The sequence below is a fragment of the Trachinotus anak genome, unplaced genomic scaffold (assembly GCF_046630095.1).
Source record: "Trachinotus anak isolate AG129_WGS33_773 ecotype Australia unplaced genomic scaffold, CSIRO_AGI_Tana_v1 ptg000012l, whole genome shotgun sequence".
In the NCBI taxonomy this organism is placed as follows: Eukaryota; Metazoa; Chordata; class Actinopteri; order Carangiformes; family Carangidae; genus Trachinotus; species Trachinotus anak.
The window spans coordinates 20,736,149-20,973,060 of record NW_027273863.1 but is presented as its reverse complement, the minus strand read 5'-3'; the positions used below and the strand labels follow the sequence as shown (position 1 = coordinate 20,973,060).

Sequence of the window (236,912 nt, the reverse complement as noted above, 5' to 3'; positions counted from 1 at the left end):
TTGCTGACATCAGCATTTAGCTCTAAATAAGGCTGTGTCTCAGTACAGCCTCACAGCTGTTATCACAGCTCTGATCTCTGTCTCGTTTTTTTGATCTTTTCGGGGGTGTGTACCAGGTGATCAGTAATGCATTGCTCCAGTGAAGCAGTTGGAAGTTGTGCTGAAACACAATGAGATGCAGGAAATAAATTGTAAGTCTTGGTAGGCTGGCATTCCTGTGGTTGCGAGGAGGCACATGTCAGTTCTGCAGGATATTTACATGTAAAATGTTGCCAGGTCTGTGGTGACTCTCACACAGTATGTGGCACACTATTGTCACTGCTTTCAAATGCAGAGATGTTTGTTTTTCATACCCTCCAGAGCTTGTGAGATCACTGCTTGTTATGCCATCTCTGTATGCAAGTATGCATACTGCAGGGTTGGTGGTTTGCCTATTATTTGTGTGTGTGGGCTGTGTCCTGTGTCTGCTGAAGGGGAGTTTGAGAAGGACAGCATTGTGGTAGAATAATCATGGACATTCCAAATCCAGATTTGCCTGCCCTTTTCATCTGCCAGTGTTTTTTTTTTTTTTTTCTGTATCATACTTTATTCTCTTCTTTCCCCTCGTAAAGATTTCAAAAAAATAAAAATTCTCCCATTAAAAGTTTAAATATATCTCTTTCACACTTCTTTGGTTACATCTGACACCCATCTTGAATATCATCATCACATCTTGTGTTTTTTTTTTTGTTTTTTTGTTTTTTTGAATAGAAACAAGGGACTTCCTGGTGTTACTCAATCTGAATTTCAAATAGCATTTGTCAGCTGCACTGTTGTTTTAGAAGTTGGCTTGAAACAGCAATTGTGAGGGATGGAAAAGGCCCTAATGGAAATCAAACAAGCAACAGAGCATGAAATATTGAAAATGCAAATATGTAATGAATTCCATATTTTGTGCGCTGTATGATCCAGGCTTTTGTTGTGAATTACTCTGAAGGTTGACTGCGGCAAATGTCTCTGCTTAATTTGTATATATGTGATTGTGTAAGTGGAGGGAAAGCATGAAAGTCTTTGTGTATATTTGTGCTGGCTGTAAATGCCTGCACGCTGAGACGTTTCTGTTTTGGTGTCTTCTTTTTTTACATGTGTAAACTGGGTTGTTTTTATCATCCCTGTGAAAATGTGCATGCCTGGTTAACTGTCTGTGAGTGTGTGTGTATATATGTGTCACTGATGTTTACCAAGGGGAGCAGCTGGCGCACATCACGCGCCTGCGGGGCATTGCAGCACAGCGGCCTCCATCTCCACCAAGGTCCTAGCCCGTGTTCAAACAGCTGTGCTGTTAGTTCACATTAAGTCACCCGTTCAGACCGGGTCCGCAGGGGGGAGTTGCAGTTGCAAACCTACCTGCTCACCACCTCTGAACCGCTCTGTGCTGCACGTTAAAAACCGGCCGAGGGCTCCGGAGCATGGGACATGATTTAAAAAAAGAAATGCCCCAGAACTGATGTCTGGTGTTGTGACAGATGAAAGGTAAGGCGAAGCTGGCTCCTTGGTGCTAAAACTGTCCCCACTGTGTTTCTCTTTAAAGTTTTAGGAGGTGTCCCCTAAAGCAGGGTTATGGATTACCTTCAACTGCAAAGAAAAAAGGGGGGCATCTATAAAAAAAATTGCCAGGTTTCACCTTTCTCTGTCCTTTTGTGTCCCTCTCTTTACCCCACCCCATTCTCCCACATAAGCTATCTGTCTTGTTCACAATACCCCTTTCTCCACCCCGCGAACAATGCGTTTGTTCTTCTCCACCTCCTCCTACCCATCCCTCCATCCCTTTCTATCCTTCCATCCATTTGTTTGGTGCTCTCTGTGACATCTCTGCCATGCCAGGCCATGAGGGAGAGAGGGAGGGACAAGCCCTGCCATTGTCCTCAGCCGAACCCACGGAATATCAATAGTGTTTTTCTTGAGCAGTAGCGCTGAGCGTTGGCCAGTAACCTTTCGGATTTGATGATGTCAGGCCCCCTCTTTTTCAGGCCCTTTATATGTTTTCCCCCGTCCTTCAGTCTCCACTCCAACAGGGTGTTAGGTCCTCAACACAAGAGACAGTACAGAATTGTATGCACTGTGTGACTCATCAGAGCACTTCATCAGCTCAATTAAACGAGTACAAGTTGCATTTGACTGTGCCAACAAATGCTCCAAATTAAATGACACGATACTTTCTAACTATCTTCCAGGCAGCACATGGAAGCATTTTCTTATCTGTTTCAGAAAACATCAAATCACAGTTGCAAAAATAAAACTGTCAGACACTGCTCTGTTTAGGGTTTGGTAAGATAGTCACAACTTGGTTTGGTTGATAAATAATGACTTGGTTAGGGAACGGTAATGGTCATGGTTGAAAGAAGCCAACGCTGACGGACAACGAACTGTGCGACCTCATGTAAAAGCCAGACGTTGTTTTGATGACCCCCTCCTTACTCTGGTAACTTTATGGCTCTATAACAACATCACACACCTTCAACCTTTCATAATATAATATCATAATATCTGTTGCTGTTGGAGATTTCAGTCAGTTGAATGTAAATGTGTCATTTTTGGGTTTTTGCTGAAATAACTGACTCATTTTTTGTAGGATGCCAAAAAACAGTGGTTACTGGTTGAATGCTGCCATGTTCACCAACAGACATGTTTTCCTCAACAAGCTGTTAAATGTCACAAAGAGAGTGCGATGACTGTCCTCTTAATCAGTGGATCTCAACCTTCACTGTCAGTTGTAACTGCTGTAACCCTGTAACCGTCCATTACCTTTAGATAACTGTTTCGACTTCTCTCCTCTTTTGCTTGTGTTACAGCTATTTTTTATTTCAATTTTTAATTTCTGTTTTTTTAATTGCTTAAGCTACTCCACAATCGTTCCATATAACTCTCTCAAATAGACCTTGTTGGGAATCACTGCTCTAAATGCTTGAGATAGAAAATGTATACAGATGCTCTGCAGTCATATTTTTTGTGGCAGTTTCTTACTCTAGATGTGTGTTTTTTAGTCCATATGAACCTGTGTTCTAGGAAACCTAGATGGCATAACACTGCTATATTTATATTTAATCCTGCCCTCCAGCATTCAACTTTGGACAGTTTTCTGGCCAATTTCTTGCTATGGCTCATTTGCCTTGTTTGGTTATGGAAATTTTTTTGCATGATTATCCAACCCCTGCAGCAAAACTACATGACTACTTTATGATTGGTTTGTGATGGCGGTGGTCGTTGTTCCCCATTTATAAGTGCTTCACTTGGGCCCACACTGAGCGGCTTGTGCTTAAGGGGGCACGATTGCAGTGCCCTCCATTGGGTCATTGTTGACGGTCATCAGTCTTATGAACTTCGCGTGAACCAGCCTCTGTGGTGTGTATCTCTTCTGTTTCTCTTCGTCTCTTCCCGTCTTGACCGACGAAGAACCCTCCAGCAGTCCCATCTCAAATGAGCTCTCCATTCACAGAAGCCCTCCAGATTTCAAGAAAGCCATTCCCCTTCTGCACATCTGCCAGCCTGCCTTGTGATCAGGGCTGCACTCAACTGTGACAAACATACTCAACATTGCAGAAAAATTAGACATGGATTGAGTTGACAAGAGCCTCTAACATCTACAGCTCGGGATGCTTTCCCAGACTGTGATTATCCCACGGTCTTTTGACTGTATGCTTCATATGTTTTTTTTTTTCATCCCATTGGAAATAATTCTGCGTCAAAGAAAATTACAATATCATAAGAAAATATGCTCTGTAAATTTCTACGGGTGTCTAATGACATGCCCTCACCAAATGCAACTGAGGCCACTGTCTCAACCCGTGAAAACAAGCTTGATGAGTTATACAGGCAGACATTTGAGATGGTTTCATTCACACAGTGGCTGAGGCCTGAGGTACTTTGCTAGTCAGTCATCTCTAATAACACCAATTGATATGAAGCCTTGTCCACCTCAATATCGCGAAAGTAGAGCTGAGGACTCATGTATAATTTCGCAAAAGTCTCTAAATGGCTCTACACATCGAGTTTCCTCTGTCTGTTTCTCCCCGGTACCTTCCTCCCCTCTCCTCTACCTCTCCTCTCTGTATAATTCAGCAGCAGATAAGCTCTCCCTCTCCTACATTAGTGTGCTACATCACTGCCAGCTGAAGGAATGGAGGCCTTCGCTTTATATGTGATACAGTTTCTGCCTGCCAAGCTCAGCCACTGCTGCCGCCACTGTCACTTGGTGCTGACGAGTTTGGGTGCTTGCCACATTCTGCACCTGCCAGGCTCATAAAGAATCCCCCTGTTTCTCTGGGGCCTGAAGGCAGGATCTGCCATAATTGTTGAGGATGTCGCGATTTAGACGTTCAAGCCAAAGCTTAGACAGTTGATGGCGCCAACAAGTTGGCAGATGGTCCATTTTGTTCAGCTGATCCGTCAGAGGGGTATTTGAGGTGTTGAGAAGAATGAGCAGTTGTGATTCGTCACAAGTGGCGAGAATTTATGACGTGATCTCACATGTAAGCAAAAGTCGATCTATCGCTAAATGCTTTGCCGGTGTCTTGGCCGAGAGCCCCATTGCAGAGATCCTTGATTTGTAGCACAGGAAACCTGGATGAGTAGGCTCAATAAAATAACAAAGTGAAGTGGATGAAGTGGGCATCCTTGTCGAGTACCTCCTCTTCTTCTCACTCTCATCATATATATATTGCCAGGGGGGTAGGAGGAGTCAACTCATGATTGATATGGCTTACACTTCATGATGAGTATAAGTGAACCCAGCCCGTGTGTTTGCTGAAGCTGGAAGAGTACCACAGACCATTAATTTGTGCATGTATTCACTATTACAATGCCGGCGGCTAAATGAATGCATATTTATGACGCGTGACAAAATGATGGAATGAGGCCTCCAGAAATGAGGCTTTTGCAGAAATTCCACTCCAGCGTGTCTGCTCATTCACACGGCTGCCTCTTTTTCTCATTTTCTCCCCCTGCGTCTGCCTCTGTATCGCCTGCTCTCTTGCTCTCACGTCTGTGTGTCTTGTCCTGTCCTCATATCAACCCATCTATATATAGCGGGTCTCTCCCCACACTCTGGCTGTCTCCGTTACTGGAAAAGTGAGGAGTGGGCGCTGCACTTTGAATACACAGCTTTGTCTGGGCAGGAGGAGAAAAAGAGGCAGGGAAAAAGAAAGAGGGGAGGCAGGAGTGGAAGAAAGCGCCATTGACAGACAGGCAAACACCAGTCAGCCCCTGTCCCCCCCTCTCTCCATTGTCTCTAAGTGCTAGACGTCAGCAAATGACAGGAATCTGAAGAGAGGGAGGACAGAGAGAGAGGGAGAGTGTGTGAAGAGTCAAGGCTTTGTTTAGGCCACTGGCCTGAAACTTGTTGAAAGTGCAGGCAGAGGAGAAAGAGGGGTCAGGGATGGGGATGGAGGAGAGAGCACTGGGCTGACCTCGCTGCAGGATCCCCCCTCGTCCCCTCCTCCCTCACTGTAAACAGACACAAACAGGCCCAGACAGCTTCCCACCATTCCCCACGTAAAAATTTACATATGAGCAGTGATCACATAGAGAGCGACTGCAGATGGTCATGAATGCCTGTCACACAGCCTCACTCCTGCCTACATGCTAAGTGCTGATTAGCATTCCCTCTCAACTCAATCACATCATGGTGAGGGTGTAATCTAACACATTACATTCATCATGGCGTAATGCTAGACAGAGTTTGCAAATTCGCCCCAAGTTGCCCATTGTTTACCCAATTAATTCACCAGCTACTGTACAGCACAGGTGCCTCTCGCCTGCGTTTTTCCTCCGCTTCAAAAAATAATGTCTGTAATTTGTTTCAATGAGGGATGAAATGGAGAGAAATGGCAGGAAGGATGGAGGTTGGGATGGAGAGGGGGTGTGTGTGTGTGTGTGTGTGTGTGGAGAGGAGGAATGGGCCGGGCCGGGCCTGGGCAAGGGGTGTGGTTGGGTATAAACCAGTGGACAGTGGGTTTTCTGTTGTTGTCCTGTTTTGAAGCCCTCTGCCCTGGCATCCTGCACCCTTCTACTCTCCTTTTCTCTCTTTCTTTCTTTCTCCTCCTTCCACTTGCACTCCCTCCAGAGTGGGACTCTTCCTCGACAGGCTCCTGTCAGGTCTGCAGCATCGGTCTTTTGGGAGCTCCCTAGAAGCCTGAAACCATGCTGACATTTTTGGCGCTGGCGTCGGTTGTCCTCCTGGGAATAGGTAAAAAAAAAAAAAATCTTCATTTAACTTTAATTTTATCTTCACGAGGTCTGAAAGAAACCCACACTTAATTTCATCTGTTGAAAGTGAAGACTTAGAAATAATTTTTCCAGTGATGGTGGAGGTTAAAGGTTAAATGAGGGTGACTAATAGGAAGTTTTTCTGTTTTCCTTTTCAATGCTTACCTGAAAGTTATTGAAGAAGGTGTTAATAAAAAGGATCAGTGGGTTAGGCAGTGAATTAACGAATCTTTCACTGATATGTAACATTTCCCTCTGCACTGGATTTATACAAAATTAAGCATTTAAATTTGGTCTTTGCTGTTTTCATTTCATTTAAAAATGCCATTAGGGCACCTGTAGAGAATATAGTTCCTTTTGAGAGATCGTTATGTGGCCCAGCTCTGTCCATCTGTGCTCCTTTTCTAAACTAATGTTATGACTTTTAAACTAAGGGTTGGCAGAGTTTTTACTCTCAAGCAGATGCAGTAGCTCCCCCCCTCACCCCCCACCCGTCAGATATTTGCAGCTTTTTCGTGAGAATTTTAATTAAAAGATGTCAAGTGTGATTTCATTGACAAGTTTTGCAGGGCCTGGCTGCACAAATGCCAATCGCTCAAGGACTCTTGCAGTGAAAGCTGTGAACTTTACTCTGCGGGTGTCAAGAGAGGCAAAAAAAAGCTCATGGACACTTAGGACATAAGTGTTAATGTAGCTGCGAATACTGTGACTCATAGTGACTGTTTGCATGCTTCAAGTCTGAACTGAAAAATACAAAAATGATGTTGTGGCTAATGTTAAAGGAGCAGGTGTTTGCAGCTCCCCGGGGATTTGGTGGTTTGTTCAAGATGCTGAGTGCGTTTTCTAGGGAAGTAAAATATTGATTTTGCAGCCAAAACCAAATTAACATCAATCATTAAATATTATTTAAGCATAAACAGTGAATGTGATTAAGCCAAGATAATCCATATTTATAGAGAAAACGATGTTCCCCTTTGACTTTTAGAGACTGGCACCAATGCTCCAGTAATAACCCAAATATTTACTGAGCACATGTCCGAATCAATAGTGGATCCGACACCACTAAATGTGCAGTTTAACGTGTGTTTCTGGGTGCATATCTTAGCATTGGGGATTTGTTGTTATAGATTTAAAGGAGAAAACTAATGAATAGTGATGTGAGTACTGCGTAGTATGTCTCGTGATTGAAAAATAATCAGGAGGGTTATGATTTAAGGGGAAATGCATTTGTTATATTCACATCAAAAGTCTAACACGACAGGGATCTGTGATTTAGTATTTTGCTGCAAGCTCATATATCAGACTGTGCATGGCCTCGCAAAGTTGTTTTGTAAAAGAGAGAAAAAAAAATGGGATGGGTGTCTGTGAATTAACTGCATCCACCTGATCTGTGTCTCCCAGTGCCTGAGCAGTCCCAGGCCATAGTGATTTACACCGGCTGGGAGCGCCACGCCCTGGTGGGCTCCGACATCCGACTGTCCTGTTCGTTCTTCTCCTGGCGCTGGACCTCGGAGGACGTCACCTTCTCCTGGACGTACAGGCCCGATGGCTCCCGGGACAGCATTTCTGTAACATACACACTCACACACACTCACACACAAACTGTACAAGATTAAAGGCTCGATATTACAACAGGTGTACTCACATCTGAGCATGCGCCATCACATTCATGCAACCTGTAAAAAAAAAAAAAAAACAGTAAATCTCTACAAAAAGTTCAGTTAGAGCCGCATTAAAGCTGCTTGATGAAAATGGCTTGGAACAAACTTAATGTGCTACAAAAAGTTTGAGTATATTTCAGTTCATTCTTTTGGTTTTACAGCTGCAACTTTGCTGCCATGATTCACTGTCATCAACCTCATCAGCGTCGTTTTCAGCTGCACCATCAGCTGTTTTTGTGAAAAGGCTCTGATAAACCCACTGCACACTACCTGCTCAGCACTGAACAGCAGCCACACAAAGTTAATGACCAGCTGTGGAAACACAGTGAAGCGTTTAGCAGCTGAAGAGCCAGATATTTAGCATAAATCTTTAAGTGGAGATGCAGCAGAGGAGCATCCCTCCCTGCCTCGTGTCCTTGGATGAAATTCTGATGTTGTGTTCTCCCAACTTGAAGCTGATCTTTTTACACATTCAAGAAGCCACACATAAATATTTTAGAGGACAACACAGCAGCATCCTTTACAGTGACAGGGATGTAGACTCGACCAACAACGGCTTTGTTTGCTGCCAAAAGCCTTTTTTGTTTTCGCCGTCTCCGCCCCTGCCAGGCACAAGGACGAGCAAAAACTCAGTCAGAAGTGGGAGTGGTGTACTGATGTCACATGGCCTGATTCTCTGAACTACATAAACCTGGGCTTGTGCAGCGTTAACATCAGGAGAATTTAAACAGGGTTGATCAGGATGGACAAATTCAGAAAATTTTGAGGAATTTGTAGAGCGCTCGAAGCAAACAGGAAAGAGGAAGGGTTTCATCTGACAAACGCAGGACAGTGTATTATCTAAAATGTCATCACACACTCAACACTACGCTCAATTTATTCTAACAAACAAGTACAATTTGCATGTATTAACTTTCGATGGGAAACAACAGCTGCACAGAAACTTTCTTTCCTAATCTTCTCATTTTCTTGCTGCCTCACCTGCCTCTCTTTAATGCTGCTCTTTAATTTCACTCTCTCTACTCTTATCGTTCTACCATCTCTCTAATCTCTCTATCTCTCCATCCTGACTGCACCTCCCTCTGTCCACCTCCCTTAATCTCCTCCTCTCCAGCCCAGCCTTCTTTGTCCCTCCCCTCTTCTCTCATTATCTCCTCCCCTCACCTCCTTCGCCTTCATCTGTCTCCCGCAGTGCCCTCACTTTGAAACTAGATTTCACTTCTTTTTATTTTTTTTTTTCCACTTATCTTCTGTCGCTCATTTCTTCACCCGCCTGGACAGATTTACAGTTTCATATTTCTATCGGTTTTCATGCTGCATTTGTCCTTTTTAAAATGTTGCATTTGATTTCTGGCATGTTCGCATGTGTGTAATTCATGGAACCTGCTCGTGTGCCTCACAGGTTGAGAGCCAACATTTCAACCAAATTTGACCTTGACCTTGTGGAGTCTAGGTCATTGCCCCAAATCACTGTCAATTAAGTTCAATGTCAATTAAAAAAAAAAATCAGTTCTCTGGACTTTGGATTTAATTTGTGATGACATCCTCCCATTGTAAAAGGCTTTTTGTGGTACCTGGGTTATGGTATTATACCTAAACAATGCTTTTTTATGTATCTTAACTTTTCAGAATCTAACAGTAAACATGCTTTTCTACAAAACTGTTCACTTTTTCTTAAAACAAAAGGCCAATGATCTAAGTAATTTTATTATTATGTCTAAAAACAAGCAGTTGTATGGGATCTTGAAATAAAATCATTTAAAACTGGCTAAATTTAGCTGCTCTAATCCATATTTCAGATTGAATGACGATGTGTCATGTCAGCTCAGCTCTATAGAGCGTTTTAGTGTCTTTCAGCTTGTTGTTTTGGTTTTCCTGCCTGCAACTTCTCTGTGTTTGCATGGCGTTGTTTCAGTGAAAAACTCCACTGTAAAAGGCAGACTGACACAGTTAGTGACTAGCTGGTGAGAACTGTGCATCATTACGCAGCTAGAAAGCCAGAAATGTTCCCTCAGGGGTTGGTGGAGACCAAAACAGAAATAATAGACTGAATATTGGACTTGCATTTGGCAGGAGGACAGCGGGCTAATGCTGCTCTGCTTCTATATTGAAATTGAAATTAAACTGTGCGCTGACAAATTCACTATTTTCACCCGACTTGATTGGTTGTTTACAGCTTCTACTCCCACCAAAAAAAATCTGTTATTTTAAGTTTAGATTGGGCACGATATGTCAAAAAAAAAAAATAAGCAAGACTATGGATTTTATTTCAACCTTCAGTACTTGACATGTTTTGCTGCTCAGTGCTACAGACAGATTTTGGTTGCTACCAAAAAAGTGCAGAGTTTCAATTCCCAGTCTTGCTTTTGTTCAGTTTATGGACAAGTTGTCTCTATTTTGTACAACATGAGTATTAAATCGGAACCATCACAGTAAGAGTTAATCTATATAACTGTATACCCTCTGTATAATAACCACACACAGAGTGTAAAATATAGCAGTAACTCTTCAGAGTTAATACATGTCACCATGGTAACACCACATACACAAAGAGCTCAATGTCCTCTCTGTCTGCTACAGATCTTCCACTACACCGGTGGTGCCGCCTATGTGGACAACAAAGGCCCGTTCAGGGACCGGCTGGAGTTTGTGGGGAACCCAGGCCGCCGCGACGGCTCCATCCTGCTCAAGAACCTGGAGTTCAGCGACAACGGCACCTTCACCTGCGATGCCAAGAACCCCCCTGACATAGTGGGCCGGCCCTCCAGCGTTCGCCTGCTGGTCTTTGAGAAAGGTGATATGGGAAGGGAGTTAGTGAGTCCTGCTGGGGGGGTTCCTCAATAAAATCAAATTCCCCAGTATATTGAGTCTAATGTCTGCATTGTCTTACATCTGTGTCTGCTCATTAGCTTTCCACTGAGCCCATATGGCATATTTTGGTGAATGTTTTTCGTCAGAAGCCAACTGTTCTCAATTTTTGTTATAATCATCCCAAAGTCTAAAATGAATCTCAGTTTGCGCTGTGCATCAGACGAAGGCGAGCGCTGTGTTCAGACCGGCCGCGGCGCTGCCTCGTTTAGAATTCCTCACACTTCCCGTTAAATGAAATCAATTACCATGTTATCTCTTTTTCTATTTGAGATTGCTATCACTGCCTCCCTTTCACTTTTTTTCTCCCTCCCTCTCACCTTCTCCTCTAATTTCTCTCTTTTCCCCTTCTCTATCATTTTCCACCGTCTCATCCCATCCCCCACCTTCTCCATCCGTTCCTCTAGCACTGCTCTCACCTTTATTCTACCTTATCTCTCCTTCCCTTCACCTCCTCTTCTCTGCCTCTACTGCACTTGAATCCTTCATCTTTCATTCAACCTTTATTTTACCTTTGCTTTCCTTTTCTATTCCACTTTCATCTCTCATACATTTCCTCTCTCCTGTGAAAACGTCTTTTCTTCTCTCACCCCTTTACTGTTTCCTTCCTTGTACCTTCTATTTTCTTCTGAACGCTGCTGTCATGTGGTTTCCATGTGTTCCTCCTTTTTATTCTCAAATTCTCCACGTTGTTCTCCTCCACTCTACCTTCTAACACCCCTCCTCTTCTCCTCTTCTCTATCCACAGTACCCATCCAGGCTGGCGTGATCACAGGGGCCATCATCGGGGTGGTGCTGGGCCTGTTGGTGCTCATCGTGGTCATCTACTACCTGATGAGGTTCCTGGTGGCGCGCCGCGTCTTCAGCCTCAGTGTCAGGTCAGTGCCCGGCCTGTGGCCGGCGGCGCTCTGCCAGTCGTGTCTGTGCCAGGGACTGGAGCTGAGGCCAGAGCCCATCCCTGGCACCGACACCTGTGTGGCCAAGCTGGCGTAGCTGCGGTGCCACGATTTGATTTGGTTAGGTGTGCAAGATTTAGATTTGAAATTAGTCAGCTGGAAACACATGGACAGGAGCAAAGCAAGATGAGTAAAAGCCTGAGTGGATGATCCACTAGATCATGAAGATGATGGATCCATCATCTTGCTTATACCTTTCCAATCTTATGAGATCTTAACACATTGAGCACCGGGGGCCTGTGTTTGACACAGGTCCAGTAGATTAAGATGATGTTCTCTTTATGATGGCTGCCAGGCAATGCTGCCCTGTGACCACTGGAGGGAGAGATAGATTCGACATTCTGACATTGTCTTTCTTTTGTCCCCTCCAGCAAACATGGCAAGAAAAAGAAAGAGGGATCACAGCAGAGACAGGCAAGTTCCCTCCATTCCTCCTTCCACATCCCCTCTTCCTCTTCCTCCTCCTCCTCCTCCTCTTCCTCCTCCTCCTGCTCCTTTTCCTTTGCCTCCTTTCCTCACACACTCCATCCACCCAACAACACCAAATGCAACAGCTTTGTCTGCTGTCACATTCAGGCGCTACGTGGTAAAATGACGTCCTTTTGGAGAGATTACAGTAGCGTTCAGTGTTTGAATATTTGTTCGGCACAGGAAATGTGGTGTCAGGAGGAATATTCATCTATTGAGTTGCAGCGCAGCCACACAACAGTATATATCCAACATGACAGTGCATAACGGCACAGTTTCATAATCGCATTCCCGCAATGCCAGTCCAGGCAGCTCCAATATGTCCGGACGCTTAGCCGTCTCCTCCTTGCAGCAACATATCAGCCACAAAATAACATGTCATTCAAACTCTGCCCGGCAAACACTAATAACAGTGTTCAAGCTGTTCAAATTCTAGTGCTGTCTGAGCGTTGGAGGTGGTTTAAAGCCCGTACTGTCCCTCCTCTCTTGCTCTCTCTCTCTTGTGGCCCTCACTCCTCCTTCAGCTCCCTCAGGGGGGCCAAACAGCACGGTACTAGTAAACAGCCATGGGGCAAAAATCAAACCAGCGACTGTGAAATGGCTGAGGCCAGGTCACGGCACTAATGCTATTGCTGTATTGAATGGGACTGTGATTTGCTCGCTGTGGGGAAATGGACAGGAGCTACTGATTTCACTCACTGGGAGTCAAATGAAAATCACTGGGCCTATTATGGTCCGGGCTGTTATCAGTGGTTTTACGCTGCTGCACGCCAAGGATTTGGGGTATTTTTTTCTCTCCCCTCTATTCCTCATGGGAGTGTGATAGCCTCAAGTGTTGGATTAATCAGACATTTTGGTGGCTTGTATTCTTTTGTGAATACAAGGCACCAGGGCAAGTTCTGTTTGATTACTCTGTGGTAATGTGGGGGCTGGATGGTTGCGGGGGTGTATTGTAATCGCCTGTACGCCTTGCATGCTGATAATGGGGGGGAAAAAAAAAAGGAAGGAAGTAAAGGGATTCCAGTTCAAGGCATTTTCCTAAATCAAAAATGAGCTTTGAAATGAGAAGCGTGCAAAGATAACCGAGGCGGGAGATCAAAGGTGTTTTTGTGACGCCGAGTCATTTAGCCGCAGGTACAAGCTAATGCAAAGATGAAGCATCAGCGGCAGCGTCCAGGGGCCGTTTGGAGTGCAGCGTCCTGCCCCCGTGGCTCAAACCTGTGGAGGGGGGTGGCGACACCATTGAGGGCCAACCCATCCTGCTACCTCAAACAAGTGTACTCGCTCTCATCTCCCCGGAGCCCTTCTTCCTCCCTCTGTCTTCTTCTTCCCTTTCTACTGTCGTTTGATTGTCAGGTTACTCTTGAGTTGCAGTCAGTTGCTCTCAAGTGCCTGCGGCGGGTGACAGTGCATATATGAATAAATAACTCGCCGCCAAAAGGACACTGAAATATTTGACAACGTTGTCATTTACAGTTACTCTCCTGAAAGTCTCGGCTCGGAGGAAAAATACACAGCAGAAGCAGCTATTCCATCTGAGCTCACGCTCGCTTCTTTTTTATTTTTATTTATTTTCCCTCCGAGCTGATCCCTCTCTTGTAGCTACGCCACACACACAGAGCACCCATGGGATTTTATAGTGCGCTCATAAGTGGTTGTTTGATCAAATGGCCCTTATTAGGAGGCTCTGCTGACACAACACAATTTTCTATCAGCCTCACCATCTTTGTTACTTTCTGTTTGCTTGGCTTGCACTACAAATCTCCAAAAGGCTGTGGGTGAGCGAGTGAGCGAGACAGAGAGACAAAGGAACCCCGTGGTGTGTGCTACTCCCCATTAGGTGGAGTTGTGGGAGAGGAGTTTACCCCGCAGCCACACACATAAGAAAGCTCACAGGAACGAACACACACACACACACACACACACACACACACTGTACTGGAATGATAATTGAGTGCACTCGATATCGATCTGAGCTCACACACACATGCAGACACACACACGCACATCCCACCCCACCCAGCCTTCTTTCCATGCCCCAGTTGGCCCCCCACTCCACTTCATTTCACTCCCTCCCTCAATCTCTCTAATTCACATTCCTTTTATCCGGTCCCCTGTCTCTCTCTCTCTCTCTCTCTCTCTCTCTCTCTCTCTCTCTCTCTCTCTCTCTCTTTCCAGTCGCATCTTCCTCCTCCTCCTCCTCCTCCTCTTCCCCCCACCCCAGCCTCTCCGTGCCTTTGACTTCCTCGCTGACCATGAGAAGCATCTGTCTGTCGAATTCCCCCTCTCCTCTTCCCTTCTTATTCCCTCTCTTGCTCCGTCGATCCATCCCTCCACCTCCTCCCCATCACCACCACCTCCTCCTCCACCATCGCCTCACTCCCTCCCGAGTTTCTCTTCCTCTCCCTCCTCAGGTCTTCTGGGTTTTGATCAGCTTCGGTTCTGGACAGAAAATCACTACCTCTCACCCTTCATCTGCCTCTCAATCTCCCTCCTCACCTGTCGCCGTCTCTTTTTAGTATGCAGCAGGGGACGCAGCCACTTACCCACCTATCTACCTCCCCACCAGCCCTCCTGTTTTGCCACTGTACCCACATTTCCTTTGAAGTGTGTGCAGCTCCTGTAACGAGGATGGCTCTGCATTCTGCCTAAGCAGGCTGGAGTGTGTTTACGAAGCAGCCCCGTCATTAGCGTGGGCGCGCCGCAATACAATGCAGCAGTAACAGAGCCTTCCACTGGATGCGTAATGGTAAACAATACAATGATATATGAGAGAATGTAAGTGTGATTGAGGGTAATGACACCGGATGGACTGCGTGGCAGCCCTGTGGAGCCGGATGTTAGCTGTAACCTACGCCTCGATCTCTGCCTGATCAGAGTGTGTGCTGCTTTTGCACAGTGCATAATTAAAGATGATAAATTTTCCAATGCAATCAGTGGGGTATTATTAGTCGAGGCTTCAGCGAGAAGAAGCAGCCCCTGGTGTGCTTTCCACCGTTGACTAACCTGATGTATTAGAGCAGAATTATTTCAGCCTCCAAACCTCAAATCCAGCATGCTTCCCATTCACTCTGTCTGTCCTTGGTAACACTTTACAGCAGTGTACCGGCCTGTAGTTCAACCTGTGGAAGTGTTTTTTCTTTTTCTTTTTTTTTTTTTTTTAAATAATACACAGTGTTATGGAGAAAATCATTACATATGGGTGAAGTTTCATTAAGTTCCATCAAAGCATTATCCTGCACCCGTGATACTTTTCAATAGGTCAACTCGCAGGTTAATGCACTGAAATACAGCTATTGTGAAGTAAAGTGTGTTGTTGTCTTGACCTTATCTCCACTCTGTCCTTTCTGATTCGTGCTCAACTAGAGTCTCACTTTACTTCACTTTCCCTCCTCCTCCTCCTCTCCCTTTCATAGATTCCTTCTTAAAGATGTTTTTAGACTTTGCACAGACAATATCCAGAATAAGTGGGAGTGAATGGATGGATTACGCAAGTGCTAGTTGGATGAATATTTGAAGCTTTTTTTTTTTTTTTTTTTTTTCACAAATATCATGACTCCAGTCAAGCAGCTCTGACCACAGCTACAGCAAAATGGTCTGGAAGGTTCACAATGAATTATTAATTCTCCTTCACATTGAAACTGAAAAAGGCTGGATTTGAGCACTTCAGATTAGGTTGTGGATTGTACATGTACTTTACATATAACCATTATTTCAACAGTATTTAAAAGACTATATTTCATTATCCTGCATGTCCTAATGAGGCAGGGAAATATAGTCACTGAAAATATGTCGTACATGTCTAAAACACTCACTTTTCAGTCTAATTTTAAGCCTTTATAATCTTCATATTTAGCCACGTCCTTTTATGTCTTCACAAGACAAACGTCACATTTAAGGATGTTGCTCATCATCTAAAAATATCTACAGCTCACACCAGTATCGGTCAATTCCCAATTAAAACCCAGTCTGGTATACAGTTTGTGTGTTTGTGTGTGTGTGTAGAGGAGTGTGTGTTATTGATCTATTGTCACGCAGTTGTCACAGGTGTTTGGAGCCGGCCTGCCACTGTGTCCTATCCTAACGCATGGTTACCTGTTTTGTCACCCCCTTACAGCTCTGGACACCGCCTCCTCTCACTTGCTACCCCCTCCCCTAAAAGGACTGTCTCTCTACCTCCTCACCCCTTTCTGTCTCTCCGTATGTCTGTCTCTCTTCTCCTCCTCCTAAATGTGTTTTTCTCTCCTCTTCACACAGCTCCACCCATCCTGCTAACCCCATCTCTCATCTTCTCACCTCTAACGCACCCCATCTCACCCCCACCCCCTCCTTCCTTACCTCCTTGCCCTCTCTCTCTCTCTTTCTATCTCCCTCACGCTCCTTTCCTCCTGAAGTGACTCTCCTCCCCTGTTCTCCCCCCGACCCCCTCTCCCTCCTCCCCCACAGGGCCCCGCGCCTCCTGCTGACCCCTCCAAGGTGAAGGCGGCCGCCTCGGAAAAGAAGAAGCAGGAGTCACGCAAGGATAAGAAATAGGATACGGGGAGGGGCTGGGGCGGGCTCGCCAGCTGGCTGCTCCAGCCCATGCGCCAGGCGGTGGCGAAGTCCCAGCCCAATCAGCAGCAGCGAACCATAGTCAGAAAGACAGAGAGGGTGGGGGGAGGTGGGGAGGAGGGCCCGGGCCGGGTGCTGATGACCATCGAGCTGGAGCTGACCCGCAGAAATGGGGAGGAGGGGCCCAGCGGCGAGGGAAGGATGGGGAGGTCCAAAGCGCTTGGCCTTCTCTCCCACCTCGCCAACCAGCTCACCTTCAGACAATAGACCAATAGGGAGGCAGGGGACGCCAATGGGGGGGAGGGGGGGAGGGGCGTTGAGGATAGGAGTGTGGGACGTCTACTGAGGAAACAGCAGAAGAGTTAAACCTCAAACCTACTGTACACCCACCACAACGCCAACCTGAGTCCCTGAATAAATGAGTCAAATCATATCTGCTCTTGTCACAGGCTGATGACTGTAGACGCAGCAGCTATATGGGCCGACATCTAAGATGTCGTGATAATCTCTTACACCAGCTGGCACCCCGAGTACTTTTGTCAGGTCATAAGATATGCCATTTGAAGCGAGACCCTAAGACGGCAGGGTTTGATAACAAAATCTAAAAAGCTGCTCCTCGGGTTTTGCCTTTCTGGTTCCTTTCATTGTGATCCTATCCGCCGAAAAAGCTTTTTCCAAGTGCGTCCGATACGCATCACCAATCCCCAGCTGCGGGGACAAGCCAATTTGCTTTTTCTCGAAGGCGACGTGTCAAACTCTAACTTTCTCCCCTCACCCTGATCTTCTTTCTCTTTCCTCTCCGATCCCATTTCTTCCTCTTTCACTGTGAATTTCCTGACTTTCTTGTTAATTCAAATTACAACAGTGATTTATATGCTAACTGCTCTATCCTGTTTCTCTTCCTCTCTCACTTCCCTTCCCTCTCTTCTTCCTTTTCTTTCTCCTATAGATAAAGGTCTGACTTCTCCATGACTGCCTCCACTCCTCTAGTCTGCTCCCTCCTTTTCTGCCCAGCCTGATGCAACCCCCATTATTTCCCATTATCTCTACTCTTTCAAGACAGCACTGGCTGTAAGAACAGTCCTGCTATATCAGTGGCAACAGTGTCGAATAATTTTTACAACGCCTCATTGGAGACCCTGTATGCACTCATTGGGCAAACTGTAAAACTGTTTAAGGCCTAACTATACACATAACTTCCTTAGGAGGAACCTGAAAGACATCCCTCTGTGTTTAGAGTCCCCTGAATCTTCCCCCTTAATGTTTACGACTCAATCACACACACTGAGTGGAGCTGCGAGTGCACTCTGGACTTCAGATAGAGAAAACGAGAGACAGAGAGGGAGAGGAGCGTGATGGTGGGAGAGAAATATGATTCCTGCTCTCAGCCCGCGTAGATAGAGGTTCAAGCCCTCAAGCTCGGGGTGATTCAATCCTCTCACATTTGAGCTAATGGAGGTTGTCGCCATGTCCCTGCCCTGGCTAAAGGGGGCTATTTCTGGTGCTGTGAGAGCGTCCGGGCTTACTGTAACAGCTGCACATTTTTCAGCCAACAGGGGAGGGGAGTGTGGGGGGGCGGACAGAAGCAAGCAGGGTGGGCAGTAGGGGGAGCCTGCTGCGCTGTTAGTGCATGAGGCTGTCCGCTGTTGACTCGACGGCCGGCGACTGACGAACCTGGGATGACGTCACGGCCCCCGAGGGCTGGCGGATGCCCTCAGGAGTCTGACAAAAGGGCTTACCAGGAAGAGGTGCAGCTTCTGTGCTCTCAGTTATTTTAGGTCCAGTTAATCCGCTCGCAAGCTTCTCCCCGCCAGCCCAGGGCTAATTATTTTAGCGCGTGCTGGTAACCAGATATCTCTCTCTACATCTCCCTCCCCGCCTCCTCTGCTGTCTTCGCTCCTCTGTTATTCACTTCTTCATCTCAGCTCCCATCTTGGGATTCATCTCCCACCAAACCCGTGTTTCATTCTCTCTGTCTTTACGTCTTTGGCCTCCTTTATCTCTTCCTCTTCCTGTCGTCTAGTGACTCTGCACTGCATTATTCCCCCACAGAAAAGGCCTATACACAATCCACTCCACTCTTTAAGCCTCCCCTTATCTGACTGCCAGGCCTACAGCTCAATGCTCTGCTCCTCTTTCCTCTCTACTGTCCTTCCTCCTCCTCTACACCCTCCTTCTTCTCTCTTTCAAACTCAGTGATGGACATCTCTCTCCCCTATGTCTTGTCCAGTGATCGACGACCGCCCTTCTCTCTTGCCCTTCAAAATGCCACCTCCCCCAAAGGCATGCCCCCTACTCTTAGCCCTCCTTTCAACGACCCCTCACTGTCTTATTTCTGCTGGTTCGAATGCCAAAATGCTCTCCCCTGCCCTCAACTGGCAAGGGAAGGAAACACATGGGCAGAAATCGGCCTTTAGTTCTCAATGAAGACAGAAACTTATAATCTAGCTAGCTCTTCTCCGGTCGCAAATACGACGCGTGTTTTTATGTATATGTGTGTCTAGTTAAAGAGTGTTTAAAAGAGATTTGATATATATATATAAAAAAAACCAACAGTATGTCACCCTAAGTAAAGCAAATAATGATTTCTGAGACATTTTTTACATGTGTACAAAGAAAGGACACATGGAGAACATGTTTATCGAGGCAGTGAAGAAATGTAATTGTATTTTATGGAATATGCCATTATATTTCTGACCTTGTGTGTTATGGATGGTACTGTGTGGCTGTGTCTTTGGTGCACGTCTTATTCCGAGGTGAAGGGAAATCGAGGTTGTCGTGCGGTGTCAGAGAAAACACGCGGGGTGGAGATGAGGGTTTCGGTTAGCCTCAGATTCAGCACAAACGTGGCTGGGGAGAAAAAAAAGAAAAAAGGGGGAGGACCGTGCTTGCTGTGGGAGAAAGCTTCGGCGGAAGAGACGTATCTGGTGTGTTAAGCCAAGCCTAAAAATCCGTATGTATCACTACAGATAGAGCCTGCTCTTCCCCCAGAGCTTTCTTTTAAAGGTGCTCCTTCCCCAACCCTGAGCCAAAGATGGATTGCGATCTGCGTGCTTGATATGCAGGGTGGATGGTGTAGACTTGAATGTTCCTTTAAAATTCATAACAAGGAATGGAGGTGCTAAAGCCCACGTCTTTATAACTGGAGATCTGTTTCACTAGTCGCTGTTTAACTATCCAGTCGCATGGATTGGTTAGAATGTTTTCTTCTTTTTCAGCAAAGCCACACAGACACCTGACATAAGACAGCGTTAAAATGCCTTTTTAAAAATGTTTTGTTTGTATGTATTATGAACTGTATTAGTCCTAGTCGCACTGTAACATCCCTTCGTTTGAAATGACTGGAGCTTCTTACATATTTTTTACATTTATTTTAATGCTTGTGATAATTCTAGAGCGCTAACAACAGTCGATGACTCTGTATAATATGTTGTAAAGAGAACGTAAATAAAAATTAAAGCCCCATGCGCAGCTGTTATCAACAGGAGACAAAGTAAACCCAGCCGAAAGTGTCTGCAGCCTCCTTTCTTTCTCTTCCAACCACTGAATAAATCTGTCACGTCTCCTCAATGACATACTTTCATGAACATTTCAAAAGAAGAAATTCCTTCCAAAATGAGATATTACAGAATAGCGCTGGCCTTATTAGCTCTCCAAAGACATTTGCATACACAATAATAAGAACATTTTAGAGGATGTAATCAGGAGACATGAAATGTTGAACAATGACCACCAGGTGTTTTTTATTCTAAATACAAAAGGAATTCATTTTTGGAATTAAACTTTGAAACTCCTTTGCTGCACGATGGCAGCCAGGAACTAAAATGGTTTCACCTCATCGTACCCCCTCGCCGCCCAACTACAGAAAAGTAATGTTGATGACCTGGAAATAAATGCTCAGTAGCCATTTAAAACCTTTTCACATTTTTAAAGGGTGACAAAGTGAGGTATAATTTTCACAGAGGCTTAATTTTTCTGACTTAAAATGCAGGTGTGGTTCAGTGAGCATACATAACCTTTTTTGAAATGCTCTGCTTCATATTCAGACAGTTACACACACAGCCACGGTACTACCACAGTCTTTAACTTGTGCCCACTGACCTGCTCATCTGCAGCACCTGAATGACTGGCTGAGGGGATAATGGCGTGCATTACTGCCAGTGTCTGATTTGATGCTATTACTAGGAGACAACAAAGTCTGAAATGTTCAACTCTTGCATATAGGGGCTTTATATTTTGGGAGGTACACATATTTGTAGGTTCATATTCAGGGTTTGGGTTATGCATGGAGCTGGTGCCAAGAGCTTGGTAGCTTAGCATAGCGTAAAGAGTGGACACAGGCAGAAACAGCTAGTGTGGCTCTCTCCAAAATATAAAACTACGCCCAGCAAGACCTCCAAGGCTCACTATGTTGTGCACAACCAGAAACAGAAAGGTTTTAATTGCATTGTGTTAACTATTTCTTGAAAAAAAAAAAAAAAAAACAGCTGGGTACAGCGACTCCCAAAAGTCTTGTGACTGCCATGTAATATTCAAATTTCTTCAGGTGTACAAATTTAAAATAAAATGAGATCAATGTTAATTAATGAGCTTTAGAGGTGCTGGAAGGTCTTTTCCCCCCTCAGCCAGAGCCAGAGGAGTTGTTTCCCTCTGCTTCCAGTCTTTTATGTTATGCTATATGCTATAATTTCCGTGGCTTAATGCTGCATTCATGTCATATCAGAATTACTGTAATGACCACTTTGCCACTTGTAAACAGACTTCACATCAACACCCAAGCTGCAATTATGACTGGGAAAGGTAAATTTATTTTGTAGGCTCCAGTGTATCTGTTTTGGTGCTTAAAAGTGCAGAAGTGCCAGAGTCTATTAGAGCCTGTTAGTAAAGTAAAACAACTGAACAAGCACAGTATTTTTTAACTCTGGTACATCCAACTCTGCAGGACAGTTGCCTTTAATAGTGTTTTAGCGAGGTGTTCGCTTGCTAAGTAGCTAAAGTGTGTGTCTTTCTCTTTTGCTTTCAGTGTTAGTGTTTATAAAGACAGCTGGAATCTCAAATAACACACGTAGACTGACAGCTGCCAGGTGTCCATGACTTGAACTTTACATTGTAAACACGGGAATGCTTCCCATCATTGAAATGACTCTGACATGATGTGAATATTTGAAATAATATTACATATCAATTGTCCTGTCATTTAACTCCAGGCAAGGCAGTGAAAAGGCATATTTCTCCAAATGTTGAACTATTCCTTCAAACTATCCTGTTGGTGATGTTTTTGAGCTTTTCCCTCCATTTTCCGACTTGTTAAGTAAGTTGGTTGTTTTACTTTTGTCTTAAAACCATCAAAATCCGTGACCTGTTAAATTACAGTGTAGTAATGGCAGCAAAGGTTAATCACGATGTCTGTAAACTGACTGAGAGTTTGTTGAAATTAGCCGGCATTAGCTGCTAGAGACAGACATACCAGGCTAACAACGGCTGTAGCAAAAAAAAACCTAAATGTATTGTGTTTTGTAAGGGTGTGTTTTATTTCTTACAGTTATGAATTTGATTTTTCTGGGCAGAGCATTTCAGCTTTCAAAAGTTCATCTCCATTGTGGGTAGAAACAAGACTATTAGCCAAATGATATTTGCTTTCTCCTGTTTCCTCCTGATCCATTTAGGTTTAAACTGAACTGATTTATTTCTTAGATTTATGCTGTAGCTAGAATTAAAATTTCTACATTTATGTCTGTGAAATAAGATACTTCTATCATCTATCTTTCTATCTATCTATCTATATATCTATCTGTCTATCTATATGCCAAACTCTATAAACTCCCTTTATTAGGAACAAACCTAAACCTTGAAAGGGAGTAGCCTACAGGGGCTCATACCTGCATACAAGTAAACAGCCCATACAATATTATAGAGGCACTGCAATATAGGAAGAGCCTAGATGTAAAATCCACTGTAAAAGTAACTGGCAACTGGTGAGAGGACATTTGGTACTTATCTGACACAGGATCGTTCGCTGCATCTGTTGTGTGGGCGCTGTGGTGATGACCTGCCTTATGTTCTAAATATGCTGGACTTAAAGCTAATTGCAGCGTTGCACTGGCTATAAATCACTTTGAATCCAAGCAGAGGAAAAACATTAAAATGTTAACAGTTCATCTTTGAGGATCGATTAATAAATGATTAAACAATTTATCACAGGATTTAGTTGCAGAACAGACCTGAGGATTCAATCTGTGCTCAGAAACCAAATAGCTGAACATTATGCTTGCTTTTCAATACAAATCTGGAGGGCCAGTACCGGCCCCTAATTAACACGTTTGTTATAAATACTGTATGCTATGTAGAGTGCAAGGTTTCATTTGTTGTGTTGCTGAGCTGACAGCAGTGATTGATGGGCTGTTGTTCTCCAAGGGACCATGTGTGTTGAGCAGGTGCAGGTACACACACTGAAACCCCCTCTATGTGTAGAATGTGTATGTGGTGGTGGCTGGGTGCAGAGAAGCCCTGTGGTAGGAGTGGGGTAGTGGGGAGGGATTGGGTTGCGGGGAGGGGGGGCTGCATGGCTCAGGTTACCCTGACAGGAGGGAGCAAGAAGAAGGGGCAGTGGGATGTTTGGTGTGGGGGTGCCAGGCCCAAAAAAAGCCACCAATGTCTTCCACACGTGGGGGCGGGAGGTTTCAGCTGTGGAGGGGCCCCTGAGCGCTGTCCTTTACATTATAACCTGCCAACGTCTGGACGTCCAGCATGGGCAGAGGGGTAAGTTGGCTTCATATTTTTTTTTAAAAAACAACTTTCAGAAACTCCTCTTCTTATCTCCATTTTGCTTTTATTACACTAAAGTCTTTTCTTCCTGTCTTAATTGAGAGGACAAACATGATTCCGTGTTCCATCTGTAGCTCATGTACAGTTACAGCACATGGCGGGGACATGCATCATGGAAAACTACTGAGATATCTAAATGTATCTGCGGGCCCTGATGTCACTGAGCGTCAGAGTGCTGCTTTGTTTTTTTAAAGACTGTAACATCTCAAGATGATGGCTTTTCTCCTCGATAAGTTTTGTTCCTGGCTTGTTCTTTATTTGTGTAATTACGTAATTTTGTTTCTATTCCTTCCATCAGGCCAGTTCCACTTACCTTTATGGGAGGACAGGCTGGTAATCGTCCTCACAAACAGCAGGGGGAAATTGCTATGCCAGACACATTTCAGACACTCCACCGGCTCTGTGCTCCCTCTTTGGCTCTTTTTGATTACTTTTTCACTGTGTCACTCGCTCACACTCTCCTCTCATTCTCTTTGTGTATCCCTCCTTCGCTGACACGCACATGTGCTGCTAAGAAGAGACTGACAGCAGCAGATGATTTCCATGATGCACCATTCTTCCAACTGTTCATGACACACTCGCTCTCTCACTCACACAAATGAGGAACTCGTACTACGGGGGGAAAAAAAAAATATTTTCTCCCATATAGTCAGTAAATAGTTTGACAATAGTGCCAAGAGATTGAAATGAACCAGCCTAGACAAAGTCCATTGTGCTCACACTGACGCTTGTAATACGTGGCTATGAATGTAAATGGAAAGGCACAATGTGGCTGCGAGCATGTGACTTTTCCCACTTATTTTCTGCAGGGGGTTTTGGGGATGGTAGCCTACAGGCTGTATGATAATCTCGGTCTTTTTTTCCCTCCAGTGCGGTGCCGAGAATGGAGGGAAGCGGAACAAGAAGGACAGGAACTTGGATGAGCTGAAGAAGGAGGTGGCCTTGGTAAGAAAAACAAGCTGCCACCGCACCAACTCACACTCGCACTGCACAGTGATTGATTCCATGGCTGCTGCTCTCCCGAAACGATCCCCGATCGTGTCACGCCGCAGACACCGGGTTATTTAACAAGGCTATAAATGAAAACAGTGTCCCATAAACAAAATGGCAATCCAACCTGCTTAGTGTAGTCAGTTGTAGATGAGTTCCAAGGCAGCCCGTCCTCTCCTATCTGTTCTACCACCCTCTAACTGCTCTTCTTTGTACTCAGAAACATACTGAATAATTTGTGGGCCACCAACAGTGAAGTGCAGAGTTTTTGTCTTGTGCGGTGCTGTAACTCTTTGAGGTGCTGTCAAAACGCAGCCAAGCGATGCCCATGAAAACTGGGGTAGGCTTTGCTGCTCGCGCTACCTCTGATCTGCTAAAGCAGCTCTTGTCAATTATCAAGTTGGCCTGTGACTGATTAAAGAGAAAGAATTCCTTGGATACTGTCAACATTTTGGAGCAGTTTTGTGATAAAGCGATCAGTCTGCCTCGTGAACTACTCCCTCTGTCAGTGACTTCCTTCATTTTTTTTTTTTTCCCTCAGAAATCCATTAAACAACCACCAGACAATGACTGATCAATATTTGGTGTGGGGGCATATGAACAAAGCTTAACTAGCAAAGTGTTTTGTGAACACTGGGGCGTGTCGTTTGTTGTGGCCAAATTACTTGGAGCTACAATTCATTGTTGTCCACTGGGGGCTACTGTACTGTAGATTAAGAAAGTGGGGGATTTCTCCTTTCATTCTGAGAGACCGACGCAATGTTGGCGGATGAAAGCTGAAATTTGTGTTTTCCTGTGTAGCCCCAATCTCCATTGTAAGATCTAAAAACAGCATCTTGAGGTGGCTTTCAACCAGTTTTACACCGGAATACAAATTTTAAAATACACCTCCAAACAATGAGAAAAAAAAAACACAACATACATCAACAGGATCTTTTGAAGTGTTGAAAGTGTTCTTAGATTGTAGATTTCTACTACAGAAGAAAACCCCTCAATTTCAGCACTGCTTGGAGATGCAGGAGGAGTGGACTTCACCCTTTGACCTCTTCGATCTGTTATGAATCATTCTGTATATTTAACGCCCCTGAATCCATGTCAGATAGAGAGTAGAGTATTTTTTGCTGTAAGATGGACAGATGTAATGCATCAGTGCTACACTATTTGACCGTTACTGTGGTCAGTTATTACACTTTTACCTTTCATAGCTGCAGCCAAACTGCTCCAGTTCACATAGTAGAAAGGTGAAGGTGTCTTGCTGTAGAGTGGTATGTAAAGATACCCCTCTCTGTAATGTGTTGAAGACTTTTACCGGTCTATTAAAAATGACCCTGATTCGGTTTTACTGTTTCCTTTCCACTGAAGCAAAAATGAAAAAAGGAACATTTTTATCCCTGCAGGATGACCACAAAATAGCTCTGGATGATTTGGGGAAACGCTATGGAGTGGACCTCACACGGGTGAGAACACACAAACACACATGCATGCAAACTCTCATTTACACACTTTCACACAAACACACAACAAAGAGTAGCTGGAATATCCTCCATAGAGATGCAGTCTCTGCTGGCCTGTACTGGAAAGCAACATCCAGCTCACCTTGAGCCTTCTTTATCTTTAATCCCTCAATCACACACAAACACGAACACTTTGACGCACCAACTCCTGCAAATGCACACACAGGCAGATACAAATACATGACAGAAGTCCTTCCATAGTGGCAACATTTGTCTCTTACCTTAAATTTGATGCCGCAAGTGTGGTGAGTCAGCTGTTATCTTTTTAGTATAAGCCCTAAGAAATAGCACAAACACCTTAGTATGTTAGGTATATACATAGATTCTCAGTAAATTAGACTTTGACAGTATTAGGCATAAAAATCTTCAATAAAGTTGCATCCAACAGTTTTACAGGCGAGCACTTTAGATGAGAAGAGGCACCCAGTTCATTATACGTGTGGTGTTAAATAGGCCAGGCAGGAATACTTGATGTTCTGCAACTGTAGTAGTAAAATTGCTTTTTAAGCCACAGTGAAAATGGGGCTGTTGTGCCGTAATAAGATTCCCCAGCTGAGACAGAAACAAATTCCCTCCTAAAATCTTGCTCTCCTCCAGGGCCTGACCAATGCCAGAGCTGTCGAGATTCTGGCCAGGGATGGTCCAAATGCCCTGACTCCTCCTCCCACCACCCCCGAGTGGGTCAAGTTCTGCCGTCAGCTGTTCGGCGGCTTCTCCATCCTGCTCTGGATCGGTGCCATCCTTTGCTTCCTGGCCTACAGCATCCAGGTGGCCACAGAGGACGAGCCTGTTAATGACAATGTGAGAAACTGCTTGTTAAAAAAAAAAATTCATGCATATGTGCAGGGATGCACCTTACATATTAATCACACACAGGAGGAGATGCAGGTATGCGAAGACAGTCACACTGATAATGCAGGTACAGTAGAGATATATAAATATGTGCAGACCCAAACAGATCCTGTTCACAACCAGGGTTTCTGTTTACAGATACATGATTTAAACACATTGCTCAGACACACATACTGCACATAAACCATATTCTTCTTCTAATCTGAACCAGATCATCTTTCAGAACTGGTGACAATCTGTTGATTTGGAGATTTTCTTTACCTTTCCATCTTTGGTTTGGCTCAACATCATAACCCAACATCAATATTTACATTACAGTTTGGTTCATTTATGTAAAAATCACATCTGATAAAACTCAAAACATCACACTTATCTAACAAATCTTGTTTTCCTCAATCTTTCTATTGAGGTTCTGCATCAGGTGGCTGATTTAGGTAACTGAAGTCAGCCATAATCAGTCCCATGACTGCTTGTTAGTCAGAGGAACACTGTCATGTAGAGTGCAGGTCATAATGTGGAAGCCTTAACAGCTCCTTATGCTAATCTTCAAATCACTGAACGAGAAACTGTAGAAATCCAAAATTTGATAATTATTCTTGTCATATATAACGATGTTCCAGTGGTCCAGTATTTATTATCTGTCTACTTTATATGGAAACCCTAAAGCTGACCAGAAATTCTGAAATACATTTAATACATTGAAGAGAGTTTAAGCCTGACTTGCCTCTCCATGATGGTGTAAACTGCAGCCTGTGTAATATTGGCATTGGCTGTGTTGGCATTGGCTAACAAATCTTAAACAGCTCATTTCTTCTTAATTAAAATTTGTGTGGAATCATTCATTGGGACAACAGAATATTGTCAAAATATGATGATGCCATCTGTCAATAGAACAATATCATTGTCCGACTGAAAATCAAGAAATCAAATATAAACACATTTTATAGACACATTTAGTACAATACACATGCCCTAACTTAAACCTAAGTCTAGTCCTGACCTCAAACCAGAGACCAGAAGAGTTAGATTACTTCATTTTGTTGGATTTTCTTCACCTTTCATTTTCTCGTGGGCAGATTTCTTTCTTTGACCTTTACTACACCAGGATCGCCTCCTGACGTCTAAATCTTCTTTCCGAAAGCCTGAGCCAATTGGCAACACAATTAGGTCATACGAGACTGACACAGAGCCAACACTCACTAAAGGAAAAAGGTTCCAGAAAGAAAAGGAAAAGGAGGAAAAACATAATTAAAACACATTTACCCACACCAGGATTTCATCTTTATAAGTGTAGAATTACAAGTACATAATGACGCAGAATCCCTGCCCCACCCCACTCAGAGGGTGTGAGGTAAAAACAACCGCTGACACTGGCATCGTTCCCTGGCATTTGCACAGATAACCACTCAGACCAACTGCTGAGCAAATGGAGCCAAGCAGTCATCCATACTGCACTTTACAGAGCTGAGTCATTATGCAATCATCATCCAGCACCCTCCAAACCCCAGACAGCATTAAAGCCTTGCATAATATACAGTAATATACAGTAGATAGTCACACACACATGCACACACGTGATAGCTTTAATCTCCCTATGATTTAATCTCCACTTTCAGTACTGAGTATGTACAGCTGGATGCTCTGGTGAGCCACTTCAAAGCCCTGACTGCCGGCAGCTTTGGCACTATGAGCCTTTGCATAATGTACAAGCAGTTATTTGAGATGAAAACCCACCCTAACAGGACTCACACATTGTTGTTGTCTTAATTTTCACTATTGTGATGTATTTATTGAATTGAAAGCTTGTCTTCTATGGTTTGAGGAAATGTTTGAGTGTCGCCGAACTGCTGAAATTACATGCAATCCTTTAAACCCTTGTAGATTCACATGTGTCACCTGGCAGGACAGATGTTGCTCCTATAATTATGTACAATTGGTGAACAAGAACAAGTGGCTCCCGAAGCGAGTAGAGGCAAAAGAGCTTAGACTTCAATCTGAAAAAAAAAAAACCACGTGGAGACAAAGCAGGAGCAAGAAACAGAACACTGACATAGAGGCAAATGTTGTAAACACTGACAAGTGATTTTCTGGGGATACAAATATATTTCCTGGTTCAGAGGATTTTGCACTGCTATGGTAAAAAAAAAAAAAAAAACTCATTCAAGTGTAAAATAGCAAAACAGTTGTGCAGTCGTTGCTGTCAAATGAAAGAAAAACCTTCCAGAAAGCAAACTTTTCAGGATTTAGGAATTTTATTCTGCAGGAGTCCAGAACGTTCAGTGCACCACGCTCTGGCAGATGCTCTCATCCAAAGTGCCTCGCTGTCTTGTTCGCATCAGTGAGAGCTGAACCCACAGCAGCTTTCGTTGTTAGAACAGAAAGTAGTCCCCAAAAAATAAAATAAAAATGTACCAGAATGCATGCCCCATACTTTCACATAACCACCAGTCGCCTCAGAGATCAAAGTCAGTTCTTGGTTTTCTGGGTCTGGGAGACAGATGCTCACTTGGACTAACATTGAATGAACTGTTTAAGAACTGTCCAAGATGACAAGAACTCAGCTCTGAGATGGTTTTTCCTTTTAAATCTCTAGCTAAGACTCAGAGATCCCCCATTTTTCCTGCTCTTGACTCTTCTCTTGCACTCTGTATTTAAGGTTTCACTATTTTAAAACCAGCTTAAAGCTTGTAAATCCCCATTTACTATGCTTAAACATGCCTTACGTGAACCAAAGTCAGTAATGACATTGCCTCCCCCTGTGGCCTCGGCTTTTCCCCTTATTTCAGTTGTATCTCGGCGTGGTACTGGCAGCCGTGGTGATCATCACCGGTTGTTTCTCCTACTTCCAAGAGGCCAAGAGCTCCCGAATCATGGACTCTTTCAAGAAAATGGTGCCTCAGGTAAGTTGATGCATTTGGTGTTTGGTGTAGTCGCAGAGCTTTCTGAATCAATAAGCCATCCCTCAAGTAGGGCTTAAACACTCACTTGAGTGGAAACCTAATAAGCTTGCACAAAGGAAGAATAAATGTTTGAGCCAACTTCAGATTGTGAGTGTGTTTGCATAAAAACTCCCCTCCCGTTATCCACCTCTAGCACTTCGATTGCCTAATTCTTTAATCTATTTAGCCTTCTTTCACTCCTTTTCCCTACCTGTCTTTTCTCTCTCTTCTTCCTTTTCCTGTCTCTATCTCTGCCTTTCACCTACCTCTGCACCCTCGGGCTCCTCTTTTTTTTTTTTAAATCTCTCCTCACTCTTCCTCTGACTAAACCTGCTGTCTGTTCCCAAACTCTCTCTCTCTCCGTCTCTCTTCCTCTCATTCCCTCTCCCTTCTCGTCTCTCACTTCGTTTCTCTCCATGCCAGCAAGCGATGGTGATCCGGGAGGGGGGGAAGATGCAGATCAATGCTGAGCTTGTGGTGCAGGGAGATCTGGTGGAGATCAAAGGGGGAGACCGCATCCCAGCTGACCTTCGAGTGATCTCCTCCAGCGGATGCAAGGTAGGGGAGGGGTGCTGGGCTCAGCCCTGGGGAGCCTGGAGGTCTCAGTGGGATCACTGCAGCTCTGCTAACTTTGGTCTTGCCAATTTACTTTTTCTTTCTTTCTTTCTTTCTTTCTTTTTTGAGTTGACATCAGTTTTGCAGATATTTGATCATAAAAGTATTGATTTAAATTTTGAGGTGATGACAACTCCGAGGATCACCAAAGTTACTACAAATCATCCTGAGGGGGGCATGAATGTTAGAAACAAATTTCCAAAGGTTGTGGACAAAGAAAAAGTCAGGGAATCACCAAAGTCATTGGGATTTATGGGAACATGAAAAACTGTACAAAATTTTGTGCCAGTCGTCTCATAGATGTGGAGATATTTGACTGAGTTATCGAAAACTTTGACTTGCTTTTGGCGGTAGATTGAAAAGTAAGGGAATCCTGAATATTTCATTGCAACCAGTCAAATATTTGTCAAGATATTTCAACTAACTAAAAGGCTGCTCAATTCATATTGCCTTCCACTCAGCTAAAAATATTAAATGTAACAAATACTGCTCTTGTCGTATGGTAATCACACATGCACATACTTTCTCATTTGTAGTCGTTCTATATTTGATCAGGTTGCTTTTTTGTGTCTTGATAATTGTAAATTGTCCACTTTTCTTAATTTCTGAATTTCGTTTTCTCAAAAGGAAATTCTCCCAACATGAGTTCTGAATGGCTAGTTGTCTGTTTTGATTTGAGGTTGAATGAAAAACTTGAGTTAAATTATTCAAGCAGGATTCTTTCCACATTCATCAGTGGTAGTTTGTTAGGTGGTAAATATCCTCTGAGATTTCTGTTTGTTCTTTATTTCCATATGATGATGTAGGTTGAACGTTTGTCCAAAATGTCCCCTTTATAGCTTTGCAACTGTTCTTTGTTGAGCTTATCCTGGTTTTTGAAGCAGTGAAATGAGTCCATAGTGATCAATGGAATACATTTCTCCACCTATAGAGGAACATTGACCCATGACCACAGTGTTATGTCACTGCACTCGTTGCTTATAATTCTGCCTCTTTCATTCCCACCCTCTCAGTCTCACCTCTTCACTCTCTCCTGTGTCTGTCCCTCAGTCTCACTGGGTAACACTGCTCTCTCTCCTCTCTGCCTCTGCTTGTGAAGGTGGACAACTCCTCTCTGACGGGAGAATCAGAGCCCCAGACTCGCTCCCCGGAGTTCACACATGACAACCCTCTAGAGACCCGCAACATCTGTTTCTTTTCCACCAACTGTGTCGAGGGTCAGTAGGCCACATCTGGCCGACATTGTCTCTCATTGCCTCTAAATGTCGTTTTTTTTTTTTTTTTTTTCAAAGCCATCTGGAGATCAACATCGTTTTGCTGTACCACCCAACCACGAGTGTGTTTCAGTGCACGGTTGATCAGAGGTTTCATCCCTTCATCCTACAGTACAGTGTGTAGTTAATGAATCTTGAATGCATAAAGATTATTAATGAGTTTTTCATTTCAGATTCAACTGATGGGAATTTTAGTTGCCATTTCAGTTTGCTATCAATCATCACATAGTGATGCAGGGAGCATTTCAATGGGATATTCATATTAGAATCTGAAACTTCATAAATATCTTCGTCTGAATTCCAATGGTGCTCATATAGAAAGTGAGCAGTTGAACTCCACAGTACAGTTTGGAGAAAAAAAAAATTATTTTAGGTGTAATAGAAATTCTCATATAAGGAGGATCCAGTCAGTGAATCAAATCATTTGCCAACCAGGGATTTAGTTGAGGTTCAGAGTTCATTCTAGACCATGAAAAAATAATCCCACATATCACATGATCTTCATCATTAAATAGAGTTTGTCATTGAGCTGTACACATTAAAATTTCCATTTTTTCTAAGCACTTGTTGACTTAAAAGATGAAGTTCGGGATTAAGTTGCATCCTATAGTTAAAAACATCAAAATTTTATATGAGTCATTTTTAATTGAATTGAATTTCAGATTCAGTAATATGATCGAGATGATGTTTAGTCTGCTATCTTACAGTTTATCCCTCAGTTTTGCTCCCTCTGTGTAGGGTGTGTTAGAGGATCACTTAACCCCAGTTACAAAACCTCATCATATCTCCTCACCTTCCTCTGCTGTCTAGCCACATAGATAGTCTTGGTTTTGTGCATCCAGGTTTTGAAATGTATGACCCTGAGATCTCTGCTTTCAGCCCACTGGAGTGGAACTGAGTTAAATTATGTTTGCAGTATTAGAAATGATATTTTTAAAAATCAGTGGCAGTATTTTTTCCCAGAAACAGTGTCTTGGTTGCTCTGGATAATCCACAGATCTGGTTTTCACTGGAACAGCTCTCTACTGAGAAAGCAGTCTCTGTCTTGAAAAGACTTTTCAAACAGTATGTTGAAGTGATGAAGCCTAACAGTGAGTCAACCCCTCCCTCTCAGGTACGGCCCACGGCATTGTGATAGCCACTGGTGACCGAACGGTGATGGGGCGCATCGCCACCCTGGCCTCTGAGCTTGAGGTCCGCCAGACGCCCATCAACATCGAGATCGAACACTTCATCCACATCATCACGGGCGTGGCCGTCTTCCTGGGCGTGAGCTTCTTCATCCTGTCACTCATCCTGGGCTACACCTGGCTTGAGGCTGTCATCTTCCTCATTGGCATCATCGTGGCAAACGTGCCTGAGGGACTGCTGGCTACTGTCACTGTGAGTAGCGTGTGTGTGGTGTTGGTTTGAAGTTTGTACTGATTTTCACCACAGATATCTTTGTATGTTTCTTGTTTGTTTTCTAAAAGGAGCGGATCAGTTGAAACCATTTTGAATAGGATTTAATGTCCCTGTGCTGCTCCTCTTTTTCCTGCTGCAGAGAAATGATGTGCGCTTCAGTTTGCAATAAACAAGTTCCCCTTGTAGCAAGGACAGGTCATAATATGCTTCTGGAAATAGAAAGTGAACAGAGCCGCGGGGAAAGGTCATAAACTGGCTGCTCTACACAAACAAACAAAAAGGTTAAACAGTCTTTGTGTTGCAAATTATAGTTTTAATTATTATTATTTTCATAATTAGCTCTTTTAAAATGACATTTTTATTTTGACAGTGAGGTTTTTGAAAATAAACAAACACTAGTGATAAGATGATTGGTGTGTGGACTGTCTGTGGGTATGGACTGATTTGTTTGGGTGTAAAATTAGCATCTTGGTAACTTTTGGCTGCATTTACACAGTATGATTAGCATGTGCATCCAGTATAGGCCTTTCTGATGGTAGTCATATGAAACAGAGGTGTGATTAATAATATTATTAGTAGTTGCACTCTATCTAAAGCTGCAGTGATTAATTTTTGGCCATTTGGGGCACAAGCCCATGTAACGTTATTGCAAATGTATTGGCAAACAGATCTTTCTATTTATACATCCAGCAGGCAAGGAGCATTTGGAGTTGTGTTTCTGGCCACTCAACAAACAAATGTTCATTCTCCTTTAAGCTCTTTGTTGCTCTCCACCAGCTCCTGAGGGAGATATCTGCCTCTTTAAATACTAGATGTTTGACTTTCTTGACTGCCTTGTTGCTAACTTTGTCTGTCTGTTGTTTGGAGCTGGTAACAGCTGGAAACAGCTGCCTGGGCCTGCTGGATGTGGGTTTGATGAGACAGGATATTGCAGGCCTGGAAACCATATACCATCATATTGAGCTAAAAGAAGCTTAAAAACTCTGTCACACTGAGTGAAACTGCGTTGGTGGGTGTTGATTCTCCAAGGATTTTTCATCTTGAGCAGCTGCTTTCACATTACACATAGCCATTTGATCCATTATTAAAGATATTGATTAGTGCAGCTTTGAGCGTGCCAGCCCCAGAGCCCTATTATTAATATTTTGCCATCTGGCTGACTGTCATGACTTATGTGAATGGAACAGAGGCGTCAACATTGTTACTTACACCTGTGCATCACTAATACGACCTTCTGAACATTACCTGTAGGTCTGTCGATGCTACATAACACAGCAAAGCAGGCGATTTATTACTGGTTGTCGGATTTGCTCAAATGCTGAAGTGCATCTAACTTTTTCTGCAACAATAAACAAAGTGTAAGCTGAGGTGGATGCCAGCTGGCATTTCAAATGCCATCAGTCGACATTTCACTGGTCACAGAAAATAAATTGACTTCCCCCGAATGGTTTCTTCTGTTGCTTTTGCTTTAAACACGCCTTGAGTTGGGTGTGGAAATGTTTCTGCGAGTAATGTGGTCAGATTGAATTAATATGAATTAATGTGTCTCTTACAACATATGGAATGTGTCTATGCATCGCACTCTCATGTCCCTGTGCACCTGCTGTTAACCAGCCAACCAGATACACACAAACACACACACACACGCCATCACGCACATTCGCCGTAAGGCACCTGGACCACGCATGGTTTCACCTGCACAAACACTTGAATGCACCAGTGCTTACACATGCTCTCTCCCCTTGTTGACTAACAATCATCCATCCTCTCCTCATCCTCTCTCCCTCCCTCCCCGTGTTTCACTCCCTCCGTCCTCGACTCCCGCCGTCCTCCCAGGTGTGTCTGACTCTCACTGCCAAGCGAATGGCCAAGAAGAATTGTCTGGTGAAGAACCTGGAGGCCGTAGAGACTCTCGGCTCCACCTCCACCATCTGCTCTGACAAGACGGGCACGCTGACCCAGAACCGCATGACCGTGGCCCACATGTGGTTCGACAACCAGATCCATGAGGCGGACACCACCGAGGACCAGAGTGGTAAGGCAGAGAGAGAGAGAGAGAGAGGGAGGGAGGGAGAGATGAAAAGAAAAGGAGGAGGAGGGGAAGGGTGAAAGTAGAGATTGGAGGAAAGACGGAGAGACTGAGACATGTAAAGGGGAGCTAGAGAGAGTGTGAGTGTGAGTACAGAGGGGGGTGTGACCACCTGCAGAAATTCATCTGTCCAATGTTCACACCGCCAACCGCCATTGCTGTTCATGCTAGTGCTTGGATTAACTGAGCTGCGGTATGCAGTGGGCGGCACAACCTTCAGCTACAAATGTGTCTTTTCCCAGAGTTCCTCGGCAAGACTGCTGCTGTGGAACCAATCGGATTCCTGTCTCCCACCAAATGACAACAAGTCCAGCCAAATTTCAAAGAAGCTTTCAGTAATAAGCAAGAGTTTGGAAGAAAAAAAAAACAGAAAAAACAGGTGCTCTGTGCATGAAGTCAGACGATTGTGCAGTCATTCAGTGAACAGCCATCAGTGCTGACACAGGCCACACAGCAAAAACAGTTCCGTGGAAAAACCCAGTGTATTCATTTTTCAGCAGTACAGGCTACTGTACTCTTGTAGCTTTTGCAGGTTTCGCCTTTTTGCACCTCACTTTGTCAAATTCAACAACTCCAGCCACAGTTTGCCACCATGTACTGTATGTTGCATGACACTTATCACACTCTGTTTTCACAATAACAGTGACAGTGACCACTCTAGAGAGTCTGACCTGAAGTGAAGGTCATTTTCAGTTCGACTGGGTGGGTGAGGGATGAAATTTTGATATGAGAAATTTCCAAACATTTTTTTCAGACATTCTAGTTAAAAATGAATGCCATCTTCCAGACTGGGGAATAGAAAAATCACTCTTGTCGAGGAAAAAGTGATCGCTCGACTTAACCGACCCCGACTCACTGACCCTTTTATTTAGCTACAATATCCACTGCTACTCTGTGAACCGAGAGTTAAGTCAGTAGCATAAATACTGCATGAGCCATACTTAAAAAAAAAAAAAAAAAAGTCTAACACAACTTCCTCTGCTATGCTCTCAGGTTCAGGCTTTGACAAGACCTCTGCTACTTGGGCTTCTCTGTCTCGTGTGGCCGGTCTGTGCAACAGAGCTGATTTCAAAGCCGGACAGGAGCACCTTCCTGTCCAGATGGTAAAAACCTCCACCATACCCTGACATTACAACAGCAACTTTCCAAAACCTTTGCGTTGTTGCTTCAGTCTCATGAATTATCCACTCTCTAATGCAGTGGGCTATAATAGGTTCAATTTAATCCAAGGACATTATGAGCAAACCTTTTTAGATTTGGATCAAATAATGCATGCACATTATTCATAAGACATGATTTTGCCTACATGGTTTGCCAGTAGGGTGAAGCTAAGAGCATCAGGAGAGTGTCAGGTGAGCTGTCACTCCAACAGAAGCAGTTTGGGGAATATTCAGCTCCTTCACTTACTGTAGGTAAAGGCAGCAGTGCAATAATGTAAAAATATTCAATTACAAGTAAAATATTCATCACATTTGTAATTAAAGGTTAAAGACCCCCTCTGATGTAAATCAAGTCTTTAACCTTGTTAACATGTCTATATGGTGTTTTTTATGTAATACGAGACATATCATGAGTGATATAATCAGTCATTCATACGTCATATAACCTAAGGAACCAACCCCTTCAACAGGGACAGGGACTTCTTGACTACAGTGAGCATACTTTTCTTAACACTTGCTGGATTTGATTTCTTTAAGGGTTTGTTGATAATATTAGTTTTATCATGAACTACACTATAAAGTAGGTAGTAGCTAAAGTAGAGATATTCTAATAAAGTTCAAGTTTTTTTTTATTTTTTTTATTTTACTTAAGTAGAGCACAAAAGTAAATGTACTTTGTATTCTCTCCTGTTGCCAGCTGATCCTAACCCACATGGCACCCAGAGGGAAAAATACAACCCATAAAAATAATTTGTCAATACCACTTGACACAGGTGCATTACACACACACACACTGGCTCACACGCTTAACCTCCCTCTCACACATAAACACAGACACACTGAGGATAATCCGATGCACCCCTGGAAATAACTCCCCCACACTGACGCACAAACACACACACTGCTGGATAGGTAAGTCAATAATATCCCAGTGTTCTACCAACCGCTCTCCTTCAACCTGTGCTGCATTGACCTGAAGAAATGCTCTGCGTGGCTCGCAGCGACAGGGATTACAGATTCTTGATTCTGGTGGGAGCAGACCCTGCTGCTGCAGCCTCTCTGCCCCTCGAGGTGCCTGGACTTCCTCCCTGCATTAAGTAACAGCCATGTCTCCTGACAGCGCTCAAACACAGCAGTCAAGGCCCAGGCTCCACTACCATTACAAGAACAAGTCCCCATCTGCACTTGGGAAAACAGAGAAATGGAATTTCCTTGATCTATTTATTCATTCATGAAAAGGCACAAACAAGGACAAATCTTGCAGAGCGCGTGTCCTTGTTTTGCAGCTATTCATGAATGAATAAACAGGAACCAAGAGAAATATCTTCTCTTATTTTGGCCCCCGTTGGTATTTTAGGCATCAGGTCAATCAGTTCTGCATGGATTTCAATAAATTGGCCCCAAGAGCAGGATGAATTGCAGTGATCATCGTGGACATTTTTCAGCGGGGGTGATTTCATAAGTTATCTTGAGAGAATTTTCTCCTAAATGATTCAAGCGCCAGACAAGTAACTTTGTCACACAAGTTCGGGCTTGTAAAGCTGCAAAACTGACAAATACAAATATGGAGCAATGTGCATCCAAACACGGGATAATACAGTTTTGAGCCTTATGGAATAGGCCTCCAACCCAATATTTGTATGTAATGTTTACACGTATAAATTTACACACATTAAAAAACAGATGTTCATGAGTTACATTTCGTGAATTAGTCTGAAACACAAATTACATGTGGTTTATTCAGTGATTGTACTGTGTATTTCTCCTCGAAAGAAAGCATCCAGTGTCAGTATAAGACGTCTAAACTCAAAACAAATAGACCACTCAGAACAACAAGCATCCACTTACTTGTTAGCTACAACTTTAGCACCCACTTTGCTATTGATTATTGCAAATAGGCATTGGTCTAATGTGTTTATTAATATAAAATATTTGATGTGAACTCTTTGTGTCCAGGGCCTTTTACATCCATATCAATAAAAGATGCCTTTAAGAAAACCCTGAAAACAGCAAACATGGAGCTATTTTAATCAAATTATTCTTCAGCCCCTAAACTGAAAACCAGGTCTTGTACTTCATTACTTTTATATTGAATTGTTACATAATGTTGTGGCCAGATACAGTAAGAAGTGTTGGTGATGCAGATGATACCTGCATCATTAATGAGAACCATAATGGCAGTAAAGAAACTTCTCTGAGGTGCTGCTTTAATAAATTAAATAACACATAATCTGAAAGCTTCTCTCCACTGCTTTGCCAAAAACACAGGCGCTGAGACAGATACTCATTTCTTAATATGCATGTGTGAATGACTGTGCTAATGTGTGTCTGTGTGCGTTTCCCCCAGAGGGACACAGCGGGGGACGCGTCAGAGTCAGCTCTATTGAAATGCATCGAAGTGTGCTGTGGGAGTGTTCGTGGTCTGAGAGCCAAGAACCCCAAAGTGGCAGAGATTCCCTTTAACTCCACCAACAAGTACCAGGTAATGCACAGGGCTAATGTCACCTCACGGCTTTGTGCTGGAACTGCTGCTGGTGGGGCTCTACAATGAAATCCAACCTGTCACGGCTTAATTCATGGCCACTGTCACTTTATATAATATTTTACAATTACAGTTTTCTAGTATTTAATGTATACACAGTAGTTAGGTTTCAATTTGTTCAAATTTTAATGTCAATTTCTTTCTTAGTAATTATTGTTTAAATATCTTTTTTTTAAATTGAACTTAATTTTATATTTATAGAATTTATTCTAGACAGTTCTGTCAGTGCTCTTTAAAGAGACAATATCATGACGTTTTAAAAGATGCATTTACATGCTTTAAATGAGTCATGCATATTCATTTTTAACCTTTTTGCATTCAGAGGAGGGAGCCTGAGCATGCATGCTTTTTTACAGCAAGACCCTATTTTACATTCACATGGTTGCACACATTCGTATTTGGAAGCTGCCCAATAAGCCACAACCAGAGGCCACACAGAAGCTGTTGCAGTGTTAAAGCTCAATGCAGTGTGTCTTATTTATGTCAGGAAGGTACTGCACATATGGATTACAAACCCGTTTCTCTTTGGCTGCTAAGAAGATGTTCTGTTGCTACCTTGTTGCCTGCATTCACGTTTTATTATGATAAATCAAATAAATCAAATTAAAAAATCTATTTGATACCTACATGGCACATTAGTGGCATCCTGGACTATGCTCTGCATCATTTGTGATACAATTAAGCATTAACGAAGCTATTTGTAAGTTCAGCATCAAATTTAATTCCTTTACTCACAAAGAGCTGTCTCCAGCTGTGGAGGCCACTGTTAACTCTTGTTTCTATCACGTCTTTACTTCTACTGAAGTTAGTGCACTAACCAGCTAGCTATCATCCCTTTCTGATGATATCATTGTAGTCTACATCTGAAGATGTAGCGTTGCTCAGTGGACGTATTATAACCTCTTGTCTTGTAAACGCAATGGCTGAACCTTTTGTCAAGCAACAATCACCAACACCCGTTCCCGTCAAGAAACAACCTTCAGTGGCAGAGAAAACTTATAAATAGCCCCTTTAAATAAACATATTTTGCCTGGTTATCTCACAATCTGGTTGACTGAGAAACATGAGACAATGGATAAAGTTTTTTTTTTAATCCTCTTGAGAGTAGATCAGAACAGGCACTTCTGAAGGGTCTTGAGTTAAGTTGCATGTTTTGTTCCATCCTGTAGGAGTCAACAACAGCATGGGCAAAAAAAAAAAAAAAAATTAAAAGTTAATATTGAACTATAAAAAAGTCATCACATTGAGCTTCAACACTTTTGCTCAAGGGCACCGCAGCAATTAAAGCAGTGGGGGAGTGATTTTGCTTCACTTTCCACACCTAGTCTTTTCCAGCCCGTCTGGAGATTTGAACCAGCATATGAATAACACAGTAGTGCTGAAGCAAACAAAGGACTCTCTGCATGCATTTTGTGCACCTGTTTCCCGACTTAAAATAGGAACGTCTGTTTTGAGGGGGAAAAAAGGCAATTTTGCTCTGGTTTTCTGAGATTAGATATACTGTGACTCAGATACAAATTACCTGGGGGAGTGTGTGTGTGTGTGTTTGTGTGTGGGTGTGTGTGTGGGTGTGTGTGTGGGTAATGCAGGGTGTAACGCCACAGGAATACATGTGAGAGCATGAATGAATGAATGCTCCTTCAACACAGGGAAAACATATGACTTACAGTGTGCACTCAGTCAAGTCAGTTTCAGTATGACTTTTATTTCATGCCACTTGGAAAAAATGTGACAGCAGCTCCCAAAAAATGATCGCCGGCATGAACGTGAAATTCATTCTTGAGAATTACTAAGCAGTGTGTCTGTCTTCAGCCTTTTTCTAACTGAAAGAGAATCCTTGTAGATCAGCCAGAAACTGCATGTTGCATCTGAAATGTAGCTAAGAATGTTTTGAACATGCATCCTGTCATGTTATGTCCTTACCAATCTTTCTGCCCCCACCCCCCCCTTTCTCAGCTCTCTGTCCATGAAGTGGAGGACAATCCCTCTGGCCATATTCTGGTCATGAAGGGAGCGCCCGAGAGAATCTTGGACAGGTTGGTTAATCAATAATAGATTGATTATAAGTCTCACAAGAAATGCAGCGGAAAATTTTTCATCCACCTTTTCCGTCCATTCCACAGATGTAGTGTAGTGTATTGTCAGTAAACGCCATGAAAAAACTCAAACCAGCAATGAATTGATCCTACTAACAAGTATTGCTGATACATTTCAAACCTGATAAAGCCACATAGAGATCCACTGTTAGCATGGCCCACATCAGTGAGCCGCTCCACTGCACTGGCTGCCATGTTCCTTCATCACCATGAACAAACTCAATCCCTCATATACTGTCCTACTGCAGTAAATATTGACTACAGTTACTCACTAGAGCACTAAATGTGTATTAATCAAAAAGGTCCCCAGCAAATGCACTATTTACTCCTGTTAGAGTAATGTTTTCTAAAAGGTGACAGAGCCCAGCAGTTTTGGAAATTGCTTTTAATAGGCTTGGGGCCACAGAGAAGGTAGGGAAGTCTAATACTAACGCTTTGCTTTGGTCTTTCATGGCATTTATCTAAAATAAAAAAAATACAAAATACCGTTACCCTTATCCTTTAAATGTCCCATATGGTATAAAGTGAGATTTCCATGTATTCTTTGATTATAAAGCAGGTCTAGGTTCCATATTGATGCTGTGAAAGTATCAAAGCCTCAGTCCACAGAAACTGAGCCTTAAAATGAGCCGTCAGGACTTCTGTAACTTTGTGATGTCACAACAAAGCAGTCACTACCCATATCAACACTTCAAAGAAGACACTGTAAAACTGTAAAAAAAAATGTGATCTTTAAATTTTATAGAGTAGTTGCACAGGATTGGGTTGAGGAACTGAACTATACAATTTTCAATTTATCTTTATTTCTGTGCCTAAATGGGACACTCTCATGCCCTGTCCTGTAAATATGCCTGGTTAGTCCACATCCCCTCCAAGTGCCCCTCTCTGTGCAAACTCTGTGCAAAAATCAACCACACTCCACCTTTGCTGTGGAAGAGGTGCCCTTTTTCACCCCGCTCATTAGGGACTTTGTGTAGCAAATGTTGCAAAACAGAGTTAACCTTTAGGTGGGTATAAATATTCAATATACAGTTAATGCAGAATAAATTAGGACTTATAGTGAATTCATTAAAATTATTGTTGGTTGGTTGTATTCAAAATCGTCATGTAAAAGCACAAACAATTTTATATGTTGTGTTTTTACCAGCAATTTATTTTGTTGTTTTACAGCAGTTTGTCAACACAATGATACAGATATTATTATAATCAGTAGTAGCAGTAAAAGCATTGTTTATGGATGTTTTACAGGTGCAGCACCATTATGATCCACGGCCAGGAGCATCCGCTTGATGAAAACTGGAGAGATGCCTTCCAGAATGCCTACCTGGAGCTGGGAGGACTGGGAGAGAGAGTGCTTGGTATGTTTTGTGGCACCAACTCTTGTCAGCTTGTCCGGGAGAAGGTAGCGTGGAGATAGCGTGGAGTTGAAGGCAGCACTTACCTTTTATAAGCTCCTTGGTAAACAGGGTAGTTTAGCCAAATGTCCCCAGAAAAGTGTGGGATGCTTTTATTGTGACAGTGCATCCAAAGAAAAAGGTTTTGCACTCTTATCCAGAATTTCAATAAACTGACATGGAGTCAGAGCTGAAGGTACCACTGTTATAAAAATGTTGGAGGTGCCGGTTTTCTGTGGTGTGAATTTAGCATGTAATGTTGTGTGGATTACCAGCTGGTAATGGACTGGTAATATCATTCAGGTCAAACTGAACTCTAAAATGATTTTTACATGAAATAACACTTTCCCTTTTAAAATGCCATAGACATGTTTTGGGTGAAAAGTCATTACCTGAAGTTCAAGTGAAGCGTTCAGCATCCAGACTCTGTAAATGTCATCGTTTTGACAACCGAGGGGGGAAAAAAAGTTACCTGGCATCTTTTTAAAAAGTGCCATAGGTAATAATTATGTGCTATCATCATTTTGTTAGAGGTGGTGTCATTTTTCCACACAGTGAAATGTGGAATTGTGCCATTTTGGGAGTGAAACTCCTGAAATCATGTAAATTATTAAATCTCAGTTATGCCTTGGGTGATGATGATGGTCGACTGTTTCATGACAAGGAGAGGCTCTGCCACTTTTATACCCAGCCTGGTTTTTCATCAGAAGCCTTTTATTTTGCTTTGCTCTATAGGGATTCAGCAGATACATATTTTAAAGGGCTGTGGATCATGAATTAATAAAAATAGCTGATTCAATTTGTATTTCAGACCTGCAACTTCCAAACCTACATCTAAAATTAAAAATGATTTGTATGCATACTGTAAAGGATCATTGCAGCCGGAGGACAATGTATTTTTCTGAAGGAGCCTTTGAGACCCCTCAGACCACTTTTGTATTATATATTTTTGAAGGATTTTACTTTAAATATCAACAGTTAAAGACACTACAGCATTTTTAATGTTGGATGTTTTGGACTTGAAACATCCTTAGGGTCGTAAAAAATGGTCTGCTTTTTTAAGTACCAGATAAATTTCATGTCAAAGCAACAAAACAAGTTTTTTTTTTCAGTAGCTGCTGCCTACTTTGAGACGTCTCTTCAGTCACTTATGAACGATCACCTCACTGATCCCTCGTCTCTTGCAGGCTTCTGCAACTTGAATCTGTCTTCATCCCAGTTCCCCCGAGGTTTCACCTTCGACTGTGACGACATGAACTTTCCCACTGAGCAGCTCTGCTTCCTGGGCCTCATCTCCATGATTGATCCGCCGCGTGCCGCTGTGCCCGACGCAGTGGGTAAATGCCGCTCTGCTGGTATCAAGGTAATTGGTTCCACAGATTCAACATTCATTGTAGTTCCTGAAAAGCATTTCCTGAGGCTTAATTTATCAGGCTTTTGAGAGAAGGGATTTGCATGTAAAATGTCTTTTTAAATCACCAAACGGACAAGCAGTCGCTCCAAGGTGCACTGATAGACGATAATCGATGGACAAATGAAGTTGTGCTGCTCAGAGGATAACACATTCAGTGTTTACACTCTAAAAAGAAGGCCACACACGGGTGTAAAGCTTGTGTTTTCAACATTAAGAATAAATTTAATTCTCAAATGAGAAAACTAACACTTTTGGGAATTACACAATTAAAAAAAAATTAATTCTTGATATAAAAATAAAAAGCAGGCCATAAAGGTTGAACTCATTCTAGTCCAGTATCAGCTCTATGAAAGGTTCCATTTTGTAAAATGTAGATTCATCATATGTTAATCAACTGCAAATACACAGAGCAGATGTTTTGTCAGAAAAATAATAAGCTGGGCTGCAGGAAGGTTAAACAACTTCCAGCAGAGAGAGAATTGGATAATGAGCAAAGTGAGGTGTTCGAATTTCAGGAGGAACTACTACCAACACGGGGAAAGGAGGATTTTGCACATTTAATTTCAGGTACAGTAGCTGTCATGCTTCCTTTGAAAATTATTTTTGAAAGACACTGTAATTGGCTTAAAAAACAAACTAGAGGCAGAAGTGAGTCAAGATGTTACCAGTTTTAAATGAAGAATAAAATTTAGGAGTTTATGCTAAAAAAAAAAAAGCAACAAAACTGATTATATGTCAGATTAAATGTTGAAATAAGTTTTGCTCTCTCAGCTCTGTTTTGACTGAGGCATTGTGGTATAAACTTTAAACTTCCATGTCTTTTTAGATCTGTCAAGGGTCAGAAAAGTCAAATTAAATGTGTAGTATGAAGTGCTAGCAGTGCTTGCACTGACATGAGTGTAAAGTAACAATAACGTGAGCCTAAATCACCAAATTATAGCTTAAAGAAAACAAAAATATTAACATCATATAGGCTTCGTTACATTGCGTAAATATAGGCTAAGACCTAGGAAAAAAATTCTGTGCCACCATACAGTTGTATTTACATTCTGCAAGTGAACTTGATATTAGGATGGATCCCAAATACTTGAAGTTAAACATGGCAATGGGAAATCAACATCTACCAATCAGTAAATCAATCAATCATACTTTATTTATGTAGCACTTCTCATACACAGAATGTAACACAAAGTGCTTTACAGGATAAATACACACACACAGACACACACAAACACACACACAGACACCAACATTCACACACAGAGCAACAAATGAAGTAATAAATAAAAAACAAATAAACATAAGACAACAATAACAGGAACTAAAGAAACATTATTATGAGTCTCAGAAAAAAAGACGAAACACTGAAGACTGGGAAGTAAAGATAAAGATAGAGTGATAAAGATAAATTGATAGAGTGACAGATAAAATAATAAAATAATAAAATATTAAAACAGAGATGTATTGAAGTGAGTAAAACCAGAAATAAAAGGTAGGGTATCAAAACCCAATAAAAATGAACACAAAAATAGCAAAGATAAAAAAGATAAAATAATAAAATGCTTAAAGAGAGGAGACATTTGGATGTGAGAAAAACCAGAAATAAAAGTAGGGATAAAACAATAACCAGAAAGAAAAGCAGGGTAATAAAAGGAAAACAATACAGAAAATAAACATAGGGTAAATAAACAGTAAAACAGCCTCAAATGTAGAAATGAAAAGACATAAACAGAGTGAATGTTAGAATATTCATCTATGCAGATGATATCGTAGCTGTGATGACACATGTGATGACGCTCCATATAACTGGATGACCGTAGGCGTATTGCCTGACTGAGGTGGAAGAACACAGTTTTGTCATAGTACCGTAAGCATCTGTACAAACCTGGTGTATTCACCCTGAGCTCAGGTTGAAAGGTTAGTGTATCCTCGCTCTATGGGATCAATTGAAAGGCTTTAGTGCAATATATAGTGCTCTATTTTTTTTATTGCACCTTCAGTCAGTCTGTAAGTGGTGCTGTATATTATTATAGTGGTGGTGGGGATGTTCAGAAAGGTATATGACTCATTATTGCTTTGCTTTCTCATAAAAGGTTTTAAAGTAAATGATTTGTGTGGATACAGTTATGCTATAAACCTACACTATGGATGTGTTCTCATTTGACTGGTTATCAGAAAATTACACGCACATGTTTCAAATCCAACCCAAAAGCCAAAGATATGGCTTTAGCTTTCAGTGAAGGTTTATTTCTTTAGCTTTGGGCACTCAAATAGAAAAGGTTCTTGGTCTGTTCATAACTATCTCAGACATAGACAGATTTTGTCTGCAGTGTGATTTTGATGAAACTCCATTATAATCCATTATACACTATGTTCTCTCGTCACTTATGTATCTATTTTTATCTTTTTTTAGAAAAGTCTGCTTCTGTCAGTTCACTGTATTTGGATTATTACAATAAACTGAACATATGTCAGGAGAGCTCCTTCAGAACATGAAGCAGCTTGCAAGTTACACTGAAACTAATCACTCAACATTAAAACTGTGTAGCTTTGTGGAGGGAAAATGAAAATATGCTGCCTGAAGCCAGTCATATGACTCAGTGTTAAGCTGCTGCAGGTTTACTGCGCAGCTGTTTCAATAAGTTCTGCTAACCAGCCTGTTCACTGTGGTGACCAAAGCCAAATGCACTACTTTGTTTTTTGGATTTAAGGTTTAAGAATTAGTTTTCCCTGTGAGACCACCCCACACTGTTATTTCTGGAGATGACCTGCTAACCCCTAATAGCTCCATTCTTTTCCAGTGTAACTACACAACACATTTAGACTGACTTATAGACCCTAAAGCTCCATCCTGCACTGTAGCTCAAGCACGCTGTGACACATGACATACAGCTGAGATATGGTTGGGTTCAATGTGATAATGTTCTGTGATTTATGGGAGCTTCTGTCTGTCCGGTCAGGTGATCATGGTAACTGGGGACCACCCAATCACAGCCAAGGCCATCGCTAAAGGTGTGGGCATTATCTCCGAGGGCAATGAGACTGTTGAAGACATCGCTGAGAGGCTGAACATCCCTTTGAGCCAAGTTAACCCCAGGTGTGTGTGTGTGTGTGTGTGTGTGTGTACTTGTACTTGCTACATAGTAAGGACCAAAAAAAGTATTTTACTAACAGAGTGAGGACATTTTGGCCGGTCCTCACTTTTTGAGACACCTTAAAATCACATTTTGAGGGTTAAGACTTGGTTTTAGAGTTATGGTTAGAATTAGGTTTAGGTTAAGGTCAGGGTCAGGGTTAGGGTTAGGCACTCAGTTGTGATGGTTAAGGTTAGGGTAAGGGGCTAGGGAATGCATTATGTCAACGAGTGTCCTCACAAAGATAGAAGTACAAGTATGTGTGTGTGTGTGTGCGTGTGTGCGTCAGGCTGTGTGCTCAGGCTTTTAAGTGTAACTTTTTGTGTGACTGAGAGTATGTGAGCCATGATGTGTTTACTGGATTTCTGCCAAGAAATAATCACAAATCATCATTATTGCTGTTTGGGTTTTGTACAGATTAAACAACCATGATATAATGGGTTAATTTAATTAGTGAGCTTTAGATGTGCTGGTGGGTGGCTTTTGTTACCTGTGGACAAAGTCGGGCTTTCTCTCTGTTTTCAGTCTTAATGCTATGGTTGTGCCGTTGGACGAGATTGGACGTGATCGATGATCATCAAAGTCATCGCCGATTTCTTCTGCCTTTGCCAATGTCAAGACGATATTTGGCTTGTTTTCACATTAATATATTAACTTATTATTATCATCATTATTTGTAGTATTTAATTAATACTAGTTAAGGCCATAGTTTTATGTATATAACCGGATATACATGTATATAACACCCCCCACCCCCCACCCCATCTCAGCTATCTGCAGTTTTACAGGGTGACATTAGGACAGCTGCACTACAGATGAGAATGTGCAGCCCTGCTTTATGCTAAGCTAAGCTAAGCTAAGCTAGGCTATCCAGCAGCAGGCTCCAGCTTCATTTTAAACTGGCAGACATGAGGGTGGTATTAATTTACTCGTCGTGCTCTCTGCAAAAAACAAGTGAATACGCGTATTTCCTAAAATGTCAAACTGTTCCTTTAAGACAGAGTGCATGGAAAAAGGTGTGTCTCCTTTGTGATGTGTGTGTGTGTGTGTGTGTGTGTGTGTGTGTGTGTGAGAGAGAGCATGAGCGAAACAGAGAGACAAACTTGAGGAGAAAACAAGAAAATGTCAGTAACCCTCTTTGCATAATTGTCCCTGGTATCACTGACTCCTTACTGTGTTTGTGTGTGTGTTTATTTGTGTGTTTCCCAGGGATGCCAAGGCTTGCGTGGTGCATGGCTCAGACCTAAAGGACATGAGCTCCGAGTACCTGGACGACCTGCTGAGGAACCACACTGAGATAGTGTTTGCTCGCACCTCTCCTCAGCAGAAGCTCATCATTGTGGAGGGCTGCCAGAGACAGGTCAATGGACAAGAGCGTGTGAATGTGTGTGAATGTTTGTGTGTGTGTGTGTGTGTGTGTGTGTGTGTGTGTGTGTGTGTGTGTTTGGGCCTTTTTTTGATAGTGTAGAGCTGAATAGCAATGTGTGTGTTTTTAAATGGCTGAATCTAAGCATGTGTGTGTCTGTGATAAAGTCTGAATGAATGCTTGAATGCTTCTGTTTATGTCTAAGTGTGGAGGTATGGTTGAATACAGGTGTGTGAATGTGTGTGTGTCCCTGCCATTTAAAGCTTTTCTGTGTGTGTATATGTGTGTGTGTGTTTGTGTTTGTGTGAGTGCATTTGAGCTATTTGTTAGTGCAGGTGGTTCAATGGATGAATGCAGGGTTTTGTGCATGTGTGTGCATTTATATGTGTGTGTGTGTGTGTGTGTGTGTGTGTGTGTGTGTGTGATGATGGCCTATTTGTTAGTATATGGCTAAATACAAGTGTGTATGTGTTACATAAACTCATTTATAAAACCTTATATATGTGCTTTAATGTATATGCTCTGCTCCTGTGTGTGAATGCACTTGTGAACATCCCCATATATTGAGGTCATGCAACAATTCACCCTGACTCTCTCACTCTGTGTGACTGAGTGATTACAACTCTATTCCATTTTTCATTTAATCTCCCCAGAGCTGCTTTGAAAAGACATTATTAAGACAGAAGGGGAGGGGGAAGGAGAAGGAAGTGGAGAGGGAAAAGCTTAAATCATGGTACTTATCTTTCTCCTCTTGACACTTTTTATTCACTGGTCCTTGTGGGGGCAGGGGGCGATCGTGGCTGTGACAGGCGACGGTGTGAACGATTCTCCAGCCTTGAAGAAAGCCGACATCGGCGTTGCCATGGGGATCGCCGGCTCCGATGTGTCCAAGCAGGCGGCTGACATGATCCTGCTGGACGACAACTTTGCCTCCATCGTCACTGGAGTGGAGGAGGGTGAGCGTGTGTGTGGGGTGGGGGTGGGGGGGCAGAAAGAGAGAAAGACGGGGTAACAGAAGGAAAAAATAAAACAGAGAGAGGAAGCCAAGATAAAGAGAAAAGGGGAGGGGGGTGTCAGAGAAACAAAGGGACTAGAGATTTAAAAACTTCAAAATGATTTTAATTTTAAAAATGAAATGCCAAGAAGCTCTGGAGATTATTTTTGAGTACATATACCTTAAAACTGAAATTGTGATACGAACACGACTGTAGCTGATTTCACACTGTATTTAACAGACATGAAACTTATGACTTGGCCTAGGTTCAAAGACTTGAATTGTCTGAAGACCTGAAGGGCAAAACATTCAAGTCTCAAAGTTTTTAACTGTAGAAATCAAGGACAATAATAAAGAAAAGACATATTTTATTCTTATGCCTATGCAGTAAAAGGACTCAGTTATGCGCAGAAACACTAATGTTTTTCAAAAGAAAAAGTCACAAACTCACATCATTTTAATCATTTTAATGGTCAGCATTCACAGACCTGAAAGACTTTCTTTTTGCTTTTTAAAACTTGTGTGAATTAACATGGCTTCGCTCTCAGGACTTGACTTGAGATTTGCCACAAGAAACTGGAATTTAATCTAAATTAAGGGCAGCTAATATGGTCTGAGAAAAACCATGAGTAATGTAGATGTGCTGACGAAGTCAGTTTTTATTTCAGGGAGGAAAATGGAAAAATTCAATTGAACCTGATGAAGCTTATAACGAAAGGAAAAGACAACATTCCAACCATAGCATGGTGATATGCAACCAATATCCCATCCAAAATCTGCTCACATACCTCAGCATTAATAATATATTGTTATAAACGTCTCTCCCAGCTCCACTTTGAAGTATTCACTTCTTGTCTTTTCAATCGCTGCAGGTCGTCTCATCTTTGACAACTTGAAGAAGTCCATTGCATACACACTGACCAGTAACATCCCAGAGATCTCGCCCTTCCTCCTCTTCATCATCGCTAGTGTTCCTCTCCCTCTGGGAACAGTGACCATCCTCTGCATCGACCTTGGCACTGACATGGTGAGCACTGGGTGGAGGGTGGGTGGGGAAGGGGAAGTGACATGCGGCCCCTTTAATTAGTCCGTGAATCTCTTTGTAGACGTGCTAACAATAGTTTTCCCTCCATTATGTCAATCAATACATTTGATTAAGTTTATGAAAAATGAGCACTTAATAGGTGTAAAGACTGAAGGTGAGCCTTCTTTTATTTTAGGCTCATATTGTAATAATTTGCTGAACACATTTCTTCTGTTCTTTTGGATGTTGCTTTGCTGTTTGCTCACACAGAAATTCATTTCACTTCAATTCAATTTATTTGTATAACGCCAAATCATAACATACATCATCTCAGGGCACTTTACAAGATCAAGACCTTACAATATGTCATATACGTAATAAAATGTAATATATGATATATCAGTCCCTATATCAAAAGCGATGTTGCCATATATGTCAACTATAAGATGATATATTATAATCACATATATACATACTCTGTATGTATGAAGATATAAGTGTATAACATATATTAATAAATATCCATCGTTATATTTGTATATGTATATCTATATGATGAATTTCTATATATTATAACATGTTGTGACTATATGCTAATGATATATGATATATGATATATTACTTAAATTATATATGCAAGTTTATGAAAAATTTAATATGAAAAATTCTATGTGCTTATATATGTTTTCTCATTCATTTCTCATTTAATTTAAACATGTCTATCTTCCAATTCTGGGAAAGTGAACCCTACTGTATATAACATCAACATACATTGACAGGCTGTGGGATGGATTATATTTATTTATTTATTCATATATCTACAATATAAGCAAACATAAACATACATATTTGTATAGGCTAGACATATATATCAATATATAAAATTTCTACAAAGTTTAATATATGATTTTTACACATATGTTTTTATTTTATATGCACATATATTTCAGATATGGAAACATACATATCAAAAAAAGACAAATACCTCTTTATACAGTCGTGCACGCATTCAATTTAGTAATCTTGATTGATCTAGATGCATGTTTATGTATTGGGTCACACTCTAGAGCCTTCCCAGTGCACAAAAGCTAATTGTCTGGCTAATTTTATTGATATGTCTCAGAAAGAATGCTAATTATTAGCATGTTGCATAGCTACAGGCAAGCTGAAGGTGACATTAAGGTAAACTGTGCTAATACTGGTGTCTAATATGAGCGCCTGAAGGAACAGAGAATAAAATGTTTGGTGTAATTATTCCTCTCTGTCGATGGGAGAAATCGCTCTTGGCTCACCGCCGACGTCCATTTGTTCAATCAGAACAAAGAGCGAGTGACGCTCACATACAGATTTACATTTCACAGCTCTACCATTTCCAGATGCCAGTTTCTCCATTGTATTTCCAGCAGCAACAAAAAGAGTTGCTGGCACGCTGCTTGCCCGAGGGGCGTAATCCATCATTTCAGAAGAAAGGAAGCACACGATGAATATATTCAAAAGGACTTGTTCACTTGTGTTCATTACTTTAACTTTAATTTTTCCTGCTCTCAGCCACCAGACATTAGTGTGCAGCTGAAACTGGTTCTTGTACAACCCAGTGAGGCAAAAGCTAAAAACATTTTTTTTACAAGAAATGATGGAGGTAGATGTATTGTATAATGGTCTCATATTCAACTGGCACGTCTCCACAGGTTAAAGATGAAGAGGAACGGCTTGCTCGCAGCACCAATCGTGCGGCTCTGCTTATTTCACTCAGATGACATAAAAAATGAACCGCTTTGGTTTTCTAGCAGCAGGACAGATTTGTTCACGCTGACAAATATTTACTTAACTGTCTGAGATCACAGGGACAGTGCATTCTTTATTGGCTGGATTTCTCTCTGAAGATGTGATGAGTGAAGTTTAAAAGCACCTAATTTGTTCACCTATTTTGCATATAAAACCCTTCCCTTCAAAGTAACATGTCTGCATGTGTTTAGTAAATGCTGGTGGAGAGGACAGCTGGATGTCTGCTTTGAAGAGTGGGACCCTAAAATTAAAAAATATTGAGAAATTCAATGAAGTACCTGAAGTGTTTATAGTACAGTAAACAAGTAAAACTACACATTTGCCATGTCTGCTGGTAAGGTTGTTAACAGCTTGTTAACAGCTTAGTTCAACTCCAGGCTACAGGCTTGAGGGCTCTGCTGAGATTTAGCAGTGACAAGCAGCACTTGGAGTCTGCTATGATTATTTTTAGCAAGCGCTGCCATGTGAAAGAGGATGGCTGCAAAAGATGTTTATCAAAGCGAGATGTGGCACACTTAAGAAAGCTTCAAGACTGAAATTTGGATGTTGAACACAATTTCAAGCACATCCACATACACCCAGACATACACCCCTTCCCCTGTCCTCGTCTGTCTCAGCTGCTGTGGGTCAGGGGAGTGTAACACCAAAACAAACCGGATTTGTCCACCGCAGAGCATGTGTTCGGTTTCACACAGTGCCAAGTCTTCACCTCAAATCCCACCTAAGTCACAGAGATTTCCTGCCCTAAGTCACACATATTGCTCTGTTGCTTAACTGGTAAAACCAGCCAATATAAGATCTTTATTACAGGGACCTTTCTACCCTCCCATTTTATGAGTGTCTTGAAATTCACTATCATTCTCTCTCTCCTCTTGTCTCCCCTCCCCAGCTCTCTCTTCATCACTGTCACCGCTTCTTTCTTCCCCTCTCCTTGCCCTTTTTCTGTCTTTTCTCCTTCCACATGGTGATTGAATGCTGAATTATATTAATAGTGCTATGTCTAGTCCACTCCATGTCTGGCACTGTCATCGTGCCTTTGTCCTGATGCCACGGAAACAAATTCCTGCACATTTATCGTACAGGTGGCATAAAATGAGCCGATTGTGTTCTGTCCTTCCATTTCGCCCAGGTTCCAGCTATCTCATTGGCTTATGAGGCAGCGGAGAGTGACATCATGAAACGCCAACCAAGGAATCCCAAAACAGACAAGCTGGTCAATGAGCGTCTCATCAGCATGGCCTATGGACAAATAGGTTTGTCCTCTTCTGTCTCGTAACCTCCCTGTGCCACAGCTCCTAAACCTGAATCACTGTGACAGGCCTCTTGCAGGGAAGTTATGGTGATAATAAACATCACGTTAAATAACGACATTTATCAGAAATTCTGGCATTTCCTACTGCCTTTGTAAATGTTTAGGTACCTACAGCTAAGGGGAATAGATCTAGAGGCAAGCAGCAGTGAGGAGAGAGTGCCACAAATTTCATCTAATTGTTGTGACATTTACAGCAAATTGAGAGCGGAGAGTGCAACTTATTTTCTGCTTAATCTTGGTCTTTTTTCACTGGTTGGAGCTTCACTTCAATGCACGCTTTTTATCTCTGGTTTTATATGTTTTGGGAATTGTGGAGAATCAAAGGCTGGCCCAATTTCATAGGCTGTTAAATAGGTCAAAATATGACGGCGCTTCATTGGATGACACACAACTTAAAGCCGAACACGTTCAAAACACTGGGGCAAGACTTTTACAGGTCACATCAAATCACATTTACAAACCACTGTTCTGACATTACAGCTTGAAGCCTCCACAATGAACATTTAACTGATCTGATCTGAGGGACACACAGTGAATATGACAGTACAGTAAAACTGTCCAACATCACAAGCAACCAGCAAAGCGTAAGCACCAGGATCTGGACATAGTGGTGTTAAAATCTATCAACATAAACACTGGCCTAGTGTAGCGTTTCAGTTCAACAGCATAATAAAGAAGGTGATTAATCAGCATGGTCTCAACTCCTGATCAGTACTTGTGGTGATTTGGACTTGAGCTCTAAAATAAGATGTCCATCACAGTGAAAATGTTCCGCCCACTCTGACAAAACGAATTTGCCAACATGAAATTAAAACTCAAACTACGGGCAATTATTGCTGTCCTCAGCTGTCTGGAGCCATTTACTTACAAAAAAAACCCAACATAATAGAAGTTAGAGGGAGGAAGATACACTCACCTGTGGTGTTCACTTTTTTTTTATTCATCAAGTGCACTGAGGCTGAATATCTAGAGCGACTATAGCGTCAAAATGTGCAGTGAAGCCATTTTATTTGTTATGTTTTGGTACAATTCCTCTTGATAAGTAATAGAAAAACATATGGGATAAATCCTGTCATTTTGCTACTTGCTGGCCCCTGTTCCTATAAAGGTCTAATCCGATGGCATCCCTGAAAGTATGTGATAATGGTTTAAGTAGCACTACAATGATTGCGTTGAAAACAGTGTAACAGTGTGTAACAGTGTAATCTACTACTCATTATCATGAAAAGAGTTTAATTTCTACACTTGAATTAATCGATGACTATTAATTGCTGCATTAGAGCCAACACACCTCAGGTCAGGTGAACATGCAAATATAGGACGATTCTCAGTCTGACATACATGAAGGATAAAGTTTCCAATTATAAATGATTGATACTTGATTGAGGATTGATGTTATCTTGGGTTTAGATGGAGCGGTTCTTTTCAAGGAAGTTCCTCTGGAAACTGCTTCTTATGTCAACATCACTGAACAGACTTTAATAATAGACTTTCTGTATATTTTCTCTTTAATTAGAATCAAATCACACAGTGCTCTTCAGGAAACTTCCTACAAAGATTTTAGGAAATTACAGGGCCGAAAGATTATCAAAATTGCAACGTGACATTGCAATATCCAAATTGCAGGAGCTGCAGTTTTTCTGATAAAGGTCAAATCTGTCACAACATACCTTTATAAATGTAATATAAATGCAGAGTGGTGCTGCAGAGATGCCCCAGCCAACAAATCATATTCTACAGATGTAAGGGGACATGTTTGTTTGGTACCGACCTCAGCAAAAACCACATTATCGATTTATTATTTTTTCCCAGTGAAAGTGAAATGCAAAATTCCCAATAAAACCAAGACTCACAATAGCTGTCAAAAAAATCGCAATATTAATTAAATTTTTTTTTTTGTATATTGTTCAGCACTAAAATAAAGCATTACCATTACATGTAATATAATATCTAGATGACCTTCATACTAAAAAGAATAGACATGTTTTGGCATTGATCCATCATTAATGGGCCTTCACATTCCTTAAAACAGGTATGATCCAGGCTCTGGGTGGTTTTTTCACCTACTTTGTGATTTTGGCTGAGAACGGCTTCCTCCCAAGAACCCTGGTGGGCATTCGCGTCAACTGGGACGACAATGGAGTCAACGACCTGGAGGACAGCTACGGCCAGCAGTGGGTAAGAAGTGGGGGACAAAGAAAAACCAACACACCCTGTGAGTATACACACTCATGCAGGAGTAAATACAACGTGTGTGTTTGTGTGTGTTAACCCGGCAGACCTATGAGCAGAGGAAGATCGTTGAATTCACCTGCCACACCGCCTTCTTCGCCAGCATCGTGGTTGTGCAGTGGGCCGATCTTATCATCTGCAAGACCAGGAGGAATTCCCTCTTTCAGCAGGGCATGAAGTAAGTGAGGGAGGGAGTGAGGGAGGGAGGTCAGGGTGGAGAGGGATGTGGGATCAAGCCATGAATTTACTAAGGCAGGGAAAAAGAGCGCATTTCTTTAATTGGTGTGAACCTAAATTATTCCAGCCTTCTGTCTCTGATTTGTTCTGATTCTCTGATCAACAGGAACAGGATCCTGATCTTTGGCCTGTTTGTTGAGACAGCTCTGGCTGCCTTCCTCTCCTACTGCCCTGGAATGGACGTCGCCTTGCGCATGTATCCGCTGAAGTACGCTCTGCATATTCATATCTCCACTGAACATTAAAATAACCTCTTAAAGACCTAACAGGCTGCCATTAGCCTGTCACTCTCGACTTTAAATGAAGTCTGTGATCTTCTTAAACACCACTTTCTTATCCTTAATATTCAAAAATGACTGCAATGAATTTAATCATTTGGACCCTGCCTGTGACTCACTGCTGCTCTCTCCATCCCCCACCCCTGCTGTACCCTTCTTTTTTTCCCCTTCCTCTCAGGATCCTGTGGTGGTTCTGTGCTTTCCCATACAGTCTTCTCATCTTCATTTATGATGAGATCCGTAAATTCATTCTGAGGAGGTCCCCTGGAGGTAAGCAGTTATTAAAAAGAAAGCAAGATTAAAAGGTTTCAACCTTATTTGTCTTGTTAATGAGCTAGAAATAAAAAAAATATTGCCAGGTTGCCAGGGTTGACATCTGTATCTAATGAACCGCATGTGCCATTTTCCACCAAGACCTATACTCCTCTCAGCCTTCCTACTGTCTTGAAAAAAATAAAAGAAAGATCCTAAAAGAGTAGGCTGTCCACTCCTTGAAGGACACGCTGATTGACAAAGTCACCACAGCTCTGCTCTGCTGATCTGACCTGAAGGATCCAGCAAGCATCTGACAGATAGTGACGTGCAGGAGAAGACCAAGTTCAATATCATTCCAAAGTAGCACAAATTTATTTTTTCCATAAAAAAAGCTTCAAACTGTTTTGAGCTGAAAACAAAAAGGAAAGCACAGGTACCAATTTTACAAAACAATGCTGGTAGCAATTAGGGAAAAAGGATGCCAGCTTCAATTTTGGTGTAACATTTAAAAATTGGTGCCAGTTGTCATAAAGTCCATGATGCAAATTGTGCATTTTACATCGTATTTTTTTTCTGGCAGATTTTTTATGTAGTCTTTGGCACAAAGCACAAACTCCCCTACGAGTCATTATTAATCCTACATTTAACCCTGAAGGAGACCTAACCCTGCACTGAAATCTATCAAGCATCCAGCAGAACACAAGCCACTCAGCGCTGAACGATTCCTCCACTTTCAAAGCTGCAGCCTCTGCAACACTTGACTGATTACTCTTTGTCTTCCAGGTTTGATTTCTGACAAAATTGCTTGTAAATACTCCGCTGTCTGGCAGTTCACTTGAGAACTCTGTTTAATAAATGGAGCATAAAAACACAGCTAATGAACAGGAAAACATCCAATGGTGAAAATCACACATGCACATCACCACTGTAATTTAATCTGATCTGATTCTTGGGCCGAGGGCTGCATCTGCACCATATTTCAACCAAAGATTTTTTTTTAATATCTCGCTAATAAACAGACAGCGGTGGAAACATAAGCTGCTTCCAACTCTGTTGATAGAGGAATTTCAGAATAAAAACATTTAGTGAGTCTTCTTTTGGCCCTGAAGGTAAAAATCTTGAGCAGTGTGCAGTGTGTGAAACAACAAACATGTAGGCAGGAAACTCTTTGGATTCAGTCAGGTAGTAAACATGTGTAACAGATCCTACCTGTCCAACACCAACAGAAACAGTCGCAAATGACAAGAGAGGAAATTAAAGTGGGCTGATGAAGACACTTGAGCTATGCCCCAAAGATCATAAACATGATATAGACGCACTACAATGGCTCCAAATCTGTTCTCTGCCACGGTGTCTCAGCTGATGAGGGGCAAGACATGGGGAGACGAATACAATTTATCCTGACAGTTAATCATTTCTGTTAATCTGTGTGTCACGGGCTGCTGATCAGAGGCTCTGAGTTATAAGGGGATTCATTTGGAAATGTACAGAGACAAAGGCAATGAGATGAATACAAATAGAGCAGTACAAAAGGATGTTATGAAAACTCCTCGACTGTCATTCTGGTCTATGACACTTTGTCTCTCTCTCTCTCCTATTCTGGTTCCCCCCCCCTCTCTCTCTCTCTCTCTCTCTCTTCCAGGTTGGGTGGAGCAAGAGACATATTATTAACATTCAGAAAATGTCAATTTGAATTGTGCGTCTGTGAGTGTGTGCGTGTGTGCGTGTGTGTGCTTGTGAGGGTACGACTGTGTGTGTGTGCCTGTCAGTTGTAATATTGCATGGATCAGTTCCCAAATCTGATTATCATAAAAATACTGCTGAAAATACGCTTTTGATTGTGCTTTGAGTTTTTTTTGTGTGTGTGTGTGTGTGTATGTGTGTGTGTTTTCTCAGAAAACATTTCCAGCAGAAACAATGACAATGTACACTTTTTGTGCCTTACATAAACTGTTACCAAAGTGATGTATAGTGGCCTATAAAGGCTATAAAGGAATACCTAATGTTGCTCATCATGTGAAACACACCAAATAAAATGTATTCCAACATATCGATGACCACTGATTTAGTTATTATTCATTAGTCTCGTGTTCAGTATCATTACTTATTCCTATTATTTCTCATTGCTTTTGAGTTAGTTGGAGGTTAAGCTACAGAACAACTTGTCAGTATTAATATTCAAGGCCCCAAGTGTGTGTTTTCCATACCACATATTATTTACTGTTATTAAATTTGAAATTTTCATGCATTTCTAATCACTTTACTCCCATGTCACCTACATTGACTTTGTATGGAAGTCCACCAGTCGTTGCTGCATCCTGCTACACAGGCTCGCACGGGCCACATTAAAACATGGAATAATCGTCTGGGCAGATAAATCTGTTGATAGTAAGTTACAAGTGGAGAAAAAAATGCCAAAGGTATGACAAGAATTTAGAAACATGTTACTGTAAGATAAGATTAGATAAGATAATTATTATATTATTTTATTTTTCAAAAATAAAATGCCCTGCTTGTGGAAAATGTTGTGCAACTACAGATGTTATATTGGTATCAGCATCAAAAATTCTATTCATGCTCATATTTTCCTAACCTAATTATCCACTGTGTACTCTATGCCCTCTTGTCCTCTAAACACTGGACATTCGTTACCTTATTGTCAAAATGATCATATTCAACTCATTTGTGAAAGCTACTTGTCCAAAAATCTTTGAACTAAAGTCAAAGTCAATGTCAGAACTATTCTAAAAATGAATTTGAAATGTGTATAACCAACCTAAGTCTTGTCTACTTTGAGTCCAACATGGTGTGTTTTGATACTTTACTATAGGAATGCAATGTAGGGTTGCTTCTGGGCATAATTAACCTGACCCACCATTTTGTTTTCTGTGTGTGTGTGTGTGTGTGTGTGGCTGTCTTGTCCTTCTGTTCCGTGCATTTATTTTACCTCAAAGTGGTCATGGGGGCTATAGCACATTTCTCTGTGTTTTCCTATCTCTGTTATATGTTGACCATTTTATTGTTGCATGGTGTTTTACAGGATACTAAACAGTGTCTTTGAGTTTGGTTGATCGTTTGATCACGATTAATTGATTCATCATTTCGTCTATAAAATATCAACAGTCAGTAGATAAGCCAAAGCTATTCACCAAGTGTATGTTAGACAAATTGTACGAATTGACAAATTGTATAGAAAACACTGTTTATTTTATTTAGAATATAAAAAAATCAATAAATGTATTTTTTATAAACATTTTATTGAAAAGTCTGTATTATTTGTTTAGTCGTAAACTATACTAATTTATTATTGCTAACTTATTATTGCTTAACAGGCTAACCATGAAAATGTCAAAAAAGGTTACTCACTATTTCTTTTCTTTTTTTTTTTTTGATCAGCTAAGTAACTGATTAGTCAATTTGGCTAATGCAGTAAGTAAATGGATAAATAAACAGTACTAATTTTACAGTTTACCAAAGCAGACACATATTTTAATTCCTTACATTTCCCGCATAGAGCTTCAGTGCTGGCTCACCTTGATGTAAATATTACACTACTTGCTGGACGACAGCCCCTTCTGGCTCTGGTCTAGGTAACTGGGCGGAACAACAACATCCGTTTTCGTCACTTCCGTTCGATGCCTGTCAAACATGGCGCTGCTCCTAAGGTCAGTACATCTGCGCTGCATAACGCTTGGGCTAAAGGAAAGCCTTTTGTGTCATATTTCAGAGTTATCCTATCAGTTGACAAGTCTACAGCTTAATGATGTTACAGTCGTGGACAACGTCCCTGAGAGTATTTTTTAACTTTGGCTTATTTTCTTTATGTATCGTTAATATGGAGCTACGTAGCGCTAGCTGACATTAGCTAGCGGCTAGCTGCTGTTGGGTCCGTTTGAAAGCTAGCAGAGAGTGGACTTTGGCTCTGATTATTATTAATGACGGACTTAAACGGCTCAGTTTTCTGGCTTCACTTACATATGGGCGTTGTTTGACACAAACGTAATTCGCCGTTGTTTGCGAGGCTACTTAATTGGAGGGTTTAGCCTGGTTTAGTTTGGAGTTAGCTGATAGTGTTTGTGGCTGCGCTGTCGTCGCTTTACCAACAGAGTATTAACCATGTGGAAAGTGAAATGATTGTTGCACTTTGTCCGCTTCACTGACCTTAGGTGGCTGTTAAAGATAAGTGCAATATCCATTACACTTATCAAATCAGTGTTTTAACGTCGCCCCGAAGAGCTTGTTTATTCCTCCTTTCACAAGATCGAGATTTAGTTCACCTTCCTCTTCTGTTATCTTCTCCTTGATCAGATTGACCGGGTCTGCCTGTATTGCTCAAACCTGTAGTTAACACTGTAATACTCATATCTATACAACCCCATGCTGCATTTTCTCTGTCATCACATATTTTAATGCTATTCATAATTTTGTTGATATTCATATATATTTTATTGTGCTGTTAATCACTTACTCATATTTTGTTCCATTGGTACGACACTGCACTACTTCTGTGTGCTACTTGTGATGTGTTGTGTTGGACTGTACATGTGTAGCTGTTGTGGTAATTTCACTCCAGGATCAATAAAGTACCTACCTAGTCTTGAACACACCCCATTCCTCTTGCAAACAAAATTACTTGAATTACTCACACTGTGAGTGAGTGTGTCCCTGTGAACAAATAACATGTGCAGGGATACACTCACTGACTGACTGAGTGAGTGATTCAAGTCATTGATTTCATTCGCAGGGATACACTCATTCTCCAACAGTCAGTGATTGTGTATCCCAGAATGCCTGTTGGGGTTATGTCGGGCTTGGTTACTGCTCTCTCGGTCTGGGGTCGGGCTCAGATTGTTCTTCTTGTCACTGAGGATAATCTAAAACATCAACAGTATATTATATCTGTTTAGGGCAGCGTAGAGAGCAGTAAGTTGAAGTAGTGTGTTAGAAATAATTTTATCATAATTTTCTCACCCCTATTTTTGTATTAATGTGTGATGTACGTGTCACTGGTGATGCATTAAAAAGATAGGTGCCAGAAATAAGATTTCTGCTGAACTCGTTCATGTCTCACTTATTTGTTTTTCTAGTGTTATCCATTCTTGTATATTTTGTTTCCTCAAATGCTTTTTTGAACAGTCCTGTTATTGAAAAATTCCTCAAGTAAACTTGATGCTCACAAGGTACTGGGTGTTTGTATGATTTTCTTCACCACAGACACTGAAGCCCTGTTAGCGAGTCTTGATTTTAACACTTCTTTCTTGTCATTTGTCTTTAGGACATTTGCCCGTCAGGGTGTCTGCCTCTCCAGACCACAGTACAGCGTCCTCTACAGACAGTGAGTTGTGTGTGTGTGCGTTTGTGAGAGAGAGAGAGAGAACAAGAGCAAGAACACTGTTTTCACATGCATATGCTGCTACTACTCATTGTAATGATGCAGATACACAAATGCTAAGTCTCCCTCTTTCTCCATTACAGTGCTGCTCCCATGGGAACCACAGCTAAGGAGGAGATGAACAAATTTTGGGCCAAAAATTCCAGATTGAACCGACCCATGTCTCCCCATCTCACCATCTACAAGTATGTGCTGTATCACACGTACAGTAAAGGCTGTAGCCTGTGTCAAGAAAATAATCTTCAGTACAGTTGTTCAAGTGAAACCATGTGCTCCATATATGTCTTATAATATCAGCTTCAACTTTTCAAAGACATTATTGTTACTAGGGCTATTGCAGCATATTATCCAAATTGAAGCTGATATTACTGTTAAAGTCAATTTTCAGCTCATGCAGTAACTTCATTCCTGTAATGCTAATGAAACAGCAGGAGCAGCCGTCATTACTAGAAATTTTCATGCCTTTGGATACATGTAGTGCAATAAGCACCTTGTACTGTCAGGCTGTCATTAGAATCTCAAAATCTGAAGTAAAGAAAACGTTTTTACTCAGTATGTCTAAATTTCAATTTCTCACCAGGTTTCCTTCCTGGCTAACGTTTTTTTTTTCTTTCTCATTTCTCTGTCAACTGCGATCATTTTTATGGCTAATCTGTGCCCAGGCACATTGTCTCAGGCATTTACAATCATAACCACTGGCTGTTTATAACATTGATATTTGAATGCTTTCACTTGTAGTTTGCATTGAATTTCAGTTACGTATATATGCCATTATGGTAAATGTGCTGCATTTCCTTTGTGTTTCAGATGGTCCGTCCCCATGATGATGTCTATCACACACAGAGGAACGGGCGTAGGGCTCAGTGGAGGTAACACACATCACTGGATAAACTTGTTTCCTTCAGTCATTAGTTTTATCCCTAAACTACTCCAAGTATATCAAATACATAAAAAATGTGTCTGTTCTTTTGTTGTTTTTGTCATTTTGTTTTATTAAACTGAAGTGAAGCTGTTCTGCTGCTGCTGTCAGCTTTTGATTGACCCTGAAAATCTCTTCAGGGCATTTTAGTCCATCACTATTGATTTCTCCTAAGAGCATTTACAGGCATTATAAAACAGAGGTGGTTCAATACAATTCAACCCTTTGCATGTGAAAGTTAAATCTAACACTGGGCTGCTAACAGCTTTTAGTCATTTGCCTGGTGTAAAGGTTGATCCTGCTTAGTGTGACATTGTACATCACTACTGTTGACCTTGATGTACCATGCTGGGTTCAATTTTGTTCCAGTGTTAATGTGTTCAATCAGGGTCAGCGTCCTCAACTGCCAGTCTGCCTCCCATACTGAGACATAAACAGTCACTCACTGAGTGTCAACTGGCTTTGAAAATGGCACACATGCTTAACCACAGTGTCTGAAATCAGCTTTCTGGGCTCATGAACTTATTTTACCTGCATATTTTTGCACATTTTTAAATGCTATTATGCATATCGAATCAAAAAAAGGTCGTCTGTTCACATATGCAGTTGTTTGCTTCATACCTATTTTCCACATGGAAATAATAAAATGTTTCTACCACCATTGAGCTTATTAATCATCTAGACGGCCCAGAAACAAAAACTAATACACTGCTGTTGGGTGCAGTAACAGGGAGCCAATGAGGAACCTGTTTAATAAAGAACTAATGTTGGGCTTCGGTTTCATTTGCTCCCTGTAAGAAAGACTGGTGGTCCAGCAGGGAAAAGTCTGCTAAAAGGCAAGGCTTGAATACCTCAGGAGTTCAGACAGATTATAGTTGCATGTACTTGATATGTTCATTTCTTGTTGAAATGCATGCGTATCAAATCTTTCTTAAACACATTCCATCACTCACACACAAACCTTGGCCACTTTCCGTTCTTATTGCTTTTGTCTGTGTCCAGCTATCTCAGCCTTTGCGATGGCAGCGCTGGTATTACCAGGAAATTACCCATACTACCTGGACTTGATCCACTCGCTGTCCGTTGGCCCCTTTCTCATTGGGTTGGCCAAGTTTGGCATCGCCTTTCCTGTATCTTACCACACCTATAACGGCATCCGCCACTTGGTAAGACTTTACAATTTTATTCATAGACCTAGCAAGTGTTTGTCTTTTTTCTCCATATGAGAGTATAATTGAGATTCTTTGGTAATTTTTTGCAATTATAACGTTTGGTGTTGTGTTAAGCTACTGAAAAAAGACAGATCTCTATGCAATTTGTCTTTTATTTTCGTTATGTTTGCTTATTTTACTGTTTTAATGGAAAATGCGTTTCATTTGCTGGCATTTACAAACTGATGATGTCTCTCCTGCTAAATTGTCTTCCTTCTCTCTCTTTTTCATTTGTATATTATTATTTAAATCAGTGGTGGGACATCGGCAAAGGCTTCAAAATCCCAGAGGTCTACCGCACCGGCTACACGGTTATCGGCCTGTCCATCATCACCTCCATAGCCGTGGCTCTTCTCTGAGGTGCAGGAGCAGAAGAGATGAGCAGAGAGGAGGGAGTTGAAGGGAATGTGGACTGTGGGAGTTTTGTGTATATGTTCTGTTCTGGCCTAATGCAGGCCCAGTTTCAAATTATTAAATAAAGAATTATATTATGCTCTACGCAGAAAAAGTGTTGTGATGTTTTATTCCTTGGAATTAATTATACTCCGAAAAGCTTTGGGGTCATTGAATGCAGCAAGAGTGCAAAGTGCATGCAAATGTGACCTAGTTTATTTCACATTTGTTCTCGGTGTGAACAACCACCAGCGGCCAAAATTAGACGTGTCCCACATGTTTTATCCTTATGTAATTTGTCAAATAGTGCTGTGACGTCAAATTCATTAATCACTATGCTCTGAGTGCTCAGTCACTGCCATCCCAACCAGTGTGTCTGCCTGTTGTCTTTGTGCACAGAGTGTGTATGTTTGTGTTGGTAGAGTGGCTGTTTACTGTAGCCTGTCATTCATATTTAACCTTCTCCAGGCCGCAACTGTTCAGATGCATTTTTAACATCAGGAAAGAGAGGGGCTGAAATGCAGAGAGGCAGCCCAGTGGTGGAAGCTGTGTATGTGAACAGGCTCCTCACCGGCAGCCTGCCTCAGGCCTTACCTCCCACTGAGACGCACAGGAGCTACACACCGCGCCTGAACAGCTTTTGTCCTGCAGTGTGAATAAAAGCAAGCCGTGATGTAATGTCAGATCCAACTCCATTTATGTAGGATACAGTAACAAGAGCATGCAGGGGGGAAAAAAGGAAAAAAACTGTAAATGTTCTGGGGAGGAGGCTGCACCCAAACTGTTTTGTATCAGCCGGCTTCAAAATGTTTCTGTTTAGATCACCTGTATGTGCACTAAGAGGAACAACACAACACTTTATATATTTAGCTTCAACAAAATCGGTTTATCAATTTTGCTCCTGGTGGCTTGAAAGGAAACTGCTTGTCAACTCGCATTTGTCTTCAGTTTTCTGTGAGGGAAATGTATTTGTGAGCCACACATATGATCAGACATATTGGTTATAAAGGACTCAGCAAACTATCTACAACAACTGTCAGTTTTTATAAAACACAAGAGGTGATTGATATTCCCCTCAGAGCCATATCAGCTCCATGACTGGACCAGATCTCTATATTTAACCGTTGCCTGCCTAAGGTAATTGTCAGTGTAAAATCAGCGCTTGTAATTTTTTTCCCTGTATGTGACTTCTTGTCTGATTGCAGTGAATTTGGCAGTAGTTGATTCCCTGCATTGAGTCTAATCCATGCTACAGGCACATTTCCACCTGAGCTAGAGATCCATCAGCCTGCAATTTTCTATCGTGACTGACAGGAAAATTGCTCAAACTCTGCAAGATATAAGACTGGATTTGCTTATGGTCTGTTGACACCAAATCTGTAAAAACATATTCTATTTTTGGAGTAAAACATATATTGATGTAATAAAAAAAAACCTGGGCTGTTCACTGTTGCTGTTCCCTGCAAGGAACGAGCACTTTGCTTCAAAGTTATTGATGCATTTGTAATGTAAGATGTTCCGTCTTTTGGTTTTGCTCCGATAATATCACCATTATGATGTTTTGACGAGATAACCTGCGTGAAAGCAGTGGGGGTGGAGAGCAGGGGCTCTCGCCATCACTGAGGCACAAAGAGACTAATGATTACGCGGCGGCAGCACCCCCTACCGGGCGGCAAATTATTATCCACAGGGCTGCGGTCCTGATGCTGAGGGATGGCGAGGATGCTGCGCAGGGCAGGGAGGGGGAGTATAAACCCGCTTTTGATCGAAAAAAATGTGCCTCAGTCTCTGTGGCGCAATGGAATAGCGCGCTGGACTTCTAATCCAGAGGCTCCGGGTTCGAGTCCCGGCAGAGATGTTAATCAAGGGGTTGTGGCTTTTTGGATGAGAGGAAACTGACTGATGGATGAAAGCATAGACACCGTTTTATAGCTTTTGCTGGTAGGATGTATCTTAAAAGGATGCTCTGTCTGCAGACACATAGATAGATAGAAGGATAGATTGATAGATAGATGTGTTTATTTTTCAGAGGCCCAAAACACTGTGCATCTGGGCTTAATTGTCATTGAAATTTCACGTGGAAGAGCCTTTTCAGCGCGCAAAGGTCAGCGCTTTAATATGCAGATTTCAAACCGGCAAAAAGCCTGAAACCACAGCTCCGGTGTAGCAGCACAGCACGGGCTTCGTTACCAGCCAATTACTGTCCAGGCCGAGAGCTCAGGCTCCGGTCTTCCACGGTCATCACGTAGGCACCGCAGGACAACACAGCACCGCGCAGCCTCGTCCTGTGAAAGTCGGTCTCAGCACCAGGGTCTGCCCATTCATATAAACCAGAGCAAAGAAAAAGACAAATCTTTTCCGATGCATCGCCAGTCACAAAAACATTTAAAGCCTTTTCCGTCCTCATAACCAGTGTTTAATGATGCCAGATGCTGCGTGACTATTCTCCCATTTGGTTTAGGGACAGAGGGAGAGATAAAGACTCCGGTTTACTTTGAACATAAATGACTCATAGTGCCAGAAAATGGTGTCGACTCAAGATTTTTGTATGCAGATTTTGTCCTGAATTATAGACTTTAACTACAATGTGGCGGTGCGGGTGGAGAATGAGGATTGCAGCAGTCATTGTGTATTTTTAATTTAGTGAAATCAGAGCGGGGACCTTCCTGGAATCCTTTCAAGGACCCCTGAAGGTGGACTTTAGTTTCTGCTTAAGAAAAACTACATTAGCCCAATCACCAAGGCCCAGAGCAGCACTATTTATTTATTTCATTATTTTCAGTGTGGAAAGCAGCTGCTTGCTTGAAGATCTCTCAGACGCCTCGACTCCTCCAGCCCCCTCCCGGCTCCCTATGGCTTTTATTATTTTGTGTTTTCTTCAAACCCACCTCCCCGGTTTTCGGTTTGTCGCCACCACCACTGATTGGACCATCGTGCGGGCGCCGCCATCCATGTTTAACCCCATCATGCCTCCCCACACACAGACCTAATCCGGCAGTACAACTAATCCTTAATCCTCTCTGGCAAGTTGGACCCCTCCCTCCTGCCTCCCTTGGATCCTGATTCCTAAACGGGCCTGATGCACAGGACGTCAGGACTATATACACGCCTCTTTGATAAAGTTTATAGCCGAAGTATTTGCAAACTGGTATAAACATCATGATGTATAGAGTTGGCGGTTATTATACAAATTTATAGGCGATAAAAGATAAAGAAAGTAACAATAAAGTCTGTGTTGAAGGCACAGGCGCGTAGGGAAAGACAAAAAGTCCCACAACTCCAAGGACTCCGTCAAATCATTACCATACTGCAAACGATCAGGCCTGTGGGAAACAGCGCTGGGCCGAACTGTGAGATAGGACTAATTGCTTCATCATATGGATGATAAGAAGCCACTGAGAACCGTGACAATCAACTTCTGGTGACCTCTGCCTCTTCATCTGTAAATGTAGGACTTATCCTGTGATAAAGATTCAGCAGAACGTCAGAACTACTCAATATCAAACCTTTAGATAAGGTAAGCAGAGCTGTCACCAGAAATCCCACAGCGATGTGCCACCCCGGGGGTTAATAAAATCCCACACAGCCCGATAAGGTCAGGGTTAGACTCGCAGTGGAGTACTATAGGAACATTAGGAAGATTTTACGGTATGGTGAGATCACACTCCTCTATCTGCTCCATCTCCTTCGTGTTGCTCTCAGCCGGCAGGCCCCTGCTCTGGCCCTGTTATCCCAGTGGTACGGGCCAAATCGTATTAAAATCCCCTCCCTCCCTGCCTTGTCCCCTCCCCTCCCTCTCGTCTTTCAGACAGACTGTTTTTGCTGCAGTGAACGGTAGCCGTGGAGAGGGAGAGAGAGAGACAGATACAAACAGAGTGAGAGAGAGAGAGAGAGAGAGAGAGAGAGAGAGAGCGGAGGAAAAAGCAAGAAAAACAAGGAGTCAGGCGAAGGAACAAGGAGATAAAAAGTCGATAAAGCAGATTGAGAGGAGGCTCCGGACAAGCGACTGCTGCGCATCAAAGGAGGGACCTTACTGGGGACCTTATTGGAGACCAGCGCCAACAAAACCCGACTCCGGAGGCGGAATATAACGGTGTGTGTGTGTGTGTGTGTGGTTGTTTCCGTGCATTGCCTCTCAGTTTGTGTTATTGTCCAGGGTTAGGCTGTAGCCTGTAGGGCGGACAGGAGACACCTATCAGTGCTGGCGGTTCTCCGTCTCTAGGAATGTGTCTGTGTGCGCACTCTGGGTAGGTGGCTGTGCGTGTGTTTGACTGTGTGTGTGTGTGTGTGTGTGTGTGTGTGTGTGAGTGTGTGTAATCCGCTATGCCAGCCCAGGGAGAGAGCTGTATAATCCCTGCGTGTTTTATAATTTACTCTGAATATGCGTGTTGTAGTCGGGTTGCCTGGGCTGCTCTCTCCTTCCTCTTGTCTCGCAGCTCTGTTGGCTCTTCTGTGGTTCTGCACAAAATAATAATAAAAAAAAAAAAAAAAAGCATCACAGCATCACAACTGTGCGCGGCGTGCAGCAGCCACCTCTCCCGAGCCTTCACAAGTCTCAAAATCTCATCCCGTCAGGGTCAGATATTACTGCGAGTGCGGGAGGAGGTGTGAGAAAACACGCTCCGAACTGCTCCCGCACCCCGTCGCAGTGACGCAGGCAGCCACCACGAACTGTTATTATTGTTCTTCTCATCATCATGATCCACGATCATCTCTGTCCACTATCATCACTGTCCCCGTTAGAGCAGGTCGCTAGAACTTGTGGTAAATCTCGCCCACAGTGTCCGGGTTATTTCCCCTGGATGTACTTCTTCTAATTTTGTTTTCATTTCTCGCCATCACTCAACAGGATGGGCTGGAGCAACAATAAACACAGCCCCCCCCCCCCCCCCCTCCCCTCCCCATCCTCCCCACCCCACTCCACCCCTCCCAGTGCCCACATCCCTTCCCCATCCCATGTCCCCCACCCCTTTCCTTCACCCCACCTCTCTGTCCCCGCCCTAACCGCCGGTCCGTCCCGCAAGCAACGCTCCGTCCACGGTTCCCTCTCAGGGGCGACTGTAAGGGAGCGTTCCGCAGATGGACCGAGGGCTCACCTCGGTGCAGGGTACTGCTATTTTAAGGAATGTGTTAGAGAAAGAGACAGAGGGGGAGAAGAGAAAGGTGTGTGTGTGTGTGTGTGTGTGTGTGTGTGTGTGTGTGTGTGTGTGTGTGTGTGTGTGTGTGTGAGAGAGAGAGAGAGCCTGAGCGGCTATTATGCACGTCCGTCCGTCTCCAGTCTTGTGCAAAGCGCACCGTGTATTCTCAGCGGGCGACAGGTGCATCTCTCCGCTGCTGTTCTGTTTCCTTTCTTCTTCTCTGTTTTTTCACGACCAACTGGGGAACTGTTCCTTTGCGTTATTTCTAATTAGCGTGAGTTAGTTGGAGCTCGGTTTCAGGCTGTCCACAAACACTCGTCCTCCTCCACTCCGCAGCTTGTTAGAGAAGATGAATAAATTCAGTGATATGAACCCCCTCCTCTTCCCCCCTCATTACCACCAGTACACCGCCACAATCACCATCTTCTCTGCTGTTTGGCTCGATCACCGCCCCCCCTCCCCCTTCCTTTCTCTTACCCCCGCCTCCCCCCAATTTCCCAGTATGGCATGACACAAGCAGATCGATGAATACCCATGGAGCAACGCGTGAGTAACGGGTGGGCCAAGCGTTTATTCAGCAGCAGCCAACCAACGGCAGGGGACACAATTAGTGGCCAGTCGGCATGCCCTGCTTGTTTTCTTTATCTCTCTGCTGCTCTCCCTGCAGGTGACACTCCAGAGCTCCTCTGCCCTCCTGAGGATTCGGAGAGACAGGCGGATCTGCGCGTCCGACCATGGCCCCCTCAGCATTATGGAGTGTCAGCTTATTGACAGTACTATTCGCAGCTGCGGTTCACAGCAACATTGTCTATGGTAAGCACCTCTCTCCCTCTTTATCTATCCGCCTCCTATTCTCTCTATCTCGCTGTCTCTCCATGGGCCCCTGACCTCCTCGACCCTCTCTTTCTGTCTCTGGTAGTGCCCCTTATCTGTTGACTTGAGGCCTTTTTGTTGTTTCCTGTATTATGACAAGGGAATCAGAGAGCCGTTAATAAGCACATGGGACACCCCCACCTACCCGGGACCCCACTGGAATGTCTGCCGTTGTTTTTGAGGAATGTGTGTGACTCGCACATGGCCTCGAGGCCACACACACACACACATGTTTATTACAGGTCCTTGCTGGTGTAGCTCGTTTGCCCTGTGGTTTACTCTTCTATGTCTCTTTCTCTCTCCCTGATATTTTCAGCCACTTGAATACACTCAAACAAGAAATACAAAAGCAGGCACACACACACACACACACACGCACACACAGGCACTCTACCTTTCATGTTCACCTGCGCCACTTCTCTCTCTGCCTTTCTCACATGTGTGTAGACAAGATTTGTGTCAGAGGTTCATGTAACCTGGACATAAGCAGTGATCATCTCGTACAACACAGGAGTGTGCACGCTTAACACACATATACAGTACTGACACATGACTCTGGTCACGGCTGAACCTGTGATGAGCTGGGTGCAGCTGAAAGCGGATGGAGCAGAGGATTTGATGACGGAGGCACTTTGTAATGATATCATCCCTGCTGTGAGCACCAAGTGAACAGGAATACACTGTCCAATGTGCTTCCCCAATTACATAACACTCAAGCGACTGCCTGCCGGTAATACAACCTTTAGAGGGCAAACTGTGCCGATGGCGAAATGGAGCATTATGATTGGCCCTTAATCCATAAAAAATTGATTGACACAGGTAGACTGCTGTTGGCATTTTCTCATTACAGTTGCGGTTTAATTGCACAAAGTGTTTGGCAAAGAACCATACGATGATATAGCAGGCAAGAAGGCTTCTAATAGACTTTCCCTGATTTGCATTTGCAATATGTATTCTCAGAGATCCCTCGCGCTCGCTTGTGCACACCCACACAATTTTACATCCTTGAGTGCAGGGTGCATGTTCATGTGTGTGTCCATGCGCGGGGTCCGTGCGTATGCACACAGACATGCAAGCACAACCACATTTACTGTACTTCCACTTCGTTTATCCACATCAGCTGTTTCTACTTTCTGTTGAATTATGCATACTTGTGTTTCTGCGTGTTGGGAAAGTGTGGGAAAGCGGAGGATTGTCAGTGTGAGTGCACAGTGGTCGGAGCAGCCAAGAAGCTGGGATGAGGTCACTGCTAAACAAATGCAAATAGAGGCCTGTCAAGCCCCTGAGAGCTGTTGACGATGTGAAATGCACAATCTCCAGATTGAGGTGCTGATGATGAAATATCAATCTCTCATCAGAGTGCTGACCCCGACCGTGTAGCTCGTCATCGAAACGCACACAGTGGTTTGTTATTTGGGTCCGAAAGCGATTTTGGCTCGCGTTCAGACACACGTCACATTTGATTAAGGTGTGCCTAGTGGGAGGCCTGACCATGCATGACCAATTCTTGCTTTGGTTTCACCTACGCGCTGTTTTACATTATCATGTCAGTCAAGGAGAGTAATTAAGCCTGGGACGTCTGACAGTGTTCAGGAGATGAGAAAACACGTCAAAGAGAGCAATTGAGAGAAGAAGGTGAGCAGGGACTGTGCTGACTTAAGAGACTGTCAGCATGCAAGTTGTAGACCATGAAGTTGTACTCAAGGTCTCTTTGTCATTCATTTTTGCTAACAAAGCATCATCAAATACTGATGATAACTACACTGAAATTAAACTAAGTGTGAGTCTGCAATAAAATCAAGGATCGCTTTTGTCAAAAAAGTTTGGAATTAGAGTTCTTGGCCTTTTTTGCTACAGAGGAAGACATTAATCAGGCTCAAAATGTATGATCTCATCAAGATAAGTACAGGAATTTGTCTTGTTGGCAGTCGTGCAAGAAATACTGACAATTTATGGACTTTCTCACTGGCAAACAAGGAACTTAGCTCTCATGGGACCTCACACACAACACCAAGAACAGTGCCAAAGATTCGGCAGACAGGAAACTATATGTATGAATCTTTTGTTCACTGTTTCTACAGTTTCCAGATATTTGAGCAATGTGGCAAATAGTGGTGTTGCAGCTTCGGAGGGAAATGTGGTGTGTAGGCTGCAGAGCACTGGTCCATCACTCACATCTGTCTCGATCCGTCTGGTTGGTGTTGTTGTGACACAGCAGCAGAGCTGTTAAGTAGAAGATGGAGTGGGGCGGGGTGGGCAGTCAGATAATGCTGTCATAATGGAGATCTCCACGCAAAGAGCCTCCTGGAACAGAAGGGTCTACTTAGCATAAATAATTCAATGTTGTGTATCAGAGAAGAAAAACGAATAGCTCAGCAGATCAATGCCAGAGCAGATGACCCATCAGAGAGCTGCTCTCAGAATCCACAGCGAATTAAAAACATGCAAACTGTTTGTCTCTTTTCACCATCAAATAAGAAAAGAGACACAAAAAGCTTCTTCTTTGAGTTATCGGGTTGATAATTATACAGCGACCAACAGGCTGCACGACAGGACCGTTGAGATTCCTGACCAACCCTCTTCCACTTCCACTGCCTGCCTCCATTTGATGTATGCTGAAGTCAGGGAAATGACAGCACTAGCTCTTGTTTTTTTTTTTCTGGATTGATCTGTGACCAGGCTTCCTTAGAGAGAGTGAATGAATCGGGGAAGACACTAATTGCGCACCATTTGACATATCCATTTCCACAGCTGGATGTGCAGCCATGCAGTGCGGATAGAAAGTGCCTCTCAGAAGGGCACAGATTAGGCATGCAATTGGCCGGCTGTACCCTGGTTCTGTACAGCTGACCCAGTTACCTCGGGGCTGTTGTGGAGTGTGTAGGGTCCGTCTGCCAGGGCACTCTGTAGACAGCAAGCAGAGCAGCGTGCAGCGGCCTCCCATCAGCCACCTGGCCCTCAACTCCACAGCAGCCTGATCCCAGACCCCAGGAGAATGTTTGCATGCGTGACAAGAAACACGGTTAATAGTTTATTTACCTCGACGAGTTCTGCTGGTTGGGACAACTGATTGAAGCCTGATGCTTCCAGCTGAGACCAATAATGAGTAAGGATTAAAGGATGTGAGCAGTGTAGACCAATCGTGGTGTGGTAAGATTTACAGGCGGGAGGGCTCCGCATGTGTGTGCCATTGCCAGCGGTTCACTTTATCCTGCCACAAAACGCCCCCCCACCCCCCCACCCCAGACCAGCTCTTTCTCGCTGGCTCGATGCCCACTTCCTGTTGTTTGCTGTTGACTTCCTGTGTGCCAAGATGGGGGAGCACTTGGCTAATACACAGTACGGCTAGCACACAATAGCAGTAGGCGGTTTGGATGGGAGGCCTCTGCCTGTTAACAAGGCTGACTGATAAGCAGTGACTCATTAACAAGCCGAGGTACACAGAGCCTGAGGGAATTACCGCCTAGCCACTGTGACATTAATAAGAGGCCTAAGCTATTTTTCCATTTGGCTCTGCTGGCAGAGGGCTAAACCAGTGGTTTCCAATCTCGACCCCGGCTATTTACTGGCTCCAGTGCTTTTCTATTTGTTTCAGCCACTGGTTACCTGGTCTGATTGGAGTGGGCTAGATCAGTATTGTCAATGTGGGCTGCAGTTAATGACATCTGCTGCTTCGATGGAAAACCAGACTCCCCTCATTAGTTTTCTGCAGGTTCATTCAGAAACATCTGGGGAGGAGCCCAATTAATTCTTCTCGTGCTGATCATGCCAATTAATTAACAATATGTTTGTTTTTTTAAAAAGAAGAAAGACGATGACATATACAAACGCACAGCCTCAATTTCAATTAATGAGACAAATAATAATTCTCACATTATATAGATTCAACATACAGTCAGCACAATGCAGAAGAGCTCCAAGTAACTGTCTCCTATCAGAATTTAAAATCCAAAGCCATATTACTCCCATTGTCTTGTTTATTCTTCTCTGATCCTTTAAGTGTTTTGCCGTCCAGATCAGTTTTGTGATTATAAATTGGATCCTGATTGGCTGGCATTAGTTTGCAACAGATTTACATCTGGCAGAAAACCAATTATTTCTGCTGTTCATCATGCCGATTAATTAAGGCGCTGCGGCTGATTGATTAAACTCCCAACAAAACTCAAACCACAAGCACTGGACCCCTGGGGATGATTTGCATCACACATTATGCGCATTGCTGTGTCTTCATGTTATCTTCATACATCTCCTCAGACAAGCTGAAACATTACATGCGAGTAAATGACAGGGAGAAAAACTCACAGCTCAACAAGGCATAAGTGTTGATAAGTAATTTGTGGCTAAATTAAGCAGAATTAAAATGCAGTGGCACGCCAGTATCATTGGATCTTAAAGGTATCAGGAGCACCCAAACAAGACTCCATTAGACCTCATCAATCTGAGGCAGATCTCATCCACCCAAGGCCCACTCAGGCAACGTGAGATTACATCAGAGCAGATCAATCTTGCCCGCTACCATCATAATAACAGCAAATGCCATTTAGAGACTGAAAGAGAGAAGGGCTCTTGAGATTTTGCAAAGCCTTATCGCACTCAGCTTCCTCTCAGGTGCTCTTAAAAGACACATCACTCTGCAGCAGCTCAGGGTCAAGAAAATGAGGGGTCCTGCATTTGCAGAGCTGTCAGCTTTAGTCTATCACTTCACAAAGACACAGCCGATTAAACAAACCTAACAACAACAACAACAACAACAACGTCGCCAGCCTTGGAATAAATTAATTCACCTCATTTCCACCCAGAGCCCTTATTATTGCGCTCTGCACTGAACTGGCTTTTCCTTTGATCTGGTCCCTCGTTCCCACTACCCCCAACCATATCCCTCCTTTTCTCCCGCTATCTGCCAGAAATCCCTGGTGGGTGTTTTAATTGATTGCTGTGGGGGTGGAAATCACCCATCCTGTCATTGACGCATGGCAGGTCAGACCAAGAGCTTCCTGAAAAGGTGTATCTGTTTGTTGAAGCTCATCACCGAGGTGTGTGAAACTTCCAACTATGACGGGGGGGGGCCGGAAGACGCAAGCGTGTGTGGCTGTAACGTGCAGCATTTGTATTGATTGAGTCTGAGTGCTGAGGGTTCCCCCTGAGTGCAGGAGCTCCACCAAGTAAAGAGCAGAGGTTGCTCTTGTCTGTTTCCTTTTTTTTTTTTGATCATGCCATCACTTCAGCTGGTGGTACTGAGTGTGTCTGTAGGAGGATCTTACCACTGATACCACAACCATAAAGCCATTTTAATTCACCTGTCTTGGGAATTCTCCCTAGTCTGGCTTGTGCTGAAGATATCACTGTCCATTCCCTGCATGTTGAGTCTTATCGAGCACGGTACTGTCACGTTGAGAGCAAGCATTGGAAAAGTATTGCGAAGGAGTTCTCCACATTGGAACTTAACGTAGCATGAACTCTCATGGACACCATTCCCAAAATAAAGCCTTCATTTTTTGTTGTTGTTAAGTTCTCACATATTATTGCACTCTTACTCAAAATGCTCCTGAAGATACTGTTCTGCTTCAGGCATGCTGACCCATTTGGTCAATTCACTTCCACCCTCTTTAACAAACCTATAAATGGCTTTCTGATGAAAATAATTTGTGATAAACTTTTTTACTTTAGCACCGAATTGACAGCTGTCTGAGGCAGAGTCTGACATTTCTGCTGCACCAGCTGATACAATGTCAAAGTGAATCAGCAGCCAGACTGACAGAGTCCTTGAGGCTGCGTCCTGTCTTGGCACATGCAGTAAACTTTGTGATAGATTTATCATTGACTGATTAGAGTGCTACTCGCAGCTTAAAATATGATGCGAAGCTACTCTAAAAGCATTATTTGTATTATGTGGAATCAGCTCTGAATATTGTTCCCTATGCATAATGTACTTTTTATTGTTTCAACTGCAAGTTTATTGTGCACTCTGATATGGTTTCAGCATTGAAAATGTTGGATGGTAGCATTATTAAAGTCTTTGTATTGTAACACAGCTACTGCTCAGTGGAGTTCATTTATGGTTCCACTGCACTGCTGCACTCCTTATGCCTCACAATCACATTGTACCATGCTTCTTGAATGCTCATAGCTCCCAAATGCAGTCTGTATTATTTAAATGCCCTTTGCATTAATACAGTACCTGGCATTTAGTGTACGTGCTTTCATCACAATTTATGGCTGCATTGTAATTGGATCAAATTTTTCATGCGCCCTATGCAAAGCGGGGGAGCAAGTTGGGAGGTTGCATTGTCAACAAGAACAACCATGACGGGTGTAGGATCATTAGACTTGATACTACAGAGCCGGGATTTACTTTTCACTGAAGTGGAAAAGGTCGTCTTTTATGAGTCTTTCCTGCAAGGCAACAAAAATGATGACGTGTGGTTTTCTGCTGCAGTTTGAAGCTACTGTAAATGCTATGGAAGAAATGAAGGAGTGAGAAGTGAAGGGAGTGGAGTGTGGTGCTGTAGGTGTCTTTGGAGAAGCTGAGTGGATGGCAAACTTTGGAGTGAGTTTAGACTTTTTCTGCACTGTTTGCAAGTTGGGGATACACACTGCGTGGACTGTATTTTCACTTGGCTGAGGTTTGTTCACCTTTGCAGGTGGCCTGCAGGATCTGATTACTCGCAGATCGTAATGTACTCACTGTCTTGCCACGTGTGTTTTTCAAAGCTATCTGCACAGATGTCGCATTTTAATACAAGGTGTAAATGAGGTCAGTGCTGAATGCTCTAACAGAATAGTCTGTTATCTGTCTTGTACTCCAGCTACCAGTTCTTTTGTGCGTTAGCCTGATTATGTTTCTCTATCAATGCCACAGCCTAGATAAGCACTCACTTAATACAATGAATGTCTTGATTGTTAGAATACTTTTATTTCACCTGCTGAATACAGTGATTATGTACGAGAGTGGGTATCATTTGCTTCTCATGAGATCTGCTGCTCCCACCTCTACTTTTCTTAAGAGGAGTTATTCAAGTCATCAGTGTTTAAAGACTCCAAAACAGCAGTCTATTAATGAACTGCTGATGAAATAATCTTGTTTGCTTTGTTCTGTTATCCTTGAGTTTTTATAAGAGTGACACATGCATGTTTCCCATTGACAGCTGGTGCAGGGAATAGCTTACCTTCCTTTAAACATTAAAGAAGGTCAGCCAATCAATCAAATTGTCAGTCACTGGAATGTAAGTGGAGGCTCCACACTCACCCCCTGCCCAGTGGACAGGTCAGCCTTGGCTTTTATTTTGCATCTGGCCCTTGACACTGATCAGGGTGTGATGAACACATGATGAGTGGATGAGGCTTTTGACGACGAGGCCATCGCCGCGCAGTGTAACTCATCGCTACTGCGCCTGTTGAAGACAAAGGCACCAAATAGGCATCTCTAATCTCCCTGCTGAATGAATCCGAAACAAAGAGAGGAGGAACGCAGACATAGAGGCTTGGACACACATAGGATAAGCTGATTACCCAGGAAAAGAGGGAGGGCGAGGGAGACAGAGGGAGAAAGACAGAGGCATGCACGTGAACAAGAGAAATCCATACAGTAAGGGAGCATGAGGGCATGGAAAGGGAGGAGGAGGGGGTCTGGGGAGAATAAAGCAAGCGCGCTCTAATGATTGGGTGCACAGACCAGAGAGAAAATAAAAAGAAACAGCACAGGGAGTGAGGGAGGAAGAAAAAACACACAAGAAGAAAAGGTGAACGTTTAAAAGGACGAGCCATGGCGCGCTACATAGAGCATGCAATAGGAAAATGAAGGGAATGCATATTTGCCTGTGATATCCGCCTTAGGAATGCGACACAATCAAAAACAGGACATTATGCAAATATGAGGCGGCTACGGCAATATAATCGCTACCTGAGTCATTTCACCTGCTCTGTTCAGTACTCGCTATATATACAAACAGAATTACACCCAATCCAGGTGCACAGGCTAAATATACAGCTAATTAAAATTAATGAGATTTACTTAGAAAAGAATATGCTCCTTCTCTAAGCTGCTTATCCCTGCATGAGAATCTACTACACGCTGACACACACACGCACACACTTCGTTTTGATTCACTCTCCTTCACTTCGTTTTCTCACAGCCTGCTAGTCAGACTATTAAGAATCCTCGGTACGCTTGCGCACGCGCACACACACACACACGCACAAACACTCAGTCTATCTGTCTGTCTTTCAGCTGACTTCCCTCTCACGCTGACTTAAACATGCTCCTTGTTCAGTGAACATGCAAGCTCTTGACTGGATGTCCACACACACACACACACACACACACACACACACACACACACACACACACACACACACACACATTCACATAGATTCTTCGCGATGCACGTACACAGTTGTGTAAACAGATGCTAACACTCTGAGAAACTCAAGAAACAATTTAAGTTAAACACACATTCAATGGGGTCCAAAAGTCTGAGTGGGAGTGGTCATCATAAATATGGCAAATACATATTTATGCATGAGGACATGCAGAAGAGCACACCTACACACACACACACACACACACACACACGTATTTAGATTGAGCTTTGAAAGCCCTCTGGTCTTTACTTAAACAAAAATACCCCTGTGAGCCAAGCTGTTGACTGCCAGGCGAAAAATTGTGTGTGAGAGTGTGTGTGTGTGTGTGTAGGTGTGTGTGTGTGTGTGTGTGTGTGTACGTGTACGTGCCTCCCAAGCTATCTGTGTATATGCATAAGTGTGTGTGTTTAGCAGGCCAGCCACTTCAATACATATATACTCCCCACACAGCGCACCACTCCTGTATACACAGTGTGGGCATTTGATATGTAACATTTTTGCATACTGCTTACTGAAATATAATTTTTTTTCAATAAGGTGGTGTCCAACCAGCAACGCTCCACTTTCTAGCGAGCAAAGTGCTGAGTAATTAAAAGGCTTTTCAAAGAGTGGAGGAGTGGAGTTAGAAGTGTGTGTGTGTGTGTGTGTGTGTGTGTGTGTGCACTTGGTAAAATGACAAAGCGTGAATTAATCACACACTTTATTAACAGACTTAGGTTTCGGTGGAACACTTGTGTCTCCACTGCAGAGGTAGCTGAACCACACACATGCACACCCTCCTCTCTGTCTCTATCTCCCTTTCTCTCCTTCTGCGGCTTCATTTCTCAGCCTGGTGAGTACTTGAATGTCATTATGACTTTTGCTATCAAAAGCAAACAGCGGGGCTGGCTTGAGGAGTGCGTGCCAGACCTCCATGCTTTCCATGCTGAGTACCGCAGCATGTCGAGTGCTATTTTGATTATTCTGCCTTTTTTTTTTCTTTCCTGCTTCTTTTCAACAAATGGATGGTACGTTTTTTTAAATGACAGATGTATTGACAAAGCTCCCACTGTGAGGCTCTCCTGGCCCACGTGGTCTAGTTTGTGAATGGAAACCCCCCCCTGCCTCTCTTTGTATCTACGGTGGCCTGCGTGTCAATGAGGATGACTTCATATCTACCGGCACATTCGATCCCATTTGCGTAATGCATCGACAGACGGCACAAGTGAACAATATAACTGAGTTAATGAGCTACATGCCCTTATCTGCTGTTCATTCATACGGGCAGCCCAAGGCGTGACGACTATCAGCCTCCTTACACAGGCTACTGTATGTTTGATGAGTCCCTTGAAGGGAGAATTTGATACTGCAGTCGAACTTCCTCAAGGCAAACTGTTTTGATGTGTTAAGCAAAGAAGAAGGAGTTTATCCTCTGCTTTTCTGTTTTTTTTTCTTGTTCTCTTATTCTGTGATGAATATTTAAATATTATTGTGATTTATTTATCGCATCTCAGTGTTCAGCTTCACCGAGCTATTTTCAGGTTGATATCTTCACAGGCAGGAGGGAGGGGAGATATACAGACTTGTACATGGGGAGGTGTCACGCTTGACTTTGTGACAGCACTCGGCGGCATGCCTGGGAGAGCATCTTTTTGTTGTTGTTTGAAGGGTTCGGTGACATTTTCTGGTGCTTCCCCTCAGGGGCTGAGAGAGTCAGAGCTGGCCTGGTTTCATCAACCTCCCGGTACAATTTATAGAGGTTCTGTTTGAAGGTTGAAGAGCAAAGGAAGGGTCATTTACGTCATGGGGTCAGTAGCCGGTGGCAAGATGGCTGCATGTTGACATTTCTTCGTACTCTTGTTTGTTACACCTCAATGGAGCAAACATGAAAACCATGGCAACCTGGCATGACCTGCCATCCCATAGTGCAGAGTGTTAAAGGGGATACTATTTTAAGAGTTTAACGGCAGATAGCCAGTGTAGAATCTAAGCCTGGTAAAACTGGAGTCCTTTAAAGTCTGCATCATTTGGCGTAGTTTTGTCTCACTTGTCAATATAGGAATGGAGTTCTTTTTTTTGATTTGATAAGATATCTGGTTGTGAAATATTTCTTTTGTAAACTTTGAAATCAAGGACATTTGCCGGTGATGCTGTAAGAGTTTGATTTAATTAGTAGCAGTCAGGTCAAAGTTTCAAGGAAGTTTCATGTCAAGTATCAAGTTCTTGAGGGCAAATCCAAGTCAAGTGACAAGCCATCATTAGCTAATTGAAAACACGCCTTTCAAGTCTGAACAGTATTTTTCTTTATTAAAATTGAGTTGATAGTATTTAATACATAGCTGGCAAGAGTGCATAGGCTTAATAAGTGGATACTCAAGATGTGAGAGTATGCACAGCCTGTCTGACACTGGCTTATTAATTCCACAGCTGAAATGATTAATTGACTTATTTATTTATTTTTAATTTAATCTTCATTTAATCAGGCGGTCTCATTGAGATTAAAATCTCCTTTTCAAGAGAGACTGGAGAACAAGAACCAACCACAAAGACACTATTAACAACAAAGACAACACAACACAAGAAACTAAGAAACAAAGGATCAACAAAAAACATTTACAAAAGTCATAAAATACATCAAATAACAAGGCTTTCAAATCTATAAGGGAACTGGCTCATGCCATTTAAATGGTGAATTGTACCTGACACCAGTTCTGCCAACATTACTGGATGGTGTTCTGTGGATACTGGATTTAAATGGGAGAAGAGATGTGAGGGAGTTTGGAAGCTTTAACAGCAGAGCTTGAAAAATGAATAACGTGAGATGGCTGTTTCTTCTTGACTCTAGGGAGATCCAACCCACAGTGCAATACAGGGAACAAATCATAAGACTAATATGATGTAATCAATTGGTTAATCAAGAGATAATTCTTATGATTCTTTTGATAATTGAGTAATTGTTTAAGTAATTTTTCAAGCTAAAATAGTTTGTGGTTTTTAGTTTCGACGTCTCATCTGTGAGGATTTGTCTTTACCTTATGTGAAGCCAAATCAAATATCTTTAGGTTTTTCAGCATTAGTTGAACAAAACAAGAATTGTAATGATTGGGCGAAGAAAGGTATTTATCACTTTCTTCGTATGATTAGTTAAGAGAATAATAATCAGATTAATCACAGGCGGAAATAATCATTCTAGCCTTCAATAATTCTTTACTGTTGTGGCACTTAGTTAGAGCTTGAGAGTTGATAATGGTTTTGTTAACATGCTCATCTCAAGTCAGGTGAATTGTTCAGGGAGCCAAGGTTCAAGTAAGTCAGGTTTCACAGTCGTCAAGATCGGGTCTCACATTTCAAGTCTGCAGCTCCGGGTGAGACAGCACAATAACTGAAGTATCTCATGTTTGAGCCTCACTGCAACTGCAACCGTGCATTCATTCAAGTGTCCTTGGCCAAGACACATAATTCCCTCACTATCTGCTCAGTCATTGTGTTTGGCTTCGGCTTAGAGCATCAGCTTAATGGGCGACGTGCTAAGATGTGCAGTAATTCCATCTTCAGCAATCAAATCATTTTTACTGGCAGTTTCAGATTAACCCTGGCCAGCGTGTCATAAATTGACTGGCACATATTCCCTAAACAATAAACGTCTGTCACAGCATATGTAGACGCAACTACCGGTGGTTACAGAGGACGCGCTACCATAGTGAGGGAGTGACAGCAGAAGGGAGGAGGAACAGGAGGCGATGTCTGCCTCTTGCTTAATACTTTTCCAATTTGGTTCACCCGCACTAAACTACTGCGATTGAATTTCCTGCGAAACTTGAATCACTTCATTCCCTCCAATCACCTGATGTTGCCCTGTTTGAAATGAAAACTGAAAGCTTCACCAGAATCAAGTTTGACATTTTCAATTTCAATCAAGAAATACCTGATAAAGGACCGTTTATCTGCAAGACACTGTACGACATCCACATCAGCTATTAACTGTGTGTAAGGTCATTTGGTTACACATAGACATGGCAGCAAAACAAATGCCCCATTAACTATTCATAAATTCCTTATTAAATATTCTCATTAGTTTCATACTGTATATAGAAACACACGCTGACACATGCAGACACTCACACACAAATGTGCGATTAACAAAGCAACAGTGACTCATGTATTTGAAAAGCACCTCATTGTAGGGAGGAGTAAGAAAAACAAACATGCATTTATTTAACAAACATCATCATGCATAGTTTTCTTTCCTGCTAAGCTCCACATGGATACCACCCGGGTAAAAAATAGTCCACTGTCTGAAAAGTAAATCCATTAAAAACAAGAGCTAGAACAGTGATGCAGCACCTGCCATTTGTCGGATGATTTCTCCCAAAGCGCAGCATACATTATTGAGCGCTGGTGACCCGAGGGGGAATCCCTAACCATGACAGTGTTAGTGCAGAGATTTATCCACAGAGAGATATAGCAATGCAGCAGATTTTATGGAAGATTTGACTTCTAAAGGCCAGCAGAGGATCTCAGTCTTTTGGGAAACGGTCGTCTTTGCTCACTGGATTGAGAGTAATTTATATCCAAAAGTGGTGTGTCCAAGGTAGCTGGGTTTTGAGGTCTTTCACCTGTTATCTAAGAGCTAACAGTTATGATTTCAAAAACATCTTCAAGGTCAAAAAAACAAGTTGATTCCTTTGATTTACTGTACCTTGTTTTGGATGATTCATGAGCATCATGTTCATGTAGATTTTCAATCAAGACTGACGTCAACAACAGTTTATTGATCTTAAACTCCTATACATAGCACTTGATGTGATGGAGAATTTCCGTTACAGTCTCTCAAGCTATGACACGTGGAGTTATTTCTTATCTTAAAGTAAAAGGTTGCTGTTTGTTTTTTAAGACATCTCACCTGTCATATAAGAGCCTTCAGATCAGAGTTTGAAATATGTTCAAGGCCAAACAGGAAGTCTAGTTGCCTTTAATTTTACAATACCACAATCTGTATGAATGAAACTTGCTATAGACAGACAGTGATTACTCAAATTTGATGTGTGTAATGATTTTTTTCTTCAAACCCTACACATCACAGGACTTAACGAGGAGTAGCTATCTCTCAAGCTTTAGTATAACACATGGGCTCACACAGAAGTATGGTTTTCATGATAGAACAAAGCTCTATGAGGCTGAATGTAGGCACCACAGTGCTTTGAGCTGAATGTCAACATGCTAACACGCTCACGGTCACAATGCCAACATGCTAAAGTTGATGATGAAATATTTAGCTTGTTCAGAAGCTTGGCTGAGCACATTAGCACACTAAGTACAGCTGAGGCTAATGGGAATATCATTCGTTTTTTATTACCATTTTGTCGTCACATTTGCACCTGATAATGGGGCTAGATGAGGGGATATCCAAAGACGTAATTTCTCCCGAGGGGGACATGAAAGCTTGTGCCACATTTTGTGGTAATTCACATCCAGTATTTGTCGAGATATTTGGTGATCCCCTGTCTTCCCCTCTTGCGCCACCAAAGATGAGGTTCACATTTGTGGTTTTAAGCCAAAGTCATTATGGTTCATTCTCTGGGGAACATAAATGTCTGTACATCATAGCAATCCAGTTTTTCGAAATATTTCATTACAAACCAAAGAGGAGGATCAACAGAGCAACACTGCCATCCCCAGAGCTACACAAGCATGGCTCAAAAAGCATGTAAATGAGAAGTTTAGTCTATAAATGCCAGTGAATCTGAAGGACCAGCAATAACTGAACATCTACTGATCATAACATCTGAAACAAAGACAACAAATAAGTTGTCTGATGTCAACAACTGTAGCATCATGATGTCAACATCTCCACATCCTCCACTTCTTCCCCCAGCTGTGTTGTAGTCAGAGTGCCAGTCACAGGAGCCCCTGTGTCCAAGCCAATAGACAGTCAACAAATTACCATTTGGAGCGGAACCCGGCTATAAATGCGATTGGTTTGGATTTGAGTCTGCTCTCCCGGCTTTGGATTTGAATAGAATAGAGTCTGTCCCCTTCCCTTTTTTTTGGCTCTTTGGCTTCAGAAAGCAAGATTAGATAGAGGTAGGGAGGAGAAGAAAAACACAAGGAGAGGGAGAGAAGCAGAGTCAGAGGAGACAGAGGGAAAATAAGAGATACAGAGCAAGAAAGAGCATCCACGGGTCTTTAAATTTGCAAAAGCCTTAAAATAAATCTAAATTTAAGGCCTTGATATTTTTGTGAGAATGTGTGAGGTGTCTGTGCTAGAGGCCTTATATTTTCACCACCCCATGACAAGTGTCTTTGTCCTGCATGTCTCCTCTTAGATTATGTCAGAGCAGTACAATAGGCCCGTGTAATGTTTAATTCATCATTTCTGCTTTAGTAAACAAAATTGGACTTCATGTTCCTTAACAAATAATTTCATGTTGTCCTTTTTATTACACCGCCCATTCATAATTTCAGAATTTGTATTATCTGTACTGAATGGAAAATAAGTTGCTTTTGGCAGTTTTATAGCGATCCATTTGTGGCAGTGTAAGATCTGTGAACCCTCGACACATTTTGACAATAAAGTAATTACCATAAACAAATGACACTATTACCAGGAAGACTGTCAGCCTCCAAGGGCCTATGTGCTGCGTTTTACACAGTGTCCCATCAAGTCAGATTTTACAGGAAATCTGCCAGATTGCTAACAATGCTACAAGTTTGCAATGGGGCATAAAAGATATGGGTGCCTTCATCAGAGATAATAAATATTTGTGATCCTGATTTGCAATGGTAAAAAAATCCTACAGAAATGTAGTGTTGGCATGGTTCCATCACATTTGATTAATAGATTACAAATATGTAAATAGCAATTTTATATTTTTACATACATGTTGGTTTATTTACATGCCAGTACATAACATGTGGGTCACATTTCTTTCACATATATGTCACATCCAACCACTTAACCTCAGGGAAAAGAGTCGAACTACTGCGATCACACTGTTACATCATTATCATCAGGGTCAGTTGATTCATTGTTCTTGTAAAAATGCCAATTATAGTCGCTTGATTATCAATTAATATGTTCTTATTTTTTTTCCAAAGTGAAATCACTGAACGTTTGTTGGCCACAACTGCTTTAGAGTGAGGATGTACTTCCTTTTTCTGACCTTCCTGTGTATTTATATTGACTTATTTTTCAGATGCTTTTGTCAAAAGCATCTCACATGAGGTACAATCCAAGTCCCGGTAGATCAGGGAGGGGCCCTCATGTACCCCCCAAGGTTGCAGGTGCATGAAGTAAAACATGAGCGCACAGCAAATGTTTCATCCTCATTTTTGACATTTTATTTCCTCCATAAGTGATCGATTAATCATAGAAAATAATGGAGGGAGGAATAGTCATGAAAACAAAGGTTAGTTGCAGCACTACATGTGTCACATTTACTGACTGCACAAGGCAACATTTCATTTCAGCAACACCGAGTGGCAGCAGGAGATTCATTAGCTCATTAGCGAGAGACTCATTAGCCAGAAGTCATGTGATGTTGTAATCTTCGCTAATGTAAGTACAATAATGTCAGTAAGAGATTACTGACATTATTGTGCAGAGATGCACTCATCTGTCCTGCATTTCCTCCAGTTGAGTGGCTAGTGGGCAGGCAGGTGGCGGCTCAGGTTGACTGGCTCACTTTCTCTGGACGGGTCATTTAGTGGCATCTTGCTGGTGTTTGTTTCTTGCACTCGAGCTTTGATTAAAGGGGACCTATTATCCTTTTATTTATTTCTGTCATTTATATAATGTTACAGTGTCAAATGTCCATATTAAACGTGGACAACATTTCACATCACAAGGTAAATGTAATCCCTGTGAGGAAAAAGCTGCTCTGAACACTGGGTTTCCCACAGGTTTGTACAGTCATCTGCTCCAAGCACAGCTCATTCTCGCAAAACACTCTACTTGAGTAGTATTATAGACATTAAATGTATTCCAGCATACAAAAAACCAATGTGCAGTTTACTTTGCAGCCGTTTGGCAACAACACAACATTTCATCAGTATTAGCTATGGTAATTTGTGACAGCAGATTTTTTCCACTTCAGTCGGCATTTCAGTGCATTTCCTGCCTGTGAAACTATTAACAGGGACATAAGAGGAGAAAGTTTTATATACAGATTGCGATCGAAAGCCTAAATCCACTATTATGTCCCACAACAAGCAGGTAACAGTTACCACAGAGTCGTGCTGCTGTAATCTTTGTTGCGTCGAATGCTCAAGCTGTCCACGCTCATGTTTCCGATCAGATTCAGGCTCTAAGGTTCATGAATGGATTTGAGAAGTTGCCATTTCCAATCAGTTATGTTAGTTTTAGTTTTAGTCACTAATTACTTACAGTTTATTTTCAGAAGCTCCACAGTGTGAAAAGGATGAGTGTGCTGCCCCTTGGCGAGCCTCTGGATGTTCAACCAATCAGAGGACTTTAGGCCATTAAGGAGGCCTGAGCTAACTTCGCCTGTTTCAGTCAGAGCTCAACTGATGGGCTGCATTACAGGCAGTTTGAGATAAATAAGGACTTTTTTTGGACTGTGAATTATGCAAAGTTACTCCAGTGGAGTCCCAGACTAAAAATATAGAGCTGGAAATGAGCATAATAGGTCCCCTTTAATTTGCAGTTTTCCAAGAAGATTTCCTTTCACTGACATTGTGTTGCTTAATTAGGACAAATGTAGAAGCTCCTAACAGTGGGGATAGGACACTCTTCTTGATGAGACATGCACTTTTACATGAAAAATATTGCCTATAGCTTCAAAAGGTCCTGAATTATTCCTTCTGAAACCTGCAGACAGTCTGTGGAGGCAGAGACAGAGAGAGTGCTGCTGCGTCTGAGGTCTGGGTTATTTCAGGATGGTTGTCTTGCAGGGTAATGTGGTTTGGCACTTGTGTGTCTAGTCAGGAGGAGATATATGGCTGAATTTGCCTTGAGTGGATGGCTGGTTTTCTGAATGGATGCGCTCTGGTTTCTCTGGTTGCTGATTGCTATGGTCAAGACTTTTCTCTCTCTATTTTTCTGTCTCATTTTTTTCTCTGCATCTCCCTTTGTCTTGTCCTTGCTGCATCGGCCTCTTATCGTGTCCTCCTTTCTCCATTCCTTCCTTAATTTTCCTTCCTCTCTCTTTTTGTTTGCCTTCCCCCCTCTCTTTGTTTCCCTCCCAGCTTTTCTCTTTTCTTTTTCTTTTTGAAGACCTTGTCCCTGCCTTCCTTTCCCACTTCATTCCTCCTTTCCCTCATACTTTTCTTCCTTGTATTAGCTTTTCTCTTGCTTCCATTCACAAGCTCTCCTCATTCCTCTTCACTCTCTCCTCCTTTTTTAAATTTCTCTGCCTTCTTATCTTTTTATATATCTTTCCTCCCTTTATTCTCTATTTTTATCTCTCCTCCCCTCTCATTACTTTTAAGTCCCCTTCTCTGTTTCCCTCTTGTCATCTTCTCTCTTCTGGTCCCTCTGCTTTCCTGTCTTTCTCTCTATCCTTTTGCCTTCATCTCTTTCCCTTCCTGCCTCCTTCTCTGGTCTCCCTCTGTTTTTGTGCTTGCTGTTTTAGCATACTCTGCAGGGAGCTCTCCTGCGATGCCAATTATATTGACTGAAGAAAAGGAGAAAGAGAAAAGGAAGGAGGGAGAGGGGAAGGGAGGGAGGTTTGGAAGACCTGTGCATGCATGCCCACAGAAAGGCACAAATACACACATTCACACCGATAGAGAGAATGAATAAGAAGGGACAGAGGCTTGAGAGCTCAGGAGGAGCAGAGGAGGATGAGGAGTAGAAGGAGAGGAAGAGGGGAGTGATGAAAGAAGGGGGAGAGCTGGGAGGAAGAGGACAGAGAGAAATTGGAGGAGAGCGAATCCGTCTGTGAGTGTAATAGTCTCCCGCTGTTGAACCCGAGGGAATTCACTGACTGCAGAGGGGAAGGGAGAGAGGGAGAGAGGCATAGATAGAGAGATAGAGGGAACAAGAGAGAGAGTGGGGAGTGGGGGGAGGAGGTGGGTGCGATCACAGCAGAGGAGAAGATAGAGAGATACAGAGAGAGAGAGAGAGAGAACACGCCAGAGAGAGCAGAAACAGAGGTGGCATAAAAAGAAAGATGACTTCAGTCCTTTCCTCTTGAAGCTGAGCTTGTAGGGCTCCACTCCAGGCAAATGTGACTTGTGACATTAAATAAGATTCAGCGTCATGACTGAGTGTATGAATGGAAAGCACAAGTATATCATAGTAATGTGCTGCTGTACAGTAGCTCAGCCTGGAAAACGACTGTGCAGACCTGTGCACTGGATGCTTACACTGCCTGCACTTGTGTCTATTGTCACGAGTGTATAAAAATCTTTTGAAGGGTCAGTTCAAATCAAATTACCCTGTCATATATTCTTCTAGTTGTGTGGAGCCATGCAAATACTTTTATTTGTTCAGGTTTTGACGTATCAGTGTCTGAGATTTCTGCCTTCATTTCAGCACAATGCAGGTGAATGGGGTTTCATTTTTGAGGATTACATTTAAAAGAGCTATTAGTAAGTTTTGCTATTGCTACATAGCCAGCATCAGCATTAACAGCTGTTGACTCATTTGCTGGAAGAAATGGTGCAAGTTCAACATCAAACTTCAGTCCCTTTGTCACCAAGAGCTGTCACGAGGTTGTTTTCTTCTATGTGTATCACTTCTTTTCTTCTGCTGAAGTTAGCACGCTAACCAGCTAGCCCCAACCCAGCTGGCCAATCTTGTCACTTTCCGATACCGAGTCACTGTAGTGTCCAGTCTGCCCTGCATCAAAGGCTGCAGCTCTTGGTGCGATTGCTATGTACACAGCTGTTAATGCTAACGCTGACTATGTAGCAATAGCAAAACTTACAAATAGCTTCTTTAAAATAGCTACAGGAATATTACTTTCAAGAAATAAAGTGTCTCTCTTACACTGGGTAATCCACAGACCTCACTGTCAACAGTTTTCAATGAAACTATTCTCTTCTGAGGAATTAATCATTGAGTTTTTCAGCACTACAAAAAACACATTTCAGTTCAGTTCTATTGAACTGTGTTGACAGCAGAAATTGTGAATAGGATATCTCAAAATTGGACCAATAAAACAACTGTTTGTATGGTTGGACACTGAAACAGTTAAGTGAGAAAATATGTCTTTTGTTATTTCTCTGAAATGACCCTTTCACTCACTTTTGTATTGAGTTGAAGGATTTCAATCTTTTATTTTGGTTTAGAAATTTCCACAACTCCTTTTGAAACTTTTACAAAGAGCAAAGTGATCTTTGTAAACCTGTATGGGATCTGCATAGGGAATAAACAATGAATGAAATATCAAAAGTAAACCCCTGCACATTGCCAGCTGTTTCAGTTTATTTATTGGATAGCTGCATTTGAGACTGTTCTCCCAGGAAAAATGACTGAATCAGTTGTTTCAGCAAGTATCCCAAAATATGTTCATGTTAAAGCTCAATATGGATCATGTAATAGGAGCAAAAGAGTGAATGAGGTGGTGTCATTATAGAGCCACAAAGTCTGGAGGAGGTCTGGGTGGTCAGATGGGACAAAAAAACACACAGGCTTTCATACAGGAGGCCACTTTTTATTTCCTGTTTTCATTCCATAACCTTAACTGCCTGTTAATTATTGTAACCGTGACGATAAAGGTCCCCTAACCTTATTGAAGTAGTAATTTTAACCCAACTTGTAAATCTTATTGAATTTGAATACGAAAACCAAGTCATGTTGGTATTCAAATTCAAGCAAACCTTAACCGGAGAGCTGTCACATCATAAGACATCACTGTTTTATGAAACACACAGCCAAAGATGCCATCCAGCCAACTGGGGCGTCAGATCAGAAAATGCCTTTATGCGTCATTTTAAATTTCCAAACAGCGTATTTTGTGCTTTAATTTGGACAGTTTGGTGCAGTAACCTTTATCAGGCATTTCATATAGCAAGTGACAGTAAGCACTTGCTGTTTTCTAATGGGTGAAAATAGAGGAAAAAAAAACAAACAACTGAGTTCAGAGACATAATAAATGTAGACACTTCCATACAGGGCATGTAGTCCCACTGAATGATTTGATGACAATGAAAACAAGATATTTATCCCTCCAGTAGACTTCAGAGACTTCTGGAATTGAAGCTGTTCTGAAAGTTTATGGTGGAACAGAACCTAAAAAAAAAAAAAAAAACACTTTTTATGTTTGTTCCTTTGTCACCCATCAGTTCATACATACTTCAAAAGAAGAACAACCAATCCATGGGACCCAGCTTTTAATTTTTAAATGGGGGAACATAGAGAACAGACACCTTGGATGAGGCGGAGAAAGACAGAAAATGTGAAGGGAAACTTTCACAAAACCCATCAGATATACAGTACTTGAAACTCCATGGTGGTAAATCTACAAAATTAGGCTATTTTTCATAGTTTCTGACAGTTTTAGATTGGGTGACATGGGTTTTTCAAATGACATTGATGGTACAGTGCACACACATCTGCGCAGTCTACTGTACATCCATCATGCATCTATGCTTGCGTGCGTGAAGATGAAGTGCAGGGTGTTTGGTGTTTATCCAGCTTTTTAGCTTGACATATACCTTTATGATCAAAATTTATAGCACACATTAGGGACGGGATGACATATCTATCTGGTATTTGCCTTTTTATACAGGATATCAGATAGTCATGGTGCTGCCTAAACGATGGTCTCTCCCTGACCTCAGCTCCAGAAAAACAGCCTGGAATATGTGCAACAAAATTTCACTCTTGAACATTGATTGCCTTAATTATCCTGTTTTGTGTTTTCAGAATAATTTCTCAATTCAGAGACCATATATATATCCCAGACTCTGGTTCACCATTGAATCAGAGTAATGGGTGAACTGATCTTAGGGATCTTCTCCTGGTTTTATGGTTAGGAAATGAATTTTAGTATTCTGTGATGCTCTAAGTGATGTTTCAGAGGCTTTTCCACCATGACAAGAATAAAAATTTACATAGAAATACTTAGCAGTGATGAATTCAGTTTGAATATATCACAGGAAGTAGTATCAAATGGATGTCATTATAGAATAAAAGAGGACTTTTTGTCAAGGTACAATAGGTTACATAAGTGTTGGTTTGTCTTATGATTGAGGCTGGCTGGAGTTGAGTCTTTACCCACCTATTTATTGCATTTACTGTAAAATCACTACCTGGTGTTATCCTGTGTGTGGTATGTATTTATAGTGTGAGTAGGTGTGTGCTGTGCACCACTGTGCTCGCATTTTTAAAATCATTAGGGTCCCGGGGTCATTGATGGAGCTTCTAGGAGATCTCCAGCAACATGATAAATGGTTTCTTTTCACTATAATTTAACTCAGGAGAAATTAATTAATCAGAATGGATAAGACCGGATATTGTAATTGTAATTTGCATGTTTATGAAGTCAAAAGGAATCTGTAGATGCCATTAGACACTCCACGTTTGTGTACATGTGTGTACATCTGCGTCTGAGTGCCATCATATACTACAATGCCCCGCCTGTATATTTCGTCTCTCATGTCAAGTGGGTCACCAAATGGTCACAATTCTCCGATGTTGGCGGCCATGACAGTTATGCCCATGTGGAGTGACCCTAATTAGTCATTTAGCCCACGAGGGGTGCCCTGACGATGTCTGAAGCCTTTCCCGCCACTCAGCGTGCACGCAAAACAAACCGCCACTGTCCAACCTCTATTGTTTAACTGTCTGCGTTTGTGCTGCCATTGTTTGGAGCAGATAGCCTCCTTCCCTCCCTCCTCTTCTTCATCTTCTTCATCTCCCCTCTTCCCTTGCCTTGTGCTTCCATTGATCTCCATTGTCTTGATTGGGAGTGACAAACCGTGGGGGCCATCCGAAAGGTTGCGTTCATTAGTGGGCGTTCGTCTCTACAAGACATACACATTCCCACAGACATGATGGGAGAAGAGCAGGGGCTGCACATGGCCCTAGACACACACACACACACACACAGACGTGCACACAAACAAATTGGCACACAGTTAAGGACACACACATAATCCCAAGTGGCCCCAGGAGAAAAGAAACATGCTTGGATACAGCGAAGAAAGTGTTCCAGTACAGTGACGCACACTTCTAGTAAAGGGGAGGCTAATCTTGTGCACACATGAACACACACACACACACACACACACACACACACACACACAATATACCCACTCTACTCCAAACTTTGGCCATTATTATTTCTGTTTCTCACAACTTGGCTTTGTCTTCTTGCTATTTCCAGGGAGACACACAAACATTAGCACACTCCCATACACTACCCCCTCATCACACACACCACCACACACACGCGCGCGCACGCACACACACACACACACACACACACACACACACACACACACACACACACACACACACACACACACACACACACACACACAAACAGACACAAACAGACACAATCTCCAAAAACACTCCTTTGTCCTTTTATGTCATGTTGCTGAGCAGTCAGACAGAGGAAGGAGAAGAAAGGAAGAAGGTCTGCCTGAAACAAAACAACAAAACATCCAGTAGAACATCCAATCTCATGTAACTCAGCAACAATTACACGACAAGAGGAGAGAACACGTTTATTTGTGATTTCAAGTGGAAGCAGCCAGACAGGAGCATTGACATGATACCAAAGAAACTGACATCAGTAGCACCTGCAAGTCTCACAGTTTGTAGTAATGAAGGTATCAGGATATCAGGCTTCTAATAACTGTCTAATTGTGCCGGGGCAAAAACAGGGAGTCTTAAAACACTGCACGCTCGATTGATTTCTGATCAAATCAGCACTGACAGCAGTCTTGAAGAGGGGTGATTAAAATGATAAAAGCTGTTCTTGTAAACAGATCACAACATATTATCCAAGCGCATCTGAAGGTAAAAGTGTTTAGAGCTTCTCTAAATGTCCACACACCAAGGTGGGTCAGGAAGCCTGGCACTGCAGCCTCCTCTTAGCTGCATCACACTGCCTCCCTGATCTCTCTCTCTCTCTCTCTCTCTGCAGGAGCTCTGTGTGTTTCTCAGGCCTTTGTAGTCTCGACACAGTGAATTGTACAAATAGGAATAACAGCGCACACTTTGGACAGTCTCTCCTCAAGGGCATTCATGGTGTTGCACTTGTTTGCAGTCACGAAAAGTGATGCAAGTAGCTGTGGGAAGAGCGGAAAAGAGAGAGAAGTTCAAACCCTGCACACTCTCTCACTCCAACACACCTGCTTGTTGGATTGTTTATTTCAGGGGAAAATTACAAAAATTGTTGGACACAGCCCCCTCACTTCCAAGTCTGCAAAGGTGTGGGGGCAGGAGGTTTCAGATCCTGTTTGAAGCTGACACTGACGCTGACAGCTTAAGGCTTATTCCACATGTACAAAAGTCTGTCTTAAAGAGATCTCCATTCGTAATTTTAAAATTGAAAAATGTTTGAAAACAGTTTGGTGATAAGGTAACATGCAGCCATGACAAGTTGATTTTTTCAAAATTTTTTAAATGATTTTAAGGCGTTGACCATGAATCACAGTCTCCTTGGTTTGAATCCAGGAAGGGACCTTTTTTCCGTCATTCCCCATCTCTGTCTTTCTCTCTCTCCTTATTCCCTGTCATCTCTCTACTATTAATCAATAAAAGAATAAAGTGCCCAAACATAATGTTCCACTCATTACACGTTGATACAAATATTGGATGATATAACGTCAGACTTTTTGTATTCTCAAATGCTTCTTAATTGAGGCTGTGTGCCCTCTTTCTCTATCTGAAGGAGAATCTGGGATCCATCCATTATCTCAAACCAGTGTTTGTGTACAGACACTGCTGCCAAAAACCCTCTGAAAAACATAGCTCTATTTATTTATTCTACAAGCTCATCTTGGACATTGGACAGTTCATGTGTTGTGCTTCACTAGCTGTTGATTTTGGCTACCATCATCCATTAGCTGCGTAACCTCGCCCCTTCTCAGTTTGATGACCCCTCTTGATTGAAAGCCCTGTTTTTTGTTTGGTTTTTTTGTTTGTGCTACAGGATGACATTTCAGTCGTGTTCAGCGTTTTCCTGAAGAAACCTGCTGTCTGTTTGTGTTTGTTGTGTGGACCTTGAAAGCAATAGGCAGAGAGAGAGAGAGACAGAGAGAGACAGAGAGAGACAGAGAGAGAGCAAGGGAGAGAGAGGGAGAGTTGCAGGTGTGTGTCTGTGTTTCTGTCTCCGCGCGTGTGTGTGTGTGTGTGTTTGTGTGTGTGTACGCCGATGAACGACAAGGGTGACTCCATTTCTTAGGTCAAGCTTCGGGTCACCACGGTTGCCCTGGTAACCCTGTTCTGGCTGGGTTGCTTGGCAACAATCCTCTTTTGTTCCAAATGATTTAATTTGAAGCATATCTTCCCTCGTCACCCTTGGCTCACTGGCTCAGCCCTCTCTCTTTCTCTCCCTCCATCTCTCCCTCGCTCTCTCTCCTCCTTCATCCTCAGCCTCTCTCTTTTGCTGAAGCTTTAGGATGATTCCCCTTCTTCTAATCTTGGCCTTTCCCAGGGCATTGAGAGCCCTATCCTCCTTGCGCCTGGTGTATAAGTCCCTGCTGTTATCGGAAGGTTTTACGAGCCGATGGGTGTGAGCAAGTGTGTGTATCATTGTGTGTTTGTTAAGTTTAAAGGTGCCGACTTGTCTTGCTTCTGTGTGTAGACACATATCCTCACAGCTGTGGCTCAGGAGGTGGAGCGGGTCGACCACTAATCAGAGGGTCGGTGGTTCGATAAGCTCTATATAAATGCACTGTATACTGTATGTTTACATGTTATAGGACATGCTGCAGAGTTGTAGAGTGTGTGTGCCTGTGTGTCTTTATCATTGTCAGCGTGCGTTGTGGTAAAAACAACATTGCTCTATCTATACATTACAATAAATACGTACACTTCAGGGCCAAAAGAATGTGTACAGTTAGACTTATCACTCTTGTATGTAATTGTTGAACATGTAATTCCAAATCCATGTACAGTGATCTGCTGCTGTTACATTCTCTCCTTCTCCTCCACAAGATTTTGGAGCCTGGCTGCAGGGATTTGTTCCCATTCAGCCACTAGACCATCAGAGAGGCTGAGCACTGATGTCCGGCGCTTAGTCAAGTTCAACACCTTGACGGGCTCAAACAGGAAAGAGCCCTTTCCAAACTGTTGCAACAAATTTGGAAGCACAGTATTGTCTCATACTTCATTGTACACTGCAGCATTAAGATGAATATTCATCAGAACAGAGAGCAAACAGCCTCAAATCAAACATATACAGGGCTGTCCACATACTTTTGGTATATAGAGTGTCATGATATGGCAAATTATGCAAAACGACATGAAAAATAATCAGTGGAAAACTCACTATCTTACATCAAACAAAACTCTTTCTACATGTCAAACAATCACTTCACTAAAGAATTGTTGGTTTTTAATCACAGTTTGTTCAGAGTCATTAATCTAGATAACAGAATTTGGTGAAATAGAAATGCCATAATATCATTACACTGAAAGACAAACTATGACATTAAATTATCACCCAGTGTGCACATTCATTTCATGCTCAAGTGTGTGTGTGTGTGTGTGTGTGTGTGTGTGTGTGTGTGTGTGTGGGGGATTGCGACACACTCGTATTTCCCAGAACAGACCAGAAACTTCTTCCAGCATTCTTGTTATTGCTGTTTTGAAAGATGGGTGTTGTCTGTACAGAGAGAGAGAGAGAGAGAGAGAGAGAGAGAGAGAGAGAGCGAGCTAAGGAGGCAGAGAACAGGTTCTGAGGCTCCCCCCATAACGGGTCCAGTGATCTTAGTCAAAAGGGCAGACTTCTGGTAATTGACTACTCATTTCTTTAAGTGGCCTATTGGCAGGGGCAGTCAGTGCATTTGCCAAGGCATTAAAGATTTCACTCTCTTTATCTTCCTCTGTGTATGTGCGTGTGTGTGTGTACAGATGGACAGATGAAGCCTAGTTTCCTTTTTTCTTATCAAAAGATGATTTGTGGTGGGTGAGCATTTTTTGGAACTGCGCTTGCCGGTGCAGCAAAGGGCTCTTCTCTTGAATCAAAAACATCTCTCCGTCTGCGTCTCTCCGTCTGTCTATGTCCAATCACTTCATTTTTAAAGACGTTAAGCTGGCACAGCTGTGGGAAAACGAGCAATATTACCAAAGCAGTTTAAAGTGCATTAGAATACAAGGAGGGTATCAAACACAGATGATTACAGGGGTAATATGCTGTAACGAACAGTCGCTGACTAATGCTTTTCAGTGTGATTGGTGTCTAAATAAATCATATCTGACATTAAAGAAGAGGTTAAAGGTTATGCATGTTCATTTGAGTTTCTCGTCACTGTAATAATTAATCATTCCAGTCCATAGTCGTTAGGTAGGTTAGGTAACACTTAATGGGATTACTCTGTAAAAAAATAAAAAGAAGACAAAATCCAGACCTTTTTGTGCAATAAATCTTTCTAAAGTTCATGTCAGCAGTCTTACATAGCCAGATGAATTTGGCGTCTTCGTCCTGACAGTTTATTGCTGGTGTTGTGTCGAGTCACAATATCAGGTAATGATGCAGAACAACTCTGTCGCCAAAAAAACGCTGATGACTGACTCTGCAAAAAACCCAGGATACATTCAACCACAATGTTTTTCAAATTCTCACTTCTCTTCTTCTTCTTCTTCTCTCTTCTCTCTTTCACTTCTCTCTACTCCATGGCACGCATGGTAACTATAATATGGTTAAGGTTAGGTAAAGATCGTGGTTCTGGCTAATAACCTATAGTTAAGGTGTAGTTACGGCAAGACAACTTAACAACCAGGCCTCCAACCTGAACAACCATACAGGTTGTTTTTTACAACCCTCTGATACGACCTATAGGAGTGTCTCCTGGAACAGTTCCCCTGTGGTGGCGGTTGTACCCATGGTCATAGTTACAATAATAAACATGCAGACTGTACCAAGAGTGGCGTACCTACCTTCATCACCATGGTTACTGTAATAACAGTCATGGCTTGGTTAGGTTTAGGAAAAGATGGTAATCTGGGTTAAAATAAGTCAGCATTAGAAGATCTTTGTTGTCGTGGTTACAATAATATCAATGTGGTTAACTTTGTCTAATGGTCATGGATAATACAAACAACATAAACTACTATGACATGGGAATCAAACATTGCTCTTCTGTGTCATATTCCTGTGTCTTGTTGACTCATCCATCCACACCAACCTCCTCCTGCTGTGGACTTGGTCGCTCTATAAACTACGTCACCGCACTTTCCCCTTTGCTCCTGTCATAATTACTGCAGCTGAGAGATGTCACCTTACAACTAAACATAAACATAAGAGTCATAAAAACCTGCTGCACAGACGACCTATGGGCTCGTTTTTTACAGGAGGACAGTCTCCAACTAAAACACACACAGGTTAGGGAGAGAGTGTGGTTATGGTTTACGATGGGACACATCCATCCACCACCGACCTGCCCTCTGCCTGGGTGAAACAACTTTAAGATACTAACTTGATTGGACTAATTGCTGATTGAGTATTAACCAGTATTTTGAGTATTAACCAGTATGAACTGGCTAAACCTAAGAATGTTTTACAGTAAAGTCACCTCAGAAAGTTATCAGACTGTATGGAGAGAGGGAATGACTGATTACAGAAACCGATAACTCCCAGCATACTTATTGTCCTGAGAATGACTCAAAAAAAAGAAATCCGGGTTTGTCCTTTAACTCTTATCAGCTCCCACTGCTGCTCTTTCTCTCCACCTCACCTCTTCTGCCAGAATCCCCTCATTCTGAGTTTTTTCTATCTTTCCATCCCTCTGTCTCCTTTTTGACTTTCTGTCTTTCTATTCTGCTCTACTTCCCTCCACCGTGCTCTCATTGTTTTTTCTGCTTTTCCCATCTTTTTGTCCCCTTTTCTAAGTCACCCTGTCATCTCTCCTCATTGCTCTCATCTATCTATATATGCTTATTCCTGCCATGTCCTTCACTCACCTCACTTCACTCCTCTCTTTCTGTCTCTTTCACTCTGTTTTTCCCCTGTGCGCTTTTTTCTCTCTCTCTCTCGCTCTCTGTCTCTTTTTCACCACCCCAACTCTCTCTGTCGTTCTCTTCCTGGCAAATCATCATTCTTTTTCTTTTGTCAGCAGTGATGCTGCTGCCCTTTTCTGCAAGCTGAACCCCTCACTGTCTCTCTCCTCCCCCCATCCCTCACCCTGCACTCTTCTCTTTCTCATAGCGCTGTTCCAGTGGCAGGGTGGGGCGGCCGGCTTGGCGCCTCAGTGCTGCTGCAGACACACTACTGGGCTGTGATGGTGGTGCTGTGTGTGTGTGTGTGTTTGTGTGTGTGTGTGGTGGGGGGCTGTAGCTGGTGGAGGATGAGGAGGGAGACGGGGATCGTCTGAGCTTTGAGTTAACTATGTTTGACAGGCAGCAGAGGAAGGGTGGGGTGGCAGGGTCGGTCTCGCTGGAGGTGGTTGGGGGAGGTACTTGATGGGAGAGGGTGGGGTCTGTGCTGGGCTCCCAGAATCCCCCGCAAACCCTCAGCCTTGAGGAAAAAAGGCGGGCTGAGGAAAAACTAAGGGCTAAGAAGTTTGTTTGTGCTAAGACGGCAGGCAGGGGTGCTTAAATCCCAAACACACAGACCAATCCCCCCCTCCCTCATTTCCCCACCCACCCACACGCCTCAGAGATTATAAGAAATTTGTTTGGTGCCCCAAGATGACAAGGACAGGACAAGAGAATGAGAATTGAAACAGCCGTCCTCTGTTAAAGTCTGCGAAGCCACGAAAATCAGGCGGAAAACAAAGCCTTTCGCTACACCCGCTTTGCTCCGCACTTCACAGGCTGGAGAAGTGTTCATCTGGCAGCGAGAAGGAGGGAGGCTGTTACTCAAAAAATAAGAAAAAAATAAAAGCACTTGTTTTACATTGCAGATGTTTTGATTTGGTTTGTTTTTCATTCACTGGGCGAATTTTCAAAAATGTGGTTTGAGTTTGCATCTTTTGATTCAGAACAGGCGTAGAGGGTAGAGGTGGGCAGAAGGGCACGTACACACAGACATGTATAGACTCACACACACGCGCGCTTACCCAGGGGGATGGGTGGTAGTCGGGGACAGCTGGGCATAGATGGATGGTGTGGGGGAGGTTGCTCTGCGTGTGTGTGTGTTCGTCTTTCTGAATGCGTCCTCTGTGCGCTTTGTGAAAAAAATGTGTGCATCTGCACATGTTTGTTTTATGTGTCAAACTATATAATGTATTTTTAAGCACATTTTTATGTATTTATGTCACGCTGTGAAGTGTAGGTGTTGCTTGTGCTTGACGAATGTGTGTGTTTGTATGTTTTACGGGAGCGTGCGCGTGTGTACGCTCCCGTGCGAGGTTCAGGGGTGCATGTCAGCATGCTTGCAGCGCCTGTGAGCGGATGCCTCTGTGTGTGTGTAATGGCCTGTGTCATACCATGCCATATCAAACCGCACACTGCCGGCTGAGTTTCCCATCAAATGTGTACAGCATCAGCCGCACCATGACACATGGCTCTGTCTGTCACACACCACAGCACTGCTCTCTGTGCAGCTACAGTAGAATATAGACACACACACACATACCAGCGCACATGCCAGCACACACATGCGCACAGCCTCAACCACATGCAGATAAAAACCACCTCATAAATCACACTGATATGCACACATACGTCGTCCCACACACAAACAGATAAAGTCCTCTGCAGAAAAACAAATACAACTGCTTCTCAGTGCAAACACTTGCATGCAAACAAATCCACACAAGCATCGCTAATACGCTTCTTGAGACTCGCGCACACATGAAGAGACACGCTGTACACACCAACATGCGGATGATAATCTCGTCACACAAGTGCACACGACACACTTAGCCCACACCCAGATGCCGAGGGTACACACACGCCGGCACTTATAGTAAATAAAGTCCATTAACCTGCACTAATTAGCTGCAACACTGTAAAGCCTCCCATGGAGAACAAGAAAAAAGGAGGGAAAGAAGGAATTAAGGAGGGGGAGAGGTAAATGACTATTGGAAATAGGGGATGAGGGGGGAGGAGGCTCGACAGAAGGGCGAAGAGGTGAGGGAGGACAAGAGGAAACCAATGAGGATGATGGGGCAGATGGAGAGGAGGAGTGGGGGGAAGGATAGAGGGAGACAGATGGAGGAGGAAGGAGCAGAGGGGGTGAACATGGAGATGGCCAAGGTGGTTTGAATTTTTCACTGTCTGCTCTTTTTAGGCAGCGAAACCGGTGGAGTCACCAGGAAGCTGTATCTCATTAAAGAAGAATGCTATGCTTTCTTTCTTCATGAGAGTGAGATAAGAAAATCAATATCGGATCACATCTTTATGTGTTTAGCACCAAGCTGGTTTCAGAACTTGGTTAGCCTAGCTTAGCATAAAGACTGGAGGCCGGAGGGACAGTTTAAAGGTGCTATATGTATGTTTTCTTTGCCATTGAATATGGTTTCCCACTGGGAGTGTGTGGTGCTGGTAATGGTTGCTTGCCAAGAGCTTTGCTTTGCGTTGGACAAGTGCTTAGAATACTTCCTCTGAGCAGCGCTACTTCTTCATCCTCTCATGCTGAACTGGTCACTCACGCAAAATAATCTTCTAAGACTGCAGGACGAGGACTAGCCTCAGTAGAAGTAAAGAAAAAGTGATGGAAACAGAATTAAAACAAGAGTTGACATTGGCACCAAGAGCAATAGCAACAACTTACATACAGCACCTTTAAAAAATACGCCTCTCAACACTTTCAAATCTTTTATTTACAAAGTATATCCTAATTGATACATAGAAATGTAAAAAGTTGAACACCTTCTCTGCATACTCTCAGGAAGAGAACCTATTTTCAAATTCAAAAAATGTTGAACTACGCCTTTTTCTCATCTTCAGCAAGCCCTCGGGCTCCTCACACGTCCTCTGTTGTCTCATTGGCGTCTTCTTTCCCCTCCCTCCTGTTATTTCACACACATGCACTGTTTCCCACCTCATTTTATCACCCACCCTCCTATTCATACTCTCAACCATCCATCTCTCTCTCCCTCTCTCTCTCTCTCTCTCTTCCTCTCTCTCCCTCCCTTCCTTGACTTGATATCCCAGTCAGTTTTCTACCTCTGGGTTCTCTCACCTTGTTGCGGGCTGGGAAAAGTGTAAATTGTGTTGCTTTAAATACCCGTGTCTTCCTCGAGCTTGCAGCTTGAGATGGTGGGGGGAGGGGGTTGTGGAGGAGTGGAAGGGGGGAGAGAAGAAAGAAGAGCGAGCCACAGTGTTTAACTTAACGTCTGCTAAGGATAGATAGGTCTCCTCTGTGACTTTCGCAGCTTGGGTGTTTATCCAGACTTAACCGTTTAAACTCGAGCTGAACTTAATTTCCCCCCTTTAACTTTGCTCTTAAGTAGCTTCAAAGGTAAGAAGAACAGCTGTATCTGCATCTGAGGCTTAAAGGGGTCATATCCTACTGGCAAGTGACTTAGTTTGTGTTTGTATGAACCAGTTTGGACCAGCGGATGGGTTGGGTGTGCCACATTAGGATGTATTATATCATTTATCAACCACAAAAACTTTTTATTATCTTATTTCAAATAGTCTAATCTATTTTAATGCCCACTGCAGTTAAACCAATCCTTCTGATAAAAGATGATCCTGATGCAGTAAAACTGTAACCACAATTCCCCAGCTAAATTAAACTGGACCTATTTGTGATTAATAGATAGGGCTAACGAGGTTGTTGCTATGCTCATTCACTGTACAACATAAAGTGATTCTGCATTAGCTTTAGATTTAAGATGCAGAGTGCCGTTTAATCATCTTTAAAACATTTTAGACCTTATGTTCAATAAGCGTGAATCTGACCTTTACTTCTTATCTCGCATTAATTGGTAAAGGCAACAACATTTTACTTTCTTATAGCTGTTTTTAGATTTAGTTTCCACACTTTAAAGGGACTCCCAATCATTCAGACTCAATTCTGAAGAAACGCACACAATATGATGCTTAATTTGTCAAGAATGTCTCCATTTGATGTAAAAAACCTGACAGTGTTTCTACTCAGTGTAAACATTATACAAATGTAATAAAACAGTGGGACGAGCAGATAGAGAATAGTGCATGTGAGGATATTTAGTAAAATGGAAAGTAAATTCTTCATACTTCAAAGAAATCTAAGGGAAATTTAAGAAGAAGTTTAAGGGCTTGGAAAGGCTAGGTCTGCCATTCAGTTCACCAGTAATAACTAGGCTCCACTGGGGATAAATATTCAATATGACATAAAGGAATTTCTCTAAAACATTTCCACTTAAAAAACAGATATCTCCCCAAATTGTTACTTGCCGAAGGCCCACAGATTGACACTCAAAGTTGTATTACCAGCACAAATGTCTCTCTGAGCCTCGAGCACAGGTAGTTCCTGGTCAGGAATGCCAGGGCTCGGTGGCGGCCGAAGACACGACGCCAGTTTGGCTAACTTGTTGGAGTTCGTTGCGGTCGGCTTGATGAGTGATGCACTGGGACAGCCAATTTACCCAAAGTGTTCGTGCCAAGTAGAGGAGCTCCTGTGATCAGCCGCAAGAATTATCCCAAGATGCTATTAAAGGAGACACTAATCCATGGTGCACTTGACCACACATTCAGCCCTCAGCCATCCTGGTGCTTAGATAAACTAACCGCAAGGTCAGAGCTGCAGTGAAACACCACAGAGAGAGTGCGACTTCCTCTGACACGAAAGGCTCAGGAAGGCTGTTTGAACCCTATGGGCAAACAGCAGCTGTACCTTTAAGAGCAGTTATCGCTCTGAATGCTCTCAGCACACAGGCAAACCTAAGACCTTTTTTTTCTTTTCTAATAACTGATGTTTTCTGAGATGCTGAACTGGCCATCCAGCTCTCAAACGACAACAAAAAAAGATTCCTATAGCTGCTGCCTGCTTCTCTAAGCTCATGTACTGCAAATGTGTATTTTTGATGGTACATGCAGTTAGTTTGCTCGGCTCCTCTTCTGCATCCTTTTTTCCCGTGTCCCCCCTCTTTCATGCCTTGATGGGAGTTCCGCCGAAGCACACTTAAGCAGATGTTCTTCCTGCAGAAAAAAAAAAAAAAAAAAAAATCAATTCCACCGCCGGTGCAAGGATGTGATAACGCTCCACGCCGAATATAAACCTGTCTCCTGCTTGACAATTTGGTTCCAATTAAACTATTTATACACGCCATCTTTTCAGGGGTGAGGAGACCGCTTTGAGGCATATCTTCTTATGAGATGTTCCCTCTGTTGGCTTGGTCTTGTTGTCAATTATGCCATATTTTTGTTTTGCTTGAGATTAGGTTGAGTGAGCACTGGCCCGTTTTGAGGGGAGCAGGAAGGGAGGTGAGTTCAGAGCATGGTTGGATGCACCCAAGGCCGCAGTAAAAAAATAAATAAAGTGCAGCAGTGGCCACGCTCGGCGTTACTTACCATAAGAAGAGGCTGCATATTTTATATATATATATTATATATATATTTTATCACTTGTTCTAATTCACGTAATCGTCTGCCGCTCTCGCTGAATGCAAAGAGCAGAATTAGCCTGAACCATCACCCGTTATCAAGGGAGCGCTGTTAAATACCATAATTTGAGCCAATTTGAATACTGTTACACACCCAGACAGTTCACTGTTCAGTGGTTTTTGTGGCGCACCAGTTCCCGCTCTAGCCTTTAGAATCCCCTCATTATGCTGGGTCATTTGTATTCTCTTTCTCTTTCCCTCTGACCTGCTCATTTCCATAATGCCTGTCCCATTCCAGCTTGTTCTGTACGAGCAGATACATATGCATGGCGTTAAAAACTGACATAGATATTGACAAAAGAGGGTTACAGCGCCATTAGAGGTATGAGACAGTGCTCTTGTTGTTGCTCTGACCTCTGGAGAGCCGCTGTCTGTCGTGGTCTCTTCATCTTTGTTGGTCCCTCAGGTCATGCATTCTCTGGATACCGGGGCCGCTACTGACTCATCACTCTTACATTGGCCTCGCAGTCATACAACCAGATAGCCATTTGTCTGCTTTTTTTTTTTTTTTTTTGTTCCTATGACAGCATGCATGTGTGTATGTGTGTGTGTGTCTACGCCTTCAGAAAGACAGATAGAGATATATAGATAAACTGACAAGCAGAGAAAGAGATGGGCGGGGGGAGATAGAGAGAGAGAGAGAGAGCCAGGCGAGTAATGCATTTTGTGCGTTTATCTGATTTGTGTGTTGGTGTGTGCTACTGTTTTTGCTTGTATTTTCATACAAGTGCAGCACCTCTCTGACTTGTCTCTGTTGCCTCTCTATCGCTCTGTCTTATGATTTTTTTTTTCTCCCTCTCTCTCCTGTTATGTAGAAGACGACCCCCTACAACCGGTGACCTCAGATGAAACGGTGTCCGTGGGGGGCACGGTCACACTGACCTGCCGGGTGGCCGAGAGCGACAACTCCTCGCTGCAGTGGTCCAACACTGCACAGCAGACCCTGTACTTTGGAGAGAAGAGAGGTGAGAGGAAGGGAGGGAGGGAGAGAGGGAGGGGGGCAGACATGGGAAACAAGGAAGGAGAAGAAACTATTTAAGGGTCAAAAAGTAACTCCATACTGCTGCTTTGCCTTGTCAAATATGTTTTGGAGGGAACATAAATGCTGCCTAGATAATGTTCACTGGCAACCTTTTTCCAGTCCAGAAAGTGTGAGATTCCTATACCACAGAGATGTTGTAGGGTAAAGAGTTTCCATTGCAGTTTTGCGCAAAATAGAGATGTTTTTTTTTTTTAGAAAAGGCGACAAAACACAAATGTGAATTGTGAATTGAGTTGAGGATTAAGTGATATTATGCTAATAAAGCGTGGTTTTCAGCATCCGCTGACCGATATGTTTCTTTGTCAAATAGTCTGAAAAACCGTTTCCAAAAAGCGTTTCCATGTCTTGTTTTTTAGTTCACAGTTTCAAACTGCGCACTATGCAGGTTGATGGAAACATGAGGAGAGGCATCTTTTTGTTGCTAGGTTTAGGTAAATAGTTGTTTATGGTTTGGATAAAGATTATAGTTTTGTTAATAGTTAATAGCCAGTAGTTCCTCTAGCCTCAAGGAAATGCTTTGAGTTACTTAAATGTAAACACTAGACCTTTAATATCCAGGAGCAATAGTGTAGGGAAATGAAATGTGTGAACAGTCAAAGCACTGCAGGTATGTTCAATATGAAAATGGCAGTAAACAGTTCGCAGATACTTCTAAGATACATTCGTAATGGTCCCCACGTTTACACTTGTCATTTCAAGTCACATCTCCATCAAAACCCAGATGCAATTGAATGCACTTTTGTTTACACTTGGCCACATATATGCATCCCTGTTGACTACATTACAAATCTAATTGCAATCTGTCTTAGATTTCCCAGGCTACATGCAAATCAGCCTAGCCCCTGCTCCTGTTCAGAGCGCGGTGCTAATATACCTGAATCTGTTTGTTAAATGCCAGAAATGCCAGAGAGAAAAATAACTTGTGCTCCTTAGCAGTTAAGTTATAACAACAGAGACACAGTAAAGAGGAGTAAAGACGATGTATGCATCTCAGAGAGATGGATTAATTTATACCTTTTCAAGATCTGGCTCGAGAGTGTCTCAAGGAATTGTCAGATATATATTTAATCTATCAAGACGCATGAACTGACTCAGAATCTTAGGGTCTCTGATAAAAACAATGTACAGAGAGAGGTGTTACGTTTCCTACAGAACATTTCTGCTAATGCATGTTGGTCCCACGTGATTTTTAGGAGACTTAGTTGCTATAAAGATGTTTGTGAGTGCTCCTTTGTTGAACAAGACACTAATAATTATCTTGTACACATTGGGTCAAAAGCTTTGTTGAAGAGAAAAAAAGCCCCAAGCACAGACATTAGGGGACAGAGAGAGCAAACAGCATATTACTGTAATACTGCATGGTGCCAAAAGTGCTCAATAAGTGTAACACATTGCAGTGGCTCAACACAACACAACACAACACAACACAACACAACACAACACAACACAACACAACAGACCCTGTATTTTGGAAGAGAAAACAGAGGTGAGAAGGATCGCTAGTGGCGGGAAACAAATGACACTGTAAATACGAACTGACATTAGAAATATGGAGTTGTGATACTAATGATCACTTTTGACTGGGTTGACTCAAACTTGTGTTTCAAAACACTGGCATGTGTGAAAAGGAGTGTACACATCAGCTAGTTTGAGTATGAAGACAGGGACATCACTAAGCTGTGATTCCAATTAAAGACTTTTTTTGACATGATGAAAAGAAATGTCTCAAAATGATAGTTAAAGTCAGATGACTGAAGAAAAAATTGGAGCCTGAGGAGCTGAAATGTTTTGCTGCAACTTTCTGTGGCCTGTTCCTTTTCAGTAGTCCATCATCGCACTACAGACTTGGTACATTGGAGTGAAAAGAGGAGAGAGGGGTGCAGATGGGAGGGAAGGAGAATTAGAAACAAGGGTGATGAGGGAGATAGAAACACTCCCTTGTGTGCTAATACAACACTTTATAGCAGAAGTGAAGTTAAGAATGGCTTGAGTAGAGGGCCAACTTTTTCTGCAACAGACAATTTGGACAACAGAGAGAGGCGAGAGAGAATGAGGGAGGGAGGTGGGAAAGGACAAATGGAGAGATCAGCAAGTCTTTACTCCAGATGGAGCTTCAAGCACAGAAGAGAGGAGGGAGATAGAAAGTAAGGCTCTTCTCTGCAATGACACTTAAAGCCCGACCTCTACTTTGGGGGGAATTGAGAAGAGTATTGGAACAGGGGGAGGAAGAGGAAGAGGAGGAGGAGGAGGGGGGAAATAGAAGGAGGAAGCGAGAGGGAGCAGCAACTCCCCACTGCGGTGGTCCAGCATGCACAGCAGATGCTGTACTTTGGAAAGCAGAGAGTTGAGAGGCAGAGAGGGGAGAGGAGGATGATGGGAGCTCAGAATTCATCCCATATCTCCCCTTCAAAGTGCAGCAGATGGAGAGAGAGAAAGATGGAAAAAATGACGATCTTGTTTTTTGAACAGAAAGATGGAAAAATAGAGGAGGAATGGAGGTAGTGATTGATGTAGGGAAGATGAGAAGTGATGATGAGGGACACGAAGGGAGGAAGGAGGGAAGAGGGGAGTGATAAACAGAAGACAACAGTTTTTTGGGGGATGATAGCAGCAGATGGAGAGAGAAAGAGAGAGACAGAAAGGAGGAAACAAGAAAAGACCATTTCTGACCAAACCAGGATACAGTGTCAAAATAAAAGTCCACCTTTATCCATACATGCTTTGAAAAAACACTCTATATGAGTGGTAGAGCCACTTAACAGGTTAAGTTTTGGTGAAGTTAAAGCCCAAAGCTATTTGTCTAAGGTTATGCAATGCTTATGGTCATGCTTAAAAGAGCAACACGGTTGGATCTGCAGTAACTGATTCTTCTTGGGTGCAGCACAACAAACTGAAGACACAATGTATTTCACCTTTGAAGTTGTCATGCTTGCAATTAATGTTACAATATTCACTCTCCTGTTAGAGCTATTTTAGTCTCTGTATCCAGCTCTTTAGCTGCTAAATGTTTCAACATGTTCGCCAGTTAGTTGCTAACTTTGCCTGTTTGCCGTTTGGTGCTCAGCAGGTAGTGCGCAGTGGAGTTTTTGCTGAAACCAGCTGGAAGTGCGAGATCTTTGGGAGCAGTGTGACAGAACCGAAACAGTGAAGGTGTGAGCTGAAAAACACCAAACAGCTCTGTAGGGCTGAGGAGTTGGTTGATAATTCGCTTGGCGCGACTCCTTTCACATTACACATCGTCATCTGATCTATTGTTAATATGAAAATATTGATGCACGAAGCTTTAAAGTTGAGGAAAGAATGAGGTCACAGTGTTGACTATAGGAAAATAAACAATAATTTGTGAAAACGTTCGGCTCCTTTGGGTTGACATTGAAAAGACAGTCCAGCCGTGAAGGGAAAGACAAAGCAAGCACAGACAGATTAGGAAAGTAAAATGAAGGGATGGTGAGATCTATCAAGTGAGGCAGGGAGGAGGGAAAACTGTGACAGAAAATTCCTCAATGATCCAAAGGATAGATTGAAAGAGAGCAGCAAGTCATCTATGCAGTTGGCCCGAGCAGCACAGCGCAGACAGTGTGCTTCAGAGTTAAGACAGCAAGACATGAAGGGATGAGAGTAGGGAGTACAGAGAAAAAGAAGGATATACTAGAACAGGAATGGAAAAGGAAAAGAAATAAGAGAGTCGATTGAAGAGAGGAGGAAGAGACGAAAAGGAGATGGGGAATGAGAAAAATCACACAACTCCAAGCCAGTACATTGCAGCACTGCACAGCATGCTCCGAGCTTTGCAGAGTGGAGAGAGATGTATGGGTGGAGAGAGTGAGGACTGGACGAACAGCGTGATGAGACGTAGAAGAAGAAGGAGAAGAAAATGATGACTGACAAATCCTCACAGTGACGGCTGCCACACTGCAGAGCAGAAAATGTACTACGGCGAGATCAGAGCCACAGAGACAGAGGAAAGAGATAAATAACTGAAGACTGACGGATGGATTTTGCTCTGAACCTATTACTTTAAACTTAATCTAAACAGGTGGCCTTATTAAAAAAAAAGACATGGGGGTAGATATGACATTATAGAGAGAAGAGAAATGAGTTTGTCGAAATGATGCGAGGGTATAGGGAAAGATTTTCTTCATAAGAGCTCATACTCGTAAATAATGTGAAAAATGACATGAAGTCAGAGCCAGGGCTGTGAAATATGAAATGTTGATGTTGCGAACACAGTCACAGTCACATTGATTCAATCCAATACTATGTGGTAGATCGAAAGCTCAAGCTGACTTTTATCATTATCTCAGTAACCAAAGCCATTGATATCAGTTTAATTTGACCCTGCTTTACACAGATGGGAGGCGATACAGGGAGATGAAGACACAATATTTTAAGAGACCCTTTCAAAGCTACATGGAAGTGACAAAAAAAAAAGCAAAAAAGCTAAAGAACAAAAATTGAGAAAACCAGCTTGGTTCCAGTGGGGAAGAGCAAAATGAGAGTCCTGCAACTATAACTGACTAGATAAAGATAAAGCAAAGCATGAAATTAATTGTTAAGGGACACAAAGCCCAGTTGTGTTTATTAAAGCAGATACAGTGACAAAAGAAATTCTTTTTACAGCTAATCCTGTACTGTGTTAATCTGAGTGTGAACATTTAGAGCAAAGGAACCTGTCATTCCATGGCGGCACAGAAATGATCCGATATCTGTAGCTTATTCAAGATATTTCGATACATTTTAATTCCTTAATTCTTGATCATTTATTTTAAGACCCTTTTTAAGGAGACACAGATACCCTGGAGGGAGTGTGTGGGAGTGGATGGATGGAGGGGAAAAAAAAAAGACCCAGTGCTGCTAATAGAAGAGATTAGACAGCTAGGAAAGCATGAAAACAGATGGGTTCCTACATTAATGCCAGACTACCAGGAGACAGAGAGAGAGACACTGAGACAAGGAGATGGACATGAGGGGGATAAAGACCAGCGGAGAAACCAAAACACTGAAATCAAGACAAGGACAGCAAAACAAACAAGGACATTACATTTATATATTTGGCTTTTAGCTGATACTCTCATCCAGAACAACTTAAACAAGCCTTAAACTAGTATTAATTCAGCACATCGATTAAGACTGCCGGATTTCTTCCTAGGAGACTGGACAGCTTCAGAATGAGTCAGTCCTAAAAATACTTTATAAAACCCTGTTAGAGAGTCTGCTAACAATTCACATGAACTTCAGGCTCCGGGATGAGCTTTTCAGAGCAGTTGGCACGGCCAGCAGAGTATCTAGTTAACCCCAGACTAGGGCTGGGTGGTGAAATTAGTAGCTTTAATATACTGTTGATAGAGACTGTCCTGTAAACAAGTCCATAGGTCATTAGTGCAGCTGGTTATTATGACCCATAGATACGTTTTGTTGTTAGGTGACATCTAGCTGTCGTTGTAATAATGACAGGAGCAAAGGGAAAAGTGCGGTGATGTAGTTTATGGAGCGACAAAGTCCACATCAGGATGAGGTTGAGGTGGATGGACGAGTCAACAAAACACAGGAACATGACACAGGAGGCGGTGTTCAATTCCCATGTGAAAGTAGCAGTTTCTGTTGTTTCTATTATCCATGTCCGTTCCACAAAGTTAACTACGTTGGTATTATTGCAGACCCCAGGGGGTCCGCTGAGGTACTGCAGGGGGGTCGCGAAGTCTTTGGTTGATTAGACAATTTTTTATATTTCTTAATTTTTTTTTTTTTTCCTAACATTTTTTTCCCACAAATTGAAATGTCTTTAAATGCACATTTACATGAATCCAACATAATGTAGCGAACGGAGAAATGGAGGCAGAAGACGTTATCTTTCAGTCAGCTACACACAGTAGCTATTTCAAGCTAGGCGCCGGTTCACTCACAGCAGGAGACTACCCCGGACCTGTCCCACCAGGCCTCCTGTACACAAAGGGGAGGACCCGCCCCTATCACTGCTGTGCCAATCACGAGGCCGCATGACACACGCTGGCTCTGTCAGGTTCCCCGTGATTGGCCGAGAGCCTATTCAGTCCCCAGTTTACTAAGGACCCAGACACAAGGACGCACGCTGCGATATTATTGAGAAGACCATACCTTTATATATATATAAAAATGGATCGTTTTGTAACTTGACCAAAAAAATCCACAAGCACAAGAGAGATACCATCCACCTCAGAAACCACCAGTGAACATGCAAGTGGCGAGGCGGAACCTGCTGCTGATGTAGCAGCTAATAAGGGTAAGCGCAAATGAGAGAAGACCCGAAAATATGCAGATAATTATCTGAAATTTGGTTTTACCTTTAAGGAGACAGATGGCATTGAATTTCCAATGTGTGTCATTTGCTCTACTGTTCTTTCAAATGAATCTATGAAGCCATCAAAGCTGCAGCGTCACTTGGAGACAACACACAGCCACTTAAAAGACAAACCTGTTGAATACTTCCAAGCTAGCCTCAAATCCCTCCAAGGTCAACAGATATTGATCAGAAAATCAGCCAAAGTTGGTGAGCTAGCTTTGAAATGCTCTTATCAAATTGCTCTTCGGATTGCCCAGAAGAAACAGCCATACACACTTGCAGAGGATTTAATATTGCCTTCAGCAACCGACATGTGTAAAACAATGTATGACACAATTGTATGCCATACATATAGTAGGGGGGTCCCTGCTCCAGCTCTCCATCAGTTTGGGGGTCCCTGGCCTGAAAAACGTTATTATTGTAACCATGACAACAATGTTATTTGAGAGGACGCTCCTATGGATCGTATCAGAGGGTTGGAGGACTGTTGTGTTGCTTCACAATATGCTAATAACCTACTCCCAACATCAGAGACAAAAACATTTCTAACCAATCATCTAGCAGTGTTTTATGAGCATGCATTCTTCCCAAAGAAGGGATGTTTCGTATTAGCAGGTGAAAAGTGGTCGCTCTGTTTTTGTGCCAACACAGAAAACTACAGTCAACAACCTTAAAGGCAAAGGGCTGTTGTTGGTAAACAAAGCAACAAGACAGATCGTAGTCCACACTGTGCTGTTCATGAAGCTGAATACCTGTACCAACAAACATGGGGGATACAGCTGAGTGACTTGTGTATAATGTCAGGACAGGAAATAAAGCCATGAGCATCCTGACAGACGGTTCTCATGCTTAACTCTCCGACACCACAGGGTGCCTTTGGTAACCAGGAAAGTCTTTTGCTCCAAGGGCAGTCAGCATTTTAATTCAACTGCAAATCCCAATCCCCACTATTTAGCTTTATGTCTTATTGTTTTATGAAGAGAAATGTAGCAGATTCATTTAGAAGCTAATTATCTACAAATTAATGAGCCACATATATTAAAACCACCTTTCAAATGTGAAACAACGTCTCTCTGGATGCTTGAGATCTGTTTGTTTCTAATATGTTATTCAGTACGAATTGCAGTGAAAATTGTTTCATTTACATACACCTTCGCCAACTATGCAACAGTTGGACAGAAGTGGATTGTACTTTCCCACCACATCTTAGATCAGATGCTCACACCAACACCAAACAGTTTTATAAAATCAGCACAATCTCTGAAACACATATCACATGATGTGGACATAAAAACACATAGATTAGCCCCCTCCATCATGAAAGGATTATGTGACAGTGCCACTAATGGAGCACTGTATATTCACTTGTTAGCGAAAGATTAACTCTCAGCTGGAAAAATGAGGATGAATAAGGTTTGTAATTTGTTTTGGTTGGTTGCTCATGATTAAAAAAAAAAAAAAAAAAAAAAAAACTCTTGGGAAAAAAAAACACTCACAAACTTTCTTGTATGATTCAGAAACTTAACCAAGGTTATCGAGTGCGAAAGCAAATGCATCTGCCCACTTTAACAACTTTGCTCTTTTCACTCCGCCTGTTCCCACTTGTGTCCCCCAACATAAGGCTCCTTTTATTTCTCTTACTTCTTGTCCAAGGACCGTGGCATATACATTTAAAGCCGTGTTTATTCCATGAAATTTCATAACTCCAGGCACATGGCTTACACAGAGAAGTGAACCCACAGTGTGCAGACAATAAAAGTAAATAATAAATAATTTGAAGTTTTGCAAACACATTTTCCCACCAGATGAAAAAAAAAACAAAAACATATATTTGCTCTCACACCTGTAATTTTATTTACTTGTCATGTGTGGTTTCCTTCCTTTGCATAAAAGCATATCAGCATACATCGGAAATGCTATCCGCCTCAGTACAATTTAACAAGGTAATGGCACTCTGGTGATTTACTAACCATGGTAGACAGGAAGGGTTTTGCCTACTGGGAGGATATTGAGTAGGCAGACTTTTAACTGTGGCAAAAACCTGTAAATCATTCCATTAAAAACGCATGCTAAGCACTTTTGAAGTTTATAGTGCTAAGCAATCTTAAGTGAAACGATCACAACGCAAAAAAAAAAAAAAAAAAAATTAAATTGATGGTAAGATCCCCACTCAGCCTCTCAGGGAACGAGACAAACCGATAATGACTGCTTGCAACACAGAGAGACGGTACTCCAAATGCTGGGTGTGAGTTGTGTTTTTGACATTTTCTGAAAAACTATTGATCCACATCGCATCAGTCAAAGTTTTCGTGGTGTCTGGGAAGGCTCTCTGGAGAATGTATTAACAACAACCATCACAGGACTGAGAGACTGCAGGAGAGACGTTTGAAATCTAGCACTTGAAAGAAACCTTTTTCTATGTTCTCTCTTTGTATCGTCTGAACTCTGTATTTTTCCATGTGTCCTTAAAATAATCACGTGTAATGGAAGACAATCGCGAGGAGAAGAAAGAGACAGGCTTGCAGAGAAATCAAAGTTAAAAACCCAATTTATTTTTGAGGTTAATGAAGTAAATATACAAAAAACATCTCCCATGTGATTTTGAAACTGGCCTTTTGCCTCTCTCTTCCAATGAAAGGAAAATAAAAATCAATAAACTAGACATAAAACAGTAGAGACATGCATACATTAGTACTGTGGTAGCCTGATTCTTATGGCCCTACACTTAATTTTTTAATAAAAAGGTAGAGACAGCCACAACTCGGATGCAGTTTTTTTATTTTTAGTTCAATGACTCAACATTTCGGCATATGGGCTTCTTTAGGTTGTGCCAAAACATAGATTCAGAGTGTTATAAATAAAATCACTGCAATGGATTTGAGATTGTGCAGGTTTTTCCTGTTGATGTTTACCCACTGTCCAACACAAGAATATGTGTGTTTTTCCTTTAGTTCTGCTACAATTTATTACCCCAAAGTCCTAATAGTTCTGCATGGAAAATATGCTTATTTTCCTTTTGCCTAGAGGCAAATGAAAGGATTGATATGACTCTCATGTCTGTACACCAAAGGTACCTGGTTAGCTTAGCTAAGCTTAGCTTGGTGTAAGGACCAGAAAGAGACATACAGAGACACCAGGAAGAAAGGTAAAAATATTCTCATTTTTTTACCTAAAAAATAATCAGTGAAGTTGATGTGATGACATGCAGACAACTAAAAGTGGCTGTAAGCAGCAGGCTGATATAGTGGCAGCCATTATGATAATTGCTTCCTTGACTTTTTTTTTTAATTTTATTTTTATAAAGGTGAGGACAGATGAGAAAATAATCCGTGCTTCAGCTTGATACATTTTATTGTGCCGTGCCTTCTTTTAAATCCTTTCGCACCAGGCTGAGCCAGCCAGCACGAGCAGTGTCTTCTCTAGGTAATCTAGCTCTTAGGATGTGTCATCGGTCAGTATTTGCCAGAAATCCCCAATGGACGTTTTTTCGCTGCTGTAAATACTACATGGCAGGATTTCATTGGCATGTTGCTCGAAGCTGATGCACCGTTGGGAACATTTCTCTCTCAAGTTTAAGCTGGAACTAATGCCTTCTTGCTTCAATTTGCACCACCTTGGGCAAATTTTGGTTCATCTCCCTCCGTTTGCCTCCTTCCATTGATTTTGCATGCATTTCAGCTGCTGCCTCTAAATGATTATTTTGTTTTTTTTATTCTGTCTGAAGGTAGAGCAAGTGAGACAAGTGGGTTTAGAGGGAGAAAGAGGCAGAGAGAAGGAGGGGGAAGGTGGATAAAACAGACAGAGGTGTGTGTTTATCAAGTGTTTCATAGTTCGCTCACTGATCCAAGATCAATTGACGCTCTCAGATCAGTGGGGACGGTATGATCAAGGGAAGCCTGCGGTCACTGAACCCAGATCAGCTGTCGGAAAGGACGGATAATTAGGGAGCTGGAGAGAATATTCAGAAACAGATGGGAGGATGGAGGCGACATGTGTGGGAGAGAGAGAGAGAGAGAGGAGGACGAAGAAGAAGAAGAGAGGCAGTCTCTTTGGATGAGGGTGTCAGCTAAATGCGTAAAATGTAAAACAAAATGAGTGAGTGAGAGAGGGCTGAGTGATGGAGGGAAAGAGAGAGGGCTAAAAAGAGGAAGAGGAAAGAGAAGAACAAGGCAGGAAAGGGGATAGACAGATGGATCGGAATAGAAATGGGCGGAAGGAGGGAAGGAGGTGGGAGAGGTGAAATGCAGAATCAGGTTGAGCCAAAGAAGAAAATAAAGAGACGGGGAAGCTGGGAGGGAGACAGAGTTAGAAAAAAATACAAATACTGGTCTGTAACTGATGTACTTTGCTTCAGCAACACAGGTTTCTCCTCCTGTCGTGCCAATAAAGCAAATTTGAATTTGAGAGAGTTCTCAGCAGAGTGGAAACTTGGTGGGAAAGGCATAAGGAGGCGGGAGGCAGATGAAAAAGGAATATATGTATGTGCACTCAGTATGTGTTGTGAGAGAATTCCTCTCTTCCTGAATGTTTGAAGTTGAAAGAGCATGAGAAAGATTGAGGGAGGAGGAAGAGGAGGAGGTGGAGGAAGAAGAAAAGTAGGCGAAAATAGCTGCTGTGACCAGATCAACAGCTGGACCTTTGGGGAGTATCGAGTCTCAAGTTTGAGCTGCAGACAAGAACCACTGTCTGGCCAAACACACAAACACACGCACACACCTAAGACATGTAGACATAGTTGCAAGCAATGATGTGCAAAAAGGTTTGTACGCTGATAAGCAGATCCTGTACTCGGTATGTAATCAACACACACACACACACACATACACACCTCCTCCTCTTAGCTGAAAACCCCTCTGACACCACTTAGAAACCCTTTACACCCTTGTGCACACTGTGTATACACAAAAAAAGTTTCACAGCTGAGGGAACTGCTATTTGTAGAAGTATTTCTTCAACCTGTTCAGAGTTATTAATTACGCACAATATTCCTCAGCAAAGAATCACAGGAGTCTCCTTGATGATTTAACAGCCCTACAGGACTGCTAGAGACGATGGACTGCCACTCCAGTTAGTGTCCCAGTGTTCAAAGCATCTCAATTGTAGCTCAAGTGTTTTCTGCTCTGCCATCTTTTCATGCCAGTTATACTTTGCTGGATTTGCTACTTTTTATAACTAGTCTATAGGTATTAACAACTGACACTGAATTAATATTTAACGTTGCATTTCATTTGTTATTGAGTAGTTTTCTTTGGTCCGTCTATCATGCCACATTTCACCTAAAGTTTGTAAGAGGCTCAGATCCTCTCTTCTGATTGGCTGACTGCCCTGTTGTTGAGAGAGCTCGAGAGAAGCCTGAGAGATAGAGATAGTTTTTGGTTCTTAAAACCACAAATATATCTTTTAATGGATATCAACACTTCTAATAAAACTCTGGAAAAATATAAACATGGGACCTTTAAAATAAGTGCAAAAATATCTGACACCATATCAATCACAAATGAGTAGCACCTTTTTAGTAAGCAACAACCATAAATGCTATTGGAAATGTAGCTGCTGGAACGGACTGCTTTACTGTAAGATGCTCTGTCTCTGAAACACCTAAGTGATTTCAACTTTATTTCTGAGAAATCGTGTTTTATTTCAGTCTGGTTTGCAGATGGCTCTAAACACTGTGACACCTATAAACCTCAGCTGACGTTGCTATGGAGAAGGACCCAGTCAGAGGCGCAAAACAGAGCTGTAGCAAATTCAAAATGTGGCTTGTTGTTACAGGTGGGAACATGCACAATAGTTAAATTCATTCAAAAGTCACACTGAACTGAGATGAGAGAGAGATGCAACCGAGGTATCTAGCTGGATTGGGGATGTTGAGCCTCACGGTTGGCATCTTAACCCCCTAAGCCATGGGGCCCACCCCCGGATATTGCTCATCGCTTTTACCGACAATTTAATCAGGAAGGTTTAACTTTGACCACCTTTTTGCCTGCTGAGAAATGGTGACTGGATTTGTATTATCTGCTTGTCAGCATTAGGAATGAGAAGAGGAGACTAGAACACAAACTTGCAAAAGTTTTAAAAATTTCAGTGTGTGTCAGAAGTTGTGAACTCTAAGCTTAGATGTTTAGAGTTTCATGTCCAGCCAAGGCTTGGAAGTGCTCCAAATGTCAGTCACCTTACATCTTCTGAGAAAGTGAACACGACTTCAACTATATTCCTTTACTGTACCACACACACACACACGCGCACACACACACAAACGCAACTTGTCCATTAATCCAGTTTATCTCAATAATAAGAAATTCATTACATTCTTTGACCACAGAAACAAGAGCCGAACAGCAGTGTGTGACCTATCGGCAGACTATTTATGTTGCCACATTGCAGGCTAAACAGCGTCAGGCACATGTACAATTTTCAGGGTCCTCCTGATCGATACGCCCCCGTAACTAGATATCATATCGCTTTTGAAAATCCATCACACCTGTACTTGCAAGCAATATACATCGCTTCTAATGAAAAAAGAAAGAACAAAAAAAAAGAGAAGAGAAAAGCCTGGAGTCAGAAAAGATTAGAAATGGGTGAGAGAAAGACGAAGACGAACAAGAGAGAGGGAAAGAGGGGAGATTGAAGAGAGATGAAGGGAAGAGAATTAAAGAGACTGATAGTTGAGCTCTGGGTCCAGAGGGCGTGTGTGTGTGTGTGTGTGTGTGTGCGTGTGTGTGTGTGTGTGTGTGTGTGTGTGTGTGAGTGAGTGACCATATGCCTCACACACACCCACACACATACCCACACAGAAAGGGAAGCTCATGAAGACAGATGCAGTGACCTTGCTTAGTGATAAGGCATGAAGATAAAGTAGTGTTGGATGAAATAACTGAAAAATACCAAGAGAAACAGACAGAGGCATGTGCGTGCGTGTGTGTGTGTGGGAGTGCAGTATAGATAGACAGGAGAAATAGACAGGTGGAGAGATGGAGAAGACAGAGATAATAGTGAGACAGTAAGAAAGACAAGGATGAAGACACTGACACGGATGTGGCTCAGTGCTGAGAAAGGCAAACAAACAATAAGATGGGAAACAAAGGGAAACCATAGCGCTATTAAACTGCAGCATATTTGCACCTACACACACAATCCTCCAGTCTGGAGGTTTTTCAAAATGACTTAATGACGTGTGTTTTTTCCGACCCTCATTTTTTGAAGCTCTCACCTTGTCGCAGTGACGTGGAAGCATAGTCCACCTGTGGTCAGCGCACAGTGACATCACTGTGTGGTTACTGGTGCAGCAGAGCACACTCAGCTTCAACCAGATGAAGCCAGTGAGACAGTGCTTCTCAGCTTGGTGTGACTTTCCCATTTGGTACATTTAGTGGCCATATCTGAGGTGAAGCAGTCGACTTCATTTGTATTTGATTATTGCTGCGTTCAGCTGGAACTTGTGCAGGTTGTACTCTCCACTTAAAAAGTCGAGTAGTATTCCTGGTGTTGAGGCAGTTTAAGAGGATGAGAGAACTGCTGCTTTGCAATTACTATAAAAGTTGGTATCTGCCTTTTTCACCATGCTCAGGAATGAGGAAAGAAGAGACAAAACAAAACCACAAACCTCAGACAGACTCATGCATTTTTTTAAGAAAATGTCCGTATATGTAGCAGTTTGTTAACTCCGAGTTAAATGTCTGAGCTCAAGATATGAACCGCACAGTTTTATTCAAGTGGACACGAAGCTTAATCCTGTTGACAGCCTTGCTGCTGATTTGCACTCTGCCTATCATTAGAATTAGTATCAGTCTTTTAGAATTAGCGTGTTGACTATAGAGCTAGCTAAAAACATGGTGTCATGCAGTTTACTCCGAATGCTGTGTTACTGTTGATATAGTGGGAAAAACTAAAATGTTTAGACACATAAAATCTTACAAAAAGCAGAAACATAGATTAAAAGCAAAGTGATCAAACAAATATCACAAAAATTCTCTAGCCTGTTAGCTGACTGGCTAACAGCTGCTTCTCTCACTGTCTCTGCTAGTTTCACCCAGCTTCTTACAACCCAGCTGTAGGGGAAAAGACAAGCAACATAAACCAGGTGGAAGTGATAAAGCAAAATTTATTGGATAAATAAAGATACAATCAAAGCGCAAGGGGAACTGAAAGAGGGGAACAGGGCAAACAGGTGCTGCTAAATCAGAAACTAAATATAACAAAACAAGGACTCAAGCTAACAATAGTTATATTTCTCAGACTTTCCAAGGCTTAAAAAAAGGAAAAAAATGCACCTGCACTGGCACTAAAAACAAACAGCACAGGAAGCAGCGCCTGTTCCTAATGCCACTAGACGGTGACAAAAAACTGTACTGTTGTTAACAAAACTATCTACGCCAGAACTGAACTATCAACCCCACTCATCCCTATAAAATTTGATTACATTCAAAACTGCAATGAAACAGCAAAGAGAAGTGTTTCTGCAAGAAATACATGGAGCCACTTTATGTGTCATGCAACTGCAAACCCTGCACTGGAACTCTTATGCATGTATGTTACGTCACGCCCTCAGAAGTCTCCCCGTGTACTTCTACTACAACTAACCATAAAATACTGCTGTTAGTTTAGCTGTCTTGTTTCAAACTTCAGCTCCTCGTGTTTCAGAATTGAGGCTGAGGATAAGACAAAAATAGCGCCATGGTGCCATAGTGCCACTTAAAACAACTTGTGTGGAAACAAATCGTACGATTCACTTAACTTGACCACAGTAGTGTTTTGCAGGTGCCTGCTTCCTTGTAGTCTAGATTGTCATACATTCAGTCATTATTTGCTGACAGCCAGCTCTGCATGATGGCGCCAGAGAACAAAGCTGGAAAGCCTTTATTGAGACAGAGAGATAGACTGTAAGACATCTAGATAGACAGGCAGATAGGAATGCAGGGAGACAGACAGCAATCACACTGCACAAACACCGTAGAGGTCAATGCTATCACGGAAACGAGCGGTTATTTCGTAGCATTTCATCATCATCATCTATCTCGGTCGCTTGTGCTCTCTCTCCCTCTTTCATGGCTGGATTTCTCATTGATGACAAAGCCATTTATGTCTCTCTTAAGGCCCCCCCCAACCCCCCCACCCCCCCACCTGCTTCCTCCTCACTCCCCTCCTTCCCTCCTCCTCCTCCACCCATCTCTTACTGTCTCTCCCTTATTCTCCTTGCTATTTATGCTTCCTCTGTTTTATTTTTCTCAGTTTTTTTTTTCTCGCCTGCACTTTCTCTCGTCTCTCATTCTCAATTTGTGTCTCCTCTCTTTACTCCTCTCTTTGTCTTTCTTTGCCTCGCTCGGGCTCACATCTTGGCTATTTTTTCCTTCTCTCTCACCTCATCTTCATCACACCTCCTTCTCCTCCTCCTCCTCCTCCCTCACTTTCTCTCTCTGTCTTACATCATTTTCTCTCCCCCTCCCTCCTCCTATCCATTTTACCTTTCTCTTTCCCATGATTTAAATTCTGCACATCATCTTTCTTACTTTCCTCTTTCCTTCTCACTCTGCCTTCCCCATCCCTCCTTGCCCTCCTTCATATGCTTTCTTCCTCTGTTCCCGCCTCCCTTGGTTTTCTCATTACATTACCACTACCTCTTCTTTTCTTTCCATTCTTTCTTTCCCTACTTGCTTCAACTTGTGCCTCCCCATTTCTCTCCTTTCACCTTCCTTGCATCCATTTCTCACCTTGTTATTTCCCTCCTTTCCTCCTTTCTCTCTCCTATCTCCTTTTTCCTTTTTCACCCTCTCCTCTTCTCTACCTCTACTTTTCTCCTTCTTTGAATCCTGTTTTCTTCCTATTCATCCTTAAATCATTTTTCTCCCTCACATCTCCCAAACCCTCCCATGTATTTATTCCTATACACCTATCCTTTACCACCTTACTTTTCTTCCTCCTTCCTCTCATTTTCCTCCTTACTTCATTAGATTTTTTAAACCACTCTCCATGGCTTTCTTCTGTTCCTTCTCTCCATCACCTTCTTCCCTTTCTCCATCCATTTCTACCCTTTTCCTTCTTCCCTTCCTTTTCCTCTTGTCTTTTTTCCTTCCTCTCTCCACCTTACTGTCCTTCCTCCCTCAAACAACTATTCCTTTCTCTCCCTCATCCTTTCCCCCTTACTCCTTCCCTCTGACTTTCTGTTTCTGTCTGACCCTATAATCATCTTCCTTTCCTTGTTCTTCCTCCTTCATTCAAACAAGCATCAAGTACAGAGCCAATTTGCCAATTACCGTCCACTGCAATAATAATAACAACAGTATATATAGAAAGATAAATTAGTCAGTATTAAAGTTATAAAGTTGAAAAGCATACCTCGTGAGACTTAAATCCCCTTAAATAATGCATAAAGCAGATTATATATGTGCACATTTCTAATTATTAATGTCTTCTTCCTTTTCCTCCCTCAGCGCTTAGAGATAACCGCATCCAGCTGCACCGCTCTACATCCACCGAGCTTTCCATCACCATCGCTGACGTGCAGCTGTCCGACGAGGGCGAGTACACCTGCTCCATCTTCACTATGCCAGTCCGCACCGCCAGAGCCACCGTCACCGTGCTAGGTGGGTCACACATGTGCATACTGGGGGGAAATCAGTCATCTGGAAGTTACAGAGGTTGCAGCTTTTCCAGACCTGAAAATAAACCCCGGACTGTTTGCATCCAACTGTCGAGAGTATTTTTATATCCAGTTTTTTTATGCTGCTTAAAAAAAGTGCAAGTCACCTGTGTCTCTAACAGCTGTGTTACATAGGTTTTCTGGATTTAAAGAAAAGGCAAAAATGTAAAAGAAACGTGTGTTTTACACATGTGTTTTAACCTTTCTATCTCATATCTGTCCTTGAAGGAGGACCTCTCTCTGTGAGGCCCATCCGAAGGTCTAAGATTTTTCTTTCCTACCAAGGCTTTTCAAAAAATGATTCTTTGTTCTCTCTGAGGCCTGATGGTGCAGAATGCTACCCTTGTCTTCCTGGTGCTCACGCTCAGGCATGTGTCCTTTGAGACTGATTGACGGCTGTAGAAATCAGCTCGACTGCAGTCTATCTTAATTTCTCTCCCGAACCTGTAGGATTGCGACAAATTTAAATGGATGATTTGAAGCTTTCAGCATCTTTTCTTATTTTCTCCTCAGCTGTCATGTTGTTTGTAACGATTTTACAAAAATGCCCACTTTTTCTACCAGCCTGTCTCAGACTGCGCACAGAAATTGTTGGCCCATCAAACTACAGAATACTTTAACTTGAAAATTGTGAAAAGTGGCTCAAATTCACCTTGATGCACCGCTGTGGCTTTGTATTAGCCCGACCTACCCTGCAGAGTTTACCCTCTCTCAGAGCAGAATGAAGTTCGACCCTGTGGCTGTCTGCTGTAAGGAGAAGCTGCCTGTTGGCTGCTCCACCTGTTTAGTGTTGCGTTCCATGCAGTTAGGGGACATATGAAAGACCATTTATCAAAGAGTGTCTGCAGTCAGTGCAGTGAAGGTTGAGATATCCTGACGTTTAGTCCCTAGTACAGGTAAAGCTGCAAAAAAACCACTGGCTCCGCTACCCATAATGCACTTCATCTTTTTGTTAGCTCCTATATTCCTCCAATAAACTGATCATCACGTGTAAAATTGGTTGATTTTTCCTTTAGAGACTTTTTTCTGCTGTGTGCAGTGTCACAGTTGAATTGAAAAATAAAATGAAACACTTCCAAACGATTAAAAAATCTCCTGAACAGTACAGTGGACCACAATGTAATGACTCCACAGCCTTGCTCGTGATGCCTTCATCCAGTTTGATCCAGATCCTTGCTTTGTGTAAGGTTATGACCTCATATAACTCTCGTGTGTGGAGATAAACTGGCTCCACTCAACTTCTATGAGATGGATGTTATTACCTACGTGTGATGCTGCTGTGCAGCCTGCTATAAATTGCGGTCATCCTGTCAGCGGTGAGTGGGCCTGTTTATTGATTGGATATTGGGCTAATCGGCTTTGGACCATCACGAACTGTCTTTTAACTATTGATTTTTATTGGTGGTGTTATTGTTCCTCAGTGTCAGCTAATGCTGGCTGTATTTCATGGTTTCTCTTGAAGATGAGAACAAAGCAGTGCACTTGGCGATGCTATAATGCACCAGCTAATGGCTACACAACCACAACGGGGACTTAATGTATACGCAGGAGAGACAGCTGGTCAGATATTCCTGCAAAGTTGTGGTGGACAGATTTACAGCCAACCTTGTAGGGCATCCAGGGCCACCTGAAACTGAGTCATTGTTTGTGCTGATCACAAAAATCTGCATCCATACAAATTGGCCTCCATCACTTAATTTTGCACGCCTTCTGATGTGGCCAGGAGTTAGTTTTTACTATGAGCTTGTTTGTGATATTGAGGAGGGTTTTTTTCATTATTAGTTTTTGCCATTTCTTCTCTGCTTTTCTAATCCAATACATCATAATTTGCCAACAAATTAAACTTGGATGAAAACGGAGCTGCGGCGGGTTTCTGCCTAATGCTCTAGGAAAATGCACTTAGTGGAAAGAGGAGATGCTAAAATTTAGATATTTAGGGTGGGGCAGGGGGGGCTTATGTTCACAACGGCTGTTATGTAGCTGAAAGACCACAGGGCTGTTCCCCAGAATTTGGGGTTTGTGAGTCGACAGCTGTGGAAGCATCCTTGAATAAATCATTTTGTTGATATTTATTCAAATGTTTTGGCAGTGCTGCAAAGTATGTCAGGAAGAATGAAATGTACTTCCCCTGGACAACAACATGTGCAGTGCACTTAAAATGTTAATGCGATGTTTGTGTGTGTGCGTATTCGTGTCGGGGGGAGGGGATTGTGAGAGCTGAAGCACAGGCGAAGGCGGGTCTACTTTAGCTCTTTAATTCATATTAATATGAGAATCACTCCTCCATATTTCTTCCAATTTAGCAGTAATTGTGATTCAGGCATTTTTTATTCGCTGTAATTGACGGCTGTGACACTGTATTCTGCGTTCAATAAATATTTCATGACCCCTGAGAGGGAGCCAAACCATTAAAAATGTATGGCAAAATGTCTAAAACGCACAGACCCCTATGGGAAAATCAGCCAAAGATATCGAGTTTTGGCAGAGCAGTGTTCATGCGTGAGTGTTTTATTCTTGTTTTGACATGTGGAAGGTTTTGACAGACACACACACACAAACACACATAAAGCCATAACTGCTGAGCCTGGTCAGTTTTAAATGGTTGTGTGTCTGTTAGAATAAAATGTGTGGCATGCCTCCGCGCTCTCTCCTGAGCTAAGCAGAGAATAATTTATAATGGCTTTATTCTCTTTTATTCTCCTTGTAGAGGAAAGGGTCTCAACAGGGCTTCTCCAGCCAATTCTATACATGCAATATTATTCCCTCATTAATATTCAATGCCACTTTACTGCCAGAGAGCTTCCACACACAGTGCACTACATCAAATACTGCTACATAAAAAATTGACCACATTTTTATTTTTTTGATCTATACCTTGGTTAGTTCATGGCACTTTATGTTGGTGCCTCTGTTTCTCTCCATTTGTCTGTCTTAATCTGTGGGAGGTGGACAAAGTAACAGGAAGAACTTTGAATATAATTAAATACATGATACATGCGCTCCATTGACATCGATGTATCTGTTTATCTGTCTTTTCTCTTTCTGTCTTTCCTCGCTCGCTGAATACGTGTCAAGTTTTGGAAATTTAATTGTCACAAAATCTTAATTGTTGCAAATTAGATTTGCAACGTCTAACTCTCTCTGCCCCTTCTCTTTCACTCTCTGTCCATCACGCCCTCTCCCCTCCCTTAAAGCAGATGATGGTGGGATAGACCGCAGACACAATGTTCATTATTTTCAACAGCAGAATGACAGTAAACTCCACCAACACTTGGGAGAAAAGTGCCGCCCACAGTGGCTCCAGATGGAGTACGGCGAGAAAAGTTTAATTTTCTCCTTTCTTGCCTTCCGACCACAACGGTGGAGGCAAAGTGGATACTTAAATTTTTGGCAGAGCAGACGTGTGGATTGTGTTGTTTTCACTTCCTCTCATGCTCCAAGTTAAAACAGTAATTAGGCAAAAAAAATTGTTTCTTATTTTAACCGACGGTGCTGGAATCTGGAAGAACACCTCCGGGGAGAAATTTGTGGTTTGTCTTGGGGCGTCCTGGTGTTGCAGTTGGCAGTTTGAATCTGACCTTTGGCTAATGTCATCCCTCTGTCCCTTTCAGCTTTTACTCCATACAGCCCACCCAAGGCCCCCCCAAAAAAAAAAAAGAAAAACATTTCAGTCTAACTGAGTCATTCCAGCTCCCATTTTGGCTTTTAGCTAATGAATTCTGGGAGTCATGTTTAATAATCTCTGCAAAATATAATTTATTTCCTTGACATTTTGAACTGACCTGCAGTAACTGAGAGTGAACAGTCCCGCAATGCTATTTACCAGACTCGCGTCGCAGAAATGCCGAGGCTGTCAGAGGCAATGCAGAGCCCACGCTGCTGATTTTAAAGGGTGTAATGCGTTATTATTTATTTCATTGAATTAATTGCTGTTCCGTCTTCTTCTCAGTAGGCAGCCACCCTGCCTTTTAGCGCTTCACTGCAAATCTAGGAATGCTTAACATGCATACCTCAAGAAGTGTCATGAATGTTAAGTTCATGGAGGATTTTATCGTTTTCTTTTGGGAATATTTTTGTTTCTATATTCAGCTTCTGTAATCTTCTGACATGTTTTTAAAATGTGATTAGTATTTCAGTGATTCAGATTCATCACAGGACTGATGTGTGCTCTACTTAGAGTCCAACCTACTGTGTGTTATCACAGACTTTTCCCAGAAATGTGTATCACTAATGGCATTTTTCAATCAATTGAGACCATTTGCAATGAATCTCAATTTCAAAAACCTAATCATGAGAAACATATATGAAACTGACAGACTCCTAAGGATGCACATATCATTGGGTCCCTTATTTTAGTCAGCAGGTCAGGTACTGGCAAAACATATCACTAAATACACTTTCTCTGTCACTTTAAAATTCAGTGTTTCTACTGTTTATTAATTCATTTTCACCAGAACCTATTGATAGTGGTTCTATGCGAGGCTGCATCTAACAGTTACTGTCATTATAGATGAATCTGCTAATTATTTTCTTGATTAATAAATATCTATTAACTGTCAGCAAAAACTGCTGTAATGACTGACAGCCCAAGGGAATTTGCTGTATTTCTATTTATTCAAAAGACACAACAAAACCAAAAGATATTCAGTTTACTATCATATAAGGCAGAAATCAAAGCAAACCCTCACATCTGAGAAGCTGGAACCAGAGAATGTTTGGCATTTTTACTTGAAAAATAACTTAAAAGATTGATTGTCAAAATTAATTTTCTTTTCTTTTGATCAACTAATTGATGAACTGACTAGTTATTGCAGCTCTGGTTCTGGCCTTCAAACTCAACAACAAAATAGGATCAAAAAGGCCTTTTTTTTATCATGACAGCATCTTTTTTTTTTTTTTTTTTTTTTTTTTTAACACTACCCTCCAAAACCATTACAGGTGATGGTTACAGAAAGGATTCACATGACTGATTTCTGATCTGCCTCCTCCACTGTTAAGATGTGGTTAAGTTTAGGCACAAAAAAAACGACTTGGTTATTATTAGGGAACCACTGTGATCATGGATAAAAGAAACCAACACTGATATTTAGCAGCAAATTGGGTGCAAACATCGCTTTCTAGTGTTAAATACCTATCTATCTACCCCGACCCCCTTCCTGAGCCGCTGTAACAACATTAAGCTACTTCCGCCTTTGCTTCGGAGACAAAACAGTCATTACTCACACAGTCTTGAGTGGTCACTTGTCAGCAAACATAGAAATATTGTGGTGCACCAGGCCTAATTGGCACTGATGGGGAGACAGCTGGTTCGATGCTTGTGGAAGGTCAGGGTTAACAGAAGCTTTACAGAAATGTGAGCCACTGTGCAACGACTGTGGGTGCAAATAATTACAAGCGTGCATCATTTTTTTTTTCCCAGCTGGTTTCCATCAGAGCTTTCAAAATTTGACCAAATAAATTCAAGCTTGTCTGTGATATTGAGGATGCTGTATCAAGCTTTGCCGTTAACATTCATTGTTTCCCCCCCAATTCAGTACATATATGCTGTATTTGTTTGCCTTCCTTTTATTTATTAATCTTTTTTTTTTTTTTTTTTTTTTTTTGCCTTTCCTGGCTACAAGGTGAGCCCTGCAGCCCTCCCCCTCTCTCTCTCCCTCTAACTCCCTAACTCTTTATGTCTCTCTGTCTCTCTTCAGGTGTGCCCGGTAAACCTCAGATCTCGGGCTTTGAGAAAGCAGTGCCGGAGGGAGGCAAAGTCACCCTGACCTGCATCAGTACTGGCAGCAAACCCCCCGCCAGGCTGATCTGGTACCGCGGAGACCAGGAGCTGGAAGGTGAGAGATACAGGAAGTGTGTGGACACTCTCTTTGTTTGTGTGTTTGTGGATGTGTGTGTATTCCAGGGTCAGAAAATGTATGTTTGAAGTGTCTGTTGTTGTACTCTGGCTTGAACTCTTTGCTGGATCTGTCTGTTTGGTGAGGAAGTGCTTGGGCGTGGTTGTGTGTGTGTGTGTGTGTGTGTGTGTATGTGTGTGTGTGTGTGTGTGTGTGTGTGTGTGTGTGTAGGACTGTGTGTGTGTGTGTGAGTGTGCAGCTGCAAGGATATTCTGTAGGAATGCAAGGATGTGGTTTTCGCCATTGTGTGTGTGTGTGTTTTTCTCTGGAATTAAGTGTTTGTGTGATCCTGCAGCGTGTATGGGGATTTGCTAGTGTGTGTGTGATTATAGACATGCGCAAATTTGTGCACATATCCCTCATGTGTTGGTGTTTGTAGTGGTGTGTGTGAGTGAAACTGTGTTTGATCATGCTGTGTGTGTATTGTGTCCTTGCCACGTTGCCTGCTGTCTCTCTGTGTGCCCTAAACCTGTGCTTGCATATGTGTGCGTGCGCAAGTGTGAGGGCATGCTGCCTGTGTGTGTGAGTGCAGAAACATGCTGTGAGTGTGTCTGCGTGTTTGTGCCCTTCTTTCCCATCATTCCTTTGTGTCCTGATCCTGTAAATTTGTGCCTTTGCATGTATCCGGGATGTGTGTATGTGTTGGCTGTTGTTTGTATTTTGTGTATGTGTTGATGCAGAGTTTATTCTTGCAAGTGTGTGTGTGTGTGTGTGTGTGTGTGTGTGTGTCATCCGTTGAGCTGCAACGTATCTGCAACTGGGAGTGACAGAACAGAGAGCAAGAGACAGCGTGGGTCGGATCTAGCCGGGGATAACGACAAAATCCAACAATAAAAGGCAGGGCGGAGGAGAGGATGAAGGGATGAGGTCGAACAGAGAAATGGAGATAGAGAGAGCTTTGCATGAGGTCAGACTGACTAGTCTTTTGTTACAGATAAACAGGAGAAATGAGCAGGGAAGAGAGGGAGCGGCAGAGGGAGCACAGGAGAGGATGACACGAGCGGACAAATGAAGCAGCTCTTTTCCTCGCAGATAAACTGAAAATCAAGGAGACGATTGGCAGCCTCTGACTCACACCAGTAGTATTGGCAGTTGTAACGTTTCTCCAAATTACAACCACGTCTCCCATAAACCGCGTCCCCTCCCCCTCCGCGTCTTGTTGCCTCATCAGTCAGAGGTTTTCTGTTTTGCTTTACCGAGCCGAAAAAAAAACATGTTGGAAGTGTTGTTTCTGTCACCCTTTCACTCCTTCCACCGTCTGCCTTCACCAGAAACTCTTTAAGCTTTAAGCTATGGTTGTGCTGGAAGAACAGCGCCCTCTGTCTGTGTTTGACGCTCTCCAGCAGATGTCCTGCCAAATCCGTCTCTTTGTAAACTGCAGTGTTTAGACTTCTTTGCAGTGGCCTTTTCTACATTAATTATACTAATATAATTTGATGAAATAATGTAATAATGATTTATTGACGTGGAAAATGCTATAGTCAGGCTTTGTAATGCAAAAATGCCCATCTCGTGTCCTGGTGCCTTGGCAGCATTAATGTTTGCTGTAATTATGGATTGAAATGAATCGAAAGAATGGACTAAAGCTACAAAGAGGAGGAGAGGGAGAGCTGCCTGACTGAGGACAGATTATCTCCTCTTTTTGTAACAACTGAACTAAAAAAAAGGAGACAAAGGGGAAGAGGAGTGTGGGAATTGTTGCTTTTTAGAGAGTTTGGATTTCTGTTTAAAGGGTCATTTAATCCACAACACAAAAAGATGCAATTTGCAATAGAAAAAGAAAAAGGATGGTCAAAACTGAAGCATCAAAGACCCAGACTTTTAGTCATTTTGGTCAAGTTTTAAAAAACTCTGGCTCCTACACTCACCGTTAACTGCATTTTTCTTAATAGTCTCTCTGTCTGGTAAAGTCCCATGTCTCTGAAGCACCAGTCTTCAGTTTGTTACACAGGCTATCTGTTAAAATTGCGCTGTCTCTAAGCTCTGACTTTGGAAAAGTCTGGAGAAAACTGCACTCCAGAGCCTCAGAAGACATTATGTAACTGTTTTCACATGCTGAGACTAAACTAAACACCATGTATATGATTAGGGGAGTGTCCCTTTAACCATAGTTCCTATGCCATGCAAGGACATTGCAGAATAAAATTATTATTTTTTTCGAAGTCCTGTATCGAATGTTGATAAAGAGCACAGTCACTGAACATAATCCAGGGTTTTGCTGAGTCAACGGTCTCATCTGTCAATAGAATTGCACCCAAAATGACAGGGACATTGGTTCTTTTATGTAATTTGGGTGAACTGACCCTTTAAAGTAAATGGAGAACAGAGTACAACAGAGACAGACAGAGAGCCGTTTGAAGGAGATGAACTCACTGAGAAAGATGGTGTGTTCAAGGCCCCGCTCAGCCATCCTGACATCGCTCAGCATCAATCAGTTGTAGCGTGAAGCTACTTATTGGGGTTTTATTCAAATGTGCTCGTTTGGGCGGGGGCACCACCTCCGAAGAGGAATTAATTTTAATACACTGAATCCAATCAGTCTGATATCAGAATCCGTGACTTCTCGATTCAATGACTCTGCCATCTCGACTTCAAAGGAGCACAACAGGACAACAACTGAGTCTAAATACAGAAATGTATTAACCACTAACAGCTAATACAGGGTAAATGCAATGTCTGATAATTACCAAGATGCAAAGTGGAGCAAGAGAACAGTGTTAATCAATAGCTGTGTAATGAATTGGGCGATGGTGGGAGAGAATATGATTAGGCTTTCTTTGTAGCTGTAACAGCAGGAGACCTGCTAGCACTCGCAAGACTAGTTTCCCTCCCATCAGCAGCGGAGCCGCTAGCGTCCTCAACGCTGTCATCACATTGTGTGCGAACGCCGATATTTGTCCTGACTTTGTTTGAGGTCAGTGTTGTGCGGTCCAGAATTCTGGTCCCCACGAAGCTGTCGGACCCCAGGAATCTAGTAAAACAAAACCACACACACACACAGACAAGAACACACATCCCTTTGATTAACACACAAACACTGGTAATAGCCAGTTAATAATCACACACACAGGCTGTCACACAGTGCTCATCTCCGGCTAGATAGCAGAAGAGCACCTTGGGTCAGTGTGCTGTTATTACAGCTTCTCATTCATGCAGTTGTAGTCTGTGTGTGTGTGTGTGTGTGTGTGTGTGTGTGTGTGTGTGTGTGTGTGTGTGTGTGTGTGTGTGTGTGTGTGTTTGTGTGTGTTTGTATGTGTGTGTGTGTGTGTGTGTGTGTGTGAAAGATGAGACCATAGACTGCTGCTCACCACTGCTTCTCTGACAGCTTCACTGACAGTGAAAGGAAAGATGGAGAGGGAGAGAGAGAGAGGAGAGGGGGAATGAGGGCGACACAGATGTAGAGGGCGTGTGCGTGTGTGTGAGAGAGAGAGAGAGGCCTTATATCAAAAAAGTGACAGTGAGGGGCTGCTGAGAAAACAGAGAACAGAGAGAGAGAGTGAGTGAATGAGCAGGAGTGTGTGTGCGTGCATAAAAATAGACAGAGCGACTGCGAGGATACTGAGAGACTGATGGAAGCTGTAAAGAGTCAACGGAAGAGAGAGACTGAAAGAGAGAGAGAGAGAGCAGTAGGGGAATTAAGAAAACCACAGAACAAGAAGGAGCGAGGCGGCTTTGCGGCTGAGAGGGAGCGCAGACTAGGGGGGGAAAGGATGAAGCAAAGGGGGACCAGTTTAAAAGAAGAGGGGACTGGAGAGCGCAACAGGAGAGAGGGGAGAAAAAGAGAGAGAGCTGACGAAATGGAGAGAGAAATCTGGAAAGAGGATTTAGATAGAGAGAGCGGGGAGAGGAGGGGAGACGGAGAGCCAGAGAGAGTGCGGGAAAGGGAGTGGTAATTGAGAAGAATGAAAGGCTAAGAGCTTTGAAGACTGTATTAGTTGTACTGTGTGAAAGAGCTATGGATCATTTAGTGACATCGATGTATTGGATTGGAGATAATGGGGATTTATGGTGGCACTTAAGGCCATACCGGCTGAATACCGGCCCAAATTGTCATAATGCAGGACGTGGGGCGGAGGGCGAAGGGTACATGGGCGTGTGTCCATATGGAGCGATGTAATGTAAAAGACGAGACAGAATTAGACAGCGGTGGAAGAAATGCTCTGGTCCTTTGCTGAGCACGTCTTTACATGTAAAAGTCCAGTGTCAGATCATTTTAATTAAAAGTGATACTACTCATGTTGCAGTATGGCTCCTTTGAGCTGCTTTATCATATAACAGCTGTCATTTACAGCTTTGAGGATGTAAAGGATGTTGGGGCAGGATGTAAGATTGAAAATGAGTGTTAAAAGAAGAAAACATTTGAAGACAGTCAATCGCAGCACTTTGGGAAATCGAACAAATCGGGGGCTGTGATGCTAATTTTCAGAAGTTCCCAAAGCTCAGAGTGGCATCTTTAAATGACTTGTTTTGTGTGACCAGAACGAGAAAAGCCCAGAACCTAGAAATATTACATTTAGCAGTGATATAAAGAAAAGCAATACAGCACATACAGAGAGTACAGTATATACAGATCTGAAATGTAGTGAAGTACAGGTTGAGTCTATAAGAACATGGAAATACTCATGTGAAGTACATGTACCTCACCATTAAACTTAGACACAGTACCTTAGTAAAGGTGCTTAGTCACCTCCCACAGGAAATAAATACAGTAGAGACAAACATAGCAAGACGTAATCAAAATCTGCTCCAGCAGCTTTGTTATCCAGTAACTGGACTAATGAACTCTTTCCAAATTAGATGACCTCATATGAACGCTCAAATCAGACTTGAGTGCTTTTGCTGGCCCTAATCCGATTTGAGCTTAAAAGTGATGACTGTTTTGATTATTTTAAAACCTTCCCCCCTCTTATCCAACGAAGACGGGCTTCTGCTGAGCATGCACAGCAGTGTTAAGCCATACTTCACTGTCTGTTCACAGCTACACGTTTTCACACCTCTGAGATGCCAAGTACAACCAGAGCTTTCTACTTTTGGCGACTGAGCTGCTCCACTGGAGTAGCTCGGGGTTAAGCGCCTTGTTCAGCTGGCAAAGTTGTTGAATATTAAGAAGGAATTTTACTCACTCATTCACTTGGCTTTCCCACAGTCATCCAAGCGGTCTTTCTTGTGTGCTTTTTGATCTAGAATGGGGCTTCTAATGATCACTGTTTTTGTATTAACTGACAGTTTTGTTTGTAAAATGTCAAAATACAGAGAACAATGCCCATCACAATTCAGAAGAGGCTCATACTGTAACATTTTTTTTTAATAGTGTTTACCACATTTGGATATTTTTGGCAATTTAAAACAGGATATTTTGGGAGAATAATTTCACTTGCAATTCAAAGTGTTGGAAGAATTTTCTTGGCTGAGGTGACTTATGAATTTTAAATGGTCTAAACTGCTTGTCACAGTCGACTGTTTAAAAACAAATGGAAATACCTCATTCTATCAGCAGATTCATTTCTTTGATTATAAAAGCGACATTTTACATCTCATAAATAGCCTTAAAGATTTTATAAGACCAATCGATTAACTGGCTTAATGTTTTGGCTCTAATCCAGAAACTATGGCCACAAACACGCTTCTCCAGCCTTAAAAGGCCAAATGAGCTGGACGCAGTAATTGCTGCATCCAGTTGTTTGATTCTCCTAATATGATTATTTTATGGTTTGTACGCTTGAGGGTTGAAGCATCAGCAGCACCAGCATCTCATCTGCATCACATCACCACCTTGGGGGAAGTTAGTCTCGAGGATGTGGCGATTGCCCACCTTTTCATTCGAGGAATAGGAGTTTTACAGAAAAGTACGGGCATCCCATAAAATTTTTAGCAGGTGCTGCAGTACAGTCGAGCTTAAATATTAACGAAGGGGAACGCTACACACACTTCCACTAATGCTGCAAAAATATAATTGAATATTAATATTTATTTTTAATGATTTAACAGTCATTAAAAACATAACTTTGATGAAATGGTATGTTTTTGTAATGATCTTGTATCTTTGTGAACTGTTGGAAACTTTTGAGATGTTTTAATAGCAATGAATCATATGATGAGGCAATGATATGTTCAATTGATACTGTAAATTGACCATACATGATGACTTGAGAATGTACAGTGAAGCGTAGTGTTGAATAAGCAAATATGTGGCTATCTCTTTGTTAATGATTTACTTTTTTAACCAGGTTTAAGTTGTTTTTTCCGTGGATGTAAGCTCCCATAAAGATCCAACATACTGTATGCTTTTCTGCAGATATAGTAGATACAGTATAGGCTCCAGGGTTTTAATTTATGCTGATGGATGTTTGCTGTTTTCCTTTACATTTAACACTTAACCATCATTTTTCACACCTTTATTGTTACCTCTGCACCATATTCTCTGCATTATATTATCTGTTGCATGGTCTGGTCCAGAGCCTGCTTGTTATGCAGCTGTAGCTTGTTCATTAGTTTCAGTGCACATACAGTATATTGAATGTCATATTTTGCACTTATATTAAACCTGCATTAACTGCTGTTTTTGGCCACACGGGTAAAGCAGAAAGAGGCTGTAGGTCACCAAGATGATATGTGGAACGTGTTACAGAGAAAGCATTTTCCTGTTTACACTTCCACCAGCACATATGGAGCAGTTAGCATTCATTGGAAGTCATGATTATATCTACTTGATGACTGCAAGTCCAATACTGACTCTCTTTTAGCTCAGTCTTTGGTCTGCACCAACTCCTGAGGGACATGTCCACCTTAATGACTGTATGTAAACGAACGATGAACGTCTCCACTTCCTGCCACTGCACAAAATATATAATATCCCAGATCTGGGCGCGGCTCTCATCAGACTTTAATCAAACTTTATTTGTATAGCACTTTTCTCACAAACTATATGACACAAAGTGCTTTACAGAATACAGAATTACCCCGGTGATGTTTTTGACGTCAGTCTGCAAAGTGGTGACTGTGGAGTGTTGCTTCGGTATCGAGCTCCCACCCATACACAGATAACTCGCATCAGATAACTAATGAAAACCAAACTCACCAGAAAACTGAACACTTGACCACACATCAGCGTGATAAGAGCTGCCTAAAACGACAGAAACCATATGCCAGAAAAAAATTCATTTGGCGTGTAGGGTGATTTTTTTAGTTTATTCAAGTGATGAAAACCAAAACACTGAGCTGAAAGACACTAAAAAGAAAGCAACTTTAGAGTCAGGTTTAAGCCATAGTTAATAATATACAGATATTGATTATAGCCACTTTAAATATAATTAAAGGGTCATTTCATGCAAATTACCTCTTGCTAAGCATCTTATTTGTCCAGGTTTTCAGATTTCTGCCTCTGTACAATGGTGTGAACAGAATTTGTATTTTGGTCCTCACAGTATCGAAAAATGTTCAGTCAGTTTCCAGAAACAACATCCTGGATATTCTGGCTAATCCACAAAAATACACAGTGAACAGTTTCCATTGTCCAGAGTAATGAGGAGCCTGTTTCCAGTGACAGATGTTACTCTTGAATTTTTCAAAACCATTTTTGAGTTTGTATGTGTGTCATCATGGCAAAATGTGGTCGCCAAGATATCTGCTGTAGAGGGAACTACCACTGAGGTGATTTTGAGCTGTGTTTGTAGACAAATGTTGTTGTGACAAATGTTGTCACCACAAAACCTTACAGGTGTTTAGCTGACATAAAAGATCAAGGCCAAGCTTGAATATGGGCGTGGTCTGACCCTGAATGTAGTAATACTGCGTACTCACAGGTCTGAACGTCACAGCTGGTGTGATCCTGTCTCTAGTTCAATGCTGTGACAAAACCGAAATCAAAAGATCTGCATGACTGGAATATGTATGTATATATTTTTCTAATTTAGTTGAACTTAACCTATTAGAGGTAGAGTCTGTCAGTTTATATGTAATGTAGTGTAACACAACCTGTTACTGCTTTACAGTCCAATTTGCTTGTTGCTGTGCTTGCAGCAGCTGACATGCAAATCTACCCTGATGATCTAATTATGAACTGAGGAAATGTGAATTATGAGTAAATGTGCATCACTGCTGTCTTGGGAAAAACCACTTAAACTGACTCTATCTTATTTTTTCAGTAATGAATGTGTTGAGTCAGTATCACCATGACCCCTGGGGTCTGAAAAACTTATTAAAGCTCAATTGTATTATTTCAAAAAATACTGTATACAGGATTCAGTGAGTAAACAAACAGGGTTTCTTCATTCCCTAGTCTAGTTTTGGAGATCCATGGTCTTTAATAAAGGCTATACTAGCTTTATTTGTGTATGCAGACAGAGTCAGAGAGAGAGAGAGGATAGTGAGAGAGAGACAGTGACAAAAAGACTGTTCTGAGTGGCGTTGGATTTTTGAAATGCACCTGGAAAGTAAACTAATTTTCTCTGTGGGTCAGAGGACTGGTTATGGTAATAAAAAGAGAGATGTCATTAGAGTCAGTGGTATTTGAAGAGTTCTCTGGAGGGGGAGGGGGGAGGAGGCAGCTATAATATCTGTGTGTCTGACTGACTGAAAGAGTGAGACGGAGGCAAAAAGTGGGTGTGTGTGCATGCGTGTGTTTTCCAATCTGCTTCCCCGCCACTATCTCTGTCTCCTCTGTGTATATGTTATTCATGAGCTTGACCTACATGCGCCCATGCTTGTGTGTGCATGTGTGAATGTGTGTGTGTGTGTCACTCCATGCAGGAGAAAGTGATAAGGTTCTGGTCCACTTTCCAAGATTCACCAACCACTTTCACGCTCTGACCAACCAGTTTGATATTTTTTCTTACAATAGAGTGCAATCTCCGGATGACAGTCTCCACTGTGTTTATGCTTTCATACTACTAACCCTAGTGCTGCTGCAGTTGCTCAGGCCTACTTACACCTGCCCAGTTCTCCTTCTTCCTTTTATTCTGCACAGACTGGTGCCAGAAATTTTAAATAAAGCAAAGAAAAGGAAAAGTGAAAGTGTCTGCAAAGTGTCTATAATTAATTAAAACTTGCTTGCCAGAATAAAACTCTAAAGTCTAAAGAAAGCTGGACTTAGTAATGTTAGATCTTTACCCTCTCTCGTCCCTTTGTTGTACTTCAGCATGAAATATTACAGCGTGGCCTGGTTAGTAAACGTCAGAGCTCTGTGTGCGGTTTACTGATGTTACATTACAGGGGTTCTGGGTTCTGGGTACTGAAGGGAACTGAAATTTTCAGTTAGCTCTTGGAGATGCTAACTTGCAGAGCAATGTCGACTTTTGAGAATCACATGAAGCAGCTTAGAGACTGAAGCTTTCCTCAGGTTTCCTCATGAACCGGGACGTTCCAGTGGGATGTAGGTCTTACTTTGGAGTTGTTATTTGTGCCCTTTTAGAAGTAAGTGAATTGAAAATGGGACAAACAGAGATATACATTTAGAGAAATGGTTATTTCCATCATTAATTCACATGAAGATTGTTTTTTTTTTAATGAACTGATAAATAGTATAGTCTATAAAATATCAGAAGATAGTGTAAAATGCTCATCAGTTACGCAGAGACCAAGATGATATCTTCAAAATACTTTTTTTTTCTCTGACCAACAATCCAAAAATTCAAAGATATTCAATGTACAGTGATATAAACAGAGAAATGCAGCAAATATTCACATTTCAGAAGCTGGAACCAGTGAGTTTTTGGTACTTCAGGTTGATTAATGACTGAAGTTGTATCAGTTAGAACAATGTTTGATGATCGACTAATGGATTAATCCTTTGTGCTTTAAACTATTTTTTGGCGCAACGCACATCTGACTCATGTTACTTCAGTAAGACCCGGTTAGCTGGAAAACAAAGACAGACCTGCAGGTTTTATGAGATGGAAGGTTTTATTGGATATAATAATGACTGTACACATCACTGAATGAGTCAGCAGAAAAAAACTATCCTTTCAGAGAGAGAAAAGGTGTGATGTTGCTATAAAATGTGTGAAAGTGCATTGTTACACATACAGTATATGTGGCATATAATGACAGATTACAGAACAAAACACCCAAGGGCGAAAGGTAACTGCTCGGAGAAAGCATTTTTCATTTAATGGGAACAAATGGGGGTCATTGCACCTCTCCACAGTTCTACAACATGAAATCACCACATCCTAATTACAGCCGAGAGTATTTTTCTTTGTCATACCTTATGTGTTTTGTATTTTTTTTTTTTACCAGTCTCTAGTTAAGATGCAGACATCTCCCTCTTGACTGTCCCCTTTCTCCTTCTTACTCTTCGCCTCAGGGCGCCCAGACGTGGTGGAGCCCGTTCCAGACGATCCCACATACAATGTGAGCAGCGAGCTCACGTTGGAGGTGAGCCGCAGCGACGACAACGCCCTCATCACCTGCGCCGTCGACCATCCCTCTCTGGCCCCGGGGGACAAGAGGAGCGAGCAGGCTCTGCGGGTGTTGTGTGAGTCAACTGGGAAATGAGGGGGGTTTGTGAGAGTGGACAGATACAGAGGATGCTGGAGGAAGGGAGGTAGAGTAGCGAGAGGGACAGATGCGAGAGGGAAATATGAAATAAAACTCACACTACTCTGGTTTTTATTTCTGCGGTGCTCTTTTCTTTTATTAAGCAGTATAGGCACATTTCCCCCCTTTGCAGTTTGACCTCTGCACCAGTAATTTCACATTAGCTACCTGCAATAATGACCACACAGGAACTTAACCTTCCTCTGGCGCACTTGCCCAGAGTTGAGTCACAGTGGATAAGAAGAGCAAGTTATCATCTAAAATTAAACTATAAATGGAGCCGCGTCGGACTCTGTACTGGTGCTGCCACCCTGTGGGCGAGCTCATGGTACTGCGTCGCGGACGGAGAAGTGATGTCGTTGTGTAAGGGGTTATGTCATTGTTGGAGGCAGAGGGATGGTGACGCCTACAGGATGCAGATGGGAGTAGATGGAGACAGGGATGAATGAGACTATCGCTGCTGTGTGCATGTCTGTATGGTTATGAGTCCTGTGTTATGTAACTATACTGTGTGTGTGTGTCTGTGTGTGTGTGTGTTTGTGTGTTTGTGTGTTTGTCTTTCACTTATAGATTCCCCGAATGTGGAGATCAAACCTGAGAGTGATTTGCCCAGAGAGGGGGAGAGGTTTTACCTGGAGTGTTTGGGAAATGGCAACCCCGAGTAAGACACACACACCTCATTCACACTGCCTGTATGCATGTATATGCACACACTTTCTGTGTTTTAAACACCACATGCACAACTGCACATCTACACAATTACAAATCCCTGACTTAAGTTACATCACATTTTCAATGCAACAATTGTCGGTGTGTTTATTTTTCATAAAATACAGCTTTAAGGGATTAAATAAAAACATCACTCCCTTTATACAAGGCAAATAAGCAATATTACAAAACAACGTTGGTCATGTTCCTACATTTCCAGGCACTGCACAATATAACCAAGGGCTGTCTTGTCTATGCCAATAAATAGTGAAATAAGATAATTCGATGTGTACTAAACTTTTATTGGGCTTGTGGCATGTGTGTATAATGATTGATGATAATGTGCTTCAGTAAAGGATTTACTGTTTGTTTGCTCTGAACGGAAGAACAAATTCTCTCACATAATCTCCAAAAATCTGTCAGCGGCTTCTCAAACTGCTCACGTGACTCATTTTTTCTCTATGGTTAAGCTCAAGATTAGCTCAGGCTAACCTGACTACTTGGTTTAGGTAAGGCAGTGGTGGGAGATGCCACTGTTTGGTGTCAGACACTGTTTGAGATGCTGTGACATCATGCTACTTCCACCCTTGCTTATTTGCAGGCTGATGATGGAGACATGAATATTTTGGAGTGATTGGATATATGACTGGTGCAGTGAGGACAGTTAATTCAGGGTTTATGTACTCTTTCTTTTTTTAGCGCGCTTGCAGCCTTCTTATGTACTCACGTTCAATTTCTGACTCCTTGTCATGCAAGTAGTCACCTGCTCAAACATGACACGCACATGAGCACGCACAGGCACAGTTAGTGAAAACACCTGCTTCAACAAGCTCCTTCATGTTCACTGACACAGTGTGTACACAATATTCTGATACACACACACTCACGCACACAAACAAACTGCAACCTGCGTCTTAAATCCTGCCCACACAAATACACTCTTTCCCCTGGCCTTTCTGCATTATAGATGAACCTCCAGCCAACCAGCCCTATTGATCCGCTCTCCCCCCTCTGTCCTCCTCTCCCTGTCTCCCTCCATCCCTCCATCATCGGGTACCTCTCCGCTGCTGTGTCAGTCACAGCTCGTTCACTCCTCTCCGTCTTGTCACGACACCTCCCTGCCCCGCTCGTCATCCTCCTCCTCTCCCTGTCCTTTCCTATAACTCTCCTCTATCTCTCCTCACACCTTTTCCCTTTAAATTCCCCATCCTTCCTCCTCCTCATCCTCCTCCTCTTCCTCCCGCTCTGCTGTCCTATCACCTCCTCCCTTCTCCTCTTTCTCCACCTGTCAGCTCATCACAGGAGCGGCTAGGAATAAGACTAGCCAGTTAGTTTGATTGGCAGGTGGAACAGATAGGGGGTGGGGGAGAGGGAGGTGACTGTCATCGCATGTACGTGCTATAACAGGCAGCAAGGGAGTCAATAAAGTATAGACAGGAGGAAAGCAAGGCATGAGCAGTGTGCCACGGCTAGGGGTTCAATTCCCAGAGGAAACTTCTATCCTAGAAACAATTTGTTTGTGACAGAATAAGACTATGTGGATGAAAGCATCTATTAAACGATGCACTGTATGTTCTGTATATGAAATAGGCTTTTGTAATAAATGGTTCCATGCAGTTCAAAATAACCATGACAGTGCAAGGGTTCAAGGTTCAGCTCCCACTGGGTTCACCCATTCTAAAAATGTACTTAACTCATACTGCATGGAGAAGCTTTAGATAAAAGCGTCGGCTGAGTGGCAGAGGCTGCATGTAACAAAAACACAGGGCTACAGAAGAAGAGAAGAGAGAAACTGGGAGACCGTGGCAAAAAAAAAAAAAAAAAAAAAAACGACAAGGGAAGGAGATGTAGAAAGGGAAGGAAAACAAAGCAACAGGAGACGCAGAGGCAGAGGGAAGTGGAGAAAAGCGTGGGTGGAGGGGAGACAGAGAGATTTGGTGACAGCAACTAAGACAGAGGAGAGAAACAAGAGAAAGCCTGTGTGTGTGTGTGTGTGTGTGTGTGTGTGTGTGTGTGTGCGTGTGCGTGTGCGTGTGCGTGTGCGTGTGCGTGTGCGTGTGTGTGTGTGTGTGTGTGTGTGAGAGAGAGAGAGAGACAGGGCAAGGGGGGGGGGGGTGCTCAGCTATGTGCACCAGTGCTCGTGGATGAGCTAGTGTCCAATCAAATCAGATACAGGTTGCCCCCGCAGCTGTCAGTCAAAACCCAATCACTGTGACGACACCTTTCCTCCGACACAGCCAGCCACTCAGCTCTCTCTCCTCCTCTTGAGCTGCGCTCCCCAATCAAACTCAATGAACGTCACACTCCATTCTGTGATACACACTCCTCTCCTCTCCTCTCTTCTCTTCATGGTCACATCCTGTCAGGTTCAAAACAGTAACTTACCGTATCAAATTCTATACTGTGTTTCCTCGGCGCCTGGCAGCAAGAGCTCTCTAATAGAGGGGAGAGGAATTCGTGATCTACATTCTATTACGTTCCCCATCTATTCAATCAGCATGGCTGGGGAGTGCTTGCAATTACATCACATTTCTGCTCTTGAAGTCATTTAACCACTTAAACTCCCAAAGACTGTTCACTTAACACATTTGCAACTAAAAATCCCTGCATAACTTTGACTCATTGCTCTCAAGCTTCCTCATGTGAGCAAGGTCATGGCCATGGTTACGAAACAGCAGGTGACATGTAACAGGATTACGATAATCTGTAACCTGTTAAAAGGCAAGACAGGCCACGTTCTATACTCACAACCAGTGCCAGCAGAATAGAAAAGCACAGGACCCAAGCACAGACGTCCAGGCAGAACTTATTCAGTTAAAAGATTTATTATAAACAAAAAAGAACAAGGTTTACGGAGTGGTGACTCAGGTGTGAGTCATACAATCAGGGACAGCAGTCCAAACAGGCAAACAAAGGGCCAGTGGACAGGGAGCTGAGGAGTGGGGCTAGGGATCCCTGGGGAACGGCCTGAGGGCTGGGCAGGGGTGCAGCTGGAGATCTCAAGTTGATGGCCTGAGGGAAGGACAAAGGTAGAGCAGGAAACCTCAGGCGGACGGCAAGGGGGCAAGGCAGACAGGCGGAGGCAGGGACAAAGGCAGCACTGCTCCAGTAGGGGGAATTAAAGGCAGAACCACTCTGGAAGCTGAGTAGGAGGCCAACTGCGAAGGCGGGACTGCTCAGGAGGTTGCTGGGTGCTGGGCAGCGGAAGGCTCTGTGGAGCTGGGCAGCTTAAGGAATTAGCCTCTCTATGACCCACGCTTCCTTCTACGGGCTCTGACCCCTGAATGTCTTGGGGCAATAGCCAGATGAGTCCCGAATAAAGAGGACTGCTTGAGATGTACATGGTCAGAATCCGACAGGAAGCTGGTCGACTTGGAGCAGGAACAAGCAGGATGGTTGTTAGGTCAGCAGCAGGACCAGGCAGGATACTAGCCGACTTGGATGCTGGCTGGAGGCTAACGGACATCTGGCTAGCTGACTGGAGCACAGGCTAGAGGCTAGCAGCTTGAAGGCTTGCTAACTGGGATGCAGACTGGGGGCTTGTAGACTCAGGAGCAGCTGCAGGCGAACCAACCCAAGGCTGACTGTCTGAGAAGAAGGCTGAGGGTTAGGAGACACTGGAACAGGCTGGTGGCTAGCAGGCTGAGAGACTGACTGATATCAGTGGTGTTGATAAAGTCCTTCAGCCACTCAGACAATGAACTCTTCAGCCAAGGTGTTTTTGACACAACCTTTTTGTGCTCCCTAGTAGGCGCTCTCTTCCACTCACTGTTCAAGCATATACATACAACCATCCATAAAGTTCTGCTGGATCCTTGCTGTGGCCAGAATGTCCTGTCATAACTGCTGCAGGCAGGACAGCATGATGAGGCAGCTGAGAGCCAAAGAAACAAGGAGAGCTGTCCGAACAGGCAAACAAGTTCAGTAAGCAGTGTCAAAAAAAAGGAACAAAGGTCAACATAGAGGTAGGACAGGTAAACACGAGGAACTGCATCATGAAGCACGCAGTAACTTAACATAACAGTCTGGCTACTGAAAAGGGGGAACACAAGGCTGTTAATACACTGAAGACTAATTAACTAGACACAGGTGGCAGAGAAAAACAGCAGGAAAACACAGAGACAGGAAATAAAAAATAATGACACATATGGTGGTAATTTCAAAATATAACAGTAAAACACTAAACAGAATCCTGGCTTAACTTTCACAAGGGGATCATGACAATACTTTTCTTACTGTCAACAAATCTCATTAAAACACTTAATTAAAGCCACTAACCAGAATTGTCTCTATAGCCAAAGCGTGATTAGGTTTATTCCTCTGTGCCACAGAGCTTCAGTCTTGTCCAAAAGATATTAAAAACACACGAGTGAGCCACATCATTGCACACACTGACATGTTCATTGTTACTATAGGCACTTTTTATTTTTTATTTTTTGTAGTCAAATCTACACAGTAACAGCTCAAAATAGTCCCTGACAAATTCACTCATTATTCCTGTTAGAGTTACCTTTGCAAGTGCCCAGATGGATTTCTTTATGTAAATAAAATTAAATACTTGCAACCCATCTTTAAACATGCAATAGTTAATTTTTTGGTCGCCTGACTTCAGCACAGTATGCTGTAATCCAAACATTATAACTTTACGAAGTAGTTATGGCAAACATGTTCGAGAACAGCGGCATTTTTATACATCTAGCAGACACTAGCAGAACAACATTAGCATTCATTTGAAGTCATGTTTGTATCCAGCTGGCAAATTTAAGTGCAAAATTCACTCTTTTTTTAACTCCCTTTTAGTCTCTACCAACTCCAGAGGGAAACATCTGGCTCTTAAGCAGTTAAATGCTTCACTTTCCTCAACAGATGCTGACTTTGTCCATCTGCTGTGTGGTGCTGGGCAAGACGTGACAGTGGGTTACTGCCTGTTGTTTCTGGAAATGAGACTAATGAGAGCTGACTGAATCAAAACAGTTAAGATGTGGTCTGTAAAGCAAAAACAGTGAGCTGACAAACATCTGAAAACCTGCTGATTGTTCATTTCACCCGCTGTCTGTATAAATATATTGATTAAAAAACATGTCCATTTTTTGCAGAGACCAGTTTCCTTGAGACTGACTAACACGGACTGGGTAGAGAAGCCAGGAAGTAATCAGAGTTGGACTAATGCATTGTTGGTCCCCTCAGGGATTTGAAAACAACCAGACACCAGATTTCTCCTTTTTGACAGTAAAAATACTGATCAGATGACAGACACTGTGTTGGGTGTGTTTCTAAGTGTCTCAAATTTTGGATACTGGCATAATTTAACACGTTTTATATAAATAATTTAGCAAAAAATCTTTTACTGTGATAATGATTACAGCTGTGAGAAGGTGGTATACACGGCACCAAAGTATCATCACTTTTGTGCAGTGTTTACTGATCCGTGTGCGCTAATTGAGAAGTTTCCTCCAAAGCAGAGTTCATAGCCAAGAATAAAACACAGGTACACATGATGGGTATTATGAGCATGGTCTGACCAATCAGCTGTCTGCACTTGAACTACCAGCTGTAGAACAGAGATTGACTTTTGAGCATTATGTTTAATAACACCGCAGGAGCTACAGCTTGTAAATGTGAACTTAATTGTTCAGTTAATTGCATATTAACTAGCATTTGCAGGCAGCGTAATACAACAGCTGATTACGTTTTATTGCAGGTAACCAGACAATGTGGACAAACACGGTCAGGAAACACTTGTTTTAAATAGATTTTTTTTTGGGGGGGGGGGGGGGGGGGGGGGGTATTCATCTTTTATTTGCCTCAGTGCAGCTGAGTGAGCACTCAAGCTCTTTTCAAGCATTGTCAGGATTTATATTCCTAAAATGACACACATTCAAAACTTTGAGCTTCACAGCAAGTCCACAGTCTCCCCAGTGTTTGCTCAGCAGCAGGTGTCAAGGGAGCAGACGATTAGCTTTCACTCAGTATGAGAATTTTTCCCAGCAGCAATAACACAGAGCTGTTGTAGGTTTTGCCTCCCAGAGTCTTCCAACTGGATTTTAAAAATATTTGTCTGAAGGAGTTTGGTCTAAGAGCAGCATAGATCAAGCTTTTAACCATTACTGTACAAATGTCCATCTGGCTCTGGATCGCACCTTTAGGTGTCGATGAGGGTTTTTTTTTTTTTTTTTTAATTTCGAAGAACGATTAATCAGTCCAACACACTCAGGTCTGTCCCCGATTCCAACTCCCCGTCATTGTAATTACTGTACAGTGCTTAAGGACTCACACATTTACATAATTGATTCTTTTATCAAGGCGCATCTTGCTATCTCTCTCATACACAATCTGTTATGCAGAATGGATTTTTTAACGCAGGCTGATTTGAAATGCTGATCTTCATTCTGTTGTTTTCTTCTTCTTCTTCTTCTTCCCGCCGTCTCTTTTAAGCTCTTCTCTTCTTCAAGCTGCGACGCTCCTCTCAACCTCGTCCTTCTTTACATCATTTTCTTCATCTTTCCTTTTTTTACTTTTTTTTCTGTCTGCTGCGACAAGTCTCACCCCTCCCGTCCCCTCCCCCTCTTTACGTCGTGCATTCTCTCCATCTCTTTCTCTTTTTGTTCTCACTTGTCCTCTCCTGCTTTTATCTTCTCTTTTTCTGTCTTCATCCCTCCCAGCCTTCTCTTCCCTCCCTCCATTTCTTCTCTTTCCCTCTCCCCCTCTGTTTCACTCTTGATGATTTCATCTCTTCTTTCTCCTGCAGCACTTGTCACAGCTCCTCTCATCACTTCACCTCTTTTTTGATTTTTTTTTCTTACTTTTGGTTACTCCTTTGCAAAAATGTGCACAGTATGTACAGTTCAGCTCAGGACTCTCATTCTTTCTGTCTCTCTCTTTCTCTCCCATGTCTCAGGCCCACCTCCTACATGTGGGAGAAGAAAGATGGAGAGCTCCCCCCACTGGCCAAGGCCGACGGTGCTTTCCTGCGCTTTGAGATGCTCAACAAATCAGATAATGGCGTCTACCTCTGCCAAGCTGACAACGGCATCGGAAACAGCCAGGGGGAGTACACACTCCTGGTGCAAGGTAACAAGAAAAAGTGAAAGGAGGGAAGGGAAAACAGCCAGGAAAACGAATGTGTGGTGGGGAGGTGTTGGAGGGACTGATGTAGAGACAAGTGAAATGGCTGGGATGTCTTCTTTTATGTTTCTTCATCACGTTTTTTTATTTCTTCTGTCGGTTGTTGTGGTTTTGCTTGTACTTCTTCCATCTTTTTTCTCTTCTGATTTTCTTTCGTTTCTTTCCTCCTGTTTTTGTTTGTTGTTTTGTTTTGTTTTTTTTTCTCATCCAACCGCACTGCCATAACCACCACCACCACCACCACCACCGCCACTGCTTACCATCCAACCGCTTTTTCTCGTTCATGCGCTTCTTTCCCTTCGCTACTCCGTGTCCCGTTCGTTTCGATCCATGGCCATTTTTGCGCTTTGCTTGCCCGTTCCTCCTCCTAAGATCCCATGGACCCAGACGCCGCGGAAACCATCTCCCCCTCTCCTGATTCCTCAACCTTCCCTTCTTTCCCTCCTACCTCCTCCCTCCCATCCTCCTCTCCTCCTGACATCTTCTCTGGCTCTGGCTCTGATTCCACTTATTCCCCCTCGTCCTCCCCTCCTGACCGCACCTCCACTTCCTTCCCTGACTCCTCCCCCTCTCCCACCCCCTCGAATGCTGACATGTCCACCACCATCTCTGATTCCTCCACCACCACCCTCTCCAATGCCCTCTTCCCCGACCTGCCATTCTCTACTTCCTTCTCCTCCTCCTCCTCCTCCTCCTCCTCCCCAGCCACCTCTCCTACCGCCTCTGCAAGCTTCGCTCCATCCACTGCCAATCCCACCTACTCCTCCCCCGCCCCCTCCCTTACTCCCTCAGTTTCCGTCCGGCTGAATGGAGTTTACACTTTCACAGGTAAAAATCATCTGAGTTACACACTTGGACACACACTTGCAAACAAGAGAGCTGTGAGATGCTTAGTGATGGAGCTGAAAAACAAACACCATTTACGTTACTACTTTTGTTATTTTTTATCCCTCAATACACAAACTGTGCTTGCATTGTGGTGCGGTCAAATACACTGGGAGTTTGTTTAACATGCACACACACACACACACACACATATGCAAAGCTTGGTGAGATGAAAACACACAATGAAGGAAAGAAATTGCATTTGTGTGTCCATGTCACAGCTGTTTGATCTTTTTTTTCTTGTTTTCCTCTTCCCTCCTGTTAATAATCCCTTATCCCCAAACCCCCAACACTCTCTCCTCCATGCATCCATCCATCCATCCTTCCATCCATCCATCAATCTAATCATCCAACCATCCATCTACTCATCCACTTAAGAAGAAGCTGCAGACAACATTGCAGGTATAATTTTTCCACCAGTCATCTGTAGTTCTGACTCTGTCGTTCTAACTTTTCGTCCACCTGTCTGTCCGTCTGTCCGTCCGTCTCTCTGTAGGTCTGACTGTCTGTACTTCTTTCTGTTTTGTCTGTCTGTCACTCTGGGAAAAAAAAAAAAAAAACTAGTCTGGGGACCCCTTGAACTTCAGAGCAGAGGGATGAATATTTCATACTCCTGCCCCCGTAATGCTTTGTTGTTGCCCATACATGCACAGACAGGCTGCAAACACACACACACACACACACACACACACTTTCACAAATGCAACACGACACCACAGTGTTTGCACCACACACTCACATCTATCTCACAAAGACACACACGCTAGCATGACCCCTTAAGTGGTACAAGTCATTTACACAGTGTTCCACTTCCTCTGTGTGTTTCTCTATGTGCATGAGTGTTTTTTTCTCTCTCTCTCTCAGTGTGTGTGTGTGTGTGTGTGTGTGTGTTAGCACTCTGGAGGGAGGGGTCAGGCTTCGAGGTGTTCTTGGGTCTTGTCTGCTTTCCTTTGATGCTGACAGCAGGATTTATGGGCTCATTCTCAGTCTCGCCTCGTCAGCATGCCCCTCTCACCTCCACGCCGGCCGGCCGGAGTGTGTGTTTCACTCTCTGTGTGTGCGTGTGTGTCATTCTGACTGGTGCTCAGAGTCTCCCCTAACCACCCACACCCCCACACCTCCCTTCTTCTCCCCTCTTCTCTTCTGCAGCTGGCCTCTGGTTGGCTGTTGTCGTGCCCCTTCACTCCTCTAACTGGCTGAAATGTGACTTTTTCCCCCCAAATTGGCCGTTTACCACATCTCTTAGTGTCCCAGCTGGTTGTTTCGTGTCCCCTTCCTTCCCTCCTCAGTTACAGTTTTGTCTACATCTCTGGTTGTCAGTGTCTCTTGCTGTGCCTCTATCTCCTGTGCTCTGATTGGATGTATGAAACTAGCTATTTGTTCCTCAGAGTGTTTGAATCCTCGCTCTCGTCACTGGTTTGATCCTTCAAACATTCACCAAGTGCAAGACAGTTTCTCCGTCCAGCCCCCTTTCCTTTTTACTCCTTTTAAAAGTCTTTTACGCCTTTCAGTATGTGAAGTGCTGCTTTTGAGTTGTTCCTATCTGAGTGACTTTCAAATTGACACCGGGCGTTTGATCCGTTCTGAAAAGGCAGGCGAAATAAATGATGTATCAAATTATTTCAAAGTACATTGCTTTTTTTCTCCAGGGGGCAAGAAGCCAGAGTCTGAAATGACGAGGCAAGCTGGGAGGGAAAAAAAAAATCAAATCTCTGCTGTTGGGTGAAAAACCTGAATCTCAAAAATTGACAGCCCTTTAGAGAGGAGGAGAAGAGGTCTTGTTTTCAGCTTGATCACCATGAATTCTACACTTGATGCACAAGTTTCTCCAAGTAAAAAATGTCTTTATTTTTCTGCAATTAAATCACACTTTCAGCATAAAAATTATGCAACATATACAAGTCTGTCTACCAGTATAAAGGATACATTTCCTGGTGCTTCTTCAAAGTAAATAATTAGTAAGAGTTACTAATATAGTGTATATATATAATCAAGGTACATTTTTGCAAAGCATATTTTTAAGACAGCATAACTTAAATTCTATTTTGTTATACTTTGTTAAAATGTACCATATAGTGAATAAATTATTATATTAATATGTTTATTGTACTTTTTAAAAAATGTATTCATGCCTCTTTTAGTTTAAAGTACTATCTAAAGTATTAAAGTAATATGAGTAAATACTGTAAATATAAAGTAAAAATACTTGTGTATACTAAAGTATACATTGTTGAAATTTAGTTTTGAATGTGCCAAAGTACATTTTCAAAAATGTATTTTAAATACCTGTATTGCATTAATATTCTACTTATGAAATACTTCATTAAAGTAATCCAATTATGTTTGCATCAAGCTCACTATTAGCCTCATTTATGAATTTCAGATAAAAGTATGCTCATATTATAAGATGCACACTTTCAGTAAATGCTTTCTTAATAACTGGAGATCCACTGTGGCTGGATTAATCTGCTAGTTTCATCCACCATGTCTGGGTTAAACTAGCAGATAACTTTATAAATTTATATTTAATCAGATTATTACAAAAGTTGAATCGGGGGCTCTGGGGGTTCCTGGGGCTCTGGGGCTCTGGTGCAGTTGCCTGCATCCCCTGGTTGGTAAATCAAGCCTCGGATTCCTTGAGCCTGAGCATTTTCTGAGTTTCTTAATCCACAGACGAGCATAAAATCCTTCAGTCAAAGTGAAAAAATGGAAATCACCACAGCTGAAGGGGCAAGGATTTCACCCGACATCAACAGTGTGTCCCCATGAGGTTCTTACAAGTGATTGGGGCTTGGTTGGTAAAGTGCACAATCCTGCTGCATGTTAGTCACGAACCATTTTTAAAGGAGGGTGACGCAGTGGCCTCTTTTCTTTCGCCTGACTTTTTTCATATCCTCGTCTTTGTCTTCTGAAGGTTTGCCTCTGTGCCTGGGTATTATATATTGACAAGTCTTCTCTGCTCCCCTGTTCTTTTCTTTTCTTTCATCCTTCTCTCTGTCACTCTCCCCATTATTCTCTCTCTCTTTTTCTCTGTTTCTGCTGCCTTTCATCATCTGTCTCCCGTTTCCACCAATATTCCTCTGCCACCCCCTCCACCCTCTCTGCTTTCAATCTCTGTCTCTTTTTTCCCTCTCCCCTTATTTCTTACTGTCTCATTTTCTCTTGCTGTTTTGTCTCTTTCTCTCATCTATTCTTTCGTCCACATCCTTCTCTCTCACTATGTCTCCCCTTCTTTTCTACATGACTTCCTTTTCACCTTCTCCTATCTCCTCTCCTCTCCTCACCTCCTTCTGTTCACCCACGTCCTCTCAAGACCCCACAGCCATGCTGACCTCTTCGGGGGTGGACCATGCTGTGATCGGAGGGGTGGTGGCTGTAATCGTCTTCATCCTGCTCTGCCTCCTCATCGTCCTCGGCAGATACCTCATCAGACACAAAGGTCACCTGCTCACAGACACACCCACACACAGACAGTTGAACACACTCACCCCAACACACTCATGCATGCATGCATGAGCATACACAGAGATACACTTGCATAAATATGGATACATGCGTACCGAGACGGGATCTCACACATACAAACATGCATATGCATACAAATGCAGGGATACACAAAAATGCAAATGCACTCATATCTAAACATAAATTCTAAGCATAAGCCTCAATTATTTTACTCTTAAAGCAGAATAAGAAAATGAATGAATGTCAATAGGTGAATGTTTATTCATTGCCTTTATTACATTTTGGTTCACAAAACTCCCTGTGAGATTAGATTTCATGACACCGGTGAAGTTTCAGTCGCACATTTTCACTTGCATGGCCGAATGTGGGATTTAAATTGATTCGGTAGAAACTTGATTGCTAACTTACTCAGATCAGCTCCTGCACCCTGCTCTGACTCCCTCTATTCAGTGATATTCACTTCCCAGAATTTCACTTTTGGAATATAAACAAACAAGAACAAAGCAAATTCAAATGGTTCAGCTCCACCAGGGGACATGTGAAATTTAAATGGTAATATAGACATGTTCTGGCACCCAGGTGGGGCAGTCGATGCATACATGCCCACCACCACCACAGTGAGCCTGATTCAATCCTCAACTCCGGCGCCTCCAGCTGGCCCAGAATATTGAAGTTACCTAGTGCCCAGTCTTCACAGGTGCCACAGTCTCTGAGGGATCATATCTATGTCGCTCCACTAGCGACTCCCTCTGGTTGGATTAGGCACCTGTGCAGAGGTGGGAGTGGGATCTGGGGGGATGAGTAGTGTGAAGCGCCTCACTGTCTGGTGAATGCATGTGTATAAGTCTGTGGGGAAATACAGGAGTGAGCAGTACAGACAGACTTGGTCGTGCTTTGTCATTATATGAGAGTAAATAGAGTTAGTTCTCACTTACAAACCCCAAAAGCAGATTAAAACAACTGATATGTACGCTTATGTACTGTGTATTGACCTGAGAGTGATACATCCTCAAAGTTCAAGTCATGTTTAAAGTAGGTTGACAAAATAATCTCAACTTTTCTAATGCTATCAACGACATCTCACAGTTTTCATCAGCAAACGGATGGTCAGACAAGTCCTAACCAGTGGTTGTATTCAGGGGAAAGATTTTAAACCCATTCATATACATTCACTGTTCAAAGGCATCGACTCGCAACTGATGGCTGTGACCCCTCCCCAGTCGATGCAGTGACTGATTTTGCTCTGGTGTTCACAGACAGCTGCTGTTATCCAGGGTTCTTCCTGTTACACCAGTGCACTGTTGTTGCATGGGCCTGTATACAACCACCATTTATCATGTGAGCCAAGCTCCATACGCAGTCACTTAATGACAAATGAGTTAAGTCCACAACGTGATTAAATTCTATTGGCCAATAAAAACAGTTACCAACATAGTATATTTTTAGGAAAGTCGACAAAACATAACAGCGAGTGAACTGTGTTTCCATTCACTGATGTTTTGGAAATGAAGCTGGGTTTTCTCCATATGCGATATCGTTCCAATTAAACATGATGTCGGCTTTCAAGCACTCTGCCTCTCCGGTGGAACTGGCTCCCTGGGGCATGGTACAGCAGGCGTCACAACTTCAAGGTGAAAACAGTGTTTGCATCTCACTTGTGCAAAATATTGCTTTTTTTGGGGCTTTTTTGTACCTTTATTCATTAGGACAGTAGAGAGTGACAGGAAAGGGGCAGAGAGACGGGAATGACATGCAGGAAAGAGTCGAGCTGGTCGGGAGTTGGACCAGCGACTCACCTGCCATGAGCATCTACGCTCGTGGTACGGTCCTAACCTATCAAACTATCATCACTTAGTCGAATTGTCTGAAAAACCACCTCAAGCGAGCGATTAAATGTTTTTGCGAGATTTGACAGTTTTTTTTCTAAATGCATGTTTACGTTAGTCGTTTTTTTAAGTTTGCAATTTCAATTGCACATTAAGCAGCTGAATGGAAATGCACCTATGCAGAGTTTTGGAATGGACTTTAATTCAAGATTATTTTGTCAAACTGCTTTTTCCTTTGATGCTAACTTTTAAAGTAAGATAATAACTGTACCGTTACAATCTCCCTCAAAGAAAACCAGTGACAACAAGTCATAGAGATGTGAAGTAGCTCTTAAAACTTTAGAAGAGGATTTTGATAAGAGAACGTGTTGTGTTAACCCAAACATGGATCGTGGTCCGACATCAGTGACAAAGGCTTAATAGAGACCAGTGACGTATTAATGTGGACGTCAAACACAGGTAAAATTTGAGGAGTAGAATCTTTTTAGATATCTAGGTTACATAGTGTATAACCTGTTTCCCTGCCTGCTCCTAGCCTGAAGAAAACTTCACCACATAATAATTCAAACACATAAAAAGCAACAAGTTACTGAAAACTGAGTTTAGGCATCATATTGAAACATCTCTCCACTCGACTGTTATAACAGCCTCCGTCCTGCTGGCCTTCTGTCATTTTACAGTTCCAGTGTTTGACTTTTACTGCCTCAGCAATCTTATTCCTCCTCAGCCTTTCTATCTCTCTCTCTTACTCCTCTCAGTCTCGTTTTCCTCTCTTTCCCTCCACAGGAACGTATCTGACCCACGAAGCCAAGGGCTCGGACGATGCCCCCGACGCCGACACAGCCATCATCAACGCAGAGGGAGGCCACTCCGGAGCAGAGGACAAGAAGGAGTACTTCATCTAGATAGAGGATGGAGGAGGAGGAGGAAGAGGAGGAAAAGTTTGAGGACGTGGAGGAGAGGAGAGGGGAGGAGTGAAGGAATAAAAACTCCATCTTGTTTTCACAACGCTTCAGTTCTTCACTCGGCTGGAGGGATGATGGAAGGGGAAGGGAGGGAAAGAACTGTGGACGGGATAAAGTGGTTCAACTGGTACTACCCTCTTTGCATTGATACAGGGAAGAGAGATTTTGCACTGACGTACGAACGAACTGTAGTTACTCAAACACACACACAAACACACACCCACACACAAACAAACACACACACACAAACATACATACACGAGTCAGTTTTGAGGAAAAAAAAAAAACTCTTCTCACTCAGACTCGAATGCTCGTTGACGCTCAGATTAACAAACACGAGCCTCCTACTAACACGTCTGAATTATGACACATTAACACATTTTTACACAAAGCATCGTATCCTATTTCTAACTGTCAACGCCTCGAAAAAGCAAAATTGTAACTCACATTCCGGCATCCCGAGCTGATATTTCACTCCTCGCCACCATGCCAACCTGTCTCCTCAATATTTAAACCAAACCAGCTCTGTCTTTCACGTTTTTTTCGTCCTCATTCTCTCCATATGACAAGGCGGTATCCCTCTGTAAACATCCTAGTGGCAGAGAAATCCATCTAAATTACTACTGAAGGACATAATCCCCCCGCCCCCCTCTCTCTCTGTTTAACCTTTTTATGCCATCAAACCTCTTTCTGTACCCTCACGCATTCCCGGTACGAGCCGACAATTTTCCCTCAGCGCAGCACCACCCAACATGTAACACTCATGCAAAAATAGCATTCCCACCTTGCGCTACAAAGCCGAGGGGCTCCAGTATACATATATAAATATATATATATATATAGAATTATATAGCATTCTTTTTACTTGACAGGAAATGTTTGGTGTGCTGTAAATACACTCTCTCAGTACTCTTTCTACCTTCTGTCTCCTTCTATCTATCTGCTCTCTCTCTCTACATCTCCCTCTCTCCTGTATCTCATACATCTGTTACTGCATTACAGTAACTTATATACTCTAAAAAAAAAAAAAACGCCTGCCTGTTTTTATTACATGCGTGGAAATGCAGAGTCGAAAATATCAGTATCTGGGGAAAAAAATAATAAAAATAACGATGATGACATTGCGATGAAAACTAACCTTAACTGCAAATATTTGTATGAGGAACGTTTTCCTTCTTGTTTTTTTCTTTGTTGTTTTATTCCTATTCAGTTTTTGGGACTTATGAGGGATTTTCTCTCGTCAGTGTCTCAGTGTGTTACCGTCAGTGTTAACAGTTTACAGTGTCTGTCAGTTTGTCAGTCCAGGAGTCCATAAAATGATTTCATTTCCAACTTGTGGTTTGAATCGGTGGTTTAGGGTTTTGATGCTGTTTATGTCCCACATCCAACGCTGCCCTGCTTAGCTGGCCCCCGACTTCCGAACACTAAACTGTAGCAAAACCTCGGTCGAACACAGTTTCGAAAGGTGTCAACACGTTTGGTGGAGCTTTCCTGGAGTATCGCTGTGTACTCATGGACCGCCGCAGTCTTCCCTCCACTCGGCCTCCTGAACGTACCTCCCCCTCCACCTTTTTTCTCCCTGCAGCAGACTGCTTGCCTTGGCGCGGCCACCTGGCGCTAAATTCATTGAGTAGTGACATCATGACTTCCACTAAGAAGCTGGCACGGTCGCTGCTTCAGGGAGGTGAAAATGCTTGCTTGCTTTCCACTACGGGGCCAAACAGGACTGCCTACATGCATTATGACAAACTTCCTGGCAAAAAAAAACCTTTTTGTTATTTCTCCTTCTTTCTTTTTTCTGTGTGTGTTACTGCGAGCAGGAATCATTCACCACCTTAGCAGAAGGTTCCCATAAATGAACAGTGTTTTATTAAGGTTGGGAGTTCGCCTTGGCAGTGGTAAGCTCCACTTGGCCCAGTCGTGGAAATTGATTGCAATCTAACTAAGAGGCTCTGGGCCCCAGACTGTTCACATGCCAAGGTTTTCCTTGGTGGGCAAGGTGCCGAGCTGGAGTCTGGGCTGCGCTAACACTGAAGAAAGTCATTTAGAAACTTAAATGTCCTCTTCTCTTTTATTCCCTCCGCTCCGCTCGTCCATTTCTTTTCATTCTTTAATTAATCATCCCGTCTACGTCCTGATCCACCTTCACCCGGTCTCTCTTCTCCCTTATCACTCCTTCCCCCTCGTCTCTCCCCTCCATCTCTGGTCGATGTCTGATTCTCCTTGCTGGTCTCTCTCTCTCATTCAGGAGTTCATGTAGACGTACAGTAGAAGTAGCGTCTAGGTTTCGTCGGCGTTTGCTGATGGCTCTCCACCGCACTTGTTGTGAGTGTTATGGAGAGGGAATCCATTTGCTGTTGTCAGTCTACCAGTAGACAGTTATGTCTGTGATAGTTTTTGTACACCTTTTTTGGGAACGTTCAGGGATTGTGCTTTTCGTACCTTTCCCCGCATTATCGTTAACTGCTACCTAGCTGGCTGCTTTTGAAGCAAGTAGCCCAGCTAGTGTGTCTATAAGCTAGCTATACCACAAAGAATAATGTGACCTGAAGCACGGTCAGCTGTTGTGTTTTTTTGGGGGGGTTTTTTCTTCTTAGAGCTCTCAGTTGAAATTTGGGGTGGCGAAGTTGACACTGTAGTAAACTTGGCTTAAACAGTGTTTGAATTCCATTGGACACGGTTCGGATGTGCTCCAAACAACTTTAGGCAAAGATGGATATTTCGTAAAATTCGTAGCACTGTTTATCGCATGTTTTCTCTGCGACACTCTTCAGCTTTTCACAGTAATCATGTCTGCAGACCAGAGGATGGGCTTTGTCTCACGGAGCTCGTTGTCCACTTTGAAGAGATACCTTTGATTTGTATTTAACCCCAGTCTAATTCTGCTCTATGAATGGAGAAGGGAATACCTGCCTCATACTCAAAAAGTGTAGTGTCTTTTAAAAACTAATGGACCTGTATTTGCCTGTAATTTATCGTCCTGTCCTTTGTCTTAGTTAATGTGCTAGCATGTAGCTTGCATGAGAAATGGTTGGAATATGTAGATAGTGTTGGAGATGAGAAGTGACAACAAGCGTTTCTCTAGAGACAAGAGCGGCAGTCTGCCCGACTGACCTCCCTGCTGTTCTCTGATCTGCAAACATAGGCCGTGTCCCAGTTAAACCCATCTGTACCTCCTCAACACTGCAGTGCTGGGGAGAACACCGAGGCAACGAATCTGCTCTCCCCACCACTGCTACATTAAAACTACATAGAGGTACAGTGGCGTTGAGGTGGGCTGTGCACTCAGTCTAATTCATATTTCATTGCGTCGGTGCAGTAATGAAACGCTGTCACCAGATGCCAGCAAACAGCAGCTTTTCTTGTCCCTCTTCAGTCAGACCGAGCTGTCCTGCCCCAGCACTCTCACCAACTCCTCTTCAGGCAGTCGCACACTTCCTGCCACTCATCTCTTTTCTTTTTATAGTATAAACAAATTGATTTTTAAATTATGTTTTGTAAAAGGTGTGCATAATCTTAAATTTATTGCTTTCAATTTAATTGATAATCATTTTCTTTTTTTTTTTTCGTTAGTTTTTTTCCAAAACTTGAAGGTTAGAAATTTAGTTTTTGCGCATTTTATTGTTTCAACAACCATTTTTATATAATTTCATGTATATAGTGTTGCCTTGACTGGATTCTCTTACAAGCGCACCCATACACACTTTGCACACACACTTTGGGTACATGCACATGCACACACACATATTTGAATATGCACGGCAGGCATGAACGTCTGTGACTATGGTGTATTTGTACATATGTGTGTGTATGTGTGTTTGTGTATGAGTGTGAGGTGTGTATTAACTGACCCAAACAGGCTCCGGAGACACTCTTATGTGTGTGTTGCATTCACAAAAAATGTTCTTATTATTTCGATGACTAAAACGATGTCTTTCTTTTTAGTATTATTATTTTGGATGACAAGTCTTCCTTTTGAATAAATGTCCATATCACATGAGAATAGTGCTGTCATGTACATTGATTTGTACTATCCCTGATGATGTCATCAAGGCGAAAGCCGACCGCATGCTGTGGTGGGTTCGCCTCTGTTGGCTGTTATGTTCATAAAGTATTTGTTTTGTTTGGGTTTTTTTGTTAAAATACCAGTTCAGTTGTTGACTTCAATAAACATGCATTTGGGTTAATTTCACCTGTATTGTTGTTGCTTCTTTTGCTCAGAAAAAAATCTACTCCAAAATACTAAAATGCTCAACCAGAGGTAAATCTGTTTTCTGCCTCGGTTGGTCATTTTCTTGTTGCAGTGCATTGTGGGTTATTAACAGCTGAAAAGCTGTAAAAACAAAGCCAAGCTCTCATTAAATACAAAAATCAGTATCTCCAAACTCCTAGTATTTACGATTCTAATCTGTTATTGGTAATTTAGTATGATACAAAACAAGATTAGAGTAGTTCACTTCATGAGGGTAAATACCTTGCATTGTTCTATATATAGTAACTGTGTAAAATAAAAATAAAAATTTATTCAATAAATAGCAGACATGAGAAAACAGATTACAACTCAAATAATCACTGAATGTAATACAGTGTAAATCATCAACAGGTTATGAAGAAGCCAGTGTCCATCATCGTTTTCTACTGTGCAGTTGCACAACATGTCCACCAGAGGGCAGTGCAATGCAGTAATTCAAAGGTCCTTACTTGGAGCAAAAAGTCAGTTGGTTATAAGATTAGGAAAAAAACTGATGGACTTTATTTTCTGAATTCCAACAAATTTAATTTCACGTTGGCAGCAGTCTTTATCACATTATGGCTAAAATAGACACTGTAACTTCTTTGTTTCTCTGAGAGGCACATGTATAGTTAAAGTACAGCATAAAGGCCTCATACTCTCTAGATCTTTCTTTTTTCTTTCTTTTTTCTTTCTTTCTTTCTTTCTTTCTTTCTGTCTGTCTTTCTTTCTTTCTTTGAAGTTTATTCTTATCTTTTCCCCTCCTCTGCCCCCTCGCTCTGCGCTGTGGCTTGGGGAATATTGTTACCACGTGTTGATACTGGGATGGATGTTAATCATCAGCCTTACATTGTACACGTGCTACCAGTTAATCACACAGTAAGCAGTCACACTGCTCACACAGATGGATTTGTGTGACTCTGTCCAGCTGTTTTTGTGCTGAACTTGTTTTTAAATATTCACTTTTTACAAAACGTTAGCTTGACCGGACTTAAACTGACAGTTGTTACCAAACCAATGTGATCTAATTAAAACGAAACAAAACCATTAATGTAGGTGTGAGTCGACTTCATTTAAGCAGTTAATTGCACAAGTTTAATTAAAATACTAATTTAAGCAAATGCATATTCTACAGCATAATGTCCTGCTATGTTTGCAGACAGTGAAGTCACGTAGCTGTTTGTGTCCTTCTGGCTTTTGCTCTTTAAAATGTTGGTCCCTGTACTGTGCAGGAACACAACAGTGGTAACAAACTGCAGCTCAAACACAATGAGTTTTACTGTTGTCAATCGCAGACAAAGATTTTATAGATTTTTTTTTTATTATGAGTAATTGTGAACTCATCGATCTAAATGTTAAACAAAACAGTGGCTCTGAAGATTCAAAAGGTAGAACTGAAACTCAGAAGAAGAGATCTGGGCCTGATGTGACTTTAATGTTGACTGACAGGTCACACAGGGAGTAAAAGGAGACAACAAAGTCCAAGTTCTTCCTGTTTTCTGACGCTTAAAGCCTCTGTTAGCTCTGTGTTTAATCTTAGGTATTTCTCCGTGACGTTAAATATTCACGACTTCACAAAACTTTAATTTTGATCGTCGCTTATTTGGACGTTAACAGTCAAAAACTCAGCTCATGTGCCTCATCAGGACCGTGTAGGTGTGGTTTATCGCTCTGACTGACAGTGGCTCACAACATAAAATCTGTTAAACCAAATCTGTCACCTTAAAGACCCTAAACGTTCTTACTTTGACAGAAAATGTGGTGTTCAAGTGGAACCCCAACTAACCGAGAAAATATATTTGTGTGGTCTTTAAAATACATGTTTACATCACTATTGTTTGTACACATGAGTGAGGGAAGCAGATAAGAAGTAGATAAGAAACACAAACAGCTGATTGTTGGTATGGTTCTTTTATTATAGATGGACATAAACCTGTAAGTTGGTCTAAAATTACTGATTGGTCCTTTAATGAATGTCATAACTGTACATCAATCATAACCTGCTGTGGAGTATTTCTATGTTTACACTGCACTCAGATATGAATTTAAAGCTTTTAATGGTGGAAGTTTTCCCGTTTCAATCGCAGCTCTGGTTGCAGCCGCTGCAGCGCCCTCCTCCTCTCCTGGAGTCCAAAACGGAGATTTGGAGCGGGGAGGCGTGGAGGAGGTGGAGGTGGTGGTGGAGGGGGAGGAGGGAGGGAGTGTGTGCCACTGATTGTATGAGAGTGAGAGAGAGAGAGAGAGAGAGAGAGAGAGAGAGAGAGAGAGAGAGAGAGAGGAGGAGAGAGGAATTCAGTCCTGGTTAAATGAGAATCCAGAGCGCAGAGAGGAAAAGGGACTCAGACTGAAAAACCGAGAGAGAGAGAGAGAGAGAGAGAAAGCAAAAAAGAAAAAAAAAAGTGGAGACAGATTTATTTTACGCACGGGAGAAAAACAGGGAAACGAGTTGAAGAAAAGAAAAGCAGGAGAGGAAGGAAGCGTCGGATTTTTATGAATTTTTATCTCTAAATTTGGCTCCTTTCACTCTCATGACTCACAGAGGATTCCAGTTGAAGTCAGCCGGTCGGGGGGAATTGATGGTGTCTTTTCGGGGGAGCAGAGCCGAGGGGAGGAATCTGAATGCGCTCGGCTGAACCATGCCAGCCCTGTGGATCATAACTTTGGCGATCACTTTGAACCAAGGTGAGAGATGTTGAAACACACTCGGGCTGTGCGGGCTGTGCGGGCTGTGCCGCCAGCAACACGGGAAAGTTCCTCTTTATTTCCTTTTTATTGTTTTCTCCTTTTTTGCCCTTTTTCTTCTCTCTGCTTTGTGCGGGCGTCAGTGCGCTTTGTGGGTCTGTCTGTCTGTGCTGGCCGTGCGTGTGCGTGTTACTGTGCGTCTGGCGACGGAGTGTGTGTGTGCGTGTGTGTGTGTGTGTGCGTGTGTGCGTGTGCGCGCTTGTAAATGTGTTATGGTGTTATAGATTTGTGCCTCCGTGGACATCATCATTACTGCCCACAGGCGCTGGAGAGAAAGGAGTCGTGGGGTGTTCAGGGTCTCTGCTCCGCTGGGGAAAACGAGGTTTCACGGTGCAGACCTCAACCGGTCCGGACGCGTTGCATTCATTCATTTTTCTTCAGTCACACGTTTACGTGGGAGATGTGGAGCATCTGCACACGGCGGTGCTTTGACGTGACCTTTGAAACGCGGGGACACATAGATTTGCTTCACACGCACAAACGCAGCGTGGGTCAACAGAGACTGTGGTGCGCGCACGCGCACGCGCGGGCTCATACGTGCACACGCGCGCTCTCACACGCACATACGCACATTGCGCATAACCTGCCAGACTGGGGATGATTGATGAGGCGAGGATCCAGCGCACAGTCTGGTCTCCGGGTTTTAACATGAGTCACACCGGATCAATTTCCAGCACACGCACAACACGCACGCACATGAGCATTCCTTCAATGTGTGTGTGTGTGTGTGTGTGTGTGTGTGAGTGTGTGTGTGTGTGTGTGTGTGTGTGTGTGTGTAGAGAGAGAGAGTGGAGAGTAAAGACCAGCGCAAGTGTCTCTTGAGAGGGAAAGTCAGTGTGTGTGTGTGTGTGTGTGTGTGTGTCACCTTCCTCTTAGTATGCAGGTAGAGTCTCACGTGCTCGTGCTCGTGCGCGCGGCCCCGCTACAAACGCGCAGGTGCCAAGAAAAATTCATATTTTACCGTAAAGACGGAGACATATTCACTGGACTGGAGGAGGAGCCCATTGCTAATATTAATGTCCCTGTTTATCGATCACCTTGATAGATTGTCCTCCCTCTCTCTCTCTCTCTCTCTCTACACACACACACACACACACACACACACACACACACACACACACACAGAGGATGAGTGTGCGTTTGTGTTTGTGTTAGAGGGCAATCACAGCTCCAAAGACAGAGGTGATTAATTGAGGTGGCCTGATGTGAACAGTTCAACTGTGTGTGTGTGTGTGTGTGTGTGTGTACCTGCCTCAGCACCTGGGTCTCCGGTGCCGCAGGCCGCCGGTGTGATGAACCACAGACGGTTATCTGCCTAGACAGACAGTCAGAGGAGCTCCCAGGCTGGAGCTGAGCGGAGCTGAGCTGAGCACCTGAGTGGAAGAAAACAGAACACAATATGATTATGGCTTTAAACAGCAGAGTGACGCACATGATGGAAGAACGACAAGTAAAAAGTCTGAGCATCTCACACTGAGGCATGGATGCATTCATCTTTCAGTAAGAACACAGTGATCTTAGTTTAGATTGGCTGACGTCATGGTAATTCTATGTCAATCAGATCTAAGGAGCTCAGATTAATTAGAGCCACTGGGAGTGATGGAGAGGGTAAAGTAGATTAGGGAAGTTTGATGATTCTGTCCACGGAGAATTAAACAGAACAAAACAAAGCAGGACTAAAGGAGCAAGAACAAGAGAACAGAACCAGAACAGAATAAAACAGAGGGGAAAAGAGAAGAAAGGGACCACTAAGAAACAGAACAGAAACCTGAACACAACCAAAATGATTAGAGACAGCACAAAAAACAGGCCACAGCAGAGAACAGAGCAGAGCAGCAGATCAGTGTCTCCAGCTGAGCCGGTGTAAGCCTGTAAATGTGATCAGAGTGAATCCGTCCCCTACATGCAGCAGCTGCAGCCTAATGTGTGTTTAGCCTGTTTGGACTCTTCCAGGTGTCTGCTGCCTGCCTCCCTCTGCCATCAGCTCTGACTGTTTCCCTCTCTCTCTCTGAGCAGCCTGATTTACTGTTCAGTCCACTGGTGTGTCTGGCTTCCTAACACAGGCCAGCTACATCTCTGTGTGGTTGACCGCGTGTCTGTGGGCCTCTGTAATTACCATTCAGCCCTGTATGTGTATATGTGTGTGTGTGTGTGTGGGTCAGATGTAGCGTGTTGCCGCTGTGATCCGACACTGTGCTGCCAGCGCCGCTCTGGCCACAAGCGAGGAAGCCCGTTTCTCGCAGTCGATTCTTGAACAGCACTTTTGCTTGAGCTGAACATTTTTGCAGCCTGATCATGCAAGCAAAGCAAGCAAAGCAATTCTTGCACTGCAAGCACCTGTCCTGTCTCTCTCCCTTTCACACACACACACACACACACACACACACTTTCTTTTTCTCCGTTTTCTCCCCCCTCCTCCCACTCTTTTCTCCCATCACAAGAATAGAGCAGAGGCGCAGATGAAAAGAGACAGGCCAAAAGACAGAGAGATGGAGGCAGGGAGAGACGAAGAAAGGAAGAGACAGCGGGGTTCAGTCCTAATCTGTTGACAAGAGGGGATGTTTGAGGATAAACACAGGCAGAGCAGGAGCGCTCAGGAAGCTGAGAGAGAAAGAGAAAGGGCCCTATTGGCTTGAGTCTCTGCTTCAACAGCAACCCAGCTGGACCATCACTGTTTGATGGCTTACAACTTGATGCGCAAGTTTGCACCCACAGTGGGCTCCGGCGGTTCTCTCAAGATGAGTCCAGAAATGCTAAAGGCAAAGGCAAACAGACTTTCTTTAGATTCCTGAAAACTTTTTGCCTCTCATCCCAAATACCTTCAAGAATCTAAAGCGAGTCCAGTCGCCGTTGACTCAGCACTCTTAAATACACTGTGACCTGGATGACCGAAAATTTTTACCAACGTAGTACAATGACAGACTGCCGGAGATTGTCTTTGATCATTGGTTTCGAGATCTCCACTGTGACGCCCTCAAACGGTTGTGTAATTCCTTTCTGAATCATCCGACAACAAAAATACTCTCACACGGGTTAAGTCATGACTGTTTAGGCATTTACAGCATGTAAAGATTTACAGGCAACTGCACGACAACACGCCAGCGCGCTGCGTAGGTCAGAAATTTCTATGTAATGAAACGGTTGTATTAAATTTCATCTGCACCACCTCTTACAGAAGATTTCTTTGACAGTACTGGCTTATAGCAAGAGAAGAGTGATTATATAATGTCCAGCAAATTCAGCTATTGCTCATTTTGCGATAGGGAAACCCACGGTTGCATTGTCTGCACAGTCTTTGGCCTTGGGGCAAAATCCAGTGTTGGCTTTTGTTGACTACCCTACTACCAGCAGCAGCACTGTGCATTGTGTGCACAGTGGGGCCTTCCAGAAGACAAAATAAACGGATTCATTCAGAAATATACAGACCACTAGAGCAAAGTCGACACTTAAACGATGAAAGTGATAAAACTAGTGTTTTTACAGGGACCTTCTGTGAGGCCATGTTCACAACAACACGAGCGCTGCAGGAATAAAACGTCGCCCACTCGTTCATTTGAATGCGGCCACGCTGTTGATGCAGCACGGTGCCAATTCACAGAACAAACACAGGGTCATCCGCCAAAAACAAGTTGAACCTTGCTCAACTTCTGCTTCGACATAAATGTGAAGTCGTTAAGAACGAGGCCGCGTTTGCAACACAGGACCTGTGTGATTTCACATGATATGGTAATTTAGCGGTGATTTTCACCAACTAACTTGCATTTACTCAAATGATCACAAACAAAACATTGTAAACTTCTAGGGCCCCTGACCATCTTTGGCCCCAAGTAAGCTGCCTGCTTTGAAATGTAGAAAGAAAAAAAAAAACAGCTTTTATCTGTGGAGTAGAAGTGATGGAGTTACATCTTGTGCTCCTACTCCAGAGGAAAAAAAATCCACAAATGAAGCATTTATATTCAATACTTGCAAGAAAAATATGAATTAAAAATGCTTGCACAAATACCATTGTTTGATGTACAAGGCAACTGAACGTGTTCATCTTCTGCATGGATTTTATCATTTGAAGCACCACTGATGAGCATTTCTTGCATGAGCAGACTCGAGACGAATCAACCCCCCAACCTCGGCCATTAGTGCCATACTGTACTGATTGTGCCATAAAAGCGAATATAAAAGGTTGACTGACTCCGTCGCTCTAATTGGGTGGTAAAAAAAAAAAAAAAATCCACTTGAATAAAAAGCTTTGTACTGTCAAATGAAGATAATTAAGAATGACATGACATGCCTTGTTTAAGAGCAGAGTGGAGGTTCAAACAACATCGGCAGTGCAGTTAAGTGTGTGTGTGTGTGTGTGTGTGGCCTCATCTCAAAGCCCTCCAGTACCTGACAGATCTGATATCCTTATGGCGCGGGGAGCATAATCCGAGGTGACAAGGAACAGCAATTAAAATAAATAAATAAAATAACTGCCACAATTAGCTGTCGCTTAATTCACCGCAATGCCCCGATAATCTAGTAATCTGCTAAAACGACAGCAGCAAAATCCTCCCTCCTCCCCTCCTCTGCATGGGCTGATGTGTGTTTTAGTGTGTGTGTGTGTGTGTGTGTGTGTGCTTGTGTATGCGCGGGAGTGAAAGACTGAAAAGTACACAGATCCTAGTAGAAAGCGGCGACTGGTATTAGGTCTGACACCCGTCAATCTCGCTGATCTGTCAGCTTGAATAATGGAGGACTGGTGGACTGGGAGAGAGAGAGAGAGGAGGAGGAGGAGGAGAGGGAACTGGAGGAGAAAGAAAATGAAGGGAGTACATGAGGGGAGAGAGCAAGATGAAAGGATGAGGCCAGGACAGGAATTCAGGTGAGAGGAGGAGGGCAGAGGAAAGGCAATGGTCAGAGGAGGGGGGGCTATCAGTGGAAAGAGGGCAGAAGAAGAAACAGGGAGAAGCATAGATGGAGTCAGAAGAGTGAAGGAGAGAGAAATAAAAAGGAGGAAGAGGTGAAAGGACGAGGGCAGAGGGGCAAAGGAGGAGAACAGAGATTTATTTGCTGTAGAGAGCAAGAAAACAGAGGAGAGAGAAGGAGGTCATGGTAGATATTTGGGTAGGAGGAAGAGAGCAGAGGAGGGAAGGACGGAAACAGATTTCTGTGGGAGCAGAGAGGAGGAGAAAACATGAACAGAAGGGGAAGAGAAGAAGAAGAAAGAAAGGGGATTTAGAGGTGTAGGTGATGGGAATGGCGAGGAGGAGAAAAGAAGAGGAGGAGGGGAGAGGAGTTAATGAGTAGGGATGGATGGAGGAAACAAAAGGAGGGAGGATGGAGTGAAAGGATGAGGGCTGGAGAGAAATTTAGGAAGAGAGTTGAAGAGGAGGAGAGGATGAAGGGAGAGAAAAGGAGGAAGAGAGCAGAGCAGAGATTTATGCACAAAGTGGGGTTGGAGCCAGGGAGCAGAAAATAAGAGGAGGTGAGGAGAGCGAAAAGAGGGTGAGGGCAGGAGAGAAAATTTAAGGAGGAAGAGGGCAGCGGAGAAAAAGAAAAGATGAAGGGAGATGCAGTCGTGTGGTTGAGTGTGGCAGGATTGAAATGCAGAAGAGGAGTGGGAGCTAACAGGAGGGGAGGAGGAGGAGAGCAGAGTTGGGGAGCAGAGATTTATGTGTGGAGAGGGTTGCAGCGAGGGAGCAGAGGGAAACAGCCAGGCCTATTATAGATGGGGCTCTCCTGGGAGAGCAGGTCCTGGAGTTTTCCAGGCTTTTCCAGCATATTTTACCGCCGTTCCAAGCAGCACGCTGCAATGCACAAAGCACCGCCCTCGCCAGAGTCCTCAGCCCCCCGAGGATAAATAAAGTGGGTCCCTCTCACTGCACGAGTATTCAATAAAAGTGATAAAAGGCTGGAAGTAACCCTTCTTAGCTTTTTTGGGAGGGAAAGTGAGAAACTAAACTGGCCACCCTCTCCTAGGAGAAGCTTTCAAAGAAATGCAGACATCAAACATAAAAGCACCAAAAGCATAAAAGTGTTTCCTTTTATATGAAGAAGAATGTCAACAGAGAGGGCTGCGAGATCAAATAAGCCGAGTGTGGAGGTAGTTTATGGTTCTGCCTCTCTCTCTCTCTCTCTGTTTCTTTGTCTGCCTGTGTTTTCTCTCGCTCGCTCACCGTCTGAGAGTCTCATGTGTGGAGGTGAGAGAGAACAATTGAATGGGCCTCCCACATAAAATCCATTCAGAGACATCTTGAGGAATAAGAATGAGAAATTGTCCGACGCAGTGAATTAAATCAATCTGATCCACGACAAGATCGCTATCAGAAGGCTTTCCCTTTTGTCTTTGCCCTGGATTATGCATGCTGCTGGATAAGTGCAACGTGTGTGTCTCTGCGTGTGTGTGTTTGTGTGTGTGCGTGCGCTTGCTGCACACCTTACTGTGTCGCCTGTGATGAGTGAAAGAGTTATTCAGTTGTGCATGTGGTCACTTCATCAATTCAAACTTCATCAGTCGTTTTTCAGAAATAAATGTCACGATGGCTGGGACATGTTGTTTACTTACACTTTGATGAGAAACAGTCCAGATTTATAGTATCAACAGATTCTAATGATACCCCGCTCTGTTGATTATATGTTTTTATTATTATCAAGTTAATGCACCACTTGGTGATTACAGCTTTAAACACTATACGCTTTGTTTACATTTATTTAATCAACAGCATTAAAAGAGTTTCTTTTCTTTTTGCCAAACTAAGTAGCAATTTGGAGATTATAATAAAAAAAAAAGGTATCAATTAAACCGTAATATTTGCCAGTTCCAGCCCTGGTGCCATGATATACCATTGAATGTAATAGACCACGGTGGTTCCCAACCACTGGGCTGCGGACCAGTACTAGGCCGTGAAACAGTTGCTGCCAGACTGTGAGGATGCTACATGTTTAGGCAAACGAGCTTAAGTACAATTATAAATCTTTATAAGCTATTTGTGCAGTTTTTACCTCAAACCTAGCATCACTAGCGGACACAGACACGACGTTAGGGTTCTGATTTTGAACTTATTGTTAATCATAAATCAACGGTATCATTATCTTAGCTACTCAATTTGCGTATTGTGTTCCTATTACTGTTGTAACTAGCTGGACAGTGAGAGTTTCTTCAAAGGAAGGAGGGAAGATCTGTGGTGACAAAACAGTTGGGGCCGTCTGCCATACCACATTAAATATACTTTCTATAAAATACCACATCATTTTAGTTCAAGTCATTCCTTTTATCCTCGTCTAACAAGGCAGTTACTACATTCTATTAAGCCTGCATATCTTATTTAAACTAAAGCTTCTGCTGAGGGAAAAGTTTGTAATATTTAATACTTTCTCTTTCAAAAATCCAATGCATGATGATCATAATCCAAATTTTTCACAGCCTACAGACCCAGTATCCACTGGCTCCACTTTCACTTAATTTAACATTTAGCGGCTTCCGATCTTTCCCACAGAGGCTTTTCCAAACTTATTTCTCTTATCAGAAACTGAACTTGTGTAACCAAATGATTTTATTGCGTGGGCACCACGACCAAGTTTTTTTTTTTTTTAAGTCTCAAGATATCCTTCCATCCCTTTTATTTCTTTTCCTTTGGTGGATTTTAAACGGCGATGAAAGAAGCAGCTGTGATTTAAAGATGGAGATGGACAACATGATTACAGATGATGAAAGCCAGTATCCAACACCACCCACTCTGTTTGTGTTTCCATCCTCCGTCTGTCTGTCTATCTGCCTGTTCCTCCTCTCTCCCCTCTTATGTTTTAATGTGAGTCGATAACTATCAGGGACTGATAGCACCCTGGGCTTCGCTCGGCTTGGTGAGGCTCGATGAGGCGAGGAGAGGAGAAGGCGAGAGCAGAGCTGGGTGAGGTGGTGATGGTGGTGGGGGTGACACTATCTCCCCCTCAGTGAAGCCTGATACGCTCGGGTGCAGGAGATAAGCGAGCAGCTCTCAGCGGTGGCGGTGAAGGGGGGGCAGTGACGTCACGCTGCTCATCTCTGATTCCCATGGCGGTAAATGAAATTATGGCGTCACAGGTGGAGATTATGTCAGTGTGAGATTTGTCATTGTTTTAGAAGGGAGATTAGACTGTGAGTGTGGTTTTGTTCAATGTGACTTTACGTTCTTGGGAGAGATGCAGCTTGCAGGCTTTGTACTCGTGGTTGTTTGTAATAGGGTGTTGTTACAGAAGATATTTTGACTTGTCAATGTAGGAAAGGGAACAGGTACTACTAATACCAATATGATTCTGTTCTATTCAAGTGCCCCAGTAAATAAAGTGTGACAGTGAACTGGCATGCACAATACAACGACCCTGAAACTGCAGCTAAATGGAATAAAGCCATTGTTGCTTTTGTTGTTTACACCTGACTCTGATAGCTCAATGTGTCTGAAAAAGGCCTGGTGTACCACTGATGTTATGGGGACAAAAATGTGTTCACTTAGTGACATTATGGGGACCCAAGTCCAATATAAGGACATAAATGTAGTCCCCAAATGGTAAACAATTAGCTGTAGGGATTTGTTTTGTTTAGGTTATGTGTGTTTGTGTTTGTGTGTGAGCAGAGGCGAGGGCCAAAGGAAAATAAAAGAGTAGGTCTGCTCCTACGATGCCGAGATGGGGCGAGTGAAAAAGAGAGGAAACGAAGGAGCAAAAGCGAGCGCATTGGGGAGAGGGAGAGAAAAAGATAATTTCTTAGCTCTTCTTTTAAATAAGTCTGTTTCTATAGCAACCATCCAACCAGCCGCTGGAGAGAGAAAGAGAGAGAGGGAGAGAGAGGGGAAAGTGGGGGTGCAACAGAGAGACAGAAGGAGGGAGGCAGAGATAGAGAGAGAAAGAGTGAGAGAGGGTTACCATAGCAACGGAAAAAGAGGGAGAAAAAAGGACTTGGAGAAACTTTAAAAAAAAACATATAGGAAGAGAATGAAAAGGCAAGATAAGCAAAGAAAGAGTGAATTTACGGCACTGTAATGGATGGTATTCGGGCAGCGCTGAGCAAGTTAATTAAAAATTTAATGAATTACTCATTACTCATTGAAAAAATGATTATATTACTTTTCTTATAGAGTTGAGTGGGGGGTGGGCAGGTGTATTGGACATCCGGGGTTCAGGATGTAAAAGTCCTGCATATCTTCTGCATATGTGGAATGACTTGGAGAGGTGGAGCTGGAGCAGACATGAGACTCTCCTTGTCGATTAACCCATAGAAAAGATGAGCTACTATGTTATCTAATCATCTAGCTTAAAATGATGTTATTGTGCTAAACCCTGATGAAAGATTCAGCAGTTTAAATCAGAATCTATCTGACTCTGGACCACTTTACTATGAATTTGGCACCTTCTTGTTTCCAATTGTTAATTCTGTCTCCTAGAAATTACATTTGTATTTCACTAAAGTGTTTTCCCAATTACATTGTGGTAACAAACACAATTACTGGAAGGATTATGTTCAGAGGTCATGTGTTTTTATGTGGTCAGGGCTAGGCAATGAAAGCACTCGTTATAGGGAAAGATCATAGATTTGGTTAAATGTTAATGCACATTTGTTGCTTCTACAGTCAATGTGAGCTTCTCCTGTTTTTTATTAAACCAGACCAATATCTTTCCTTAACCTTTATTAAGTCTGCCAGTGCCGAAACGTAATCATGAAAACTTCACATCTTCTTTATTTAACGCATATAAAATAGAAAAGGGGACACTGTTGTTTAATGAGCAGTAAGCCTATGGTACGGAGGTATTTAATGACCATCAAAATCCCTGGTGGGAAGGTTCACACACACTCACACTCTAAAGCAAAAACCAAGGATTCTAGTGGCAAAATGTTTTTGTTGTTTTGGTTTTAAAGGCATAGAGAAAAAACTGGCAAGACAAAAAAATAAATAAAGAAAGAAAGAAATCAATCAAAATGTCTAAATAATAAAGCCTTACCAAGCTTAGGAATTTGCAACCCCTTACACTACTTACTGGAAAAAAATCACATTGCTGTACTGCTCTGTAAATGGGAGATAAAGAGAATGAGCAGGGTAATATGGCTGTACTGTAGCCGGTGGAGAGAGGCTTTGCTGTGATAATAGTGGGTACGGCTGCTACCTGATTGTCCATTCTCAGCTCTTGACCACACATGACCTCCATCACTGTGCGGAGAGGGCGAGTGAGCAATGAGAAACACTGAGGGGGATGCAGAGAGAGAGGGAGAGGATTGATTGGGAGTCCCAGAGTTCAGACAGCTCTGACCACAGAGGCCTCGATCTGTTTCCCCGAAAGCACTGAAGCTGCATGGTGATCCAAAATAAGAGCCGACACGGGTCATGTGGGGGGAGGCTGACCAGATTCTTCATCTTATAAACCGATAGTGTGGAAACTTCAGTGTGTGCACTAAAGTGTATGAGAGAAATGTATTGTTTTCTAAATAAAATGATGGACAAAGTGAAAGGTGTGGTGCTGTAGCCTGCATCGATAAATTCAAATCAGTTTAGTTTATATTTTTAATAGTTTTATATAATGATAAATTGTGTTTTTAGCAAAGCAAGTGAGCTTTGTATAAAAGTGACACTGCTTCACTGAAGTGATGGAGTGTGATGATGTGTCTGGGCTTACATAAAGAACACGGTTATACATGCAGGTGTTGTCATGCTATACGTCGTCGGTGTTGCACTCATGCTGGATGATTGTAAAATGTGGTTGAAAGCTCCAAAACTACCAGATCGACTTTGCGCTTTTTCTATTTTATGTTTGCTGCTTCTTTTGGTATCGCAAAGGTTCAGCTCTGCTTGGATTTGAAACCCCAAACAGCACTTTCACGTTTTTACCAGAAAGAACGAGAAACAGGGATGGATAATGATATTGATACCAATGCCATTATTGATTTTATCGGTCTGATTCTTTATGAACTCCCTTATCAATCAATTTTCTGTGTGAAAAAACAGTAGGCTGACACAGGCTTTTGCCACACAGACACACCTAACTTAGCTTTGGTTATACCATGACTGTAGCTTTATTATTTATTTTATCAGCTGCATCAGGCCCATTCAAACGGACTCCCCCAGATGTGCTGTAAGAAGTGTTCAAATATAAAATATCAATGAATTCTTAGCTGAATTAATAGTGGTTATTATGTACTCAGAGATCAGTATTGCGTCCATATTGCTCAGTATGCCCAGCTGATCAACATTTTAAATTCAATATTTAATCAATAGGCAATGTCTATCCATCTTGCAACAGTCGAGAGTTGTAACCAATCCTTGACTGAGTCGTTTTAAGATCATCATCGCCTAACGCTTCCTGGACTGCTCCCCGCAGTGGGCGCCGCTGCGGGACGGCGCAGTTGGACGCGTGATTGTTTGCAGCTGCGGTTTCTGCGGTTGATCGTCGGCGTTAAACAAACGCAATAAAAAAGTTGCATTTCACTCTAACTTTTGCCAGGCACGAAGTCACAGAACAGCTCTGGATGTCGCAGGTAAGCAAAACGCACACAGACCGAGGACCCGCACCGCCACGCCAGTTTTGCGGGGCAGACAGACCAGAGAGAGACGCACCGCAAGCTAGCGTCTTAATGCAGCATAGGGACAGTTCCGCCTCATCCTCCCGTCAAAGTTGTAAATATTGACACCCGGTTTCAAAGGAGGGGAGTTGGGGGCCTTGCGCAATTTGCGGAGGGCTACGCAAATTGCGTAGTGAGCGTTTAGGAAACAAACAATTGAAAAGCTCGGAGTCATACGATTCCTGTGGTTTGGACAATTTGGAAACGGTTTTCAAAAGGATCCGGTCTGGTTCCCCACCCCTATGCACTTAATGTTGATCCAGCTGTCAATTTTCTATCTGCTTCCCTTCTTCTGAGTTAATTTATGAAAAAGTAGGAAGAGTAGTTCAAAGGTCCTGCTGCTGGACAACTTCTTTTTCTTCTTCAGCTGCAGGTGCTTGAGTCACCCTCACAGGCCTCTGTCGGTGGAAAATCAGCTTGAAGTGCTCCTGAATCCCGAATCACTCAAGTCCTTACTCACTCCATTGATCAGTCAATGAAGAGCTTTGCTTTATACTTCTACAAATGAATCTGATGGATTACAATGAACATTTTGGAACCAGAATATGATGCAGGACATATGCTGGTGGACATCAACTTCAGTGTGACCATTTTAAGTATTTTCACTTCATCTTTACTCTGCACCACACTGCAGAACAAAAGCGTTGATTAACACCACAGTCATGCAGTTTCATTGTCTGTGAATATTTCCTTTTGTTGCTTTCACTATTCAAATGCATACATGGGAAAGCTTTAGTATGCCAACTTTTAATGCTAGTGCATTAATACCATCCATGTATATGACAGTGTGTTTTCTGTGTGTTCCTCATCATACTTTGTTTCTGGACCTTGACACAAGTTCAACTTAGAAACTGTCTTATAAAGAAGTGATACTAACTCGCGCTTTATAGACTTAACATTTCTAGGGAGGTACCCGTCAAGCTACAGCGTATGGTACGGCGTACACTACGTCGTATCTACAGCGTGGATTTATTGTAGAAGTATAAACCAGGCTTTGGGTTAAGGTTTTTGACAAAGCACACTAACAGCCTAAGAATTATTTTTGTTTTGAATTATTAAAAAGGCAGTGCACTTTTATCAAACTTTTCCCAGCATAAAATGCTTCCTCTGTAAAGTTGGAGTGTGCGTGCAAGACCTTACAGCCTCAATTCAATCTGAGCCTTTCACACTGAAACTTTCTGTGCCTTCATAAATTGCTATTTTTTTTCACCCGGCGCAGAAAATATCTTGTAGATTTGCCCTTTAAAACGGCTCACAAAAAGTTAACTCGTTACACACTGGAGCAGAGTGAAATTAATGGGGTTTGGAACAAAAGGTTTTGAGGAAGATTTCCTGACTATTCCCCACACAATTACTTAATCCCTTGTAATTAGTCTCCTTGTTTGAAAAGGGATACACATTCTCCTTCTCCCCCTCTTTTCCCTCTTGAGTTGGAAGATAAAACTGCAGACAAAAACAGCATGAATGTCTTTTGTGAAGCCTACTGCCCGTAAACATCCACACAGTCTGGCTTTGAACAGCGGTTATGATATATACAATCATTAACAATATACATTTGTTATACTTAACTTCATAAGGGTAATTATTTTCCAAGAGAAATGGTCATTATAATTAGATGTTGGGGGGGAGGGGGGCAGTTTTTCTGCATAAATTAACCTTTTTGGATTCAGCTTCGTTGCACTCAGACATCAGACTGGAAAAAAAAAATGTTTATCATTTTCTTTTGCTTTTATGGACCATCATTGTGTGGCAAATTCCCCACAGCAGATAATGAGGAGAACATAGTCATTTCAATTCTGGCTCAGCCCACACAGGACAGCTGTCTATTTTAAGCTATAGCTGTTGGTCAGTGAACCATTAGCCTGTTTTACACCGATAGCAAATAGCCATTAGGCGTAAATGCAAGCCAGTTAGCCAACAGCCATCTGCCACACACTGCAATTATGCTGCCTTAAAGTGCTATTGGAAATATAGTAATTATGAGTTGAGCGTGCATTAATGACCCAACACAATGGTGAATGTGCCAGGGAAAGGGGAGATTTTCAATGATACCTGCTGGAACAATGTGTGAAGAGTATGGAAGCTATGTCAATACTGATGGAGTTGCTTAAGGTGGGCTATTTTGTAAATAAAACAAGAAGAAAAACTATTTTTGTGACAGTTTCACTGTCCAAAAGCATTTATGCACCTCAAACTTACATTTCCATCCTGTGAGCTCAGCTGTAGCAGCTCTTGATGAGCTTTGTAAAGCAGCAGGCGCCAACTGGAGTAGCTGGTTAGCTATTAGCTGCTTCTAGCTGTCTGTGCTGTTCATGTTGCGCTGTTCTGTTCAATGACAGTGGGCTCATTGAGACCCTGCTGCTGCTACTAGCTCTCAGTGTAAATCCGCAGGCTGTGTTTGGTGACTCTTTTTCCTGGCAATGACAGCTGCTGTAGTCAGCAGCACATTCAGGTCAAGCAACTTGACTCATTTCGTCACATTCTGCCACAAGCCTTTTTGCTTTCACAATGCTCTGATTAAGTGGTACAATAGTTGCAAATCTGCTGGCGTGTTTGCTGAAGAGTAATTACTAGCGTCTGATAAGCGTTCTGGGGAAGTTTCCCAGCTCCATGATTTCCACTGAGGCTTTATCTCAATTGAATGTGATTGTCTTTGCCGAATTGGCTCAGCCACGATCCTGGAAACTGGCCTTGTCTCACACACATGATAAGACAACAGATTGCCTTGTACGCCGTCCAACCAAGAATAATGCTGCAAGCTGTAATAATTTACACCATCCGTCAGGGTTTCTCTACAACTACATGCCTTCTTCATCGCGGAGATAAAACTGCTGCTCACTGGCAATGTCTTAGAATCAGAAATGACATGTTGGAGCCACTAATTGGCCGCATAGAATGGGGCTCAGGCTTCTCGCAAACACATCATACAACGTAAACACGGTGATGCAAATCAGGCTGTGGCACAGCATGGAGACGGGAGGTGGAGGTGGGGCGATGGGATGGGATGTGAAGAACGAGGTTTCCCACTTTCTTAATGTGCCTTTTGTGTTGCTTTGTGTGTATGTGTCCACGTGTGTGTGTCGGCCCCGCTTCCCCTCTCTCAGGATCCCTCCGTTTGTGTTACCATGGGGACGGCATGCTTCCTATATCTCTCCCTCTTAACCCCCCCACCACCACCTCTCGCTTTCCCTCTCTCCTTTACTCACTGGTTTCAGTGTTACCATGGCGACACATGTCTGTCTCGTCTCTGTCTGCTACCTGTTTCACATGCCGCCCTTCTCACTGGGTCAGTCTCTTCGTCTGTCTCTCTGCCTCTCTGTTTGTCTGTCTGCTGCTGGGTGTTTGTGTGCCCTTGGCTTGCCTTTCTTTGTTTACTGTTTGTTTGTTTATTTGTTTTGTGTCTTATGTATCTGCATGACTGTCTGTGAATCTGTCTGGCTGTTTTCCTGCATCCGTCCCTAGTCTGTGTTTGCTTTCTGCCTCACTCTCTTTTCCCTCTTTCTCTCCGGCTGACTGGCTGCCTGTCTGGCCACCAGGCTTTTCCACCTCTAATCCCTCCTCTCCTCTTTCTGCTCTGCTGCTCTGCTCTGTCGTTCTCCTAACATCAACCTCTCTCTCTTTTTTTTTTCTCCTTTTTTCACCCCCTGACTCAATTGTTTGTTCTCACATCAAAACAGCATCCATTGAATGTCACTGGGAACTGAGTTTAAAAAAAAAAAATGGAGAAAAAAAAGGGAGGGATTTAGGTAATTTTTGCAGACGGCAGCTGTTGCTATGGCGACACAACTTTTGGATTTGCTGGGGAGAGCAAGGGATGAATAGAGGGATAGAAGGAGGGAGAGAAAATGTGTGACAAAAAGAAAAAGGCAGGGGGGTAGAAAGAAAGAAAGAAAGAAAGAAAGAAAGGCATGTCTTTGGATCCAGTGGAACATGTTGGCCCTGGTTTGTTCTTTCAGCAGTGTGAGTTTTTATCCAGAATGTGGACATTCGGAGAAGAAAACAGTCAATAATACAAAATCTTTTAACTATCAAAAACCATCGATATGATTGTTGATGTTTAGACAAGCAAAGCCAGCCATCCTTGCTTTCCTTAAAAACTAATATAATTTGTTTAGCTGTCAATCACTTTGTAGGATTGCATGCTAGTTTTTGCAAATCTCACTTCTGAGATGAAACCCTTGTCTGCTTGCTAATGCATGTGGAAAACCACTTCATTAAGCTCTCAGTGGTACACTCTGTCCTAGCTTTGTTCTGCCTCTCCTGCAGTTTTAACCAAAAACTAGATCATCATGTCAAAAAAAAAAAAGTCATCATCATCTAAAGTCGATCAGTCAGTAAAATATTGAGAATCCAAGTGAAGCCAAACTTAACTGTCGTCCCTTATGGAGCATCTTCTTTGTTTCTACAAATCATGTCACAAGCATGTTTGTCATTTCCCTCAAAATGGTGAAAATCTCATTTTGGATTGAATCCCCCTCCCCTCTGCGTGCTAATGCATTTAGAAAAACCACTTTATTATAATACACATTTGAATATTCAAAGTAGGCAGGCAGGGGGGTGATAGAGGAGACTGGTGCCTTTGGGTATTGATGTAGAGCTGTGGAATTAGCTGCGAAACTTCTATTGATTCAAGCTGTGAGGACTAAAATATGAAACATGACTGGGGGGAGGAAAAGGGCAAAAGACCTTATCAATGAACTTGGAGAACGAAAGAGAGAGTGAAAGAGGGTGCTCAGTTGAAGAAGAAAAAAAAAGAAAACCAGATTAACAGTCAGCAGAGAATTGAATTAAAGGGAGAGAGTGGGTGAAGAAAGAAAAGGAGATTATGAAGCAACACAGAAGGGGAACGAAAGAGACAAAGTACAACAAAAGTAAAGGAAAGAAAGAATGAGCACAAAGAATGCATGAAAGAAGGAAAGAAAGAGACACATGATGAATTAACCAATGGAAACACAGAAGACTGAAAGAAAGTTAAAATAAACTGAAGAAAGAGGGAAGAGGGCAAAGAGGTCAGGGCTCGCCCCGAGTGGCGCTTTAGCCTGGAGACGCCACGCTACAGTAAACCTTCCGCCCCCGGACACTGCAAATTGTTGATGGGAAGACTAAGTTGACAAATGTCAAAGTTTACGTTTCATTACTGAAGGCGGGGGTGGGAGAGAGGATGGAGAGAGAGATGGGGAGAGGAGGAGATGGAGAGAAGGAGGAGAAGAAGAACAGGGGGGAGGGAGAGTGGGAGGAAATGCCATGCATTCCATTAAGTGGCCAGAGAAAACCACAGAGAGAGGGAAGGGGAGGGGAGGAAATGACAGAAACGAGAGAGAAATACAGGAAATGGTGGAGGAGGAGAGGTAGAGGAGGAGGGGTGGGGGGTTTGCAGGGATTAGACCACCATACAGAAAGACTGATAGAGGAAGAAAGGCGGGTGGGTTTATAAGCCAAGGAATGAAGTGCTCAATTCATCACTGTGCTCAACTGTGGTTCTGACCTCTGAAAATGGAGTTAATGTTAGACAAGGCAGCACTTAACATTCTGATGGCCTCTCTGTTTGTTCTCCAGTTGTAAAGGCAGAGCCTCACATTACGCCTGTCCAATGTTCCAGCGCTTTACTATATTCTCACTAAGGGATAATAAGTTCCAACAGAATGACAGTATTCTGATCCAGGGAGATAAGGCTTTTCTAAATGTTTCAAATTGTTTAATAATCCTAAAACCAACAATGAACTGATCCCATCAACACGTGTTGCCTATGTAGTCAAAGCCTGATGTATCTTACTCCCATGAGCTTCACTGTAGTCCAAGAACTTTCAACGAGCCACATTGCTGGGTGCTGTAGTTTAATCAGTCCTGCTACCATAGAAAACCTCTATAAAATAGTCCCTACAAATATGGTATTGACTCTTGCTTGAGTAACACTTGCTAAAGAAACTGCTGTGCCCTGCTAGAAATTACCATGCCTTTTTATAAGTGAAATATATGAAACCATATATTTGTGATCTATTTTTAAAGATTAATATCCTGAGTAAGAAGCAATGGACATGAGGCTGAATGCCTCACTGTAGGTTCTCGTCTCTTCATGGGATTCATCGACCACAAGAAAAATATATTGTAATACCATCTCAAGGATATGTCATGGTTAATATGTCTGTGTGACCGTTTTGACCAAAACTCAGATTTATCTATACATTAATTTAATAAATATAAATAATCAATGAGAAAAGAAACACTGCTCTCCAAAAAAACAGTAAACATAGTGAGGGAAAACTACTTCAGTGAAAAAAAAATTCAGAGCAGAAATAGCCAAAAATAACCTGAACTCAAGAACAACACTGAGGAGGATTACTTAACTTTTCTGTTTCACTCGTTCGGTGAGGAAAAGACACAGTCTGAAGAGGGCCAGAGGGACAAAGTGACTGTACATGCCTTTTTTTGCATTTAAAATAAGGGCAGGCCATTTTTTCTGGTCCCTGACCCTGCTGAGCTGAGAAAATTGCATAACCTTTGAGTTGAGCAAATCTTTAGAAAATGAAGTACATAACCTCAGAGATGCCTGGCAATTGAGCTCAAAACAAGGCTGGTTTTATTGTCTCCAAAAACTATTCAGGAGGTCAAGGCTGACTTTCACATGGCTGTATGATGTAATGATGGTAGAAATTAGCTTAGATCTGTTTTGCCTCTGCTAGAAATCTAAAGGTGTTGTAAAGCATAATTTTGAGTAGGGAAGAGTTTATAGTTTTACATGTTAAAATTTTAAGCATTCTATATAACCAACATTTTTCATAATAATGATACTGAACAGATTTTTTGTCCTCAAATATCAATGTCTGCAGCCAAAGATGTGTCGTGCCTACAATTTGTACTGTAAAGTTATGATTATTGGTTTAAATGTTCGGTAAAGATTGCTAAGCAGGAAAGTCATTTTCACAGTTAATCTTACACAGTAAGACACACAGCTGCCCTCATATTAAAATGTGCATCATTGTGAAGGACATGCAGGAAGTGAAGTATTAGCAGTAGCTGTTGTGTCCATAAATTCACTGTTTTGGTTCAGTCTTACTCCTCCGCTACAGCAAAGCTGTTAGGGGAGCATTTAGCAGCTAAAGAGCCAGATATTTCCTTCAGGAGTTGGTAGAGACCAAAACCAGAGGATAAAGAGAGTGAATATTTATCATGCAGTCAGAAACATGCCCCCAGATGAATGATAATGTTGCTCTGCAACTGTGGGATGCAAAAGAGCAATTGTTTGCTGACAAGTTCAACACATTAACTTTGGTGGGTTTTGCTAAACAGAACCATCTGGGAGGGACTTTTAGGAAACTGGAAAAGGGCAAACGCTTTCAAAAATGACTTGGCAGGTGAATGGATGAACCATCTGTTTATCACCATCTATCATGAGCTAACTTCAACCTGTCAGATTCTGCATCCTTCACACTTTTCACTACCAGCAGAGCCAGTTGGTAAATCAAACTCATGCTGAGGCCAGTAGGTAGAAGAGTGAAAACATCTTTTCCATCCTTCAGTGCTTTTGTCTGCTCTTGTTTCAATGACAAATACTTTCCAGTTCCAATATTACTAAAGCTTTCGCACCATCAACCATTGTGGTTAGCAAACAGTTGCTTCTTGCTATCGTCACACCTTAGACACGCCCCACACTGCCAGTAGTCCCTCCCTTATAGGAAACTGATTGGTTACAACCACAAGCGAGTTGCTTGGAACCTGGAGAGATGGATTCTTGCTTGAGAGAAATCCAGCAGCCTCTCTAGGTTAGCTGATTAACCCAGTCCATATAACAAGGTCAGTAATGGTGCTGATGAGTGCATTGCTAACACAACTGCACCTTGAGAATCAGGAGTTTGACAGCAAAATGAACTGAAATAGTCACTAGAAAACAACTCATTCTTAAAAAATGACTGATTGCACAAAATGACAACAAAGTGCTGACAAAGTGGTTCAACACAGAAGCATCTATGTGACATTAGAAAGAAAATACATTCCCATATCAGTTTTACCTCACAGATTTATTGTGTAGTAGTTTGAATATGTGGTGGTTTCTCCAATAAGTAACTGTTTGCTTTTATATTTTTTATCTTGCAAGAGTCAATTTGTTCATTTCATTTCTCGAAACATTGCTTCAAACTGCAAACACTTTACCTTCCAATATATTTACCTGCGTCAGCTGCTGTTGTAACCTTGAGTCAAATTGCAATTTTTCAACAAAACCCATTTCACCACCTTGTAGCTGCACTGACACTAAAACTGTTCCTGTTTGGAAGGAAGGGAGAAAGTGGATGTTTTTTTTTTTTTTCATTGCTGAGGCCCTGTAACAATTTCCTTGTAGGATTCGGGCCAAGATGAGTCAGTATGAGGCTCGGACAAGCCTTGAACAAATGCCATGGACACGCAGTGGTCCTGGTAGTAACGTTCCTGATAGTGAGATTCTTTACATTCAGAGATATCTGGTGGAAACAGTCTGTGAGAGGACGGCCTTTGTGACGCCATGAGAAGTCAGTGGGTTTGAAGTGTTGTGATATTTCTTTGTGTTGTGTTACATGTCTTGACACATATTCATCTGTAGTGTTTGTGCTGTAACCACTTATAGTTCCCTATATTTCCCATCATATATTGTAATTTCTCACTCTTTGTTTAGTTTTAGTTTTTAGATGATAAATTATATAATATTATTATAGTCAAATTATTTCAAATTTGACTGGAGTTTCCAAGGATACCAAATATGTCAGCATTATCTTTGTGTAAATGTACATGACAGCAAGAATACCTGCAACTTATGTAGGAGCGCAGCCATAGAAACACGCTTTTTGAGTTTGACTATTTCTCTCAATATGACTCCATATGAAGACTAAGCGGTGCACATGAACAGACTGTCAAAGTCTTTACTGAAAGGCACTGTTACACTGTAAATGACAGAGGAGCAGATCTCACTGTTGTCTCCCCAGAGGATGTGAACAGTTGATTTTGTGGCTGTTTGTTTTGCTGGAACGAGAAAAAGAACAAAACTTTGCTTTGGTCTGATGTTTCTGACTGAAGCGTGACGCTCATTCAGGCCGCGAGAGGAAGTGAGCTATTTGTGATTCATATCTTCGAGTGTTTGATATCAAGAAGTGTGTTAGGGAGTTCACTGTATGTGAAGGGGTTTTGTATGTAAACACTGGAACAGGTTTTTTTGAGCGTTGGAGAAAAAGTGTTTTGTGGAATCAGATGAAGAGATGAAGTGCATGTGAGCCCACTTACTGTGAGTCTGCAGTGATCAGGGTGACACGAAACTGGCTTGAATACTAAGATCACATCTTCTTCATAGATTAGGGTTTTTTTATCCAGCACATACTCCAGAAATCTGATGCATTGTTACGCAACAAACTGACAGTGCCACCTGAACTACCTACAACATTGAGGTGAGACTCAAACTTTGAATTTACCCTATACTGTTTTCATTGTCAACAAACACAGTTTCAGGCATCATAACACATTGTTTGTGTCTCTATTATACATACAGAATACATTTCCTGAAAAATGAAAAGCCTTTTTCTTTCAGTGTTTTTAAAATCTGCATTGTTTACATCACCTTCTGGTCCTCTTCTCTTTTCTTGGCATACTGTTGAAGGCAACCTTCAACACTAAATAATCATTATGCATTACTGCTAAGGTTTCCACCCGTTGTGTATAATAAGGGATAAAATTGTGTGTCCTGTATTTTTGTAAACATCATTTCATTTATAAACTGTTGTCAAAGTGCTGTGAATAATGTCATGTCATATACAATCAAACCAGTTACGGCCTACAAGTGGATTGGAGAAGTTTAGCAATAGCAGACTGACAAGCTCTGTGTGCTGTGATAAAATACATGTCACGTGACATTAGCGTCAGTAAAGATAGCAGTACGGCATGCCGGTGGATCACCAGGTCCCAGTCTGATCCGTGGCCTTTTGCATGTCATCCCCTCTCTCGCCCTGACGGTCCTGTCTCTCTCACCGTGGCTAGACCGTTATTCAGACAATATGACACCTGCTCAATAAAACAATGTTTGAAAGTAACAGTGAACTTTTAATGCATCACAAATTAAAGAGTAAAATAGTTAATTCAGTCTGAAATAAATACTCTTTTGACACTCCCGTGCATATTGTTGCTATTGCTGTTCTTTATGCTTTTACAGACTTTTCCTCATGTAGTTTTACATTTTGATCGGACCAGTTGCCTTGTGCTGCTTCTCAGACACTAATGATAAGTCTCAAGGCAGTGTGAGACAATGAGTTATTTTTAATTCACACTAACATTTGAAAATACAACAGCTCATTAAGGTAAATTACACTCTCAACCACAGGACTCAGTGAACATTTATACTTGTTTTCTTTGTCTCAATTGGACACAAATTCTTCTGCAGAGCTTCTCTTCAAGCACTGCTGTTTTGTCATCTGTGTGCTTTGTGCGTGTGTGTGTGTGTGTACTGTATGAGTGTGTGTGTGTGTGTGTGGATGGTCTGAGGTGCTGTTTGCCTGCTGATAGTCCTGTGACTGGGATATCCTCCCTCTAGCCTCCTCCTCATCATCCTCCACCTCCTTCATACTTTGTCTAATGAAAAACCTTCTGCTCATTTTTTTATTCTGACACACACACACACACACACACACACACACACACACATGCACACACACACTTACAAACACACTTGAACACACAGAATCATGCACTGAGAGGCATTTTCTAATATGCAGGCACAAACATGTACAGCGTTGGTTCACAAACCAAAAAAGCACAAGAATACACAAAGACAGAAAAGCCAGATACACTCTGAATGCCACAACATATACATGTGTAAAATGCACATACACACACTTGTCCCACAGCTCCGCATGTGGGAGCAAAGAGCTGCGAGTCCTCCAGTCCAACTCCACAGAGATCGCTTTCATTTCCCTCCTCCCTGCAGCAGTCGGTCACAAAAACAAGATTTTCTCACTGATGACTTTAGAGTAAAAAACTCAAATGAAAAATTCATCAAATTGGAAGAGAAGTCCAGGATTTTTTTTTTTCTTTTTTTTGAAGAGGTGGTGGTGTGATTGAGTGTTTGTGCGCGTGTGTGCGTGTATGTGTGTGTGTGTGTGTGTGTGTGTACCGCAAGAAATGGAACTGATGCATTTTTTCTGTGTCACTGCTAATGTCGCATGTCGCAAGAACCTCCAGGGGGCTGCAGTCTACACACACATGCACACACACACACATCATCACACACATCATACAGGACTGCACACACAAGTCATTATACATATGATGTACACACACATCACTCATACATGCACACACATCCTCAAATCTACTTACACCTATACACACAAACAGCTCACAGACACTCAGCCTCATGGTTCAGTCTCTATGCAAACACACACACACACACAAACACACACACACCAGACAGTTGATGTCATGTTCCTGCTGTGCATCATGGGAGTTCAAACTCCTCCACTCTGAACATTAAAGGACTCAGTGCATGTATCTGCTGAGGAATAGAGTGGAGAGAATCAGTTCTGCTTGTCATAACACACAAACACACACATAAAAAAGTGGAAACGTGTGTGTGTGTGTGTGTGTGTGTGTGCGCACAGGCGCACGCTAATGCAGAGGAGCAGAGGTTGACCCCAGGCTACTGGCTAATTAAAACTGTACCAGAGAAATGAGGGAGGAAGGGAGGGAGAGGGAGGGAAGGAAAACAAAAAGAAGAGTAGTTAGGAGAGAGATTGAAAGGAGAGAGACAGAGGGAAGGATGAGGAGAAAATGAGAGAAAAAGACTCGAAGGGAAAGAGAGTTTTCTGGGGTTATTTGAGTTTTTGTTGGTGGAGTTATTTGAACTGAGGGTCTAGGGGAAAGAGTGGGTCATATGCTGTACAGATTAGAAATCCCTCTGAAATATGCTTGTGATTTTGTGCTACATAAATAAAACTGTTACTAATTCATGCTCCCAAATTAGTAATTTGTGCTAATGAATTAAAGAGCATAACATCAAAGAGTTATGTTAAAATCTTGCAAATTGGGTGTCAGAGATGTCAGAATCCATAGTATAGCCTACATGGCCAAAGCTATGTGTGTGGACGGTCAAGTGTCACACCAACCTGTCATTAATACGGGCATTAAAATGAAATCTCATCCTTTTTGCTACCGTGAGAACCTTTCACCTCAGTGGGAAGGATTTTCCACAGGGCTGTGAAAACCTGGCTGCAGGGATTTGCTCCCATTCAGCCTCAAGAGCATTAGTGAGTTTGGGCACTGATGTTGAGCGACTTTCAGGTTCATCCCAAAGGTGTTGGATGGGGGTTGAGGTGACGGCTCAGTGCAGGTCAGTCATGTTCTCCAACACCAAACTGAAAAAAAAAAAAATTCTTTATGGACCTGCATGCTTTTTGTATGGGGGCACTGTCATGTTGAAACAGCCCCCCCCACCCCAAAGCTGAAGGACAGTACTGTCTGAGCAGCCCTCAACAGCTTTGTCTATAGGCTACACTGTTTTATGTGCAGCTAACAATGTTATGTAATATGAAGACATGAATTCAATATTCACAGTGAACCTCAATAGCAAAATAATAACTTGTGGGCATGAGTTACTAATTTAAGAAGGATAAAAAATATACTCCTTACACCTGCCAGGCTCCGTACAGGAGTTGGATGGAGTGATATGGAGGGAGAGTGTTGGGAGAAAGAAAGAAATTGAGAGAGAGAGAGAAGCGAGAGAGCTGGAGTGAGGTCAGCAAATGTGTGAAAGTGTGAACAGACCCAGCGACCTGGATGGATAGTGGGAGGTTGGGAGCTGAGAGAGAGAGAGAGAGAGAGAGAGAGAGAAAGAGATGGCCTGTTTCATTCCATATTATCATTACTTTTTAAAACGATGTATTCATTTTTTTTATTATTATTATTTACTCCAGTGTGTTTATAATGTTTTTCAATGAGACGTATAAAGCTGATTGAGCTTCACTGAACTGAGCTGAAAGACAGGGAGTGGAGGAAAAGCACGAGGGAGAAAGAGGAAACACAGTACGTCCATGTTTTATTCACACAGCAAATATACAATCAATGTCTCTTTATATAATTCATGGTTCATTTTAAATATTTCACCGTCAAGAAGCCAATTAGCAATTTTAGCAGGCAGTGTGTTAATGTGTGTGTGTTTGTGTGTTTGCAATTTTTTATCAGGAGTTTCTGTGTGTGTGCTTGTTCATGTGTATTTTTAAGTTTTTGCCTGCTCCTTTCTCTCTCTCCACCAGCGTGTGTGTGTGTTTGTGTGTGTGTGTGTGTTTGTGTGTGTTTGTGTGTGTGTGTGTGTGTGTGTATCAAACAAGCAGACCCTGCCAAACAGGCTGCCGGGTCTGGGCAAAGGAGAGTGTGTATCGAGGAAGAGGAGGTGGGGAAGAAGGAGGGGAGGGGAAAGAGGAGGAGGAGGAGGAGGAGAGTGAGTGTGTGTGTGTGTGTGTGTGTGTGTGTGTGTGTGTGTGTGTGTGTGTGTGTGTGTGTGTGCACATGCATGTGTGTCAGAGGTTTGGGGGTTCGTAGATGGAGGAGGAAAGAGTGAAAAGCCTAGATTGAAGTTTGATCTGTTTGTTCTCTCCCCCTTGTCCCACTTACATGTCCCCTAAGGAGCCCAGAGAAGGAAGGCAGGCTGATGTGTGTGTATGCTCATATTTATATATATGTGTGTGTGTGTGTGTGTGTGTGAGAGAGAGAGAGTGAGTGAAACACAGTGACACAATCTCAAAGAGAAAAAATGAGCCAAAAGAGATCAGGATAAACAGATAAACAGACGGATTGAAATAGACAGACTGACAGCGAGACGAGGAAAGATAAGAGAGAGGAGACATAAGCTGGAGAGGGCACAGAGATACAGAGATGAAGACAGTGGGAGATGAGTTTTTTAAAAAATCATACACGCAGATGCACGTGTACACACAAACACACAAATACGCACACACACACAGCAGCAACACAGTGATTGACAGAGACCGACAGACACGCCTACAGTCTGAAAAAAGGATGAGCAGAGAAGAGAGTGACAGAGGAAAAGGGAAAGACAGAGAGAGACGCAGTGATCCACAGCTGGATACAAATCGAAACAGACAGCAGAGACACAAACAAAAAGACAGACAGGCAGACGGACCGAGCGACAGTCACTTGCTGTATTTGTCTGTTTGTGTCCTCGGATCCTCCGTCACACACCTTGTGACCAGCGTTGGGTGGATTTGGTGAAAGTGATGACCTGAATCATTTGCATGGTCACTGTAAAATCAGTTTTGCCTCCAGTGTGCCTCGACAGCAGTGATTCATGAGAGCAACACAGAGCATAAGAGCTGTATTTGCTGTTCTAAACGTATTCAGTATTTGTCAGTCTTTTGCAGGGAAATCATCTGCAGCAGAGGAAATGATGCATTTATTGTTTGTTTTTTGTTTTTTTAAACTAAATAGACGAAGAGCTCAAGCACCAGCCATTCAATCTGAGTGTTGAAGCTAAAGCAGAAATGCTTTAAAATGAAAAATACAGAATTTCTGTTGGACGCTGGCACTAAGGTCCTAAGTCAAGCTGCACATCAGTTCAGGGGTCACATCCCTCAAAGTCATTTCTAGACTGTTTATGTCCTCCAACAGACAAAGAAATGTAGTCACAAATTTAACAGGAAAAAAAGCAGAAACTTAGCTGGTTTCACATTGGAAAATAAATGTTTTATTGCAAAGTTATTAAGGCTTGAAGACAAATATGTTTGACAGCAGGTTTGTCTTTTTGATGGGTTTGTTTTAAACCTTGTTCACAGCAGCTACGTCATGAAAGCAGCACATCAGCAGCAGGTCTAGTTCTTCTGGATCTGTTCAGCCACAGTACTGCTGCGCGCTACAAGTGTAGAAGTATTCAGCCAACAGCTACACGTCAAGTGAGAGTGAAGTGCGTTAAGTTTCACGGCAAGTTAGGACAGCTGTGTTGACTAAAACAGGAGTGTTTTAGATACAGATGACACATATGACTTTTTTTTTTTTTTTAACATTAAGCTGTGATGGTTTTTCCACCTTTGCTCCACCCAAGCTTCATCAACAGAAAATCAAACTTCATCCATGGGAACTCTGCAGCAGTTTGAGCTCTGCCACTCTGTCAGTGTCTTTGCTTTGAGAAGCTGCAGCTGTGCTTTTCCTTGCTGTTACTGCTGTGATGGAGAGAGAGAGAGTGTAAGAAAAAGACAATTTCCATTTAGAGCAGCAATCCAACCTATTACCTTAATTCTGCCCTGGCAGCAAATTTCACTAAGATCACTTTTAAAAATGTGTTTTCCCAAAGACAGACTTAATTTAGCCTAATTATCAGGGCGAAGAGAGTCCCTCTCCCCTCGAGACAAACACTTCAATTCAGGACTCCCCTGATAGAGTTGTGATGCCTAGTCACTGTGCCGTGCCACTGTTTGACTGACAGATGATCTCTGGGAAATGCAGTGTAGTAAAGGCGCAGCACTGAACTCTAAATACCATGGATCATCAATGCCATAACAAGAAAACATGTAAATCTGGAGGTGAAAAACAGTTTAATGTTCATATTTGTCTTTGTAATTCATTGCCTGACTGATATTATCATTTTAACTTCCTGTAATATTGAAAATCAGGATGATTGATAGGCTCAAACTCTCAAATACCGCCTTAACACATTGCTCTTGAATTAAGCATTAGGCAGGGAATACAGAGAGTCCCTAAACTATAATTCCACATGCTAGATCTAAAACATACAGTGTGCGACAGAGTCCAAATTAGCACATACAGAACTGAAAGGCCTTTTTTCATATTTTACATTCTTTGCAGTAGCATGATCTGATCTTCAAAGTCTGTAGTAGCTGAGGTATCTTGCACTTACATCAGAAGAGAAAAAATGATGAATGTTGAATGCTGCTGGGCTGTGAAGTTCTGACAAAAAAGGGGCCTCCAACGCACGGCTTTGGCAAGCTTTCACGCCCTCTCAGTGCAGCTCTATTATATCTATGCATTAGGAAGTGTAGGAACTGCAAGAGAAATGTCAGGCAGCCGCTGTGAGAAGGGAAAGGAATTTTAAGTGAATTTTTTGAAATGCAGAGAGGAAAATAAAATGCAAATTAGGTGTGTTTCCATCAGCAGTGTTGAAGAAAAATAAATTGAATTTCCACACAGACTTTCAAGAACTGATTTCTATTTGGCAAGTTGTTATCGTGCTTTCGTGTCGGATAGTGTAAGTGATATTTCATGCTTTCATTTCAAGATGGAAATCAAGGAATGCACTTTGCATGCTGTAAGGCACCGAGTACAACTACACTGGAGCGTTATACTGGGGGGGCAACATGTAAGTTTCTTTTTGAGTGGAAGGTCACGGTTTACAGAGAACATCTCACAAAGAATTTCTTAACCTGCAGACCTTTCTTTTTTACCTCGAGTGAGCATAAAACTTGACATTTACATTCGTTTTTTTAGTTCTTGGAAGGCAGCCCAGCTCTTGTTCTTGCTGCATTACTGCAGTAACTCCATGAAAATTCACTGTAATTCATTAACAATTAGATTAAACCACAGGAAAATTTCATTTGTGTGGAAGCAGCTGCTGAGATTTTACCTTCAACTCTTTTTTTTTTTTTCATTATCATTAAGATTAAAGTATCTTCATCCCTGTTTGGAGCTAGGTTTTTTTGTCCTGTTGTTCACAGAGCTACAGAGAGGTTATTTCTCTCTTCACTGTTTCACTTCACAGCAGAATCTCATCTCCTCTGCCTCAGTGGAGCTCACATCACCAATTCTTATTGAAGGGGAAATCGTACAACCATTGCTGAGCGAGGTCGTTATTTGGATAATGACTAATCTGCTCTCGACTTAGTTCCATTCCTCTGATCCGACGTCCAGGTTGGAGTCAGAGGATGTGGCTAATGATGTGGCTGCAGCGTTGTCTGGGAATGCAGAGGGTACACGCACACACAGAGGAGATACTTGCACTCATTCACTTACAAGTCACTCACTTGCTCATGTACTTTAAGCACTTATGTGTATGAGTTCTTTCACCTTGAGACCATGAGCTGTTTGCTTCCTCTTAAATTCCCCTTTAAGGAAATTTAGTAAAAACATTTTTCCACATTACTCCACTACGTCATGTTAATATTCTCTATCTACTCATTCCAGTGCTTCATGTTTCACTTGTGGTGAAATTTTCAAATAACATGTTTTTTGTGACTGCCTTAGTGTGTGAAATTGAGAAAATTTCCTGCAGATGTGTTTCTAATAACTTTTTGCTCATTTTCATTTTTTTCAATATAGAATATTTAATATCTCTGGAAACCTTTGGATTTGGACTTGAACCTAAAATAAAGGTAATTTAAGAGTTTTGTACACTGCACATTCATTTTTAATATAATTAAAATCTCCTCTAATTGATACTTTTCAAATTTATGAATCAGAGGCCTTTATGTGATATAAAAACAGGTTGGTCTCACTACTGAACTCACAGAAAATCACCCAACTCTGCAGCTCTACAGCAGCTCTTAAGCGTCTTTTAGTTTAGCCTTCCAGCACTTTTGTAAAATGTGTTTGGTTCACTCAGTATTCTGAACTTGCAGCAGCAGCAGACGGCTGTTTCAGCCAAAAAAAAACAACCCAAAAAAGCTCAGACAAACCCACTGCTGGCTGAGTTGGAAACCAAAACAAAGCTAAAAGGAAAGTGACTACTGGAGTTCTCAGTGATCAGATGAATGCTAATGCTGCTCTGTGCCTGCTGAATTTGTGTAAAAAGGTAGTTGTTTGCCAACACATTAGCTATTACAGCTTCATGGAGTGGTAATATGTCAAGGCTCTGTCTGTGTCAGCAAGGGTTTCTGCACCAAAGTGGCAAATTTGTTTTTAAACTTTAACTTCTAGTGAGAGATTATAAAAGATAGACAACCATTTTGAAAAAATAAAATATATTTTTCCTCCCTCAAAGGCCTGCTGTAAAAGTCCCATACATTACCTGTCAGTTTGTAACATTTTATCAAACTTAAGAACAATTTTTGGTAGACGTATTGTCACCTATATGAGTATAAATCACACATTTATTTCTATTCTTGTATGGACCCTTGATATAATGGAGACTCTAACCTTGTCCCTCAACTTTAACCTAAGTCTAACTTCAACCCTAAAACCAGGGCTCAACCCTCAAGAAACCCTCAGATGAAATCAGAACTGGATAAAATGTCCTCACTTGCAAGGTCTCATACTGGTCCTCATAAAGATAGAAGAACCAGAACACACACACCCACATTCATCCATGCACTTTGGTCTAATTTTTATTGAATGTAACATTCACAGCATTGACGTGCTCACTCATACGCATTCCCTCCTGCATGCACCAAAACACACATGCTCATATTCACACAAAAATACCCCCCAACCCTGCTCACACACACACGCAGGCACGCACGCACACGCACACACACACACACACACACATACATTCCTACAATATCAACAGTGGACCAATATAATTTTCCTGTAATTAAGATGTCGAGAGGGGACTTGCAACTCTGACTGATGTTTGTCTATCAAACTTGGGACCTACATAGCGTGAAGTGGTGAACAGACTGGGACATAAATACATACAAAGGCTTTCTCCATGTCTTTCCAAAATGGGTCATTTAACTATGTTGATTTTAACATTTAAACATCATGATTTGTCAAATATCTTGAAAATAATCATGTAGTGTTGCACTTAATTAACACTAGAGCAGCCAAAAGATGCCTAGAAAAAACATTAATATATGTTATTCTCAACTATATATAGTACATACAATATATATTAGCAGCTATTTATGTAGTACTGAGCATCACAATGATCATACCCTTGACCTGAAAACTTCTGAGTCCTTGAGCCATTTGGTCAGGACTATTACAGCAGTGTTTCTTAGACCTTCAGGCAGACTTTAGAATTCACTAAGTTAACTGAAGCTTGAACCCATAACCTCAAAATGTATAACATTACCTTACCTTACAGTCTTGAGTCTACATTTTGGGTGTTGGACTTCAGAATTCACAGAGTCTCATAAAAATGTAACCCCAGAACTTCCAAGCCATCCTCTAACTCACTGAGCTATTTGGTTGAGGACTGTATAAGACCATTCAGAAGATTTGAGGTCATGGGTTTGATCCTCAGGCAATTTGTTGTATTTTAAAGTCCTGAAGCCAGAGAAAAGACTATAAGAAATAGAGTGTTGATAGTTTAGGGAGTTATAGGACTGTTTGGTAGCTTTAGGGTTGTGGGTTCAAGGCCTCGGAGGCACATTGAATTCTGAAGTCCAATGTCCAACAGAAAGAGTCAAAATCTAGAAAATAAATAGAGCTCAGGTGTCTCTGTTCAAATAGAAAAGGGATTAAGTGGACTACTCTGGCGTTTTAAAATCTTAGGTTTGATCCTCACGATCTGCAGTGAATTTTGAAGCACACCCCCAGAGTAAACACTTTAAGGCTCTATGAGATAAGTGTCTATTGTCTGACCAAATATCTCATGGACTTAGAGGACTGCGGGAAGATTTGAGGATGTGAGTGTGATCCTTGTGAGGCTCAATCAATTTTGAAATCCAAAACCCCAAATGAAGACTGACACGCTCAGAGAGACAGGGAGTTGGTGGCGTGGAGGGGTTTGTTTGTGACTCTGGGGCACGAGTGGTGCGGTGTCTGGTTCACATGCCTCCAGTTGTTGGTACCTGGTGCATCAAAACCAATCCCGCTGCAGAGGATGAGGAGGGGCTTTGGCCCACTCCACAGAGCTGGAATTTGGGGGTTATGTTAGGGAAAACTGTGAGTGTCTCTATGTCTCCAAAATGTCCCCTGTTGTTGAGTGTGTAATGATTGGGATGTCCACTGTTAGATAGGTATGCAAACCCCCACACACACACACACACACACACACACACACACACACAATTGCCCTCCTCTTCTCACATGCTTTTTCACTCTGTGCTCATTTGGTGATGTTAATGCTAGCAGACATGTACAGTGTGCTCTAACAGCGGAGGGAGGGGAGTGTGTGCGTGTGTGTGTGTGTGCGTGCAAGACCGTTGAAGTGTGTGCAAGACCATACAATATGTGCAAAGTGTGCATACATGTGTGTACTTACCGCTCTTAAAAACCAATTAACAGTGCACAGCAGCAGCCGCCCTCCCTCCCCCCAAATGAAGAGGTGAATTAAACATCACCAGGACCAGATGGAAAGAAATCAGACAGAGAAAGAGAGAGGGATGAATAATTGAAGACAGAGAGCATCTTAAAAAAAGGGGGAAATAAAACTGAAATAAGAGATTAAATGAAATGTAAGAAAGCAGAAGTCAATTAGAGAGACTGAGCGAGAGCTGCAGGGAGAAGCAGATAGGAAGAGAGGGGAGGGATCGCTGCGACTGTGTGAGTGTGTGTTTTCCTGTGTGTGTGACTGTGTGTTTGTGTGTGTGTGTGCCTGGGAGCGTGTGCACTCAGCGTTTGTGTGTCTCTCCTGCCTTTTTTTTCCGGAAAAGAGTCAAACTAACACAAGCCAGTTGTTTGAAGTCCACAGCACCATAATCAGGTTGGTTGCAGCACAGTGATGATTAGACCACACTCTATTTTACAAAGCTGAACTTCAACGGCATCCTGCATCTGGCTATATTTATATATAGGAGGGAGGGATCGCTGCGACTGTGTGAGTGTGTGTTTTCGTGTGTGTGTGTGTGTGTGTGCGTGTGTGTGTGATAGAGTGAGTGAATAACCTGTGAACGAGGGGCCCATTTGTGAGCACTGCTTACACACCGACGCAAATGGGGGAACTGTCACATTTCACAAATGCTTGTTGCCTGCAAATTTCAAATCATACAGATCATTCTTGTGCATGTGTCACAAACCCCAACTAATACCAACTGTTTTGTTATTGAAACAAAACAAAAATTAATGAGAGAGGAAATAATGACATGCTGCATACATAGGATACATAACAATAGAGGAAGATTTGCAAGAGACATATTTTGGTTGTATTTCATTTTCTCTTTTAAGAGATTAATTTTTTTGTTTGTGGTATTGATCATCATTCCTGTTGGCAATAATAACATTGTTCTCATCCAGTTAATTGCTTGATTATTGACAGAATAGAGATCAATGTCTCTGTCCATGGATTCATCCTCTGTGCATCTTTATGACACTGTGACTCTGAGACAACTGTCATGTTGTCTCAGAGTCACTGAGAGAGAAACAGAGAAGGAGCACAAGCATTAGATTTTGTGACCCAGAAATTTTAATCCCTAAATCGATTTTCTTGTAAATAATTAAATCAAATTTGTGTGTGTGTTTGTGTGTGTGTGTGTGTGTGTGTGTGTGTGTGTGTGTGTGTGTGTGTGTGTGTACATGTCTCCATGCAAAGGAAATAAATAGCAGTTTGCCTCCCTTCATGCTGCCTTGCAGTGATTTTGGGAGAGTTTGTGTGAGTGAGTGCATTTAAACACGAGTGTGTGTTCAATTCCGCGAACATTTGTGTAATTTGTGCAGTGAGTATGTATATATGTGTGTTTTTGTGTGTGTGTGTATGTGTGTGTGTGCAGTATGCCTGCATAGCTTTTTGCAATGTCTCTTCTTTGTGTATGAGATTGTGTGTTTCTGCATCTACACATTAGTAATTGCCCCTGGATGAGCTTGCAAGTGTGTGTGTGTGTGCGTGTGTGTGTGTGTGATTTCCAATAACCGCTCCTTGGCGGTTGGCGTCACGCTGCTCCTCTGTTCTGCTGGAAGTGTTTGTGAAGGGAAATAAAAACTGTGTTTGGTGGAGAGGGGAACACTGGGAAATCACAGAGCTACTGTTTACAGCAAACACTGAGTGAGCCGGGACACAACAGTGACAAAGTTATGATCTCTGTGTTTGTCCCTCTGTGTCTGTCTCACTCTGTCCTTCTCCGTCTCTCTGTCTGCTTTTGTGTTCATCTCTGTCATTTTAATGCTGCGTGCTTCAGGGGCATAAATGTAATATGAACGATATTTCCAAAACATCAAAATAAACAAGGCAGCAGTAAACCTATCATCCCGGAATGATGCAGTCGCCCGTCACGACCAATCAGAGACAGGTCGCTGTATTCTGACCTTTGTTTGTAAATGACTGGAGGGGTTCATGGCTTTGTAATGTGACAGAAAACTCAGACTACTTTTTTGTGGTAACTTTGTGTGTGAACTGTGTTTTATGTTGCGTGTGTGTCGCCTCCCTGTATAAGCCACTGCTACGTTCCACTAGCAGGGGCCAATTAATGGGCTAATCCAATAGGATGCAACGAGGCATTAATCAGTTTGCGTGCACACGCAGTGTATCTAACTCGGATCCTCTTTCTAAAATTCATGTCTGTTTTCTTTGCTGTCATTACATGTTGACGCTTCCCTCCTCCTTGCATTTTTTTTCTCATCTATCAGCAAGCGTTCAGACGGAAAACAGCCATGCATTAAAAATATGCATGGAGCTGTGCTGACAGAGACATATCATTCAGATACCTGTTAGACAGTGAGGGGCTGGTTACACAAAAGTGATTTACGAGCGCAGCTTACACGCAGACCTCGGATTTTGGCGGCATCACATTTCACAAATGAATGTCGCTCATAAATTGCAGATACATTTGTGAGTCCTATAAGGGTTTTCTGCTCCTGCATGGGATGCATGAACATGCAATGTGAAATTAGAAGAGAAAATTATCTCCAAAGAGCCATGAGTCTGAAACTTCATCAGATCACAAAACATTTTATCTTTATCTTATCTTTCATGAAATTAAAGGAGCTATTTATAATTTTTGTAATTGGTACATAGCTAATGTTAGCATTAACAGCTGTTTACTTAGCAATCTAGAGGAAACATTGCGGGTTCAGCATCAAACTTCATCCCTTTACTCACCAAGAGCTGTCTCCAGTAGTGGAAAGCAATACCAATGTTAACTCTTGTCTCTGTCATTTGCTTTCTTCTACTGAAGTTAGCACGCTAACCAGCAAGACCCAGCGGTCTCATTTCTTTCTGATAGTGACTCGCTGTAGCCTCCAGCCTGCCCTGAAGGCATAGCACTGCTCAGAGGGTGTATTATAACTTCTTGTCATGTAAAGGTGATGATGGCCAAAGTAACAAACATGAATGAGGTGATTTTTTTTTTTTTGGGTGAAAACATGATAAGAAGGTGCAAAAAGGTTCACTGATAATATTTCATGTTTCACCTATTTCGTGTTTTAATTCAAAGATAAAACCAAAGGAGTGCCCTCCTCAATCAAACCAACTAATGGTTAAAAAAACAATGAAACCTGGAAGCGTCAACATGGTTGTGGGTGGTAGATGTTATTAAGTTCAAAAAGTCCAAAGCCACTTCTGACCACTGTGAGATGAGAAAGAACCTGAGCCAGTATTTATTCCGAAAATGCTTTATCAACAAAAACCTTTTCCACTTTGAGCCTGTGTGAAAACTTTTTTCGCAGTGTAGGGGAATTGCATTAGGATGATTTTAATGCATTTTCACATCAACTTTCTAACTACATTTGTAAGCTCAGAAATGTCACAACCATTTTCGCCTGATATTGGTCTGTCTGTGTCTCTCCATCCTCACAGTTTCTCCTCTTTCACCTCTCTCTTTTATTTTCCTGTGGTTCTTGCTCCCTTCCTCCCACTCACTTGCTCTCTCTCTCTCTCTCTCTCTCACTCACTCACTCAAACACACACACACACACACACACAGATACACACTTTCACTCTCTTTTCTCCCTCTCTCATGCAAACACCTTTTTTTTACCCTCCCATCCACACTTTGCCCTTTGCTGCCTTTTCAGAAATGGCAAATATATGCACATGGCATACACAGCACAACAATGACAGATATGTATGCAGGCATGCGTGTAAACACGGACAATGCACACACATGCACACAAGCACATAGACACGACGTGCGCTCTCCTGCAGGAGAGTGGTGTGTGGTAGTTGAAATGGGAGCGAGCTGTAGCCCGGAGGCAGAGCTGGGACATGAATACACGGAGAGGGTCAGCGTGGCAGTTTTTAGGGGTGGGGGTTAGGGGGGTGAAGGCTTCAGGGTGTGGAGGGCTGTAGTTTAGGGTTTCAAACCTCACAAACTGTCCTTTCAGTTCTACACAGGAATGGTTTCCTTGCAGGAAATTGTATTTGGCCTCTGGCGGCCATATTGGAGGTCTTCAGCTCAAACAGTGGATGCATTCTTCAGTCCACACCAAACACCCCACTTTGAAGCTGAGGCACTTAAAAGGTCTTGTGGCTTTTTATGTCTTACAAAGACATTTCCCGAGTTCCTCCCATATTAACTTCAATTCCAACTTGAGCATCGTGTGAGAGGTAAGATTCGATTTGACTGAGCGGTATCATGATGTTTAGCCCACAACACTAGTGAGGACATCAATGAAAAGCTGACTGTTGCCTGGAATACCAGTTTGTAGATTCCTGACTGCTGTGCTGTCAGCTGCCATTTCCCTTTCCTGATCTTTCTCTCTGAGCCAATCAGAAGCTTGTGAACTGCTGACATTGTGAAAGTTGCTCAATAGGATTCACTTCTGTCAATCACCACAAAGACAAGTGAGCTCAAGAGGCAGTGACAAATATTAAGGGGCAACATATACTGGTGTCATTCAGAGCAACGTGAGACACCAAGTCAGGATACGCCACTGTTCTAATTCGTTCAAGCCATAGGCGTCAAAACTCAAGAAGAGAAACTGCTTCTCTTGTCAAGCCTTTCTTCCCAACAAGCATCAGTCATCTGTAAAACTCCCCAAAAATCACCAGTTCTGTCGGATGTCTGTCAGGAGCAAAGACTGGAGCAGCTTGACGTTGCTGCTTTGGTAAGAGGTTGAAGTGGATGGATGGTTGGACAAAGTGTATGCCACTGACTGAGGAGGCTGCTGTCCATTTCCTCTTTCCTACAGATAGTCAGTGTTGGTTTCCTCTAACCATGACCATGATCATTACTTCACTTTAACAAAGTAATTGCAAAAAAAAGTTGTACTTGAACCTCTCTGTGTTGCATTGGAAGACAATGACACTTACAGTGTTTGTCAGGTGAGTCTAGTCTCTGCTACTGACATTGAATAACTGCACTGTAGGATGGTGAGGGCTCAATAGATTATGTGTCATAAACGTTTAGTTATGTAGATGTATGACTTTATTTTCAATTAAAATTATGTTCACGTTTCAGCCAAGCTTTTCACCCTTAATTCAACCAACACTACTGTTCTAGTGTGGTTCCACGATTCCAGGAAAGTCAATGTTTTCCATTGAATCTTCACACTTCAGCTCATGTATAATGGATTATGTAGAAATTTATATGATACAGTAAGAAGTGTGTACTTTATATTTAAAAGTTAATAAAAAGCTAGTTGGATAGTTCTTTGTATAGATGTTTAATGGAACAGTGTGATGAAAAAAAAGAGGACAAAAGATATTAAGAATAATATGTTTGGACACCAAGGCTGTAATTGTGAAGCTCTGTCTATTGTACCACTGGGTACATTATGCAATGAGAGGGAGAGAGAGGAAGAGGAGATATACCTAACATCATCCCTCAGGGTAATGATGCAGAGAGGTAAAGACAAAGAGAAGAAAAGAAAGGAGGAGGAGGAGAAGGAAGGAGACTGAGACAGACAGAGGAAAAAAGAGAAAGTAGAAGGCAGGAGGAAGTGAGAATGATAGAAAAAACACCTAGAAAGAAATGTTCAAAGATGCAGTATATAGAGAGAGGAAGAGACAGAGATGCTGGAAAACTATAGAGGTGAGGAAAGACAAAAGATGGAGAGAAAGAAGGAAGAGTAAAAAAGCAAAGGGAGAGATGAGATAGGAAAAGATGAGAGAAGGTGTGCTGAGAAAAGACAAAATGAAAGAGTGGAAAAGAAAACAAGGTTAGAAAGAGAAAGAAAAAACAAATAAAAGGACGAAGAAGAGAAAGAGAAAGTCAGACAAGGAGAAAGAAGATGTGAGAGAGAGTGAAGGAAAGACGGGGGAGGAAATGAAAGAGAAGAGAAGAAAGAAAAAGGGAAGGAGGAAGGAGGGAATGAAGGAGGAGAGAAGAGAGGGAACACATGGGAGAGAGGACAAGGAATTTGAAAATTGAGGGGGGGCCGAAAAGAGGTGTGTGTGTGTGTGTTGGGGGGAGGAGGGTGGGTATCCCGTAGGGTTAATTACATCTCTGTTCTCTGTCAGTGCAGCTCTCTCCTCCGCGATCTGAGTCCCTGCTGCAGGCTGACAGGCCACACACACATACATGCGCACACACACACACACACACACACACACACACATGCACAAATATGCCCACAAATGTACACCCACATTCTCATAAACACAGACGTACACACACATCCATGCACACTCAAACATCACGACACACAAAGAGAAATGTTTTCTGTCTCTTCCTTTTTGTCTTTCTGTCACTATTTCTCTCTCTATCACACAGACACACAAACATGTGCGCGCACACACACACACACACACACACACACACACACACACACACACACACACAATAACACACCGCAGTCTGTCCCAGGAGAGCATGCGTTGTTCTGTGCAGAGTTAGACACGAAGAAGTGGGCCCTTACTCGTAATAGCTGTTAATTTTGCATAAATCATGCATAACATGACCCACATGTAAATCACTCATGTCAGCAGGATATCACATCCCAGCAGCTCCGTCTTCTTCCTCTTCTTCTTCTCTGCAGGAAATGACAGCAGCTTCCATTTTCACCATTTTGTCTCTTCCTCTGTTTGTCTTTGCCTTCTGAATATAAAAGACAGAAAGGTGCGTGAAGTTCCAGTCAGGGAACATTACGATCGCTCCTCTCCAGATTGTGGGGAATTAAATATGTATATTTTCAGGGTTGTGTAACTTATTATGAAGAAATAATATCACTTTCAGTCATTCTTGCATGATAGACTGGATGTATGAATAAGAGAAATGTTCTGCATTTTGTGTCGTTGTTCAAAATGCCTTTAGATTGACAGCCTGAGAAGAAGTGTGAGTTTGTGTTGTACATGTATGTAAAGCATGTGATAATATTTCAAAGTAAGAGTCAGCCCATTTACTGAAAACTGGTCAATGAGCTTTTTTAAGTTGCAAAATTTTGTATCATTGTGTCTTTTCCAGTAAATTACTCTGTATTTGACTGTTTCAAGATTATTCAGGGGGGCTGAGGTCATAGGTGTTTAAACCAACATGGCTGTCAAAAGCAAAGCTTCTAATATAACTTCCTCCTTACTCTGCCTAAAAGTGCCTGAAGAATGTTTTCTTCTCTGTGAGCTATATTTTGTGTATATTTTGCCTTTATTTGACATTGTGAGGCAGAGATGGACAGGAAACATAAGGTGTAGGACTGCAGCAAGATTCAGACTGGTCCTATTTGAATATTCAAACTTCAGAGCAAAGTGGCGACTCAAATAAGAAGCCACTGCTTGCATTAATTTGTTGAGTTGACTCCAAAAGCAACTGAAAGTAATTTAACCTCGGTTTCAAAATGATTCACAGTTAAAAATGAAAGAATACAAAAAAAAATGTCAAAGATAAGAGTGTTCATTATAAAACACAGAATGAGAAAGTGCGAGGTTTAATAAAATGTCATAGAGGAAAAAAAGGTCTTGTGATGAGATTTAAAACACAACTTTTTTACCCTGGGAGCCTGGACAACAAAAGCTTGGCCAACACAAAACCAGATGTACATTAGAAATGTTTAAGGCAGCAGAAAAACTGCTCCGTTATCTCTCTATTATTTCATCATCACATCATCTGTTGTTTGGTCACAAAAGAAAAAAAAAAGGCTCAACAAAATGACAGCTACTTTAATAATAGTAAAGTGCTATAGGGCGGATTTTCCCTTTAACTTCAAACAGCTACCACAACTACCAGCTGCAGTTGTCTGGAGTCAGTGTTCAGAGGGAAAGTTGATGAAACATCAAAGTGCTTCATGTGACGTGTGAAGATTCATGTCTCCAATAAAGCAGCCTTCCTCACAAATAACATGATGGGTCGTGTAATCCTCCTGACACATAAGTGAATCTCCCGTTGTTTGCACCTTTGTGGCTGAATCCACTGAGACATGTCCCTCAGAGCCACGGCCTGCTTTATTAACCAGTTTTGCCTTAATTAGCTAATAGGATTGTTTTAACCATGATCCAAGAACAGAATAGCCCACGGGAAGACAAACACCAAGTTCGCATAAGTGTGTGTGTGCACGCGCGCACGCGCGCGCGTGTGTGGCCTTGTTTTACTATATTTTTGGGGTCTGAGGGAATCTACTGGACTTCTGGGGTCCAGCAGGTTTGTGGGGACCAAATATTGGACCCCATTGTTTTAAATGACTGAGGGTTAAGTCTAGGTTCAGATTAGGGTTAGGGTAAGGTGCTAAGGAATGCATTATGTCAACGATGGGTCCCCACAAATACAGTAAGGCGAGGATGTGTGTGTGTATGAGCGACTCAGTGTGCAATTGCATGTGTGTGAGTGACTCACTGGTGTGTGTGTGTGTGTGTGTGTGTGTGTGTGTGTGTGTACGTGTACGAGGGCATAAATTGGGTGTGATTCAATGTTGCGAGTGTGCAGGAGCTTCTGTTTGTATAACATTCGGTGTGTTTGTGTGTGTGCTCGTGCATGTCTGTGTGCATGTGTCATCTCTGCCTTAATTAAAGCGCCTTCTTGCAAGAGTTTCTCTGGAATATGAAACCATTTTACCTGATGATGCAAACGGCTGAAAACAGCAGCGAGTTAGTGCCTCGCCTCCTCACCTGACACTTTCCCTTTATGCGAGAGCGTTAATGTATGCCTGCGCTACACTTGTAGTTTTTATATGCGTGTATTTTAGTGGCACTGCAAAGATAGCCAAAAGGCTTATTTTGCTGGAGGAAATGTGTGTGTGTAAGCAAAATCCTTTGTACTGTGTGATGAAAAAGAGCAGGCTGTATCACAGCTTGGCAATGATGTTCTTGCTACACAAGCACGCGGCTACACATCTATGCATGCGCGCACACTTCCGCTCGCGCATACCCACGCAGAGACACACATAAGCCTCAGTGAAGTCCAGGGAAAACCTTGAAAAGGGGGCAAGAAAGAGACGAATCAGAGGCAGAAGGCACAAAGACATGATAAATATGCAAATTCTAGCAACAGAGCTCAGGGTCCCTTTTAAGAGGAGAAATTATAAAATAAAATCTATTCATTGTACCATGTCCTTCCTTTCAGCCAGTGCATATGTGCATAAATGCAGGGAATACATCAAAACTTTACTCTCAACTTTCACTCATAGACAGGGTTTATATTAAAACACACTCTTAATAATAGCACATAATAAAAAAAAGGACAATAAAAACACTATATACACTATAAAAACACTTAAGATATCACCCCCACAGCCACCATATGGAAAGCATTAGTCGATAAGACTGGACAGGGACTGTGTAGCTTGATACAGTGCATTAAAAGATAGCAGCTCATGGCCAGGTCACAATGAAAGAAGCTTATCATTGTTTTCCCTCTCTCTGTCCCTCTGCTGCAGTGTGGTGCGTTCGTTTCTCCCAGGAGCCGGCAGACCAGTCGGTGGTACTGGGAGAGCGGGTGGTGCTGTCCTGCGTGGTCTTCAACTACAGCGGCATCGTCCAGTGGACCAAGGACGGCCTGGCCCTCGGCATCGGCGAGGGTCTGCGAGGTGAGGGCGGGGACAGAAATTCTGTAATGGGAGAAAAAACCTTGCAGCTTCACCAAGCTGCAGGGATCAAAGTGAAGTGAAGAAGGGGAATAACTCTGCTACGGTTTTGGTTCAGTTTTGACTGTAAGAACCCTGACAAAAGCTATTATGGCTGAAAAGTGCAGGGGTTTTTTAACATTAAGGGAATGAACACTGTACAGAGAGAGATAGAGTTAAGAGCCAAGAGGCGTGTGAGTGACAATCTGGGCAAAAATGAGTCCTGTATATCATGCTGAATTAGAGAAAATCCCTCACACTGCTGACAAAAGCAGACGCACATTCGCATTTACATTTTAAGCCGACACGCACATCAAGAATGACTTACTGTGAATGCAACAGTAAAGTACGCTTCATTTTAGAAATGGCAAAGCATCACATGCAAACAAAAGTGAGGAGAGTCAAAGGGTCAAAGCCTGAACAAACAGAGAGGAGCCTTTTTTTTCCCTATTTGAGAAGCGATCAGCGGAAACCCAGAAGTGCAAAACGAAAGAATGAGAAGCAGAGAGAAGAAGGAAAGAAAAAAAGTCCTTCACTGACCTTAGCCTCATTTCTGCAAAATACATTCAAACAAGCTTTTACCAGTGTGGCTCACTGACTGTTGATATTGACATCTTATGACTGCAGCTGCTGATAGCTCTTACTCTTTCCTCCTGTGATAAATCTGGGAAAGCGATGAAAATGATCACTCAGACTTTCATCTGTTCAAGGATGAAGAAGCGTCTCTGTCCCAGAAATGAGAAACTTCTCTGGAGCATAATTATATACTGTATGAAATATTAAAACTTAAATGCTTCATTATAATCGGTGAAGAGCCTCTTGTTGATAAAAAGGGATTTATTGATGAATTTCGCCATAGATGTGTGTAAACATAACAGTTGCCAAAAACCTGCTTTTGACTTAGAATCTGGCCTGCTTCTTTATTTTTTAGGTCATTTTTTATTGTTTTATCCATCGACATCTTTGATGCTCAGTGGGTCTGTTGTGGTGATTCTGCTCTGCTCTTACCTGCACCTGTCAAACAAACTGCGAGCAGGATTATGACATCAACAGTTTGAGCTGGTGACACTGCAGAGACTCAAACTAAACTGCTATGCTAAATACATATTTTTACTTGCATTAAAGCAAGAAACCCTACTTTAAAGTGATAGTTTGGGTTATTTGACGCGCGGTTGTGTGCGGTACTTACTTTGGACAAGTAGACTTGAATACAGACAAAAAATGCCAACAGAACCAAGCCACCAGCTACTGTGCTGCTTATTCTCTACATGCAGTTATTCTGTGGGCTTGATAGTTTGACATGGTCTTTTTAAGAAAGGTTTTATTTTTGTTTTGGTCAGGGGCAACGCCTTTTGTGCTTTTGATGTGTTGATAAAAAGACGCACACATTTGTGCAGCAAAAGACAGAAATTGACCATCACTACTTTCCTCCAATTTCTTAATCGCTTTATCTTGCCGTCAAGCGTCCCTTTCCTTTGGAACTACATTTCTCAACCGTTGAACTACCGTACCACTACGCACAAGTGCACCCACAGTGGACACTGTATTAAGCCGCAGATCAGCTGTTTAGGTCAGAAAGAAATAAGCATAGGTGTGCTCGTGCGTAGGAATACGTTAAGGAACAGTTAAGCAGCTGAGAAAATGTAGTTCCATAGAAGAGGTTTGCTTGAGGGCAAGAGAAAGTGGTGAAAATATTCAAAATATGTATATAATGGTAATAATGGTGATAATAATGGCTGTATATACAACTTTTTTAAGTGGCTAAAACATGTTTTTGTGGATGGCCCCATCCACAGCAGCACATCGCTCAGCTTCTGTGCCAGTGCTCTGGGTGGCTTCTCTAAAGTGAGAGGGCCCTGATCCCAATCTACTGCAGGTAACACACTAACTGTGTGTAAGTACCTCACACAACCTCACAATAAATAACCCACACTATCACTTTAAAATCATTCAATGATAGAGGGAAAAAAAGAGAAAAAGATATTTACTTCACTGAAGAATCTAATGATGGACTCAACAAAACCTAACATTACCAACAGGAAGTAAATTAGCACTCAAACACTCTCAGCTCTAAACCACAAATCTCCATTTCTCATCCACCGAGAACCACACACATTGTATAGCATGCAAACACATCACATACACAACCACCCACCCAGGCATTCAATCAACCCACCGCCCACACAAAAAACACAGACACACACATTGTCACTCAAGTGGTGATCTGACATGTGATGTGAATCTTGTGTTCAACTCAATTTAATTCACAGGTTCAGTAAAGGTCAGCACATCTCCCTCTCTCTCTCTCTCTCTCTCTCTCTCTCTCTCTCTCTCTTTCTCTCTCTCTCTCCCTCCCACCCTTCTTTCGTTCCCTCCCTTCTCTTGTCTTTTGAACTACAGCTCCATCATCACTTAGCTTTATGTATTTCCCACATCACCTCCATTGCTTTTTCATCTTTCTTGCTCCTCTGCTGGTTTCTCTCTGTTCTTCTTCTTCGTCTTCTTCTTCTTCTCATCCCTTCCTCCTCCCTCTTTCTCTCTGTCTGTCGGTAATGCTCTCTTTGTCCTTGCAGCCTTTTTTTTTTTTTTGCAAGCATAGTCCCGGTGGCAGACACACCAGCATTTGATAAACATGTTGTTCTCTTTGTCTCTTTATTCTCTGCTTTTCAGCCATCTATCATCCCCTTTTGTCCACTCTTCATTCTGAAATTGTCTGTGCTGCCATCCCTCCCTTCATCTCTGGCATACTGTCTCTCAATCTTTTCTTCCCTCTGTCATATTGTGAACACGAAGTCGTGTGATGTGGGGGGGGGGGGGGGGGGGGGGGTCTGTAAGTTGTGAATATTTGCACCAACAAATAATATGAATTAATTCAGATCTGATGATGTGTTGCTGGTGCGTGTGATATGACATGTAAGAGGTTGTTATGTGCCCTGTATGATCTTATAGAGCTTTTGATGAGAGAGTGGGCGTGCGGTAAATTCGTACCTGCAGTTTGAACACCCACACACATGCAGATCTGCATTCATTCACTGACAAAAACACACAATGTTCCTCCACATCACATCACATAAGTTGTGCATGTGAATATAAAAAAAAAAAAAAAAAATCCTTTTAAGATATGATCAGTATACACCAACCTGTGTGTTGTGTTTACATGTATCATCGCAAATACCTGGAACACACGTCCATTCCCTACCTGCAGGCATCAGTGGTGGTAGTTTATTGTTTGTCCTCAAACCTCCTCCTCCTCCTCCTCCTCCTCCTCCTCCTGCTGCTCCTTCTCCTTCTCCCCGGGGTGCTTTCACCTCTGTGGTTGCTATGCTGCGAGGTGCTGGAGTGGATGATGTAATCTCCACTAATACTTTTGTCCCCCCCCCCCCCCCCCCCCCCCCCCCCCCCCCCCCCCCCCACCCCCCACCGTCCCACCGTCCCACCCTCCTTCCTCCTCTCTGTATACCCCGACTGCCTGCCTGCCTGCCTTTGCCATCTGAATCCATGATGTCATGTTAGGATTGGGCACGGAGGATCAATGAGTGCCCCCTAGTGGGACGTCACGCTCAATTATGTCTTTGTCTGAGAGGCGAGGGTTCAAACAGAGAGAGAAGGGGGTGTTGTAATTGGAACGGCGCTGCCTGTACTTCTGCGGTTTGTGCGTGATGCTGGAATTGATGTGGCATCATTGTATATGTGGCAATGCTTGATCAGTGTTTGTGCAAAAAACCCTTTCAGCTGTTTATCTCCGACTGTGTAATTGTGCCGCTGTGTGTTTGTATGTGCGTACTCCTGCATTCATTACCTTCCTCTGGGTTGTTTGTGTAAAGGGCCTACTATCATGATCTCCAGATGCTCCGGTTAATGCAGAAAGGTCTTCAGAACTTCCGGCACAAATGCCACAGACGCTGAACGCAGTCCACGTGCTATGATTAAAAGCTTTGACATTTCCACATGAATACATGTACCATTTGCTGATCTTTGTCTCTGACTGATGTGATACAATTGTGATTCAGCTTTTATCCATTTCACAAGAGCTTTTACATTTGCTTTATCTTGTAAACAAGTCAAGTGTCAGTCCTTTGCTGCACAGGGAAGCAGAAAAATACCACAGTCAATGACACAGACTAAAAGAAGATGAAAGAGTAAATGTACAAATGTTTTCAAGGATTTTCCATTCCTATTTCTGCATATTTTTTGTGTCCCCTATACTGAAACAATTACTGAAAAATGTATTACCACACTCACCTTTTCTGGTGTCTATTCATTGAGATAGTTTTAGTTTTATTTCCTGAGGTTTTGAGATATACATCTCTGAGCTTTCTGTTGCAACCCCAGTAAAATAAATGTGAATGGGATTTTGTCTGTGCTACTCGCAGCACTGAAAAGCAACATGTAGTGTCCCAGTCACTGTGGGTAATCCACAGAATATATGGAACTGGGGCTGTGGCAAAATCAGATTTTTACCACATGATTATTGTGCCAAAAGAAATCACCATTGATAATGTTTTCTCGATATCTATAGAATATTTGAATGACAATAACAACAAAAACAACAACAGGATGAGCTGATCTACAGCAGATCTACAAGGGTTAACATTTGCTATCATGATATTATCATATATGTATCATTAACATGATATTTTTATCACAATTATCATCAGTGCAGGTATGTCACAACAACCCTACTTTTTTACTGCTTATCAAGAAGTAGTCCCTATGAAAACTGTTCAGTGGTTTATTAATTTAGGTGAACTACATTACATAAATAACTACTTATAACATTTCTTATCATATTTCATCATCTATACTTTTCCAGCCTAAGCTTTTTCTTTGGCAGAAGGTTAAAGATGTCGGACAGCTAAGGTTCCTACATCCATCATAACAAGTGATATCACAATATGTGAAAAATTGCCAACTCTAAAATTAGAACCTGGAGTCTTCCTCCCTCTGTGCATTTACAATTTCACCTAGTTTTCTTTTTAGTTGATGGAAATAAAAAGTTTTATTCCAAAAGCCAACATAAATGTTTTTTTTGTGTTGCAGAAACTCATCACTCAGTGTTTCTAAAATAAAGATAATATCATCCTCCAACATTGATCTTTTGTGGCGGCAGTGCTATTACGATGACTCATGACTGTAATAGCAGTGCGTAATGTAGCTCTTCCTTCAAGCCAACAATCATCTCCGAACAGCATTCTCCAGGTGGCAGACTATTTTTAAATTACATTCCAGAAGTTCATTTTCCAAATGCGACGGAGTTTTCTGACCTGCAAATAAACCATATTATGATGCATGACTTAACAGTGGAAGTAAAACAGGGACTTCAACGAGAGCATGAATCACAAAGTGAGTATTCCACTCCTCATATTTAACTGCAAACCTGCTGTGTGTGTCTCCTATAGCCTGGCCCAGGTATCGTGTGCTGCCGGCTCTGGACATCGGCCAGTACAACTTGGAGATCTCCAATGCTGAGCTGTCTGATGACTCTCTGTACGAGTGTCAGGCCACGGAGGCCGCCCTGCGCTCCAGGAGGGCCAAACTCAATGTACTGAGTAAGTACAGATACAGGTGCCATTTTCCTGGTGCTTTTTTCGGATTTTCTGTCAACCAGCATAGTTTGAGCAAAGGAGCCTTTCATTCGAAGGAAACTCGAGGTGATTGTCACATACAGGAGAAGAATGTGTCCTCGTGAAGAGGAGGTTTCCTGAGTTGAGAGAATGAGTTTTTCTCTCTGGAGGCCTTTTGAAGCTCTTGAGGTTTTCATTTGCCAGACTATTGACTATATTTGATGTGTCATTCTTGTGTTTCCTGTCTGTTTGCATTAACCAAATCACCATCCTTCACGGCGAGTCAACAGAATCCATGAGTTAAGTTTTTTCTTTCTTGGAACTGTGCTCTGCCAATATTACATTAAAAAACAGATTAGAGGGTCAAAAAAAGCACAAGTGCAAGTGCAAACTGAGAAATGCCTCAGCAGCATTGTGTTCATGCAGTAAGCGTATGTGTAACTTTGAGGTTAGAAAGTCAAGTCGAGTCGATTTTTATTTATACAGCTCCAAACCACAACAGTTTGGAGTTATCTCAAGGCACTTTTCATATGGAGTAGGTCTCGACCGTACTCTATGATATTGATTACAGAGACTCAACAATTCCCACCACGAGCAAGCACTTGGCGACGGTGGCAAGGAAAAACAGAACCAGGCTCGGGGGGGTGGCCATCTGCCTCGACCGGGAGAGAGACAGAGAGAGAGAGAGAGAGAGAGACAGCGCAGGAGGGAGGACCACCCTGCAATGATAGTCGTATTAGTAACAATGATAATAATGACAATGGCAATGATGATAATAATAATAATTGTAATAATAGTAATAATAGTAATGGTAATAATAGTATAATAATAATACAAATAATAGAGAGCAATTTATATGTTTTTTTCTGCCATCAAACGTGGTTCCTTGTTGGTACTGGGTGGTGGGGATTGTTGCTTGACAAGAGCTTCAGCCATTGTTGTCTTTATGATAAAAGAGGTTATAATATGTCCTCTGGGCAACGTTAAGTCTCCAGAGCAGACTGGAGGCTACAGTGTGTCGCTATTGGAAACTGATGAGATGGGCCAGGGCTAGCTGGTTAGCGTGCTAACTTCAGTAGAAGAAATAACATGACAGAGAAAAGAGTTAACATTGGTATTGCTTTCCACCGCTAGAGACAGCTTTTGGCGAGTAAAGGAATGAAGTTTGATGCTGAACTAGACTGGGTAGTTAACAGTCCTTAATGCTAATGCTGGCTATGTAGCATTAGACAGACTAACAAATAGCTCCTTTAACTGTGGCCATAATGCAAAATTTATTCAGGCAGTGCAAGTTAAGTTAAAGTTCAACAACTAATTTGACAACTGTTGTTGTTATTATTATTATTGTCATTATTGTTATTCTTATCATTATTATTACAGCTTCTATAAAGGTTCCTCGCAGAGCTTCAAATTGTTCCTCAAGAGTGGGTTCTTCTAAGAACCTTTTCCTCAAGGTTCCTCAAAGAGGTTCCTCCACAGTTTCAAATTGAAGAAACTCTAAAAGTTCCTCAAGGATCATCTTGTCTTAACAGTATTGAAAAAGGCCAAGAGGTTAAAGGTCAAGCAGTTAAAAACTGACCTTGTTTTCAGCTTGATGGAAATCCAATGCATTTTCAGGGTTTTCAATGACCAAATGTAGAATTGTCTCAACCTGATCTACTGAACTGTGCACTGATTGTGTACATATGAAGGTTTATTTGTCTGCATGAGTGCACACTTGCATAAATGAGTCCATTTTAAAGCATGGATTTTTGCGTGCTTCTCCTCCAGTCCCCCCTGAGGACCCAGTGGTGGAGGGAACCCCAGAGCTGCTCCTGATGGCTGGGACTCCGTACAACCTGACTTGTGTGACTCGCGGCGCCAAGCCTGCGGCACACATCCAGTGGACCAAGGATGGAGTCGCTGTGGAGGGAGCCTACCAGTCCACGGTGACTCACACACACTCATGCACACATTCGAATAATAGCAAACACACGCGGTGTGTGGAAGGCACAAAACACATATAAAGTTTATCACACTAAAATGAGATCTACTTAATCTCCTATGGCTTATGTTAGCCTCACAAGACTTTGTAGTACAAGGTCTCGCATAATTACAATCTGCTTCTCAATAACATCCACTCTCGGTCTGTTTATTTGTTCGTTTGTACAGTGTGCTTCTTGCCGTTGGCACTGAATTACAGTGTGCGCACCTCAGGCCATGCAGCACCCCTGGAGTCCTGCATTAGGGAAATACGGTGTGTGTAGTGCACAGCTTAAACAAGCTTAGCACATGACTTTCTTGGTTTTTTGTTACTAATTGCAAAACTCTGACCTGCAAACCTGTGGGCAGAAGCTTGTTGTGCCTTCAAACCCGATTTTAAGCATTTGGGACCCAATTAATACAGTATTTATTTTCAGTAGTGGCAACGAAAGAGCAGAAATAACAGATACAACACCAACATGAACTACATCAAACTGAAACCTGACAGTAACTGTTAATAGTATTAAATGATCAAGAGAAGCATCTTTGCACTGAGAGAACGCCTCAGCTGCTCTGTTATATGATGAAAGACACAACAGGCAAAAGAAAATGAAATGAAAGTAGGAGAAATGAAAAGAGTGGCGTTCTTTTAAGGCCAAAAAAATTTGTGATTTATTTGGAAAAACAACACGTAAGCATGACATGAACATCTCTTCATCTCCTTTATTGTATCATTCATTTATCATAAGAGCTTAGATTTCAGGCTATACGATGAGAAAGAGGAAGAATAGAAATCATATCTTTTCTCTACATTTAAGGTGTTTTAAAAGTGGAATGAGAGGTGAAATGAAACTTGATAACACCTGCAGGGATACTTGTGCTTCTATTAGGTCGTAGTTTAGATTCCCACTTGGGCCACAGGCTGCAGTTAGATCCTGCAGATGCACAATGAGTCCAAACCAGTTGTCCATCTATACTGAACGCTTCGGTTTTTACTCCCATTTTTCATGAGTTGAAATAAAAGATCTAGGATTTTTTCTGCATACAGAGAGGCCTTATTTCATTAAAAAAAATAAAAATAAAAATAAATTCACAAATGTGTTCAAATCGGTATGAATGAGCATATTTCTTTTGCCAGGATAATCCGTCCACCTGACAGGTGTGGCATATCCAGATGCTGATTACACAGCATGATTATTGCACAGGTGTGCCTTGGGCTGGTCACAGTAAAAGGCCACTTTACAATGTGCAGTTTTATCACACAAAACTATTTGCATGATTTGAGGGTAGCGTGCTGAATGTCCACCAGAGCTGTTGCCCATGGAATAGACGGTCATTTCACTAACATGACATGTTTCCAAAGTCATTTCCGAGAGTGTGGAAATACATCCAACCAGGCTCTCGCTCAGCAGACGGCTCACCCGTTGAGCTGGATCTGAGTGTATGACAGCGTGATCCCCTTCCTGCCAATATCCAGCAACTTCAGAGCTGTTGAAGAGGAGTGGGCTAACAATCAACAACTGACTCAGTGTCGTTTTGATCTCAATCAGATCTTCATCCGATCAGTCTTTACCTGATTCAGTTGATCCGGCATGCAGGCTTTCATGATGTTTTCATGCTGTTTTTGCTATTTGTTGGCATGCTGTTTTTTTTTTCAGCTATGCGACTACATATGTAATCACACCTCCTTCCAGTGAGCTTTGTATCACCATGCTCACACCTCAGGAAAAGAGAAGTACATGTGGATACAGAAATAGATATCAGCTACCTTCCACCGTTAATGGTTGTGACACAACTTGAAACACAAAGATCTGAGACACTTTTAATTAACCTGCATGCACACATGCCACAGACTCCCACACACACACACACACACACACCCATAGGAAGGAAGTATAAGTGACACTTGCACATTATCACTGTGATATATCTTGTACTCTTTTCTCCCACATTCACACTCCTCATGCTCCCATATACTCTCCCACACACATGAAATGATGCCCGCGAGCGCACACGCACATAGACGCACACACACACACACTCACTCTCACTCGCACTTGCACGTCTTAGCTTTCATATGCAGCAGCAAACACACTGACTCACACACTCAAACACAGATGTTTTTACATTTCTCACAGCCAGTTTTATGCCCCCTACACATGCTCATACATATTACATGCTGCACTTATGTTACCGTGTTACTGACCACGCATTTACACTACATTGCGAGCTGAGCACACTTTCTTGACAGGTTTTGTGGCTGCATGGCAAAACAGCCCCACCTCCTCAATCCAAGAAGACTGGATTTTATGTTCCCATTGTGCAGAAGAAGATTTATAGCTTCTGGTTTATAGCTGCAGCTAAGGAATATTTTCATTATTTATTCACCTATCAATTATTTTCTGAAGAGAGGATGGATATCTTCCTAATACAGGCATCCTTTAATCTATAAAACGTCAAGAACTGTGAACAATGACAGTCCCAAAGCCCGAGATAATGACTCTTGCCTCTCTTTTCCAAACCCAAATATGTTCAGTCTACACTGATGTAAACATGAGAAAAGCTGCAGCTGATCAATGAAACGTTTCTGTGTTTCTCTTTAGCTTCCAAATGAGTATTCAGCTCTCATTTTAAATGCAAAGCCGAGTGTCATAATAAAACTGAAGTGCCTGCATTAATTGAAAGAACATTTTGTTGACAGTCACTTTCCTGCATCATTATTAAATATCTAACTTGTGAAAAGATGGATTTCTGTCTCCTTTAAATTCTCTTTTACACCTCTTCAGTTTTCTTTCATGTCCCACTTAAACTTTTGTTTTTCTTAAATTTCTACCACCAGGTTGTTATTTCTATTTCTTTTATATGCCATTTCTTCATTTCTCCTTGCTCTATTAGTAATGCTCCTATGTCTCTCTCCTTCTCCCCCCTGTCTTCTCTCTTATTTTTCCTATGATGTTCTCTCTTCCCTCCTTTTTATGTCCTTTTTATCCTTCCTTCCACCGCGCTCCTCCTCTTCTTCTTTGATCTTTCTCTGTCCGTTCCCTTCCCTGAATTCTGCCCACCCCATCCTCTACCCACACCCTCCTCCTCTCCTCTCCTCTCTCCTCTCTCCTCTCCTCTCCTTTGTTGAACAGGAGGTGCTCCCGGACAGGAAGAGGGTGACGACCAGGAGCTACCTGCCAATCGCGCCAGTCGACACTGACAGCGGTTCCAACTTCACCTGTGTGGCCAGCAACCCGGCAGTGCCCATGGGCAAACGAGCTACTGTCACTCTTAATGTCCACCGTATGTTAAGCTTAAACTTTTTCTCACTGGTGACTGAGGCTTAGCTATTTCTGTGTAGACACATAACAAAATCACTCAATCAGTTGCCCCAGCACTTGTCGCCTTTAAGTAATTATCAAGAAAAATGACACATATGCTGTGTACATGAATTTACAGCCTCTATTTTTCACCATTCTCAAACCTGGACTTGTTCCAAATACGATTTAGCTGCTTGCGTCGTTTTTGGCACTGATTTTTTGAGGCCAATCATTTTCACCTAAAGCAGTTCAGCAAGTAGATTTCCTTCAACTCATGGAAAATAAGAAAGACTTCTTGTGTTTAAAGGATTTCAGTGGTGTCCCTAAAGAAATAAGGAACCATTTCTCACAAGAAAATTGTAGTTTGAATATTCAATCAAGAAGATTGATGTGTTTTTCCAACCTGGTGTGGTTGGTAATTACTGGGAGAATAACCACAGTAACAGTAGATGTGAAATCAGTGCTGTGTCAGTAACGAAGGCCGTAGAGAAGTGGGGATTTTATTGTGTGACTTATTTATGTGGGAAATCAATCATCATGCTGCTTGGTGGTGGTGCAACACATCAGTCATTCACACTATCATTCACTTTATCTTTAGTTGTGCGTTGAATATGCATCTTTCCCTGTGTAGATCCACCCACAGTGACGCTGTCCATCGAGCCTCGCTCTGTCCTGGAGGGCGAGAGAGTCACCTTCACCTGCCAGGCCACTGCCAACCCTCCCATCATGGGCTACAGGTGGGGATGAAAATACAGAAAGCACAAGTGCACTTCAAAAACTAAAAAAATAAATCAGCACTACCTAACATAAACCAAAATATGTGCTACTGTCTGTTTAACATTGTGTGTTGAGATGTGATGGACTTGGACCTGCAGAGCAGCATGAGGAGGCGGATTGTGATTCTGTGCCAATAAGTTTTCCAGTCTGCTTACATCCACCCTCTGGACCTGATCTTAAATAGAAATTTCTGCTTAGAGAACAGAATTGGTGAAAGTATTGAACATTTGCACAATTAAACTCTGACTTTTATCTAAAGTGACAGTATTGAAGCAGCGAAATTGCTAAATGCAGGACTTTAACGTGATGGTTTTAAACTGAGGTTTGAGACTCCAGCACAGGGTTCCAGTGTGGGAGCACTGCCAGGTACTCCGGCACTAAGCCTGTGGAGTGTATATTAAAATGTCATCTAATGGCAGATGTGCAATATGGTTCTATGATTTTCAGCTAGATATCTGGCAAGATACAATATGGATAAATTAAATTAAGAGAAATGTATTTCTTTAACCTGCAACCATTCTCTCAGGTTGTTACAACAAAATTTTTAATAGCTTTAACTGAAAATATATAAAACTCTCATGTCTAATAATGGAAATCTAACATTTGGATCGCTGCCAAAATGGTTTTTTTTTAAAAAACCCATTATGCTTCAATCTCCTGCTGACAAACTGACATAACAATGACTTTTAATGCGTAATAACATAATGTGAAATGGCAATACGTGTTCTCCGTCAGATGGGCTAAAGGTGGCGTGCTGCTGGAGGGGGCGAGGGAGAGTGTGTTTGTCACCACAGCCGATCACTCCTTCTTCACTGAGCCCGTGTCCTGTCAAGTGTTCAACGCCGTGGGAAGCACCAACGTCAGCATCCTGGTGGACGTGCACTGTGAGTGTCGAGTGCAAACACTCCTGAACCATGTGGGGTTCTGATGATATTACATGATATTTGTCTGTACGTGTTGCCACACAGTGTCCGTGTATCATAGCAATAGATGATTAATGTGCTCTAAATTCAGTTAAATTCATCTCAGTTCAGTTCAGCCTTGTGGCATATGTTTGCTCAGCTTTTTTATGATCCAGATGTCCAATGACTAAAATCCTTCATCTGGTTTAGATATTTACTTAAAAATGACAATGGTGTAAAAAGTGCATCTTACAAATTCTGTTTTGAGTTTCTGGCAGGCAACCACAACACCGACACATGCATTTAGGGGATATGACATCATTGACAGGCGACCAAATGAAACATACCACTACCTTTATCAAAATAACGTATTTCTCCAGATTTGAGAATTGCTGTAAACATTTGTGATAATATAAGTACACAACTCAAAAATATATATATATAACATAGATCTAGTCATTTTTAGACAATTTAATGTGGAAACATTACATGTTATATCTTGAAAGAAGAAAAAATGTGTGTTGGTTATATCCTCTTGTTGATTCTACTCTAATAAGTTCAACAAGAAATTTGGGGCAAAATGTATGTTAAATCTTTTGATATTTTGGGATATGTTATGAAAAAAAAGTTCTCCTGTCTCCACTTTTTCTGTTTTAGTTTCAGTCCTTTTTTTCTCTGTCAAACCACTAGGTGATCCTCTTTAGTTCTTTAACATTTGTCCATGTACAGGGGTTTTAACTCTCTTCCTGTCTTTCAGTTGGCCCGATACTGGTAGTGGAGCCCAGGCCAGTCACAGTGGATGTGGACTCTGATGTCACTCTTAACTGCAAGTGGTCTGGAAACCCTCCTCTCACCCTGACCTGGACCAAAAAGGGCTCCAGCATGGTAAGAACGAACCATCCAACCCTCCCCCCATCTATGAGAGGAAGGTTTTTTTTTTTCATTAAAATATCATATATTTTATACTTGTATACAGGAAAGGAGAGAAAGTCAGATACCACCAGATACTGGGGTAAAGCCCATGCCTGGAACTATAGCCAAATCCTCCAGAAACCCCCCAATCCCAGCCCATATTAATGTCTAAGACCCAGACCTCATAAATGTTTGCTCAGTTGTAAAGCAGACGGTTAGTAGTGAGACTCCGTCTTCATATCTTAAATCTTTAATTCATGCCTAACAAGTTAAGAAAGGCTCCAGGAAAAAAAAACTAATGGAGCCTGCTGAGTAAATCAACATGTTTTATGAATTAAATATAGATCTCCCTCCCTCCCTCTTTTAACGTCTCTTCCCTTCTGTCTGTCTCCACTCTGCACCTCACAAATCTACTATCCTGCTTCTTATGCGCACTTATCTACTTATTTATGTTTGTCCAGGTGCTCAGCAACAACAACCAGCTGTATCTGAAGTCAGTGAGCCAGGCTGATGCAGGCCAGTATGTCTGCAAGGCCATCGTACCCCGGATCGGAGTGGGCGAGACCGAGGTTACACTCACTGTCAATGGTCAGTTACTCACTCTGCCATTAATCAATGTGCTGATATTAGCAAAAATTATAAAATTTGTGGAGCAGATCTGCCTGTGCACAGAAAAAAAATCTTGTGCCAAGTATGGAAGATGAATATTAAACCACAAGGACCTCCATGATGTGTTTTTTTGATCTAGAGTCTGTAATCATGTCTCTTTATGCACTTCTCCGACAGCTGAAGCCACTGAATACACAGAATATAGCACCACATGGGTCTAAAATTATGTTGACCCAGCTTGATTCATTCCAGCCCAAGTCCAAACCAAACCCAGGAGCTAATTTTTCAGCCCTAGACAGGCCCAAAGCCAATTTTTCAATGACAAACCTTTGTCCCAGAGAGACCAGCTATTGCTTAATAAATCTAAACTGATTCACCAAGAACACAATGACGAAAAGCGAGTTCAAACGTTCCTTCAATTTTTTCTCGCTGACAAAGTGCCTGGTCAAACCAGAGAGAAGGACAACGAGATTCATTGGCACGTCCCTGCAAAATACGAAGCGCTGAAAGCTTGGTGACCCAGTGACCACTTGTGCACTCATTCACTAACTAGACAATATGACAACACAGTTAATTAAAATTCCTCCAAAACACAGAGCTTTGACGCAGGAGGCCAGTGTTGGTTTACCATTTGAAACCGATAGTCATTGTTGTTACTGCTCCACAACTGTGTTTATTATTGTTAACCACGATGACAAGGATCCTCTGAAATCTTATTTTAACCCAAACCTAACCAAGTAGTTTTTGTGCCTAAACTTAACCAAACCGCGATTGCTAAGCTTAATCCCAGGGTTCAATATGCTGCCTCTACCTGTAATGGATATTTATAGGAGAGACAAGCAGCCAATCACTGCTTTAGCGTACCCCATCTCCAAAAGCCCGTTTGTGCAGTAAATTAGAATTAAGAGTTAAGGCAGGTTGTCCACTAATCAGAAGATTGGTGGTTCAATCCTTGGCTCCTCCAGTCCCCCAGTCAAAGTGTCCCTGGGCAAGACACTGAAAGTTTCATCAGTGTATGAACAGTAGAAGCACTGTATGACTGTGTGTGAATGGGAGTGTTTGAGTGGTCAGTAAGGCTAGACAGCCACTTTAGAAGTAGTCCATTTACCAAGCATTTACATCAGCTATGACAGCCCATGGTCTATCTTATGTGCATAAGCTCAACATGTTAACACATCTATTACTCCAACCTCACTGTCAATTTGCAGTCTGTCACTAGTTCTAATTTAAGAGTCATACACAGGCGCTGAAAAACTTGAACTGATATAACAACTGTTGGTGTGACCAGGTTCTAAATCCACAAAGACGAGAACCCATGTTCCCCATGAATAACAGCACACAGCTACAACACATCACGCTTACATTTCCAGCAAATGTGCTGCCAACATGACATCAAGCTCCCTCCACTTTGCCCCAGTTGGGCCCACAGTTTATGAGTGGAAAACATGTCCTTCATGTTCCCCATAAAGCAGCCATGTGTGCCAAGAAATGGAGCAAACGTTTTAATAAACATCCCCCTGGTGCATCACATTATCAAATACAGTTTATATAAAACGCTTTCTATCGTCTTACTGGAGGTCTTGTGTTTACAGCAGTTTCTACACATTAATGTGGTAATGATTTATATCTTCCAAACCTTTCTAAATGAAATGTCTAGGTTTTTTGCAGTAATCCTCCCTCTGTCTGTCTTCCCCATCCTATCTCACTCGCTCAGGTCCCCCCATCATCTCCAGTGATCCAGTCCAATACGCTGTCAGAGGAGAGAGAGGCGAGATCAAGTGTTACATCGCCAGCACACCCCCGCCTGATAAGATTGTAAGTCCATCCTTGGAAGTTGTAATTTGCTGCAGAGGTGCTCGACCTTTTCAGATTGCATCTGCCTCAAACAGAATCCTGATCACAACAACTCCCAGAATGATTTTCTGCTTTCGCTTCTTTTTGGCCCGTGTTACTCTGCAAGCGATGGGTACAAGTGGCATTGTTCTCCAGCTGTGTCACGGCGTGAGAATGATGTGTTCCCACTCTGTGGTGGAAGGTGTGACTCATCAAAAACAGCTGCTGTTGAAATGAAAGAGGGGACAGGCCGTACTGCACACATGTTCCAGGGAAATGTTGGAGTGAGGCAGATAGGATACAAGAAATCATGAAAAAGAACATTGTGCCCACTGTTTATTACCACATGTTTATTTAAGTATTTTAGAACAGTTTAGTGTTTGGATAGCCTAGTGTGAGAACATTAAATTGTATTTTTTCATATTTGAAAAGGAAAAGATAATCAAATGTTAGAAATCCCATCATGAAAACATACTGTCAGCTCATCTGGGCCTCCAGTCCAACAAATCCCAGCCAAATGTCTTTGCAGTTTTGAGATATCGCCCATCATTTTTTTATTTGTCAACATGTTTTTTATTTTTTCCATAAGCCATGTCACAACTCAGGTCTTGTACAACAGTGAAACCCAGCCTTACAGTGTCGCAACATGTGCTCAAACACCCCTTTGTCATACCCCTCCGACAGATGGGATGGCCTTGGGATGGAGTTGTTGAACAGTATTTGACTACAAGAAAACACAATGGCGGCGGTGAATCCATGGCTGCATGTGTGAAGACAATGTGATTGTGTGGAACTGTCTGTTTAGTCTCGCTCATCACTTCTAGTGATCCATTTAGAGTTTTCTGCGTATTTGCCACAGTCGCCAGTAAAAGTACTGAGGTTCAGCACAAATATGTGGGTATGTTTATATATTTTATTAAGCTATATTTTATATGTTTTATATATCTTTTTTTTCAAAACTTAATTTAAAATTAGCTGATCCTCCTGAGGTAGATGCACCCCTGGTAGCCTTGGTTGGGAATCACTGTTATAACATGTACCAGTGATATTAATCACTCTGCCCTAGAGACAGTGTTAGCTGTCCTTCAAAGCCACTAGAGCTGTGTATCCCAGCTTCTTTGACTCAAAACCCTTAAAACAAATCAATGTCTAATAATTCAACCAAATATCAATTCTTTCTTCTCATATTAAAGTAAAATTATCCTCTTCACCGGGGGCGCTTCTGTGTCTCACCTGGTAGAGCGCGTACCATTAAGGGTTAGTCCTAACCACATGCAGCCCTTTGCTGCATGTCATCCCCCCTCTCTCTCTCTCCCCAGCTTTCCTGTCTCTCTCACTGAACCTATAAATAAAGGCATAAAAAGCCAGGGGAAAAAAAAAACTCTTCACAAGAATGAAGAATTTCATTTGTGTAGCAGAAATATGTCTTTTCCTGCTTTCCTGTCCTGTTAATCATATAGTGACCTTTTGAGAGGTACCAGCCCATTGGCTGGGAACAGCTGGTCTAGAGGTTAGAGCGATCTGTTTGTAAATGATTTGAGTGTTGTATCAGTCAGTTGCAACAACACCCCCCCCCCAACCCCCCCGCTCTTAAACAATTTCTGTCAAGTTGCCCTTGAATGACACATTTCACCCGCAGCTCCTCCACTCTGCACCAAACTGAGATGTGACTTTGTGTAGATGTGATTGCTGCAAGAAACACTTTTGAGTAATTTTCCGCAGCATTGTTACATTTTCACAAAAACAAAATGTAAATATGTCAGTAGAATATATTGAAAGACACTATAATCACATAAAAGTCTACATATGGAGGCTTTAAGAGGAGCGAGTGAGAGATGTTAGTCATCATGACAGGCAGTGTAGCGGCCAGACCATATTGATTTTAGTGTGAATTGGACCTACCAGCTAAAACCTCTCCAATTCAGTGATCCCTTCCAAAGTGGTAGCCATCCTGTCTATAAAAGAAATCTTTCACGGACTGCCGTACCAGCAAATTGTAATGGAATATCCTCCTGAATGTGCCACAGCTGCACAACTCTGTGCTGTTTTTTCATTCCTGCTTTTTGCTAAAGTAGCTGAGTGCAATACTTGATCAAGCTGCAGTTTAATTTAAAGTGTCTGCGCATTATATAGGTTACAAAATGAGTGGTATGGTGTGTGGTATAAACCTTTAAAAGGGAAAATACCAGATTGCTCACGAATCACCAAAAGAGGCCGAAAAATGGGAATAAATTCAGTAATGACATTTGAGTTTGAAGGCGCGAGCGAGCGAGCGAGCGAGAGAGAGAGAGACAGTGTGGGTGAAATAGATTGAAATGAGAGAGGCATGAGATGGAGGGAGAGTAAAAATCTGTACCTTTCAGCGTCAATTATACAATTGTGCAGCGCCAACACGACAGAAATCAGAGCTTTTAGGAAGCTTCAGCCCCCTGCTGCACTGGCAGAGAGCTCAGAGCGTATAATGTGGTGCGACATTATAGTCTCGGCTTAATGCAGAGACACAAGGACTTATAAAATATGGAGTAAGAATCTGTGTGTGTATATGTGTGTGTGTGTGTGTGTCTCTCTACACTGTGCGTGTGTGTAAAAGAGGGGCAACTAGAGATTGAGAAACAGAAACCAAAAGACAGACAGTGGTGGTGCAAGAAAATTATTGTGAGAAAGAGCGATAAAGAAGGAAAGATCGGGCCGTGAGAGGCAGAAAAAGACGCATTATGCAAGATTGTCAGAGGGAAAAAAAAAAAAAGCAGAAGGTTTTGGGGCTTTTTTTTTTTTGGATTTTTCCTTCCCTGATTCTTGATCACATTCTCCTCTTTCATTTTTTTTTAACCAGGTTAAAAGGTACATTAGCCCAACATATGACTCTATGTATATTTGATATCGTCATGCTCCATATTTTATATCTTCAAATTTCTACCTCAGCAGATTTTAAGTAGAAAAACCTGCTTGAGTTTTTATCGGTCATGTACACTTGCTGCACTGTGTGTGTGTGTGTGTCTGTTGTGGTTTATTATTATTTATTTCTTCCCCAGCCTGAAAAGTTTCTGAAAAAAAATTAATTAGACCTATACTGCACCAGGAGAAAAAAAAAAAAAAAACAAGTTACCAAGGTGTGAGAACACAATTTGTTTTGCTTAAAATATATTTCTTGCCCAGACTCGCTTCAGTCTCTCTTAACCTTTCTTAACACCAGCCCATCTGTTGGCTCAGTGTTTACTTGTGGCTGTGTGTGTGTGTGTGTGTGTGTGTGTGTGTGTGTCTGTATGTGAGTCTGTTGTGGTTAATACTATTTAAGATAAGATAAAGTGAAATTAGCATTATTGATCCCTGAGGGGAAATTGGGCGATTGCAGCCATAAAGAGCAGAGTTTAGATAAAAATCCAAATTAAACATATTGGAGATTGTGTCTTCATCACACTTATACAGAGCTCCTATGGGCCTGAAGGACATCCTGCTGTGTTTATCATGAACAGAGTTACAGATGTTTTAGTGTACAGATGTGCCAAGCCTTTGCTCTTAACTTAATCTTAAACTAAAGTAGTATTCTAGTGGCCCATAACTATTTGTTATGTGCTGTGAAAATGTAATTGAAGGTAGAATGTGCAGTAACTTACCCTGACTCAGGTGTATTGATAGTCCCACTCTGCTTTCTATCTGTTGGTCCAAGATTAGGAGCTAAACAAAGCCTCTAACATTTGTCTCAGGTCTGGGCATGGAAGGAGAATGTATGGGAGAAGGAGAAGGGCACCCTGATGGAGAGGTACACCGTGGAGCAGAGTAAACCCCCGTCCCAGGGCGGGGCTGTTCTCTCCACTCTCACCATCAACAACGTCATGGAGTCTGACTTCCACTCCCCGTACAACTGCACCGCCTGGAACTCCTTCGGACCTGGCACCATGATCATCACCCTGGAGGAGAAGGGTATGGAAACAAGGGGGGTACAAATTGGTGTCAGCTGAGTGTGGTAGTTACAATACCATTAATCCTCAAATACACAGTTTGTGAGTACAGCTGACTCATAGCATGAGGCAGGAAAGTGCCTTAAACTTAGCAATGTGCCAGTAAAAGAAGAGTAGAGGACGCCTGCCCATGTTAAGAAAAGCTTTTTTAAAACATTAAAGAAAAGTTTTTACTAATATTTCATAAGATAGGAAACACATACAACACTTTGCATTGGACCCTAAAGATGCCACATGGAGTCTGACCAGTAGTGGCGCTATGGAGCAATGTTTTAATGAGCATTTTGTTCATATTCTGTGCTGCACAAGGACACTCAATAACACGAGTATGTGCAAAAGCACTCACAGAACTCTACTGTTGTACAGTTGGTGGCAGTAGTGTGCCAAGAAATGTCACAATGTGCAAGAAAAATACAGTGAAGAAGAAAACTTGTACATCAAGCCAATGCACATAAAAAAAAACATTAAAAAATTTGAGGAAGTAAATGAATTCAAAATGTTGAGCTTTAAGGACAAATAAAGTGGGTTTCACTATGAAACACAGAATGTTTGTTAACAGTGAAAACTCCACAGGCTACCCTATAATGTCCTTGGATGAGATGCTCTTCTCTCTCGAACAAACTGAAGTGCCCCTGAGCAAGATTATTAAGCGGTGGCATCAGCTGGAGGACAGAGAATAGATAGTGTTGTTTGTCCATTCTGGATTGTTATGCATTTTATTTTGAAAGCTGGGTAAATCACATTACATTGAGAAAATGATTTCTTCTTGCTGTGCCAGTCTTATCTGATTCTTATTCTTTCAGCTGTCAGATTTTGCAGGCTTCAGAAAATCTGAGAGAGAGAAAGAGAGAGAGAGCCTGGATTTGTCTTCATGTGTGCTAACAGTGTTTTTATCCCTTGTCAGACTCACATGCTTTATCAATGTAACCAGCCCTCAGAGATTCAATACACAACAGGATTTGTGCTTAAACGACACAACATTCATGCAGGTTTTTGTAACAATGAGGCAGCAGCTGTCCCTCAACCCAGACCCTCTCTCTGCTCGTGTTTGTTTCAGATATTGTTCCAGTGGGAATTATCGCCGGCGGTACGGTGGGCTCCTCCATTCTGCTGCTTATGTTTCTACTGGCACTCGCCTTCTTCCTCTACCGCCAACGCAAAGGCAGTGAGTGCACATAGTGGTTCTTTAATGTCTGTGTGTGTGTGTGTGTGTGTGTGTGTGTGTGTGTGTGTGTGTGTGTGTGTGTGTAGGTGCTCGCACACACTTACTGTATGTCTCTATCAGTCTCTCTTTCATCCACTCTCCCTATCTGTCATTCTGCCTTTCCACGAAGAAAGGAACATATGCCAGCCGTATAGCATTTTATTCAAATGAGATTAATGAATATTCATATAATAGGGCAAACTGCCTTAAACGCCTACTGTACATTTCCGTTTTCATTCAACTGTTATGGAATTGTGTGATTATGTTTAAAGTAAATTGTTTTAATATGCCACTCGTACACTAGATAAAGGACATAAATAACACAGCAGAAAACAAGAGCATTTAAAGGTGAATGGTATTTAAATTATGAATTCCTATATTTTATTTCTACAGCCCATGGCAATTCCAATTAGTATTTATGAACACAAACCAGAGAGATGGCGGTGTCTTCATGTTGTGTAATTTTGAGCTGCTCCATAACAAATAAAGAGTTGGGAAAGGCAATGAAGGTGACTGGCACATTCCCCAGAGGGATTTTCTGGGGATAAGAGTATATTTTCTGGTTCCGAGCTGATAACACCACTACAGAAAAGATATTGTTTGAAAATAGAAACTCAAACAAACATCCCTGTGGCTCCAGATAAAGCAGTCTCTCATTTGTTGTGTATGATGCAGCTCAAGACTTCACAGATTTAAATCTTTACTTTTGAGGTTTCTGGCTATGGAAGGAAGCTGCTCATGTTGACTAATATTGACTGTTCTGTCCTAGAGATTTATGAATTAAACTGAGTGGTGCTGTGTTTAACATATAAACATACTGTATCTGTTTTATTGGCCTAAAATCAAACTAACACCCCCATAATGAAATGACATGAAGTATTTGCCACCACATGAATGTACAGTAACAAGCTGTATTTCTGAAGGGGATTTTAAATGCAGTAAATTCACCACTTTCCCAGAATATTCCTCTTTGTTTTTTTCATGCATCTAGATGTTTGGTGCAGCTGCAACACAAAATTAAAAAGAATAGTGGAAAAAATGTTATCTAGACCTTTTCACCACATGCCGCAACACCAAAAGTGGTCATTGAAGTGTCCAGATTATGTTGACATTGAAATATTTTATAAGATTTTTGAGTGATATAGTCCTCAGATACCTTTTAAGAGGTTGTGTATTTCAAACAAAATGCCCTAATGCAATAAAAGGCCATATATGTAGATTTTTAAAAATGTAATCATAGCATCTAACATTTTTTTTGCATGGCAAAAAATTTAGTTTTTAAAAAAAATAGGCAATCACATGATGTATTTTTGGAAACCACCACTAGGAGTTGCTGATGTTAGAAATTTTGACATCATATCATAGGCGCTTTAAACTGTGTAAACTTTAATATCTAGGACATTGCCTTATTTTCAGGCAAAATATCAGCTTACTGTATCATCACATTTACTGGCAGAAAGATTTCAAACTCTTCATCGTCCTTGTTATTTTCATCATAACAGCCCATAAGAAAGAAATCAATGCCAAAGGAACATGCAGTTTTCTCATTTCATCATGGTGAATGCTGACGTCCTCAAAATTCAAACCACCACCTCTCTCTGCCTTTTGTGGTTGCCAGCATACCAAATTGCCCAATGCACCCTTATCAAAAGAAAGAAAATAACAGAAACAAGGCAAATAATTGGCCAGACAAGTCAGACAAAAACAGCATTAAGCAGAATTAAGTGTTTTTACTGTTGCTTTTGTTGCTTTTTAATGAGACTGTCAAATAAATCAATAATTTATCTTGACATTGACCCAGAATATGACTGGAGGTTGTGTTTTAATTCCAGGTCGCCGAGGTGTCACCCTTGGTAAACCAGACATCAAGGTGGAAACAGTCAACAAAGAGACCCACAGCCTGGAGGAGGAGACGACCAACGTCTCCACAGCAACTCGAATGGTCAAGGCCATGTACTCCGTGAGTAGATACTCATCTGAGTCACTGGGGGCCGTGGAGAGGAGGCGTATGGGTCAATGGCCTTAAATGTACAGATACCCTGACACAAAGGGCGACATGGCAGGAGAGGCAGTTATGCACGTGCACACACACACACACACACACGCACACACACACACACACACATGCATCTGCAAACACGCATTTAAGTGCACACACACAAACAGACACACGACCCAAAATCAAGAAAAGAACAGACTGTACACACACATACATACACATATACACAGATGAAGAAAAACAAAGTAGTACATTACACATCTTCCAAATACACAAAAAAACACATATGCAGTGCATATTAAACCATTATATTCACACTTTAATAGAGAACTAACTGACATTAATACAAACACACAAAAACATACACACACACTTTAACGTCATGTTTCTTTTAGAAACCCTGGAAGTCCTGGAGAATCTAACCAAGGAGGCTCCTTTGGTGCGGTTTTAAAGCTCGTCCTGAAACCTTTTTTTTTTTTTTTTCTTTCTTCCAACTAAGCGTTTCTCGTCTTCCACTCTCTTGGGATGAAAAACCTGAAACTCTGTTTTCCTCTCCCCTCCCTCTCTTCTCCTTCTTTCCTTTCTCACCCTCCCTCTTTCCGTGTGTGTGTTTCGTTGTTTGATGGTTTAGTTTCTGCCCTCTGTTTCCCTCTCTCCCTCCACTCAGCCATTCAAAGACGACATGGACCTGAAGCAGGACGTCAGGAGCGAGAGCGACACCCGCGAGGAGTACGAGCTCAAGGTGAGATGGATGGGTACTCACTGACGTTTTAGCATTTTGACATTGGATTATTTTTTCCTGAAGCATCTTTAAGATTGTATCCTGCATGGTGGACAGACATACTGCATGTCATGAACTTTGTGGTCATATCCATCAGTGAGTGCTGATTACCAGTTGCACTTTTTCCTCAGGTTTGGTATTTGCACTGGAGGTAAAAAAAAAGCTTTGTTTTCATAAAAAATGCTACCTTTTTTCATAATCGGTGCCTCTGAAGTTCTTTAATTCTCACTTTAACAAACTAATTAACCTACAACAGCGAAACAAACTACTTCAAACACAGGTATTGACTTGTATTCCAGAGTTATCTATCACCCACATGAGCTGTATCAAGTTGTATCATTACATCTTGTGCTCATGCACATACTCTACACAGCATCATTCACACCATTACATTTTTGTACAAAGCATGAACACATCATCGGCTGCCCCCATATCACCAAACATATCAGCCTTTAATGTGACAATATACAGTACATAAAATATGAGTGTAGTATTATGTCATAGGAGATTTGTTGAAAGTCACTTTATTATAGCAAATTAAGCTGGCTGAGGTAGTATGTTTTTATTTTTTATTTTTTTCCTAAAAGCTACTTACTTTTATCAGAGAAAATATCCTTACAGGTCCCATATTGTATAAAGTGAGATTTCCATGTCTTATTATCATAAAGCAGGTCTAGGTCTATCAAAGCCTCAGTCCACAGAGAAATGCACACAGCCTGTATTCAGAAACCAAGCCTTAAAATGAGCCGTCAGGACTTCTGTAACTTTGTGATGTCACAGCAAGGCAGTCACCACTCTCTGCCATCCACCAAGCCCCGCCCACCTGGACCCAACATCCAACCTTGCAGGAATTGGTTTCTCTGAGTGTTTACCTGAAATCTGCCATATTTTTATTTGATCACTCCAAAAACAGTCAGCCAATCAGAAGAGCGGCTCAGAGCCTCTCTTCTGATTAGCTCAATGACCTGTTGTTTCTAGAGCTCCATAGAGAAGCCTGCGAGGAGATGTAAAACTACACTGAGACAAATAAAACACTGAAAAAGTGTTAAATATGGGACCTTTAACGAACTTAATACAACTTCATTTTAATCTGTTCTTATTTATAGATATATTATTATTTTAAGTGTTTTTATTTGTCTTTATTGTTGGATTTCTTGCAGTTGAAAAATGCATAACTTATTTTGTCTGTTTTGTTGTGGATATAAGAAAAATGCAATAGTTCCAGGTACTTCTCTAAAGTTCCTTTCTTTATGATTTACACTATTATATAGTTGTATATATATATACACCCAAATGTTATAGAACTACCATTTCTTATGTCAAGACAAGCTAGCCAGAGCACAGACCAGAAGTATATATGTCTTTACTACTACAATGCTAATGCTTGTTATATACAGACCCAGAAATGGGACTGAAAAGCTAATTGTGTCCTCTCTGATCACAGGATCCAACCAACGGCTACTACAACGTCAGAGCCACCACCCACGATGAGGCGCGCCCCCAGTCACGTGCCATTCACTACCAGGGAGAGTTTCGCTCTCCGAACCCAAGCACCGGTCCAGCCGGTGCCACATCCAGCGGACCCTCAGCTGCCCCCAGCGGTGCAGTTCCCCCAAGTGCAGTGCCAGGCTCAAGGACAGGCTGCTATGACCCCCGCCCACCCTCCAGGATGTCCCATGCCACCTACGCCCAGTTCAACACCTTCTCCAGGGCAGCACAGAGCCAGCAAGCTCCTCCCAATCCGGCTCTTCAATCGCCTGGAGACTACCCGGGAGACTGCGGCCTGCTGGACAGCACAACCCAGCTGGCTTATGACAACTACGGATACCCCTCCCAGTATCCCAGCTACCGCATGGGCTTTGCTCCGCCCATAGAGGAAGGGCCAGCCTATGAGATGTATCCAACAGGACAGGGGACTGGGCCTGGGCCTGGGCCAGGTCCAGGGCCAGGTCCAGGGCCGGGTCCGGGGCTGGGACCGGGGCCGGGACAACAGAGTCCTGAAACAGGGCTGGGGAAGTATGGAAGCTCCACTCGCTTCTCGTACTCGTCTCCACCCTCTGACTATTCCCACAGACACACACAGCGGATGCAGACTCATGTGTGAGAAACATATATACACACTCTTTGGCTCGCTTTTTGCAGCAGCAGTACTTACTACACATAGAAATCCTCCCTTTCTATACATAAACATTTAAGAACCTGTTTTCTCTTTCCATCGCAACCAGTGCATGGAATTTTGTTAATTTTCTGAACCAATTAAACAACACAACAACACACAGCAGTCAGCAGCAACGCATATACTCTAGTTAGCAGCAATACATACAACACATGCAAAGCAACATTCACACACATTTGCGCAGACCTTCTGTTGCGTGCAGTGTTTATGCTTCAACAAAAGCAGCAGCGTGCCACAATCAAGAGAAAAGAGACAATTAGAGGAGTAGAGCACTTTGAAGACGGGAAGAAGAGGAGCACTGAGAGCTTAAGTAGGAGCAGAGGAACCATTTTCTTCATGCGAGCCTCCCTTTGCTCTTCAACCATCTCCCCCTCTGCATCACAACCCCCCCACCCTACCCCATCTCTGTAAATACGTGCAAATTCAGATTTGGATCATTTTAAAGTAATCTCCTTGTACAAATCTATACAGTGTGATGCAGTACAGTGACCTGAAGCAAACCTCCCTGCAATCCACACTTTTTTTTGCATTTTTTTTCTGACTCTAACATGTTGCAAAACACACATACACACAAATCTTTAAAGACTCATCTGTTTCTATGTATTGCAGCAACGGGGCAGCTTGGACTATTACTATATCTGGCACTTTTTGATCCTCTTTCCTCACTAAAACCTGCCCAGTGGCCATTTTTTACAAGATCTACCTTGATTTAAGTGGGACAAAGCTTCTTAAGGTGGTACAGTGAGTGACCAGAGTGCCGATGCTTTTGTGCCAACACACACAAACTATTGACGTGTGTCTTTTTTTTGTAAAGTGTACGACAAGATGCTCTGGACGACGAGGTTTTCTACGTGCTACATCTAAGAGGAAAGGAGCGGTAGCAAGCATCTCTGTAAACTCCTTCACCTCCTCACCTCTCATTTTTATCATCATGATCCATTTCTAGACTTCACATTTCACTCAAGGCCAATGCTGTAAACAGTATTTGTGAAACGAGGTGTGGCAGGAGCGCTTTTACATTCAATGAATTTCTGCAATTTGTACAAAAAAAAAAAATACCTCCCCTTCCTCAAGTGTCAAAAAGTATTTGTTTCTCTCACTTGCACAGTAGAATAGATTTTTTTCCCATATTTATACCAAACCATGTGGAGAAAAAATGGCATTCAGAAACATTTTATAGTATTTTTATAAGGCGTTGTGGACCAAAGGTTCAGAGTTTTTGGACGACAGTTTTTAATGTGTAAGTGGCAACGTGAGCGTTATTGGAAACGTTTGAGTTTCTTTAAAAAGAGATGGATGGTATTTTTAAAGCGGATGTTGTAGACTTAAATTAGAAGATTTGAAGAGCTTCATTCCATAATGCTGAATATCCAGCCAGTGGATATCTCTGTATGGTGTGAAACTCTTCCTTTGTCTTCCGGTCTTCTGACTGGACTGCCTTTTTTAAACGTCAACACATTCAAAATGATGGATGGAGAACAGGCAGCTGCTCACTCTGAGCTGTGCTGCGGACGCTGTGAGCAATGAGATGGTTCAAGTGTAGTCTAACATATCAAAATGAAGGTACAGGGGGTTCTATCTAGCTCATATGGTACTTTGTACATTTATGTGTAAGTATGCTGGTTTCCTCACAGCAACAGAAAATTTGGTGGTATTTTACGTCCGAGATCTTTCCATCATGTTGTGTCAGCTTTGGTTTTCGTGAGCCCACAGGTCATGATGATCAGCATTTAAAATATTGCTTGTTTGCTTCAAACTCTACTGATGCAGCTACTTAACAAATCCCATATTTGAGTGAATCTCCACTGCACCATTACCCAAATGATTCCCCCAATAGAGGACAAAAAAAAGTTGCGTTGCGTTGCTTACTTTTCCAATATTAAGACAAAATTCGCAATGCAAACAGTTTACAAAAGGCTACTCAAGACTGTAATTTTATTTTCTGTGTAGCACCGATGGATGATAACCATTGTCCATTTCAGACATTTATTTGTAAAGTTGTAAAGCGCTAAAAGCTTTGAATGGCTGTTTTTGACTGCTTCATTTTGTACTCTCCAAGTAGAACAGTTTTTCTTGTTACAAAATCACATCTGTGGGGAAACAAACACAGATATCCAGTTGGCTGTTTATGAGCAGTGAGCACAAGAAATTCAGTTGTGGCCAAAATACGTGAGATGATGTATTTCTCCAGTTCTCACTTACTTAGAAAGTTACTTGTAATCTGAATACTGCACTGAAAACATCTCAGATAACTAAATTAAACTATGGCCCAACATATGCCTGGGTCCTCGGCCTGAGTCTGGCCCAGACACTTCCACATCTGGGTGTCCAGCTGTTGTCCTCCGATATTGACTGACAGCTGGAAGATTCTCTGTGCGGGCACCAGAATTGGTCCAAATTTGAAGGTAGCATCTTGCTGTGTATGGACCAGATTTGGGCTATGGAAACAGGCAAACACTGGGCCAGAAGAAAACAAACATGTGGGCCAAGTATGGGTCAGATCATCAAAACAGCTACTGGTGCTAAAGCAGGATAGGTTAAAAACTAGTTACCACTGGTTGAAGAGGTGGTTAATGTTTGCACACTGAGGTTTGTAAGTGAGACTGGATTCAAAACTCTCGCAACTTCACCTTTTATGGTGACAATCATTTGTTGATTAGGCTCCACAGCTGTTGCATCAATCTTTACTATACACTGAACTTGAAATTTTAAGGTTCTTTCACTAATACAACTTGAGTGATAAACGCCTTTGTTTTTAGCAACCGGCACGAATTGCTTTTATTTTTACCTTTTCTTAAGGACACATCTGCTTTATCGGGCAAAGAAGGACTGAATACAGGAAAGAGTCACCCTCTTGTATCTGTGCAACGTTTTTTTTTTTGTTTTTTTTTTTAGCAGTTAAAAATGATAGCAGGTGAGGTGTCACTTTACAAAAAGATCAGAGGCTGCAAAGTGAAGCCAGAAATCTTAGCACCTCCAGAGGTAATCATTGAGTGTTTATACGTATAAGCCACCCTATCAACCCCTCACAGATACAGTATATTATGCTAACTTTGTGCTAAGGGGCAGTAAAATTTGTATTTATTGCCCCTGTTTTGAATAAACAGTTTCAGAAAGGAAGCCACAGCCACATCATTTGTGATTAGAATATCAGATGGAACCTTGCAGCTCCAAGGTCACTACATAAACTGTTTCAGCAGTTATGGGGAGAAGAACGGCAGATGGAGCACCCTTTTAAATTTATATGGTTATCACAGCCTTGGTACTGCATACTATTACCTCTTTACAACCTTTTTACAGAGTTGTAGCCGTGCCGTGTTTTGCATCTGACTTGCAATGTCACTTTGACCTTGTATAGAATGAGTAAATCTGACACAGAGGAGGTACTGAGGCCAACAAATACATGGTCAGGCCATCCAGGTACTTAGTCATTACCTCTTAAGTATTTACAGTCTGTTGACAGTGGGGGCATATAAATATGTAAAAGACACCATAGATGCCAAACGTGCAAAATGGATGTTTACATTTGGTTCTGCGATGAAAAAAACGTGGTTTGGAAGGAAATGTGGAAGTGTTTACTTCCTATTTTTTCCCTCTTTTTCATGTGTACCTCTCACCGCGGTGTGTGTGGATACTCTTTACTCTCTGCTCTTTCTTGTGCCATATTAATAGCCACCTACCAGCTTCCAGATTTAGAGTTTGAACCTGAACCTTTCCATGAAAAGAAATCATTGCAAACCTTTCTCTCATAGCTTTCTACCAGATTTTCTTCAAGATGACAACATATGGGGTAGATATAGCAATCTAGCTTGTACAAATGTGTGTATGTTTGGGGGGGCTGGGAGTCTGTTTTAAGAGAATATATAGCTTCATGAGCTCATGACATCCATCAGCAGTGTTCATTATTTCACGATCTCCTTTCTTTCTATGAAAATCTGTATTTTAAAGTTTATTTTCTTGGTATTACTTTGTGGTGGAAGAAATGACTGTGGTCAAAAGTGTGTATTTAAACTTTTATACACTGCATTTTATTTGATCATATATGCATCAGATATGGAGGGGGGGTTCTGATTAATCCACCCAGCGAAAAAAGAGAGTGGATGTGTGCATCTGTGGCCAAAAAGACTGCTCGGCCAGGCCACAAATAGCCAAAATTCAGTCTCAACTAGGCCAACCCAGACTCGAACCAGGCCAGACCCACAGCTAACTGCTCTGTTCCATGCTGTGCTGTGCTGTGCCATCCCTGGCCAAGAGAGACTCAAGTGGCTCGGTGTCCATTTCTACCTTGTGGAGTCTTCAGTGAGTGCCAAAAGACTGTGCAAAGAAAATGAACTGAGCAGACAAACAAATGCAGCAGCCATTTGTGTTTATTGTGTTTGTGTATGCTCATGGGTGACTGTGTGTGTGTGTGTGCGTGTGTGTGTGTGCACATGTAGCGTATGCATCCATCTGTGGACATGCATATGTGTGTGTGTGTGTGTGTGTGTGTACCTGTGTTGGCAGCATGTAACCCCAGTGTGTTTTTATACCATTATAAATATGCTGGGACCACTGGGCTGTAGAAATTAGGGTTTGACTGATGTGTTTGGCAAATAGACAGAACAACCAGTCATGTTGTGACCTGCTGGTATGATGGAGGCTCCTCCTGACCACACCTGCATATGAAGTCTGAAAAAGCTACAGTGACATATCCTTTTTTAACAGATTGGTATTTGTTCATTTAATAGTTCAATAATAATTTTGAGAAAATATTATTGATTTAAAGGCTAATATTTCCATTACTAGTGAATATTTGTTAAAGTTATAATCCATAAGGTTTTTATTATATCAAACCACCTTTAAGATATCAGAAATAGTATTACTATAGCCGTGTAATGTGTCTGCAATCTGTGAAATATCTTACACAGCGTTATCTAAAGGCGGATTAAGGATTCAGATTGTATACCCACAAGGAAAGATAAGTGCACATATTTCATTCAATGCAGAAGACATCATTGCAACATGAGTTCAGTGTTGCTGTCTCGGATGAATGTTGACTGCCTTCTTTAGTCTTCATCATTAAAGCATTATGTGGGCTGTTAGCCAGATACAGTAGCAAGGGTCCATACCTTTCATTTAGTGCCTGCATCTTTGGTTTTTTCAGTGATTGGAGTGAAATACACCTGGTGTAGTAATCATTGCAAGGTTGAAGGATGGGGACGTCATCTTCCTGTGGCTGCTTTGGCACTGATTTTATCCAGGCTACAAGTCTGGATAAAATCAGTGCAACTTTAAAGATAGTTGTAAGTTGACTTACAGAAGTTAATCCTAAAATTAGTGTTTTTCTTTAATCATTGTGATTAGTTGATTAGTTGGTAGCTTTCACATCAACTAAAAATGGTGCAAGAGGAACAATATATGGCTCTTACAACTGATAGTTGGGGCAAAACAAAACAAAATAACCCAGACTCGCAAGCAGCCAAAATTCAGCTTGCTTCTCTTCATTACATGTTTCATTTCTGCCCACGAAGCCCTTTGCCCAGGGGTCGATATCCATGTTATTATTAAAACACAAGAGCAGTTACCAAGAGTGACCACAAATCAAACAAGAATAAAATCTTAAGGATTATAACTTTAAACAACCTTAAAGAGCTGCAGACCTTCACAAAATTTCATCGTAGTTTTATTGTGAAGTGACGCTTTAAATTATTTCCACCCTGTCCAGAAGCTACTGTTGGTAACTCTGTATATGTGTGCTATTGGATTAAAAATAGCACATTTTTCTGAAGGTGTTGAATATTGGCGGAGAATAAACAAGTCACCATCAGCATCTTCACTAAATTACCAAAAACGAATAACTTTGCTATCAGCTTTCAAAGCCACACATCAGTCACACCCCAGCAGAAAGCACGCAGCTGGCAGAGTGAAGGAGACGACATCCTGTGCGTGGCCTTAGGAAAGGAGGAAGGAGCTGAGGTGGCCTGCTCGTCCCTCGTCCAGCTGCTGAGCCTGTCTGCTCTCTGAAACAGCTGCATGAGCGAACAGGCCTAATCAATGTTCTGTTCAGTATCATTGAGCAGATGAAGACAATGACCAGAGCAGTGAGAAGGTTTTCATGTTGCACTTAAAACTGTGTGGAGTGGACGTGTGCGTGACGGCAAGGGAGGGACGGTTTGTGTGTTCAAATAAGCATAATATTCTCCGTACTCTTTATTTTTATCCCTATATATTGTTCACATGTGTATTCTGTTCATGTTGGGTTTGAGTACTTGTTTATCCATTTTACTCAAAAAAAAAAAAAAAAAAACTGTACAAAACACACAAGATATTATTGTTTTGTTTTTTTTTAATTCTCATGTTTCTCTGTTTGATTTCTGTTTATTTTTTCTTTCAAATTGTATGTAATTATTTTTCCACAGTATTATAGAAAATAAAAGAAGACATGGCTTTCATAAGAACACAGGTAAACATTCTTTTTATTTATTTTGCTCACATTGTGTTCATCTTATTAAATTATATTCAGTTATATATATAATCTATATATAATGCTTCAGGATGTGTCTTAGAAGCATTTTCCACTCTTTCCTTTGAATGAGATCTGTACGTCTCACACCCTGTTGTTTATTTAGGTCAAACTATGAATGAGTGCACCTCAACAGTTGTTATGACACTTTCTCATGTGGAGCAGAAACTAAGGAAGTGTGTGTCTATGTATAGCTCACAGACAGCGGGGCATATAGTGTGTTTACCTGAGTGTTGGTGCGACCGTGGAGCTCAGTGCACAACGACAAAACAAACATCGCAGAGTCTCAGTTTCTCTTCTTGTTTTCTCTCTGTCGTCCCCATAACCCCTCTGTTCGTCTTTTCTTCTCTTTCTCTCCTCCTCTCTTCATCCCTCCTTTCCTGTCCTGTATCACTCCTGTTATTGTCCACTCCTACTTTTTCTCCTCTTCCATTGTATTGTTCGTCTCTCCTCCTGTCTCTTCTCCTCATCCTCCTCTTTCCTCTTCTCAGATCTTTCCAATAATTGTCTCCTCTCCTCCTTTCACCATTCCTCTTTTCCTTTCCTCTGTTCTTTCCTTTCTTTCACTCTCCCTTCCATCTTGTTCTCTCTTCCTCAGTTTTTTTGTCATCTTTTCATCTATTTAACCCTCCATTCCTCCTTCTCTGTCTTTTCCTTCTTTTCCTCCCTTTCCTCTTCTCCAAACTTCTTGTCTACCCACTTCTCCTCTTTCATCATCTCTCCTCCTGTCTCCTCTCCTCTGTAGTCACTTCTTTCCTCGCCTCATCCTGTCAGTCCTTCTCTCATCTCTCTAACATCATCCTCCTCTCCTCTTTCTCTCCTACCCCCCCCGTGTCCTCCCCCCGTCCTCCTCTTCCCTTGTGCTCTTTTTAAAAATCATGTTGTCAGTCCTCCTCTCATCTCCTCTTCTCCTATTTCACCTGCCTTCCTCAGTCGTCCTTTTCATTCGTTTTTACATATCAACGTTTTCCTCCACTGCTCTCTCATCTTTTCCTGAGTCGTCCTGTCACTTTCACCTCCTCTTCCTCCCTCGGTGTCTTCAGTTCTGCCTTCACCTCTCCTGTCTGTCCTCTCCTCTTCTTCTGATTCATCTTCTCTTCCCTTTTTATGTACATCTCTCTAACCTTCTCCTCCTCTCTTCCCCATCTCATCTTCTCCTCTTTTCCTCCTCTCCTTCCTTCTTCTCTGTCCTCTTTTCATCCTTTCTCCTCTCTTCTCACCGACTTTTCCCTCCTCTCCTCTTTTCCTTTCTGTCTCTCAGTCCTTTCCCTTCTCCTCCTCTCCCTCTCTTGATCTCTTCTCCCTTTATCTCCTCCATGCCTCCTCCTCTAAGGTCTTCTCTTGAATCAGAAACCCTCTCCTTTCCCTCTCTTCTCTCCTCTGTCCTTCAGTCTTTCTCTCTATTTCTCCTCTTCTCTCCTCAGTTCACTTCTACTCTTGCCTTTCTTTCTCTCCTCTCTGCTCTTCCCCTCTAGCTATTTGTCGTCAGTCCTCCTCATTTCCCATCTTCTCTTTACCCCTCCTTACTTCAGTCCTTCTTTCCCCTCTTCTATCTCCTCTTTCTCCTTAGCCATTGTTTCACCTCTCCTCTTTTGCTCCTTCCTCCTGGTTCTCCACTTTATGTAACCCTCTCTTTGTCCTCCCTCTTTTTCCTTTCTGTTCATTTTTCCTCCTTCCACCCTCCTCAGTCCTCCTTTCCCTCCTTCTTTCCTTTCACCTCTCCTACAACCATTTCTCTTCTTTCTCCTCTTCTTTCACCTCTTTTTCTCCTCAGTCATCTTCTCCTTTCCCCAGTCTTTTGCAGTAGCTCCTCAGTTCTCTCTTCACCTCCCCTGTCTCTTCTTCCTCCTTCTCTCCTCTTCTTTTCTCTTCCCTCCACCCTACTCCCTCTTTCCCTCTCATTCCCTCACTTCTCCTCTCTCACTTCTTCTTCCTCTCTTTCAGTTTTCCCTTTCTTATACTTCTCAGTCCTCCTCTCCCCTCTGCGACCTTCTTTGTCTCATTTCCCTCCTCCTCTTCTGTCCTCTTCTCCTCTCCCCTGAATGACAGGAAAAAAATGGAGAAAAAGCCAAAAAAAAGACAGAACTAACATCTCCGACAGAAAAAAAAAGAACGACAAGGACAGAGGACAGACAGGAGCATTAGAGCTGATGCCTTCCTCATCTTTACTTAGTGTGTAATAGTGATTATCGCCTCCTCTCTCCTCCTGCTCTCATTGAGGAATAATGTCTGGAATAACCTTCAGTGCTGCACTCCCGACTCCAGTGGACCCCCCCCCCCCCCCCCCCCCCCCCCCCCACCACTACCACCACCACCACTTCCATTTCATCCCCTTGTTCACATTTGAAGCAGTCGTTGTATGGATTATGGCCCCTCTCATGCTTGGCACCACACTCAGCGCCTGAGATATATTATCA

The 236,912-nt window shown here is 42.3% G+C and overlaps 5 protein-coding genes and 1 non-coding gene across 15 annotated transcripts; all 6 read left to right on the top strand.

Annotated features, from left to right (window-relative positions):
- The first annotated feature begins 5,999 nt into the window (after positions 1-5,999).
- On the top strand, positions 6,000-20,249 carry mpz (myelin protein zero). Of its 4 annotated transcripts, XM_071490567.1 has the most exons (7): positions 6,000-6,223; positions 7,645-7,811; positions 10,485-10,698; positions 11,521-11,650; positions 12,100-12,142; positions 16,643-16,672; positions 17,697-20,249. In XM_071490567.1, the coding sequence occupies exons 1-7, from the start codon at positions 6,178-6,180 to the stop codon at positions 17,706-17,708; spliced, it is 642 nt and encodes a 213-aa protein (XP_071346668.1). In that variant the 5' UTR covers positions 6,000-6,177; the 3' UTR covers positions 17,709-20,249. The 4 variants fall into 4 exon arrangements, with proteins under 4 accessions (XP_071346668.1, XP_071346669.1, XP_071346667.1 ...); XM_071490568.1 differs by lacking the exon at positions 16,643-16,672; XM_071490566.1 differs by lacking the exon at positions 17,697-20,249 and having other exon boundaries at positions 16,314-16,643.
- Positions 20,250-23,394: 3,145 nt separating this feature from the next.
- Positions 23,395-58,522, top strand: atp1a2a (ATPase Na+/K+ transporting subunit alpha 2a). The gene is made up of 24 exons (XM_071490564.1): positions 23,395-23,506; positions 24,443-24,517; positions 25,960-26,019; positions 26,674-26,877; positions 29,715-29,828; positions 30,291-30,425; positions 31,582-31,699; positions 32,871-33,139; positions 34,997-35,195; positions 36,243-36,352; positions 38,757-38,891; positions 40,908-40,987; positions 42,296-42,405; positions 43,629-43,804; positions 46,816-46,952; positions 48,199-48,349; positions 49,143-49,311; positions 50,222-50,376; positions 53,288-53,411; positions 55,503-55,648; positions 55,750-55,880; positions 56,046-56,147; positions 56,396-56,487; positions 58,115-58,522. Exons 1-24 carry the CDS (start codon positions 23,495-23,497, stop codon positions 58,141-58,143), a joined length of 3,033 nt encoding a protein of 1,010 aa, XP_071346665.1. The 5' UTR covers positions 23,395-23,494; the 3' UTR covers positions 58,144-58,522.
- A 1,520-nt stretch (positions 58,523-60,042) lies between these two features.
- sdhc (succinate dehydrogenase complex, subunit C, integral membrane protein) lies at positions 60,043-64,492 on the top strand. The gene is made up of 6 exons (XM_071490745.1): positions 60,043-60,137; positions 61,748-61,807; positions 61,948-62,049; positions 62,672-62,733; positions 63,786-63,949; positions 64,249-64,492. The coding sequence occupies exons 1-6, from the start codon at positions 60,121-60,123 to the stop codon at positions 64,351-64,353; spliced, it is 510 nt and encodes a 169-aa protein (XP_071346846.1). The 5' UTR covers positions 60,043-60,120; the 3' UTR covers positions 64,354-64,492.
- Positions 64,493-66,171: 1,679 nt separating this feature from the next.
- Positions 66,172-66,245, top strand: trnar-ucu (transfer RNA arginine (anticodon UCU)). Its single transcript has one exon. It is a non-coding gene; the product is annotated as a tRNA-Arg (tRNA).
- A 1,937-nt stretch (positions 66,246-68,182) lies between these two features.
- cadm3 (cell adhesion molecule 3) lies at positions 68,183-157,957 on the top strand. Of its 6 annotated transcripts, none has more exons than XM_071490740.1 (11): positions 68,189-68,480; positions 70,193-70,338; positions 105,180-105,329; positions 122,153-122,305; positions 128,058-128,195; positions 138,559-138,729; positions 139,362-139,452; positions 146,398-146,570; positions 147,891-147,911; positions 150,823-150,948; positions 153,587-157,957. In XM_071490740.1, the coding sequence occupies exons 2-11, from the start codon at positions 70,260-70,262 to the stop codon at positions 153,703-153,705; spliced, it is 1,221 nt and encodes a 406-aa protein (XP_071346841.1). In that variant the 5' UTR covers positions 68,189-68,480; positions 70,193-70,259; the 3' UTR covers positions 153,706-157,957. The 6 variants fall into 6 exon arrangements, with proteins under 6 accessions (XP_071346839.1, XP_071346843.1, XP_071346844.1 ...); XM_071490739.1 differs by having other exon boundaries at positions 147,888-147,911; XM_071490742.1 differs by lacking the exons at positions 150,823-150,948; positions 153,587-157,957 and adding an exon at positions 149,159-149,523 and having other exon boundaries at positions 68,187-68,480; positions 147,888-147,911.
- A 2,362-nt stretch (positions 157,958-160,319) lies between these two features.
- kirrel1b (kirre like nephrin family adhesion molecule 1b) lies at positions 160,320-229,049 on the top strand. 2 transcript variants are annotated; one of them, XM_071491434.1, is made up of 15 exons: positions 160,320-160,678; positions 201,828-201,977; positions 207,413-207,562; positions 209,348-209,505; positions 212,674-212,824; positions 213,473-213,578; positions 214,354-214,502; positions 215,278-215,405; positions 215,894-216,020; positions 217,756-217,856; positions 221,579-221,795; positions 222,891-222,998; positions 224,870-224,997; positions 225,704-225,778; positions 227,262-229,049. In XM_071491434.1, the coding sequence occupies exons 1-15, from the start codon at positions 160,633-160,635 to the stop codon at positions 227,919-227,921; spliced, it is 2,454 nt and encodes an 817-aa protein (XP_071347535.1). In that variant the 5' UTR covers positions 160,320-160,632; the 3' UTR covers positions 227,922-229,049. The 2 variants fall into 2 exon arrangements, with proteins under 2 accessions (XP_071347535.1, XP_071347534.1); XM_071491433.1 differs by having other exon boundaries at positions 160,488-160,678; positions 225,668-225,778; positions 227,262-228,055.
- Positions 229,050-236,912: the final 7,863 nt, after the last annotated feature.

Coding starts and splice junctions, on each gene's coding strand:
- atp1a2a (XM_071490564.1), top strand. Junction 35,196..36,242: donor CACCACCGAGGACCAGAGTG/GTAAGGCAGAGA, acceptor CTATGCTCTCAG/GTTCAGGCTTTGACAAGACC. Junction 43,805..46,815: donor GCCGCTCTGCTGGTATCAAG/GTAATTGGTTCC, acceptor CTGTCCGGTCAG/GTGATCATGGTAACTGGGGA.
- cadm3 (XM_071490738.1), top strand. CDS start 70,260: ATGGCCCCCTCAGCATTATGGAGTGTCAGCTTATTGACAGTACTATTC. Junction 105,330..122,152: donor GTACTTTGGAGAGAAGAGAG/GTGAGAGGAAGG, acceptor TTCCTCCCTCAG/CGCTTAGAGATAACCGCATC. Junction 146,571..146,996: donor GTACACACTCCTGGTGCAAG/GTAACAAGAAAA, acceptor CCTCCTCCTAAG/ATCCCATGGACCCAGACGCC.
- mpz (XM_071490565.1), top strand. CDS start 6,178: ATGCTGACATTTTTGGCGCTGGCGTCGGTTGTCCTCCTGGGAATAG. Junction 6,224..7,644: donor GGTTGTCCTCCTGGGAATAG/GTAAAAAAAAAA, acceptor TGTGTCTCCCAG/TGCCTGAGCAGTCCCAGGCC. Junction 12,143..16,642: donor AGGGATCACAGCAGAGACAG/GCAAGTTCCCTC, acceptor CCTCCCCCACAG/GGCCCCGCGCCTCCTGCTGA.
- sdhc (XM_071490745.1), top strand. Junction 62,050..62,671: donor CCCCATCTCACCATCTACAA/GTATGTGCTGTA, acceptor TTTGTGTTTCAG/ATGGTCCGTCCCCATGATGA. Junction 62,734..63,785: donor GGGCGTAGGGCTCAGTGGAG/GTAACACACATC, acceptor GTCTGTGTCCAG/CTATCTCAGCCTTTGCGATG.
- kirrel1b (XM_071491433.1), top strand. CDS start 160,633: ATGCCAGCCCTGTGGATCATAACTTTGGCGATCACTTTGAACCAAG. Junction 201,978..207,412: donor CATCGGCGAGGGTCTGCGAG/GTGAGGGCGGGG, acceptor TGTCTCCTATAG/CCTGGCCCAGGTATCGTGTG. Junction 213,579..214,353: donor CCTCCCATCATGGGCTACAG/GTGGGGATGAAA, acceptor GTTCTCCGTCAG/ATGGGCTAAAGGTGGCGTGC.